The sequence below is a fragment of the Anastrepha obliqua genome, chromosome 5 (assembly GCF_027943255.1).
Source record: "Anastrepha obliqua isolate idAnaObli1 chromosome 5, idAnaObli1_1.0, whole genome shotgun sequence".
NCBI lineage: Eukaryota > Metazoa > Arthropoda > Insecta > Diptera > Tephritidae > Anastrepha > Anastrepha obliqua.
This window is the reverse complement of record NC_072896.1, coordinates 100,097,453-100,385,810: the sequence shown is the minus strand read 5'-3', so window position 1 is coordinate 100,385,810 and position 288,358 is coordinate 100,097,453. Positions and strand designations below refer to the sequence as shown.

At 36.3% G+C, this 288,358-nt stretch overlaps 1 protein-coding gene across 1 annotated transcript; it reads right to left on the bottom strand.

Moving 5' to 3' along the window:
- Window positions 1–145,253: 145,253 nt before the first annotated feature.
- Window positions 145,254–269,525, bottom strand: LOC129249023 (putative neural-cadherin 2). Its single transcript, XM_054888634.1, has 13 exons — window positions 269,465–269,525; window positions 242,951–243,094; window positions 228,358–228,473; window positions 211,306–211,470; window positions 204,160–204,297; window positions 184,950–185,370; window positions 183,906–184,808; window positions 180,440–182,756; window positions 178,140–178,310; window positions 175,192–175,433; window positions 147,113–147,334; window positions 146,671–146,841; window positions 145,254–146,521 (listed from the first exon to the last, which is right to left on the bottom strand). Exons 1-13 carry the CDS (start codon window positions 269,514–269,516, stop codon window positions 146,196–146,198), a joined length of 5,388 nt encoding a protein of 1,795 aa, XP_054744609.1. The 5' UTR covers window positions 269,517–269,525; the 3' UTR covers window positions 145,254–146,195.
- Between the last annotated feature and the right edge of the window lie 18,833 nt (window positions 269,526–288,358).

Sequence of the window (288,358 nt, the reverse complement as noted above, 5' to 3'; positions counted from 1 at the left end):
CAAAGACAGAGACAGAGACATAGACAGAGACATAGACAGAGACAGAGACAGAGACAGAGACAGAGACAGAGACAGAGACAGAGACAGAGACAGAGACAGAGACAGAGACAGAGACAGAGACAGAGACAGAGACAGAGACAGAGACAGAGACAGAGACAGAGACAGAGACAGAGACAGAGACAGAGACAGAGACAGAGACAGAGACAGAGACAGAGACAGAGACAGAGACAGAGACAGAGACAGAGACAGAGACAGAGACAGAGACAGAGACAGAGACAGAGACAGAGACAGAGACAGAGACAGAGACAGAGACAGAGACAGAGACAGAGACAGAGACAGAGACAGAGACAGAGACAGAGACAGAGACAGAGACAGAGACAGAGACAGAGACAGAGACAGAGACAGAGACAGAGACAGAGACAGAGACAGAGACAGAGACAGAGACAGAGACAGAGACAGAGACAGAGACAGATACAGGGACAGATACAGGGACAGATACAGAGACAGAGGTAGATAGTAATGTGGGAATTTTCCAGATTCTTTGGTAAATTTGTAAATATCCTCCAGTTTTAGAGAAAGAATATCACTCATTCTCACAACATCAGAACCCAAAACTCGTAATCTTGCTCTAGCAAAGGCAGAACATTCACAGAGAAAGTGCTCAGTGCTATCCGTCCCCTCCAAGCAAGACAGGCACATTGTGGTGGTCATATGCTGACCCCATGGGTTGTGTCCTGTAATAATACCGATCATACATCGAACGTATTTCCTTCCAAGTTTTAGTAGAAAGTTTAACAGTTTTCTGCTCGGACTTGTCACAAAACACTTTGCAGTTCTGTAGTGTTCTAGACCATCGCTCTTTATGTAAATTGCATACATAATCGCTGATCCAATCTGGTCCTGGTGGAGGAACCGCTAATCCACGGTTGGCCAATTCATCGGCAATCTCGTTTCCTTGAACACCGGAGTGTCCTGGAACCCATATAAGTACAAGCTTGTTTTGTCTTGCGACAGAATTGAGCTTCTTCTTACATTCTTGAACAATCTTTGAGGTTTGCTTCGCATTCTTCAGGGCCTTGCAGCCTGTGCAGCTTGACTGTCACTAAAAACTCCCGCTCCATCTGCTCTCGATTATTCCTTCGGCTACTTTCAGGATTGCAAAAATTTCGGCTTGGAAAACAGTTGCCATTTCCCCATAGCATAATTCGGAAAACATAATCATAAAACGACTTATGTTTTTTGATTACAAAAACTCATTTTTTATTTATGCAATAATGATTAGTTTGTCAGTTGTGTTTTTTTTTTAGCAGAAATAATCAATATTTTAAGAGTTATGACTTTTTGATCATAAATAAGTAATAATTTTTTTTGATATTTGATCTCCCAGAAATAAAAACAAAGCTTTTAGTTTAATAATTTTGGACCATCGAAAAACTCAAAATGCCACACCTCACCTAAACTCACTTCAATTCCACCTGAAGTCACCCGAACTTATCGCAACTAACCTCAACTGACCTCACTTGAAATTCAACTTTCTTGTTTTTTTGTTCTGTTCTTTTTTTTTTTGTATAAACAATTTTAAAACTATGATTAGCTCCCGTGGTAAAAGGATTTGATAATTCAAATTAGTGCTGAGATTTGAGATTTCAAAATTTTACTTATCCACCGAAAAGAAACTTTTTTCTCGAGCCGAATTCTACTTTACGTATCACATTATTTTCGCTCCCAACTATGAAACTCTCTTTATTATGAGTTTTGATAAGTGAGTAAATGGTTATTGAGCTATGTACTTTGCTGATGCTACAAACGAATTGGTGATTATATTCTTTAGCTACTTAGATTGAAGAGAAAATAGAAAAACTTCAATGGCTTATGATCTCTAAGATTTTGTTTTTAAATAATATCAAATAAGCTGAAGCGAGTAAACGAAGAAGTCTTAGTCGTCTGTAATTCTTCTTTTTTCTATCAGTTTCCAGCTCTTCACAAAGTATTTTGAATTTCCTTCTCTATCAGCTAGAGGGCTCCAATCAAAGGTCAAACAACTGCCGCCTCTTTTTAACCTAAACCGTACCTCATAACTCCCCAATTCAGTCTCAAAGTACTATTTTTCAATTTATTCATGCTGACCATAACAAGTAAACAAGTTTTTTTTTTGTTGAACTGTACATTTAATTCATTGCCTCTTACTGACACTTCCTCTTCGTCTCTCTATCTAGACATCTTTCATTTCGCAATGCTTCTTGCGAAGGTATCAGCATTGAAGTTGTGCAAAAACTTCTTGACTTGTTGTGTTGTCAACCATGTGAAATTGCGACCATGAAAAACTGAGTTTTCACCCAACAGCAGAAAATAAGTATCGTGAAACACACACACACTACGGAAATATGCACGAAAGGATACAAACAATATGGCGCTCCGGCACAGTTGACTGTAACCAACCGCAAAGGCATAGCTTTCGAGCACCAAAAGCAGAACGCGTATCGCGCAATTCACAGTGATGTAGGAAGGGTTAAATGTGTCAAAAAATGAATATAGATCTACTATACATAGAATATATTGCACATTTTGTATATTTAAAAAAATATATACTTAGAGTGCATCAGTCATTGAAGAGATGAACTAGCCAATATCTCAGCCGTTACATTCAATGAAATAAAATGAAAATAAAATTTATACTAAAGAAGACAGTGATAAGATGGGAAATTTGATCAGTAACTTGGGCGAAAATGTCAATAAGCATAGAAGCTCACAAGTTCATGATCTACGTAAGATTCAATTCAGAAGTTAATGTTTCCTTAATGCATCAACCGTTCACGAACTTATCTCTGACCTGCCAAAATTCTGCCTTGCATGAAAATATTTTGTGATCTCTTTACTTCGTAGGCATCTCTCACTCAGCTCATGAAAAGTTTGGCAAAAATAATGCTGAATATACTCACTTAAAAAGCCTTTCGACCTGATGAAGGAACCTTCTCATTTTGTGATTCAATAGCCTCTAATTGTCGTTGCATTTTTTCGAAAGCAGCTTTCGTATATTTTTGGACCTCTGAAATTTCCACATTCCGACATTATTTTTATAGATTTTGATTTTGATCTTGTGGAAGCTAGGGCTTTAATGGGAGGATGGTAATCAGTAGCCACGTCACGTCAGCTATACTACGATGAACGACCTTCAACTTTTGGTTGATAGCAGTAAATCTTGAAAGGAGCTAATGTAAAAGTATTGGTATTAAATTTTCTCAAATTCTAAATTCTGACGCTTATAAACATGTGTTGCCCTCAGCACCCCAAATGTAAAAGACTGCGCTGCGCCTAATTGTAATCTAAAAAAATCTGACGGCGGCGGCCGTAGCCGAGTGAGTTGCTGCATGGCCGCCATTCGGTAGTGCGTAGGTTCAAATTTCCGCGCATGAAACGCCCAATTGATCAATAGGCAATATTTTCGAGAGGCAATGACAAACCTCCGTGCGAATTTTGAGCATGAGAAAGATCCTCATAAAAATCATTTGCCGATCGGAGTCGGAGACGGAGCTTGGCCTAACTCCAAAAAAAGGTGTAAGCGCCAATTATTTATTTTTTAAAATATCTGAGGGATTTCCGCTAGATGTATTTTGTGAGTCGGAAATAACGATGTATACGCCTTTTCTTTCTTTTCTCTTTCTTTTTCTCTTGAGCCTTGGCTTTATGCCACGAGAAAACATTCCTGGAGAGATTTATATTACGAAGAGTGAGTTCTCTGTTGTAGACTTTTAAAATATAGGTAACCAAAGAAAAAATTCGATACAGTCCTTAGAACCACTACGAGAAAAATGGTGTTGGTGCCACCTTTCCAAAAAATTTCAGTATTTATAGAATTAATATATACATATATAACCCTTACTGGGTTTTTGGTCGAGCTCCTCCTCCTATTTGAGGCATGCGTCTTGATGTTGTTCCACAAATGGAGGGTCCTACAGTTTCAAGCCGACTCCGAACGGCAGATATTTTTATGAGGAGCTTTTTCGTGGCAGAAATACACTCGGAGGTTTGCCATTGCCTACCGAGGGGCGACGGATAGCGGTGGTTGAAGAGATTCTTTTCTGTAATATCTTTCTGTTTTTCGCTTTCTCCGCTTATACGATTTTGGCTGAGTTTAACAAAGCGCATCAGTCGTTTCTTTCTCATGCTAACCGGCGCCAGTTGGACAAACCAAGTGAAGCCAAGCCCTTTTTCACTATTATTAAGGTCGATGATATCGATATCAGTTCTGCAGTTCGTACGATCCGTTTCGGCCTCAGGCTAAAGAAGTCACACAATAGCGAGTCACTCTGTCTTAAATCTTGTTTGGTATCCAACGGCTATGAGAGGTCCTACCCTTCTTGCGGCGCTGCAAGTGTTGACCCACGTCATTTTGCATCGCCGTATTAGTTTTGCGGGGACATTGCGTCATATAGGCAACTTCTTTTCGTGCTGTCGAATGCACCTCTGAAATTCTGTAACATAGGCATCAAAAATTGGGCACGCTTTGATAGGACAGTCGTCGAGCCATGCGAGCATTTATTCCATTGCTTAGAAACAGAAGATTAGCAGAAAAGCAGATCTAAGCCGTATAATGCTAACTATTCTACTGCGGTCTGGTAAAATAGAACGCGAGTTTCCAGTGACTCAAAAATAGCGTAGATATTTTACAATTTTTTTTCTCACTGACGGTGCTCCATTCGTTATATGGAGGTACAAAAAAAGCAACAAGCAACTTCTAGCTGGCATTACGAAAATTCAGTGTGTCATAAAACTGCATACTAGAAATTTTTCTAGAAACTTCGAACAAAAAAAAAAACAAAAATTATAATTTGTTGAATTTTTTTCCAATTTAACCAATGTTTACAACTTTTATTGGTATCGTTTTTATAGGAAAATGAACTAAATTTTCATAAAACAGCTATTAAAATTAAATAAGAGATAAATCTTTGACATTTCATTCAGATAAATCAGCGATAAGTCCAATGTCAAAAGTCCTTGTGCCGTAGTTGGTTAAATGCAGTTAGGCGCACATTGAAAAATTCGTAGAAAAATGTTTAATTCACCCAAAGTACGCACAGCACCCCTCTTCTGTCGCAAAACAAATGCCCTCATTCTGATCACTTTTGGACAACATCAATCTGTCGCACAATATTTTAGACTCACATATCTACTGCATAATATTTATATGTGAATGTAGAGAAATTAACCGGCATTCAGTGCTCTGGTGTTTTATTTCACTGACCGCCGCACTGTATGCTGTTTTATGCGGCCACTGCAGTGCATTGCTTGGTCACAGCTAATAAACGGGTTGATGAATGGACCTGCTAACGAACTGAAAACACAGTCTCGCACAAAACAAAATTCACGAAAGAATACTTCTACTATGTATATTACGAATACTTGTTTATAATGTTTTTGTTGCGGGTATTGTATCGTACCAAATGCTATGCACATACACAGATACATACAGGTACATACGAAAAAGTCTATTTTTAGTTCTTTGGAGTTGCGGTCATTTTTGTATAGCTTTGGGATGCCAGCAGATGTATATTGTCATACAACCGAAGATATATGTACACACACATATAAATTTATGTAGTTAAGAATACCCACACAAGCATCTAGGATTCCCTGATATGCTGGTGCTGGTTCATGTGCAGATGGGCGCGCATTCATTTTCATTAAACTCCATTACGAAAAAGTAGTGTATTTTCCAAAGACAGATTAATTAAGACTGCAGAGGTTTGAAATTGATAAAGGGTTAACAGCGTTCTGGGATTTTTAGAGATTTGTGTTTTTTTTTTCTAATTAGTATAGAGTTTAAAAAACTTTTGCTTTAAAGGCTTCAGTTCCCGATTTGCCGCGGCGCAACGCAGCTACTCATAAAGTAGCTTTGAAATATTTCAATCCGTTTTTTTTCGAAACCACATTTCCCAAAGCCAGCAGATAGAGTACTTGAACACTGTTGCACTATTTGACTCGAAACTATGGCAAGTTCGAGCCTTCGCAGTAAAAATTGTAATACGTCTGCACCACATCGATTGAGAGCGCAAGGCACGGCAGTAATCAATAGTAGCAGCACCTGGCGTAGCATCACCATTAGCAGCACTGCAGTGGAGGCTGACCGAAATTGACGTACCGGGGAACCCCACAGACACTTGAGCCTTTGGCTCGCAATGACATACATGACGTAGAGACACAGGAAGACGAACCTATGGCTATAAATATGGTGGACCCATACGTGGTGAACAGAATTGGTCCTTTTTATGGATGCCGTTCTGGGCCTTGCCGAAGTAATGCTGAAGATAGTCCCGGGAAGGCAGTCTCCCCAAGAAAACTATGTCTCGTAGCTTCACACTTAAATTTTATTTGCAAGTATTTTCGTAGTTCACTTGAGTGTCAGCTGGAGTAGAGTTTAACTTAATCTCTGTAATTCGTCGCTCCATTGCAACTAAACTAAATGGTGTCCGCCTATGTTAAGTCGAACGAATACCTTTAAGCTCTCGCTCGTTATTTTGGACAAAATCTTAATTAAACTTAAAAATAATTTGTTCTATGCACCTCTAAAAATAATAATAAACCCAGCTCTGGCTCCCGTCGCACCCAACCGACATAAGAAACAAAAAGTGATCTGCAAGAGCTGGAATCTGATCACCACTTTCTGCTGCTCGATCTGACAAGTTCGTTAGACATATGCTATTATATGGACGGTTCGCATGGTGACCCGCCTTAAATAGAGGGTTTTAACTCAAACTTCTTTTGAAGGTTTAAAGATACCACATGATCCATGCCGAGAGAAGCTATTTATGCGATTTAAAATCCCCTGCCACTAAACCGGGCAAGATCTCATAAGACAGCTTTCGTTGCCCTACGCTTGAGAAAAACATTCCAGTAGTTTCTTAAAACCTTGGGTTACTCGCGCATACTAAACATGTTTGGCTTTCTGTTGAGCATCACAAATTGGTAGCTGCGGTTCTTGGGAACAATCTCGACAAAAAATGTGAAGCTGGAAAGAGTGGAGCGGCAATTACTGCACTCTACGTGATAAAGTAGCCAGCTGCTTGGATGGCTTTAAACTTGATGGTAGTGCATGGGGTGGTGACTTCTCGTGAAGTCCACGCCAAAGTCTTTCTCTTCGATTACTTGAGCGTCTCAGCATTTTACAAGCTGAAAGATGAGCCATTTTGTACGTTGTGATACAAATTGGAACTAAAACTATAAGAAGAGATGTTCTCACATTTAGTAGTCTCTTGCTTATTTCTACTGAAGACGTCCAAGCGAAACAGATTCCACCTCGCTTAGGTTCCAGGTCATAGGCACATAGTCGCATGGTAAGGCATCACCAAGCAGTTTCTTTCTTGTAAGCCTCTGTATACATAGGTAACTTTCTGGTAGGCCAGCTGGTGAACGATGCGAATAAAACGCAGCCTACCGATATGGCGATATCTGGAGTGGAAACGACCACGAGGTGTGTACTCTCTGAGAAGTTAGAAGGTATTCTTTGTTATGCTTTCTGGCCACTGATTAATAAGCAAGGTTGTTGGGTTTGCTTTTCTGAATGTGCTGAAATTATCTTTCTTCTCTGTTTAATCTTTAACTTCTCCGTGCTGTATGGAAACGAGCTTCGTTATAACGTGAATCCGTCTTCGCTGTGCTAAAAAAGCCGGCGAGTATTAGAAAAAATGGACCGAAAAGATGATACTTTAGATGTTATTTTACTAGAAATCCGTCCGCTCGTGAAATAATTATAAATAAGTCCGATTTCGAAGTTGGTGTTTCTTCATATCGCTGTTTCGGAGATTCGAACCTACGTATTCCGAATGGTAGTCACGCACCAAACCATTCGGCCACCAGTTACTCCTTAAGTATGTAAAACTAATGATCGGCTGGGTTGGGCTGAGCGATATGCCTTTCTTATGGCTGCATTTGGCGAAATGTCTCAACTTTCTCCGCGCTGGAGCACCACATTCAAGGAGCAGGTATCTTTGAGCCTCCGGTAATTGGTCGCAGAAACGACACGAGTCAGTGGACCATATCCAAATTCTGAAATTCTGTGCAGACGACTGCGTTACCTGCAATGGACTTTGAGAATACAAGTGAGCATTCCCGGTTTATCCTAAGGGAAGATTCTGAGTTCCCTGAACTTTTTTTCATTGTACCCCCAATAAGGACTTCGCCTGGTGTAGTTCCATAATTTGGTGTCAGCTAACCTCCCTTAGGTTTAGCTTTTTACACCTCAGCTTCTCTTGATGGTGTGTTAGCGAGGAAGGGCTCGCGTTCTTTTGGTAACGAGGCTGCTGCCTCTCTAGCCAATGCGTCCGCTACTGCATTCCCATAAGTAGTTCTTAAGTTTAATAAGAAAGCTGGGTAAGGATAAGATACTGTGATGAATAGAGGACACAAAATACCATTAGGTCTAAATGCAAATCTCAAATTTATCTATCTATCTAAGATTGTAAAGTTTTTTTTTTGAACTTGCAAAAGCACACACATTTATTTATTAGTATTTTTCGTTAGCCCTTTTACAGTGTATTTGCTTAAAAAATAAATTGTTTCGCCTTACAACTTCAAAGCTGGCGACTTCAACGAAAATTTTGTTTGGTCATTTGCAAGAAAACAAAAAAAATTGTCTTCACAAATTTACCCTCTTCAATTAGCATTCCCAAAACTACATATACTCATCTCGATTGCGAGCCCTCTTAGCATTCCCCCTCTCAATTACTTACGGTCTCACACAGCAAGTTAATTTTCTCCTCGTCCACTCATTTAGTATTTTGCTTTGTTTTTCTCGCGTGAAGCGCGTACCCGAAACAAAAGTTAAGAATCCCTTTATTGCCGCCGCTTCGAAATAAATTATGAGTATTGAATAAGTGAGAAAGTGAAGTATGTTTGTTTTGTATGCTCGTATGTTTGTGTAATATGCCTGACAGAAGAACACCACTCGACCAGCCGAAGCGAAAGAACAAAAAAAAAAAAAAAAAAATGCCGAAAAAATTAGTAAATATTCACAAAGTGTACGCCGCACATCAACAGCATCATTATCATTATTTTTTATTACATTAGCATAACAACAGCAACAATAATATCTCGTAACAGTTATAGCAATAAGAAAAACTTCAACAAGGCTTAGTAAATAGTAGCATAAGAATTTCCTCCTCGCTCTTTGCACTGGCACTGCCTACCGAAATGTGTTGACGCTGGGCTTAGTGTGTATTTGGCGAGAGGTAGGTAAAGAGAAGCAGGCCATGCGTGCTCAAAAAGTTCTGCAATCAAAACAACAACTATGGTATAACAGTTATATAAAAGAAGGCCTAGGTAAAATGGACTGGTGAAGTTGCGGGTGGAACGAAGTGTTGCATGAAATGAGCGTATCTGGGCGAAATGACTTGCGAATAAAATCAAAGTGTGCAAATGAGACTGAAACCAGACGCAGGCAAACAGTGAGGAGTTCATGTGGATATATTTACATGTATGTATGTATGTATGTATGTTAATCATTTATATTCGCATTACTTGCACCTTATTTTCATTCACTGCTTCTTAAGCGTCTCTTTTGACCTTTCAAATTGCAACCATCCCTTGGCTATATCGATGGAAAAAGTTAGCATTCAGCTGCTTAAGCCAGCGCATGAAAGAGAATTTTTGATTTTCCAACTACTGGGAGGGAGCTGAGACGGAGTCTGGAGTTTCTTGAAATAATTGTATGGTGAAATTCTCGCTCGAACTCTGGTTGAAAGATTTTACAAATATTATTTATGCCCGAATCGGCGAACATAGTAGGTGATGTCATGCAAATATTCCAGTAACGATTCAGGCTCGATGTTGAAGGTTTTTCAGCATTACTTTGCGCTACTGCAGCAATATTTTGAACAGAACGTCCAGTTTTTGGTCTGTCAGTCCTTTTTTTATCCTCGACGAAACTAGTTTTTTTAAATTTTTTCTGCATCCTTTGAAATGTTGAATCATTCGGACGATTGTTCTTAAAGATCGAGCCAATTGACAAATGTCAAAGGTGATATAAAAAGGTACCGTCTAGGAATTACTCCTCACTGACATATAGAGTTCAAACGCTCACACTCTGGCAGACAAGATGGAACTCTGAACGGTATGGTAGATGGACAGCGAGACTAATACCCGATTTAAAAAAGTGGGTAGAAAGAAAGCACTGTGAGGTAACTATTACCTCACACAGTTTTTGTGCGGACAGGGGTCCTTTCGCAAGTATTTGTGGCGAATGGGAAAAGTGAGCCAACCAAACTGCATATATGGAGATACTGAGTATGTAGAGAGAACAGGTCTGCAACGATCTACTGGTGTATTTACACCTTTAGAAATTATCGAAAAAATTATGATGGATGAAGAAAAATGGAATGCCGTTGCAAATTTTTTGGAGGGTATTATCCGAAAAAAGAAGCGCGAAATGGAAAGCTATGCCGAAGAGCATTGAACATAGGTTTCTCAAAACAGGCCACTCTGGACGCAGGGTGAGTAAGTAAGTGTCCTTCTTAGGACGCCGTGTTGGCCCTCAGCCTCGAAGCAATGCGGAAGCAGTCCCGGGGTGGAGGGAAAAATCCAAGAGAAGAGGAGGAATATTTTCGTGGAATCACCACACACGTAGTAGCGACGGTAACTATATGGTGCGAAGGCATTTTTAACCCGACCGCACCGCCGAAAAAAAAACAAAAAAAAAAAAAATTACATATATTAGTTACTTTTGAATGATCCTTTGGGTAAGAAAACATATTGAGTTTTGCTCATTTTCGATATACATATCGCACTCGGTATGGCTATAAAACTTAAGTAATCAAACACGGATTACGGTCACGGTAAAATCTTGGCTGGCACTTTGGAGCTTATCGGACCGGTAGACTATGCACTCACGCCTAGACTTGCTATTACAACGTTCACGACCCCCTTACCGTCAAGGCAAGAGGGGTAATGGGACGATGTGAGACAGGGCGAATCCATCCATGTATACACAGATGGCTCAAAGCTCGAGGACAGGGTGGGCAGAGGTGTATACTACGAATATCAGGGGATCTCTTTCAGTTTTCGGTTCCCGACTACTGTAGCGGCTTTCAGGCTGAACTGATGGTAATAATGAAAGCCACGGCACTGATACAGTGGGGTGCGATATCCGGAAATGATATCTAATTTTTCACTAATAGCAAAGGCGCAAAACAGTCGACAACCTCCTACGAGATGGCTGAGTCATTTCACCTAAAGGTAACATGGATTCCTGGCCATCGCGACTTTGCAGATAACAGCAGATCCGATGAACTAGCGAGAGATAACTGCAGAGCCGATGAACTATGCCACTGTCTAAGTACCGATGCACCGACGAATACATTAGCAATGGCAGAGACATACCCTTACAAACATGTAAGCTACTTATCCTTGAAGAAATCGTAAGAACCGCGAATGAAAGATGGCGTAATGAAACCACCTGCAAAACCGCCCGACAATTGTGACCGACTCTCAATACTAAATGCACAGAATCTCTGCTAATCCAAAATAAGCACAGTCTTGGCACACTGATTTCAGTCGTAACGGGGCACTGCTAAAAGGCAGATACGTCCAAAAGGTGGGTAATTTCTGTAGAAGTTGTCTAGATAAGGAGGAAGAAGAGGCAATCTCGCAACTTCTGTGCCATCCAGACGTAAGTTTACTATTCTAGGTTGAACATTCTTTAAAGAACTGGAAGATCTCCGTTCTGCAGAAGCCAGGGATATTCTTAAACTTTTGAAAAGCACACACTGGTTTTAGCAGAAATAGGGGCAAACTCCCCTTGCGGCATCACAACGAACTATGAGCCTGAGTGTGTCCCACAGGTCACCCGTTTCAACCTGACCTAGCCTTTGCTCATTTTATGTGCTTGCTAGAAAGATACTTTTATTTAAACGACACTGTTTTACTACTTCCCTATTTACGTTTTCTTTACTCAAAAAATCCAATCTCGAAACTACCTCTGCCATAAAAACCTATAAAGCAGTATTAAAGAAAATATCAAAGACGACGACACTTTTGCAATTATCTGCAAAATTTAAGCGAAAATAAACTTCGAGGATTTTTCTTCGTTCAAGCCTCATCTGAAATTATGAAACTAATTGTATTGCGGGGCTGATTTGTTTTTAACCAGAAACTATAATAATAACATTTTTTATTATTTCTTTTATTTCCTTGCACTCGTTCAGTTGTTACCTTTGTTAATTCCACTTGAAACAATTCGTTATTGCGATATTTTTATGACTGATGGCAAACAAATGAGAAATAAAAATATCAGCAAGTTGCGTCTTAGAGCAAAATGAAGATTGCTGAAATCCGCTTATAGCATTATTAAGCAAATAACAACACCATTATTACAAGAGTTCAAGGAAACGGAAATATTAAATGATATATGAGTGAAAATATCGCCCACATTATAATGAAAGGAAGTGAGATTATTGTATAATATTTTTGATATTTCTATATCACCGAGCTACATGCTTTGTTGTTTTCGAGAAGGACATTATTCCTATATTGGTTGATTGATTGGTTGAAGTGGCGATTCAGCAAGAATCTAATTATTGCTTTAGCACCATTTTTTGCCACATTATCCCTTTGTTAGTGGCTTTGGGGAATTCCTCAAAGTACATATATAATAAAAATCTCCTTAATTTTTTACAATTTTTTTACTGGAAGGTGTTGTACATTTCCTCTGCATAAAAGAAGGAAATGTTGAGCATTCGTTGTATGGAGAAAATGGACAAGACCATCAGCTTAGCAAATTATAAAAAAAAAACGAGATTTCTAAGCAACTTCAAGCTTGCATACTATTACACAAAAATTAAAAAAAGTATTAAGCTGCATAAGAAAATTGTTGTATGGTTCCTATAGTTAAAATAGAGCGCTCAATGTCAAGTACCTTCGTTCAGGTTAGTGGACTATTGAGGCCATTTACTGAGATATTTTTTTTCTTCGTTTTCTTCAAAAACCAAAATAATATTTAAACAAAAAATGCATAACTAAGATTTCGAAAAATTATTTATCACATCATTTTATTTTCCTGCCCAGATTTCAATGAATGGAAAAGATTTAATTGTTACCTAAATTGAAATTAACCCTAGAAAGGTCTCAGATTTGGGTACCTAAAAATAAACGAAAAAAAGGGGTGAGAGGAAATAAGTGTGAGAAAAATGCGGGTTAAATCCACCCAAAATGCCATGATAGAAATAATATTGCGCTCATCAGAGATTTCGTGACGTCACATTAGCTGTTTTGTGCAGTGTTGCCAACCATTTGCTATTCCCAATAAATGTAGTCCTTTTTTATACCAAAAATGCGAACATTTAAGTTTCGTGTTTGTTTCTTTTTTTTTTAAATTAAAGCTACCGAAACTTTAGGTTAAAAAACAAACTATATTATTAAACAAAAAAAGGTTAAAAAAGGTCACTCTGAGAAGATTTTAGTGCTCATGAAAATTTGTTGATTCTTATGAAATTTGATATTTTGAAAGTGCAAATTTATTTTTTTGCTCCTTTTAAGGTTATATAAGAATATTAAATCTTCTTCTTTCAACTCTTCTTATCATTGAACATCTTTTTACGCATTTTAAAAAGCGTTGTAATTTACTGAATGCGAATTAAAACCTGTTGAAAATGCAACTCTATTCACATATTCATGCAACTCTGCGTTTGATTTTTGTTGAAACAACACTAATTTTCTATTACTGTACTTCACTTGTATTTTGACTTTCATTGAATAAACACCATATATATATTATATTCAAAAGTAACGATCAAGAAGAATAAGTTTACTTCCAACAGGTTATGGGACCAGGTGCGAATTCCTGGCAACCAAATCAAAGTAATTGTGTATTACGAATTGCAAAGTAATTGTGTATTACGAAGTGCGAAGTAATTGTGCCACCATGAGTTCGTTGTTCAACATTGAAAAATTAGACGAATCTAATTATGAATCATGGAGCCTGCAAATACAAAGTGTGCTAGTGCATCAGGATTTATGGTCTGTTACGTTCGGAGAGACTCCAGGTCCAGATGAAGGTGCCAAAGAAAGTGATGTGCTCTTGTGGAAAGCAAAAAATGACAAGGCAAAAGCAACTATAATTTTAAGTATTACGCCCATGCAAATTGGCTATGTAAAAAATAGCAAAACAGCGAGTGAAGCATGGAAAAGTCTAGAAGAAGTGCATAGACCGAAAGGGCCGGTGCGAAAAGTCACTTTGTTCAAGCAATTACTTTCAATGCGAATGGCAGACGGTGAGTGTGTCCAGCAATACATTTGCAAGTTTATCTCAATTGCGGAAAAGTTAGCAGGGATTGGCGTAGGCTTCCAAGACGATTTGTTCGTTATAATGCTACTTGCAAGTCTCCCAAAATCCTACGAAAGTTTAGTGGTAGCTTTAGAATCTCGTGATGAGCTTCCTAAACTCAATGCAGTAAAAATAAAATTAATTGAAGAGGGCGAACGGCGTAAAGCATACAATTCAGAATACGTTGAAGGTAACGCGCAAGCATTCGTAGCGCAAGAAATGGCAAAGTCACAAAAAAAGTTGTCTACAAATACAAAAACATACGAAAGAACAAGTGCAGTAGTCAAAAGCAATGACAAAAACAAACGGTCGAATTTCAAATGCTACAGCTGCGGCAAAAAAGGTCACTTTGCTGCTCAGTGCAAAGAAAAAGAACGCGAAAATTCATCACAACAAAACGCAAAGAAAAACGGTTTATTTGCGGCAGCTACAGACAGAATTTTGCATACAGATGCTTGGTGTATCGACAGCGGCGCTTCATCTCATTTGTGTTGTCAACGCAACATGTTCGATAAGTTCGAAGTTTGCAACGAAACGATTATGTTAGCTGGTCAAAATAAAATGACAGCAACAGGCAGAGGAGTTGTACGAATACAAACAAAAGAGTCTGATGTCACACTTGTCGACGTTTTATATGTAGCAGATTTACAATGCAACTTTGTGTCCGTGTCAAAGGCAGTTAAGGGTGGTTACATAGTACAATTCAAGGAAAACAATGCAACAATCATGGATGAGCACGGGGCAAAAATCTTAAGTGCTAAACAGGTCAGTGATCTTTATTTATTTGAAACAAATAAAAATCAATTATATTTTGCGAGGAAATCATCTGATGACGCAATAAAATGGCATGAGCGCTTCGGGCACTTGAACTTCACAAGTTTGAGAGAGCTAAGCAGTAAACAAATGGTGCGTGGACTCAATGTAAACATACCAGCAGATGTCAAATGTGCTTTGTGCATGTCTAGCAAATGCAGTCAGCGTCCGTATAGCAGTTCAGAAAATACAGCAGCAGATGTGCTAGGAGTCGTCCATACCGATGTATGTGGCCCTATAAGTGTAGCATCAATTGGAGGTGCAAAATACTTTTTAACATTTACTGATGATAAAACTCGATACGTCGTAGTATATTTTATTAAACATAAAGGTGAGGCCTTTGACAAGTTCAAAGAATATAAGGCGATGGTAGAATGCCAGACAGGTAAAAAATTGAAAGTCCTAAGAAGCGATAACGGGACTGAATTTATAAACAAACGTTTTGATGAGTTTTTAAAAGCGAATGGTATATTGCGGCAATTGACAGTACCATATACGCCACAACAAAACGGCGTAGCAGAGAGATTAAACCGAACGCTTATCGAGATGGCGAGATGCATGTTGCTTAGTGCAAATGTTGGGGAGTCACTATGGGCAGAGGCAGTGGCGACGGCAGCTTATTTGAGAAATCGTGCACCAACAAAATCATTGGGAACTGTGACACCATACGAAGCATGGTTTGGTAGAAAGCCAACAGTAGTACACTTACGCGCATTTGGATCATATGCAGTTGCACTCGATAAATGTCAACGTGGTAAGTTCAAACCAAGAGGTAAGGAGTATACCATGGTAGGTTACTCAGATACGGCAAAAGCCTACAGATTGTATGATCGCAAATCGAATCGCTTAATTGTAAGCAGAGATGTGTATTTTATAGAGAAACAAAATGCATATAAGCAAAACTATGAGATAGCACATACAAATGAAAATAGTACGGCGAGCGTAGATGATAATGTTAATGAAGTTAATATTGAAATTTCAAATAATGCGCAACCAGATGTCAATGTACATAATAATATCGAACAAGAGAATGTTATTGAAATCGCTCCTGTTGTTACATATTCAGACAGAAGCGATGATGATTTTGAATCGGCAGAAGAAGATGCAGTAGAGCCTAGACGTTGCGCAGGTAGACCTAGAATGATACGTACAGGTAGTGTTGGTAGGCCAAGAAAGGCATATAATTATTTGAGTCTTATGCAAAAGGAAGATGTCAAAATACCTGATACTGTAAACGAAGCAATGGCAAGTGAATTGTCAGAATATTGGTATGATGCTATGCAAAACGAATATGAGTCACTAATGAAAAACAAAACATGGGAACTTGTAGAGCTTCCCGCCGGACAAAAATTAGTGCGTAATAAATGGGTATTTTCTATAAAGCGAAATAAAGAAGGTGACATAGAGCGTTTTAAAGCTAGATTGGTAGCGAAGGGTTGTTCGCAAGTTTATGGCGTGAACTACACTGAAACGTTTTCTCCTGTGGTTCGCTATAGTACAATCAGAATGATATTTGCTATTGCGGCAGAATATAGGCTACATCTACACCAAATGGACGTATCGACCGCATATTTAAATAGCGAGTTAGACGAAGATATTTTTATGTCACAACCAGAGATGTTTATGAATAAGCGATACCCAAATCATTGTTTGAAATTAAAGAAAGCCTTGTATGGGCTTAAACAGTCGGGACGAAATTGGAACATAAAACTAGATTCAGTTTTAAAGCAAATCGGTTTTAAACAATGTGAGAGCGAACCGTGTGTATATGTTAATAATCATAATGGGCAAATTAACATAATTGCAGTGTATGTGGATGATTTGCTGATCGCATGCTCTGACTTAAATCGTATGCAACGAGTGAAGAGTATGATAGCAAAACGATTTGAGGTGGTGGATAAGGGTCAAGTCCAACACTTCTTGAGCATGGAGGTTGAAAGAGAAGGCACAACTGGAGCTATATTTGTAACTCAAAAGGGGCATATAAGAAAATTACTACGTGAACATGATATGCAGGATTGTCGACCAATTTCTGTACCTTTGGATCCTGGACATAGAGTTGATTGCAATAACGAAAAATGCAAGAAGGTTGATCAGATAAAATACCAATCACTCATTGGATCGCTAATGTATATAGCAGTGTGCACGCGACCAGATATTTTACACTCGGTGTGTAAGCTTGCTCAAAGAAATACCAACCCACATGCAGAACATTTAGCGGCAGCGAAACGTATACTGAGGTACTTAAACACGACGCAAGATAAACGACTGAAATATTACCAAACGGGAAAACCAATTGAATGCTTTGTGGATGCAGATTGGGGCGGCGATGTAAGTGATCGTAAGTCGTATACAGGGTACGCTATAATTTTGGCTGGAGCAGTTTTCTCTTACGAATCGAAGAAACAGTCGACGGTAGCACTTAGCAGTACTGAAGCCGAATATATGGCTTTAACATGTGTCGTTAAAGAAGCCATTTATTTAAAACAATTGCTGAATGAAATGGAGCTTAATTGTCCTAAAGTTATGACCGTGCATGGAGATAACTTGAGTGCGATGAATTTGGTGAAGAACCCAGTATATCATTCCAGAACAAAACATATCGATATCAGATATCACTTTATAAGAAACGTATATGAAGCTGGTGAAATTGAATTAACTTATTGTAACACCAGCAGTATGATTGCAGACGTTCTTACTAAGAATTTAGCTAAACCTACTCATGAAAAGTTTGTAAAAATGTTAGGTTTAAATTGAAATGAAATATTTTATTGCTTGAATATGTTCATTGAGGAGGAGTGTTGAAAATGCAACTCTATTCACATATTCATGCAACTCTGCGTTTGATTTTTGTTGAAACAACACTAATTTTCTATTACTGTACTTCACTTGTATTTTGACTTTCATTGAATAAACACCATATATATATTATATTCAAAAGTAACGATCAAGAAGAATAAGTTTACTTCCAACAAAACCATAGAGGTGTGATCGTTTCTACCGATATCCAATCCTTAGTGGGACATAGGGCGTCAAGAGGTGTATTCATAGTGAGCAACAAAATACCAGAAAATACTGAAGAAATCATAACGACATTTTTACAAAAAGTGCACCTTATGTATCTTGTTACATAACCTGAAATATAGCAAAAACTTGTTCCCTTAACAAAAGAATTTCTCTTAACAAAAACTCATAAATTAAATTGTTCATAACCATAACACATTTATTTAAAAAAACTCACATTTTAAAGACAATTTGTCATGCATACAAAGTTCTTCAAGTAATTCAATTAAAATTTGGTATTTTATTTTCTTTAAGTGGGCATTTTAGTGCGTTTTTATATCCAAAGCTAGGCAACACTGCAATAGCGAGAGAGCGATTTGACTGCTGGAAGGAAAAGAACACCAACAATAACCGCAATCACGGGCAATGTGACCAGATGTTGAGAAAAAGTAAAGCTAAATAAAACTGAGTGTATTATTGAACTAATTTAAAAACAAATGTATATTTTACAAAATTATAAACATTACATTTTAATTAGAACAGGCTAGAAAATATCATGAGGAAAAAACTAAAATTACGTGAATAAATAACAAAAAAATGCGAGATCAAGTTACGAAAATAGTTTTCTTGCCTTACTGGTGCTAAAACCACGTCACTCATTGTCAAATTCGCTGAGAACAAAGTAAGGGTATCAGGATAGGCGTCATCTCATTATTCTTTCCATCATGGTTTTCTATAAGAAGCGAGTGAAAAACAGTTAAGAGGAAATGAGTGTGAGAAAAATGTGTTGGGCTTAAACCTAAACCACTCACTTCTATAAAAAAGGACTCAAACCAAAATAATAGGGTGGGTAGTGCAGTCTACTCAGGTTGAACTGATAGCTACACATTCTGCAAGCAGAGCTTCACACTTAGCCACAATGAAGCACTGGTACAACTAGTTTCAACTAGACTGTCGATCCTTGCAGAATGAATTTCAGGCACGCCGTCCGAAAATGGTTGTTGTGTCAGAAGCAATCAATGCTGTGCGTGAATTGAAGACATATCGCGAGAGAGAGCCTTCCTTGAGCATTAGTGAGACTGGCATACATTCAATATTGCATGAACATTGGCCGTCAGGAAGACGGCTGTTCTCGTTCTTCTTCTTTCATAGCTCTACAATGCGGGATGCGTCAAAGCTTCCTTCAAAATGAGGTCTATCTTGAGCTGTTGCTTCGTAGTTACGTATTTCCAACTTCTCAAGATCGTGTTCCACTGCGTCTATCCAACGGTTCCTTGGTCTACCTTTGGTCTTCACGCCCATTAGCTTTCCCGTCAAGGCTTTCTTCCTGGTACAGTCAGCAGGCATACGAATCACATGACCTAGCCATCTTATGCACTGCGCTTTAACAAAACATACAACTGTCTCGTTGTGAGTTGGATCGTTCAGTTCAAAGTTCAGTCGAATTCTGCAGGTACCATGATCCATTCTTATTGGGCCAAAGATCTTTCTTAAAATTTTTCTTTCCATGCTAGCAATCTGCGTGCAAGGATGATGCTTAAGAGTCCATACCTCACAACCATACGTTAGGATTGGTCGAATAAGGGTATTCTACATAGTTAACTTTGCAGTTTTAGACAAATGTTGGGACTTGAACATGCGAAGCGTAATACGCTTTGTTGGTGGCGTTGATGCGATCTCTGACTGCGGAGGCTGAATCATCGCTACATGCGAACATTTGTTCTCGTTGGATACCAAATAATTTGATAATTGCCCAAAGAGGACTCGAACCGTTTGGTATAAATAAATTCAGATGACTCAAAACACGCGTATGACTTTGTAATCTTGGATCTATGCAAGTGAGTCGTGCTTAATCCAACAAAAGTTGTTCGCGGAAGAAGCACCTCAAAGCAATGGTCGCCGCTTTTTTCTAGAAAATCTAGTCATGCCTCAATTGTACCAATTTTTTACTTTTTTTGTTTTTTCCTACCAATAGAAACATTTAAAACAGTCAATACTGAGTGGTGCACTGCCATGTGTTTGCCAGAAGTTTTCGGAGAATTAAAGAAAACCAACCGCTGAACACAAATCATTCATCCCCAAGACAATGCATGCTCTCACGTATCGGCTAACAAAAGAGAGTTTTTGAGCACGTAAAAGGTCGTATTAGTAGTTTTTTTGGCCTGAAAGCCCTGAGCTGACTCCTAGTGATTTTTTTTTGGCTTCCCGAACATCATCCCCGGGCATCATCAGTAAATGCGAAGCCAATGCCTGAAAAAGCTGCTGAAGCCTTTAAGCAGCTCGTGTTGAAGGCATCCACTTCTGAGTGGCAAAAGTTCCTTGAAAATTGATTCAAGCGAATGCAGAAATATATTGACTTCAAAGGAGAATATTTTGAGAAACAATAAAGACATTTGTATTATTATTTTACTGCGCTTTCATTATTGGGCACAAAATGCAAAAGGCCACCCTCGGTGTTGTGTTTTTTTTTTTTGTTTTGTAAAAATTGTTGAACTACAAAACAAAAGGTGTAAGTTCAAAACTATAACATTTGCCTTATTTTAATTTTTTGTTGATGCTTCTGTTGTTATTATTAGATTGACTTCAAACCAATTCGAGAAAGCGGAGAGAGATGTACCCTCAATATTACACAACAAAACTATGTAATTGATTACAACTTGGACAAGCTAAGGGTAGCTGAAATGAAAAGTGTTAACCAATATTGCAATATGACAAGTCAGTGTGTGGAGTGCAGCAAAATCCATTAATCATGCAACAGATTTTTAATTTAAGCTTTACATACCTACTCTTACAAACTTATTTTTCATCACTTTTACAAAAAGAAAAATAAACAAAAAAAAACCAAAGAAGTTCCCAGAACCATAACGCATTTTGGAATCCACCGCTCCATGGCTGTTCAAAGTAATTAAACATATATATATTACTCTTAAGACAACACAAACAACGAAATGCATTCAAGTTGACCGCAAGACAAATATTTAAGCGCCAAGTCAGCCGTTCGGCCAACCATTTCCGTTGTTGCAGCCGTTGGCTTTGCTGTTGACTGGTGTCGCAGCAGGTGCGAAATTAAAATGTCAATTAACTAAGATACTTAAAATTTTGATTTACGTTGCCGCGTATGAAAATGAGATTACTTTAGTAGGTAGGGTCAGTATGGAGGTGTAAATACTGAATTCATGCATACTTGCATACTTCATACATACGAGTACAGCCCGCGACAAAGCGATGGCACATGAAGAATTTGAGTAGTTTTTACTTGATTTAATTTTCTTTTTCAATGTACATCATTTTTTTTTTTTTTTTTGAAAGCGTTGCTCATTGTCTAACAAGAGGCTAGTAAAATAAAATTTCAAACTTAATCAAAAAATTTTTGAAATTACACAAACATTTTATCACAGTTCCCAGTTATAATTGGAATTTCTAGAAAGATTTTGGGTAAACAGTTTTATAGTTTATTAATTTTTAGTCTAACAAAGTGCAAGTTTAAAGTTCCCAAAAAATTCTGTTGATTTTTTTTATTTTTTTTTTTTCATTGACGGTTTTGCGCCATTTTTTCTCTTCCTTTCTTAAATAAATCGTTTAACTTTTATTAAGGATTTTGGTGAAGGGGAGCACTCTAATGAGTATTAAATGAACTTTTGAAGAGTTTGTGATTTTTTGGTTGCGAGCCGAAAAATATTTTCTTTGTTTTTATTAACATTTCTTAAATGTTAAAAAAAATGAAATTATTTAACATAAAAAAAAGAAACTCAAATTTTTTAAGTTAAATTTTTTTAGATAAATTTTTTTTAACTAAATTAAAATTGAGCTCAATAAATTACAAGTTTCCAGTAGCTAAAAATTCCGTTGAATTTTATAATTTTTTTCTCTGACGGCGTTGCTCCTTTTCTTCTCTGCTGTTGTAGAACAAATCGTTTGCCTTCTACTAAAGATTTCCGTGGGCTTGAGACTTTTTGGTTGCGAACCAGTACATTTTTTTTTTAATTAAAATTTGTTATTGATTTTTTTTTGTAAACAAAATTTCATTAAATTTATGTTTTTTTTATTCATTTTGTTTTTTTAACTAAACATTTTTTAGATACATTTTTGTGAATTAAGTTTTTTTTAATTTAATTAAAATTAAGTTCAATAAAGTGCAAGTTTCAAGTACCTTAAATATTCCGTTGATTTTTTATAATTTTTTACTCTGACGGTGTTGGATCTTTTCTTCTCTGCTGTTGTAGAACAAATCGCTTTCCTTTTACTAAAGATTTCCGTGGAGAAAAGCACTTTTATGAGTAAAAAATGAATGTTCGAAAGGATTGCGACTTCTTGGTTGCGCACTCAAAACTTTTTTTTTATTAAAATTTTTTTTACATTTTTTTTAGTGTGAAAAAAAACATTTTATTTGCGTTAAGACAATTTTTTTAAGTAACACTTTTTAAATTAAATTTTTTATATCAAAATAGTTTTTTAAATAAAATTTTTGTGTCAAAATAATTCTTTAAATTATTTTTTTTTTTAATAAAATTAAAATTAAAAACAAAAAAAATTTTAATGGAAAAAAAAAGAAAAAAATTATGCATCATACAATATGCTCGAAATTTTTTTATTTGAAAAAAAGCCTAGCACAGTCAACCAATAATATGACAGAACTAAATGGAATTTCTTAGTAACTTCAGACCTGCACTTTATGAACTCTAATAAACTATAAAATTGAATACCAAAATCTATTGTAATTAAAAACTGTGTGATAAGCATACAAAATTTGTCGAATTTTTCTAACTCTCGGATAAAATTTGAAAATTGGACTTACATATGTGGTTTTTGTTACACGATAAGCTATAGATGCGATTAGATTAGATTTGTGGGGGTTGGACAAGTCCAAGCGCTCAGTCAGTAGATCATTTTACCACACCCTGATATATATCAGTAGAAAGAATAGAGATAGGAAAGATAAAAGGTTGATGGTAAAAACGAATAAATTAGTTAGAGGTCACTCTTCCCCAAATCTCTTGGAGTCATTGATGAATTTTAAGAGATCCGGAAGAGGAAGAGTATGAACTTTGTCCACCCACAGTATATCGCAACCCATTATCCTAAGTCTGATTCTGGCAAATGCAGGACAGCTACAGAGAAAATGCTCTGCAGCGTCGTCATTCTCATGGCAGTACAGGCATATCGGGCTGTCTACGACCCCCATGGTAGCCATATGTTGACCACAGACGTTGTGCCCTGTGATTACACCCACCAGTACTTTCAGGTCCTACCTGCTGCGTTTTAGGAGAATGGTCGCTGTTTTCCTGTTTGGTTCTTTCACAAAGCACTTGGCTACTCTGCACGAGTTCAACTCAGACCAACGACCTCTGTGGGTAGACCTCATGAAGTTGTCAATTCATAGTTGAATTGATGCGGAATTGACACCTAGAAAGGGTTCAGGGCCTAGTGGCATACTTGCAGAGCCTTCATTTGCCAATTTATCAGCTAACGCGTTCCCTGCAATACCACAATGTCCAGGTACCCAAATAAGACTAACTTTGTTGTGTTTTGCAACACTGTTCAGTTTTGTTTTACAATCACCGACCAAGTTCGAAGAGCAGCGTGGGTTAGCAAGGGCTTTCAGTGCAGCTTGACTGTCACTACAAATTCCAATACTGTTGCCCCGTCGGTACGCCACATTCAAGATGGCATAGACTTCCGAAAGGAATACCGTGGCCATCTGTCCTGTGGCATAGGAGTACTTAGTGTCTTTAGATCCGTCGGTGTAGAAAGTGTGCTGATATCTCGTTAATAGGTTCTCTGGACTTAACCATTGATCTCTATCTGGGATCAGAACGTCATATTTCCTAGCGAAGCTAACGTAAGGCACTCGATTGTCCGCTGGCATCAAGAATAGTGTGAACCGCTCCGACAATTGCTGGTATATCTGACAGTGGTCACTGCTTTCTTCATTTCCCCAAACTCCGTATAAATTGAGCCTGTACACCGCCTTCATTGCTGCTTTTCGAAGTTGAATATCTAGAGGTTGCAAGTTCAGAATGGCATTAAGGGCATCACCAGATGTCATGGCACCTATGATACCCAAGCACACACTTCTCTGTAGCCTGGTTAGGGGTTTTGCTGGATAAGCTATACTTTTATAACAAAAAAATGAATATTAAAAAAAAAAATTTTTTAATATTCAAAACTGTTCAAAATGTTGACGCACTACCGTTTTGTAGCGGCGTGTAGATACATACATACACACACACACTTATATATTTAAAGTTAAGACCCGCAGTAAGTGTTTCGCATTTTTTCAGTTTGAGTGGGTAGAAAATGCGAAAAGTAAATTATCATTTAAATAAGATTCAACGCTGCTTCGCCTCTTTATCCCAGTTAGTCGCTCCCACTTCGTTTACTCGCCAGTTGGTCATTACTTGCGAGCCCTAAGCGAAATATCATACATACAAATATGCGTACATCCAAACATGTACATACACAAAAACGTATAAATGCATACCAGCAAGCGGACATACATGCATCCATACATACACACATACATATACACGTACACACATTAATTGCTTTTGATGGCTGCCGGCGGCTATAGCGACGCTCACCATTCACTGCATTGTACGTCAGGTCGCAAATCTTTTAATTAATTTGCCGTCAAGAAAAAACAAACGGATACACACATATAAATGCATGCACGGATATACACGTAGAAATTCGTAAATAAGCATAGTTAATACCTCACAGGTCTTGGATTATTTATAAACGTATTTAGCATAACAAAATCAATATTGATTTATTGACAAACTTAAAGCTGTCGACTGCCGCCGCCAATGTGGTATTTCAGGTGTGCTTGTTACTTACTACTTATGCCTATATACATACATACACATACCTCTATGCTCTTCCCTTTCTTATTAGTTTGCATTATACTGTAAATTAACAGTATAAATCACTGGAATGCTTTTATTACCAAATGAAGTGGATGGAGGGAGTGAGCGGCGCAACAAGAATGTAATTGTTAAATAAAATAAAAGACGTCTGAAATGGTCATAAGGAAAAGGGTGTACGCTACGTTTTCTTCACTTTTCTTCTGAAGAAAAAAAAAAAACAACAAAAAACACTACAAAGAACTTCAATGCTCGTTATGGCTCCACCTTTATTATGGCATGTAACGGAAGTTATGGGTTTGGTTTGACTGCCTGGATTTCGATTACCCTAATGGAGTTTTGTACAAAGTATTGAATATTAAGTAATGCCTTACTTGGTGCGCAAAATCTAAATCCAAATGGATGAAATTCCGCTTAATTCAGCCAGCCAACCAGCCAACCAATCAAGGAGGTATTATTGATACGCGTATTACCGTCATTAGCATAGTTGGGTGGACGTTTGGTAAAAGCTTAGTCTAAGCGTCTGAAAAGTTGTCAAATGACTTAGGAAAACACGCAAGCCCATAGATTGCGAAGGTTGGGGAATTAGTGATTGCGTTAAGGTTGAGAGATGGGTATGGACTGAAATGGATTAGTGGTATATTGAATGATTCACGATTAAGGTTTAAAAAAGTTTGGGGCGAAAAGTAGTTAGCATTGCCCTACCCAGTCTAGTGAATGTTTAATTACACTGTACAACGAAAAATTGTTTTTTTAAGCCAGATGCCCCCAGCGGAATATGATGAAGAGTGTCAAAGTATAATAACTTTTACTACACGTTCACATACGGGGTTATGAGATAGCGCTTGAGCTAGCATGAAAATATTCGACACTAGACATAGCAGAGGCGGTGGCTGTCGCCACTCCACTCAACACAATAAAAACATACATTGCTTCACACTATCGTGCTTTATTTGATAGAAGGTAGAATCAATTCTTCTTCTTCTTAATTGGCGCGATAACCGCTTACGCGATTTTGGCCGAGTTTAACAAAGCGCGCCGTTTCTTTCTCGTGCTAACCAGCGCCAATTGGACACACCAATTGAAGCCAAGTCCTTCTCCACCTGATCTTTCAAAGCCGGAGCGTTTTTATCCATTCGGACGACATGACCCAGCCAACGTAGCTGCTGGATCTTTATTCGCTGCGCTATTTCTATGTCGTCGTAAAGCTCATACAGCTCAATCAATTAACTACATGTATTACAACAAAAAACACATGACCGTCGTACAAAATCCAAAGGGCCAATTGGTCCTGTTGGGATGCTCTCGACCAAACATTTCACGCATCACTGCAACCCTTACAGCTCAATTGAAAGTAGGGGATCATGCAGCCAGACTCAACCTCCCCTTTAATCCCATCTGCAGAAGCTGTCAAGCGCGGCTAGCTAAGGCACGACGTCACTCTTTCGGAGATCTCAGACATCGAGATAAAGAATTTGCAGCTATACTAGGATCTCACAAAATGAATCTGACTTAGAAACAAAAACAAAAAAAACAACACATCATCACACGAGAACAGTGGTAGTAAAACGGTGCTGGTCGCTAATTAGGATTATTTATTATTTCAGTAGAAATACTCAACCACTTCAACAACAACAACACATTCTAATTCATTCTACATATAGCTGTGTGGAGATCTATATACCTAGAGATATAAAATAAATAAATAATTGGCGCGAACACTTCTGTTAGGTGTTTGGCCGAGCTCCTCCTCCTATTTGTGGTGTGCGTCTTGATGTTGATCCACAAATAGAGGGACCTACAGTTTCAAGCCGACTCCGAATGGCAGATATTTTTATGAGGAGCTTTTTCATGGCAGAAATACACTCGGAGGTTTGCCATTGCCTGCCGAGGGGCGACCGCTATTAGAAAAATGTTTTTATTAATTTTGCTTTCACCGAGACTCGAACCAACCACCTCTCTGTGAATTCCGAATGGTAATCAAGCACCAACCCATTCGGCTACGGCGGCCTAGAGATATGTATGCAATGATATTTTCTGACAAAAATTTATCTACTATATCTTAGGCCATCTTCCACCGATTTTACATTTTTTTTATTTTCTTGGAAAGGCACAAAAAAAATCCGAGAGCCATAATCGTTTGGTAGCTCTCGGGTTCAAAACACCAAATGATAGATATGAAAAAAATGGCTTTGCTAGTAAGTATAACCCTCGCTGAGACCTATTCCAAAGTGCTTACACAAGGAGAGGTGTCTCATTTATTCAAAGTTGAATCAGAAGTAAAGCCAGGAGATGCGCTGCCTACACTTGCGTTCAATCTGATCCTAGACTAGAGAATACTAGCCCCAGTATGAGAGGAATTCTTGCAAGGAGAAAACATTGTGCGAGTTGTCAAATCGCTGTGCAGCCGATGGTGTCCTTTGTAAAAAGCTAGATGAAAGAATACCTCGCAGAGTTCTAGATGTGTGCATGCTTGATGAAAAGCGAAGAGGATGGCAGCAGAAATGATGGTTAGACGACATTGAGGGCCATTTATGAAGCATAAGAGTGATGAACTAGCGGAATATGGCTATGGAGAATTATGGAGGAAGCTAAGGCTGACAACGAGCTGTAGTGCTATGCAAGAATGCTGATGATAGACATGATTTTTTCTAACATCTGTCGCCCTTTGACAAGGAATGACAAGCCTTCGAGTGCCTTTCTGCCACGAAAAAGTACTCTTAAAAAACCATTTGTCGCGCAGAGATAGCATAAAACTGAAGATTCCTCCATTTGTGGAGCATCATCAAGATGTACATGAAGCATTGGAGGAAAGCTCGGTCAAACATTTAACAAAGTTTTCAAATAATGATAATAATACTAATAATAATAATAATATGGAAGAAGTTAAAGGGTTAACATATTCCCCTTTTCGAATTGGCATGATAACCACTTAAGCGATTTTGGCCGAATTTAATAAAGCGTGGCAGTGGTTTTTCCCTCGTGCTAACCGGGGCCAGTTGGATACATCAAGCGGAGCTAAATTCTTTTCTTCCTGATTTTTTTAACGCTAACGAGGGTTGATATACTCCAAAAAGTTATTATCGCAATATTCATTGAAGTTTTAGTATCATTGAGCATGTTTTCCATCTATCATATCTACGTATCATTTTCCATTTTTTAACCACATTTAAAAATTGAAGTACCATTTTCCATTCACCGAAAAAGGTACCAGAGGGTAATGATTTATTGAGCAAGAGAAGAACATTATTTGGGAAGAGCCACTGAAAGAACATCAGCATCCGTTTTTGTGGACAGTTTTAGATCTAACATACCCTTCTCAACATCTTCCCATGACAGCCACCCACAACACTCAAAGTTAAGAGGCGAGGTAGTATCTAAAGGACAAACCCAGTTTGAACCAATTCCATTACTAAGAAAGTTTGCTTTAAGTAGATCAGCAAACAGGTTTATCACTTCAGCAGGGGTGGTAGCTAATTTGTCATGCAGAAAAACCGCAGATGTGATACCAGAGCTGGACTTTGTAGATTTGATGTATTGCCAAAAAAATGTAAGACAAGATTAAATATTGTTATCGAATATTAGAAATTTATTTAAGCAAATACATTTTTTAAGTATTGTTGATGCATTGGGAAAACTTCCGCTTTATTGTTTATTTCAAAATTATTAAAGGATATGTAACCTTATTTTTTATTAGTCTTCTAAGCTCGCCTGTGAACCAAGGAAACTTGCACTGCCTTTTTGAATTAAACGACAGATCTCGACCACTTTGGACTTAAAAATAGAAAAATATTGGGCAATGCTAGAATCTGCGAACAATGTTTTCCAACTATAATAACATCAAGTATCGGTTTATCAACGCGTGGAAACTGACAATTATTGTATTTAGAGGCTAATTTGGAATACTAGTAGCAAATTTATAACCATTTATTTTAAGTATCTAAGAAATATAATGCTTATCTGTAGGTGAAAATGGACTGGGATACTGTGAAACATTAAAGATGATATTATCACTGAGAAAAATGAGATCTAGAATTCTATTGAGTTCGTTTTGGAAAAAATTAATTTGCACTAAATTAAAGCAAAAAGGAAGAGCTGTATAGTATTGGATTGCCTTATGTTTCGTTTCTAAAAAACTACATTTTTTTACGTGTATTAATGTTTTCCTAGTTTGAGCTTAAGTTGATCCAATTTAAGAAAAAATAGGCATACAACAACATCTAGTGTGAATATTTATTTTTAAGGCACTGTACTGCCAAAGCGAGCACAATAGCAACTAATAATAATAATAATTATTGCCTTTCAAAATATGCAACAAAATTTAATGGCACATATTTTTGTGGAACATTTTAGCTAAGAATGATGCTATAAACCGAAAAAAATATTGACCTTTATGAGTTGAAACCATTGATATATAAATGTGCAAGGCAGTTGTCATCATTCTGCAAAGAAATTTCTTACCTCACACACCTGTCGCACAGTATAATTAATTCATATTCAAAAAATGTGTTTGATATTGAATTTAAAAAAGAAACTCAAACTTCAGATACCCTGTTTTAGTTTCCTGCATATACATTTTTCATTTATCTCAGCTACATCCAATTAATGGTCGTCCATGTTCTCAAACCAGTACTGCCAGAGGCCTCCTCCTTCCTCTGACACCATCAGCAGCTACCGGATTGAAATTTTTTTAGGCTGGCGCGCTTGCATCCATTCGCTTGTTATGACATGGCTCACGGAGCTGTTGGCTCTTCATTCTGTTACAGCTATGCATTAATTTGATATGTATGATTTGTATGCCTCTAACCTCCCTACAAAAAAAAAAAAATTAAAAACCCTCAAGTCAAGTAGCAGCCCTCCTTGGACGTACGGTTGAAATGTCACAAGCCAAGGTTCAACCATCAAATATTCTCCTACAAAATAAATGCTCAAACGCTTCATATATTACATGACTGGGTGCTTGCTTTGTGTGGCATAATTAATTATTAATTAATTACGCAAAGCGCCATTTAATTGCGGCTTTTATGAATGTGAATTTTATCTACACAAAAGTACATATACTTAAATATGTATGTATGTACATATGTGGGATTGCCTATACTCGCTGCAGCCCGACATACTAGTTCCGAACTAACCGCCTTTCTACCAGCCATCAGCATTAAATCTGTTAATGAGCTAGGCAGTCAATAAGTCAGTTTTATATCATTCAGTGAATTAGTTCGTAATGGGCGAAAAGCTGTAAATGATTGCTCCAGCGACATGTATTTGTATTCGTTTAAACTTTTGCTCGGTCTAACTCATCGCGAATTAATGGCAACTAAAGTTCCATTTCGTTAGATTTTACAATTACTAAAAATTAATTTTTTGCTCTGTTCAATGCATCATTTAATTCACTGATATAATTATTATTCTTTTGATCAAGTTCTAATTTAGTTTTAGCTCGTTTTTATTTGTTATTTTATTAATAAATGGTTTCTATTAGCACTAAGTCAATAGTCAGTAAAAGATTTTATGTTTTTTGACTCAAATGAAATAAAAAATTATTTAAATTAAATTAAAATAAATAAACTTCATTTCGTTTAGACTAATGGAAAAATATTTGTTATACATACATCTCTAACTGGTAATTTTGTAATTGGTACAATTCTACCCACTCGGGAATTAGTGTGAACTAACCATGATTATGGACCATATAGTCACTTTCGTTATATATAATAATAATATTATAATAAAAAATTATAATAAATAAAAAGCAGAGCTCTTCGCGATCCTGCAGGCATGGAAAATACTTCAAGATCGCTGTTGGGAGGGAGACATTAATATTTTTTCCGATAGCCAAGCTGCGATCAAGGCCCTGTCGTCGCCGTATTGCAGCTCTCTTCAGGTGAACTCCTGTAAGGAGGAACTCACACATCTCGATCGAGCAGGAAACATCTCCCTTATCTGGGTTCCTGGGCACAGGAATATAGAGGGAAATGAAATTGCGACGAGTTTGCCAGGAAGGAGTCGACAGAACCGGTTTCAGCTGTCCCCCTCGCAGACATCGGTGCTCCTTTGTCCGTTGTTAAAGAGAAATTACAGATGGAGGTCTGTCTCATCGTGATCTATTTCGAAAACACTATGGCCCCAATACGATATAAATAGAACGCTTAAGGTGATGAGAATCCCCCGCCATTAAATTTCCAAACTCATTGCGGTGTTCACTGATCACTGGGTGATCGGTACTCATGCGGAGAAGCTTGGAGTTCCGTACAACCCCTATTGCAGAAGCTGTGGGGATCCTATAGAGAAAGAGACTGTTGAACATTTTCTCTGCAAATGTCCGGCTCTGGCGGCTAGGCGCTTGAGATTCCTTAGCATGCCCTTTGGGGATGACTTCAAGAAATTCTCCAGCCTAGATCCCTTTTCTCTCCTCCACTACATCAACAGCACTGGATGGCTTTAGAAGGCTTTCTCTTCCCATAACTTTTCTTTGCGCAGGTAATGGTCCACATTATGGTATCAATGGTGCCTTTGGCACTCTTGCCATTTTAGCTACCTACCAACCATAATAAAAAATTATTTGTTCTGCATACATCTCTTAGTGCACATAACGGAACTAGTACAATTCTAGCCACGCTGGCACTAGTACGTCCTACTTATGATTAGTGCATAAGAATTATACCAGTTAAAAGACTAAAGAGCTCCTGCATCAGTGTTATACCATTCATGAATTAGTTCATAATCGCCAAAAAAAAATATGACGAACTCTATTAAGATTTACTTTTTTCCTCCAAACCCTAATTAGTGCATCCTTAGCAGGTAGTTATTATTTAGAGTAATAGAAAAAATATTTGTTCTACATACACCTCTAATTACTCATCATACAACTGGTACAATTCTAGCCACTTTAGGACTAGTACGAACTAACCATAATTATTGATCATATAGCCACTCTCGAATTCGAATTACTAAGAATTCTTCTAACAAATACCTGCTCATAAACTAGAATGTTTGACGAATAATTTTGGCTTTTCACTGCAGGCCTCCTACTCAAAGCGCCTCCTACTCAAAGTATTGGATTTTCATGTTCAAGTGTATGTGTAGTCATTTTCCCTTCATTACTGCATTAAGTGCAGATAGGCCATTTGTCAGTCAAGCATGCAGACAACAACAATCTTTTAGGTCAGTATTATTGGAGTGGGCATCGGTTTTCCTACTTATGTTGGTATCTGTATATGTAATGAAATTATATCGAGTGCTGTTATATTATTAACAGAGCGTAGAGATAAGATGACTTTGCGGTTGTGCAGCAGCACAAATTAACCTACGGCTAAATAAGCATGGGAGTGTTTATATGTATGCATGAATCCACACATACCTACATACTCGTATGTGCAAGAATTTTAGTGACAACTACGTCCCTTAGCCATAGCTTTCTACACATAGGAGTCCGGTTACCGTGTCGTGAAAATAAGAAATTGATTAATGATATGCGATAGCAAAGTGTTACCAGGTCAGCTATGAGAAGCATTGTGCCACAAATCAAAAATTTACTGAGAATGTGAGCGAAGAGCGGTAAGTATATACATATATACACATGGAACTTGTAGGCATATGCGCCAATGTGTTGTGTGCTAGTTGGGTGCTGTTGCGCTTGGCTTAGATGGTCAGTGAGTTTTTCTGTGACGAAAAGGAAAACTTAATGTTGATTTGTTCTGTTCATCTATTGGAGTTAATATTGCTTGGCTTTATAAAGGGTGGTTAAATTTCAAGGACCCATGTTGAATGTGAACCACACCTAAACGTCAAGTTTTTCTCTGCATTTGATATTTTTCAATTTCAGACTAACTCAATTTGAACCATGAAAAGATGCACAATCGAGCAACGCGTTAAAGTTAGGTAGGTAGGGTGGTTGTCGTAAGATACACTTAAACCTTCGGCAGGTCCATTGTGATACCACTGGAGCTTATCCTTACTCTACGTGTTGCTTTTCAAACCATCCGGTTGCTTTAATAAACGAGCAGAGCTTCGTTAGTTTTAGATGGCCTATATCCGCTACATCGGTTAGAAATGCTGTATCGAGAGTGCGCAACCTTCTCATAGCTAGGCTTTCACACTCACATAAAAGGTGTCTGACTGTTTCCTCTTCTTCTGTATTTAGACAGCTTCTACAGAAATCAAAGTAAGGGAGTCCTAACCTTCTAGCGTGGCTGCCTATTAAACAATGACCAGTTAAAACACCTATCATTTTTCTTGTAGATTCTCTGTTGAATCTTAGCAAGATCTTCGATCACCGCTGTTCAAGTTCGGCCATATCTGTCTGCTTAGTTCGCATTGAAATCAAAACGTGCGTTCGTACAAAATCATTCTCAGTGATGAGGCACATTTTCACCTCAGTGGTTTCGTCAATAAGCAGAATTGCCGCATTTGAGCGAATGATAATCCAAGAGTGATTGCCGGAAAACCAATGCACCCACAAAGAGTGACTGTTTGGTGCGGTTTATGGGCCGGTGGCATCATTGGGCCGTATTTTTTCCAAAATGAGGACGGTCAGGCAGTTACTGTGAATAGTGTTCGCTATCGAGAGATGATAACGAACTTTTTATGGCCCGAATTGGAAGATATGGATGTGAACGATATGTGGTTTCAACAGGACGGCGCCACTTTTCACACAGCTAACGAAACAATGGATCATTTGCGCGAATGTCAATTGCCCGCCAAGATCATGTGATTTGACACCGTTGGACTTCTTTCTTTGAGGTTATTGGAAAGAAAAGATGTACGTCGATAAGCCAGCAACAGTGCCAGAGCTAAAGGATGAGATAATTCGGCACATTAACGGCATAGAACCTCAATTATGCCTTAGCGTCATCGAAAATTTGGACCATTGGATGGAGATGTACCGCCGAGGCTGTGGCTGTGATTTGGCCGTTATTTGGTTCCATACGTAATTGAACCATACCAATATTATCATAATAAAGAGAAATTACAATATCCAACAATTTCCTAAAAATAATTGTATTTTATTCAAAATCAACACCGGCCCTTGAAACTTAACCACCCTTTATATAAAGGCGTTTCTTGATAATCTATCAAACGCCGCTTTAAATTCGACAAAAAACGCGTAAGCTTCCTTCTTTTCTTCAAATTTTAAATGGACAATAGCAGCTAAATTGAATATTATTGAATATTATCGACTGTGGAGTAATTCTTTCTGAAGTCGGTGTGATACTCGTTTAAAATACTATTCCTTTCAGTCCAAGAGGTTATTCTTTCGTTAATTATGCCCATCATAACTTTATCAATAGTATTATTTGAGTAAAGAAGCTTTCTTTACATGCTGAATAAGAAAATACCATTTGATTGTTTTTTAGAAAAAAATACAAGTTGTTCTTGCAAAAGTCATAACAATCTTCCATGTCTAACCAATTTTGCGACTTTTTTTGCTCCTCTTTTATGTCTCGCTTCCGTAACACCTCGCTTCTCCGTGCTTCCCTTACACGGTGCACCTCGCTTCGGCCTCTCTTCAAGCAACCCGATAATAATTCGCCAAAATTGAATTTGGCTGTTTCTCCATCGTTCCACTGTTTCTTAAATCTTTCCTCTATGCATGCAATATCTTGGTAGCCGCACTCTCCATGTTAGTCGCTAAAATCTCCACAGTTTTATTGAAATAAGTCGCAGTGGAAATGTAAAAAGTAAATTTTGATATGATAATAAAATATTTTACATAACTTCTGTGTGCTGTCACATCTCTTATTTATATTGAAAGGTAAAAATCGATTCTAGTGTCACTTTCTTTACATTCTACCAAAAACATCTTTCGGGTTTCGCGTTGCATTTGGTGGAAGGTCGTGTCTCTATTTATTTTTATCTTTTGAGGGTACAATGAGCAGTAAAATATGTACATACAAAGGGTGATCAGATTGGCAGTGCTTTTCCAATAGGGGTTTTTCAGATGACCTGAAGCTGACCTGAACTAAACACATAATTTTTTTCAGTATTCATTGACATTTCATCATGGAAAGACTTACGCCTTAACAACGTTTACAAATCATACGAAATTTCACGCTCTCTGAAAATTTGCCAACTTATGGTGCTTAGCGATGAGGCCCATTTTGGCTTAACGGCTACGTGAATAAGAAAAATTTCCGTATTTGGGCTGAAGAGCAACCCGAACCTATTCAAGAACAGTCATTACATCCATTGAAAACAAGCGTTTGGAGCAGCCTGTGGGCTGGAGGAATCATCGGTCCATATTTCTTGAAAGACGAAGCTGACGCCAGTGTAACGGTGAATGACGCACGCTATCGCGCCATGATAAATGACTTTTTGATGCCGGAAATTGATGACTGTGACCTTCACAACAATTGTTCTCAACAAGATGGTGCTACTTCCCATACAGCCGGTGAAACAATAGATTTATCGGACAACAATTTATCTCCCGTCTCAGACCAGTGAATTGGCCGCCACCTTTGGACTTTTATTTGTGGGAATATGTAAAATCTAAATGTTTTGTGGATAAATCAGCTCCGATTGAGGCATTGAAAGCCAACATTACTAAAGTAATTCACGAGATACCGACCGAAGTCCTCCAGCGAGTCATTCAAAAATGGTGTTCACGGATGACCGAATTACGGCGCAGTTGCGCCCAACATTTGAGAGAGACTAAGGACTAAGGAAATAAATATCATGAATGGTTGTACACAAAAATAATAAGTATTGCCCGATCAATTTCAATTTTAATTTTTTAAATTTTTTTGACACCAAGAAATACGAGTATAGAGAAGATTGACTTGTACCCTCCATAACTTCGGAGTATTCGAGCACATGCACTTCCTTCGCAAGCGAACTGTCAGTTTTCGCTCAATTTTAAATGATAGCTGCATTTTAAATTGGTGTAAAACATGTTGATGGCATCATGTTGCGCGGTGTTTTCGTGCCTTGAACTGGGTACTACCTTGTCTTGAGATACATAAGAAATTTCACGCCTACATATTTCACGGCAAAGCAAAATATAAAAAGAAAATATAAAAAGAAAAGAATGAAATAATGCAAATATAAAAAGATGGAAATCAAGAAAACTCATTGACCCATTAATACATAATTTTGCTTATTTAATTAAATTTGTTTTCGTAAAACACCGTGGGACATTATGGATATAAAGGGTTGTCCAATAGCAGGTGTTATTTTGAATAGCCCTCTTTTCAGTAGATGTCACTTTTGAAGCTGCCAATTTTTGATATTTGAGAAGTAGAAACTACGCCATTAATAAAAATTGACGGTACACGCTTAAACAACGCGCTTAAATTATTAAAATTCACTATAAAAATGGTGAAAATTTCCAGAGACGGTTCGTAAAACTCGAACATTTTTGGACCGCAATACAGAAATCGGTGAAAAAATTCGACTGTTGGGAGAAGTTAGTGATGTGAAGAATAAAACCCGCGCACGTCGCTCAAGAACAGCCGGTAATATTGATGTTGCAGCCGAAAGCGTTGAAGGAAACTCAGGTTTGTTCATTTCTCGTCGTTCTTTGGAATTCGGCAATCCACAAACGTCATTACACAGTATTTCGCATAAAGATATGGATCTTAAGGCTTATAAAGTCCAGTTAACATAAGAACTCAAGCCGGCCGATCATCAACAACGTCGTGTCTTTACTGATTGGGTCGTTGAAATGCATGAAAACTATCCGGAATTCCATCGAAAAATCATCTTGAGTGATGAGGCCCATTTCCACCTCGATGGCTTCGTCAACAAGCAAAATTGTCGAATCTGGGGCTCAGAAAATCCAAGAGTTATTGCTGAAAAGCCTCTCTATTCTCAACGTGTGACTGTTTGGTGCGGTTTATGGTCCGGCGGAGTCATTGGAGCTTACTTCTTCGAAAAGGAAGCCGCAGAAACAGTTACCGAGAATGGATTGCGCTATTGAGAGATGATTAACGATTTTTGATGGCCGGAATTGGATGGTATTGATCTGGGCACCGTTTATTTTGGAAAACCCTTTATTAAGCCCTAAATTCTCTAAAAAATACCTGAAATAATTGCTTGCCGTGTATTAATTGACCCTTTGAATGGGTTGATGCCTGTGACGGCATTTAAAATTTTGTTTACGTGCAACACATAGAAAAATTTAAGCCCTCAAATTGGCAGTAAAATATTCCAAAGGTCAATGGAAGCGCATTAAATAAACGCTGTCATCAAAACCAATGTGAAAACAGTTTAAACCGCCGACATAAACAAAATCAAAAAAACCGCTATGAAATCAAAGCTTCAAAGGTGAAGAACAAGCATAGCATCAACATTGATCAAAAACAACAAGCAAACAAACAGAATATTGCTTTTGCGTGGCTCGTTTACTTTGATGCCACAAGCATTAAGCGGTGGCAGCAACATCATTATCCACAACGGGTGCCACGGTAGCACGATGTGTCGTGCAACAAACGACATTCAATTGCATTCACACTATCGCATATACATGCGGCATGTGCGTATGTGCATACGAATATTTTTGGTGGATGCCACAACGAAACTCGTATGTGCACACACCCACCTTTATCATAAGCCATACGCCGTTAACACACCTCTATCGGCCTGGCCGCATCGGTTTCGATACATGCAACCCTAAGCAGCATATCGAACATATCGCTTGCATGCCTCTGGGGCAAGTTGTTGTAATTGTTAGTGCGCTAAATAGCATTGAGCCAGCCAACCAGTCAGTCAGTCAGACAGCCCAAGCCGCAGCTGAGGAGCACGCGTGCGTGTGTGAGTGTTTGGCGTGCCCTATTGGCGTGTTATTATTGAAATTAAATTAGCCTAAATTGAATTGAAATGGTCAATAAAATCGCATGCTTACATGTCTTTACTCTTTGTTGGCTGTGGCAGCCGACTGTTGGCATTGTTCCCATTACCGTTGTTGTTGTTGTTGTTGTGCGTGTGTGTGTATGCCTTTTTTGTTTTGCTATGTGCAGCCGCTAATGTACGCATGGCATGGCAACGGGTAGCACCTGGTATCGCATTGCATTCGCTCATCAATTTGGAATTTCTATATTTATGCTTATATATGTACATACATGCATACATGCATATAGGTATACATAATTACACATCTCTGTTTTAGTTTTAGTTCGATTAAAAATTATTAGTTTTTTATTTGGTAAAATTTATTTGATATCAAAATGTGACAGTTTGTATGGCTGCGCTGATAAAAATTCAATTATGCGTTCACAGCTTTTCGACTATTTTAGATTTTTAATTTTCATGGAACAAGTTTGATTTAATTCCTTATCTCAATACCTAAGCACTGGTTTTTAATTAAACCACAAAAAACGAAAAAAAAAATTTGATTGTTTGGGGTCAACTGACTTGTGGTTGGCTTTGTTTCTATCTATGGAGTGTATGTGAAGTAGGCATGTGTGCGTGTATACCAATTTGAATGATAAGCTGATAAGAAAGAAAATTTACATATGAAAGAGCTCAATATGTGAATCGAACAGTTAAGCGCTGAAAAGCTACAAAAAGTTTAAAAACAGCTAACAAAAAAAATGTGTTTTGAGAATTAGGCAGTTAAAAAAAGTGAGCAACCAGAAAAAAATTCACATTCACATTTTTTTATTGAAACAGGAAAACATACATAAATATATATATATTCTTGATTATACGAATATTTCTGTCAACGAAGGCTAGTACTTTGTTCATACCCGTGAAATTTCGCTGGCCACATTATAGATATTATTTCATGGGAACATTTGACAGCAGCCATTGGTAAAAATAAACAAATTAATAAAGAGTGGTTAAATTTCAAGCGCCGATGTTGAATGTGAACCACACCTAAACGCCAACGACACCGTTGGACTTCTTTCTTTGCGGTTATTTGAAAGAAAAGGTGTACGTCGATAAGCCAGCAACAATTCAAGAGCTAAAGGATGAGATTATTCGGCACATTAACGGCATAGAACCTCAATTATGCCTCAGCGTCATCGAAAATGTGGAAGATCGGATGGAGGTGTGCCGCCGAGGCCGCGGCGGCCAATTGGCCAATATTTTGTTCCATACGTAATTGAACCATACCAATATTTTCATAATAAAGAGAAATGGCAATAAATTCTTTAAAAATTTTTATTTTATTCAAAATCAACACCGCCCCTTGAAACTTAACCACCCTTTAAAAAAAAGTTTGAAAACAGAAAAATTTGGAACACAAAAAAATGTCGTTATTAGCTGAATTTGTTTGCTTGAATTGCACAAATAATGGCCTTGTTGATTGAGGCGACGAAGGCAATGGAACGCCGCGAGAAAGTTCATCCATAACTCAGAGAATGGAAATTATGTGAAATACATCAGGCAGAAACTTTGTCGTTTGTGGCAGCTCCCCAATGCTTAAGAGCTCGAAAACTTAGGGAATTTTCAGGATATTTTTTTTACACTAAAAAAAAATCAAAAACGATATTTAAATTTTTTAGGCCTTTTATCTAACTTATTTCACATATAAAAATGAAAAACAAAAAAATTTTTTTAATTTTAATAATTTAAAAATGGCACTGAAGTTGACCCTCCCGAAAAATTGGGCCTGGACGGTGTTTCAATTTTGGCTCTTATATTTATCCCAAACACAAAAACCAAAAAAATGAATAATCAGTATGACTGTAGCTATGCCCCGTACTAGAATAAAAAAAATTTACAAAATGGCACGATTTTGAATTTGATACTTCTAAAATCGGGTTTTTTTCAGTTTTTTATTCAACAAACACGAAATATCTAATTGGAATAATAATATGATTCTAGTACGGGCGATAGCCATTGATGTTATGAACAACATATTCAAATTTCAGACGATTTGATTGAATAGTTTTTTTTTTCTTTTTTGAGAACACCAGGCCGAGGAAGTAGTTTTACGTTAGTTGAGGTTAAAGTTTTGAGAGTGGCCGCTTGACGAATCTGACTCTACCTGCTAAAACGGCTGTAGAATCGAAATCACTGGGAATATCCATTCAAAAATTTGACAGTGTATTCTTGCAAGCCTATACTTTCGAAATATCAAAAAAAAAATAGATTTTTTGAAAATTCTAGACCACCGGAACCCTTAATACGAACGGCGATGCGCCTCACAAGATCAGCCTTGGCCTTCGCTAACAGAGTAGATGTTCCCTCAAAGGATAAGAGTTGGGTAATTTTAAAGCCTGACGGGGTATATTATTTTTAACTAGATCGATATGAGATCCTATACTTCTTTGAAGTCATCAACGAATTCTCTCTGGGTAAATCGTCAAGAGCCATGTTTATGTTGTTTACCAAAAACTTAATTAAGTCTCCTTCAGCTTTTTCTAGGGGATATTCAAAAGAGTTTTACATTACTTAACCAGTGCCCATTGGATTGTGAAAACGGTTGTAGTCCTAATAACAGTCCAACGCGAGAAGGTGCATTGGAGTCTCCTGGGATGGGTCGCAGAAATGGCAAGAGTCCGTAGACCAAGTCCCGATCATGTGCAGATGGCTTCGCAGTCTGCAATGACCTAAGAGGATGCCCGTGAGCATTATCAGGATATCCTTGGAGAGGGTTGTTTAAACCTCTTTAGTTGCACTCTCCCAGTAGGATTTCACCTGGCGAAGTTGGTGCCAGCATACCTCCCTTAGCCCTAGCTCTTCACTCCTGAGCTTCTTCTTGATCGTGTGTTGTTCCAAGGCAAGCAAAGGCTCGGGTCTTATTAAAGGCGAGGCCGCAGCCTCTCTGGTCAATGCGTCTGCTACTTCGTTCCCAGTTATACCCGTGTGTCCTGGATCCAAATTAGCCGGATACAATTGTGCTGCCCTAGTAGATTAAGTTTCTCGATACATTGAAGTACCAGTGAGGATTTGATTTCACAGGACAGTAGGGCAATGTGTGCCGCCTGACTGTCATTCAGAATGGCAATTCGCCCATTTCGGACATTCCTATCTAAGTTTATCTCTGCACATAAACAGATGGCATACATTTCTGCTTGGAAAGCTACAGTGTCTATGCCTTCCGGGGTCTTTGAACGATCTGTGCACCAGTGCAGAGTACACTCCTGGAGTTTCTTTTCAAATACGGGTCTACTCCACTTCAACTTATTGTTCAGTTCAATTTTAAACTTTTTCGAATTTGGTAACTTTAGTGATATAATTTCAGATAGCTGGATAAGTGGAAGCTGCAGCTTTAGCACTTCCATGTTTCTAGATGACATCACTTTTCCTCTCCCGAAATCTTCCCTGTTAATATTCAGCAGGGTACGCTTGGCTGATTGCTGAATGACTATATGGATAGGCATCAGCTCGAGCATCAACTCCATAACAGCTGTAAGACAGGTCCGCATCGTTCTTGTGATGCACACGCTTGCTAAGCGCTGAAGCTTAGTTACCGCTGCCCGCACTGTCGAGAGAGTGACTCTCGATGCCAAAGCGTCCGCTCCATATGTCACCATTGGTCTTATTATCTTGATGTACATCCAACTCTGGATTCTTGGGTTACAGCTATAAGATTTTACTGCTAGACGTTTGCAGGCCATGAGAGCCTTTGTTGCCTCGGATAGGGTTGCGTCAGCATGCCTTTTCCAGTTAAGCTTGGCATCCAGGACAAGACCAAGATACCTAACTTCGCTGACCAAATCAATAGCAATCCCGTCTATGCTGATCTCTGGTAAGGCTTTTTTCTTGGTGAAGGCACAGTTCGCATTACGGACACTTCCCATAAGTGAAGATAAGACAAAGTGCACTCTAATATTTTGAAGACAAATTTTCACTTCTTAGAACACTGCATTACACAGTACATAAAGTTTTATCTTAAATTCGTACAATGTGTTCACGTCCTTCTTTCGCTCTCATCACCCTACGACAAGCGTCTTACTGCGAATTTCTCAAATCGGGAGGCTCAATATATTATGAGGCGCTGCTAGCCAAATTTCCATTTTTTGTAACGCAACATACGGTGAGAACGAGTTGGATTTAATTTTTTTTATTTTCTGTTAAGTAGCAAAAATTAATGACGGAATTGAAAATTGTCTGCTTGGTCATTCAATAGGTACCCAATTCCTCTACAGAGGTAAACTTAAAATTTGTACAAAGAAAAGTCACCAAAGACAGTAAAAAAGTAGACACAAAGCTAATTTCTATAGAAAAAAAACTAAGCTTATTATATTTAAACCTAAACATAAACATAAAAAAAGCAAACTCACAAAGGAATTTCGGTTAAAAAGTCAAATTGTTGAACATCGATCAAATTGTTTAGAAAAGCATTAGCCTTTCGAACGTCAATGTCCTCAACCCCAACAGTTCTTCAAGTCACTGACATGTGATGGTCTCAGATATGAATCATGCTTACATACACACATATAAGTACATAAATCGTACATACATACATATAAGTGGAATGGACGTGAAATGACAATCTTCGTTATGTCACTTAAGCTAATTAGCGCAACAAATCCGCTTTCAACGAAGTTAGCGCAGCATTGAAATATCAAATGCTGAAGTAATCGATTTCTTTATAATACATTTTCAGTTTGAAATAGAACAAATTTCTTGATGGTTAGCAAACAAACGCATGCATAGTTCAAACATATTGATCAATACATGAGTGCATACATACATACATACACTCATGGACAAAATAAAAAATAAAAAACATATATGTATATGGATATATATATATATATATATATATATATATTGTTTACTACTTTCCTAATTTTTTGAATTTTCAAAAAAGTTGAATAACAATTTAATGCATTCTAGAACAAATATCAAATTTGTACAATTTTGTACAAGATTAAAAATGTACAAATTTTAGTTTCAAACTTTTCAATAAGAACTCAAAAACACCATCTGGTTGCACAGTTTTACAGCTCATTCAATTCGAGTGGATATAATAAAATTCTCGTTAATTTTTAATGATTTTTTCTCTCAGCTGTGGTAAGATTTTTTCCTCCATATCAGAAATACCCTTACCATAAGTTCGATATAAGGAGCAAATGCGCAATACCGAAAACAAAAAAAAAACTGTCAAAAACCCGGTTTTTGAGCCACTTTGAATTTGAACTTTTTTTTAACCCGGAATGAGCTACAAAACTGCATACCCATTTTTTTTAATTTTTTTTAATTCGGATTAAAATGTATGACATTTTTAAGAAAGTTTGCCAAATTTTAATAAATCTAAGATAACATATAAGGTTTCGAATGGATTCTCAAATGGAAAAGAAATCTTGGCACAACAAAATCTAGGTCGAGTAATCTGTAGTTGCTATTTCACTCAATAACAGCCGACGTAACAGGTAAAAAGTTATACTAGTTTGATTTCACTATTGATAGTAAATTCGTAAAGTTTTGTTAGAAAGATTGAGGCAAATCTGTTCAAGAATCTCGGAACAATCAATAGAACCACAAATAATAGCAAAAGCAAACTACAAGAACTAAAGGGTACGGCTATTGGCAAGCGACTCCAGTTTTATTTGCTTTCACCGAGCACTGCAGGGTGCTAGTGGGCCAGAGAACTGAAGAGGTTGTAGAGCGAATCACCTAAAATTTTACTGTACCCTTTTAATTCTATTTGAATGAGAAGCATAAATTTGATATCTAACCAAAGACGCAAATTTGAGATTAGAGCGAAGAAGGAACCAATATATAAAAGGGATTAAATAGGGATTAAATATACCATTTGTCTAGTATGGGAGTCTGTAAAATCTCCCGCATAGCGCTTCAGATATGTTAAATTAGCATAAGCCTTCGGCATAATCATGATTGCCGAATTTATTATGAATGTGAAACCAGAGTCAAATGTCACGACTAGGTTAGGTAGTGCTGGCTGATCTGTAAAAAGATCTCACATACATCTCTAAGGTCCATTGTGTTACCAGTGCTATGTATTTGAGGTCGAAGATATTATTTTATGTAATTCTTAATGCACGTCTGCGCGAGCAATGGCAAGGTAGGTCTTCCAAAGCACCCCTAGCATTCGCTTAATTGCATGTATTCCACACATAGCTTCGGACTAATTCCATTTTGGCTACGTGATGTGGCGTGAGACAGTGTCCCGTCAGTACTCCAACCAATATTTTGCAGCCTTTTCTAGAGAGTGATCAAATAAAGATTTTGGTTTTCGTATTCGGCGGCCGTAGCCGAAGGGGTTGGTGCGTGATTACCATTCGGAATTCACAGATAGAACGTTGGTTCGAATCTCGGTGAAACCAAAATTAAGAAAAACATTTTTCTAATAGCGGTCGCCCCTCGGCAGACAATGGCAAACCTCCGAGTGTATTTCTGCCATGAAAAAGCTCCTCATAAAAATATCTGCCGTTCGGAGTAGGCTTGAAAATGTTGGTCCCTCCATTTTGTGGAACGACATCAAGACGCACACCACAAATAGGAGGAGGAGCTCGGCCAAACACCCAAAAAGGGTGTACGCGCCAATTATATATATATATATTGTATATATTCCTAGTTCTTGGCATAATTTTGGCAGTGTTATTCGAGATTTAGTGTTGAGTGTGAATGTCACGCCTAGATCAGAGACTTCTTTACCTTTCGAAAGATCAACATTTGATGAAGTATAAGAGGGAGGAATTACATTCAAGGTTTTTGAAAAGGTGACATGAAAATTTTTTTTTATATGAAGTGAATGCTTTTTTTGGACATTCTAAGAAGCAAGGGTGTTAAGTCTTGTTGTACCAAAGAAGCATCTGATTGGCAAGTCACTTAAGTAATGATACTTTTTTATATGACATTTCTTGTAATTTTTTTTATTCCAAATATATTGCAATGTGTTTTGTTTTCTTAACAGCAAGCCTATTTAAAAATATTTAAATCAAAACCACATGATTTATGGTGAGTGTTGAGCGTTTTTTGTTTTTTTTTATGTTTGTATTTTTATATTTTGCTTTTCTGGTGGCTTATAGTAGGTACTTGCTTTCCAATACTGATCTAGGTTCCATTATCTAGTATAGGGACGTGAGCTTTGAGCCAAGTTGTGTGCGTATAGTCATTATGTGTTTTTGCCGCGTGAGACGTTTGTTCAAATGTATGCCCAAGAAATTAACGGAATCAACTTGTGGAATTTCCTGGTTATATAAGTGCCTGCAGAATAAATTACCCGTTTTAGTGAAAACATGACTTGCGTAGAAATCTACGTAGGATTTATTTGAGTTCGCCATTCATTAAGCCACGTCTTTATATTACTAATATTGTTTTGTAAAAATTGTGTTGCTAGCTTGCCGCTATGGCTTGATGACATCAGGATAGTGTCTTCTGCATATGTAGCCGTATCAATCTTGCTTCAGAGTGGAAGATCAGCAGTAAGCCATGAGTATAAAACTGGGTTTGGTACGCATTCTTTCGGAACACCTTTCTAATCGGAGCCAGATTAGTAACTGCATCTCCCAACTTTATGCCGAAGTATCTACCCTTTAGATATGATTATATCACTGCAAAATAAGTATGTGGCAGCAAATATATTAATTTGTGAAGCAAACCTGGATGCTAGACTTCGTGAAACATCTAGGAATGCCGCTCTACAAAGTTCCTTTACTAGACAATTTCCTGAGGTTTACCTCTGGCATCAGCTGTCTGTTAGATGACTAAATGACAGTCCAAAGTATTGTTTACAAGCGCGTGGAAGTATTTTGCCGAGAGCAAAAAAAAAAAAAATCAGTAAGGGATTTCAAACGTAAAAGTCTGATTGCATTATATTTGGCTAGAAAATCACAACCAGCAGTTGTTCGTGAGCTCAAGCACCTTAAAATAAATAAAGTTCTTGTTTATCGCACCATTACTCGCATAGCGAAACGTCATGGAGGTGCCCGTCAAAAGGCTGCAACGTCACGTGAAATGGTTCAAAAAGTGAGGAAACAACTTATGCGAAATCCCCGAAGAAGTGTCAATCAAATGGCGAAAGAACTCAAAAAATAGCTGACCGTACCATCCGCCGCATACTGAAAAGCTCTAGTGAACCGTTCCGAACTACATAACGCAATGGCTCTCAAATTCAACAGGCACAAATCCGATGGATTATTCTCTTTGGGCCATTTTGGAGAGTAAGGTCCGAGCTAGTTTAAGGCGCTGAAAAAATACCCAAAATACCTGCAAGTCACATTCGAGCAGCTGGCGATTCGTTTCTGGATCGTCTGAAGGCCATAGTCAAGACAAAAGGTCGTCATATGGAGCAAAAGTAAATTGATTCTTAATTTTTTATTATTTTCACACATTTTTTTCTTTGAATTGAATAAAAGTAAGTGCCGGATTTTGTAAAGATTGCGTTAAATAGTTTCGAAAAATGCTTTAATTGTGTGTGTGGAAGTTCTTTTAACTGTTTTCCCGTAATGCGAATCATATCCTGGATTCTTGTTTGACTTGATGGATTTAAATATGTTTTTAATTTCGGCTGTTTTTGTAGGTGAAATCGGAGGAGCCATTTGATGCGCAGATTCGAAGAACAGGTACACCTCAGCTTCATCTGGTGATGACATGGACGGAAAAGGCGTAGATATCGCTTCCAGGTGTTTTGCGAAGGCATTGGCTTTGTCCTTACCAGTTTTTAACCAACTCGAAGTTGGGTCTTTTAATGGAGGAACTCTGTTCGTTGGCTTTTTCAAATTCTTGGTTGTCGTCCACAAGGAGTAGTCTGTGTTTTTGCTAGCTGACAATCTAGACAGGTACTTTTGAAATTCATCATGAGGCATATTTTTGAGAATTTGTGTTACGGTATTAAAATTTTGCTTGTTGTACAATGAACTATATTTTTTATAAAAAATTACTGAAAAAAATGAGAGCGGTCAAATATTATAAATGTACATATGTAGGTACCTATGCATATACTTATATATTATTTTAATCGTGAGTGTATCACAGAAATATATAGATATTTTTATTATAAGAATGCTTGATTGCGTTCGGCCGCTGATTCTGTAAGTCAAATACAAACATACAAACCTGATGGCACAAATCAAGAATAACAACAAAATCAAAGCGTTTTGTACAGAAGACAATCATTTAGGTATGTAATGACATTTCCCATTTGTTAAGGCCAAAACGATCACGGTAATGATAGCTAAGAGCAAAATAGAACAAAACACAAAAAAAAAAACAAGACAAGCCTCAACGATGACAATGGCTATGTGGAGATCACGATGAGGCAGGCGCAGAAGCGCTAAACAAGCAGCATGGCTTGTGATGATGAGAAGAACAATGTTTGTAATGTTTCAGTGGAGTAGTAAATTGTTGATGAGAAGTTCGTAAAGAGAAGAGGCTAATAGTGGCTGAAGGGGGAACACAAAGTTCTTGCAATCGAAGAAACATTAGTTCGGTATCATTATGAATGCCAAACAAAGTCAAAACATGTCGGCAGACACGAAAAAAAGAACACAAAAACATACTAGTAAATATGCAATAGCAATAAAAATAAGTTGTCGGTTGCGATCTGTGAGAATGGAACATGCAACGGGTCTCACAGAATACAAATAAGAACTATCGTGAAAGCGAATTTTAAATGATCGAAGAGTGATTGCACTCGACTACGCTCCCTCACGTCAACTGCTGGATGCACTCCCATACAAAGGCATACATACATACATGCACGTGAATATACGTCTGGCCAACTGCACAAGTCCTACGAACAGCTAAACGGTGATTCTGTAAAGTTTGACTGTCGCTTTGGTCGATCGTTTCGTGAATGTGCATGAAAAGAAGCGGCATTGGCAACGAGTTAGCTTCATCTACACACACACACACACACACGGAACGCTCACTTACAACTCGTTTGAAGCATCATTACATCACGTGTGCGCATATTTTACGTCAATACAAGGAATCGCAGCCTGAAGTCATCAAATGAAATGTGGATGAATGTGGCATAATATTGAAGACTGACCGGGTTAGGGGGAATATTGCGTGGATAAATCGATGTGTTCGTACACATAAATATATTTTGAAGTGCTTTCGATCAGCCCGATCTGTGTGATTGAGCAGCAAAGCTACAAAAGTTAAATCATGCCAAGATATTTAGTCAAAGTACGACAAGTCACTGTCAAGTCAAGCTGTACGTCGATCTGGAGAGTTACCAGATTGTGTTCTAGGAATATGATGAAAATGATTGGCTCGAACGGATTGCTGTAATAGTAAGATTAGTAAGACCTAACAGTAGTTAGGTTATATCACCATTAAAGGAAATAACGGGTGTTTTTTTAGCTGCGTGAGAAATATAAATATCGATAACTATGATTTGACGGCTGAGATGGCAAACTGTATCGACATTTCTATCCAGTAAGGCAGACGCCGTAGCCGAATGGGTTGGTGCGTGACTATCATTCGGAGTACGTAGGTTCGAATATCCGTGAAACACCAAAATGAAGAAAAAGTTTTTTCTAATAGCGGTCGCCCCACGGCAGTCAATGGCAAGCCTTCGAGTTTATTTCTGCCATGAAAAATCTTCTTGTAAAAAAAATATCTGCAGTTCGAAGTCGACTTAAAACTGTAGGTCCCTCCATTTGTGGAACAACAAGACGCACACCACAAATAGGAAGAGGACCTCGGCCAAACACCCGAAAAGGGTGGACGAACCAATTATATTTATATAAGGTGCCAGAACAACGCTTCCAAATTGTGGAAATTTACTTTGGAAAAAGTACATACATCTGTTCGCGAAATTGATAGAGCACTAGCGGCATCATCGGTCCTTATTTTTTTTGAAATGAGGAAGAAGAAACTGCCGCTATGATGAAAGACGAGCGCTATTGGCCCATGCTGACTGGATCTTTGTTTCCAAAAATTAATCATATCGACGATGTTTGGTTTTAAGAAGACGGCACAACTTGCAATACAGGGTCCTTAACAATCGATTTATTGCATAACCACCATCGACGTCATACGGCCAAATTTATTTGTAAAAGTATAATATAAAAAATGTGAACTGACCGAATGGACCATGTAACTCGTAGCCATGGTGGACTCATGCCGGATATCATAGGTAGTTGAAGGTAGGTGAAATGGTTGAAGTACTAGGCTGGCATTCCCCAAGTACCACTAAGGCTCCACTTTGGTATCATTATGAGACCCCCAACAAGCAGATATCTACAGTCAACCAGAGCTGTTGATGTAATTGAGAAAGTTGATGGAATTTAGGTAGACGCACTGCCCCAGGCTGTAGAAGAAAGGAGCATGCAGTAATCTGAATCGTCTAGCAACCAAACTCGGACATTTACAGAGAAAATTCTCTTCTCTGAAAGGTTCCCACAGCTTCTGCAAATGGGGGATAAGTGGTAAACCTATCTTTTCCGCGTGTGTGTCGATCGTTCAATGGCCTGTAAACAAAGCTACGAGATTGGGGATTGAATAGCGTGGAGTCCGTAAAACTTTCTGAGTTATCCGTCTACAGGGTTTGATTGAAAAGTAATGAGCCTTCCCGCGCAGAGCGTCTGCCAAGTGATCAACCGAATCGGCTGATGGGCGAAAATGATCGTTGGACCTTCTCCTTCCACTAGAAACCGGTCCCAGTTTGCTGGCAACAGCGGTGCAGTCAACATCGCTCCGCGTGTGAAAGCTGTTTTAAAAGTGTGTTAGGATTTTGCAGTGGCGGAAATGCAGCGATCGTTGGAGCAACGTTACTCGATCAAATTTTGCGTAGAGCTAAACAAAACGAGTACCGAACCCATTGGGCTACCAACCAGGAGGCTTACGGGACCAATCTCTGTCCAGTCCCCAGGTAAAATGGTGGCACAAGTCGTTCAAGGAAGGCCGAGAGGACGTCGAAGACGAACAGCGATCTCGATCACGACAATGCGCCCGCGCACACCGCCTTCCTCTGCACCTCTGCATTGTCCAAGACGGGGGTTCGGGTGCTTCCCCACCCTCCCGACAGTCCAGACTTGTCCCCTCCAGACTTCTTCTTGTTCCCGCGCTTGAAAAGAAAGCTGAAGCGATCCAAAAAGCTGTGACAGCCGAATTGAACGCGATTCCGGCGGATGAGTTTAAAAAAAGTTTCCTGCAGTGGAAGGACCGCTACCAGCGGTGTATTGACGCTCAAGGGTCCTATTTTGAAGAATATTAGTTGTATAAGCCAAAAGTTTTAATAAAACTGCTTAAAAAAAATAAGGCTCATTACTTTTCAATCAAACTCTGTAATGTACTGGGACCAAAAGGTTTTCGAAAAAATACATGAAGAAATGGAGCTCCATATTTTCTGCGCTTTCCTGAGAAATAAGCTGTGCAACTCCAATGCAATCGCCAATGTCCGGTCTCTGGAGGTCTCTAAGCTCAATTCAGTCCCCTTCCTGGCAAACTAATCATCAATTTCATTTCGCCCTATGCTTCTATGTCTTGGAACCTCAATTAGAGAAATGTTACTAGCACATCCAAGAGATTTGATCTCCGCCTTACAGGAATTAGTAGTAGTTTGGATCTGCACCATGGCGTCGTCTGAGCCTTGATCGCCGATTGACTATTGGAAAAAATATTAATATTTCCCTCGCTCCCACCGGATATCATATTCAAGAAATAAATGCCGTGAAATAATCTACCAGATTATAATAAAAAAAATTCATTCCAAAAATATTTCTGTTTTATTTTATCATTTTAAGTTCTCAAGCTCTTAAAAAACACCCGCTACATATAACTTTATCACGATTATAATTTTAAAAATTGGAGGAAAAAATAAAAATATGAGAAAGCTTCAAAAAAGGAAAGCGCGTCTTTGTCGAAGGATGACGGTCCAAGTAAAAGAAGGTAAGTCTAAAGAAAGTCTTCTTGAAAGCGCAACCGATGTTTTTTTTTCTTCTTTTTAAGCATTTGTCTAAAAGCCGCTTTTCACTAGCTGACTCAATATCTTAAAGGAAAAACATCATAAATCTCTCTGAGAAATTGCACCAGTCTGGCATCACTACATCCATAAAAAACTGCTTTTTTGCTCTCTATAAACGCGTCGCATGTTCATTTGTCCCGCTGCATCTTGGTCGCTCCATTCGATTTTCTGTCCATTTATTGTCGTTTGTTTACTAATTTTTCTTTCTCCGTATTTATTTATTTATTTTTGCTCATCTTCAAAGGATGAGAAGCAACGTTTTCGCACGTATTTGCTGCTACTAAATAGACCAAATAGAAGCAAACGAGCGGAACATATCAGTGGAGAAAAAACGATGAACTTAATAGGAAATCAGCAATAGCGGAGGAGTCAACCAGCGAGCGTCCAAGTTGGGAAAGTAGTTCGGAATGTTTTGCTTGTAAGGCAAAGATTTATGGGCACTCAATTGGCCAAACTAAGTAGAAGAAATCAGAAACTTCAAAAGCATTCATTGTCAAAGCAATGTTGCGTTTTTTTCCCATTCTATTTTTTCTCTTGTCTTTTGTTGCGCGTGAAATACTCAACATGACATCTCGCATAGCAAATCCTTCGATTGTGCTGCCCAAATAAGTGAGTACAAATGCTTATGTATGCATGTATTTGTGTATGTGTTGTACAGGTAGTTTGTTAGAAAGTATTGCAAAAGTAAATTCTCAAATCAAATCTCAAACAGAATTAAGATTAATGAGTATTAAGTTTATTTGGTTGTAAGGTGGCATGCAGCAGCAGCAGAAATTCCAACTTTCCCACCATGAATGGCAACCTGGAAACCTCCTTTTCTGAAGCGAGTGAAATGTCCTCAGCATCCCAAAGGTTCCTACATTATTTTATACACTTTTAGTGAAATTACACAATTGTAATTGTCAATATCGCATCTGCCAGTTAGCCAACCGGCGGCGGCGGTGGCAAGTGAAAAGAAGTATTACACGAACATGCAACTTGCAAAGTGCAATTGCCTTGAATGTCATGCGGTGGTGCATATACAGGTACATATGCATGTATTTGTGCTTTCAGGTCTGCTGCAGCAATCTAAACGTGCGCGTGCATACATACAGACATTCTTCGTGGAAAACGACACATTGTAATTGTCAGAAGATTTATTTGCACCACCTCCCGCGCGTTGGGTACACAGAAGGTCAAACGTCTTCAGTTGGTTACCCAGTGAGCAGAAGATGCTGTGATTGATTCGGGCTTCTTCTTTCAACCGTGGGAGTTGATCACTCATCTTCGGTGAGCACTAATGAAATTTGCTATTTGGAATTTTTAAGAAACATTTTAACCCTTTAGCTGCCTCTTTGATGAACTTTTATAAAATTTCTTTTAGGGAAGATTTAAAACGAGCCATTCAAGTAGACGCTAGGCATTTAAGACGCCCTTCAAAAATCAAACAAAACACCATCTAAATACCATATTGTTTAAGTTTTACTAAATTTCTTTTAAAAAAGGGTCGAAAAGAGCCACTCCTGTATATGCTAGGGTAACAAAATGTTCTACAAAATAAAGTGCGTGTAGCGTAGTACACATAACAGAAGTGAAACTTTCCAGACAGAAAAGAAAGAGAGAGACCCGAGAGATAATGAGAGGGAGAGAGAGAGAGAGAGAAAAAGAATATATATCTAAATAAATTCACAGCATTTGCAAAGAATACAAAGGGGTAGACCGGTGTAGGCCAACGCCAGACACAAACCGTGGCAACAACGCGCCGACAATAAGCGCCAAAAACTAGGCACGAAAAAAAACGCTAAAAAAATTGGGACCAAAAAACGCCCCAAACAGTAGGCATCAAGAAAATATAACGCCAAAAAGTAGGCACCAGAAATATATTTCCTACAAGTTTCCACCAATAAACAAGCGGCAAAAAGTAGGCAGTGTTATTTTTCACTAGAAATGAGCAACCACAAGGGAAAACTCAGGAAAAATAGCTTAAAGTGTTTCTAAAATATATATAAGATATAGATAGCTCTCTCTCTCCTTGTCCTCTATGTTATATCTTTTTTTCTCTCGCGGAACGAAAAAGCCCAAACGTTGCATGGCCTTGAAATTTTACTCTCCATTCTCGCTCGTCCATCGACGCCTTAGAAGTTTCACTTAAAAAGAAGTTTCACTTCAAAAAAAAATAATAATAATAAATTTGCTATTGGCCTCTGAGAGCAGCAGCCACCTTGAGCCTCTAATTGCCTTATTGCTGAAATTTAACTAAATTTCTTTTAAGGAAGAGTCAAAATCAGGCGTTCAAGTAGACGCCAAAAAGTTAAAATATTTTACAAAATATAGAAAATAATTTGATATAGGTCGCTGAAGGCGGCATCCGCTTTGACAGTCTAACTGCCTTACGGTTGAAGTCGTACTAAATTTCTTAAAAAAAGGTGAAAAACCGGCATTCAGTAAACGAAAGGTAGCTAAAATATTCTACGAAAAAAGAATGTGCTAAAGGTAGCAGCCACTTTAACCCTCTAACTACCTCATTGATGAAGTTTTACTAAATTTCTTTTAAAAAGGGTAAAAAACAGACATTAGAGCAGAGCCGCTGAAGCTGAAATGTTCTACGAAAAAAGAATTTTTTTAAAGGTTTCTAAAGGCAACAGGCACTTTAACGCTCTAACAGCCATTTTGTTAAAGTTTTATTAATAATCTTTTCAATAACAATTAAAAACAGGCGTACAAGGAGACGTCAATCAGTTACAACATTTTAGAAAAAAAAGAAAATAATTTGCTATAGGTCGGTGAAGGCGGTAGCCACTTTGACCCTTTAACTGATTTGTCGTTGAAGTTTTACTGAATTTCTTTAAAAAAAAGGATGAAAAAGCCACTCAAGTATGTGTTGTATATATAAGTATATAAAATTTTAAAAGAAAAAAGTAAAAGAAGTTGCTTTAGTTCACTGAGAGCAGCAGCTACTTTACCCCTCTAACTGCCTTATGGTTGAAGTTTTACTAAATTTCTTAAAAAAAAGTCCAAATTAAGCATTCAGCAGACGCGAGTGAGCTGAAATATTCTACAAGAAAAAATTGTACTATAGGTCTCTGAGTCAGCAGCCACCGTAACCCTCTAACTGCTTTATTGATGAACTTTAACTAAATTTCATCTTTAATAGGGTCAACAGACACTCAAATAAACGCGAGGGAGCTAAAATCTTCTAAAAAAAAAATAATTTGCTATAGGTATCTGAGGGCACCAGCAATTTTATAGAAATCAATTGTTTACAGAAATCAAGTAAATTAATTACGTTTTTTACCAACCCACTGTAAAAAAATTGGGTGAGGTAGAACTCACTAGAAATCACTTCGGCCTTTGGAATTAGTTTTGACAAGGACCTGAAATGCATGTACTGTCAATGCATACTTTGGAACAAAAGGGGAAAGTATTATATATGGAAAGAAATTCGATTTTATCCTGATATGCTTATTCAGTTGATCGAACAAATGCCGTGCATCTGCTTACGAATGTAAACTGCGATGCTTCGATATGTTTGTAAACGGACGTAATACTCGAGTCGCCAAAGAATTTTACGCTGAGTTTTCACTGGTTTGCTGTATGTATTTGAACATAACTCGAAAAGTGAAGGGAGTGGCACCATGAGACTTTTGGACTCAGCTATTAACGAAAAGAAATAAGAAAACAATCTGAGCGTTTTCCAAAACTGACATAAAATTTATGTTCCCAAAAATTTGTAAAAAAAAATTAATTTTTTTCTAAAAAAATTTTCTTAATTTATATTTTATGTTAAAAAATTGAAACAATTTAAAACAAAAATAAAAACAAAAATATTTTTTTGAAATCATATTTTATCCTAAAGTGGAAGAACTCGAAAATATTTAATTTTAATACAAAATGTTCAATTTTTAATTAAACAAGAACACTTTTTTGAAATCATATTTTATCCTAAAGTGGAAGAACTCGAAAATATTTAATTTTTTCAAATGTCTCCTTATTATACAGGGTGAACGATATGAAGTGTTACCTATTCAAAACACCATAACTTTTTTGTGTGAAATTAGGTTTTATTGATTTCAAAGACAAAATTGTTCAAAAATGATTAGATTTAATTTTAACATATATTCACTTTAGCTCGATATGACCACCTTTTGTAGCCTTCAAACTGTCAAAAAATGAGTTGCATGCTGCACAAATGTGATCTTGAGGTATTTTGGCCCATTCTCGTACGATCGCTTTTTTCAGCGCATCCATACTGGCATATTTTTTAGTCCACACCTTGCTCTACAAAATGGACCAGATGAAATAGTCCATCGGATTTTCGTCTGGCGAATTCGAAAGCCATTGTGTGGATGAAATGAAGTGTGGAACATGATTTTTTAACCATTCTTGGTTTACACGACCTTCATGAGACGGTGCCGAGTCCTGTTGACACGTCCATGGTCTACGATCGAAATGTTTGCATGTCCACGGCTCTAAAGCAGCTTCTAAAACAGTTTCCCGATAATAAGTCGCATTCACCTTGACACCAGGCTCGATAAAAACGATTGGAGAGCGTCCATCAGCGGTCACTGCGGCCCAAACCATTACCTGCGATGGGAAATTGCTTCGAGTGGCCATACGTAGGCTCAAATTCTCGTATAAGCGTTCGTTCAAGTAAACACGATCGTTTTGAGTGTTTATGAACTGCTCAATTGGGAAATTTTTTCATCATAAAACACAATGTTAGGAAATTCGCCACATTCGTGCAAGCTCAACAACTCCTTTGCTTTTTCGCACCGAACTTTTTTTTTGCTTAATGTCAAAACTACTTGGACCACGTCACATGGAGTCACTTATTTATTAAATTTTTAGAATTAGCTTACGGAATGATTCTTAAGGCCGCATACATTTTATTTCCCCTTCTTTCATTCACTTACTGGGTATCCATCTGGTAGTTCGCATTTGCAAATGCAGTTAGACTGCCAAAATCGCTTAAAATATTTTCTTCACTGCTTGTTTGTATGTGTGTATAGATGCACGTAATGTGCATATTGCGACGATTTCAAGAGAAGACGATCCTTTCTAACAGTTATAATAAAACTGCAACTATACAAATATCTGCTGCGACGCGAATAACCCCATTAGACTGCCCTCCTTCGCTCCGCACCCACCCAAACACACGCAAACAGATATGCACACAGCCCTGCAAACTCAATGATTCAACAATTCACAGCATAAACCACGACACATCATTCGTGTTATAGCCGCAGTGCAATACGTGTCGCTGACATTATCACCGCTGCTTCGTCTTCGGCACCTTCCTCCGCTTCTTCTTCTGGTTCGTCAGTTGGTGCTTGGTGCAGCTGCACTCTGAAATTGATGTGCGCGCGACCGCAGAACACGGCCACATCGTGATGGCACTTTTGTGGCATGAAATTTCTCACGAAATTTTTTATATTGCCTCGCGCAAACGCATAAGTATCTTTCAGCAGATAATTTGGCACATATACTCGCATACTACATATATATTTTTTTCTCTTTTGGCTTAAATGTGTTTCGAGGCGGTTTTAGGTTGGATAATTTTATTTAGATAATTGTTTTGGTAATTTGATGGTTTTTTGGGAATAAGCGAATGATTTAAATTTGTGTGAGAAGTTTATGTGTGGCAATGGATGGGTTTAATTTTTTTGGGAACGCTATTTGTGTTGATTGCCCTGTGCAGGAGTAAAACAAAGTGAAAAGGCAAGAATGCGATATGGTAATTATGAAAGAGGAAGAGCTGTTGAAGATTGACCCCCCTGCTGTTTTGTAATGAATTTAAACTTTTTTTGTACTGAACTAAAATTTTGTTTTTAATGCATAAAAATTTTCAAATTTGGTCTCAAGCTGGTCTAAATTATTTGCGGAAAACTCGCATAAAACTTCATTTGCCATCAATATTGTCTTTAAGGGCCTCTAATAGAATTTTATGCCGCATATTTTAGTAGAACATTTTAGCCACGTATTTCTTAGCCGCGTGGGTCATATTGGCCCTTACTTGTAAAAATATGAAAAATATTAAGTTTGTTAAGTCGATAGAGGAGGTAACACCTGTCGAACCTGTTAAACAGTGATAGCTGAGCATGTCACAGAGAATGTGAAGATCTCGATATCCCAATCATTGCTTTTCCGCTACCCGACCATGTCGAGGTGAGAATAGCGATAACGCGGCTAAAGAACAACAAAACCGCGGGCGCCGACGGACTACCAGCTAAGCTATTCAAACATGACGGTGAGGAGCTGGTAAGGTGCATGCATGCCTGCCGATTGGAATTTAAGTGTGCTCTGCCCAACCCATAAGAAGGGTGATCCTGCAGTCTGTGCCAATTATCGTGTTCGCTCCTCTCGGGAGCATAGGGCCTCGACAAGACTCTTCCATCGTACACGGTTCTGTGCTGTTGTTAATGCACCGTCCCATGAGATGTCGGCATCTGCTAGTTCGCGCAGCATCGACCTTTTCCAAATGGCTTTTGGTCGACCGCGACCTCTGCTCACTTGCGGGTTCCAGTCAAGTGCAATCCTAGTGATGCTATCTGGTGGTTTTCTCTGTGTGTGCCCTATCTATCACCACTTTCTGCGTCCACAGTGCGTCGTTACTGACGGTGTTTGGCCAGAATATTCTGAAGATGATGCGGAGCGCATAAGCCGAATATTCGTAGTTTAGTGTACCTGGAGATTTGCGAACTTCCTCAAACTGTATAAATTCGCCCAACTGTCGCCCATGCTTTGTTAAGCTTGCAGTTGATATCTTCACCTGCTCCACCATCTGTCGTGATGATTCAGCCGAGGTAGCAGAAGCTTTCGACGAATTCCACCGGGCATCCGTCAACCAATATCTGCCTCGCGTTATTGTGGTTAACTCTCATGGCCTTGGTCTTGGTGATGTTGACCTCCAGTCAGCGCGACTAGTTTGTCCACCTTCGCTTGCATGTCAGAGAGTTTGTGTGAGAGGAGTCAGATGACATCGGCGAAGTCCAGGTCGTCAAGATGACTGGTGAAACTCCATGCCATGCCTTTTTTGTGCAGAGAGAGTTGGTTCATGACGACATCAAGGACGATGGCGAAGAGAAGGGGCGACAAGGGACAACCTCGCCTTACGCCTGCTTTGGTAGTGAATGGATCATGGATATTTGACAAAAAATATATATTGTGTTGATTTCTTCATCAGTGAAAAATTAAAAAATGTTGGCGTAAGCGAAAACAAGGTGGCGCAAAATATATCACCTTATCAGATGATTTAAATTTTTGTAAATGGCGTCGATCATATTTGACGCTTGAAAAACAAAACAGCTGCGGCAGAGAAACAGACAAGCAAAGGATCGCGTAAAGGTCAAAATAAATATTTCGATTACGCAAAATAATTTTTTTATTTAGTAAAAAATTCTTAAAAAAAAAATTGTGTTTAATTTGTGCCATCTTTTAGTTGAATATCGCAAGAGTGGTACATCATCTCAATGACAGGACTCAAATGGTGGACTATCATCCCAGTCACACCATATAAGGTTATCACAAATTTTCATACTTTTTAAAGGTACCCAAAAAAAGTTTTATACTACAAACATATTTTTCTATCAGATGATTAAATTTTTTTCTTCAAAAGTAACGATGATTAAGAGTCAAGCTAAAAACTCGTAGCTCATGAAATTTCACTTGATTCTCCTATAGTAAATAACGTACGTCGCTTCTCATTTCTAAATTTTACAAAATAAAGTCCCTAAATACGTAAAATGACCAGATACTCTATAGGCCGCTCTATGAGGCAATAGTTGAATACGTTTTATACCTTAAATGCAAGAATCTTGCGAACTTCTATACCGTTTCATCATATAAAGCAGTAAACTTCCCTCCTACAAAAAAAAAACGCAGTATGCTAAATATTATTGCTTGGCGCCCAATTCCATAAGCCGTCGTCAGAAACGGATCTATTTCTTTGTTTTTTTTTGTGCTATAAACTTTTATAGTAGCGTCTTGAATAATTTCTTTACTCCCAATTCGTAGTAAGTAATTCATCTCATTTCTCCATTAATTAGTCTCAATCGCGTAAGCTTCAATCATCACCGCCTAATTACAACTCGCGGCTTTTTAATAGTTTCAACCCACTGCCAAAAATTTACTACCTCATTTAATGAAATTTCAGCTATAAAATCATACGCAAAATCCCACTCGCACACACGCAAGCTTATTTTGCAAGCTGCTTAAATACAAACCAGCTTTAGTACCCAGTTACTTTTTGAAGATCAGCCAACATAAACATATTTTTCCTACCCCATCTACTACAAAGCACAGAGCCAAGCGGTACTTCGCATGTCCCACATGTGGCATGTGCCGTTTGCCCAGTTGCAGACAAATCATATTTATGTTATTACACTCCCCTCTGCTATGCGTTACACCTTCTCACAAAAAAGGTATTTCCAAGACAATGATAATGAATGCAATTACCGTAGTTTATTTTTTCTATTACGACGTAAATATGCAAAAGAGGGACGAACTGAGCAATGACTTAGCCCGACAAAGCCGCCCAGCCACACAAGCGGCAAGTAAAAGTCAAGCACATAAAAATGCCAGCAAGCGAAAGAAAGAAGAAAAGGCAAGAGCCGAGTCAGAAACAGACAACAGCCCAACAGCCCAACAGCCCAACAATCGACCGCCCAAATGGAATGGTGGCCCAACCTCGGCTGCGACGGCCACACGCTTCTTGTTTCTTATGTTTACAAATCGCGATGCAATGGAACGCCAGCATGCTGGGTTGGTCATCCCATTTACTTGTATGTGCAAGCCGCTATTGAAATGCCAACTTGAAGAAGAAATTCGGGGAAAACTAACCATTTGTTTAGTGCGGCTTCTGAGAGTTTTGAGTTGTTTCACGAATTGTTGCTTGTTGGCGGTACTGAGCTGTTTGAGGCTGATGAGGTGTAGGAATTTGTGCGTTAAAGTGACAAACATTCTTCAAGGACAGTGATTAGGCGCTTGCAGCTACTGCGAACAAATTTACTAATAAGCTTTATCTTTTTTTTATTTATAATTGGCCCGTACACCCTTTTTGGGTGTTTGGCCGAGCTCCTCCTCCTATTTGCGGTGTGCGTCTTGATGTTGTTCCACAAAGGGAGGGACCTACAGTTTTAAGCCGAATCCCAACGGCTGCTATTTTTATGAGGAGCTTTTTCATGGCAGAAATACACTCGGAGGTTTGCCATTGCCTGCCGAGGGGCGACCGCTATTAGAAAAATGTGTTTCTTAATTTTTGGTGTTTCATCGATATTCGAAGCAACGTTCTCTCTGTGAATTCCGAATGGTAGTCACGCACCAACCCATTCGGCTACGGCGGCCGCTTTATCACTAAAGTTATAAAAAATCACTTCTAGGGTTGGATTTATATGATTGTACATCCAAGATCCCACTTGGACAAAAACACAAAATTTCGTCCCTTGTGATGTTATTGTGAGAATAAAAGAGCTGAACACAGGGAGAAAAAAATGAGGGAGATGAAGCTACATACGTTTGTAGAACGACGACTGCTTACGATTGTGTTAATCTCTTATGGGAAAGTGTAGCAAAATGTGGGAGCCCACATGTCTGAAACTAAGCGCAGCGAGTGCAGAGCAGCTGAGCAGAAGACGCTGCGGTCATTCCACCGCATCCTCCAAATAGTTGCTGTAAAAATAACTCGAAGTAATGCCAAATCTCATCGCGTGGATACCTAAAAGATAATGACCGGAAAGAACGTTATCAAAATTCTAAAGATGCGGCTTTTTTATCGTTAGAAGTTCGCCTCCAATCTTCGTGTGGGTAGAAAGATCTCGCGACTTTCCACGTCTGTGCACTCAGCGTTCGCTGGGTTGATGCACTGCACACTTTTTCAGAAGCGGAAAGTAGTTAGAAGAACCCAGTCCTTTCATTTTGTCCAGCTGCCTGTTCCAGTAACCTAAATGAAATTTTTGTGAAAGTATTCGAATGCGTTCGAAATAAATATAAGTCAGATATTCTTCAAAGGCTTAACCTAGAGCTCAAGGACTTAGTTCCTACTTGGTTACCGGAGCAAATGCTTCACTCTCTAACAGCTGTTACACAAGCAAGCAATTAATCAACTGATTCATTGGCTGCAGCTGCTTCCATCTGGAAAACACAGTAGGGGTCCGAGAGCCCAAATTTCAGCTTTATAGAGAGCTCCTCACAAAAAACTTTCCCACCACCCTCCACCCACTTATTCCAATGAGGGAAAACCTTTTGACTCTTGCCAGCTTCTTAACCCTTGACGTCGCCTTCAGAGAGTTCTAACAGACGAGGCTTCCATATAACAAAATTGGTTTTATAATTACATATCCACAAGCGAAGATATGAAACTTATCCAAAAGAGAACATGGGAACGTTTATACTTCAACCTTAATATCTTCAGGCAAAGTTGGCCAGAATAGAACCACTTAGTGACATGTTAGGAGTGCAGGAACCGCGATAGGGGTACTAACAGGGTATTGTCTAATTGGATAGCATGGCAATAGACTTTTGTGGAAGCTATCAAGATATTGAAGAAGAGAAAACCGAAGAACACCTGCTGTGTACATGCATTGCTCTATACAGTAAAAGGCTTTTCACGCTCGGATTTGCCTTCTTTGACAACTTTGAAAAGGTTTCGCAAATATGGTTGCCGAAGTTAACAAAATTCATTACATCCACAGGTTGCTTCAGAGAAGACTCAGGAGTATAAAGGATAAGCGCCAGTTGTATCACAATGGGTATATTCAGGCCCAACTGTCATCAGCCCAACCTAAGATCTCTTGTGCACAGAACGAAGATATAAATAGAAATAGGATTGTAAGTGATTGGCACTGAGCACAAAACTACAAAAGGAACCAAATCAAAGTCTTATTTATATTAAGGATTGACTTAAACTTAAACAGTGACTTCAACATCCGCGAATAATTTTTTTTACGAACAAAAAATATAACTTTACTTTTGCAATCTTAAAACACTGTACAGTTACCTGATCGCTACCTTGCCAACTTTATGACCCTTTTCTTGTCATTGACCAGCGTCTAGTGTGGTCACTTTGCGAGCCACAATAATTAACTAACGACTGTATTGAATATGAAATAATAATTCTGTTCATTCTTTAAAAACGGTGCGTGACATTGAATATAGTTTTGTTGTAACGCAACCAAATGTCGTAAGCAAAATTGCCAAGAGGAATGCGGCTGCTGCATGGCGAAGAAGGTCGTAAAGCGGGGCTGGGTTGTTAGTTTTATTTATTACCCAAAATTACGAGCTTTCGCGAAAATCTTTAGATTTTTTATGTCAAAAGTGATGCTGAGAAAAAAATGCACAAACACTTCTTATTTCTTTTCGAACTCTACGCGAATAAGTAGCAACTGAAAATGTTGCAAGCAACGAAATTTGTAGCGTATACCACAAAACTTTTATTCCCACACTGCTCGTCGTAAGCGCAAAAAAAGGCATTAGATGTATTTTTGTTGTCAGTTAAGCGAGTGAAGATTGCAAATAACCGAACGTCCAAACCAAAAAAAGCTGGGACAATTTGAGCGAAAAATCAACGAAATTGTGGGACAATTCCTCTTGGCTGCGGAACTCTGCAGCAGACGTTGGTGTAACCGCAACAGTTTAAAATAAATAATGTTGCGCTGTGCAGCGACAGTAAAAATAACAAAAACAAAATATTGGAAAGCTAAATTCGGTGCGGACCGGAGTTTGTATACCCGCGCACATTTTAGTAAAATTTAATTTTGGTTGGCTGTTAGGATTCTTGGATTCAAAGGAAGTCATAGGCAAAGAGAGTAAGAGGTTTGTAACTTTTGGGGGATGAAGCGAAATTTTAATAATTTTTTTTTTAATAAATAATAGAAGGGCTGGTTTTTATCCGATTTCAATCAAATGTAGGTAGCATGTAAATGAGGTAGAGAGGCCGTATGTGCATCAAGTTTGGGCCAGTTTTATTAAGTCATCATCGAGATACACACACTTGTCCAGAGGAGGGTGTGGCAGCACCCATTCTTTACTTGCGACGTATTTCTTTATTTGGGTCATTATTTGAGTAATTTTGCTTTAGAGACATTACGTTTTATTATATTATAAGAATTACCGTACATGCCACTTCGGCGCGGTTACTCACCGGTTTTGCCCATTTTCATTAACAAACTAGCTCAGAAAACTTTTGGTCATGAAAGTCTATTATAGCGACAAAATCAATTTACCTCTGAGAAGACTGATTACATCATTCCAACGGTGGCATTCAATTGCAATTTCGTCATTCTCTTCCCATCTCGAGAGGAATGGGGTAAGGCACTTTCATTAATCAACTTCGAGACTACAGTAATGAAAAATGGATTGTGACATTAGAGCTTGTATATATTTTCATAGACTAGAATTGAAAAGTCTGTACATCTTCCTAGTACTCTCAGTGTCTTCCAGGCGGAAGTACTGGCAATAGGGAAAGATTATAAAGCTTGTAGGCTCCTAATTGCAAGCTTCTCTTCTGAGTATAATGCAGTCATTCTTCCAGACAGCCAAGTTGCAATCCTCTAACTGGTGTAACAAAGAAGAAATAGTCTTACCACCTCGAGCGTTACCTTAACTTGGGTCCCGGGTAAGAATCTGCCAGAATTGATATTCACACCACTGGGTGCTATAAAGAATACAATTTCTTCAAAATATCTCCGAATCGCGGATTATAGACGGAGAGACCAGAGAACATGCAAAGTTAGCAGAACGTTATGGCCCACCTACAACCACAAATAAACACCAATACTGATAAATATAAAACAAAGGGATGCCTGCAGACTCACGGCCGTAATAACTGGCTTCTGGTCTATCGGGACAGTTGTAAGCAACCGGAGAAAAAGGAAACGATTTTCCATTTCCTTCGTGAATACCTTGCCTTATGAAAGGAGAGAATGCCAACTCTGGGCAAACCACTGTTCGAGAGTCTCGTGCAACTGTCTGGCTAAAATTTCAACAACCTAATAAGGTTCTTAGATCGCACAGATTGGACATAGTCATGCTGCAAATAACTATTAACGAAGTTGGTAACGAGGATGTTAGAACAAAATGCTGCGGAAGCGCTAGTTGGATTCTGGATGAATCACCTGAGAAAAAACGAAATATGCGTACTAAGTTTGCTCGAGCTATCGCCCGCTCGGGCAGACGGATGAATGGGCGGATACACCTGATCAAATCGACTTCTCTAATAATTTAGGGAATTTTTATGCATGTAAATAAATCTATATCTATCACGATTCCTTTATGTTGTTACACACAACCATCAGAATTATTATACCCTTGGGCACAAGTGCGTGGGTATAACAACAACTAGACAGACATATAAATAACAAAAACAGCAAAAGCGACGATATCAGCAAATACTGAGAAAACGACCGAAAACACTACGAAATTACACAACAACAGCAACAACTAGAGCAATAACAGCAACATGCTGAACGGCAGTAGCAAATGTTGCATGCCCCAGTGATAAGTACGACTACTTATGTGCGAATGAGTGTGTGGGCGCACGACAAACATACCTATGCACACATAAGTACTGTTATGAGTTTGTATGCCTGTAAGAGTGTACTTTTGTGTATGTACGAACCAGCCAAGTGGCTTCAGCGTGTGACCTTACAACTTACCGCATTTGGGGTACTGCAAGTATCTTTGCTCTCGTTGTTGGAGCAAGTTGCATGCTTCTGTGGTATAAATACATTCATATGTATGTATGTGCGTATTCATATACAAGTATACACATACAGTTGTGTTCACATTAAAAGCAGCGTTACTGTTGCAAAGTTTTGACTATTTATTTATTTTTTTTATTTTTTCTATAACAAAAATTAGTTAACTAAAATTTTCAAACTGTGCATGAAATTTAAAAAAATTCAACAAATTTTCATCAAAATTTTGAACTTTAGGAAAAAACCTTGTAGCCCATTGAATTTTTGCTAATAAAGAGGCTCCGAATTCTCGTTAATTTTTGATATTTTTTTCTTTTCTTTCACTATGCATTTTATTTCATATAAGAAATGCTCGAATTTTTTTATAAACGAACCAAATAGAACATAGGACTGGCAGCAAAAATAGAAATTAAAAAATTAGCGCCATTTTTGAGCAACTTTAGCTTTAAACTTTTTGAATTATTCCCGAAATTCTCAGTGAAAAATGTTTCAATTTTTATGGAAATTTTTTGATTTTTTTAAATTTTGTACAAAGTTTGATAATTTGAGCTTCATATATAGATTTTGGTGTAGTATGAGTTGTATTATATTAAAACCAGAGATCGCAAATAACTGTTAACCGTTTCTCGTTGTCTGCAAATAAGTGTCGTTTACTCAAACTTTAAGAAAAGACTTAGAGAGCAATCGATTGCAACGGATCTGTAACGAGCTCACTCGCACTCGGTGAGCAACCGTTTTGTTTTGTTTTGCTTTGTTCGGGCTGTTCCTCAACCGTTTGGTTGAGTGAAATGAAGAAAAAGGTCTTTGCGTATGCATTGGTATGTTTGCCAATACTGCTTTGGCAAACATATTATTTGCGTTCGTGAATTGAGTGTGTGCGGTTAAATATTATATTTGTGTAAAATGGGAAGAGATTTGAATAAAAAAAAAGAGGTTGTCTGTAAAATCGGTTTACTGACGATAGTTTAACGTGACAACGTCATAAGAAAATACTGATGTAAGGGTTGCAATTTTCAAAACAAAATTTTAATTTTATTTGTTTGATAAATATTTTGTATGGATATAGAGGAGGAGGTAAATGGAACTGCAATGGAATAGGTCAAGATACATTTACACAAACGTCAAAAATGACGTAACATTTATGAAATTCATGAAAGATATGTTCAATTTCGATTGTGCATCAGACGTTAATAAGTCAACAACACTAAGAGGCAACATCATCGATTTGCCTTTTTCAAGACACTTTACACTCGAAACACTCCCTTTCATTTCCTACTTTTTCTATCATCGTCCTATTCTCAACAGAGAAATGGTTCATTACCATGTACACAGGAAGAAAGCATATGCAAATACAAGTATGTGAATTTATATACAAATGCGCATATACATACATATACATACATATATATGCTCACTCAAGTAGGACAGAACCAGATGTCGAACGTTGCCGAACGTGGGGACCGATTGTGCTCTTTGTCGTTCGTTCCGCGCTTTCGCTTGCAGTTCATTCAAGGTAACGACAATGAGCAAGGTAACGACAAATGAGCAAGGTAACGACGAATGAGCAAGGTAACGACACATTTTTTCGTGCGTGCAGCCGGCTAAATCGAATTATAAGACGTTATCACGTCAAAAGTACATCAATTCTTTAAATTTAATCCGCTAGAAAATAAATCATTTTGTAATGTATGCGGTTTGAAATTGTCAGGCACTCATGCTACAAATTTAAAACGACATTTAAATACAAAACATGCGGAAATTTATAAAGAATGGGACAATAATGAGGACACCGAAGTGCAACAAAGTGAGAAAAGAAAAGTGATGCATCACCTGAGTAAAAATTCAATTGTTTCTTCAATATTAAAAATCGGCACCACCGATGGAAAGCCATTTCTATTCCTGGACAGTGAAGGGTTTAGAGAAATAATGGATCCAATTTATGAATCACTTGGCATGAACCCAATAATGCTTAACGCATTAATAAGTAATAAATGTATATATACAAGGCCCGCCATCTATCGTTACGGATTTCGACTAGGTATTATTTGAAGAATGGTAGCACTTAGCTGTCATCTTATTTGACAGTGACAAATTAGTTTCATTCTTCCGCTGAATGAAAATGGTTGTGTATACGCTCAAAGAACGCTGGGAAATATTGCGACATTACTTTGAAAATCATAGTAATGTTGCAGAATGTGTACGAAAATTACGTACGACAATGGGAAGAAGAAAAGCACCGAATGAAGCGTATGTGCGTTACTTTGCGAAAAAAGTAAGAGAAACTGGGTTGCTTATTGACAAACCAACGCGTGACCGACCAAAAACCGTGCGTACACCCGAAAATATTGCTGCTGTGGCGGAGAGTGTTCATGAATCATCAGGAACATCAGTTCACCGTCGTTCTCAACAATTGGACATTTCGGAGACATCATTGAGACGAATTTTGCGTAAAGACCTTGGTATGACGCCGTACAAAGTCCAATGAATGAAGTTGTGTTCCATCATTAACCGGAAGGATTGTACTTCAAAATAAAAAAAAAGTTTGGAAAAATATTGAGTAGTTTCTTTTTTATAGCATTTTTAATTCCATAAAGTTATATGGCGGACCCTTTATATAATGATACATAAAAAACAGCAAAATAATTCGTAATAAATTTAAATTCTCCTTAAAAAAAAAATCATTTCTTTTTATATACAAGGCAAATTAATGTGAAGACCGTTTGTACTGACTTTTACTGAGTCTCATTTTGTGAACGATAATCGTATCTCTCCTTACACGATGTTCTTAAAAAAGCGTCACACGAATGGCAATGCGCTCAAGAGAAAACCAAAACAAAAAGAAACGAAGTCTCTTGCTCAGAGCGAGCGCGAGTGTGTATGCTTTTTTTCGGTTGTGTTCGCGAACAGAGCGTAAAGAATAAATCGGTCAACAGTTATTTGCATGCTATGATTAAAACAAAAAGTTATATAGAAAATAAAACATATTCAGAACCCTCCAATATATCCCATTGCTTTTGTTGTGCACACTAGTGTCCATATACCAACTCCCCCAAGTGGTTGTCACTTATTTTATTTTGTTTACTGCTCCACTTGCTGCACTTGTTGTTGCTCATGTTGTTTGGGTTGTCGAATACTATGGAGAGTACTTGAACTACTCGTACCTCTGCATTGGGCCCTTTGCTACCCAAACAGTATGCAATGCAATTTGTACGAAAGAGCTCGCTTAGCAGAGGCAACAACTGGCAATCAAAAAATAAAATAAAATAACCACAATAAAAAGTTTTCCATTTTTCTTATTTTTGTTTGGCCTTTTTTCTCTTTTTTGTTTTTGTTTGTGTCTCTTTCTTTTGCACATCAAACAAATGATGCAAACTGAAGGAAGTGCCCCAGTCAAGTGACAAGTGCATGTCACAGTTCCAGAGCTTTAGTGATGGTGGTGGGTGGCATCTGAGCGAAAAGAGCGAGTGCAGAGTGGACTCAGTCGAAAGAAGCAACTATCAAAGAAATCACAATAAATTATTGTCGCCAGAGTAATTGGCTTTTTGTTTTTTTTTTCTATTAATATTTTCTACTTACTTTAAATTTTTGTGGTTTTAAAATAAAATGTAAGGTTCCGGGGTACAGCGAGTGGAAACTACGCCAAGAAATCTTTCTGCCTTGCAAAATATGGTTTGTTACTCTTCTTGAAAATAAGATACATATAAATAGCTGCTGATGAGCACTATTGGAATGGACTATTTATGCATTTATGAGATGTACGCTAATATTAATGAGTTTAATGTATATAGCAGAAGGCCGGTTCGCTGTTCGTTCATATGTGAAAAGTTAGGAGAATACCACTATGACGCTTTTAGAGATTACTGAGCACATTCTCAGCTATTAATCAATAGATAAGCAAAAACCTCTGAGGGGACAGTTTATCAAAAATGGCAAACAAAACCAAAAAATTTTCAATAAAATAAAAGGTTTTTTTTTCAAAAATAATTTTTTTACCTTTTTTGTTTTTAATTTTTATTTTTAACTTTTTCCCTAAATTTTTCCCAAATTTTTTTTTATGCTTCCCAAATAATGTTATTAAAATAAATTTTATAAATAGTTGTTTAAAAACCATTTTTTAAAGTAAATTTTATCCTCGAAGTGACAAAATTTTTTCCAAAAAATGTGATATTTAATTTTTTCCCAACAATTTTGGGCAAAATAAGTTTTATAAATAATTTTTCAAAAATCGTTTCTTTAAAAGTAAATTTTTTCCTCAAAGAGCCAAAAAATGTTTTTTTATTTTTTCCCAAAAATTTTTTACCAAATAAATTTTATAAATAATTTTTCACGAAATATATTTTTAACAGTAAATATTATCCTAAAGGTTTAAATAAAATTTTTTAAATGTCAAAAATAACCAAAAAAATTTCACTTCGATAAACTCTATTGCTAAATATTCAACGTTGAATAAATCACAAAATAATATTTTTTTTTAAGTTTTCAGTTGCCTTCTTAAAATACACCAGCATACAAATAAATCCGAAAATACCTGAATGACTTGACATGAAGCGTGGAGACTAAAATTTATTCAGCTACAAAAAAAATTCTTCAGCTGAAAAAAAATATTCATAGGGGATAGTTCGTGTTTTAAGGTGAAAAGCATGAGCGCTATATTTTTTTATCAAAAATGCTGGAATGGGTTAAGAACCGGTCAGACCATATAAATGTAAACAATGAGCTGACAAGTGAGAACCAGGCACTATTATAACCACACTGAAGCAGTTACACTAAGCTGTCTTAGTATAAATTAGAAGCGAACTGCCCTTACAACTCACATAAACCACTGAAACTGATGATGATGAATACAGATATAATAAGATAAGCAACTGAAAACTGGTGAAGCAAATTTGAACCAACAATGGCAAGTCAAATAACAGAATACCTTTTTAGAAAGTCAATAAGGTGTACTTTCAAATTAACCGCCACTAGAAAAGCTATTGGTGGACTTACAGTTAAAATGGGCCTCCTGTGTGCTGGGGCCAACTGACAAAATGCATTCGTGGACTTGCCAATGTCTTTGAAAGGTTAAACGCAATTCGACACATTTTTTTTCAAATCCACAGTGGACATCCAATTGGGGCCAAGTGAATGGTGGAGAGTGCGAGGTAATACAGAAAAATCATGTTGGAGTTGCATGGCAAATATAATGAGTTATTTAATAATAAGGTCACTATATTCCCATGAGTTTTGACAATCTACCACTGTGGGCAAAAAGTAAGGTGAATTTGGTTGTAAAATGAAAAATCTTTATTTATTCTTGTAAATCAATTTCATTCCCTTAAAAATTTCATTTCGCAAACAAAATTTGATGGCACTTCTCTGCTCAATTCTTTGATAAGTTAACAAATGTTGGCCATTAACGCACCAATTATCAGAAACTAGGTCTTATCCCACATGCCAAGCTTAAACGGTGGAAATTTGTCGACGTTATCATATCCAAAGCGACCAACAGGAATTCAAATTGGAGCACTTTTGCCCTTGAGAGGACTGAGATACAAACAGATCAAAGATAATGAATGCCAGATGTGTCAAAATCTTTGCTTCTGAAATAAAACTATAGTTATGAAGGCAAACTCTCAAAGCACAATTCCAGCAGATACTGAGCAGATTAATAAATACCTTTAAACTCTCTGTAGAGGTAAAGTTGCTGTAATGAAAACATCCCCAATTTAAGCCATGAACGCCCATTGCAACTTAAGTTGCCAGTCGTGGCGTCAAGGTGTCGCTTGTATTTTTAATTTGAGATTGAGATCGGCGAAAAATATGAAAAAAGGATACGATAACTGAGAAAAAATATGTTTTCTTTTGTTTGTGCTCATTGCATATTTGTTTTTAATAAAATGAATGTAGTACACATTTTTTGGAAAAAAATGGTCTGGAAATTATTGATTTAAGTTACAGTCAAATTGCGCTCAAGGCATCAGCAGAAATTCAGGTGATATCCTAACTAGTCTTCGAACGCTTGGATGGGCTAAACATTCAACAGTATTTATCTCCTTTGAGTTTATACTTACCGCCAGTGAAACGCAAATGCTCAGAGCAGTTTGTAGGCGCCCAAGACTTGATCATAGCGAAGAAATCCAGTGATTATGTGATATTCAAAACATTGGAAATGGGACCGAAGCCGACGGAAAGAGTCGCTAAAGCAAATTGAGAGAATGAGTGCTAAACGTAAAACAAGAATTGCAGTGGATAGTAAGCCAGTCGCCAATAGACCTCCTGGAAGACCACCAGAACGATGGCATCAGTGTTCAATGTCTGATCCGCAAAATGACTAAATTGTATAAGAATCGAAATGTTTGTGTTCGCACCATCTTGGTGTCCATTACACGGAGGTATCGTGTGCTCTCAGGTATAAGTATGCCCTCAAATTTTTCATAAAAAGCTTTTATCATTTGCACTTGCACTTGGATAACAAATAAAAGATATGATAGTGCATGGCCCACCGATGCAAACAAATGATAATCGGAAAGCGCCAAGTCTGGTGAGTAAGCCGCATGCACCAGCGGTTCCCAATCGTACGTCTCCACCAATTCCCGGGTCGCTCTTGCTCGATGTCGCGGTGCATGTGGCGGTGCATTGTCATCAAGAAAAATTACTTTGTGACGCCGATCGGCATATTCTGGGCGTTTTCGGTGTATAGCGCTGTTCAAATCGTCCAATTGTCGTTGGTAGCATGCACCGTCAACTGTTTAACCTGGTTTAAATAGCTCGTACCAAATCATACCACGCTGATCCCAGAAAACACACAGCATTGCCTTGCGGCCGAAGCGATTTGGTTTGGCCGTTGTTTTCGGCTTGTGGTCGGGCGGACCATACGATCGTTTACGCTTGCGATTGGGGAAATACACCCATTTTTCATCTCCCGTAACGATTCGATGCAAAAAAGGCTTCCCTTTGAACCGCAGCATTTCACAAGTGGTTTTTCGATGTCCGCGAATCGTAGTTTGAAGGCACGAAATTCGACATTTTTAAGAATGACCAAAATGCATTGTTGTATGACACGTAACAAACAATGAACTGAATATTGTTGACAGATGACAGACGAAAAAAACAAGACATTTGGGAGGTTTAAAAATACTCCTAGCGACATCTATGGACTAATAGCTGAAAGTCTCATTTCATAGGTATCTAAATTTTTATAAAATAATTTTTTTTTAATTTTTTTTTTTTAATTTTGTGTTTAATTGTTTTTTGAATGTTGTAATAAATTGCATGTTTTTAAAAAATTATCTTTTTTATTTTTAGTCTTAAACAACTCATAAAGCTTACGAAGAGCAAAGTTAGTAAGCATCAAGACTACCCTGCAATCTACGAGGTTAACTGCGCAAGCTGGGTATATGGTGGAATTCCTCAAGACGGTTTTCCAACTCGTTCTCAGAGAACCTCGGCTCAGTATGGACAAACGAAAATCACTACTCAATGCCGTTCTAGATTTCCCAAGCGAATAGGGTATGGATAAAGTATTGTGAAGTGTAGACGGAGTAATAGATCTTCTGCTCAAAGGGCGTAAATCTATTTTCATAATGAACTGTCTACTCATCTCACTGAAACTTAAAATTTTTACTTTTCAATCAATATCAAGCATATATTTGCATTCAATTTTTTACAGACTTCTTGTTTTGTAATAAATTTCTCAGCAGCCTTGTGTCTGTTATTATTTCATTTAGAACTAAACTGATTTGCATGATTTTTTTTCTTTGGTATCGTTCGGATAAATCAACCGACCACCACCCATGAAAATAGCCCACAGGCAAAGTCTATGACGCTGTACTCAACGTATACACTTCACATACATCAGCTATCAGCAGTTGCTAAATAATTTGCACCCACCGGAGTTGAGTGATTTACCAGCGAAATTGTGCATATGTATGTAGGTATGTGAGGCTGTAAGTATACCAATTGACTGTAGCAAAACAGCAGCCACACAAAACAAACGGCTACCCCGGAATTAGTTAAAGGCGTTTTGTGCTTCCACATACATACAAACACACAAGTGCATATGTAAATGTGCATATGTAAATATATAAGTGCATAGGCATATAAATATGTATAATTGTACTTACTTGTATGTTTGCAGGTTTGCTTGGACAAAAGTGCACACGCGTAGATCGCGCAGATAATCCGTGAAATTATGGTAAATTACGGGCAATTCACTGATAAGAAACCGCATAAATTATGAAGTGGCAACGATTATGAACATAATTTGCGCGACACAAATACATAGATATAATCGAAAAGATTAAGGAGACTATTGTATGGCTTATGGATAATGTGCTTGTATGTGAGTACAGTGAGTCTGAATCATGTCGCTCATTTGCTGCAAGAGCGTGTCATAACGCAAAAAACCGAGATTTCGAGCAAAACTTATGCAAAGTTTTCAATTTACTATATGTATCTTCGTAGGGTTATGATTTTTTTACGCACAAAAAAAAATATCAGCTTGTGAGCAGTTATGCAGACTAATCTAAGAAACTTATTTTTGTTTTTAAGTTTGACTTCATCACAACAAATGGGCAATGTATTTGTGTACATCAATATTTTTTTCATATTGAACAAAGAAAAAAAATAGTTAAAATGAATTTTGTTTGTTTTTTTATTGGTTTTTATTAAATTAATTTATTTTTCATTTATTTTACAACCATGTAAAATAAACAGAACCTAAGTTAATTTAGTTTAATTTACAAAAATGTCAAAACATCGTTTATGCATATAAAAAAGGCTCCCAGTGCCAAGCGATCAATTTTCTAAAAAATTTTAAGCCTGAGCCATTGTTGACATCGAAGCTACTTCCCCCGTTTGTGCAGTTCTTGTAGGTGTGTGGTTTGGAGAAAATTATTTTTTAAAAAATAAATAATTATGGAGGTAAGGTAAGTAAGTAAGTTTTAGTTTCTATTCACAACTCCGCAAAAAGCTCTCGAGATTTTGGTGAAATTTGGTACAGAAATCATGCTGCTACTTAGTGTGCCCTAATATTACACAAACTTGACAATAGAGAACAAAACAGAAAGAAAAATTATTAGCAAAAGGATTTGCAATAACGCTGCTGACCGCTGGATTCTCCGAAGTTCTCCCAAAACTAAGGTCTAACTCGAAACTAAACGCTCCAAAATTGGTTTTAGAAGCTGAATTAAATTGAAGCCCTTCGGAAAAGTGGTCGTAAGGCCTTGAAAGTAATTCCCATTAATAAAAAAAAAAAAACACATCTTAAGCCAGCACAATTAAGCCAGCAATATTTTGGCCAGTTATAGGCTATTTTTCTGTCTATCAATTATCTCTGAATATTTGTTTTATAAAATTCCAGCAAAGAAAAAAAAAATGTTGTCTAATAGAGTCAAATTCTAAGCAACAAATTGCCATCATAAATGTAATAAATGTCTAACCATAAACAAAATTTCTTATGTTTGTATCAGACGGACTATTTTAGCTGTCAAAGTAAAAAAAAATCTATACGTCAATCGCTAGGTGATCGCAATGTTTATTGCAATATAAAATTGAAAAGTTCAAATTTCTAATGCTGCGTACATCACCCTGTACTAACGGGACAAACTTTTATAAAGGGTATGAATCTAAAGATCTTTTTGCTTCTTATGGGCGAGGATACATTTAACATTATAATGTTAATAATAATAATTATTAGATCATATGAACGAGGGACGACTTATATTTGTATTGGGACAATGATTCCAACATTCTGCCCATGTTATACGGGAGTGACTATTTTAGGAGTTTAAGTGGCCTCAATACCATAGCTAATTTGCAATATTTGCAATATTGATAATAAAGTTTTAGAAATTAAGTATATCGCTACTAACAAATAATCCTTATAAAAATTTAGACAAGAATGGTCTAAAAATAGTTATTTTTGTTTCTTTTTGATTTTTCATTTAAAGCTATCGAAACTGTATTATTAAACAAAAGAAGGTTAAAAAAGGTCACTCTGAGAAGATTTAAGTGCTAATGCAAATTTGTCGACTCCTATAAAATTTTGTATTTTGAAAGTGTAAGAATAACTAATCTTCTTCTCTCAACTCTTCTTATCATTGAAAATCGTTTTACACATTTTAAAAAGCGTTTGAATTTACTGAATGCGAATTAAAACTATAGAGGTGTAATCGTTTCTACCGATCCTCAATCCTTAGTGGGACATAGGGCGTCAAGAGGTGTATTCATTGTAGAAGTAAGCAAAAAAACATTTTTACAAAAAGAGTACCTTATTTTGTTACATAACCTCAAATATAGCAAAAAAGTCTTTCCCTTAACAAAAGAGAAGAAAAAAACTCAAAAATTAAATTGTACATATACATAACACATTCATTATAAAAAAACGCACATTTTAAAGACAATTTGTCACTCATACAAAGTTCCTTAAGTAATTGAATTAAAATTTGGTATTTTATTTTCTTTAAATGGGCATTTTAGTGCGTTTTTATATCCAATGCTAGGCAACACTGCAGTATCAAGAGAGAGATTTGACTGCTGAAAGCAGAATAACACCAACAACAACTGCAATCTCTAAATACAACTGAGTGAATTATTGAATTAATTTTTAAAGTATGTATATTTTACAAAATTATAAACATACTTTTAATTAGAACAGGCTAGCAAAATGTCATGAAGAAAGAACTAAAGCTCTGAGACTAAATACAAAAATGCTAAATTAAGTTACGAAAATGGTAATCTGGCCGTACTGGTACTAAAACCACGTAACTCATTGTCTAATTCGCTGAGAGCAAAGTAACGGGCCCACGATAGGCGCCATCTCATTATTCTTTCCATCATGCTTATATATCTTAGATACACTGTAGGCTATTCACGTCTCCTTTTTGTGCGGTCCTTCGTCTTTTCTCCCACTCCTACGCTAAGGCTCTAGTCTAAGTCGTACGACGTTACTCGTATTGTAGGAGCAAGAGAGTACCACGTTTACTTTATATACAAGGCGTTAGAATATAACAGAGAGAGAAAGAGAGTGACGCGTAAAGGTACAGCACTAACGCCATATTACTATAGTAGTGCGAAAGAGAGCAACATATTGTTAGAAAAGGACAGATAATATTGCGCATGCGCGTACCTTTTTTTGTAAATTTTGTGTATTTGGATTCTCTGCAAATTTGTGAATTTTCTTAGATGCATATTCTTTCTCTCTCTATCTCTCTCTCTCTCTCATTCTCTCTCGGTCTCTCCCTCTTTCTTTGTCTGCCTCGAAAGTTTCACTTTTGTTATGTGTACTACGCTACACGAACTTTTTTTAATTTATTTACAAAACTAGTTTTTATTAATTTTTTCAGTAAAATAATTTATTTTTTAATTTGTTATTTAAAAGAGCTACAATTGTATGTAATCATTCCACTTTCGAAGCAAAAAAATTATTTAGTTTGAAGTTTTTTGATGTTCAATTAGAATGAAAAACAGTTTTTTTTAATATTTTTATTTTAAATTTATGTTTTTTTTTATTTAAAAAAAAATATTTATTTATTTGTTCAAACTTTTTCAATGAAATTTTTTTCTTAATTTTTCATTATATATAAAAATATTTTTTTGTTTGAAAGTTATTTATTTATTTTTTTTAATTTTTTTGTTATTTTAAAAACATTTTTTTTTGTGCATTTAAAAAAATTGTTTTGAACTTTTAATTTAAAAGAGCTATAATTGTAAAAAATCGTTCCCCTTTCGAAGCAAAAACCAAATTTAGTTTGAACTATGTTGTTTAATTTGTTCAATATGATAAAAATACTAAGGTAGATGATTTTTATTGTGACTCACTGTATGCATGTATTTCCTTACATAAATATTTAATACTTTCGCGCAATGGATTCAAGTCACAGTTTTCGCACACTTAAAAATTTGTAGCTAAAAGCGTTGACGCTGGGCAATTCAGTCTCACAAAGATTTTATAGGTATGAAAATAAAATTGCACTCTACCGTAAAATTAGCTTTTTTCCACCTTTTTGGCTTATTTTCATATATATTTAAGTAAGAATTGTTAAACATGCGATTGAATTTACCCCGATTTCACTCTCACTTTCTTTCGAAATTTCTTGGTTAAATCATCATTTCGCATATTTCACAAATATCTATAGATAGACACAGTTACTGCAACAACACAAGCTTGCACTGCGCGAATGTGCATATATTAGGGTGGGACAGTTTGTATGGAATACATTTTTTCGACATTGTTTCCAGCAGATTCGGATTCTACATCACACTCTAAGAAAAAAGTTGACTAGAGTATAGCTCTAAAGTCAATTTCGAGTCTCCCAACACTCACTTCTCTAATCAAAGTATTACATATTATACATATATTTCTAAATACTGCTCAATAAGTTTTGTGGTTTGATAAGAGACGGCATTGCTGTTAGCCAAAATTTTTTTGTTATGTTGGTGTGTCTCATTTTAATCTGTCAATTCATTCTTTATTTATCAGTCACTTCATTCTTTATTTAGAAGCTATTTAGTATCAAATTAGCAAAGTATTTTCTACAATCGAAAAATCCAGTTTCGCGCAGTGATTGAAATTTTAGTTTTGGAAGGTTTAAAAGGAAAGAAAATTTATGAACGAATGTTGAAAGTGTACAAGGACGTTTTGCTTTTCGTCATCAATTAGTACAATAGAAAAATGGATTGCTGAATTTGAACGAGGTCGTACAAGCCCTGAAGATCATCCATATCACGGACGCCCAAAAACAGGAGCAACACCAGAAATGGTAGAGAAAATATTATACATCGTATTAGAAAATCGTCGAGCAATATTTTGGCTGAAGTATTGAGTTGCAGAAGGCTGTGTGCACAACCGGTGCCGCAATCGCTAACAAAGGAACAAAAACACATTCGAAACCGACTTTCTCAGCAACATTTAGATCTCTTACGAAAAGATTAAGTAGATTTTGTGCGTCGATTCATCGCTATGTCTCATCCATACCCATATCTCATCGAGTCTATCACCATGATTCTAAACCAAAACAACAGGCTAAAGAGTGGTGTGAACCTGATTCTTTGAGAGAAAGATTCTGCGTAAGATACCAGCTGGTGGTAGCAGAGGAAGAGGAAGGCCTCCTCTGCGTTGGAAAGATCAGGTGGAGAAGAACTTGGCTTCACTTGGTGGCGGTTAGCACGAGAAAGAAACGACTGGCGCGCTTTGTTAAACTTGGGAAAAATAAGAAGAAGAGAAGAACCTGATTCTTTGGCTCCGAAATGAATTCGTATACAGAAATCGGCCAAGCAGGTGTTAGCATCAGTGTTTTGAAATGCGAAAGGAATTTTGTTTGTGCTTGTACACTTCAAGCCAAAACATGTGCACCAAATGTTCCACGCATCCGGCGTCAAAAATCCGAAAGAAAAAAACAAATAAAGTAACTCACACACACAAACATACACATAACGAAGAATCTCAATCGATAGCGCAAAGAATACAATTCCTTTTCACCTAGGCAATGCACCGTGTCACAAGAGCATTTTGACAATGGCTAAACTCCATGAATTAAAGTTCGAATTGTTGGAGCATCCACCGTATTCACCAGATTTGGTCCCTAGCGGCTTCCATCTGTTAGTAGACCTAAAAAAATGCATGCGTGGAAGGCCTTTTTCATGAAATGATGAAAGCTTCGGAAGCGTATTTTGCTGTCGTTCCAGATTCTCGCTCCGAAGAGCAGATGGTTTTTATTTTTGTAATGCAATCCTTTCGCAATATTAAAAAAATTACATATTTAATATATATAATTTGCTTTGTAGTGGCATCATTGCGTTCTTTAAATAAAAATTAAATATCAGAAATAAATTTTTCGTGCCTAAAAATCTTCAAGTAAAAGTTTGTATTAAGAAAAATCATTTATAGTACTTATACTTTGGTTAATATTAATCTTCACAAAAGCTTCGAATTACTTCAATAAAGCTTCTTTTAAAATTCTGATGGCCTTTATATAGACTTTGCTGCTATGCCCCAGCGGATTTTTTTCCTTAGAATTTTATGCATAATCCGAGTCTGTTAGGAACGATGTCGAAAAAAATGTACATGCCTTAAACCACATAAATGTACATCCATGTAAATGCATATTTACATCACTATGTATGTATGTTTGTTTATAGATATATAGGCGAATAGTCCAACGCCAGCATCAACCGTTTAGCAACCCAGTGTTGGCCTTCAGCAGGGCTGAGGTTGTTATTTGTGGGCGCATGAATGCATTTTAAAACTTCAACAGAAAAACTTTAAGTTGTTGCCGTCGATTTATATTTGCAACACCCAGCGCGCATCCATTTCAGTAGAAGAAAATCTGAAATACACCGGATGTACAAAGAAAAAAAAAATACACAAACACACACAAACATTTGGCACGAACTCAAACACATTCTGACGTGCAAAGCAAGATGGAAAGCAGTCACCCCACCGACGCGTCAGAGAAAAATGCTTATAAACACAAAAACAAAAAAAAATATTAAAACGAAATTTGCGCGCAATTGGTTGTCGGCTGCACTCAAGCCCTGCATACGTACTTGCCAACAAGTCACACACACGCTCACATCTCTATGCAAGTATGTGTGCAAGTAGAAGCTTAAGCGAAATGCGTTCAGTTGCAATTGTCGATTTTGTGCCGCGCCGCGACGAAAATAGCCAAATCGTGTGCGAACATAACGTACTTGTACACTTCAAGCCAAAACATGTGCACCAAATGTTCCACGCATCCGGCGTCAAAAATCCGAAAGAAAAAAACAAATAAAGTAACTCACACACACAAACATACACATAACGAAGAATCTCAATCGATAGCGCCAAAAAAATATGAAAAATAGAAACAAAAAAAGTTAGTGCAAATCACTCTCGTTTCGTATAAACAAACATTCACTTTCACACAATTCTGTGCGGGCTCACGCCAAACAAGACAACGGAGCTCGTTAAACGTACGAGTTTCTTAGCAATCGTGTTGGAAAGATGCGCTCTACCGTAGATCAGCAACACAACCGCGCGCCACGTTTGTTTACACCGAACTGAAGCCGGCTGATTGCAGATTGTCGCTAGCGATCGTAGCGCTGCTGCCTTCTCTAGTTGGCGCATTTATTATTGTTGTTGGCTGTTGCTTGTGCTGCTTATGCTGGTTTTTCTGTGTGGCTGCCTTGCCTCCCCATTTCTGTTGGACCCTGTGTGGCACACAACTGGTTCCGTTGCACGTGCTGATCGTGGGAGAGAGACTTCTAGTGGCAAATGAATGCGAGAGGCAAAAGTAAAATGAATGCGCTTAGCCGGTTTGAGGGTTCGTTTGCCGGTAAAATGAACGCGTTTGTTTACATTCCGCTAAAAAGAATTTGACTCAAGCAAAAAAAAAATTATTTTTCTCGTCTACGAAAAAAAAAAAATTAAAAATAAAAATTATGTGATTATACAAATTTTATGTTTTTCATTGAGTCCGAGAATAGAATGAAGAGCTAATTTGCTGCAAGGGTGTCATAATTGAAAGAGCACATTTTTTCACAAGTATGTAGAAATTACCACCAGCTCCTGCTATTAGTGTTGTTGTTGTAGCAGCATAAACATTCCTCATACATGTGTGGAAAATTCTGCTGCAATGACAGTCCTTGGGCGGATATAAATCCGCGTCGTTCCGGTAACTTAGAACCAACTGCCGTGGCACCACCAGCTCCTGCTCCTTGTGTATGTATGTAATTGGCGCTTTCAGCCTTTTCTGGGCTTTTGGTCGAAATACTCATTCTATTTAAAACAATTTAAACTTATTTGGCAGTGCTAGACCTTCTTTTGAGTCACTACATAGGCGTGGTGTGCTTCGACTCAAGTTCGCGATAAATCTACCTTTTGCACCCAGTAACAATTAGGCACAAAAATTTAACTCTGCTCACATGCACAGCATTCTCGGCACCTATTTTGTGCTGACCTAGGAAATACCAATATTATCTTTCAGAGATTTTTGCCATCTATTTTTTCGTAATTTTTTTAAGCACTCATCTTTCAGCTGAAGTTTCTCAACTTTTTTCACAATGCCTGTCAATGTCTCATCAGTCAGTTGGTCTGAAAACTGATCGTTTTCTCTTACTTTTGAAGCTTGCTTGAAGAGAATTTTTTTCTGAGTCCCTGTAAATAGATGCCCTCTCTTCAGTAATAATTTGCGATATTTATTTTTGCTTAGTGGAAAACTTAGCCATGGAACGAAACGCAATTTTCTCCAAAGTTGATATTTTCTGACTGATTGACCTTTTTTGATATATCAAAGGTTAACTGACCGGTTTGATTGAAATTTAGTGTTGGAGATTCTATGAAGTCGCCAAATAGAGATAAGTTAAAGCGTTGTTTCCTTCATTCCGGAATTTTTTATTCTCCGCTCGCATATGAATGGATGTATGTATGTGTGTGTATGTATTGTTTTCTCGAAAATTGTTCCAACGATTAGGCTGGAATCTTCTATTTAAGTAAACTTCTATTATTTACTATTATTTTAATACTCAAAAATGTATGAATAGAGTTGCCATATAGTTTACAATATACAATATTTATTATTTACATATTTAAAACGTTGAAATAATAAATACAATATTATTTTTTAAATACTAAAAAATGTGTGAATAGAGTTGCCATCTAGCTTACAATACACAATTTTTATTATTGAAATATTTAAAAATTTGAAATAATTGTTACTATTATTATTTGAATACTGAAAAATGTTTCAATAGAGTTGCCATCCAGTTTAAAATATAAATTTTTTATTAGTTAAACATCTAAAAATTTAAATAATTGTTACTATTATTATTTGAATACTGAAAAATGTTTCAATAGAGTTGCCGTCCAGTTTAAAATACAAATTTTTTATTAGTTAAACATCTAAAAATTGAAATAATTGTTAATATTATTATTTGAATACTGAAAAATGTTAAAATAGAGTTGCCATCTACTTTCCAATATAAACTTTTTATTGCTGCTATTATTATTTTTTTAATACTGAAATATGTTTGAATAGAGTTGCCATTTGCTTTATAATATAAAATTTTTATTAGTTAAACATACAAAAATTAGAATTATTTGCAAGCCTACACATTCCTACTAATCGAAATGCGTTAAAAAAAATTAAATCCGGATATTTGTTATCTCTGAGAATATTCGTATATTGTTACCACATATTTTCAATTAATTACATATATTTAGAAAATAAGAAAAATCCCAGGTTGAATTTTTAAAGTCATATTTTAGAAATATTTCAGCACAGGGTTACCGCCGAGGTTTTTTTTTTAATATAAAGTTTTTAATATTAACTCTTTAATTAATTATTTAATTACTTTCAATAAAATGCTGCCGTGTATGGGCAGGTAACCAGCGAACGTTGCTAAAAACGTATTAGTATTGGACCAAACCAAATTTTTTAAAAGATTGGGTAATAAGTAAAAAATTTATTTGTCCGATTTTCTAAGTTAGCCTTCGAAATCGAGATGTGGGCTTCGAAGTTCGAAAAAGGTGCTTTAGTAAAAAATTATTTCAAATTAATGTGTTAACTAAAAGAGTGAAAATATGGTTGTGATCCGCTTATTCCACCTATTTAAATAACATATCACTTTTCGAAGTGAAACTTCTTAGGCGTGGATGGACAAGTGAGAATGGAGAGTAAAATTTTAAGGGCATGCAACGTTTTGGGCATTTTCGTTCCGCGAGAGAGAAAAAAGATATAATGTAGCGGAAAAGGAGAGAGAGAGTTATACCTTATATATATCTTAGATACACTTTACGCTGTTTTTCCTGAGTTTTTCCTTGTGGTTGCTAATTTCTAGTGAGAAATAACACTGCCTATTTTTTGGTGCAAACTTGTAGGAAATATGTTTTGGTGCCTACTTTTTGCCGTTATATTTCCTTGGTGCCTACTGTTTGGGGCCTTTTTTTGGCGTTTTTTTTTGTGCCTTCTTTTTGGTGCTTATTTCCGTTTCCTGGCTAGTGCTTGTGCGTGCTATAAAGTGCTATCCATTCCGGCGTCGGATTTAGTATTGGTATTGCCTTGCGGTAATTTGTGCCGTTGCTGCGGTGCTGGAATCGCTGTGCTTGTGCGGGTAATAAACGCTCGGAGTAGTGCGCGTTGTTGCCACGGTTTGTGTTCGGCGTTTACCTACACCGGTCGACCTTTCTCCGGTTTTTGTAAATTTTGTCTATTTGTATTCTCTGCAAGTGTTGTGAAGTTATTAAGATATATATTCTTTCTCTCTCTCTCATTTCCTCTACGGTCTCTCCCTCTTTCTTTGTGTGCCTTGAAAGTTCACTTCTGTTATGGGTACTATATTATGCTACACGAACTTTTTTGATGAAAATTACATTACATTCAGACCTTCGAAAAACTAAAAATCTAATATTAAAAAAATAACTTGTACTTACTATTCAATCTCTTAAAAAAATTGGTTTAGTCCAATACCCAGCCGAGTGCGAACAGTATTATTAATTAAATTATTTGTGATCTATACACCTTAATATCGAAATAATTTTTATTAGGATTGCCAAATAACTTTTATATAACTGTTTATTTGATTAATTATAAAAATTTAAATTAAAGTTAAAACAAATATGCGTTGGTAAAAAAAGAAAAATTATAAAAAGGAATTTATCTGTATAGAAAAATTACTATCGTTCAAGAGTACCACTTATTTCAAATTCCTTAAAATTTAAGTAATAATTACAATGCGAGTACCAAATTAATTATTTGGAGTTATGCGTCTTTTAGTACAAATAGTTTTGAAATAGGGCTGCCAATCAACTTGTTATATTAAAATACAGACAAATTTTCACGTACAATTTTTTTTAATATTCCTGCACTGTTTCTGGTTTAAATGCATTCCCTTATATGAGTTTTTTTTTAATCACGCTTTTCTTATGGAACCATCATACAATTGTTTACATAGTATGCATTAAAGTCATTTAAACTGGCATTTTTTTACGAATAATTGCAATCAAGTTTATCGGTTAAGCTCTTTTGCGAATATTTCTATCTGTCACTCCCTTTTGCTTTGCTCCCATTGTACTCCACGATTCCCATGAAAGAAAAAAAATCAAACAAAAAACAACAAAACGTGACAAACATGTTTCGCTCATAAACACACCCTTTTCGCATTTGGCCTACGTTTTTTGTTCATATACTTTTTATTGTTCTATTTTTGGATGCATCACCTGGGTGCTTCTTCAATGGCTGTGCATTAAATTAAATGACCCAAAAAGAGACACTTTTCGGCTAAAACAAAACGAAGATAACAATGTGAAACGTAGAGTACAGCAACCCGCCAACGGTTTGTGAAATGAAGCGTGAAATGTTGCATGGCAATCACTTCAAAAAGTACGGTAGTGGAAAATGTGGAGTGTCGCATTTGCCACAACTTTAATAGATAATGCAACCATACAGTAAGTCAGATTGGCACCTGACTGACTAGCGCAGTATCAACTTAAGATAATTAGATGCTCTACACAGATTTATTAATATTTTCGTTAAAGACTTCACTAACACATAATAGTTTGCTTTTAAAATATGGTTTAAGCCAATTTTCCAATACGGACATTTTTTTTGTTGGACTAAAGCTAATCCACCTGTAGCTAGTTATTAATTCTGAGCGGATAATAGGAAGTATCAATTGAAAGCAAGTGCCCAACAAATATTCATCCGACGGGACTTGGATAAATGCCTGCATATTTGCGACTAACTTTTGCTAACTCTTCGAAAAGGCCTTTGACACCTGGCATCGGTTTGCTTGGCACTCCCGCAAAACTTATATCTTTATTTTCTCTCCGATGTTATTAACCTTTTTTTCAGAAATGCCGTAATTATTTCATGCAAAAAAAAAAAAAAAAGAGAAGTTATGAGAATTTATACGCTCTATTTGGAAAAGCATTCGAACTTTTGATAGAAGTGTAAAATTTCCTAAATATGTATTTTATAACTCAATTTATTCATTCTTTGCTTAGAAACAAAATTTTGCGCGCTTTGCCAATTTATCAGAGGAGCTAATAATTTAATTTAATTTAGTTTAATTTAATTCTTACTTTAGTTCACTTAATTTTATAATTTTGTTTTACTTAATTTAATTTTATATTATTTTCTTTTATTTTAATTTAGTTCCACTTTATTTGTAAATAGTTTTTTATTTAATTTAGCCGTATTTATTTTAGTTTATTTTAATTTAGTTTAATTTATTTTATTTTATTTAACTTTATTTTATATTATTTTAGTATATTTTATTTTCTGTAAGCTTACTTTACTTTATTTCACTTCAATTTATGTTAATTTATTACTCTTTTTTATTTTATTTGATTTCATTGTATTTTCACTTATTTTATTTTATTTTATGTAGTTCATTTATTTTATTTTATTAAAAAATGTCTTGCATTATAAATTATTGTGTTCTATTTAATTTAATTTAATTTTAATTTTAATTTATTTTATTTAATTTTGTTTTATTTTATTTTATTTTATTTTATTTTATTTTATTTAATTTAATTTTATTTTATTTTATTTTATTTTATTTTATTTTATTTTATTTTATTTTATTTTATTTTATTTTATTTTATTTTATTTTATTTTATTTTATTTTATTTTATTTTATTTTATTTTATTTTAATATATTTCATTTTTCTTTATTTTATTTTACTTCACTTCGCTTTATTTTAGTTATTTTACTTTCATTCACTTTAATTTTATTTCATATTATTATTTTTTAATTTGTTCTCTCATTCTTTGGCATAAGCTGCTCTCATTCCTATTGTAATCTTCCATACTCTTCTTCGTCATAAAAAAAAAAGCCTCTGAAAACAATGGCTTTGGGACAAAATCTGTTATCAGTAACACCTAGCAGCATCTCCTAACCGATTAAAATAAGAGCGAAGCCAATGAATGCCAACAAAATTAAACCCCCTACCAAACAAAAACAAAAAGAACTGCATACACACAAATGTATTTAACTTTTGTGGTGGCAGTGGGGAACTTTTGGTTCTTCCATGTAAAAGCAACGGGCGGAAGTTGGTGAGATTCGGTTAACGAGCTCTTCAACTTCCTATTTGCTTTGATTGCATATTTGTGCGATAGTATGCTGATAGTGAAAGGTACAACAGCAAACGAAAACAACAAAAACCACTTGCTTTCCTACAATAGGAGCATATAAAAGCAGCCGGAAACTGGTGTTCTCGCCGCATCCCTCATGCCCTTTGTGTTAATCATAATAAGCGCTTAATTGCAGGCAAATCGAGACCTAATTGAAAGAGGGGAAACACATACAGCCGCATTTGGCGGTTATTTAGTGAAGCACGTGTTTAGAACAGATATGCATGCATACCGACTTATGTACATATGTATGTTGGCTGCATCTAACACTCTACTTGTAGGTACATGACATGTTTTAGATGCATGAGCAGTAGTGTTCATGGAATTTTTCCATTTGCCGAAGGATCCGAAAAAGCAAGTGCTTATTGCCACTGGAGAGCAGCCTCAGTCGAATACGCTGGGTAAGTGGAGTGTAAACTAATTTGACTAGGCTGTATCCAATATCACCAATGCATATTAGCTTGCATTTCGATGCTTATGTACAAGAAGTCATCAATGAATTTGTATCGCGGTGAAGTGATTTAGCCCTACGCAGTTAACGAAAAACACTTACCTGGCTTCAGTAGGTTTTGCCTTGAGATCTTAAATCATAACTGAGTACAGAGGAGTTTAGTATTATTGTAAAGAATTTATAAAAACTTAATCGCAAAAAATGTTATAAGCAAAATCTCTGAATGATTTGAAAGTGTATTAAAAGTCAGTAATTCGAGAAGATCAGGAGGAGTGATGAGATGAAATTTTACGTAGCCGATTGGTTCAAAGGTTTTTCAAGTTTGTAAAATATATTATTTATTAAATTATTTCTCAATAAACAGTTTTGATCGGTGATGAGGCGGCCGCCGTAGCAGAATGGGTTAATGTGTGACTATCATTCCGAGCGCGTAGGCTCGAATACACTAGTTTACAATTTTTCACTTTCAAAAATTGTCTCGACTAAAAAGCGTTTTTTAAACTAATTTGAGGTCGCTGAAACCAAACTTGAATTTTATTTTTTTTTTCAAAGAACGGTTTCCGAGATATTCCCAAAAAAACTGTTTTTTTGGGCAATAGTGAAGTTATTACCTGCAATCTCGAAAACAGTGCGCGAGATTTCTTTGAAGTGCATAAATTTCGAAAGGCACACATATAACCTACATGGAAATATACAATTCGTGTCAATGGAAGTCGTAGTTTTCGCAAAACAGCTGTTGAAAGTAAAAAAAAGGCATTTTTGAGGTTTCTTACTAAATTATCAAAGTTTATTGACTTTTTTCTGGAACAAAAATTTTTTTATATCGACATAGGATAGGTTTTCTGAGAGACAATTTTCTCACCTACATTTTAAGCCTAAGTTTGTCTGAATCGACGAAAAATTGTAGAAGTTATAACATATTATGTGAATGAAGACAATTTCATCGTCTGTCGTATATCCTTTTGATGTATACAATACTGTTTCGAACAAAAGTAAATCATGCCAGTCTGCGTATTGAGTCACGCAAAATAACTGTTCTTAGGCTCACTATAATTAAAAACGATATTTATTTCATACAAATTGATATATATATTTATATATATATATATATTATATATATATATATGTCGCAGAATAGGCTTATTTGCCCATTGTACCAATTCCAGCTAAATAAGAGGTATGACCTTGTAGGTATGACCATTGTACGTCTGTATACAATTTTCGGTGGCGCCATATTTCTGCAAGTATAAATTTGTGACAGAGGAAAAGAGAGGGACTTTGTTGTTGAGTAAGGTCTGGTCGTAAGACGCGGAATACATAAGTGAAAGAAAGAGAGCAATAAAATAATGAGATGATGAAATTATACAGGCTCCCTTTCGTAAGTCTGTCAGGCGGTCGGGCAGTTGAGATTGCGCCTTGCACTAGAGCAGAACTTACTTTGTTTTTCTTTGTTTATATCTGTATTATAAGAAAATACACTGAACTCTGCAAGCACGTACCAGATAAATTCTGTTTTATTTGTGGTTTATATATCTTCAAAGAAAGTGCTCGAAAAAAGCTGACCACGCATATACCTATTAGGAGCTTACGAGCAATATTTTGGTTTACGAGCAAAAAATATGGAGAAAACGTGGACTCCAAACTCTGTCTGCGCTATATGTTCTGCAGGTTTGAACGAATTTACCAAAGGCTCACGGTCATACTTATCTTTTGGTTAGCCATTTGAGTGGAGGAATCCTATTGATCATGTGAGTGATTGCTATTTTTGCCTGACTAAACTTCGAGGAGGAAAATATAGCAAAGCTGCGTATCCCGAGGTATCATCAGTGACAAAAACCGCACCACATTCTACCCAATATCCAAAACGTGAACCACCAACACCAAAAGCAGAGTCCCTCAGTTCTCAAGGAATAAGAGCTTCGATTTCGAATGTCAGCAGTTCCCCAAGCACATCGAGTCAGAAGGCAGAACCAATTTATCAGAGACCATTAAACGATGTATATCGTGATCTCAACTTATCGAAAGAAAAATCAGAACTCCTAGCTTCACGTCTGCAGGAACGCGGTTATTTGGAATCAGGTACTAACGTAACGTATTACCGAAACCGCAATAAAAATTTCGAACAGTATTTCTCAAAAACAGAAAATGTTTGCTACTGCGGCACTTGGAGAAAGTCATGATCCAAACGAGTGGCGTCTATTCATTGATGGTAGCAAGTATAGTGTTAAGGCTGTCTTACTGCACGAAGGCAACAAGAAACCATCGATCCCCGTTGCTCATTCTACGAATGTCAAAGAAACTTATGAGACAATGAAAGAGCTACTTCAATTAATTGACTACAGTTCGTATAACTGGAAAATATGCTGTGACTTGAAAGTTGTCGCTCTACTGACTGGTCTGCAGGGTGGCTATACCAAATACAGTTGTTTTTTGTGTCTTTGGGATAGCAGAGTGGATGACAAACATTTCACTCAACAACTTCGTGGGAAAAAACAACGTTACCAAAAAAGCACTTGTTGAAAAAAAAAAGTCATTTTTCCCCCTTTGCATATAAAACTTGGGCTAATGAAGAATTTTGTGAAAGCGTTGACAAAAAACCCGGAAAACACAGCCCTTAAATACTTGAAAATCATGTTCCCAAGATTGTCAACAGAGAAAATCAAAGCGGGTATATTCGTCGGTCCACAGATAAAGAAATTGTTTACGGACACAGAATTTCAACAATGCCTTGACAGTTCCGAAGCTAAAGCTTGGAAAGCTTTCCAAAAAATTGTTCATGGATTCTTGGGAAACAACAGGAGCAACAACGACCGTCAATTGATTCATACAATGATGAAATACTTTAAAACTATTGGTTAGTATTGTAAAACGTACATACTCCAAAATATATTTATCATATATGTAAACTGATTGGAAAATTTACAATTAACTTTGTTTTTATTAACAGGTGCTCGCATGTCGTTAAAAATGCACCTACTTAACAGTCGTTTGGATTTTTTTCCTTCGAATTTGGGGGCTCAAAGTGATGAACAAGGCGAGCGATTTCATCAAGATATTGCTACGATTAAAAGGCGTTATGAGGGCTTTTGGGATCAAGGAATGATGAGCGACTACTGCTGGATGCCACTTTGTGAAGATTTCGTGCAACATAAAAGAAGAAGTTCGAGATTAAAAGCATATTTTCGACCTCAAACATAGCCAAGTCAAAAGCTGCAAAATCACACGTGTTGATTTTAAGGGTCATAACTTCTACAATTTTTCGTCGATTCAGACAAACTTAGGCTTAAAATGTAGGTGAGAAAATTGTATTTCAGAAAACGTATCGTATGTCGATATAAAAAAAGTTTTTATTCCAGAAAAAAGTTAAAAACTTTGATAATTTAGTAAGAAACCTCAAAAATGCCTTTTTTTTAACTTTCAACAGCTGTTTTGCGAAACTGCGACTTCCATTGACACGAATTATATATTGCCACGTAGGTTATATATGTGCCTTTCCAAATTTATGCACTTCAAAGAAATGTCGCGCACTGTTTTCGAGATTGCAGGTAATAACTTCACTATTACCCAAAAAAACAGGTGTTTTGGGAATATCTCGGAAACCGTTCTTTGAAAAAAAAAAAAAATAAAATTCATTTTTGGTTTCACCGACCTCAAATTAGTTTAAAAAACGCCTTTTGGTCGAGGACCATTTTTGGTGTAAACTAGTGATATCTGTGCATGGAACACCAAATTTTTGGTCGATGCTTTACGAGTTACCGATCTTTACAGCCCTCTACCGAGAAATGTATTTATTAAAAAAAAAACTAATATTATATTTAGTTACATACATATGAATTTACATAAAAGAAATTATTTCTTTCTAAATAAAATTCAAAATCGAACATTGATACCAGCTATTTAGAGACTACAGCTTTCTTGGTAGATAAAAAAGTCAGTAAATGTCCGGAACAGATTTTTTAAATCAACTTCAAAATATACTTCAAGATAACATAATAATACTTTATTATGTTTTCAAAAAAGTTGTAGGCAAAAATAAAAAAAACGAAACAAATGTTTTTGGTTCTGAATTATTTACTATATTTTTTTACTTTTGCTAGGTTTTCATTTTAAATTATATTATTATTTTTAAATAAAGTGTAAGTTATCATTTCATGTATATTTGTGAAAAGAAATTAAAAGAGGAGATTAAATACTATCGATTTGTTACTATTTTATACCAAATTTACGCAAAAGTGCATTCTCACATGGGAGTTCAATGATAATTTTCGAAGCGTTAGTTGCACAAGTAAATATTAAATAAAAAATTTATGGAATATATTTATTATAAAAAAATAAAATGTACTTATTTCTCCGACTATATGCAAATATACTTGTATAAAACGCTGTAGGTATCGACCGATCCGATTAGAAAGCAGCGATGTTTCATGCATCGATAATCATCGAACATATGCATCTCTCTCTTCCCATAAGAGCTAAACTACTCTCTTGAAGCCGTAAGGTTCCACTGGTTCAAATAAATTATAGGTAACCACACCATATTGGTGTGCGCTAACAAGCCAGCCGAGCTATCAGGCTCAAATAAACAACCCACGAATAAAAGGTTGTAACTCACACACCCCTTCCTCTTCCTGTATTACCTCTATATTGGCCACCACTTTCCCTCCGCTAATCAGTTCCTAAGTATAGAAATACTCTATGCGATGACCTCACCGCTTTTGAACTTTTAAGGTTTTTTTTTCTTCTTTTATTTTTGCGTCTTCTTAGCATTACCAAACGCTTGTGGCATGAGAATCATTGAAATTCAATTTCGGGTTCTGTTAAGTCGATGAAAAATCTCCTTCTCGATTCGCGCCGGTGCTTATTTATGCTAATCTCAATTCGACATCAAGATGCATTTATTCAACTAAGCTTAGCCGATCAGCCGCTGTGTCGCTCCATTCATCCAATCGCCGAATAATCCGATTGTTTAGCTCTTTTTTTTTGGTGGTTTTATGTAGCTTTGCAGCATTCAAGGTGGTTTTCCGTTTTAAGATTTAAGATTGAATAAATTTGAAAGTGCTTTCAGTTAAAGAAAATATTTGTATTTAAAGCGTCGTAAAGAGAATTTCTTTCTTCGTATTTACGATTTGGAAAAAGCGTTCACACTTCGATAACACATAACGGTACTATACACAATAAGGCGTGTTTCGACATCATCAGTTCGTTAATTAATGAAAATATTTTTATGAAATAAATAGCTCTGAAATTGTGAATATTTCATGCTGTGGCGACTCTGTGTTTGGAAAAAGTTGTTTATGTCACTGATTAAATCGGGGGAATATGGTGATTAAAAATCAGTTCGCAACGGGTTTTATATAAGTTATCATGAAAAATATGCTTTTAAGGGGTGATGGAAAGTATTTTTTTGTTTGGTACTTGAAATGCTATTGTTGAGTTCTAAATATTTTATTCTCCCCTTTTTCCTGCTGATATGCCAAGCCTGGGCTTGCTTGACCTTACAGATGTAATCGAAATCCTTAATCGCAAAATATTATTCGGTGATAGTTCTGAACATCTCAAGAAACTATACATGGGGCAACGGACATAACAAAATAACTGTTGTCGGTACCTCGTCGTCAGTTTTGTTCCCAAAAGCGGCCCACTACTTCCATCTCATGTTATAGTTACTTTAAATCGATGAATTCATGGCGCTCTGCGAATTCATAAATAGGCCTCTTTTTTCACCATGACTTAACAAGTGGCTAATAGATGAAGCAAATGCACATACATAACTTCTGCTCAAATATGAACGAGACGTTATCAATAAAACTGTCCGCAGATGACATATGGCAAAAATAAATTTTTTGTTTTTTGGTAGGACTGTTATAAGCTTACATGGCAAATTTCAGCGTGATATGTCACATAGTTTGTTTTCTGTGCTACTGTAAACAAGTCAAGCTCGAGTGTGTTCTTCGAATTCTCTTTTATGACTTCAATTGTCTCAAAATGTTTTCCACGGAGCGGCAATTTGAGCTTGGGAAACAGGAAAAAATCACATGGAGCCATATCAGGCGAATACGGTGCTTGCGAAACGATATTAACATTATTTTTGTTCAAATAATCGCGAACATGACGTGATGTGTGAGCTGGTGCATTATCGTGATGCAAGAACCATGACTTGTTGTCCCACAATTCCAATCTAGCTTCTACCTGGTAATGCTGCTCTTCACAGCATGTGGTTTATCCACCACTACTTTCTTCTACTGACTTAAATAAATTTGGTGGGTGTTAATAAAATTTTCCACCCGTACCTCTAACATTTCCAAAATTCAATAATTTAAATTTTTGCATTCTTCATGTTTAAAGTTTCTCCTGCTAATATTTGTAAAAAAATAGAATGAAATGTGCGCATAAATTTGCGACCAGCGCATAAATACTTAACATTTTTATTTAGTGTGCGAATTTTTATTGATTAATCAACAGTTGGTGAGATTACCAGTGGCATATTTGTTTTTCTAATAGCGTGCGTACGAATACTAAATTTTCAATTTCAAATTGCGGTTTTTTCATGTTTTTCATGTGATTCTAATGCTTCAAGCATTTGGCGTCGTCTGAATAAATTATGTAAGTTTATAATTAAATTGGTAAAACAAAATAAAAATAAATTTAAAAAAGGCACGTACGAGGGTGGACTTAAAAGTCATAGGTCTAGTTCGGAAATAATTGTTTTGAGTAAAATTTATTTCATGTTTGGAAAATTCTCATTTAAACTAGTACCAATTAAAGGCAAAATCTTATTTTTATGAAAACCTGTGTAGTTAATTTTCTTCATTTCTAATTTTCTTAATTTTTAATTTTATTTTTTATTTTAATTTTAATTTTAACTTAATTGGAATGAAAGTGTTACGAGATGGCGCCTTGTGAAGTTCCAGTAATTAATTCAAGTTGTTCCGATGTCTACCATCTTATCAACTTTTCTAAATTTGCTATTTTCAATGTCAGTTTTTCTACTCATTCTAATATTTCTAATGAATCAAGCATTCCAAGCCATTTCCTGTGCGAATCTAAATAAAAAATAAATAAATTCGTTTAACAAAACACAAAAAGTACCAGGGTAGACGTAACAGTAATAGGTCTAGTGGTAGACAATTTTTTTGAGTTCATTTTATTTTATTTTTGAAAAAATTTCATTCAGAGACTGAAATGTATGAAAATCAATTTTTTTCATATATTTTTTTTTTATTTTTTGTTTTTAAATAACATATTCTGAATATACTCCAAAAATGAATACATATAAACGTTTGAGAAATAGCGCTCTTAAAAGTTCCATTAATGCCTGATGCGTGTCATTTTATCGCATTTTTCACAGAACTCTATTTGGCAGTCTGTTCGCACAATTTCTCAACAAAATTAAAGCCTAAGCCAAAAATTTAAATTTGCATTTTTTTCCCCTAAAAGCAAATGTTTAATATGGCTCAGATAAACAAGTCTTAACTGAACTCAACTTAGCCAAACTTAACTTAATTTGGCTTAAGAAATTGGCTAAGATTGCTCAATACGTCAATGTCTGGTTTTTATTAAATACCAATAATAACAGTTATTTGATTTTTTAGATTGAAAACTTTAACTACAAATCATTAATTTTTCGGTTTTAAATTACAGTTATTTTCAAGAAAATTTTCTTATAAATTTTATTTTTTGGTCTAGCCGAATAAAAGTTATTTAAAAAAAATGTTTTTCCTTACCTAACCTGCATTTTATATTATAAGCCATTCATACATTGAACGATGGTCGTTTGAAAAGTCCGTGCTATAGTAAAAACTACTTAGCTATTTGGGGTAATTTTTTTTTTCGACCTAGTTTTCTTTTAGTCTTATACACTTCGCCCAACGCTGTTTTCGTTTGTTGACCACTCCGAATAATAGGATTTGTCCAGGTCTGAAAAATAGCCATTCGTTTCTGCAATCACCTCCTCGTTTGAATAAAAGCTTTTTCCCGCCAGCGATTTCTTCAAATCGAGAAATAATTTGTAGTCCGAGGGATCCAAGGAAGTCAAGTGTGGAGAATATGGGATGTGAAATGGATTGGAACCCTATTTTCATTAATTTTGCGATCACAACTGCTGAGGCGTGAGTTGCGTAGTTTACGCTTAAATTTGCTGAAACATTTTTAAGATCGTGTAAACGTAAATGCAAAATTCGAATATAATAGTTGGTAGTAGTTATAAAGCGGCCGCCGTGGCCGAATGGGTTGGTGCGTGACCACCATTCGGAATTCAGAGAAGGAACGTTGGTTCGAATCTCGGTGAAAGATCAAAAAAATAAGAAAAAGTTTTTTCTAATAGCGGTCGCCCCTCGGCAGGCAATGGCAAAACCTTCAAGTGTATTTCTGCCATGAAAAAGCTCCTCATAAAAAATATCTGCCGTTCGGAGTCGGCTAGAAACTGTAGGTCCCTCCATTTGTGGAACAACATCAAGACGCACACCACAAATAGGAGGAGGAGCTCGGTCAAAGACCCCTCTTTTGGGTACGCGCCAATTATATATATATATATATAGTAGTTATAAAGTCCAGTTGACACAAGAACTCAAGCAGGCTGATCATCAACAACGTCGTGTCTTTGCTGATTAGGTCGTTGAAATGCATGAAAATAATCCGGAATTCCATTGAAAAATCATCTTGAGTGATGAGGCCCATTTCCACCTCGGTGGCTTCGGCGGATCTGGGGCTCAGAAAGTATAAGAGTTATTGTTGAAAAGCCACTCTATCCTCAACGTGTGACTGTTTGGTGCGGTTTATGTTCCGGCGGAGTCATTGGAGCTTACTTCTTCGAAAATGAAGCTGGAGCATCAGTTACGGCGTATGATATGATTGCGTTATCGAGAGATTATTAATGATTTTTTATGGCCGGAATTGGATGGTATTTATCTGGACCGTTGTCCGTTTATTTTCAACAATACGGCGCTAAGTACCCCACAGCAACGAAACCATTGATCTTTTACGGGTATAACACCTTTTATTGGAAAACAATTTATTTTTAATAAATCTCAGATCACACCAAATTTACCCAAAATCTATAGTTCCTTAAGTTAAGGTTAATTTTTATATAATCGCTAACACAGCTTTTCGTATAACAGGTTGGCCAAAATATTACGTTGAGTTACGTTAATTCAGTCTAAATTAACTGAGCTCTTAGCGCCCTCAGATTATTATTTATTACCAAAACGAGAAAGTGGCTTTGAGAAAAAAATTCATTGACGGTGTTGAAGTTATTTCGGCAAATCATATAGTAAGTAAACTAATTCTTTAAATAAAAATACCACTATGATCTGAAAGCATCGTGAATGTTTAAATAAAACGAAGCAGAGTTAAAGTTCAGGTAAATTTATTTTATCTCCTTCAAAATAAGACCCGACTGAAGCAACACACATGTGTGACCGTTTAACCCAGTCCTCCATGCACACCTTGTAGGCCGACGGATGGTCTTCAGCTCTTTCGTCGCATTATCTTTTATCTCCTCTATCGACTGAAATCTTCTTTCACGAAGTAGTAACTTCAACTTATCATCATGCAAAATCCAAGAATTTTTCGACCACATTTCCGGCCGTTTGCGACGTACAGCATCTCTCAAACGCTTCAAAACGGATATATAATACTTTTTATTGCCTGTCTGGCCGGGTGGAAGGTACTTCAGGTGCACTACGCCTTGGCAATCGAAGAAAACAGTCAGCATCACCTTCCCGGTACTTTCTGATCATAGTGTGTATATAATTCGTCAAAGCCTGCAACAGCTTCTGATGCCGTTTTAACATATTTTTCAAACAATCCTTAATGCTTATTCCTCAATTTCTCAATCCCAAAGGAACTACGTGTTGACTTTATAGAGTAGTCAGTAAAAAAAAAAATTGTTGCTCATTCGATCGAGGAGTTCAATTAAGCCAGGCTTCATTCAAATCAAATTATACTCTATATGGAAAATGAAAAACAATTGTATATAATTTCATCCATTTTTATTTCCATCTTGTTAGCTTTTTTTTTTATAAATAGGTACTATGTATTTGAATTAGTCTGAGTAATAGAGCGTCGCAGTTACTTGAGCACTTTACAGTCATCAGCTGATCGATATTATTTTCAAAAATACTGATTTGATATGAAGTGACGAGCTCTCATGCCAAGGCCGGTTAATTTACATAGCACACACTCGAATTTATGTGTTCACACCCCCTACACACACTCCGTACATATACATTTTTTTAAGTCAATTCCCATTTTTTTTACTTGATTCCCTTTTTTCACCTTTTTCCCATTACTACAATTTTTATAAATTTCACCCATTTACAACCATTTATTGATGTCGCTGTTGAAGCCGCTTCTAATTAACAAACAATTTGTAAGCTTAATAGCCAAAATAGCCTAGTTTTTATGCATCCGCCAAAGCAGCAGCTGCGGAAATCTGGTTTCAAATCGATAACGAAGAGCGATCGAGAGTGTTAATACCGTTTTTTGTTTGTGCTCTTGTCCATCACTGCATCTGTTACTGCTTTTTTGTCACTTTGTTAATCATACCTGCTGTTTTTTTGTCTATTGCATGCTAACGAGATTGTGACGTTGATAGTGTCAAGTGGCGCATTTGTTCTAGTTGTTAAAAAACGAAAATCATGATGTGCATAAAAAATACAAAAATACATAAAAAAATACATAGAAAATAGATACCATAAACAGAATGCGTTTCATAACTAAAGCACAATGACTGCTTGATCACAGCTTTAGAAAAAATTCGATTATTTAGTTTTATAGCCCATTGAATTTCCATATAATTAACGAGTGCTCGAGATTCTTTCATATGGAAGAAAACACTTAAACGAGTCACACAAAAAAATTAAATTGTCAAAATTTAACGCCTTTTTCCAGCCACTTTAAACTTGCACTTTATTATACTAAAATTCTATGGTCTCTAAAATTACTTCAAAATCAATGCGCTCAAAATTGGTCAAAATTTTACGAAAATTTTCAATTAAAGTCTGTAATTTTAATAGATTTTTTTGGATTTTTCTCAACCCCTTTAAATTTGGAAAGACTCTGACTTGCTTTATAACACTCCTTCGTCACAGTATTTTCTTCCAAAGAGGAATGGGATAATGGGATTATTGTTAAGGAAAATGACATAAACATCTATACAGATGGCTCAAAACTAGACAACAGATTAGGTGGAGGGGCTCACTCCGATAAACTTGGAGTTACCCAATCTTTTTGCCTACCTGATCATTGCAGTGTATTTCAGGCGGATATCACTGCCATAAAAGAGGGACTTACGGTAATAAAAACGAGAGTATTATCCACATATGAAGTCTTCATATACTCGGACAGTCAAGCAGCAATAAAAGTGCTAGAATCTAAAACACAATCGTCAAAAATCGTCGTAGAATGCTTTAAACTTCTAAATGACGTACCAAAATACTACAAAGTACACCTTATTTGGGCGCTAGGCCACAGGAATATAGCAGGGAACTGCAAGGCGGATGAACTTGCTCGAATCGGTACAACGCTCTATACCCATGCCTATAGCCACTTGTAAAGTACTTATAGATAGGGAAACCATCAAAAAGGAAAATACGAGTTGGCAAAACCTCTCAACATGCGAACTAACCAGACAGTCATGGCCGAAATGGAACAGCGGTCGATCTAAAAGCTTGGTAAGATTTAACAAAAAAAACCGTAAGAAAAATGATAGGGGTATTAACTGGTCATTGACTAATAGACAGCCACGCTAGAAGGTTAGAAGAGGAGGAAACAGTCAGACATATTTTACGAGTATGTGAGTGCGAGAGGCTCCGCACTCTTGACATGGCATTTTTAATTGATATATCGGACCTAGTGCATCGAAAAGTAACGAAGCTTTGCTCGTTTATTAAAGCTTCCGGATGGTTTGAAAAGGAACCCATAGGGTAAGCATAAGTTCCAGTGGTATGGACCTACCTACTCTACTGAGTAGAGTAACGAGATATAGTCTATCTGGACCAAAAATTTATTTTTTTTTCTGAGACATAAATCTTTTTTGAATAGCAAAATTAATCTTCCAATATTTTTGTTTTTAGTAACTATTTTACTGAATAAAAAAATGATTTGAGTGGTGGAAATTTGTATTTTTAACTTTACGTGCCGGTCTATCCGTTTGTATTCTGCTGCTGTCTAGTTCACAAATGTCTAATATGATTTCCGAACTACGCCATTTGCAAAATTCATAAATTTTCCGATAAGATGAACAATTTTGCGCCACCTTGTACATGTTTTTTGGAATAAAATTGTTGGTTGAAACATTTTTAGTGTCAATTTCAGACAAGTCGTTATTGGAGTATGGCTATATATCTAAAAGCCGTTGCTCAATTTTGTCAGATATTAGCAAAAATATCCACGCCCTAACCAAAAGCTTCGCTGATATTGAAATTGCTGCTAGTAAAATTGGTCTCAAAATCAACGAATATAAGACGAAATATATGATGATGTCCAGACAAAATAAACCAACATCAGGCAAACTGAAAATTGGCGACTTTTCTTTTGAAATCGTTGAATCCTCTACCTATTTAGGCTTCAAACTGAGTAGAGACAATTCAATGAGCCTCACCATCGATGAGAGAAGTCTAGCAGCGAACAGATCATATGCGTCGTTAACGAAACTCTTCAAATCAAAACTACTAAACAGACAATGCAAATTGACTCTGCATAAAACCATTAGACCAGTATTATGCTAAGCAGCTGAATCGTGGACGCTAATTGAAGCAGATAAAACAAAACTGCAAACCTTCGAACGAAGTACTCAGAAGAATTTTCGGAGCAATCAATGATCACGGCGAGTGGTGGATAAAATGGAACGACGAACTAGATCAACTGACAAAGGGCGAAAATGTTATGCGTTTCATCAAAGCGCAGCGGTTAAGATGGCTGGGTCACATTACAAGAATGGACGGTACGAGGGCGCAGAAGAAAATCGTAGCAGCCAGAGCGTTCAACACTAGAGTAAGAGGAAGGCCGAGAACAAGATGGACCGACGAACTAGAGGACGACATCAAGAAACTTAGGATAACGAACTGGAAAAAAGTCGCAAGCGTTCGAGACGTATGGAGGTCCCACGCGCAGCAGGCCAAAGCTCACAAAGAGCTATAGAGCCAAAAGATGATGATGATTTTTCCCTTTTGGGTTAGGGGCAGTCAGAGGCCCGAAAAAATTATGATTTTCAATAATTTTTTTTTGCTAGTCAATTGCTTTATTTTTCAAACATAACAACATAGCATTAATACACCATGTTTCGACTTGACTTAAGCAAAATTTCAAAAAAAAAATTAATAATTGTAAAAGTTATCGTTGTTCGTGTGGAGCCCGTTTCTCCAGAAGTCCTTGCGGAGATTCATCTGAAATCAGTCGGACAGGAGAAATTAGTTTTTTTAATAGATAATCTTGTTCCTGATCGAAGATTTTTTTTCCAAAATTAACAATATGGAGGCCTCAACAAATATTTTTCAGATTTCCGAGAAAAAAACCGACAATTAATTGTCTAAAAAAATCGAAATTTTTGAAACAAAAAATTCTTCGATCAGGCACAATTTTTATGTTTTTCAAAAGAAGTATGCATTTTATTGAAATCTACTAAGCGGTTTTTAAGTTACGGTGATCACTAGTACAAAAAACATAGGTTTGAAAAAAATGCATCTAAAGTTTTGCTATAGATTTATGTAGAGTTATATGAATTATTGAATTACTCGCACTGTTTCATCTATTCGTGGACTATATAATAGTTCTTCAGCCATCATAGCAGCTTCCAAGATATCGATTTACTGTTTCCTACGTGTGTTATCGTAAGCGCGCTCATTTGCCACTTTCATACGTGCAGCATCCAACTAATTGTTCTTGAACTCTCCAGAGCGCCCGAGCACCGTTTGTTAATTGTTGAATAACTCGAAATGCACTTGTTGGATTCACTTCAAATCACACAATATTTTTAAGATATTATACTTTAATATAATGCAAAAAACTAAAATTGAAGAAATTGAGAATTGATTACCCCTAACCCCTTTTACATCCCTTTTTTTCAAATGCCGCATAATGTATAATAATTTCATACTTTGTTTTTGTAATAACACCTTTACTAATAGCGAATTTATATCACATTCATGTAGCATTTAGATAAATAGATCATTAACTACTTGGGCATTACTAAGTTTGTTGTCTGTAAATGAGTTGCCAGTGGGGCTCCCTAATAATGCGTTGGTATGTTCGTAAGTATACTAACATCATTATGCATTTTTCTTTAAATAGCATTTGCTGTGTTTTCTACACCCGGCGTGTTGTTGCCTCCAGTATTTCTTGGCACTTATTGAAATTATGTGCTTTGCATATTTTCTGAGCCACTTGTTACTTTAAACTATTGTGGCTGCATACGCGAATGTGTTTGTAAATATCCGCTTTTCATCAGTTGTGTTTTAAGCTACTTTAATTTGTTTTGACTGCGAGTCTCATGAAAGCCGGCATTACATTTGTTTTTCTGGCACTTTTGTATTGTAAGTACAACATCTTCCATCAATCATAAAAGTTCAGGGTATTATTATATAATCTATTATTACACTGTTTTAAACACCATAAACTAAAATTCCATTAACGGCAGATGCTGTTGAAATGCTGTTTACTAAATATTTATTACACTTGAAGTGAACATTTGATATTTTAATATTACTATTTGAGCTTAATTGAGTAGCCAAATTTGTATACAAATAATTATTCCTGCTTACAAAAATTTTTTTCAAAATTATTTAAATAAATATTAATTGAAAGTATTGCGCGATAGAGAAAACTTGAAACTTGCAACTGAATGGCCACTTGGCAGCACGTAAATCCAACTAAGCCTAACAAGGGAAAAAATTGCAGGGAACGCAAAATACATGAAACCCAGGAGGAAACCTTGGAGTCACAGAACTCAGCGGGCTGAGACTCAAGATACCCGATGAAGCAAAGCTAACAATTTTGAAGGCGGTCATAGGCAAAGGGCCGAAAAAGCTCTTCAGTACGCCAAAGTCACAGCACTGTACCTCGACATTGCTTGAGATTAAGGATATTAAGGATTAACGGCCGTGAATGACTCTGATAGCAATCTGGAAATCAACCAGCCATTGAGGAAAACATCTTTTGTTTTAGTTTTAAGGGGGGAACCTGCTTTATATATATAATTGGCGCGTACACCCTTTTTTTTGGGTGTTTGGCCGAGCTCCTTCTCCTATTTGTGGTGTGCGTCTTGATGTTGTTCCACAAATGGAGGGACCTACAGTTTCTAGCCCACTCCGAACGGCAGATATTTTTATGAGGAGCTTTTTCATGGCAGAAATACACTCGGAGGTTTGCCATTGCCTGCCGAGAGGCGACCGCTATTATAAAAATGTTTTTCTTAATTTTGGTGTTTCACCAAGATTCGAACCGACGTTCGCTCTGTGGTTTCCGAATGGTAGTCACGCACCAACCCATTCGGCTACGGCGGCCACCTGCTTTAGAGGCTCAAAAAAATCGATTTTTTCGTGGGTTTTTTTGTAAAGGAAAGAACTATTCGATTGAAACGAAACTTTCAGGTGTTATTGCTATATATCTCAGCAGTCTTCTTAAATTTTTTCATTAAAATATATGTCATATTATGCCTGGTACAAGCATTTTGCCGAGGCGCCTCGAGTGTGCATGTCTCGTGCAGGTCGCAATTTTCCTCTCAAACCAAAAACCCAAAAATTTTTTTTATTTTAGTATAGTATAGCTTCTAGTTAAACCAAGGAAATTAAAACAAAAGTGAGAAATTCAACAATTTTTCGCTAACTAGAACAAAATTCATTTTTTTGGAAAAAAAAATTCACTTTAGATTGTTTAAAAAGGTTTTTTAGGTTCAACTAGAAGAGAATTTAATTCCGAATACAATCAACGTTATCCCGTTTCGGTAGGACGCTAAACTTTTTTCCTATCTTTTCCGGCAATTAGGAAAAATCGTAAAAACAAAAAACCGAGAAATCGCGCGTCAAAGTTTTTGTAAATATATAAAAAATCCGCTCCTGTACCTGCTCGACGCTTGCTCACAATTTCTTCTGTAACTGCGAAAATATCTTGAATTTGCTTCTGAAATTTTGAGGATACATTCTTGGATAGTTTGGTCGCATGACGTCTCCATGGTATCATAGACAACCTAAATTTGTACATGAACTTTCAGTTACTCTTTCCATCGAAGGAAGAACATAATCGCAAAAGCGATTTATTTATATAAAGGCTGGTCCAATATGAACTGCGGTGTTTATGCTGAAAAATTGTTGGTGTCGCTCAATCGCTACGTCTGCTAAACCATGAGGTTAACTTCCAAGCCTACAATGAAATCAACAAAAAATTAAGAATTAAGACTGCAAAGGCAGATAAACCAGAATAAATAATTTTGACAGCCAGATGGCTCAATTTTCAATGTCATCTTCTGTAACCAAATACGAGTTAGCATAAATTAGCTATGCGAAGTGAAATTCAGCTCAGTGACTCAGTCCATAACCAGCTGGCTTCCCATCAACGGTATAAAGATGACAATAAGAGGGCAGGTGATTCAACTCTAGAGGAAATCATATCCAAAGAGCATTTCAATTTTATTAATTTTATCTTTTTATTTCATTTGACCGGCGAGGGGGAAGTTTGATATTTAATAATGTTAAAAACAAGGCAGCTTTAACTTAATTACTGTCTATTGAAAGCCAGGAATCTGCTAAGGAGGCCAAAGACAGAATATTTAGAATTACATCAGCTGTACTTTAAGTTAATGGCTGCTAGGATAGCACACTTCAGGAGTTCTCCCCAGGGCGACAGCGCGTCTATGACGATTTGGGACTTCGTGTAGCGCATCTCAAGCATTTTCGATCAGAGAAGAGTAACAGATGGACTTACCAACAAGAAAAGTTGGTATTACCATGCAAGTATACTGACGGTCCGAAAGTAGAGGAGCGATGAGGAGCCGGTGCTTTATTTGGAGAACATGCAGATCTGATCATCATATCGTCTGCCAGAAATCAGCAGCATACTGCACATATAGAGAAAGCAGCTCAATAATACAATATATAATTTTTGTGCTAAAAGCATCACAATTTTTGTTACCAACCAGACCGTACTTATAGAAATAGGATACAAGTCAGTGAAAACAAAATTTTTTTTAATAACTTTTGTTAGTAAAATTTCGGATTAATTAACTCAGTTCTGGAGCACATTTTAATTTGTCCACTAAAAACTTACCGCTGGGTTGGTGCGTGACTACCATTCGGAATTCCCAGAGAGAATGTTGGTTCGAATCTCAGTGAAATACCAAAATTAAGAAAAACATTTTTATAACAGCGGTCGCCTCTCGGCAGGCAATGGCAAACCTCCGAGTGTATTTCTGCCATGAAAAAGCTCCTCATAAAAATATCTGCCGTTCGGAGTCGGCTAGAAACTGTAGGTCCCTCCATTTGTGGAACAACATCAAGACGCACACCACAAATAGGAGGTCGGCCAAACACCCAAAAAGGGTGTATAGGTATATATAAACTGGGTGATGATTCTTCTCCAGAAATAAATTTATGTTATTCTTGAAAGTTAAGATATGCAACGCCTCTTAAAAATATTTAAAAAAATTTTTTTACCCTTTTTTGATTAAAATTGGTTTTTCTTGTTCACCAGCGCCATTCCATGTTATGTCGGCATCTGCTAGCGCGTACAAACATCGTATTATTAGCCGACTGCGACCACTGGTTCCTTGCGGGTTCCAGTCCAGTGATGCTATCTGGTGGTTTTCTAAGCGCGTCATTACTGATGTTGTTCGGACGCGGGTATTTTACAGATGACATCTTCATCTACTCCGCCCTCGGCCATGATAGTGCAGCCGAAGTAGCAGAAGCTTGCAACAGATTCAACCCGGCACTCCTCTGCCATTATTTGTGCTGCTGTATTGTGGCTGACTCTCATAGCCTTCGTCTTGACGATGTTGACCTCCAATCAGTGCGTGCCAGCGTGGCTCGTCTGTCCGCGTTCGCTTGCATGTCAGTGAGTACATGAGAGAGGAGACAGATGTCATCTGCGAAGTCCAGATCCTCAAGAAGTCTGGTGAAACTTTATACGACGACTCTTTTGTGCAGGGTCAATTGGCTCATTACGTCATTTAGGACGATGACAAAGAGAAGGGGCGACATTTCCTTACATCTGCGTTGTTGATGAATGGGTCACTGATATTGTCATTGTGAAACACTGTCAGTTGAGAACTCTCGTACAGAGCACTGATGAGATGGATTATCTCGTTTGATTGTGTCGAATGCGTTCTTAGAGTCAACGAACAGCTTGTAAAGCGGGGAGCGCCACTCAACTTGATTACATAATCTGCTCAAATATATTTTTTTGTTAAAGGCTTGTCAAACACCTTTAGATTTATATTCACATTTCGCTATTTAATTTTTTTTTTTGTGATCAATAGTTATTTAAAGATTTGGTGGCAACGCCTCTGAAGAAAAAACTGTTGCTGCACTTTTTTAAACACCTCTCGTTGCATTTTTATAGTTCTGCTTTGTAATTAATTTCTATTTTATTTAAGGATTCAGTTGCAATGCCTCTTCAAATATATTTTTTTATTATGCTTTTTATTTTTAAATACTTTTTTATTGACTAAATTAATTTATTTCCTGATTTAGTTAGGAAACAAATTATATTTTTCAATTATGTGGCAACACCGCATAAAATCAGTTCTTGATTAAAGATTTTTAAAGGTGGTTTTAAAATTAATACAAAAGATGTTTAAAGTATTTATTAATCAATAATATATTTTCATTAATTATTAACAATATCTTCCCAACGTTTAGGCAAATTTTTAATTCCCTGCTCAAAAAATTGTTTGTCCTTGGAGCCAAAATACGCTTCGATATCCCTTTTTATAGCTTTATTTGAGGAGAATTTCTTGTTACTCATATGGGATTAAAGTCCACGGAAGAGGTGATAATCACAAGGTGTAATACCCGAAGCGTAAGGAGGATGCGGCATTAGCTCCCATCCGAGCTCGTTCAGCTTGCCCAATGTTTGCCTTGCGATATGAGGTCTTGCGTTGTCGTGGTGAAACAAAACTTTGCGTCTATTCACTGAAGACGGTCGATTTTTTTTAAGTGCCTCATTCAGGTTTGATGGGAATAATAATCACCAGTTATCGTCTGGTTTGGTTCTAGAAGCTCATAATAAACAATACCGGTCAAATCCCACCAAATAGACAAGAGAATCTTCTTGAGGTGAAGGCCATTTGTAGAGGTCGGTTCTGGTATTTCATCTTTATCTAATCATTGGCGTTTGCGAACAGGATTGTGGCAAAGGACCCATTTTTTATCACCAATAACGACCCGGTTCAAAAAAAATTCATTTTCAAGCGATGAATTTAACCTCTGAGCTATCATATCGACTGTCAAATTTGACTCAGCTTCCACGAGTTCGAGCAAGGCGTCGGAGTTAAAGACTTCAGGACGACCAGCGCGCGGGGCATCCTCCACGTCGCAATTACCACTTCGGAATTTTGAAAACCACTTTTGCGCAGTCCTTACACACTCTCCTTACACTCTCTCCTCTCCGTGAACAGTGTTTATTTTTGCTGCAGCAGTTGTTGCATTTTTACCACTTTTATAAAAAAATACGAAATATGCCTCTTATACACGTTCGAAGGTTCCATTTTATTTTTTAACAACACGTGCTTCTAACCGGGATTAAAATCACTTGTTGAATACACAATATATCAAAGAAAATATATATAATATATATAAACTATTCCGTCATATTCCGCGAATAAACTTTTGTATGCAAAAATTGTACAAAAGTGAAATTACGGGTAAAATACGCACGAACTTATGGACTTATTTGATACTATTCTATTCGGTGTACTGGTTAATTTCTATTTTCCCTTAATGCTTAGATGCCAATATCAGTCAAAAATATTTTGATATTAACGCTGTTTTTGAGCACATTTTGTTTAATTTGTCAGCCTTTCAGCTCGATTTTCTGGTTCATTTAAATTTTTGGAGCAAACATTTGGTGGCAACGACCGTCTTTTTACATTAAAAGCTTTTTAAACATCTTTCGAAGGAGACATATATTTTAATATTTAATTCAATTTTGCATTCATTTCTTATGCTTGCAGTAAAAATTACGTGGCAACACCATTCAAAAATATATTTTTATTGAAAGCGTTTAAAACGGCCTTCGCATGGTTAACATATTCCACTATTTAGTGAACTATTTTTGAAATCAGTGTATCACTTTTAATTTCACTGAAAAGGAGTTGGCAAAGCTATTGAAAATATTTTCTTTAGTAAAGACTTTTCAAATCACCGACTTTCCGACCGAGACCTATGATTATGGTATTCATTTAATTCAACTCTGCCAAAAGTTCATATATTTCTAATAAATATTAGGTAGTAACGCTATCAACAACTTTTGCCTTTAAACTCGAGCACCTCTTGTTTACCTGGTTCCAATACAATATTTCATTCAACCATGCAATTTTCACACACACATAGTTAACTCAAAAAAGTAAAAATATCTTGGTATCAATACCTATGTTTGTATGTATGAATAAACATCTGTATGTATTGATTTAAATTAATATTTTCGCCTTTATTGACACATTCATTACAGAAGGGATTTGATTCCAGTGTGTCTGAGGGCGTGTGTGCCAGCTTTTGGTACAGGCATTTCGCATCAATTCATTTAATCTCCACATTTTCACCTTTGGAGATCATAAAAGCAAAAAGTTAAAGACGCATGATTTGCGCATTTAGCAGGTTCCGCCCAATGTGCTGAGAGTTGAAAAATTTGCGGCACCGACAGTTTTCAACACCATGATTGCATCAAATGTGCGTCAGACAGATGCAAACAAATAATAAAAAATCTGACGCAGCTAGTCAACGGCAGCCAATGGCCCGCATGCCGCTGTGAGCGAACAAATCTACTGATGTAGGCAAACTTCAATTTCGTACGTATGTGCAATGTACAAGCAAGATACCCAGCAGTAAATCGGAAAGAATGCAAACTTACGCAAAAAAAATACGAATTGGAAATGTGATAGTCTCACCAATAGCGTACAACTCACTTTTATTTCAAAATAACTCAGTAAAAGTGTGTCATATTTCAAAAATTTCTGGAGCATTACTTCTGCCTGATAGTATTTAGAAGTTTAGCGTTTTTGAGGGTGTGATTTTTTATTTTTTCATGGGTATGAAAGTCACTGTTCCCGAAATAATTGGTTAATCATATTGTATATTATATGCTCTGGTGTTTTCCCAGCCAACCAACAAAATCTGCAATCTCCCACCAAATATCAAGCCTCTTATTGTACTGAGATGTTATACCATATTAACCCTCAGTATCCTAAAAATTAGACCATGAGATTAGTTAGATTCTGCGGACTATTGATAGTACCTCTTTGATTGCTAATTCGCACTTGACTTGCGCCAGCTGACGCAAACTACTTTTTCTTCATTCCCATTATGCGCCGGAAGCCTCTCAAAAGTAGTGGAACTTAACGGAGATCAATTTTTAAAATTCATTAAAGGTTTTTACTAAAGGGTTTTCCAATAACAGGTGTTATTTCGAATAGCCCGCTATTTCGGTAGATGTCACTTTTGAAGTTGCCATTTTTTGATATTTGACAAGTAGAAACTACGCCATTAATAAAAATTAAATGATACACGCTTAAACAACCCATTGAAATTATTAATATTTACTTTATAAAATGGAGAAAATTCGTAAATTCGGTTCGTAAAACTCGAACATTTTTGGGTCATCGTGAAGCCCCTTGTCGGACCACAATATAGAAATTGGTGAAAAAATTCCAACTGTTGGGACAAGTTAGTGATGTGAAGAATAAAACCCGTGCACCTCACTGAAGAACAGCCGAAAATATTGCTGTTGTAGCCGAAAATGTTGAAGAAAACCCAAGATTGTCCATTCCTCGTCGTTCTTTGAAATAAGGCATTCCACAAACGTCATTACACCGTATGTTGCATAAAAATTTGGGTCTTAAGGCTTATAAAGTCCAGTTAACACAAGAACTCAAGCCGGCCGATCATCAACAACGTCGTGTCTTTACTGATTGGGTTCTTGAAATGCATGAAAATGATCCGGAATTCCATCGAAAAATCATCTTGAGTGATAAGGCCCATTTCCACCTCGGTGACTTCGTCAAAAAGGTAAATTGTCGGATGTGGGGCTCAGAAAATCCAAGAGTTATTGTTGAAAAGCCTTTCTATCCTCAACGTGGTACTGTTTGGTACGGTTTATGGTCCGGCGGAGTCATTGGACGTTACTTTTTCGAAAATGAAGCTGGAGCAACAGTTACGGTGAATGGATTGCGCTATCGAGCGATGATTAACGATTTTTATGTCCGGAATTGGATGGTATTGATCTGCCCCACTAGAATTACAGTGAGGCATGCCGAAGAATCAGTTAGGCCCGAATTAGGCAGGCCTTACTGAGGCACGCCTCACTATTACCTTACCAGGCCCACGTTGGGCAAGGCAAAGATTGGCATGCCAGAACAGTACCAAATTTGGTTGTGGTCACGAAAATCTGTGGCCGTGCCTCACTTAAGCATAAATTGGAATCCCTAACTGATTTGTAGAAGGGCATCCGGAGTATTACCGAAGTTCGGTTTTGTGTGGCGATACCTTTCGGGACTTGGGCCTAGTTTGGCTGCCTTATGAGGCGCAAATTTTGAATGCGGTCTGCCTTATTTGCGCCTAATCACCGCCTTACCAGAATTTCTAGTCAGGTGGACAATGTTTATTTTCAACAAGACGGCCCTACGTGCCCCACAGGCAACGAAACCATTGATCTTTTACGGGAGGAACACCTATTATTGGAAAACCCTTTATCTAAAAGTGTATATCTCTCTATAAAAATTATTACATCTGTATAAATTTAAAGGTACCTTACGCCCGAATTTCATGTAAATATTTGCTGGTACACTTAAATTAAACTTTGATATTCGTTGGAAACCGCGTTCCAATTTTTTTGAAAATTATCGTATTATTTTAATACGAAAGTAATTATAAGTCTTCTATCCACTCTTTTTCTTCAAAAAACAAAAAGGTAGTTGTTAAAATTCAGGAAATTTTAATCTTCTACTGATACCTATGTTTACTTGAAGTTATTTTTCGTTTTTGACGTTCTACTAGAAAACCATTAATATCCGTTAACCTGCACATTGAAATGGCTTGGTTTTGTTCCTTAGAGTATGCACAATAAGGAATCTATGCCACTTTTTGTAACTTTTTAGATCCAAATCCAAATTTTCGTCTTTGACCTGTCTCTTTGTCTGTGCTAATTAGAAATTTGTTGTGAGTTTTACCAGACACCTGAAATCTATTTGAACTCTTTTTCTTGTTTCTTTCTTTTTATATTTTTAATTTTGTTTTTTAATTTTTTGTAAATCTTTCAACCTTATTTTTGAATTTTGACATTAAAAATTCTTAAAATTTTTTTTTTTAATTTTGTTCATTTTTTATTTAAATTATTTTAAAGTTTTTGATACTTTTGGTAAGCTGAAAATCATTTAATTAATTCTCTGATTGTTTGGCTATGCATTGGTTTTGGGGGAGAAAGAAGTGTATTTCTACCTTGAAAAAGTTCCTCATGAAAACCAGCTGCCGTTTGGAGTTGGCGTAAAACGGTAGGACCCTCCATGTGTGGAAAAATATCAAGACACACATTACAAATAGAAGGATGAGTTCGGCCAAACATAAAATAAAGGATGTAAGCGCTATATACAGTTAAAGACTTAAGTCTACATACAGAGGCATATTTTCTTATTCCCAGGAGGTATACAATCATGTAAAAACTGTTGATGTAGTTTTTTGTGGAATTCATAAATTAACAAAAATTAAATTATTTCACTTGCTTCATAACAAAAAAAATTAACAAACCAAGAAAAAAGTTGTATAACAAAAGTCTACATAAATCTCACTGCTTTGTCTCACTTAAGCAAAGCCAACATTGGAAAAGCCCTAGACAGGAGGTGGACTGCCTACGAACTGACGACAAATCACAGACGATCGAGTGCAGTGCTCACGACGGCATAAGACGGTATAATATTATCGCAACATATTCCGATGTTTCTGGTTTGCTGCAGATGCAAAAACAACTATTGATAGCGCGTAACCCCCATCCGCCCATGTGCGAGGAACCTGGGAGCATGCCCCAATTACCATTGGTATGACGGCACAGAGACATTAGAAGACGAGCCTTTTGCATGAAGCTGGCTACAATTATGATGGAATTAGACGTGGATAAATAGTATGGGTGTATTTAATGCACACCGTTCTGGACCTTGCCGAAGTAATGAAAGAAGTAATTCCGGGAAGGGAGTCTCTCAGAAGAGAAGGGGGATTGTTTTAGTGAAGGCATTTTGAACCCTCTCTCACCCACGAAAAAAAAACATTGAAAAGTAACATAAGAAAATATGCTGCTGTATGTAGACTTACGTCCTTCACTGTATGAGAAGTAAATATAATTAATTGTTTTTTTTCGCATGAAGCTTTTTCTTTAGTTTCATATAACTTTAGTTTCAACAAGCTGCTTTTAACTGCAAGTTTTGCTGCCACGAGTCGAACTAAGATAGACTAGCCATGGACGCTCGCTTCACATCTGAAGTTTAATTAAAATTAAACTTATAAAAATTATAAAATTTAAAGTGGTATGCATTTTGAAAAACTAATCAAATCTCAATTAGCGACCCCAAAAAACTCCGTATGCGAAGCTTCATTAAAATCTCGAATCAATGTCTCAAAATGTATTTCCGCCATTTGTAAGGGACTTCTGACCCACAGTGCATCTTCTTAATAGTTCCGCCGATGATATGATGTTTCGTTCTGAACCACACGAATGTGTTTGGGCTCCTCGCTTTGCAAGACGTTACGACCTTTCATTGTCGTTAAAGCATTCCAGCTAAGAAGCGCACCTCAATGTAGAGTTTTAAAATACGTCTTAGTCTTTAGTCATCCACAAGCTCCGATGTTATTCTAAGTGATTCTAAATGCTTTAAGTTTGCCTAACCATCCATCATCAAATGCACTTTGGACTCATTTGCCTTCTGCGTAGACATTTGGGTATAGTTATTTCAATTGGGAATACCTCTGACTGGAATATGATAGGATAGCTGCATGGGTACGGGTACACTTCTTTGGAAATTTGGTGGGAATATTCGTACTCAAATGGTCTCTCTTGAAAGCCTGAAGTCATAGTAAAGCAAAACTGGCTTTCTTTGCTGATGGACGGGATTGTCGCTCTACAATAAAATAAAAAGGGTGATGATTAAGAGCTATAGAAAAGTTTTTCAAAAAACACATGTAAAATTCAGAAAAATGCATGCAATTTTTATTTAAATCGATAGTACAGCCCATATAATTTAATGTTCGAAGATTATTTCATGCAAATTTTGACCGCGACTGCACTTCAAATGGCCCATCCGCTTAGTCCATTTTTGGCATACTCTTTCCAATCTTTCGGCCGGTACCTTACATATAAATTTTAATGTTGTCTTCCAATGCGTTAATTGAAGTAGGCTTGTCTGAATAGACATGAGCTTTAACATAGTCCCACAAGAAATAATCTAAAGGCGTTATATCGCACGATCTGGGTCGCCAATTGACAGGTCCCGAACGTGAAATAAAATGTTCACCGAACTCGCCTCTCAACAAGTCCATTGTTACGCGTGCTGTGTGGCATATGGCACCGTCTTGCCAGTCAAGCTCTTGCATTTCGGGAAAACAAAATTTGGATATCATTTCACGATAGTGCTCACCATTCACAGTTATGTTATGATTCGCAGCATCTTTGAAGAAGTACGGTCCAATGATACCTCCAGCCCATAAACCGCACCAAACTGTGACCTTTTCTGGATACATTGGTAGCTCTTGCAATTATTCTGGCTGATCTTCACTCCAAAAGCGACAATTCTGCTTATTTACGTACCCATTGATCCAAAATTGAGCTTCGTCGCTGAACACAATTTTTCGACTTTACACTTTCTTAACAGAACACGCATTTTTATAATAAAATTCAATAATTTGCAAGCTTTGATGGTTAAATTATAGACCAAACTGAAGATGTTTGACAGTGAAACAATAAAATGAAACGTGCGTCAGCTGTTTAAACCAACTGTTTAAAAAGATAATAGCTAAAAAATCACCCGTTAGTAAGGCGTGTATGTGGGTTCAGCTTGACGATCTTTCTGCCTGTAGATTCAGTCCATATATACAGCGATAACTTCACTCATATTTGGAAAAGCCCAAAGTCTATGTATTCGGCTTCGGAATAATTCTTACATCTTCCTTTTTATTTGCCAATTCAATTTCGAATATAGGCGATCATACAATTTTATATACATTACATACATTTCTACACAATCATCAAACATTTAGCAAATGTGCAACCAACTCACTTGACTAGCCGGCCCTTCTACTTGTCACATGATTAGCGAAGTGGTCTTCAATTGGAGAAATCGTACTAGTTCCGGACTAGAAATGGTGTGTCATTACTTCCGCTTTTCCCTATGGGAATATTTCATACTTGTCTACTGCTACAGACAACATTAAGGTGTGCGCCGCAGTGAGGGCGTGGCTGCTGAAACGTGCTGTAGTGCGCCCCAAAATTAACAGCGTACACGCAGCGATTACTCAACCACAACAACAAGAACAACAAACCTGTTTGAGTTATTTGCAGCATTTACACAAAAAACAGAAATTGAGGATCAAAGTTTAGTTTCCTCGCAAAATATCGCACCAACTTGGTTAGCTTTTTAAAAAATAAAACACTTTATACTAAAATTAAAAAAAATATAATTTTTTAATGAATATGTTCATGCTTAACCGCTCGATAGTTTTATTTATACAAAAAATGCTGAGCGCTGCATTTTATACATAGCGCCATTAACCTGTACTTAACCCATTGCTGCCACAAGCTTGTCGGAGGCGCTTTAAAAGTGCTAAGAGATACATGCACGCATACATATGCACATATGGGGACGAGTCTATTCATTGACCGCACCACAGTATTGGTCACAGCCACAAGCGCAACACGCCGCATTCGTGCGTGCAACAGCAGCATCAGCGGTTCGTTGTGGCAAATTAATGCACGAAACTTGCGGTTTCGCATGAGTTGGCCGAAAGTAGTGTTGACTACGCAGCTTGTGCCGCGTCATATACAACACTCACGCACACACACGCGCCGTCAGTTTGTGGCTGGTCAACTATTTAGCTGGACTGGTCGACTATGGGACTGCGTAAAATTTTACGCATAAATCGCTTTGAATCGATTTGTGATTGAAATTAATTGGCTGCTGATTGCTTTCGTTAATTTTTGCGCATAAAATGTTCGACTATTTTCCATTAGCTCTCAATATTTGTTTGCGTTTTCCGCCTACATTTTCGTTTTGTGCTGGCGTTTGTTTGTTTAATGAGTATTTCGGTAAAAAAAAACTAGCTGCTTTCGCTTTTGCCGCATAAGTTTTTATTGTTATTATTGCAACTGAGTGATTCGTAAAATTTTGCAGCAGAAGAAATATCATAGAAAAAAAATTATTTACTTTCTGTCGGCGAACGAAAATAACCCGGCCATTTATCCAAGAGCTACAAATTGCTATTAATTTTTTGATAAAAAAATAAAGTAAACTGTTATTAAAAGTTTTAAATGCAAGGGTTCGTGAGTAGGTATACGGAAGCTTTAGAAAATAATATTTTTATAAAATTAAAATTGCTAGGTAAATATGGTCAAGGCTAAATCTACGTCTATCCAAGAATATTATAAAATTGAGTAGACTTCAAATTAGTACCATAGTAGGGGCCCTCACAGGACATTGTCTCATAGGAAACCATGCAAGGATATTAGGCGTTTACATGCAAGATTTCTGTCATAGCTGTAGGAATGAGGAGGAGTTGGAAACAATTCAACACCTTTTTTGCTTATGCCCGGCACTAGCCAGAAGCAGGAACCGATATTTAAGATCCCATTTCTTAAAAAACATGGATAATCGATACACTTTAGGTATCAACAACCTTTAACGCCTTGTCAAAAGCTCAGCATGGTTCAATATGGAAAGGGAAATGTAGCCCACCCCTGGACTCATTTCGTCGTCTAAGTGGCATCGCTGTCTCTATGTGCGATGCGGCTGCCAAACCTGTAAAGAAAATATGGCGTTACCATCGAAGACAAAGACAAAATACTACAAATATGGAACAAACACTTCAACGAGCTACTAAGTAAGCATAGCGAAATTGAACCTGGCCTCTTAGTGTATTATGCCCCCGAGAACAACATTGAAGCGCCAACAATAAACGAGGTGCAAGAGCAAAGCGAAGCTAAAAGTAACAAAAGTAGTATGGCGATGACATCAGAACTGAACATCCATTTATTGCTTCTTTTAACCCTAGTAAGATAACGCACGTCGAAATAACGTACTCATTTTTCTCTTACGCTCTCAATCTCTTATTTGTTGTCGGAGAAACTTCACACGCTCAGTTGCTCAGTCAGTAGCTGCAGTTGTTTGGTGGTGGTTGTTTTTTCGAGGTGAGTTTGTTTTTTTCTGAGTTATGATCATAACATACGTCGAAAAGACGTACCATTATCTTTTGTGTTACTTTTTGGTTTTGGAATTGCATATTGTTTATATAATTTATTAGCACTTTTTGGGTTTCGTTTGACTATCTTAGCGTTCTATTTTTGTTTTTGTTTTGATTTGTTGAAAATATGTCATCTACATGTAGATTAGATGACTCACAAATAAGTAGTATATTAGAGCAGTTATGTGATGACTCTATTTCATCTAATAATGAGAAAGGTACTATTGATGATGCAACAGGAAAGCCGAACATAATAATTTATTATAACCAAAATAGAGGCGGGGTAGATACATTTGATCAAATGTGTTCCGTGATGTCGTGTTCGCGAAAAACTAATAGATGGCCGATGTCAGATTTTTGTTAAATGTAGCATTCATTAATTCGTGTATCATATATTGCCATAACATAATGAGTATCAATAAAAAGCCATTGAGCCGTAAAGATTATATGAAGGCACTTTCCTCATCGTTAACAACACCATGGATGAAAAAAAGACTTGAAATTCCTTCACTGTCAAAAACTTTGCGCAGCAGCATTCAAGTTGCCATACAAAACTCAACCGACAGCGCTGGAAGAAGCAGTGGGGTTCCAGACGTCTATTCAGATGATACCAACAGTGATCGAGAAGGCAGTGCAGATCAACAAGAACCAAAAAAAAAAGAAAATCCTGTGGTTTCTGTCCGTCAAAAATAAGACGCATGTCTAAGAAGGTATACGTCGTATGCAAAACACTTCTGTGTGGAGAGCACCAAAGTCAAGTTTGCAACACGTGCATATAAACTTGTTCGATTTTAGCTTATTTAATTTTGAATGATTATTCGATGCATTGTTGTGCAAATGTAGTTAACAAATTTCCATTCATTTAGATTTAAGAAATCAATTTGTGTTCTTATGTGAAGACTGCCTAATTTTTGTTACGTTTTGTAAGACAAAATGAACTTTATTATTTTTTTTTATGTTATGTATTATTTTATGTTTTTGTTTACTTTATTTGACTGAAAATAATTGAAGTAAATGATCTCAATTAAAAACTTAGTAATATTTATTTTTATTCAACCCTTAATTGACACAAAAAGATGCTACGTCATTTAGACGTATCCTTATCTTTTTAGGGCTAGACAATAGCGTTATCTTACTAGGGTTAAGAACAATATGCAGACGCGAATGCATACCAGATGAGTGGCTTTCGAGTATAATTATACCGGTACACAAAAAAGGGGACACAACTACCTGTGGCAACTACAGAGGAATATCACTTTTGAATATTGGTTACAAAGTATTTACAAACTTACTTTACCAATAAGTAAACAAGTTCGCGGACGAGATAATAGGCGGGTTCCGACGTAACAGATCCACCATCGATCAATGCTTCACTATTTGTCAGATTTTTCAAACAAATTGGGAATACAATAATAATTTATACTGCCTAACAGGCATTTGATAGACATTTGATAGCTTGAATCGAGCCAAAATTTAACCTACGCTTAGAAAGAAATGGCATCTCAGCCAAGTTAGCAAATTCGCTGAATATTACACTGCAAAACACAATTAGCAAAGTGCTCGTTCAAGACGACCCGTCAGACCCAGACGTGATCTCCGGAGTTAAGAAAGGAGATGCCCGGTCATCCTTGGTTTTCAACCTATTGCTAAATCAAGTAGTTCGTCATTTCGATTCACAAAAAGACGTCTTCAACAGCAGTTTGCAAATATGTGCATACGCAGAAAAAATATACATTATTACGAGAGACGTAGCAACACTAAACAAAGCATTCAGCGACCTAGAAAAGGAGGCCCTGCAAGTTGGACTACAATTTAACGACGAAAAAACCAAGTATGTATATGTTGCGAACCAAATTAAAAACAACCCAGCTGGTCTTGTTATTGGCAATACGCGTTTCGAAGCTGTAGAAGAATTTAAATATCTTGGAGTGGTGATTAGCGCCAATGATGGCACAGCGATTCCTATACAAGATAGCGTACAAGCAGAAAACAGGGCATACTTCGAACATATAAAGTTACTTAAGTCCAAACTCCTGTCGAGAGACCAAAAGTTATGTTGTACCATGTCCATGAACGATGTGAACCAAATCGTAACATTCGAAAGGTAAATTTTGAAAAAAATACATATACATATATGGCCCAATCAAGTTGGCAGATGGCATATATCGTATTTGATAAAATCTGAAACTTGAACATCTTATAAAGGGGCGAAACATTATAAAATACATAAAAGCCCAACGAATTCGTTGGCTTGGAACCATAAAAATAATGCCATAACAAAGAGCACGAAAACGACCCTTCAAGAAGCAACCGTATGGAAAGCGAACTAAGGGAGAAAAGATGGATAGATTCGGTTATCGATGACCTCAAAGAGATGAGCATACGAAACTGGTGGCGATTGACAGAGGATCGAGAAATCTGGAGAAAGATATTTAGTTGCGGAAACAGTAGTCTACCCAGTGCTGTCATGCTAAGAAATAATATTTTTATTTACTTGTTCCAATATCTTGAATGATGTTGAATATTTTCTTTTATTTTTCTTGATTGATTTTGGAAAAATTTAATTTTTGTTGCAGAGAAGTTTGTAGTAGATATTTTCTCAATGATTACCATATACAGACTTGGCCAAAAGTATTAAGCACCCCACTAAAACACAAGTAATTTCATAAGTGGCTACCAAAGTTTTATGCAAAAGGCATGCCATACTTGGTGCGTGAAGACTACAAAGTTGTATTTTTAAAGGTACACTTAAAATATTTTGGCATTTTAAATTTGGTGGTCATTGAGTGAATAATCTTTGGTGTAAACTTATCAAGCGATATCAAGGATATAAATATATTTTTTTTTATCAAAATGTCTTTTAAAGTGAACTTTGTTACGGCAAAGATCGAGCATCAAAGTTTTAAGTGAGGCGAGGAAGACTCAGGTTGAATTTGCCAATTTGGAGTGATGATTCGTGGTTGCGGAGAAAAAAACCCACTATAGTATATCTAAAAGTTGAAGAAAACACCTCACTAGTGCACGGGAAGATCGAAAACTTATACGCGTGTCTCTCAAGGAACGTAGCACATCCTCTTCTGGTCTTGCCGCTGCTCTGTCGGAAGAAATGGCAAAATTCATTAAAATCTCGAACAACTAGTAGAAGGCTTCTGGAAGCAGGCTTAAAAGGATACAAAGCCCGAAAGAAGCAGTGATTTTCAGAAAAAAATCGGAGAAAGCGTTTGGAATGGGCTCTCCGATATCCTCATTTTACGGACGAAGATTGGTCGAATATTCTGTGGTCATTCATCAGACCGAGGGAGACTTAGCTTACATCGTTTTAAAATATCAACAACCAATTTCGAGGAAATATCACAAATCTTATAAAAATATTTTTTCTCGTTCTTCCAGGTATTTCGAACAGCTGGTGTAGATAACGTTCGTGAGGCAACGGGTTGGCGAGGAATACCATCCAGATTGCGTGGTATTCACTGTTTCAGCATAAGGGAGGCAGCATTATGATCTGGGGCTGTATACCTGCTGGTGGTGGCGGCGAATTGCTAGTTTGCGAGGGTCACAAGGGCAATCAAAAGTACGTAAATGTATTAGAAACTGTACTTTTGCCTTTTTGCTTGGGCTATTTTAACGCATTGAGTGCCAAGGGGTTTTGACGAAAACCTTTCCCGGGTGCCAAGAACATTTTTTGCTATAAACTGGTGTAAAAGTAGAAAATATTCAGTTCTGCTCCAATCCCGGATGATTTTGTGGTTTATTTTGGATTTTATAGCGGTTTTTTTATGTCACAAGTTTCCGTACGACATGGCACTGCACGACGGAATTGTAATCGTAAAAACCACTGTCGTGCGAAAATGTGCGACGCGATTTTGCTTGCTATTTCTTTATTTTTTTACGCATTTTCATTTACATTTATTTAAATTTTTTATATTATTATATCTGTTTTTATTTCATTTTTTTGTTTTTTTTTTTTATTTTTATTTGTCTTTTTTTTGTTTTCTTTGTTTTTTTTTAGTTTTCTTTGTTTTTTTTATTTTTATTTTTATTTATTTTTTTATATTTTTTTTTTGTAGATTTGCGTTAGAAAAATGGCGAAGCGAAACCTTAGAGATCGTGAAATACTTGAAGCGTTGGAAGAAAGCGATGATGACTATGATTTTTCTTGCGATGATTTGATTGATGAGAACTGGCCACCAGATGATTCGGACACTGACTTTGATAATAACAATGATACTAATAACATTGATAACATTTATAACAGCGATACTGAATACGACTGGGACATGGATGAGGACGAACGAACAGCATTGTCAAACGTAGTCAATTCTTCCAAAACAAACATTTGGACTGAATTTAGTTCTCGTCAGAAAACTTTTACATTCTCTGGGCGATCAGGCTTGCAACGGCCTATTCCATCAGATATTTCCTGTATCGATGCATTTCTTCTATTTGTTTACAACGACGTTATTGAAGTAATTGTATCAGAAACAAATAAATATGCTGAGGAATATGTAAATAAAGGTGCTCTTACCAGATTTTTTCGAAAAAAAAAAATTGGATACCAACAACAGATTTTGAAATGAAGAAGTTCCTTGGCCTTCTTTGGTGGATGGGTTTGGTGAAGGTCGGGAGTTTAAAAGACTATTGGTCCAAAGATTCGCTCTACAACTTTCGCTTTCAACTATTGCTTAGTTTCCTGCACTTCACAGATAATAACTCAATTGTACCAGGTGATAGACTTGGTAAAATAAAACCACTATTGGACATGCTACAAATGAGATACCAAAGAATTTATGTACCAGGTGAAAACATAGTAATTGAGGCAGAATGCTATCTACGAAACATGCCCCGATAATGGTATCCACAACAGATGGAGCACGTAATCCTGAAGAGCCTTCAACTAGTCGAGGAACCAGACATAAAAGACGAGCAACAGAAAAGCCATTGGCTGTGGTAGAATATAATAAGAAGAAAGCAGGCATTGATTTTTCCGACCAAATGACTTCTTACTCAAATACCCTTCGCAAGGGGTTAAAATGGTATCGAAAGCTGGGAATTGAACTTTTACTCGGACTTTCTGTGGTTAATGCCTTTACTGTGTATTATTATTCTTATTAGAGATCGTGAAATACTTGAAGCGTTGGAAGAAAGCGATGATGACTATGATTTTTCTTGCGATGACTTGAGTGATGAGAACTGGCCACCAGATGATTCGGACAAAATTTAGGGCAAACATTAGGCTACTAGAAAAACAATAAAAACCCCGTAGAGTCAAACAGAAACTCACGCATATCTAAGGCCAGACAATGCCTGTCGCACGTTTTCGTACGACGTGGCAACCCAGGAAGTTTTTGGTGTCGCACGAAAACGTACAGCCATGGCACTCAATGTGTTAATACGTAAGATAAAGGAACACAGCATAACATCGCAAACAGCCTTTAGAAATGAGTTAATTCACGAGTGGAGTACCATATGTACTGCCAAATGCGCAAAGTTTGAGCGCATCATGCCCCAGAGGATTGATGCTTTTATCAAAGCAAAGAATGGACCTACTAAATATTAATGTTTTTAGTGTTCCTTTTATTTGTAGTGATTTATTAATAGAGGATCATTGCTTCACTAAAATGAAAAATCCTGGCCAAAGCTGTAATTGGATGTTGGGTTTTTGTAATATAAAATATAAAATCTGTAATTACAACAACAAATAAACTTTATTTGTGAAATTATTTATGTAGTTTATAGACTCACTAAGTCTTTCGATTACCATTACCATTAAGCGATTACCATGAACTTTCAACTTTCTCGATTACTAGGAATTGTCGTAAGTTGGTACCTCTGGGAAGATTTATGAGTCAGCTTGGGGCCGACTTGGTTCCTGCGCGAGATATATCTCAGCTATTTCAAAATCTAAGTTTTCTGAGAAACGAGAGACGCTAGGTGGCGCTGTGAGCGAAGTATTCTTAGATAATGTATTTTCGGCCCGATTTAGCTCTTAACCGGATTATATCGTTTCTACCCAAAAATAAATGTTTTAGAACAAATAGATCTGGAGTCACAAAAACGTAAGCCCGAAGCGCAAATTACCTTGCAAGAAATATACCCGGTTGGTGGCGTATTGAATTATTTTTGAAAAAGGTGCATTTATGGTCAGCTTACTTTCATACTTTCATTGAAAAAACTGCTCTTGGTAAGAAAAGATGTGATCGAAATATTCCGGGAAGTCCATTTTATAGATCGATTTTAGCCATCATTTTTAGAATTGAAGTACAGTAGGTTCTGTTTTTATGCGGTAGATACGTTCCGCAAGAAACAGCATAAAAAAACAGCATAAAAAAAGCTACTAGTTCTATAGTAAAACTATAGATACGTTTCAAAAGTGCTAAAACCGCATAAATCTAAAATAATGTAATAAAATCGCATAAAAAAGGGCACTAGTCCCATATTATAACTATAGATACGTTCCATAGACCGCGTGAATCTGAAATAATTAAATAAAATCGCATAAACAAAATATTGTATTTTTGAAAATTATATCTTTATTTAAGAAACGTCAGAATCGAAAAATAAATTTAAGTCAGAAATAGAATCAGACAATACCCAACTGTTGCGCGTTCGTTTAGGATTTGGCGTACAATCACTTTCGTCACTTTAAGAAATGTACACGTCTGATCTAGATAGTTATGCAGGCAGTTCCATTCTTGTAGGGTTAGCATTTCTGATGTAATCTGTGAAGAGTTTTTGCTTAGCTGGTTTAGAATCTTGTTTATATGTACAATTCCCGATAGGTCGACATGCATTTTGTAATTTAAAAAAAAACCGCACTATTTCAAAACCGCATAAAAAAAAGCCGCATAAAAACAGAACCTACTGTATATGAGGGTGCATTAGTGCACACCAAAAAAAAAAAAAATTAAATATACAAAATTTATTATATTACATTTTAAGATTTGAACTAAATTATTTCGGAAAAATATTAACATTTACGTGAAATGGTTCGACTTGAAAATAAGCAGCAGGAAAGCCCAAAAGCACATGCAGAGCAGAGACATCTCGTGAATTTCTGTGGTAATTAACCTTATCAATGAATCGTGAACTCAAACAATGTCCACTCGATGCTATTCTCAAAAATTCAGAATACCCAGTACATATGCGGACGAGTTTGAAGGAAGATCTAAGCCTACGAACATTCGCTTCTTCAAAATTGCACCTTTTGAAACATAACAACACCACATACAACAGAAAATACCATACTTCTCGCATGTGTAGAGCATATTGACATCACTGATCTCAACACCAGAGCCAGCATGGAGAAGGAAACGCAAGATGTTCGTTTAGTAGACAACCAAGTCAAACTAAAATGAACAACTCACAGCGTACACAAGCGGGTATACCATATGTATGTGTGTTTGAAGATGTGAAATATTGCTTAGGAGCAAACATAAGCGCCACGAAATGGCTTCACATTTGCGAACAGTAAATTCAAAATAAATGTTCTTATTGAGATACCAAAAATGATTGTTAGTTTCATGTTGCCGGCAGACCAGCAACATTAGCAGAAAAGTCACATTATAAGAAATATTAGCCCTCAGTGTACCACTAAACCTGAAATAGCAGAGACAGGAACCATATAGTTGGGCATTGTTGCAATATGCGGTAGGTCACAAAATCTTTGCCGGCCTCTAATGAGATTTTAAGAATGAATTGTGGAGCAACCAAATGTTTGGAAATGCATTCCATTTCACAATTACATAAATCCACAGGGTGTCTTCGCTAAGTGTGGAAGAAGAATGTTAAATCCGAGCGTTGGGTACAGAACGCTGTTGTTAACATTGAGTCGTATCAGAAACTGTTAAACAATGTTAATTAACATGCCCTGGTCACTGTTCTTCATAACAGAATTTGTTTACGTGTATTTTTTTTTCATTTACTTTACAGAAAACAAGTAAATAATAAGATTTCGCAAATACAGGGTGGCTGATGAATTTTGCTACATTAAGAAACTCAAATAACTTTTTTTTTAGTGTATGGAATTCATTTATTTTTTTTTTTTCAAGTTGAAGGTCATTAAATTTTATCAAATGTAGCTTAACTAGTTTTAAAAATAATTGAATTTAAATGCCCCCATGCTCGTTGACACAAGTGCGGCATCTTAGTAAAAAGTTGTTCATTGCTGCTTTGAGAGTTGCGACAGGAATAGCCTCAATTGTTGCCCGAATGGATTGGTTTAGTTCATCCAAATTTGTCGGCTTTGTTTTATAAACTTCTTGTTTACATAAACCCCACAAGAAAAAGTCAGGTGCAGTAAGGTCAGGCGACCTGGGGGGCCAACGAAATTCGGAGTTTCTTGAAATCAGTTTATTGGGAAATTTTCGTCGCAACTCTGTCATAACAGTCTGGGCTATGTGAGACGTTGCCCCATCTTGTTGAAACCGCACAGAGTTGAAAGGAATTCTCTTTCGGCGTAGTTCTGGATAGAAAAATTCTTTCAGCATTTTCAAATAACGGTCTCCAGTAACCGTAACGGTGTGACCATTTTCTTCAAAAAAAATAAGGCCCGACAATACAGCGTGAAGAAACCGCACACCACACTGTCACGCGAAGAGGATGCAATTCCGTCTCGTGGAGTATCTGTGGGTTAGAAGTACTCCATATTCGACAATTTTGTTTATTCACATTGCCGTTTAAATCGAAATGGGCCTCATCAGACATGAAAAGGCAGTTTAACATGTTTTGGTCTTCTTCCACCATTTGCAGGATCTTCTGGCAAAATTCCAAGCGAATCAGCAAGTCTGCTGCATTCAGTTTGTTAACCATTTGTATTTTGTAGGGAAATAAGTCTAAATCTTTGTGCATTGTTGTTTGCAAAGACTGTCGGCTGACACCAAGTTGAGCAGATAAGCTTCTTGTTGAAACCCTTGGATTGCTTTGTATAGCTGCAGCTACAGCAGCGATCGTTTCCTCCGTCCAAACTGGTGGGTTTCGATGATAAGGCCTTCTTGCGACTGTTCCTTGCTCAGCAAAATTATTCACCAGTCTCATTATGGTCCATCTGCTCGGGGGATCGCCGCCAAACATCCGCCTGTACTCTCTCTGTACCAAGACTACGGACTCCAGTGCGTGATAGCGGCGGACTATCCAAATTCTTGTTTGCGTGTCCCAGTTATCCATTTTAATAAATTTTAAAGATCAATCTGCAAATTAAAACAAAAATGGAACAGATAACTTAAAAAGAAAAAAAGTTATTCAATTTTTTTTTGGTAGCGGCTTTCATCAGCCACCCTGTAGTACTAATTATTTTCAATATTTTACAATCGAAAATTATAAATTTACTAAATATGGATAAATAAGACGTTTGGTGCTAAGCTGATGTATGATTGGTAATAATAACTAAAACAGCCTTACTGTAGAAAATTTTCAGAAAAATCTTTGGCGCAGTCAGAATTGCACAAGGCGAATGGCGCATACGACGGAATGATGAACTGGGCGAACTTATTAATGGCGAAAGTGTAGTGCGTTACATTAAAGCGCAACGAATGGACAGTTCAAGAGCCCAAAAGAAAATTCGGGAGGCGAGTGCATACACAAATAAAGCAAGAGGAAGACCAAGGTCTAGGATAGATAAAGTGAAATAAGATCTGGAATAGAATAATCTAAAGAAGGAAGTAGGAGGAACGCAGGCCAAAGCTCACAAGAAGCTGTAGCGCCAATGAAATGATGATGATAAAATAAAACGGCAGGAAGTTTTTTGTGCAAATCTTCATCTTTTTGACTATCTAGCCGAGTAGTCATTATAGAGAAAAATTAAAAAAAAGGTAAAATAAACAATTTATAGAATAAATAAAATAAGACCCTAGTTCTAGCACTTGATGAAAACTCTGACTTAGAAGCGTCTGAAACGCTGGAGTGGCACATCGAGTTTTTCAAATCAAATTTTCTTGTGATGGCTTCGCAACCATTAAAGTATATTTAGAGTGTGAAAGCTGTAATATAAAAAAAATTATAAAAAATTGAGCTGTATTGCATATAAATTAAAGTTTTTTAACGATTTCTTACTACTTGCGGAGAAATAAGAAAAAGATATTTTTCTAATTAGTTATCAATTGAAATCTACGGAAGTAAATTAAGTTTTATTTCTAATAAATCTTGTTATGGAAGAGAATTTCTAATCACTTGCATTGAGATGAATATTTTACATACATATGTATGTGTACTGATATACTGACGTGCAATAATATTAAATTTGGACTCCAGTATGTTAAAATTGTTAGTGCAATATTTTATATTTCTCTAATAAATAATAATAATAATAGTAAATTTGGACTGTCATACTGGTCGGAATTATTTTCCGTTTAAAGAGCAGTGAATAGCAATGAATGAAGGATAAATCAGATGTGGAATAAAATGAAGTGAAATCAGGTGGCAAAGCTATATCATTTTTGGAATAGATTTTATTTGTAATCTTTGCGTTGCGCCTTATGTATATTTTTCGTTAAATTACTTTTTTTTAACACTTTTCATTTGGCACCAATATTTGAAAATTTAACTGTTATGTGTGATAAATTGCAATAAAAATCAATTTTTTTTCGTCATAGATTTTTTTTTTAAATTGCCTTTTGATATGTTTTGATAAACTGGGAAACTTCTTAGGCGTCGATGAACGAGCGAGAAAGGAGAGTAAAATTTCAACGTCATGCAACGTTTTGGGTATTTTCGTTCCGCCGAGAGATAAAAACAAGATAAAACGTAGAGGAAAGGAGATAGAGAGCTATATCTTAGATACACTTTAGGCTATTTTTCCTGAGTTTTTCTTTGTGGTTGCTAATTTCTGGTGAGAAATAACACTGCCTACTTTTTGGCGCTAGTTTGTTGGTGCAGACTTGTGGGAAATATATTTTGGTGCCTACTTTTTGGCGTTATATTTCCTTGGTGCCTACTGTTTGGGGCGTTTTTGGTCCCAATTTTTTGGCGTTTTTTTTGGTACCTACTTTTTGGCGCTCATTTCGGTTTCCTAGCTAGTGCTTGTGCGTACTATAAAGTGCTATCCGTTCCGGCGTCGGATTTATTGGTATTGCCTTGCGGTAATTTGTGACGTTGCTGCAGTCCTGGAATCGCTGCGTTTGTGCGGGTGATAACCGCTCGGAGTAGTGTGCATTTTTGCCACGGTTTGTGTCCGGCATTCCTTCTCCGTTTTTTGTAAATTTCGTCTACTTGTATTCTCTGCAAATATTGTGAATTTATTTAGATATATATTCTTTCTCTCTTTCGCTCTCTCTCTCTCATTCACTCTCCGGTCTCTCCCTCTTTCTTTGGCTGCCTTGAAAGTTTCACATCTGTTATGTGTACTACGCTACACGCACTTTGTTTTTTAATATAAACATATGACAACACTCAGCTAAAACAATTTTTTATTGAAACTTTTGTAAACAACTTTTATTTCGCATCTGTATCTTAATATTGAACTGAAATAAATGTTAAATTGCAGTAAAGAGCAAATGTTAATGTTTTCGGAATAGATTTTTTTTTTTAAATATTTCCCCTATTAATCTAACTTTATATAGTTTTTGGTAATTTATTTTTTAATGTGGCAACACCGGCTACTCATATTTTTTATTGAAGCCAGTTTAAACACCTGGCACCACATTTGGCACCAATTTATATCTTAATATTCAACTAAACTGAAATAAGAATCAGGTGACAACGCTACAAAAAAATTGTGTCTTTTAATTTTTAAATATAAACATAGAAAAATGTATGTAATTTAAAAAAAATGTATTTTTATATTTTTAATAAATTCCTTTTTTTTTAAAACATGTGACAACAGTTTAAAATATTTTGAACATGGTTTAAACACCCTTTATTTGATACCTATATCTTAACCTATATATAACTGGAATGTGTGATTGATTGCAATTAAATTTGGGTGGCAATGCTACACAATTTTATTGGAAAAATTTTTCTATAATATCTGCCTTTTTAATCATACTTTATCGATATTTTTTAAAAATTAGTTTTTTCAATATAAACATATGGTAACACCAGCTAAAATATTTTTTATTGAAGCTTGTTTAAACACCTTTCATAAAAATTGTAATGAAAATCAGGTAATGCTATCAAAAAAATTGTTTTTTTATTGTATATATTTGGCAACACTCGTCTAAGGTAGGTGTAAAAAATGTTCAAATATGGACATTACTAGTTTTTTAGTGATTCTCTTTCAAAAAAATGTTGCCCACGTTTCTATATACATATGTATATCGAGTGATGTACTGATAAGGTCATTAACACATATTGATTTGTTTTTTAACTAATTTTAGTATTTTTTTTAATGTTTCATTCTATAACAAAAACCCAAGTTCCAAACTTCAAGCAAAATGTTTAAGTATTTAACCAATTCAATTGTATAAAAAATCCATACTTTTACATAAAATACATAGTAGAATCCTTGGAAAATTTTTGGGCATCTACATAATTCTAGCAAAATAAAGTGCATGTTTGGTGTATTGCTTAATAGAGTTTTAAAATTTCTCCCACTCTGTGAAATTAAACTAATAAGTAAGTCAACAAAATTTAGTGTATTTTAGTAATAGATAACGGCATCCTAAAAAGCTATAACTAAATATATCAAGAGTAATTAAAAGCATGGTAAAAAGCTGATTTTTTTTTGGTTTTAATAGTATTTTTGTTTTAATTATATATCAATATCATTAAATGAATTAGTTTTTCATATGGCTTCCTTGTAATTAAATTTTCTATATATTTTTTTTGCTTACTTCCGCGCAATGCACAACAAACTTTTTCACAACTTTCACAACTTTACAAATAATTCCGTATACCACTTGGCATACCGTCCACTCTTTCATTAATAATTCAAACAATTTAAGTCATTACATAGCGAAAATAACTAAATGCGATGGAGTGCTCTCCAAATTATTGGAAATAATTTGAACATTGAAGTATTGAATATTTAAACAAAAACACAAATTTACACGTTTCATTTTTTTTTGTATTAATTTCTTTACTTTTTTGCATTTTTACATTTGCTATTCCATATTTTTTATTTTTATACAGTTAGCATTTGTTCGGTAATGGCCGTTATTATTGCCTTATGAGTTATTATTGCTCTATGTTTTAATGCATTTTTTTGTTATTGTTTCGTTTCCACTTAACGAATTTTGTGTGGCCATTTGAAATTACCAGCTTCTCAAAATTCCTGGACTCTATTTTTAACATCAAGCCATTCTTTACTTTTTTTGTTTTCTTACTTGGGGAGTGTATGTGTGTGTGTGTCCGATGAGTGGCCCTCAAATTGGTCGCCACAACAACACTGTTAAATAAACAACTTTCTTTTAGTATATTTTCGAAGCTCAACTGCAATTCTACTCTGGAATTCTATGGTTTTATTGTTGCCGTCGGGTTTCTCTATATTTTATTTGTTTTTGTTTTTCTCTCGATGCACCAACATTGTTTTAATTATCATTGTAAACAAAGAAAAAAATGCAGAGCACTGTGGTTTGAGTACATACATTTATGTATATTTTTAAATAATAAAAAAAAAATTGAAAAGTGGTTTTATCGCTTCTCAGTTCGGACCGTACATTGAAAATATTGAATAGGGTTATCGGGGAAGTTTTTCTACGCATATGTAGATATTTAAGCACATTTTTATTTAAGTAATTTCTGATTACTTTGGTTATAGTTGGTTATTAAAAAAAAGAGGTTGTCTGTAAAGTCGGTTTACTGACGGTAGTTTAACGTGACAATGTCATAAGAAAATACTGATGGAATGGTTGCATTTTTCAAAACAAAATTTTAATTTTATTTGTTTGATAGATATTTTGTGTGCCGAACGCGGGGGCCGATTGTGCCTCTTTGTCGTTTGTTCCGCGCTCTCGCTTGCAGTTCAAGCAAGGTAACGCCGCATGAGTAAGATAACGCCGTATGAGTATTTTTTGGTGCGTGCAGCCGGCTACATCGAATTATAAGAGGTTATTTCGTCAAAAAAATATTTTTTTTGTAGTTGCACGCCCACTTTTTTAAATGTTAATTTAAGGGAACGATTTTTTTCTTTTATAATATAGTTAAAGGGTGTGTTAATTCAAAATATTACTAAAACTCCAATCAAGCACTGGCAGTTTAAAATTACCGCTTAATAAAGTTTTAAATTTACTATTTTTTACTGTTATTTTCTATTATCATAAAAAACGATTTTGTGGAAACTATTCTGAAAATTATTTTAAGAATTAATATATATCTTTTTCGCCAGTAAATCTCTATACTACGACCACTATTGAATGTTTTGTCTGCCTGTCATTTTTGGAATGTACTTATAAGGTGCGCAACTAAGTTCTCGCTGTTTGTTTGATGAAAATACAACTTTACTCTGAAAAAAATGTTTACAACTGAATCATTGAAAGTATTGCCCATTGCTGGCTATAACTTTTTCCCATCTTTCTGGTAGATCTGGTTTACCGTCGAGGTAAAACTGTTCATATTTTGAGGCTATCCACGAATCAAGCCATTTTTTGATGAATGAATGGTCATATGATTAAAACTGCTGGTCAGCTAGGCCATGTGCCATCGATCGGAAGAGGTGATAATCGAACGGTGTAATATCTGGACAATATGGTGGGTGGGGTAGGATTTTCCATTTCAGTGTTTCCAGGTAGTTTTCAACGGGTTTGGCAACGTGAGGCCGAGCGTTGTCATGCTGTAGAATCACTTTTTCATGCCTCTCCGCGTATTGCGGCCGCTTCTCGCGCAGTGCTCGGCTCAATTGTATCGAGTGAAGTTGATACCGATCCCTAGTGACGGTTTCGCTTGATTTTAACAGTTTATAATAAATAACACCAACTTGGTCCCACCAAATACATAGAATAACCTTCGCAGTGTGAATATTCGGCCGAGGCGACGACCTAGAAGCATGACCGGGCAGTCCCTATGACTTTCTTTTCATTGGATTGCTGTAAGAAATCCATTTTTCATCACCCGTCACGATGCGATGAAGAAAATCCTTCTTTTTTTGCCGCTGGAGCAGTTGTTCACAGGCGACACACTGAAACAACGACGTTCAACATCCCTTGGTTTTAACTCATAAGAAACAGAAGTCCCCTGTTTCTGAATCATTCCTAAAGCATGCAATCGCTTGGAAATGGATTGGCGGGTAACTTCTAATACTGAAGCATGCTCTTCTTGCATTTGACACGGATCCTCATTGAGCAATGCCTCCAATTCAGTGTCCTCGAAGGTTTGGGGCCTTCCTTCACGCGGACGGTCGTCAACTTTAAAATCACCGTCTTTGAAGCGACGAAACCAATCTCGGCACGTTGTTTCTCTTAAAGCAGCATCTCCGTTAACTTTTTGTAGCTCTCGATGCGCTTCAGCCGCCGTTTTTTTCGAATGAAAGAGGAAAATCCACACTTCCCGCAAATTACGATTATTCGGTGCAAAATCAGACATTTTCACAAAACCAAAAGTATATGATACCAAAACAAAATCACTAATGTGTCGAAACAGTTTGTTTACCTTATGTCGAAGCTTGGTTGATGACGTTTAGGTTATGTTATAATAGAATCGACTAGCATACACTGCTGGCGGCATCTATTGACAACAGCGGGAACTTAGTTGGGCACCTCACATGAGAACTAAAATTGAAGGGGCTTTCCCAGTTAAGTAAAATAGATCTCTAAACAAGTAAAAAATTGGCTCATCTTATTGAAGAGATTCTAGCATCAAAATTTCTGTGAATCTCGCAGATTATAAGTAATCCCAGGTTTTCCCAGAAAATGTTAGCCAAAATATTCTACACAAATTTTCCCACTTTGAATTTATTTCTCCTTCTTTTTTCACTCCGTCGACTTTTGCTTGGACTCCGGACTTCTTTTGCTTGCGAAGGATATGACGTGCTTGTCAAAATAACAAACGGCTTAGAATACCAGCCATTATAGGCATATATGCTTTTATTTGTATTAGTTACAAGTTCGCCAAAATTTTGAATACTAGAACCAGACGTCACTTTATTAATCTGCTGGCAAAATAGGTGAATAAGGTTGCAAAGGTGCACAGATGTCAAGGTGTCTGACATTGATAGAAAATGGGAATAATTTGAGAGAATTACAATTCATCCATATATGCAAATAGATTTAACTTAAACATAGCAAAATTGAATGAAGCAAAATGTCAAAACAATATGCTTTAATTTATGATGCGCTGTTAAATGCTGCAAGCGACAGAAAACCATCAAATATGAAGAAGGTTATCTATGTGCATATGTAGGTGCCCACGAGTGTAAATTCCATTAATTTTCATAATATGTGAAATATGAAGAGGGTATTATCTGACAGTGATTTTAATAGCTTGTCTACATTTATATCTTGGAAGTTTTACTAAAATATATGAAAATTTGATATTTCATATCACTAAATTTTTTATTGCCTTTAGTTTTTCCTTTTTTCTTTTCGTTTTTCTAATTATTTGTTTCTTTTTATTTTAATTTAATTTAATTTACTTTACTTTAATTTAATCCCTAAGTATTCGATAGAGAAGCCAGTATTAGCGGTAATTTTTGATCCCGAAATTTCGAGGTCCCAATACATAGCTTTCCGAGGTTTGTCCCGATACATAACTTTCCTTAATCCAGTAAATATTTAAACATTTATAGGATATACATTCTCCATAAATTCTGAAATGTACAGGTTTTTTTGAAAGTAATTTAAACAAATATCCCCTATCATTCCACGATTTTATCAACATTGAAAGGCATAGTAGGTGACGACTCGTTCAAGCACGAGTTTATGGTCTTAACTAAAGCACTTATTTTTGTTTTTTCATTTTTGGTGAGCCTGTCAGGAGTTATGCTGACAACGCGGACGCACCTTTTTTTCGAGGGGTCACCGGAAATGATGTCACAATGGAGGAGTTTTAATTTTTGTTTTTTTTTAATTTCAGAAACTATTCTTTAAATATGTATCTATAAGACAGAAAAAAGTTTGAATTAAATAAATAATTTTTTGCAAAGAAAAAAATATTGAAAATAGGCCTTTTTTACCCAACGAAACCCATGTAACCCCTTAACCCCAGTAACTGACTCATCAGAGTTTCAGGTTGTCATATACTAGTTTATACTGTACATTTGAGACACATTTCCTATTTATTTTTGTTACCAAGTCCCGTACTGAATATTTTTATTTAGCTAAGCCCCGGTGGAATCGATATTGGTACAAGTCATCCTTAGAATAACTCTTTTCGAAAGGACTCATTTCCGTTATAAAAATTTATGTGAGCCTTTGTTGCTTAGTCAGCACCTTGGTGGCTCTCTGCTGTGTGATTATATCCGCTCAGATGTCTACCCCATCATTTATTAAAAGTCGTACAATCGCCGTGAAGGCTCTTCTCACACTTTTTGGGGAGTAACTCAAATATTTCTCTGGATTTTGGATTATAACGTATAACCAGCGGGTTCTTTATTCATTACACTATACCAATGTCGCAAAAATTATACGGCTCAACGCTTCATCGTCTGCGATATTCGCAATCGCCAATCTTACTCTCGATCACTTCAAAAGATACATCATCAGATGTTGGTATCGTCCGAGCTTCTACACCATACAATAGGATGGGTATGAGGAGGGACTTAGGTATAAATTTGTTATTTTTGTTCGACGAGAGGGAGTTTTACTATAGTTTGCTACTCACAGTTGCGTACTTAGTCCAAAGTAGCACTTGTTGGCAAGAGAGATTCTCCGCGCAATTTCAAGGCTGACATTGTCGTGGGTGCTAAATCTAATTACTAAATAAACATCTTTTACCATTTCAAAATCATGGCTGCCAACAACGACCTGGGTGCCGATACGCGAGTCCGCCGACTGTTTGATGACAGGAGATACTTAGTTTTGTTCTCATTCTCCACCAGAACCATTTTATTAATTAGAAGAAAAACGCAAATACAATCCGTACTACGAAGAAACAAAGTTTGAAGTTTTGAAGAGTTTGAAAAATTTGGAAACTTTGAAAATTTTGGAGAGTGTCAAAATTTTAAATTTTTAAAAAGCTTTTAAAATTGTGCAAAATGTGGAAATTTTGAAAATTTTCAATACCAAACGTTCTATTTCAATCATTCTATTAGTAACAGCATAATACGAGGATTGTTTACTTCAACGAAGAGGGACAGTTACATATATATGTACATAGGTATATGCGGATATTTTTATTAAATACTGCCAATATTTGTGCAAACACCATAAATGGCGAAGATGACGAGTGGATCAGCTTTGCAAAAACTCTCTAAAACTTAGATAACATTTTACCCGGAGGTCTTAAGTGTAGAATAAAAACATTTGTTGGTTGAATAACTTTATAAAAAATCATATCTACATAAAAAAATTAAATACCTATTTAGTTTCAAAATTAATTAAAGTAATTAAATATCAAAAATACGAAGGTTCTATTTTTAGAAAAAAACTATTTTTTCTCCACAATAGCCTCAAATTTCTCCCACAGGCCTTACGGAGGTTAAAACCACTGTGCCGTTATGTGCCGACTCTTTGTATTGGCTGTGAATTTGTTTTGCCAATTTGCCACAAAATGAAAATGCCAGCGATTTACGTACAACTGAATTGGATAAAAGTATTTGCGAATTTTACTAATGTCTATTGGACAGGATGCTGTAAATGCGCCGCGTGCAACACAACACAGTAATAACAAAGCCAAAAGTCTAATAACAACAATGCCAACAACAGGGTGATACAAATAAAATTTTGTGCAGTGCATTTGCTTGGTCAGTCCAAATATGCATGTGATTTCGTGGGCAGGATGTGGCGGATGTGAACCACGGACGGATGCGGATGCCGTCGATTGTGTTGATAGTTTACGAGTATTGTATGTTTGCAGATCTACGTACGTTTAAGAGTATATGCACACTCATCCACACACACAAATGGACAAACATACATGCCCGCTCGCATATGCTTTTATACAATTCGATTTGTGTAGACTCAGCGAATGGCTGTATGCTGGGCTATTTGCGGCTGTTAGTTGCTGCCATGTTTGCATTTCGTTTGCAACATCATCAGCGGAGCCGCCAGTCGACGCGTGCAATACTGGCAAAAGTGTGGCTAATGCGCACAAAGGCACGTTACTACGTTTGTATGCATGTGTGGGTGTATGGGTGTGCGCTTGTGTGTCACATGTTTGCTTTGGTAGGATTATGCACTTGTGTGCGCGCAAACACTTTTACCAATTTCATGCAAAATTAATGTTGTCAGTGAACGAGTATTTGCGCTGTTGCTGCAACAGCTTAGCAAAATTGCCAATAAGGTTTCTACCGTTACATATGGCAAAAAATGCCACTAATTTATTAAATGAAATTTTAGATTTTTGAACCTGCTAAAAGTAGTACATAAATATCGAAAAGTGTTTTTTTTTATAGAATATTTAATAAAATTTCCATTATTTCGACAAATTTCAGTAAACTCGTCTGAAATCTGGCCACACTGACCTACTTGCGGAAAGTGAAAAGCCCAACTTAATAAAAACTCAAATCCGTGAAAACTCATTTGCCCACTTTTCAATTTATGAATTTTTTAAGCCAAAGTTTTTGCTGATTTTAAAATGCATACCAAGGAAAGCCAAGCCCATTATTTTATTGGCAATAAATAATTCACAAGATCATCAGAGTTAAAAAACTTGTAAAGAGGTACTTATAGTGGAATAAATAGTTGATGTCTGATTGATGGTAGGTATGCAAAGTTGTAAGTACTTGCTAAAACATATCGTTAAAAAAATTGTATATACGCGCAGGAAAATTATACCATTACATACGAATATATGAGTTCAATAGTCGAATGCACAATTTGTTAAGAGTTTACTTTCAAGGTGTTCGTCTGGATGTTGTCCTACAAATGAGGCACCATTTATATATATATATATATATATATATATGTAGTATATAGAATTGGCGCGCACACTCGTTTTGGGTGTTTGGCCGAGCTCCTCCTCCTATTTGTGGCGTATGTCTTAATGTTGTTCCACAAATGGAGGGACCTACGGTTAAGCCGACTCCGAATGGGAGATATTTTTATGAGGAGCTTTTTCTAGGCAGAAATACACTCGGAGGTTTGCCATTGCCTGCCGAGGGGCGACCGCTGTTAGAAAAATCTTTTTATTAATTTTGGTGTTTCACCGAGATTCGAACCAATGTTCTCTCTGTGAACTCCGAATGGTAATCACGCACCAACCCATTCGGCTACGGCGGCCGTCATGAGGCACCATACAGTTAGTTATTTGGCGATTTATACAAGTACAGACCTCCTAGTGATAAGCACAAATAACTTTTTTATTTTTGACATATGTATTTTTCTCTTTTTGTAGGTTATGATTTAATTGTTGAAAATTTATTACGGAACCCTACAGTACAACACAACACGTTAAAATTGTCGAGGTTTTCTATTTTTGTCAACGATCAATTGTGTTAAAGCAGTGTAAATATCGGCAACATTTTAATTCCAGATCAGCTCCCACTGCCTTCATGATTACGAGTTTGGTCGGTCGTTTTGAGTAACTGGGTTCAGTGGCTGACCGTCCTGGACGAGGTGCTTATCGAAATATTCGCACTGAAGACAACGTGGAAACTGTGCGGCAGAGTGTTGCAGACGATCTATCTGTCTCACCTCGCCGTCGTTCCAGCCGATTGGGCATTTCCAGAACGACATTGCGTAGAATTTTAAAATTGGATTTTAAGATGTACCCATACAAAATTCAAATTGTGCAAGCACTGCTACCGCAAGGTCACCAACAACGGATACAATACGCTATTCGTTTTACACAATTAGCCACACAAATTGATTTTTAAATAAATGATGACGGATGAAGCGCATTTCCTTTTAAATGGTTATGTCAACAAACAAAACTGTAGATTGTGGGGCTGCGAAAATCCAGGGGCAACACACCAACATCAGTTACACCCATATAAATGCACTGTTTGGTGCGGTGCTATGGCCATTAGAGTCATTGGTCCACATTTCTTCGAAATTGAGGATGAAACGCCGAAATCGATTTCAGGAGCTTCTTACAGAATATTGATTGAAAACTATTTGCTGCCAATGGCGGAGCAGCATCCTAATTTGTGGTTTCAACAAGATAAAGCCATTGCGCATACTGCTAGGTAAACTATAGACCTGCTGCGTGAAATTTTTGGCGAACGTCTGATTTCCAAAAATTCAGATTTCCCTTGGCCACCTCGTTCGCCATATTTGACTGCGCCCGACTTCTTTTTATGGGAATATTTAAAATACAAAGTGTATCTTAATAGACCAGAGACTATAAGACAGCTGAAGCAAAATATTTGAGACGAAATACTGAGCCTTCAACCAGAAACATTATATGGTGTAATGGAAAACGCGCTAAACATCCAATCTTTGAATCGAGAAAAATGGTGGACATTTGTCTGATGTAATATTTCATACAAAATTTCCATAAAATATATTCAATGTATAAAAACAATTAACCAAAATAAATGATTATTGCAAAAGTTATTTGTGTTTAATATTAGTAGGTCTTATTTGGCCCACCCTGTACTAATTGAGGATATCGAACTCGAGACCAACTGAATAGTAGTGGCGCACCAATCGCACGCTTAAGACGGCAATCAGGAAAGACATGAAAGCATAAATTGGTATTTTTTTAGATCACAGAAAATATTAGGAAGTATTAACTTGTTTGGAGATTTTAAAAATGTGGGGATTTTGATAATTTGAAAGATTCGATAGTTTAAAATTTTTTGGAAATTTTGAAATCTACAAAATTTTCGAATGTTTAGAAAATTTCACTAATTTTAAAAATATTTTATTAAAATAAATAATAATAAATATTATATATAAAATAAAAGTCTACTTTTGAAAACTTTGAACTTTTTGATAATTTGAAAATTTTAAAATTTTAACAATTGTACATAGGGCAGAAGATTTGGAAATTTAAAAAAATTTTATAATTCTTCAAAATTCAGACATTTTTTCAAATTTTGAAATTGTTGAAAGGTTTGATAAATCGATATTTTGAAAATTTGGACTTTCACAAATTTTTCGAAATTTTAAAAAATTTTGATAGTTCTTAAAATTACACAGATTTCAAAAACTTGCATTTTGTAAAAGTTTCTACTGTTTCAAAGAATTATTGAAGTTAAGAAAATTATAATATTTTTGCAAATATTTCAAAAAATTGAAATTAGGCTCAATTTGAAAATATTGACCTTTTCGAAAATTTGAAGATTTGGAAGAATTTCATAGTTTTCGAAGTTTTGAAATTTTTTATAAGTCGATATTTCCAAAATTTCAACATTTTAAAGTTTGTAAAGCTTAAAATTTGCGCCGATTTTTAAAAATATGGAGATTTTTCAGACGTATACAGTTACCACTGTTTTAAAAATTATTAAAATAGAGAAAGTTATTAAATTTTTCAAAGTTTTAAAAATTTGAAAACATTTTTCAAGTTAAAAAAATTTTGGCCGATTTTGAAAATTTTGACCTTTTTGATAATTAGAGAATTTCAACCATTTTAAATTTGTACATTTAGGAGAGTTTCGTAACTTCTCAGGGCTTAGAAATTTTTTCAAATTGTTGAATTTTCTATAAGCTGATATTTTTCAAACACCAACGTTTTAAAATTTTTTTAAAGTTTAAACATTTTTGGCGTTTTTTTTAATTATCCAAGTTTTCTACATGTATGTATACCTATACTTCGAAAGTTTCCACAGTTTCAAAAATTTGTTGAAGTTAAGAAAATTACGAAGGAAAATCGACGATTAGAAAGAAAAAAAAAACAAGTGTAAATTCAGGTATATAATATTTGAAAATTGTTGAGCAATAAATTAAAAGTTTTGAAATTCGTCATAGTTTTGATAAACCAATTTTTCAGAATTTTCTGCAACACTTTTTGCTCGGGTGTTCAAAAGAAACCAATTTATTGACAACAAAATAAGCTGGAAAATACTTTTCCTAGCAATTTAAGGTTATTAAACAAGAAATTGTTAACTAAGTTTTAAATATTCCCTAACACATTTCCGTGTAGTTCGAGGTTAGACCTGCTTTGCATGCCTCCCAGATGGCAAATACTTCCAAATGTTACTCGCTAAGTCTAGCAGTTGCATATACCCGCCCCATGCGAAGCTACGCCGAATAGATTCTACGCTATCCGCTTTACTACCACAGATGCTCCAAAATCATACGTACATAGTCTATACACAGCGGAAGTGCTTCTTCCACTCCTCTCTTCTACATTAGTAAATATATTAAATTCTTATTTGTTTTGCTACATTCGTGCATCAGGCGTTAAGTGGCCTATATAATTTATTTGCTCGTTTTTGCTTTTAAAGTTTGTTGCTTTAATTCACAACTGTAAACTATTTTGCGTAAATGCTAGAATACATTTTTCTATTTTTTTTTGTTTTAATATAAACCATAACTTGCCTGCACCGGATGTTTGCTTTGTGCAATGTTTATATGAAAAATATTGAAATTAACTTTAATACAAACACACAGGCAACATTTCGCGGTAATTTACTATGATTCTTTATTTTTTATTCAAAATGTTAAATCATTTCAGCATTTTTAATTTGGCTTCATTAATTTATTGTGCGTTTAAAAATGTTTCGACATAGCTTCTCATACAGTAATGAACATTAAAATAATGACACGCAAGCCAATGAAGAAATTTCTTAGGCAGTTGATACACAAGCAAGCTTTAGTCAAAAAGTGAGAACTAAAATCCCTAGATTTAAATCTCAGCATTGCGATGAGGTGACAGCATCTCATCATTCTCCTTACAGGGGAGCGATTCCATGTGATCCAAGCTTTTTGGCCATTGTCGTCAATCTAAAAATTGGTTTATTTGAATGCTTGAAACATGTTGAAAAAAAACAAAAAATAGGAAAAACTAAAAACTTAGCAAATTATCGTATGGAGTAAAATATCCTCGATTCTTGCAGTGATTTTTATATTGTAATTTTTTTTTTTTAATTTTGTAAGATAATGTATATTTTATAAAAAAAAATTTATTTGGGAAAATTATTGTACATTTTTGTTAAGAACTTTAAAAAATGTTTTTTAATGGTTTTTTAATTTTATTTTATTTTTTTTTCCAAAAAAGTTGAACGAACTATATTTTTTTTTTAATAAGTCAATTTTACCCAAAAATAGTAAATAAAGTTTTGTTATAAAAATGTCAAGAAATATCGAAGATATTTCAGTTCAATAAACTCCAAACCATGGTAATCGTTGTACGGGTTAGGCTAAAGCCTTTATGCACTGCGACCAGATTGATCTATTGTGCGCCCCTAATTACTTAATTAGAATTATTTAGTATACCAAGGAATCGAACCAGCTCCTTAGGAGGAGCAATTGTAGGGCTTCCTCCTCTAGTAGATACGAGCCCAGGATTCTGTGCCTTCTGCGGCCTAACTCCAAACCATAACTTTAATCATTGAAGAAATTTTAAAATTATAAAGTTTGTTTCCAAAAGTATTTCAGTTCACTTCTCTTTATGTCAAGCCTGCAAACAAACCATTTGTTTTTTAATTGCCGTCAAGATTCAAGATGAAAATGAAGATTCGACGGCATGCAAAATAGAGTTACAGATAATTCTGCTTCAAGTTTTAGTTACGAATCGTGCATTTCTATCAAAATTTATTTTATTAAAGAGTTTTACCATCAGGGGTACATGGACAGATAAAAAGTGTTTGAAGAGTAAAAGCGACACTGCCTTATTCCTGATGTCTCAAAGTTCACTGTGTTCGTTTTACTTTCATTACAAAAAAAGTTCTATGCTTATTTTCCATCGAGCTTAAGTAGAATTACATTAAAGAAATGAAAAATGAATTAAACAAAGATAAAGTATCTGCACGAAACCAGATGTAACATTGCCATCGGTCTGGAATAAATAAAAAACGATCGATGGGCGGCGCATCAAAGCTGGCAAGAGCGAATGTTGCGCGTGGAGCGTAGAAAATGTTGACAAGTATATTTATTGAGAATGTTAAAAAGTTGAGGCCACTGAGTTGCATTTATTTTCATCGCCCTGGTTTCGCTGAATTCCCTGATTTTCCACTACCCACAAGTTATGTAATTTCAAATCCCTTAATTTCGAATATTTAGGATTTAAAATTGTCGAATCTTTATTGACAGGTTCGGTACCCAATGTGGGCTATATCCTAGAATTTAATATTCTAAGTACATATCAAACACATAAAACATACAGTTTAGCTTATCGGAGGTGCTCGCAGAATAGTTTTAGTTGCTGTTGCTGATCATCTTTTCACCAGGTCGTCAGCGTTCCTATTGCTTTCGTGCTACAGCAGCCAGTATTACCGTGAAATTGGCTTCTTAGTGTTGCTGAAAGGTGTCGTAGAACCTCTTGCACATGTTTCGGAGTCTTTTATATGGAAGGAATTGTTCAACCTCGAATGCAAAAAAAAAAAAAATTTACAAATCAAGGCATTATTCAGCGAATTTAAATTTACACTTTGTTTTACCAAATTAGATGAGCTATAAAACTGTTAGAAGTTTTTAAGGATTCTGTTTAAAAAGCTGGAAATTTTGGGGACAATTTTTTGAAATTTTTTGAAATTGATTAAATTTTTTGAATTTTGCCCAAAGTTGGAGCAAAATTTATAAGTTTGATTTACTAGGTTTTTTACATAATAGAATATATTGTTACAAAAAATTAACGAAACAAATTTCACAAGAAAAATATCGCGAATATTGTAATTATGTGAGCACAAGTGTATTTGCCACAAGTGTATATCCAGTTCATTCGTGCAACTTTACATTGATTGTGCATCAAAGTATCATACATCAAAGCTTCTCATATTCCATAGAAAAAAAAAGAAAAACATTGAGCCCAAATACAAGGTTAGACGAGAGCTGGACCCTACTAAAAAAACCTGTGAAGCTGAAATTTTTCGTGTCAAAAATTTTTATTGGGAAATTAAAAAGCTGAGCATAGAACTAAAATGTAAATTTGACTGAATTGGAAAAGCATTTAAAAAATCTGTCAACGTATTGGAAATAACTAGTGAGTTTCTTAGGGACATTTTTAACACGTTCAGCCTCACATATAACCCTGGGTTGGCCTAAAATATTTATGTTGGAATTATAAAATGCTTTAAATTTGTAAATTTTATAATTCGTTTGGGAAAACCAGAATTTGTTGGTTGGTAAGGCATTTTAATATACCACCATATCTGAAATCGATTTTTGTTCAGTCTTCTTGGTGAGAAATTTTTACCCCCGTGATGTTGTTGTTGTTATTTTTGTAGCAGTTTACTAGTCCCTAGTCAATACGGTGCAGTCGCTGGTCATTCTCGTCTAACCCACCTAGCAGTGCGCCCATAAAACGTACTACTTCGACAGATTGGGCCCAGAGGGAGAAGGTGTTAGGGCAGTAGGTTTGATATGACGTACGAATAGCTGGTTAGTATCATGCGGTGTGTCTTCTCATGCTGCATATATAATATATTGGGTATGTCAGGGTCGATTCTGGATAAATATGAGTTTGACTTACTTCAACCTCTTGAACGCAATTGGGCTAAAGCTGTAGGAGTTTCACGGGCAATTGGAGATCTTCGCCTGCAATAGATGGTGGTTGGACTCCGATAACTGCATTCGGGGGTCGGGAGTTCAGAAAGGTTATAAGGGCCGCCCGATGAATTTCGTTTAATATTTGTCTGTATACTGTCTGGTTCAGTAGTTGTTGTTGTGATCTGTCCTGGATCTCAGAGATGCCTCCTAACATGGCTGGGAGGTGGCTCATGCTCTAGCAGATGTCTGGAGGGGTGATACTTTCGATAGCACCCTAGAAGAAATTGATTGCTGAGCATTTGCTTGTGCTCATTATCTGAGAGCATTGATCTCTCATTGTGGAGGTGTTGCTGGGTTGGACATTAGTAGGCATCCCGTAGCGACCAGACAGGTTTAGTATAATTCAGAAGCCAATTACTTTCAATGCCGCCAGTAACATTTCTTTGTATTCGCCCCAAGTACTGACGACCAACGATTTGAGGACCTTGTTGCGGTTCGAGCCTCTTAGTAGCAATTGCAGTTGTGTGCGCTTAAAATTATAGCAAACTGTCCAAGTTAAGCCCAAAATTCTGGGGTTGTTACTGTCGGTATTGGTATGTCACCGACTTTTATCTTTAGCTGCAGTTTGATAGTCCAGGTGGTTTAGAGAGTCGCCGTGGATTTAGTGGGGGAAAGTTGGACACTTCTCGCAGTGAAAAATGGAGAAAGGCTGCCGAGATAAACGTTCTCTTTAGAACACAAGTCATCGATGTCATTACCCGTCACCATTATCGAACAATCGTCAGCATAAGAGACCAGTGAAACTCCCTATGGTGTTTGGTGGAGCTTCGATATGTAAAAGTTGAAAAGCAAGCGTGAAAGGAGACTACCCTGCGGAAGACCCTGTTTTGAGTTTTGGTCTCAAAAAATTACTCACGAATGCCGACCACTCAAATATTTCGCGGACCACCTCTTCAGTTCCAGTGGGAGGGACGACTGTATAATAGCATCTAGCAGCGTAGAGTGCCTGACTACATCGAAAGCCTTTTTCAAGTCCAGCGCTACCAGGACATTCTGCTTGCAGGGGCGGTATTGGTTAAGCACGCGGTTTACCTAGATGTTTATGGCGGTGAGTGATGTGGTGCTGCTGTGCACTCGCAGAATCCATGCTGATGTATTTCGGAGCCCTCATCTTCTTTCTAGATACCAAAACTATTACTGTTTAGTTAAGAGAATAAGTTATCCATTCAAAATTTAAATTATCTCCAGTTAATATTCTTGGTTCTAATCTGGAAACACTCCGTTTTCGGTCCTTTCTTATTCTTATTTCGGTCTTATTCTTTCCAAGGCACAACTCATGTTGCGCCACTCTGTACAAAACTACTGAATGAAGCAGTGCAAATTAATATTTTTGCCATGTTTAAATATCACTTATTTGCTACAAATTTTGATACAAATATACCTAAACGGCAACACTGTTCGGTCATCTCATTACTTGTGCAATTAACTATTCTAGACAGCGCACTGATACACACACACACAGTGAAGAACTGAAAAAATGTTTATCTTCTACTTACGCTGCAGTTTCTTACCGTCGTCATTGCCACCACTGGCAGTTTCATGCTCTAGCAGTTACCGCCTTCACCAAGCCTACAGGTCCGTGCCACTTTCACATTTGAGTGACACTTTATGTGACGTTGGACTGGCAGCCGACTGGGCTATTGGCTGATTAGTTTAAGCTTTGTTGGGTTGCTCTTACAATATTCGCCACAAAGGATCATTAAGCACAGCAAAAGGCAATAAGTAGCGCAAAGCGAAAATGAACCACGCAATGTAGCACAAACAGAAGGCAACAGCCGGAACTAATTTCTGCAGGCGTGCAAGTTGCGATCTCAGTATCTTTTTGTTGTCTACTCACCGTCCAAATCCTCGCTGCTATGGCTCTTCGCTGAGAAAATAAAATGCAAGAGTTTTGTTGCTTTTTTGGTTTATAATTTTAAATTATTTTTTATTTTTATTATTAAAAAATCAATATCCTTATGGCTAACTAACAATTCATTAACTAAATTTATTTGTATTTTTTCTTTAATTTCTTTTGATTTCAATGTTACTTATTAGTTTTTAACTTATTACCTGTTTGATGTTGTTTAATTTGTTACACATTTTTTTTATTAATTTTATATTTATATTTTTTCTAATAAATGCAGGAATGACTCATTTTTTAATTGTTTCATTTAAACATAATCTACAACTATTGTATATCGCATATAGTAATAATTATTTTTGTTTTTTGTAGTATTTATTTTAAATATTTTTTTTTATTTAAACCGTATTTTTCTGTTAATTAATTTATTATAATTAGTTAATTTTTGGTTGTCATTAAATTTATTTTAAATTGTATTTAACTATACTAGTAGTTGCTCGCATAGTACTGCCACCCATACACGCTTATAACATATTTGTTAATATGTATTACTATATAGTATGATGATTTTTTTCTTTCAAATTTAAAATTACACTAATAATTATTTGTTTTCGGATTTATTATTTTGTGGCTTTTGCTAATTTTAAGTAAGTCGTTTGATTTTTCGTTTATGATATTTACAAGAAATTATATTACAATTGAGTTGTTGGTCCCATTTCTAGGTTTTCTCTTATGTATGTATACATATACTAGGGTGACCGCCATTTCCGAGGATTCGGAGATTGCAAATTGTACGCTCCAAATTCTGAAAGTTTGTGATATTATATGAAATTCGGGCAGTTCGGGTGTTTTCAAACAAGGTAATGGTGTTACGGGACACTAAATAATTTCAAAAATTAAAAATGTTCTTAATTTTTCCGCTCCTGTTTTTTGTAAATGTAAATGCGTTATGGGAGATTTTTGGAAAAATAATTTTAATTAAGCTTAGCTGAAGCCTTTGGGAAATGGATTAAATTTCAGTGATTTTGCAGTTCCTTTTTGATAGAACAAACACGCATATAGACCAACAGATTTATACTTTTATCCGGAATTGGCTTTTCTGCTGTAATAAAAAAATCTATAATTATATTGCATTTGTACAATTAAACTTGGTAAATGAGAGCATTTGTTTTTACACATATATGTATGTATTTTGTGTGCGAGTGCGAGACAAAAATTTTTGTAAGTTCCGCAAGCTGTTCCAAAAATTTCTCTGCGATAAGTCCTAAAAACTCCGAAACAACCGATTTGTGCATCAATTTTATGCCTACATTTGTTAAACTATGAACAATATTGTGAAAATTAGTCCGAAAACTATTATACTCCGAGATAAATCCTAAAAACTCCGAAATAACGATGCAGCTTGTATATACCTTTTGTACCCACATCTGTTAAACTTTGAACATTATTCCGAAAACTACTCCGAGATAACTCTTAAAAACACCGAAACAACAATGCGGCTTGTAGATCAATTTTGTGCCCACATTTGTTAAACTGTGAACACCATTCCGAAAATTAGTCCGAAAACTACTCCGAGACAACTCCTAAAAACTCCGAAGACGCAATGCGGTTTGGGAATCAATTTTTTCCACATTTTTTAAGCGAAGACATTTTTTCCAAAAACTACTCCGAAATTACTCCGAATTTGGTGTATTAACGCTCCACATATTCCAATCTAGGAAAAATATTTCAAAATTTCCTAGAATGGATCTCCGAAACATATATATGAATGCTACCTAGAATTGCCATAGTTTAAAGGTTCATTCCGAAACTTAATGCGAAATAACTCCAAAGCTTGCTGCCGAAAAGTTTTTGAAGCTCTGGAAATTTTTCGGAATATTATTTCAAAATATGGGATACCGAAACAAATGATTCCGAAATTTAGGAATGAGTGGTATGTGCAAATTTTTTTAACCGCGATGGTTACTCTGAAAGTTACTCCGAAAATTACTTCGAAAACTATTTCGAAAATTACTCCGAAAAGTTTTTATGAGGGATACGTTCCAATTTTGAAAACTACTATAAAAATGCATCGAATATTTATTGACAAAGAGTATAGTTAGTGAAAGGCTGAATTTTTTCATTGTTTAATTTTCATCATTATATCCGTATCCGTATACTTAAAAAATTTGTATTTAATGTGTGAAACTCAAAACTTCTGAAAGCAAAGGCAAAAATCGATCGGTTTGCATCCAGTTTGCCGTCGCTGTAAAATAGTTGCGCGCAACTGTGGTAAATAACTTTATTCAATATCTCTTAAGCTACCTTTCGAAGTGGTCGCGTGCCCTAAACTAACTGATTACACCCAAACTGCGTTAATTTTCTTATGACGCCACAAACCCTCAATCTATTTGATTCGGAATTGGCTGTCAGTCTAATAGTATATACACACATATGTATGTTTATATATCATATGTATTCTTAGCGCATTAGTTCCTTTTTTTTTGCTCTTTCTTTGATTTTCGAAAATACATTTAGGTGTATGTTTAAGTATGTGTACAGTTTGCGTAACTGCCTCTGTATGTCCAGAGTTATACACCTACACAAAATTAGGTTCATTTGGTTCTGCTCAGCCTTTCTCCAATGTTATTTTACATATCTGTAATGAAATTCACTTGCTCATGTAAAGCAAAATCAAATCAAATTTTAGTTGCCGAAAATCTAAAAAGTTCGTTTATGCGCATGCAACTTTTTCTGTAGCTTTTCTGACCCACTTTTATGCAACACTTCCACTACAACCGTTAACATCGCACGCCAGTTTCAAGTATCTCTCGGCTGGCTTCTTCATTTGTTTTTTTTTTTTTTTTCTTTCTTAGTCTTCATACTGGACTTACTGCGGTTAATGGGCGCCAGGCGATTCTCCACCAACATGTCAAGCCGTTCACTAAAGTAACATTTCTTTACTTTGACCTTAATTACCCCGCTCACTGCAAAGCCAATACACTTGCATGAGCATATCGCTGCTAAGCGAGCGCCTGCCAGCATTTATTTACACGCATTGCCATTGCAGCGGCCCTTTCCTGTCACGCCTAGCACTAACTTCGTGTGCGTCTGCCATTTGGCCTAATTTTATAATGCCACATTTCCCTCCTCCTCGTCCTCCTCTTCATCGTCTTCATCCTCTTCTTCAATTACCGCTGCCGTCGTTTTCGCCAGCATTCCTGGTCCAGTTCCTGTGCCTATTCCCATCGCCGTCGACACAGCCAATGTGGTTGTCGTCGCGCCGCCTTGCACAGCCGTCGCGGCTGCTGTTGCTGCTGCCATGACCGCCTCATTCGTTGCTACCACTCTCGTCAGCTTTGTCCGATCATGGTGTACATACATGGCGGCTAGCGCATTAAAGCGCGGTCCCCAGCTCGTCAAATAGTTGTAGTCTTGATTCTCATCGTCGGTGCCTGCAATGGTATAGAAATGAGTAAAGGAAACAGCGATAAATTAAGAGAATATGTTGTTTTATTGCTGGAATTGCAATAACAACATTAGCAAAAATTACAGTGCATGAAAGAAGTGGTGGCGATGGTGGTCGGAGTGTGCCGGTACGCACCTGAGGCCAAGGAGCTCAGCGACTCGGCTATGCTACCGCTGCCCTCGAAGGTGAAATTTCGTAGATCATCAAAAGGTGGCGCATTGGGATCCTTATCGAATCGGTTTTTGCGCTCCTCCATCAGAAAGCCGACGTTCACCTCTTGGCCTGGCAGCAATGTCATGACGGGATCTAGCAAGAGAGAGTGGAGAACAAGCGGTAAGGTATAAGGTTTAACTAATAAAAATAGCTGCATAAATAGTTGCTGCCTGCTTTTACTACATACATAAATATTAGTTTGCTTATTTCTTGTTTTTCTTTTTTATTTTTTTATTTACTAATCTTTTAATATTCTACGTGATATTATTTCAGTTGCATTCTCGGCATACTTTCTTGCATAAAAAATATTTTTATACCTTTTGCTATACTTTGCTCTGGTTTTTATACAACAGTTACTACTCACATATTATTGGCATTTTGCAAGTCGCAATATCAGGTGGCATATTACCACCGGCACCGATGGGTATCTGCAGTGGTGTTATATCGAATGCGGTCATATCATCTTCACCACCACCCTCGTCCTCGTAACTGATAACTGTCTCACGTACATCCTTCTCCGGGCCGGCACGTTTCTTTTTCGTTGTCTTGCGTTTGCGGTTATACAGCACGAAGATAAGTGAAAGTGCTGCAAGTACAGTAAGAAAAAGTAGAAAATATTTTACGTTGAGTGCATTTTATTAAATTCATATCAGTGTATGGGTGTGTGTGCGATAAGTACTTTAAGAGCTTTCAAAAGTATATTTTTATCTCTTTTATCAACTTATATTCTAAAATAATGTGGTATAGTTCAAGTCTCGTTTGCATGTATAAGACACAAGAAAAAAATAAAAATTTGGTATCATTTATACAAGTATCATCACTCAGCAAGGCAGGGATGCTGTGTTTAAAGATATCGGAAAATTTTTCTCTTTAATACTCCTACTAAAAAGGACGCTTTGTCATATTTTGTATTCTGTAAAATACTTCTTTTCATTATTTATTTATTTTATTTTATAATTAATTTTTGTTTAGTCTTTTACAAAATTCATTTCATAATAAAACAAAATCTATATTAACTAAAATTTTTATAATATAATTTGTGGAAATTTTAAAAAAATTAACAAACTTTCATAAGAAATGCAATCTCCTTAGTCAGAATCTCCAGCTAAATTCTGGGTGACTTTCAAACTCTTTAATGAGAATTTTTAGAAAAAATTCTTGTATATAGCCAATTAAATTGTAAAAAGATAAAGTGCAAGTTTGGAGTGCTTAATAAGTCTATGACTTTTGTAATTTTTTTCAATGACGATGCCATGCATTTTCTTCCATTAATGAATGCAAGAAATTCGTTTATATAGGGAAAATACACAGTCACCAATAAAAAAAAAAATTGGCAAAAATCAACACGATTTTTAGACACTCCAACTTGCACTTTATTCGATCACTATTCAATTGACTTTAACTCTGTGCACGGGAAATTTTTCTAATTAATAATTTTCAAACTTTGATGAAAATTGGTTGAATTTTTTTAATTCATGTAATTAGTTTGAAACGTGTCCCATCTGCTGGCGGATAACGAACCGAAATCGATTGCGGAAAATTAGTACCGCAGATTGCGTATTAGTACAGATTTGAAAACTTGGTAATTAAATAACAAAAACCAAGCTCATTATGCGGATATAAGAATACTTGTTAATGGGAAGCTGTGAACATTTTTGTTTGGTCACTACATGTCTTATACTCTAAGAGTTATTGCTTAATACCAAGTGTGGTTAAGTGTCAAGGGCCGTGTTGATGTTGAATTAAATACAATTTTTTTAAGAAATTATTGCAATTTCTCTTTATTATGATAATATTGGTATAGCTCAATTATGTATGAAATAAAATATTGGCCAAATGGCCGCCGCGGCCTCGGCGGCACACCTCCATCCGATGGTCCAAATTTTATATGACGCTGAGACATAATTGAGGTTCTATGCCGTTAATGTGCCGAATTATCTCATCCCTTATCTTTTGAATTGTTACTGGCTTATCGACGTACATCTTTTCTTTGAAATAACCCCAAAGAAAGAAGTCCAACGGTGTCGTTGACTTTTAGGTGTGGTTCACATTCAACATCAGCGCTTGAAATTTAACCACCCTAAACAGTTATATTTGAGTATACATTATAAGGTACAACGCATACAAATTCATTTCAAATTTTGTTTATTAAAAATACCACTTTTTTTAAACGATCTCGAAATCTCCATCACTTAGGTACCTTGAAGGAAGAGTAATTTCTAAATATTTAAATAATATTTATTAGTACACATATACTCAAATATACATACGTAGTATATATGCAGATATACCAAATACTCTTTAAAAAATCCGGCTTTTAGTTTTATAATACATGAACTACTTTTTCCATATTCATTATTTTAACTTTAAAACCTCTGTTCTTAAAATTTTGCACTACTTAAAATTTTTCAACCGTACAAAACTTTCAATTTATTCATTCAAAATATTTGGGAAACGAGAATGAGCGCATATCTAAACTTCCTCAATTTCCTTTGCCAATCCCCTTCGGTATACTTATAATTAAATTTCGCTGGTTTAGAAAACGGGGCCACATAAAACTGATTAAAACTTTCCGACTGCCACCATTGTTAAAAACAACGAAAGAATGGAGGTATAGAAATTAAATAAAATAAAAGTCAGAGAAATTTAAAACTTCGAATCGTTGCAGCGTTGAAGGCCACGAGAGAAAATATTGAAGTGGGCATCAATTGGAAAAGTGCAAAAGTTGGCAAGTGCATTTATCAATGAGTGTGAACGTTGAAGGCCAATGTTATTTTAATGCAAATGTGTGAGTACAGGTAGTAAAAAAATTTAAAATTGTTGAAAAGCTGATTGGTGTTGAAAATTGTGGTGCAAATGGGGAGAAGTTCAAGCATTTCTTCTCGGAAAAATGAATCCTTTTGAGTGGAGCGTTACGACGCTGAAAATAAGCACCAAATTGTCAGTGATTTCAGAGAGCAGAGAAATTACTCAACCCCACAAGTATGTCTTTTAACAGTTCCACATACCAGTATGGTGATGTGGTCAGCTCGATTCTTTTGCACGCCGCACTGGGGCTGATGCATTGAACATAAATAGTTATAAAAGAAAACGTTTAGTCGTCTATCGAAGACTATTAGACTATCTCCGGTTTCCGCACAGTTTTCGATGACGCTTCCTATGCCATTGCAAAACTAATTCCCATAGAAATTTTGGGCAAAAGAAATGAAGGGAGTATATATTAGTAGGGCTATACGAACACAACGTGGAGCAAAGCGTAAAGATGTTGCAGCAGAAGAAAGACGTCATTCGATCGCCCAGTGGCGAGACCGTTGGAACAGATCACCTAAGGTTGTAGACAGAATGCAGATGACGAAGACGAAGACGTTTCGCAAGTCGTCAGCTTGGAACTGGGCGGTACTGTTTTCATAGAAAAACCGTTTGCTATAGTGAATTAGTTACGTTTCATTTAATTGCTTGCAACTGTGAAATAAACGGGAGTTACTTTTGAAAAATGTATTAATGAAAATCTTATTAATTTAAATAAACTATTTTGGATGAACAAAAAATACTGCGAATGGGTTTCTGGTCAATTTCAAATGGGTCCTCATAGGTCGCATACAGGATGTATTACTTTTCTTAAAGTTTTTATTTTGGGGCCTATTATCAGTCGGCTTCATAAAATCGATTTTTTTACTGCAATCGATAGATATATAATATTTTAGGAGAATATGCCCTCAACATATTCAAGCGGAATTCAAAGTGATGTCGGAGTTACAAGCCTGTGTACCGTTCCTCGTGTGAGTATACTGTCTACCTTCTGAAAACTTTGAAACACGTTTTCTCAAAAAAATATTTCTGAAAATGGCGTGCAAGATTTAAAAAAAACGACGAAAGTTACCGTTTCAAACTGATAATTTATGTAAAGATAATTAAAATGCGCAACTAATAAACTAACAAAATACAAAAAAAAATTATTTTGTAATGTTATTTAACACATATTTTGAAAAAAAATAGCGAAAAAAGCACTTTTTCAATAATTTTGGTTTTTTATTTATGTTAAAAAAATTGTTTATTACTCTTCACTCATGCCTTCAAATAAATGCAAAAGATTATTCCTGTGTGTCGCTTTTTTCGCCTCGAAAAAAAAAAATTGAGAAAAAACACCTTTTTTTGAAGCCACTGATAAGAGGCCCCCTTAAGGTGTTACACTCTTACCATTCCGCCAACTACCCAAAAAGCAGTGTGTACCTAAATAATTAAACATTTCCAGTTTGGATATCTACCTTAAAGTAACAAACAACTTTTCAGCAGCCATGAGCGGAGTTTTTGTTGAAATTTGTTCAATTCTTTTTTTCAATAAATGTCTCAAATTTTTAGGCAAAACGTCAATTAAACGTTCTTGAATATTCGTAAAAAGTATATTCGTGTTGTCGTAACTCTTCGTACAATTTCTATCAGCGCACGGAATATTTTTAAAATAGATACTTCCAAACTGCTTAATCTGCACAGAGAGTGAGGAAGATGCTAATCACGTCTTGTTCCGATGCCCACGCTATACTCGCAGAACCTTCAAAATTTACATGAAGAAAATATTGTAGATTTTAAGCTGAAATCAGTTGATAACCGGGAGGTAGTCTACGCTTATGTAAAATATATTCTTAATCACATAAGGCGCGCGGAGCCCAGCAGACGTCAAAATAACTAGCAGCCTATGAGCTGACCAGCCCCGTGAGGTAATAGGTACCTTTTTGGCAGCTTCGCGGGGAGAGCGGTAGATAGTGGAGAGGTGTTTAGTGCGTAGGGATAGCTGTGAGGCTACAAGTCGTGCATTCTACTATGTCGCAGTACTCATGAGAGTTTCGGGTGTCATGCCAGAAAAAAATGTAAAAAAAATATTTTTAACCAATTTAAAAAAATCATCGAAAAATTATCAACAAAAATTGAAGAAGTAATAATGAAAAATAGAATTGTACAAAAAAATTTCGTTTTAACTTTACAAAAGTAAACCTTTGGAAGTTATGTCATAATTACTTGTTATTGTTAATAGTAATAATTAGGTAAATCAAAATTTTCTATAAATCACCATTAATTTATAGTAGAAATTCAGTTTTTAGTATCTTTCAAAAAACTCGACAGGTCTGGTGTGGAAGTCGTCGAGCCTTATAAGTTTCCACCTTAATCAAGGTAGTATTTAATTTTTCAAATTTATCTTATCAGCACCCGTTGCTGGGCGCTATCTTCAATCTAAAATGAATGTCGAACATTTGTTTTATGGACGAACTGCACAAAACTGCCAGGAAGAAAAAAATACCAGTCTAACGGTTAGACGCGATAGAAGTGAAACCTTCCGTAAAACAAACTGAGAGAGAATGAGACGAAAGCAGCATTAGGGGCGGGATAATTATATGTTCATTATAATATTGCTATAAAGTTCATATTTTATTTTCTTCATTTTATTATTATTCATCCTCAATGTTTTCAATTTCAACAAATGATACGAGTGGCTTATGATAGATAAAATATGATACAAATGCTTTGGTTTCGATGTTGTCAACATATCTTTGAAATACCGCGTCAATGGTTGTTTTTGATCGTGTTGTCGATTCAGTGCGATTGTTACACATTTTTAAATTGAATGTTGTATTGAGAAAGTCAATTGAAGGAACCGCTGTGTCCAATGCAAAATTTACGTTAAAATCACCACTTAAAATCATTGGAACTTTATCGTAATCTTTTCTAAGTATCCGCGATACTTCTGGTGTATACTTTATTAAATTTTCGTGAATGAATTCCGTGATGCTATTTATTGATTTTTTTTCTGTCGATATTCACGACACTTTTCTGCATTATTTTTCGGCATAATTGCGGTAAATATTTAAAAATGAAAATATTTACGAATATAAAAATACACACGCGGTTGCTATTATGAGCGTGACCGAAACTCTAACACAATTACATTTTTTTGAATGTTACAAACACATATGCACGCAGGTTTTGCTGGGGCATGACCGAAACTCTAACACAATTACACATACATATGCACTCGTATTTGTTTGAAAATCGACTTTTTTTTTTGGTTCTCCGTCACCTTTGGAAAATGTGTAAACAGTAAGCAAACTTTATTCATATATTTTTCTTCATTTTTGCATCAGTAAAATTAAACAAACGCCGTAGCCGAATGGGTTGGTGCGTGACTACTATTCTGAATTCACAGAGAGAACGTCAGTTCGAATCTTGGTGAAAACACCAAAATTAAGGAAAACTATTTTTCTAATAGCGCTCACCCCTCAGCAGGCAATGGCAAAACACCGAGTGTATTTCTGCCATGAAAAAAAGCTCCTCATAAACATATCATAAAATAAAATAAAATAACTGTATAAAAAAAATGTTTTTCTTGTGATTCGAACCAAGGATTTTGGATCGGAAGCTCACATTGCTAGTCGCTCGGCTACCGCCCCATGCTGTCGGCGCTGGCCTAAAAGTTATTTAGTTCATCGCTACGTTTATATCAACATATAATATAACGCTTCGTAGCCAAGAGTGTCGCTTTTTTCGTTTCACTTTTTCTCAAATCACTCCCAACGATTCTAAAGAAGTTTTCACTTCAAAAACAAAACTTGGTAAAATCAATGCAATTTTTAAGCCAATCGAAACATGCACCAAAATTCAATTATCAAATTGCATACTAGAAGTCTTACTTAAAATTTTAATAGAAAAGTTTGAAATATTTAAAAAAGATTGTTGAATTTTTTTTAATTTTCAAAGAGTTTGGGGCTCGGATCATTCTTCCATATAAGAACTATGTTTTCATTAAAAAAATTATTATTCTTACAATTAAATAAGAAATAACTAATTTGTCAAAAGTTGTCAATAAGTCCGCGTGTTATAGTTATTTAACGCAGTGTGTGTATGTAAGATGTGATTATTATAATTATGAGGAAATTTAGCATTTATCCTGAATCATCTATTGTGATCCCTTCCTGGATTCAGAGTATCTGTATGAGCTCCACCTCTTTAATATATTTTATTACAATGAAACCGATGTTGTCGTCGTCACCAAGTCGTTTCTGTGCCTCTTTCGCTCAGCCTGTTTCGCTAAGCGTTGAGTCAATGCTCATAGCTAAGAGACTGAGCTGTGGATTTTAGTCGGCTGTTATGACAGACACTCTAGCCTGCTGGGACAGTACTGCTACTTGCATAAGAATCGTTCAAATAAAATGTAATTTTCTATTTGCTTTGAAATATATTAATTTATAATTTATTTTTTTCACGTTAAAATAATTTCTCGCGTAACACAGCTGCGAGACCTCTGACTCCTTAGCTAAGCCACTCCCTTCTGCGGCCATCAAAGTCACGGTTAGCAAATGGGTAACTACAACCCATAAGCGAGCTTGGCAGGCTAAGAGAGGCTGCAGATGGACTAAACTGATGTTACCTGTCATGTCCGATCGACTGTCGCAAACCCTTCTGTCATTAAGCAGAGGGGAGTGCAGACGGCTGGTTGGACTGATGACGGGCCACTTTCTGTGGGCGAAGCACATGGAACGGTGGGGCATCTCAGACAGTGTACTCTACCCAGCTTGTGAAGAGGAGGATGAGACGGGGGACCACTTCCTGCCCCGCCTTCGCTCGAATCAGCTTTGAAGTCTTTGGCACTGAAGTGTTCAGAAGCGACCACGTTGGCTCCTTGGTACCACAAGATCTACTCAGATTTCTTCGGAGATCGGGTAGATTTAAAGAAAATGAAAGGGGAATCCAAGTGTAGTACAATGGACTTAATTAATGTCTGAGTGCTGTACTTGCTAGTTGTCCCGACAAAAAAAAAACACACCTGTCGCAACACTCTATCAAAGCCCCGAAGCAGATTTAAAAAGAGCTTTTTGGCATGAGTTGGTGATCTTTCGGCGATGAGTATTTGAACTTTCGTGGACAGCAAATAGTGCCACCTAAGCGCGGTGAATACGGTAGCCTAAGTATGATTACGATGTTCTGTTTGACCAAAAATAGTAAACAACCAACGAGTGCACTGAAATATGCATAATTTTTCTTTGTATTGGGGCAAAATGTCTGATACTGCCAAAATAAATTGGGGACATATGCACGCATGTAACAAAGAAAAAATCTGGAATCCAATTTGAAAAGTTTTTTTTTTGTAACAATTATTCGATCATTTTATTTCCCGCTGCCAACGAAAGGTGAATGCTATTGAACATTCAAACGTATTTGCATAGCTAAGACACTCTACTTACCACCACTGCGCACACATTCCGCGTAGACTCTATAGACTTCAGACGCAACACTTATTGGAGATATTTGAAGACTTTTGTTTGAACTAAGTTTCCTGCATGCAATATTTATGTTGCCAAAAGTTGCATCCGCCACCTAAGAATTTGGCATTTTTGTTGTATTTTTTGTTATTTTGGGAATTCACCACTTTGCCACACCTGCGTCGCAAAACTTTTCGCCCAATCTAATTAGTATGTAAGTGGTGTATTAATAAGCGGCAAGAGTTGTTAGTTTACCGACTGTAGCTGCACTTGTTCATAAGAAGCTTACAAAATAAGTCAGGTACAGCAAACATTGAGTAGGAAGCTAAAGAAATTGAGTGAGGAAATAGAAATTCTAGGAAGGCAGGATGCATGAAATAAAGTAGCTTCCTTTCATCTTTAAGCTGCTTTCCTTGCTGATTGTACTATTTTACAGCTCCATATGCTGAGGCAAAGTCAAAAACTTTGCCGTTTGTCATCTTCGGGAGATTTTCGTACGCAGAAGGGTGGCCCTCAAGCCGAACTGTTTTAGAGAAGAATTGGCCAAATGCTATTTTTTCTATTACTCGTTTTAATGCTTTCGAAGGAAGTTGACAACTTTAGAGATATTAAAGTGTAGCAAAGTTTTGTGAAGATGCTTCCACTTGTTAGTGGCATATAATTGTTAATATGCATGTGAGTAGAGGTGTGAAATGCAATGCAGTAACTGCTAGTGTGGAAATGTTGGGGTTGAATGGAAATTCCTTTAAGCGATGATTGCATTTGTTTCACAAATTAAGATATTTGTAAGGAATTCATTAGTGTGGCAAAAGTTTTACAATGAAATCTTAATTGTTAAATTAAGAGGAAGAGAAGAAAATAAATAAAAACATGGGGAAAAAACACTAGCCCAACTTTCAATTTCACACATTGACATGCGTCCGCAACTTCCATTAGTCTCACATGCTCTTATCTGCAGATTACAAAAACTTCCTGCAGATAAAAGCATGTGAGACACAAATGTTTTCTTATCACCAGCCAGCATGACTTTTTGCAAATACTTGTACTTACATACAATATATTGTTTTACGCGCATGTATGCGTATACACGCATGGGCAAAGTAATAGGTACACCATATTTGGAATAGCTTTGACTACTTTTCGCTTGTTTTTAATTTAAAAAAAATGTTTGTAAAAATATATCTCCCTCGGCAACAAATGCTCTATAAAATTGGTTTATGAGATTTACAAAAATTCGGCAAATTTCATTTATAACTTGAAACCTCAAAATTCTCGTTGATTTTTTATAATATTTTTCCTTGATGGTGTTGCGCATTTTCTACATACTACGTTGCCCATATTCGACGGACCCATGTGTTTTTTTAAATTATTATTATCGTCAATATCAATAAATTGTGTTTTTCTTTGATTTAAAAAAACACACATGGACCCGTCGAATATGGGCAACCCTGTATAAGGATTACACCGCCAGCGAAAAAATTTTGAAAAAATCCAACGCTTTTTCAGTCACATCGAGTTTGGACGTTAAAGAATTTGATGGGCTAACAACTGCGTACTCAAATACATTTTTTTTAATTCTTATTAAATAGTCTAAAATTTTAATGAGATTTTGTCGAATTTTTATAAGTTTTGTACAAAGTGCTAAACCTTGATTTATGTGGCATTTGCTGTTGAATGAACTATATTTTTATAAAAGATTAGTTAGAAAAAAAATGAAAAGTAGTCAAAATTGAGAAAAAATAAAAAAACTATGTATATAAAGGGTGATCAATTTAGACGTTTCGGATTTTAAATTGAGATAAAACAACGAAAATCCAAATTCATTGAGCAATCTTTTTAGTATATCTTGTGTAGAACCATTCATGACCTTTATTTTTTTAAGATAATTTCTTTAAAATATGGCCCGCGTTGCGGTCATCCGCAAACACTAATTTGAACAGCTCGCTGCTGGATTTTGGTCAGTATCTCGTGAATAACTTTAGTAATGCTGCCGAAAAAGCCCTATTGGAGAGAGTACCTCCAATGTAATCACCTTTATACAGGATGCGCCATCTTTCATTTCCGTATTAAAACATTGAATCACTTTGAAACAAAAAAAAACTGATTTGTATAAGTGAGGTATTTTTATTTGGTTTGGTTATTTACAATTTATTAAAACTATTTTTTGAATACAATATCAACAAGTGGCCACCTTTATTAGCAATCACAGACTGCGATCCTTTTCTGCGTTTGTCATCACCTTGTCAAGCATTTCGGGTTTTATAGCGTCGATTTCGGCACGAATGTTTGCCTTAAGCTGCTCAATAGTCCGCGGCTTATTGGCGTAAGCCTTACTTTTCAGATAACCCCACAAAAAGAAGTCCGGGTGGTTAAGGCAGGTGATCTGGGGGCCAGTTGATGTCGCCTCTTTTTGACACTAGACGTCCCGAAAATTTTCGTTGCAGAAATTCAATTGTTGCATTCGCAGTGTGGCATGGCGCACCGTCTTGTTGAAACCAGTAACCGTCTAAACCTTTCTCACGCATTTGAGGGCAGACATAATGAGCTAACATCCATCGATATCGGTTTCCATCGACCGTTTCATTTTCTCGGTAAAAATATGGCCCAATGATTGTTTTGCCGCAAATGCCGCGCCGAAACAGTTACTTTCCGGTTATGCAATGGCGTTTCATGGACCTCGTGTTGATTCTCAGTTCCCCAAATGCGGCAATTTTCTTTATTCACGCTGCCAATGAGGTTGAAATGTGCCTCGTCAATCACTAAAATTCGCTTCCGAGAATTGGGTTCAGTGTCAACCATTCGAGCGACTGTTTTGCCGCATTCCAAGCGACATGACTGGCCTGTCGGCAATATTCTTTGTGTCAATTGCACTTTATACGGAAACAATTTTAAATCATCCTTTAAAATTCGCCGCATTGTGGTTTCACTGATGCCAAAATGCTGAGCGACGAGCAACGACGATACGACACTGTTGGCTCCTGATCAACGCTCTCCCTCACTGCTTCAACAAGTTCATTGGAACGACTTGGTCGTTGATGAACGGCATGTTGACGATCTCCTACTATCCCGTGCTCAAAAAATTCGACACAAAGAGACGAATAGTATTGTCAGACGGTGTCTGTTTGCCGCGATACTTTTTTGCGATATGCGACCCAAATTGGGGGACATCAGAATTCGTTTTAGAGGTATGGTTCCTTCGGCAAAGTTTCTTATTTTGATCCCTAGAATACGATTTTCACAGAGCAATGAGCGATTTTTAAATCGACCCGCCCTACTGTATATGTATGTATATATGCTATACCTATTAATTGGACCATGAGTGTATGTAAACACTTCTATGTTTATGTTTTGTAATTTTCTCTCCCTTCATTAACTCTCCACTTTTTATTGTACATAATTCTCATCAAATGCTGATGGCCTCACATAATTTCTATTCTATTGCTTTCACCTACACTTCGTTATCACACCAAGTATAATAGCTGTGTGTATGTGCCGAATTCACCATTTATTCATTCATTCATTGCTCTTTTATTAACCTAATTGGCATTAGCTGCTGTACCTTCCAACTACACGTACCATAGCACTCAGCTTTTTGGCTTTTTTTTACTACCTGCTATTTATTTGCAAATTTTATTCTTTGCGCTGAAGCATAGCATTTATTTTCCTCTCAGCCCATTTGATTATATTCATTAAGCGCGCGAATGGTGTTTATTGCTGTTTGCAGGTCCTCCTATCTATACACAGATGTATGTATTTGGTATCTAGTTTATTTGTGCTATGAATTTTCGTCCTTTCGTAATACTGATTTGTTGTTTCCTCCTTTGCCCAAATAAGTCGTGGCTCTTTTTTTTCCTATTTTGCTATTTTCCTACTTATTTAACTGTGACAAGCATTAGCTGCCCTTTATTCTTGGCACAGTGGTGCTTTGTTGATCAAATAGTTTTCGTGTTCTTATAATACTTTCTGCCGCAGCGCAGCACTTTCGTAAATTGTATGTGAATTTTTAGTATAAAGCAGGTGGATTAGAGCTTTCTTTTGAATAAGTAAAATAAAAATGAAAAAAGGCAAATTTGTTTCTAATATCAATCGGCTCTCGGCAGACTTGTTGAAATCTAGTTCAGATTATGGTGGTAGTGAAGGTGCTGTAGGAGTGACACAACCCCCAGATCCAATTAGCACAAAAAAAGCCATTTTGAAATACCACTTATTGATCCACTGCTTTTTATTAGTCGAACCATCTTGATTTAACTATATTACTAATCTACCCACGATGTCTATTTTCTTTTCTGCAATTTTTTTCAAGTTAAGCAAAGACAATTTTCCCAGTATTTTATGCCGCAGAGCACCCAGACTTTCGCAGCCACACAAATAGTGAAGGACTGTTTCCTTTGATTCTTTTTGGTTGTAGCTTCTACATCTATCGTTTTACGGCCATTCCATCTTCTTGGCAGGGTCTCCCAAAGACCAATGGCCTGTTAATTCTTAATAAGTCTGCTCGTGGCTTTATTAACAACTCTTCAGTTCTGGATTTGTTGAAACTGGGCTACGCTTGTTTAGCTATTTTGCAGCTATCCATTTTAGTTCATCTGCCAACGGCCTGCTTCTAGAATAGCGAGAAGATATCCCTATTGCGCACGCCTTCGGACAGCCTATTTCTATGGCGTCGGATCCATTATAGGATGCCATTGTCTTGCAATTTCATCAGTTTTCTCATTTCCTGCTTTCTGCTGCCTATGGCCAGGTGCCCCGATGAGATTGATGTGATTGATGTCTGTCGTGCTAGTGGTACTGAGATTGGACAAGAATGTTCTTCTGCTTGTCAGTCCTTTTATTGCGCAGTTTTCTGCCAAATCGGTAAGGTCTTGCAAACCTACGTTGCATGTGAAAAATATCTGCATTATACGAGTATTGATCTCCTCGATGAGGTTTTGAATCAAGTCAAGTCATGTAGCAAAACCTACATTTTCGGGTACAATTATTTTTATAGCCTAAAACATTTTAAAATTGTGTACCTGAAGGCTTTTCGAAAAAATTGAAGAAATGCTGAAATTCATGTTTTAGTGAAATATGTAGTTTGAACACGTAAAGTAGAATTTAACAAGAAATACAGGGCCCGCCATCTATCGTTACGGATTTGAACTAGGTATTATTTGAAGAATGGTAACACTTAGCCGTCATCTGATTTGACAGAAAATTAGTTTTATTCTTCCGCTGAACGAAAATGGTTGTGTATACGCTCAAAGAATGCTGGGAAATATTGCGACATTACTTTGAAAATCATGGTAATGTTGCAGAATGTGTACGAAAATTACGGACGGCAAAGGGAAGAAGATCGCACTGTTTTCGAAAATCGCATTATCAGCCGAAATTCTGAAATCATTTGGCCGCCTCGGAGCTGCGATTTGACGCCGTTGGATTATTATTATTATCTTTGGGGTGCCGTTAAAGACCAGTGTTATGCCAACAAACCAGCAACAATTGATGCACTGAAGACCAACATACGCGTTGTCATAGCTGAAATACAGCCGCATACAATCGAAAATGTGTTGAAAAATTGGAGCGATCGTATGGGATGGTGCATGGCTAGCCGAGGCAGCCATATGAATGAAGTTGTGTTCCATCATTAACCGGAAGGATTGTACTTCAAAATAAAAAAAAACAGTTAGGAAAAATATTGAGTAGTTTCTTTTTTTGATAGGATTTTTAAATCCGTAAAGTTATATGGCGGACCCTTTATTTTTGTATGATATTTTAACCCATTAATTCCTTTTAAATAGTATCGTTTTGATCCTTTTTTGAAGTAAATTGAAAACCAATTCTGAAGGCTGGAGGGTTAAAATGTTTTACAAAATTATTCCTCGGAAAATTTCATTATGGAACTTCTCAGACAAAATCTGTATAAAAAGAAAGTAAAAGTCTGCAGAAATGAAAATAGCAAATAGTTGCCCAGATCCTTTTAAGGTATACAACTCTTTTTATTCTTTCTTTCATATGCATTTGCGAATGCACAAAGTTGCTACCTGTGTCGGTAGTTGTACTTTTTAGTGCCTTAGAACGGGGCTTGCTTGTTCTTAGTTACTTGATTTTGGAGCTTTTACAAGGGCACTCTACTTCACTTCAAAACGTGTCATCTATTTTTGAGCTATTCAAGAAATACGTGTAGAGAACTGTAAAGCTAAAGTAGAGACCCGGAAGAGAATATTCTTTATATCCCTGACTTGACAAGATTTATGTTGAGTAGCAAAAATTGGCATAGAATAGTCTGGATTAAACAAATTCGCGGGAAGTTCATTTAGAATTCCGGAGTGATCAAATTTTATTCAATTCCAATTACTAATGCATGAAATCTTATAAAGGTTATAAAGAAAGTTATTAAGTATGCTTTTTTCCCAATGACAGCTAAAACCAACTGGTTAGTATAAACGCTGACTTTAGTGCCTTGGTGACTTTTTTGCTAACGGTGGACTTGTGTGTGGACATTTATCAGATGCTGATTTTATAGAGCAAAAATGGATTATACTATCTCCAGCACCCGGTAAGCAATGTGAGGTTTCACCTTACTCGAATAAATATCTTAGGTTACAGGCTTCTCGAAGCGTTGGAATGTCACTCGGCTACAGTTGCGTGAGAGAAATGCTGCGTGAGAGAAATACCGCATATTGACAGGCCTAGCAGCAGTGATGTGTTTAATTTGTTTGATGACCCACTGATACTGGTAGTCAAATGGGTTGCCAAAATATATCTGATCAAATAATACATGGTCAGTTTACGAGATATTTAGCAAAATAAATTTAAAAAAATTGCGGAAGGTTTGGCGGACAGTTGTTTCAGTACCCAGCAATAAGCTTTAGAATTTAAAATTTTCCCATAATTATAATAAAAATAATAAATGTGTAAGTGAAGTTGATTCATCAAATGTTGAGTGAAATATTCATTTAAGAAAATATTGTCTCAAGCAAATTTTTTATCAACATAGCCTAAATTTGCTCACAAGTAACTCTCGATGGATGGGATTAATTGAATATGGCGGCGTCAAATTTTGTGTAGACGTTTCTAGCATAAATACAAGAAGCGATTTGTATGTCAAATTTCATCTTAATTTGTTCAGTCGTTTCTGTGTGAAGAAAGGTGTCACTTGGAGTCAGTTTTCAAGTTCATAAAATTTCAAGATACAGGGTGACTTCCGCTAAGAAAGTTCTTATTTCAGGAACGAAAACTTATGACCTTCAGTTCGAGTAATTCAATTTAATTCTTTAAACTATTTTTGTTTTTTAATAACTATCTAAATCATACATACCCACAAAAGAGGGAAGGCGTGAAAAGCCTTTAAAGCATTAACGACGGTACTCAGAAGCGCCAGGCAAGAATACAAACATATTTCAATCGGAAGTCTACGCAATAGAAAGGTGCGCTCACTTTGAACGCAGCTATAACAACTGTAATATAACTATTCCTACAGTTAGCCACGTAGCAATCAAGGCTCTCAACTATTTCCAGGTTATATCAAATCTGGAATGTCTTGATTAGTGGAATATCTTAGGCCACAAGAACCCGCTACGTATTCTAAGGATTCAAGAATACATATCAATTACTGATAAAGAAACAACAGATGAATTAGACATGAAAGGGATGACCTCCACATTTTTAGGCGCAGAGCCATTTTGCAGCCTAGGAAAGAGTAACTTTTACTCCTTTATTTAGGAAGTAGAAGAAAGACGAAGAACATCATATTGAGACACTCCACCAGGTTTATCGAAATCATAACTACTTATCATTAGTTTTAACCTAAATAAGTATAATTTTAGAATCATTAAAAGAGATCAGAATCATTACAGGGCATTTCAAACCGAATCATCATCATCTTACTAATCTGGGAATATACTCCATTGGAAGGTGCAGTTTCTGTAGACAGAAAGATGAAACCGCCAATCGTGCCTGATGCTGATGCTTAAGTGGGACAAAACCTTGGGAAAACATTTGTTACCAGAGAAGGAAATAAAACTCAATAGTATAAGAGGGGTCAGAGTGCTAAATCTGCTCGTAATATTAATAAAAGAAATACAAGAATAAACTCTTCGTTAGTACTCATATTGTTATCATAATGCAATAAACAATTTTTGGAAAATTTAGGCCTTTGAAATTCCTTGAAAGTCGTTCAAAATTTAATTCAAGAAGAAGTGGGAAACTAAGTACGCAGTATTACTAAATAAAATCTTTAGTTTTACCTGCATATGACAGTTTCTCTTAGTAACAAAAAAATTTTATTTAAAGCACGACAGTTGAGGTTCTCACCTTGAAAGTTTGTGCAAAAAAAGACGTGGTCGAAAAGGTTAGCAAAATTTATATTCGACGCTCAAAAAATTTGCTAGCCACTTTGTGGTTCTATTATTATCAAGTTAAATTATTAGGTCAGAAAGAACGCAGATAGCACAGATAAAACAAGGAAAACAACGAAATAAATGGCATAAAATTCCTGCAGCTGAAAGGCGCTTTTCTGAGTTATTTACCAAAATGTTCGCTTTGACTAAACTAACCCGCTGTTTGACCTTAGTAAAAATGAAATTATCATTTCAACTCATCATACGCTAAAGTAGCCACCACTTAAAGCTAATATTGTATTAACTAACCATGCACTGATAAAGCGGCACTCAATCTGTTCAAATGTAAGGTGGCTAGCATGGCAACTAATGACAAAAGAACAAAGAAACTCTTTTGCCTCATGACCCTAACATTATTCTATGCCGCAATTGCTTCATCAATGCCAAATTAATTTTATCATATCATCTATCATTTCATCCCATTGTTGCAAGCGCATCATTCTTGACCTGATGGCGACTTTGTTTCAGATTGCAGTGGCGTGGACGGAGTCATGTCACTTGATGGCATTTGTTGGCGCTGCCTTCATTGTTTGTCTCTCTATTGTGCGGGATTTTTTGTGTCACCACTTAAGATAAGTTTGGCAATTTTTTCTGGTTTCTTTCGCATTTCATTTTATCTCACGCTTTCGTTTGTCCTGCAGATTTTTCGTTGCAGACAGCAACGAACAAGGTAATAAACAGCAAACAGTTAGCTATTAAAAATTTATATTGACCAATTTTAAGTGAGTTTTTTTTCGTTTGCTTTTAATTTACGCATAAACTTACAAATATACAAACATTTTGACTCAAATTTGGCTGATTGTTTATTTTAGTTTAAGAGCAATTTTCACTTAATTCAACTTGACAAAGAATACAGCTTGCGCCATCTAATTTTTGCATGACTTCGTTAGTCAATGTTGGGCAAATAAATTTTATTTAACGCCCTTCTTGGTGGCTAATAAAGCCCATCTCGATGGAGTTGAGCGGTATGCGCCGTGGCGTTGTGGTGAAGCTGGGAATTTTGTGGTGAGGCAATTAAAAATACCACTGAGTGTAATTAGCTTAAAACTTTGTAGAATTATTACTACGGGCAGCGGCGCAAGCATGCGGTGGGCACAGGTTATGGAAAAGTTGATGGGCGCTGCGGGATGAGGAGAAGAGCAGTGGCCGATCAATCGCATTTATAAAGCCGCAAATTCAATTAACTGGTGAAATATTAAACAATTAATAAAAAATAATTTGCTGACTTTTACGAAAGCTAGATTGTTGAATATGAGAAATTCAAGAATATTCAGCTAATTAAAATATTTGTTTAGACAACTCCGATAAGGAACCTTATTATGCTTATATTGGCACAATATAAAATCTCATTTGCTTAGATGGTAATTGGCATCATTTTAGCAGGAAAAGTTAAAACACTTTTTTGGTTTTTTGATTACATAAAATAATTGCACACTGTTCATAGAAATTATTTTGAAAATAAGAAAGAAAAGTTATATTAAGCGAAATTAAGCGAAAGTTCTGAGCATTTTCTGGTAGATGTTTTTACTGAGCCACATATCGCGAAGTATTTTTCGCATCAGATCAGTTCACCTTTTTTATTTGGGTTTGGCCGAACTCCTCCTCCTATCTGTGATTTGTGTCTTGATGTTTTGCACAAATGGAGGCACCGCCTTCGAACGGCGGATGCTTTTGTCTTAGGCACTTTTTCATGACAGAAATGCATTTGGTGGTTTGCAATAGCCCTCTAAGGTGCGAATGCGTTTAGAGAAACATTTTTTTTATTATTTTCTCCGGATTCCAAACCCACGCTCTGACGAATGGTAGTTTCACAGCAGACAATTCAGCTAAAGCGGCCGCCTCTTACAGGTCATATTATATGGATTTTAAAAGTTTCTAATAGGTTTTCGTTTAGTAAAGTTAGTTGTGTGTTAGCTTCTTTCAAAGTGAAGTTAAAAATTTGCAATTTCGATACAAGTTTCCCAACCCTTATGGCCAAAGTGGAAAGTCGGGTATGCGCCCAGAAAAACTTTTGCTGTTCGTGGGTCGAAAAAACTGTTAGATCAAAGTTCAAATGAGGTAGTTCGAGGGATTCTATAGGTCAGTCTCCTAAAATTTTGATAAAACCAGTAAAATTTTCGAATTTTATTGCATTACCTCAAAAACTCTCACGAGTTTCATACGCGAAAAATTTCACGTGAAAAGGCATTGTGTGATTTCATTTACTTACTACTGTTGTACTTGGATCCCTTGGCGTCTACTCTTTGAAGAAAATCAATACTTCAGAGTAAAAATTCTGATGTGATTAAAATGGATATTGGAATATAATTTAAACATTTTCAGTGTCATGCGTCTAATTTCCTTTTCTAATTTTCAATTTCTGCAATGTGATACTACCAAATATCATACCTAGGCATTGATTTGAATAAACGGCTTATGTGGAAAATGCAAATATTTGCCAAAAGGAAAGTCCCAGTATTACTATTTTGAAGTATGTATTGTACTGTTATACTGTTAAATGGTAAAAACCCTTTTAATGGACAACAAACATATCCTTTAGCAATCTGTGCTCAAACCAGTCTGGGCTTATGGAATCCAACTGTGCCTCTGGGCACAACTGGAGAAGGAATCAAATTTAAATAAATTTAGAAATTCTGCAGCGTTTCCAGTCTAAGGGTGCGTAGAGTATCATGGTAAATGCTCTATGACGAATGGCCGCATTTAATAGGACTTAAAAATCATTTTCATAAAAGAGGAAATACAATATTCAATGAGCAAATACCGAATCCCCATCGCTTACACCCAATGATCTGGCCTCTACTCCCATGTCACCATTGCATGTCCTTTTAAGATTGCAAAGAAAAACACGGATCTAGCCCATCGAAGAGCTACCTGTAGAATGTCAAATTTGTTTACCACAAAGGATGGTTGGTTGGTTGGTTGATTAAAGTGGTGATTCTTCCAGAATCCAACTAGCGCTTCCGCACCATTTTGTTGCCACATCTTCGTTACCAACTTGTTTAACGGTTATTTACAGCAAGACTACATCCAGTCGGTGCGGTTTGAGAACCTTATTAGGTTGTTGACGTCTAAGTCAGACAGTTGTTCGAGATTCTCGAACAGTGGTCGGCCCAGGGTTTACATTCTGTCCTTCCATAGGGCATGGCATTCACAGAGGAAATGGAAGATTGTCTCCTCTTTCTCCCCGGTTGTTTGCAACTGGGACAATATGTGTTGAAAGGGTTGCCAATTTTGACTGATTGTTCCCCGACACAATAGAGGCCAGTTCTGCTAATTTTGCATTTCGTCTGGTCTCTCCAGTTCCCTCTTGCCAGTTCATCTGCTTTTTCGTTACCTTTAATATTCCGATGACCCGAGACCCAGATTAAGGTAACATTATGGTTTTCACTCAAGGTGGAAAGGCCATTCCTACTTTGTTCCACCCCCATAGAGTTTGTAGTAGCTGAATCCAGTGCCTAGATTGCAGCTATGCTGTCCGAAAGAAAGTGATATTGCCCTTAGTAGCCTACAAGCTTCTTCAATTGCCAGTACTTCCGCCTGGAAGACACTGCAGGCATTGGGGAGACGCACACATTTTTCACTTTAAGTCTGTGAGAATATATACCAGCTCCAACACCGCAGCCCATTTTACTGCCATTCGTATAGACTGTAGTGTCGAAATTGTTTAGAGAGAATCCCTTATTCCATTCTTCCTTATATGAAAAGAGAGCAAAATTTCTAGTGAATGTTATCATCGGGACGATGTAGTCAGTTCTCACCGAGATTAACTGAGTTTGTCGCAATAATAGACTAGCGTGACCATAAGTTTTTTCTCTCCAGCGACCCGCTTCATTTAACCTAAATACACTCATGGTTGCCGTCTTCTTAATATGTAGGTCAATTGAAATAACGTGTGTCAGTGCATTGAGAGCCTCCCTAGGACATCATCTGATTGCACCGACCGTTATTGCACAAGTTGATCTTTGTATTCTGCCGAGTAATATAGTATTGTACTCTCTCCCTAGAGCTTTCCACCAAACCACCGAACCATACGATAAAATTGGTCGTATAACCGTCTTATACAACCATAATGTATTCTTCTTTCAAGCATGCGTTTACAGGCATATAAAGCAATTTCTGCCTTCCTTACCCGTTCCTCAACATTTAATTTCCAGCTTAGTTTGGAGTCCAGAATTACCCCCAAGTACTTTGCGCTGGGTGATAGTGAGAGAGTTTGTCCGTTAATATTTGGTAGGGTAAAAGTTGGTACCTTATATCTGGTGGTGAAAAACATAAGTTCTGTGTTACGCATGTTTAAGCCTAGGCCACAGAGTGTGGCCCATGAGTTAAGCTCCCTAACGCCCTTTGGATGATCCCACTGATCGCATTAGGATACAGTCTTGACGCCATTAACAGCGCATCATCAGCGTACGCCACCGCTGAAAAATTTTTGTGCGCAAATTGTTGTTGATTCCAGTAATATGCATGTCGAAGTTGAGGCACGCTTTGGTAGCGTCGATAGACTCATAGAAACCGACGAATCTGAGCGTCATGCGGGCGCTTACTGTCCAGGAATTTATAAATTAATTACAAAACTGCTTGGAGCTAAGTTTCTAGATTTTTCAGTTTGAAGGAAAGAATTTTCTGTACTCCTAAACTCTATCTGTTAGTTTAGTTAGACATAAAGTTGTAATTTAATTCCACATAAATTCCCTATCCTATAGTTTTAATAGTCAGTGTGAAATCATGTTTTCCAAACTTCGTAAAATTAATAAATAAATAAACTATTTGCATAAAAATAATTACGCCTATTTAAATTGCATCGAAAATACTAGAACGTTGAAAATTGTTTACCTTACCTAATAATATAGGCAACTCTATAATCAATAGCGTCAATTTACCCGGAAGCAGCTGAAAATTTCTAAAAAAAAAACAAAAAAAAAATGGCTAACACCATAAAAAGTTTCATAAAAGCCGTTATCCTATTAACAAATGAAAGTGGCGGTAAGCAGCTTATTAGTAGCCACCACAGTCCATACAGTTATAATAAATAAAGACATGGCGGGACACCATGGCGTATGCGGTGGCCAAATGGTCATATAAGCGCTCCCCCTATTTGACCACTGGCTGCACGCATATACGCATATTTATATGCATTATATTTTAATTGGTTTCTTTTTAACTATTATATGAAAAATGCATGCGAACTAGTTTTATCGAAATAGTACATGATGCGCTAATTCAAATTTGCTAAGGGAGTCATTGAAGGACGTCAACAATGTGTAATATTCTTTGTTTTTTTTTTGTATTAAGTTTCAATATTTTTCTATTATCTTACTAAATGGTACTTTAGGTTAGAGTGAGCGAGGCTTAACAATAAGCTTCACATTTTTGGAGTTTCTTCTTTAGTAACAACCTGATTTATTTGGTAGTGCCAGGAAAAGGAAAAGAAGTAAGAGAATAGTACAAAAATGACAGATCGGATTTTTATGATAGAAAATATAAGACATGCCAAGTCTTCGGAAGGTGCTGTTGCCATCTGGTATTAGGTTTTTTTTACTTACTAAACCATCACAATATATGCAGAAAATTTTTTCAAAGGTTCAAGCTAATTATGAGAAAATTCCTTGTAGATAGGGCTTTGAAAAGTTCGCGTCAACCTATATATCCCATTTTTTCATATTTCGCCTGATTTTTCAGAAAACAAAATTTACAAGGTCATTAATTTTGCCCTACCTACTGTCAAACTTCCATAACTCGGACTTCTAAAACTAGAATTTTCTATAACTCAAACTAAATCGGTTGACAATAGGTTTTAGAAAGGAATATCGACTCAATTTTAGTCCCATAACTTAAACCTCTCTACCCCGAATTTTTCTATAACTTGAATTTTGGCACATGCTTCGTTAAGTCGATGTACTTAGGGGAAATCCCAAATTATGTGCTTCCTTAGTTTTTCAGTGTATTCGGAAAAGTACTTACGTATTTGAAAAGCGTGATGTTTCTTCTTCGTATAACGTTTGACCATCAGTTTTAATGGCAAGTTTTCCCCACTAACCACGGAATTATTAGGCACTATCGCAAAGGATTCGGATTTGAGCGGAATGGAAAGTGATAATGAAGGTAGAGTGGAGAGAATCATTTATATTTGCAAGGGAATGACACTACCATGGAGGATCCCTGTAAGGCTTTGAGCAAATTAGAGTCTCTTTCTAATAAAAACTTCGAAAGGGATTTGGATTTTTGTCAATAATTTCTTATTATTTTAATGCATTCTATGCTATTATGTTTGCTGTTAAAAAAAGAGGTTGTCTGTAAAGTCGGTTTACTGACGATAGTTTAACGTGACAACATCATGAGAAAATACTGATGTAAGGGTTGCAATTTTCCAAAAGAAAATTTTAACTTTATTTGTTTGATAGACATTTTGTATGGATATAGAGACGGAGGTAAATGGAATCGCAATGGAATCGATCAAGTTACATTTACACAAACGTGAAAAATGACGAAACATTTATCAAATTCATGAAAGATATCTTCAATTTCGATTGTGCATCAGACGTTAATAAGTCAAAAACACTAAGAGGCACCATCATCGATTTGCCTTTTTCAAGACACTTTACACTCGAAACACTCCCTTTCATTTCCTACTTTTTCTATCATCGTCCTATTCTCAACAGAGAAATGGTTCATTACCATGCACACAGGAAGAAGGCATATGCAAATACAAGTATGTGAATTTATATACCTACATATGCGCATATACATACATATATATGCTCACTCAAGTAGGAGAGAGCCAGATGTCGAACATTGCCGAACGCGGGGGCCGATTGTGCCTCTTTGTCGTTCGTTCCGCGCTCTCGCTTGTAGTTCAAGCAAGGTAACGACGCATGAGCAAGATAACGACCCACTTTTTGGTGCCTGCAGCCGGCTACATCGAATTATAAGACGCTATAATTATCGTTATCGTTATTATATATAAAAAAAATATATTATTCTACAGGGTGAACGATATGAAGTGTTACCTATTCAAAACACCATAACTTTTTTGTGTGAAATTAATTTTTATTGATTTCAAAGACAAAATTGTTCAAAAATGATTACAATTTTAACATACATACATTCACTTTAGCTCGATATGATCACCTTTTGCCTTGACTATAGCCTTCAAATGGTCCAAAAATGAGTTGCATGCTGCACGAACGTGATCTTGAGGTATTTTGACCCATTCTCGTATAATCGCTTTTTTCAGCGCATCCATACTGGCATATTTTTGGTCCTCACCTTACTCTCCAAAATGGACCAGATGGAATAGTCCATCGGATTTGCGTCTAGCGAATGCGAAAGCCATTGTGTGGATGGAACGAAGTGTGGAATATGATTTTTTAACCATTCTTAGTTCACACGAGCTTTATGAGACGGTGCGGAGTTCTGTTGGAACGTGCATGGTCTACGACCGAAATGTTTGCGTGTCCACGGCAAAGCAGCTTCTAAAATATTTTCCCGATAATAAGTCGCATTCACTTTGACACCAAGCTCGATAAAAACGATTGGAGAGCGTCCAACAGCGGTCACTGCGGCCCAAACCATTACTTGCGATGGGAAATTGCTTCGAGTGGCGTTCGGTCAAGTAAACACGATCATTTTGAGTGTTTCTGAACTGATCAATTGGGAATTTTTTTTCATCAAAAAACACAATGTTAGGAAATTCGCCACGTTCGTGCAAGCGCAACAACTCCTTTGCTCTTTCGCACCGAACTTTTTTTTGCTGGCGTGAAAGATCGTGTGCTTTTTGGAACTTGTAAGCCTTGACCTTGAGCTCATTTTTCAATATGCGTCGAATGCTGTCTTGCAATATTTTCAGTTCTTTGGCCATGTTTCTTCCACTTCGACGTGGATTTCGTTCAAGTCGAGCCTTCACTTTCCGAACCATTTCTGGCATTGTTGCGGTTTTTTGGTCCACTTCTATAGCCTTTTGCAATGCCACCAGTATCATTGTAACATTTTATAGTGCGATACACAAACATTTTATTCACTTTGAGGTGACTGAGCTCACCAGCAATTGGGTTGTGGTTTTCCAGGCAAATACAACGCAATCACACTATTACGTTTGAATTCCATCACAGGAAAAAAAAAATTCAACCAAACTGAGACGCGAATGCTTTTGATGGCTTATAAACAATATATTGAACTGTCATTAGAACAATTTTGACGTTGATGTCATGAGCTGTTTTACAGATACAAGCAGTGTGAAGTTGGTAACACTTCATATCGTTCACCCTGTATAGTTCGAAGTGTCTATAACTCAAATATTTTCACTGGATTATGGTGATTCGAGGTGAAGAAGCTTGACCGCATTTGTAATTTTTGCAAATGGCGTCGTACGTCAATCATATTTCACACTTGTTTGTGAAGTTTGTGACACTTAAGAAGCTGCAATATACAAACAGACATACAAGTAACGGTCAAAGTAAATAATTCCATCACTCAGAGTGAGAAGTTTGGATATTGCAGTTTCTTTTTTGGTATATAGTAAAAAAGTGATTCAAAAACCAAATTGGATTATTAATTTTGCGCTACTTTGTATATATATGAATAAATCCTGCTCAAATTTTGCAAACGTGAATGAAAGATTTTTATTTTACAAGGAATCTAAGAATGAGATACAGCCCGCGATAAACGTTAGTACATCAAATTTTTAACCACTTGTGATAATTTTTTTTTTTTAATATTCATTTAATTTTTTTTTTTTTTTTAATTTTAATCAGTTTTGACAAAGATGTTATTTCTTAAGTGAATGTTAAAGTTAATTTTTATTATTTTTATTTTATTTGTTTTAAGCTAATCCAGTTTTGATAAAATTATTATTTTTTTAAATGAATATTAATTTCAATTTAATTTTTTTAATTTTAATCAATTTTGATAAAATTGTTTTTTTTTTGAAGCGAAAACTTCTTTAGAATCGTTGGGAGTGATTTGAGACTCGATGAAACGAAAAAGCGACACCAAAAAGAAGAAGAAAAAAGATATACGTATATATATGTATGTATAGAAAATGCTTCATTACCAGGCACACAGAAGGATGGCATAAGCAAATTTAAATTTGTGAATTTATATATGTATGTATATATGCGGATATATGTATATATGTTGTGTGTATGTACATATGTGCCTCGCCACAGCAAAACATACGGTAAAATTTCTCAAGAAATCCAGCGCGCATTCATAGGCACAGCATTGCATGTACAGTAGGGCGGGTCGATTTAAAAATCGCTCATTGCTCTATGAAAATCGTGTTCTAGGGATCAAAATAAGAAACTTTGCCGAAGGAACCATACCTCTAAAACGAATTCTGATGTCCCCCAATATGGGTCGAACTTTTTAGTTTCTTTTCTATAACTCAAATTCATTCATTTACATATGTTCTTTGAAATACCGCGTCAATTGTTGTTTTTGATCTCATTCTCTCTCAGTTTGTTTTACGGAAGGTTTCACTTCTATCGCGTCTAACCGTTAGACTGGTATTTTGTTCTGATATTCACTTAATTTTTATTTGTGTTAATTTTAACCAGATGTGATGAAATTATTATATATATTTTTTTAGTGCTCACTTTTTTTTTGTGTCGGGACAGACTAGCAAGTACAGCACTGAGACAACATTAAGTCCGTTGTATTGCAGGCGGGTTCCCTTTTTAATTTTCTTTAAATCTACCTGACTTCCGAACAAATCTGAGTAGATCTTGTGGTGCCAAGGAGTCAAGGTGGTCGCTTCTTAACACATCAGTGCCAAAGACCTCAAGCCTGGTTCGAGCGAAGACCGGGAAGTTGCACAAAAAGTGGCCCGCCGTTTTGTACTCCTCTTCACAAGCTGGGCAGAGTGCACTGTCTGAGATGGCCACCGTTCCCATGTGCTTCACCCATAGAAAGTGACCCGTCATCAGTCTAACCAGCTGCCTACAGTCCCTTCTGCTTAAGGACACGAGGCCCTGCGACAGTCGGTCGCACAGGACAGGCAATATCAGTTTTGTCCATCTGCAGCCACTCTCAACCAGCAAGGCTCGCTTGTGTGTTAAAGTAATCTGTTTGCTAACTGTGGTTTTGATGGCTGCAGAAGGGAATGGCAGAAATATTCACTAAATTTTTATTTTTTATTTTATTTGTTTTAATTTTAACCAGTTTTGATGAAATTCCGCTTTTTTATTGTTTTTTATATTACTTAAAAAAAAAAGTAAAAAACTGTATAGTTTCGTTCTTCATCAGAATTTCGTTCGTTCTTTATTTCTATCCTTTGTTACCTTCCTACCTCAATTTTCTGTCTCATGGTTTCACAATGAACGGTTTTCTTGCTAATTGTTTAAATGTTACATAAGACCTATGTCGAACTTCAAACCATTTTCAATCATTCAACGGGTACATTGAACTACATGTTAACACAACCAATTGAATATTTTCGACGTAAAGCGACATTATTTCGTTGTACTTTTGTGGTGTACGGCAATACGAAATCGAAATTATGGTAGTCGAGTCACCAGTTGGAAAGGGCAATTAATGATGGCGCTTATTTAGCAATTGCTAAGGCTATTTAATAATTCTATTCATCAGATTGAAGTGGATCACCCGGTATTTGTCTATAAAAAGAAACCTCATACTTCATTTCAAATATAAATTAATATATATTGACAGCAGGCAATGTTTCGTCAAGCAAACCCGTCTCCAGGTTCTTCAAAAACCTGCCTTGCCTTGTTAATATCTGGTCTAGTAAATTCAGGTTAAAGATTCGAAAGTCTCTAAAGATTCATCTCTTAAAGTCATGTGTCAGTTGTACTCTTCACTCAGGTCAAGCAATAAAAAGCAGGTCCCATGACTGGCTGTGTGGTGAACCATGAAATTGATATAAGTTCTCAGTCATAGAATGCCCATAGAAAATTATGACACGTACGTTGTAATTGAGTTAATAGTAAAGTGTTTTCCAATAACAGGTGTTACAGGTGAATGGATTGCGTTATCTAGAGATGATTAGCGATTTTTTATGGCCGGAATTCGTTGGTATTGATCTGGACAACGTTTTTTTTCAACAAGACGGCGCTACGTACCACACAAGCAAAGAAACCATTGCTCTTTTACGGGACAAGTTGCAGGACCGTGTTATCTCTCGAAGAGGTGATCACAATTGCCACCGAGATCTTGAGATTTAACACCTTGTGACTTTTTTCTTTAGGGCTACGTGAAAGAGAAGGTCTCGACAACAGCCCAGGGCCGATTCAAGACCTCAAAGATGGAATTCGTGAAGCTATCGAAGACATAGGACAGCCACTTTGGAATTCGGTTATGAAATTTTTCATGAAACGGATATTGTCCTGTAAGCAGGATCGTGCTGGTCATTTGCCTGATGTTATTTTTCACTTTTCACTATTAATGGAATACCTTCCTCTTTATAATGAAATAAACATCCGATCATTTATATTAAAAATAGAACATTTTTTGAATATCAAAATAACACCTCTTATTGGAAACCCCTTTACTAAATAGGGCAAGAGACCAGGCTGCAAGCTCTGACTCACTCATTGCAAGCTCAAATAGACGTAGAAAGTGAAAACAGAAATAAAAATACACTAATTGACAAAAATATGTGCAGTCAGATGCACAGATGCAAACAACAGCAACTGTGGTTTAGCTAAATATTTCACCTATAATTTTACTATCTGAGCTTAAAATAAAACTTCTATTTTTATTTCAATTGTATTTCATGGATTTGTAGATTGCTAATAATGAATAGCTAAATATTAACCATCTTAAAGAATTGCTTACATGTGCATGCATACATTTCTACTCACCCAATATGATGATGAGGCACACAAAGATGGCACCCAGCGCACCCATACTCAGCTTAAGGCGTTGACTTTCTTGCACCAATTCACAGTTCTCGCCCCAATAGCCTTCTGGACATATACAGCGATAGCGAAGGCGTGGCTCGAGGTTAATGCAAGTCGCTCCATTGAGGCAGGGCAAATCGAGACATTCGTTGCGATCGACGCATCCTTTCGTATCGGCGGACATAATGCGACCCTCGCTGCAACTAAATGGGGATCAGAAAAGAAGTGATATGCAATTGTATATGAAAGTATTTCTTGATTTATTACATATCAGTTATGAAGGGAAATAAGATGTACAGCGTGTCCTGTGACAGAATTGGGAATTAAAAGCTAAATTAAAAAAAACTTATTATTAATGATAAAAGTTAATTTTAATAACTAAATGGTCTTGCAGCAGTGACGCCTAGATGTAACTAGTGAATAATTTCTAGAAGGTACATCTTTTATTTACATCATTTTTGATAACTGTGAAGTTGACAGATGTATAATTTAGTCGGATAAAACAACGGATTAAAATTATTGAAACTTATTATGAAAATAGTCATTATGTTGGTTGAGACAATCATTCAAATGAGTCGAAAATTTAAAGTTTGGTGACAAAATTTCAAAAAACTGCTTCTTTTGAGAATAGAAAATGGACTGGCAGCCCAAAAACTGGACATTCTATTGATAATATTGTTACTGCGCGCAAAGTATTGCTGAATGAGGCATTCATGAATCGACTATTTGGCGGATTTTACCTCTTGAAGTACTCATGGTGGGCAATTATTTGAAGTAATTTTTCACATATAATTGTTAAGAGTCGTATTTTGAACAAAAATAGTAAAACCAGAAAGAATCTAAATTTTTTCCTGTTTTATTTTAAAACAACATCTAGGCGCGTCTTTTGAAGATAAGTGAGGAGTTTATATTTTAAAAACTATTTTCTCTAAATGTTGATCGTTACGATACAATCTTGGAATTTGGTAAACGCTTCTTTGCCACTCGCTGGAGCAGCGATGTGGGTATGCCATTAACCTCACAAACCATATTTTTTATTAGTGCTGTAATGGTCGTTGTTCACTGGTTTGTTTCATAAGCTTTACTTTTGAGGTAACCTCACAGAAAAAAGATCAGAGGGGTAATATGAGGCGACCTAGGTGGCTAGAATATGTTACCGAAACGGCTTATCAGTTTGTTGGGGAACAAATCATGCAGTGTTGTCATGCTCTCCCTCGTCGTATGCATGGTGACGCCATCTTGCTGAAACCATGTGTATGTACTGAGGTAGGGATGTTCTCTCATTCTTGGTAGAAAATAATATCTAGTTCAGTATACGACGATAAGAGACACCGTCAGCAGAAATTGCTTGTTGATGAGCACAAATAGCCGTAATTTTGCTTATTTATACTTATCCATTTATATGAAAATGCGCTTCGTCACTCCATACGAAATTGCTCCAACATTGTCTTGTAATCGTTGGATTAAACGCTTGCACGATTTTAGTTTTGAAGGTGGGAAGTCTAAGGCAAGGAAGTCCTAGAATAGCTGCTCTCTGACTCCGTAAGGATTAACGAGGATTATCGTGTACATTTATAGCGACGAGTTCAATATTTTAATTTGCACTCGATGTTCGGCTAGACCCCGGTAGTGGGCTGTTTGCCATAGCACTTTTGCCCGAAATCTTCGCACCCATCAAGGAATCAAATCTTCACTTGGTGCATCACGTAAATGCCAAATATTGCAAAGGGAACGAAATCTACGATTAGCAGATGCGCACGAGTCATTGGCCTTGAAATACGTTTCGATTGCGAACGCACGTTGCTCACCCGTTCACTAGGACATCTGAACTAAATAACCCGCGAAGTTCATTCGGAGCCCTTCTTGCTCATACGCTTAGCGGTTAGAGAGGAGCTTTGTTTTTTGCTCATTTTATTATTAAACCTATCAAAATAAGAAAAAAATAAGATATAAGGAAAAAAATCTTCAAATACAAAAGTTATTCACATGATAATACAATAGAAATACTCCTTTTTGCATTCCCTTTACTTAAGTAAAGTTTAACAAGTGGCCAACACAGAGTTCGTATGATATATTGTAATTAGTTGCTTTTCCTGGTAACAAATTATTTAGGAAAATAAATTTTAATAAAAAAACTACATTTTAATAAAAAAATTTCAGGTGCAGTAGGGATAAAATAGTAGGTATCAAATTTGAAATATATATAAATTATATTTTTCAAAAGGTGTGGAAGTAAAATTGATGTCAGCAAATTATTATTGCTGATAATAAAAATTGATTGAATTGAACAGAAAAATTACAGCAGAGAGAAATAAAAATAAAATTTATCAGTACTCCTCTGTAGTAGCAGAAAGTACAAGAAGACAATAAAGAAGGATGAAATAATGAGTGCTAACAGCTTTCTCTCTCAATAGACTTTATTTTATGGCACAGAAAAACAAAAGTTGTACATTTGACCAATCGCAAAAAAAATCAACAGTAATCGAGTGTTGAATACAAGCGCATGAATTCTTCACTTTTTTACACAACACCTAGATTTGTATCGCTCGAAAACAGGCCCCTCAATTCAAGTATCATACTTTTAGAATTTTTGGAATTGTATATTCGTTTTCGCATTTTCTGCATCATTAGCGACTGATTTATGCAATTTGACGTGCAACGAACGTTTGCCTACCCTGGGAGTTGGCAACGTAAACTGAGCATCCGAAAATGTTTCGGTTGGCAAGTATTTGCAAAACCAATAAAGTGAAGTAAGTACCAGTACAACATTAACAACAAAAACAACTAAAGCACAAACATACATAAACATGGTATAAATGGTTCAATCTACCTGGTATACTCATATGTATGTCAGTAGGAATTTATGCTCATGAATAAATTTATATGCTAAGTAGCTTGTTAATACTTACGTGCATTCATACTCATTCCACAGGTCCACGCAATCAAATGGATCCGGACAGATTACATTCGAACATGGTCGATTTGATGGACAATTACGCTCCAGATTACGCGCCATTGTCGCCTGACCCCACTGTGTACCATTCATTGAAGGTGGCAGCGGCAAGTGTTTGCCATCCAGTCTACCAAAATCAGCAAGAAGAATAATAGCAAAGTGTAGTGGTAAGTAAAAGAGAATTTTAAATTCGTTTTCGAAATGCAGTGAGAGAGGAAAATTCATTTCGTGTATACACATGTATATTATATTAGGGCGCACCAAAAAAAACTATAAAATTTATTATATTTTAGGAGTTTCGCCAAACTATTTCGAAAAAATATTAAGTTTCAGTTGAGCTGCACCGATTTGAAAGTATTTCCAAAAATTGAGTGTCATATAAATTAGATTAGTTTCTAAACATATTTATTCCAAAAGTCACCTTAGCTGATAGAATAGTTTAAGCTTATGCAAGCCTCACAAAAATCTTGGAAATTACACCAACAGAATCAAAATTGTGATATTAGTGAACAAAATTGGAACGCGTGTAGATTAATTTTTCAAGAAATAAAAAGAATGCGAAAATAATTTTCCAATGAGATCTCTGAATGAATTTTCCAACGATATTTCCCACGTAAAGCACGGTCTTCGCACTTTTCCAAATTTACCTACTTTTGCTGTTTCTAAAAAAAAAAAATAAAAAAAAAATCTCATTCCTCAACCCCAAAAACGTATCTTTTCAGTTAGAGTTCAGTTCACAGTTACACATTGCATCAGTGGCGCCAGCAAGAGGTAGCTGGCAATCGCGGAAATACCGCAGACACACGAAATTTAGCGAAGTCCTCAACCATCTGTGCGATCCTTGTGGCAGAAAAATTTGAAATACAGCTGACACTCAAAGCTGTAAGAAGGAGTTAGTCCTAAGCAACGACAGGTGGGCATTCCCACTACTTAGGACTGATAGCGGTAGGCTGTCAGTAAACAAAATAGATTAACGAAACCAAAGCTAGACCGAGTCTTGTCGAGGCCCTGTACTCCCGAGAGGAGTGAACAAGGAAGTTTAAATCGGTCCGGATTTAACTAAGCCATTCAATTTTCTTTCCAAAATTCTCGGAACTCTTCCTTGAAAATAATTTTTCCTCACTAATCTCAAAGTTGGGCCACAGGGCGTCAAAAATATGAGTGGGATATTGTTAATGATTGTGACCCAGGTTCAATGGCTATCTTCACTAATGGCCCTACAATAAATAATAGGATTGCAAGTGGTTGCCACTCAGAAGTACTGCAGCTAAACCTAAAACTACGTCTATCTGATTATTAAATCTATTTCAGTGCCTTTCAAGCTGAGTTAGTCACTATAAAAGAGGCTGCGTTGTATGCCAGGGACCCGTTCGCCACAGCATAACCGATCAACCCATCTACATACTACAGTCGGTAAGTCTGCCATAAAATCTCTACAGTGCCAAAGCACTTCAACCAAAGTGACCACCAAATGTAGAACTATTCTAAATGAGCTGGGTAAGCGGTGCACCACGAACTTTGCCTGGGTTTCTGGACACAGAGATATTCATGGAAAATGCATAGCAGATGAGCCGGCTAGGCGGGGTATTGATTTTAAATTGGTAAATTCTGCTCAACATGCGGGCATCCATTTATCCTCAAGCGAGCTCTCGATCAGGTCGGTTTACATCACGCAATCCAACAGTGAATGGAGCACGAAGTTCATTTTTCAGGTAACTAGATAGGCCTAGCCCAGAAGGAATGAGCGTAGACATTGTTCTCTCATCTAACTAGACCGGCCTTCCATTAGTTTCATTAGTACAGTGGTTCACATCATCGGAAAGGTATGTGGCTCCCCCAAAATAAATTTTTATGCATATTTTTTTGTTTAAACTCTTCTATTATATATTCTGAGATTGGAGGCACTTTCAAATCTATCCAGTTCACTTTAAAAAAAATCTTTCCAGAATAGATATTTCCTGCAGAGGCTTTAAAATTTGCACTATAAGTTTTATAGTTCCGACTGCAACTCATTTTGAGGCACCCTAGTATATTTGCATGCCAGTAAGATTAATAGGAAAATAATCACTCTAAGTGTAAGTGCGAAATTTCCGTTAGTTCCGTAGGCTTTTACCCAACATTCCAATGTAGATGCACATTTCAACTGCATCACAATACAATTGTGCCGTTCACATGCAGGTAACACTCCTTTAGAATCTCTACCAACGCACTAATAATCTTCTTACGAAATTTAATTATCATCATAAACACACTCACCTGATATCATCCAGACAGCTCCTTTGAAAATCCGATTGCACTTCAAAGGTTTTTACGCCCGTATACTCCGCTTTGCCGCCCGCATATACGCCCTCTTGCTTATCGATAGAGAGCCACTGATGCCCGGCAAAATTATATGTTTCATTATAGCGCCGACCCTCGCCGCCATCCAACTCCAGCATAGCTGCTGAACCATAACGATTCACACGCACCACATGCCATTGACCATCATTGACTGCTATGTCATTCAGTTGCAGTCGCTTTTCTTCGGTGCGCAGCGAATTTAAATTAAACCGCAACTGTAAGTGGCCACGGCTGAGTTCAAGTATCGCGTATTCACGTTGATGTTGATCGCTAACACGAAACAGTTCCCCCTGTTGCTCGCGTGTACGAAACCTTAACTGTAGTTGCGTGCTAAAGCGATCCGGCTCAAAGCTGAGTGCGAACTTAACATAACTTTGCGGCTTAAATGTGGTAGGTATGGTGGGTAGATTGCAGGTGGGTCCCGTCCAGCCGGGTCGGCAAAAGCATTTGGCCTGTACTAGGCTCGCAACGCAATTACCTTGCTCCCAGCAACGTGCTGTGTGCTCGGTTTTTAGGCAGACTTCGTCTGTTTGTGGACAGGAGGGATAGCTATTGCGCGCCAATGCTGGAAATGCTAGATCGTAGTGTTCCGAGTTGTGTATGAGATTGCGTATGCAGCCATCGAAGCCCTTTGACGTGAAGGCGTACTGCCAGTGATAGAGCGTTTGATCGAAGTGTTGCCGGTACAGACCGCCTAACTGTAGTGGTACATTCAAATTCAGCGTTTCACTAAAGGGTGGTATTAGACCACGCGCTTGGCAGGAGTTGTCATCGAATTCGGGTGCCGAGCCATCCTCCAGCTCAAACACTTCTGCGCTGCGACAAAAATCAATCACCATGCGCACATTCTCGCTATCCCAGAACACATCCAGCCGATGCCAAATGCCATCGTCAAGCGTTTTTTTCGTTTTCACACGCAACTCCAAAGAGCCAGAGCCAAAGTCGATGAGCAGACGTGGATAACCTTGCTCCAGCTCGATTGCAATGAAATCGCGCAGCAGCTGCTCGTCCGGTTTGGGTGGAACTATAGGTCCGTTGTAGAGAATAAGTCCATCCGCTTCGCTGGTAATAAATTCAAGACTAAGGTGCGATTGCTCGCACATTTGCAGCGCAGGATACCACGCCCAACCGTTGCCGCGAAAACTGCGTGTTGTCTGCTGACAGCGTGGTCCATTGTAACCCACAGGGCACGCGACACACTTTGGCCCACTGCGCGTATCCACACAACGCCCGCCATTGTAGCAGTGATGCGTGCGACATGTCTCCTCTCGGTTGAAGGTGCGCGCTTTGCAAACACACTCGGCGCTTGTGTTAAGTCGTACGCCCACCACCGCCGTTTTATTCACACTCACCGTATATGGCGTGCGATTGTGTATCTCAACATGATTGGTGCACGAGCCCTCGCAGTGCTTACGCTCTTGCAAGCATTCATCAATACCCACCATAGTAATGTTAATACCCACTTCTTTTTCGATCTCGTCGCGATGCATCAGCACCACACCATTTAAACGCACTGCCTTAAAGTAGGGCTGCTGTGTGGGAGAGCGCGCAGAAAAGTGTACGTCCGTCAACAAGGGCTGCTCCGATTTTAATTGCACGCTAAATACATCAACGTAATCACGATCCGTGTACAGTAGCTCCGCCAATTTTTCGCGAAACCTTTCAAGCTTGGAGCGTTGCAGTTTGTGCTGTGTGTAGTCCCATACGCGCACAAAGTCCTCATCACTGATGCCCGCCAGTCGCATTGAGCCCGCCTGCTGCACCGCTTCGTGAGTGATGTCGCGCACCACGACAGTCATGTTCGCCGGCACATCCACCTGACCCTGCTCCCGATCGTAGACCTTGAAGCGCAATTGATAGCGACCACGACGCGTGCCCGCACGCATCATAACGATGCCCGTGTCTGTATCCAATTTGAAACGCTGATGCTCTTGCGCCTCCCAATAGTATTTCTTGTCCGGCACATCCCAATCGTCCAAGTCGTGCACGTACACTCGCCCTATTTGCGTGTCATGCGATTGTCCTTGGTAATTGTAGACAACAACATCCTTGCTGCCCGGCAGCATTTTATTATCATTCACGTCGCCTATAATGACTGTCAGAGTGCTGGTGCCTGTCATGGGCGGTGTGCCGTTGTCCTTAATTTCGATTGGTATGAGGTAGGACTTTTGTTGTTCCCGGTCGAAGGGACGCAGCGAAGAGACAATGGCTAAGCCATTACCATTGTCACCGCCTGCGGATGGAATGTGTGTATACGAAATTGTTTTGTTTACACGATGACAGAAGAGCAAAGGGTCGAAGAGTTTGGTGGGTAGTATGGCGCGTGTTGGCATTTTGGTAGGTTATAAGAAGACCGTCCATGGTTAATTTGGTTGATTGTAAAGCACATTTAAGTGGATTTCCGTTGAGTTTCGCATTTGTTTTGTTTTTAATGGATGGTTTGTTAATATGACGCGTAAGCCGTTGTTAACGATGTTTTTGTTTTTGTTGGGTTGGGTTGCGTAGCAAGAAAAGTTAATGGAAGAAAAATATAAAAAATACGTTTCTGTCGAATAAGCAAAGTTAAGTGAATGCCTAAAGTTGAAAATGTTTTCCCTTCCTGACGCGCTTGCAGAATAGTTGCTCTAATTACTTGCATTAATGTGTGCATATGGAAGCCATACCGTGGAAAGACCCGCAGTCAAACAAAGGTGGAGGTTCTACTCGCAAGGTATTCGGCAAGCCGCAGAACATTAAAGTTTCAGAACTTTCAATTTGGGACACACTTGTAAAGGTCGATGCTGTAATTTTTGTTCGCTTTCCTTTTTTCAATATTTTTCCATTCTATAACTTGTGTGGGTTAAGCAATTATAATGCTCTTGTATGGCATACAATTAATTCAAAGTATGATGCATTCTAAATGAAAATTCGATAGGTTTGCTAAAGTCAGACCTTTTTGGGGGGAGTTCAGAAAAAAATAAGGTTAATCTGAGCAAACTCCCCTTGGGAGGGAACGAAATTGATTTCCCACATGGCGGTAAATTATTTTGGAGTAACTCTGACTAAGATACACTATTACACTCTAAATATAGAAACATCTTCCGTTTTTAGAAACATCTACCCCATCCTGCCAGAACGCGGGCCAAAAAAATGAATAGCCAAAATTTCTGAAATCAGAATAAAGGGGATGTTTCTTGCATATTGCCTAGAATCCAATAACATTTTTCACAAAAAAAGGACTAAACAACATTCTAAAATCAGTGACCCTGGTATGTGACAAAATGTCATTTAAAAGTATAAATGAAAGAAGAATAATTGGAATATCAATGAAAAGGAGTAAAACTCTATTAAAGTACAAACTGCTTTAAGTCATTTAAAAACTCAAATATCTCTCAATACTCACGTCTGTCTTGGTCCACCTTAAAACTGGCACGTATCACATCACTGGCCAAAGGATCGAGCCGAAAAGTAAATGGCCCACCATTGCCACGCGCTCGATCGTCAGCATCTGTCGCCGCTATTTCGATAATTTTGCGTGGCGATACATTCTCCGGCAACACCGGCCGATAGTCTTTCGCGAATACCGGCGCATTGTCATTTACATCTTTCACTATCACCGTCAATGTGGCAGTCGCTGTACGCGGCGTACTGCCATCATCCACAGCAAATATTTGCACAAAATGTCGGTCGGTTTCTTCACGATCCAACGGCCGCTGCACACTAACCGCACCTTTTGGACTAATGGCAAATTGACGTTTCTTATTTGTGGCGCGTACTATGCGATACGTAACTCTACTATGACCCCCCTGATCGGCGTCCGTTGCACGTAATTGTTCTAGTATTGTACCCACTTTGGTGTCTTCGTAGATGGCCATTTCGATGTGGTCGCGCTCGAAGTGCGGCTCGTTGTCGTTAATGTCGCGCAATTTCACCACCACCCATGAATAGGCTACGTGATATTTATCGCTGTCATTGTCATCGCCCATATCGTTGACTTGTATGCGAAAACGAAAGCCACTGCTCTGCATTGGATCTTCGTAGTCGAGCGGTTGTGTGATTTTCAAGGAACCCGTACCGTCAGTATTGCGCACCATGGCGAACTTCTCCGCGCCAAAACCGCTGTTCGGCACCACTTTGTACTGAAATGAATTAGTTTCGTCCTCATCTTGCACGGTCACCGTGAGTATCGGCGTTTCAGGTATGGCTGTGCCATTCGTTTCGTCCACCTCGGTAAACCATTCATCTTTTGTGAATTGCGGTGGCATATCGTTCAGATCTTTGACCCTTATCGATGCAGTGCCAGTTCCTGAGAGCAGAAAAAGAAATTTATTTAAATAGAAATAAAGACATATTATACTTATACATATATTCAGTATTTATACAACAACACTTTAAATTTGCGTTTTTGTCCTTTTTTGTGTGTGCGTGTACATGCGTATACTCTTACCTTTCAGTCCACCACCGTCCATCGCTACCACTTGTATGGAGTAGTCGGGTGTGCGTTCGCGGTCCAAACAACACACAGCAGTCTTTATCACGCCCGTTTCCGGCTCGATTTCGAATATCGCCGCACCTGTCTCCTCTTCGATCACATTCTTTTCTATGGAGTAAATAAGTTTGGCATTCGTGCCCTCGTTGGGATCATCGTAATCGACGGCTGACATTGTCATCACCGACAAGCCGGCCGTGCCATTCTCTGTTATATTGCCAAAGTAAATGCCTTGCGGGAATTGTGGTGCATTGTCATTGATATCCTTTAGATTCACTTGGATGTCAGCATAGCCAACCAAACCCTCGCCTCCCTCATCCTGTGCAAAGACGGTAAATCGCCATTGTGGCCTACCATGTGGTTGATCACGGTCAAGTGGCTATTGTGGTAGATTGAAATGGCAACGATAGCGGAGGCATTAAGAAAAGGGCAAAAGAAAGAAAGAAAAAGAGAATTAGAATTAGAATGTAGTTAGGAAAAGTACATTGATGAGCGAGCAAATCTTGGGTGAGTGATGAGGTTGTGTGCTGATTGCCTGCGGATGTTTACATTTGAACAAGAGAAACAGCCTCCTAAGTATGTTTTTAAAAATATCATTGATGATATTTTAGGAAAATGATATCAGCAAAATAAAGTTAAAAGCGAATGTAAGAGTGAAATTTATCGAATTTCGTTTGATGTGGATATCATTGGGTCATTTTGATGGCATTTAGCCCTAAGTGTTTACATTTCAGCCAAAAAGTTACAACAATGTCAGCTAAATTGGCGCGTGTTGTTAATGCGAAGACCAGCTCGAACAGTCACAGTTACAGATATTTATATGCTCGTACATGATATTCACTATCATGCGGGAGCGGGTCCAGAGTAAATTTTTTTCTGTGGGAAATTATTTCAATAATGTAGTTCATTCGAAAACAATGCATTTAATAATAACGGCAACGATCCCGCTCAAAATATACATAGAAACGTACAGAGCTGGGTCAAGAAAGGCAAGAGTTTGTTAAGCGGTGAAATCTGAAACCGTGTTTGATAGTGGACAAAGGACAGTTGTTGGAAAAAATCCAGTTGAGTACTGAACATGTATGTATTTATTAACTTCATTTCGTAAACAAAATTCAATCATTACTTATGGAGCAAACAATAAAACCATAAGTGTCATTTTAAAAGAGAAATTTAAAGCCTTAATGTATTTTTGTAGAAATTTCTTCAAGTAAGAACTACTTTTTTCGTTTTAAAATATTTTTTTTGTTTAAGAAGTATTTGTTATAATTTTTTTAGGAACCTTTTTAAGTAAGCACAATTTTTTTTTTTATTTTTTGTTTTAGTTAATTAAAATTGTTTAATTCCAAGCCTTGATTTGAATATAATTCGAAAAGATGAAAAATACCAAAATTAGAAAAAGTTAGATACGTTTTTTTGAAAAAAAAAATGTGGCAAAAAGTAAGGTGAATTTGGTTGCAAAATGAAAAATCTTTATTTATTCTTGTAAATCAATTTCATCCCCTTCAAAATAATCGCCTCTCGATGAAATACACTTATGCCAAAGATTTTTCCAATCCCCGAAACATGCCAAATAGTCCATTTCCGGTATAACCATCAGCACCTTCTTCGATTCAGCTTTTATCTCCTCAATCGACTCGAAACGCGTTCCCCGGAGTGGCCTCTTGAGTTTTGGGAATAGCCAGAACTCACACGGAGCCAAATCAGGCGAATATGGTGGTTGCGGAAAGATATGCCTGGAATTTTTGGCGAAATGGTCACGGAGAACGAGTGCAGTGTGAGACGGTTGTTGGCCCATAATTCTGGTCTTTTTAGATGAATTGCTTCACGTAAACGACGCTCAACGCTCAAATAATATTCCTTATTAACAGTTTGGCCAGGTGGAAGGAATTAATAGTGCACCACACTACGAAAATCGAAAAAAACTGTCATCATGACCTTTATTTTTGAACGACTTTGACGTGCTCTTTTCGGTCTGGCCTCTCCTTTAGCACAATATTCGCTTGATTGGTCGGTTGTTTCAGGGTCGTAAGCATAAACCCAAGTCTCATCTCCCGTAATGATGCATTTGAGCTTTTCCTTATAGTCTGAAAGCATTGTTTCACACACATCAACGCGACGACTTGTTTCCAAGAAATTGAGAGTTTTCGGTACCAAACGAGATTTGACTTTTCGTAGGCCCAAATGGTCTTTCAAAATGGTTTTCACAGATCCTTCTGATATTCCGATCATATCAGTCAGGTCTTTAACAGTCAACCGACGATTTTTGAGCACTAACTCCTTCACTTTATTGACGTGTTGGTCATCTGTTGACGTCGATGGTCGTCCGGAGCGCTCCAAGTCATCAACACGTTCTCGACCCTCTTTGAAGTCCTTGTACCACTTATAAACATTTTACTGCGACATGGTTGAAACACCAAATGCCTTCTGCCACATGCTAAACGTTTCCGCAGCCGAAATTTCATTCCGCAAACAAAATTTGGCGGCCGCCGTAGCCGAATGGGTTGGTGCGTGATTACCATTCGGAATTCACAGAGAGGTCGTTAGCTCGAATCTCGGTGAAAGCAAAAATTAATAAAAAATTTTTCTAATAGTAGTCGCCACTCGGCAGGCAATGGCGAACCTCCGAGTGTATTTCTGCCATGAAAAAGCTCCTCATAAAAATATCTGCCGTTCGGAGTCGGCTTGAAACTGTAGGTCCCTCCATTTGTGGAACAACATCAAGACGCACACCACAAATAGGAGGAGGAGCTCGGCCAAACATCTAACAGAAGTGTACGTGACAATTATTTATTTTTTTTTTAAACAAAATTTGATGGCACTTCTATGCTCAATCAAATCGGACATTGTAAAAATCGAAAAATGCACTCTTGGTCGTTTGGTAAACACAATCGTAAATATATTACTGATAATGACATTCACATGAAAGTTGGCCCAGATGTTATTAATAGTACTGCCAACTCATGAAAAAAATAACTAGAGGGAAATTTTAATCCCGCGAAGTTTGACAAATAAATTCACCACCTTTTTTGCCCACAGTATAATTTTTAATTTTTTTGAAGCTTTTTTCGGTAAACATATTTTTTTTACACAGTATTAATTTTTTCTAATATAAAAAGATTTAAATTTCGAACTTTGACTTGAACATACAATAATAAAAAAATCAATGATGCTGAAATTGTGAAACATCAGATACAATGATTTTTTCGAAGACGTTTCTTATTTTTTTATTTTTTAAGAGAGCAGTAATTTTTAAATTTTTTTTAGAAATTTTTTTGTTTTTAACAAATTTTTAATATATAAATATTTAATTCCGAGCCTTGATTTGTACACAATTAAAGAAAAATCAGAAATGTCGAAAATTGAAAAAAATCAGACATTTTTACGGAAGACATTTTTTTCGAAGATGTTTATTTTTTTTTAATCTTTTAACTATTTTTAAGTAAGCAGTCATTTTTGAATTTTTTTTAGAAATTTTTTAGTTTTTAAATAACTTTTAATTATTTTTTAATTTATAATTTTTAAATTCTAAGCCTTGATTTGAATGTAAATGGAAAATACTAATATTTTTAAAAATAAGACACATTTTTTTTGAAACTTTTTTTTTAATTGTTTTAGAAATTGTCTTTAAGTAATCAGTAATTTTTTTTTCAGACATGTTTGTTTGTTTTTAAACAATTAAATATTTTTTTGTTAACTTATAAATTTTTATATTCCTAGTCATTATTTGAATGTAAATAAAAAGAAATAAAAAATACCAACACCAAGAAAATCAATAGTGTTTTCTAGTATGACTATTTGGATTGTAATGGTTTTAGTGGAAAATAATGAATTTGTGACCAGTTGGCAACCCGAATTCCTACTTAGTTTCTTGACATGTTTCCGATCTGACTGCACTACGACCGCTATTCGACCTTCACTGCCATTTTGATCTGTTTTGTGCTGTATTCGCTGCGCCCCTTCTTTCAGCAACTTTGCCTTTAACATTTCGATGGTAGGCAACGAATCGCGAAGCTCGACCACTATAACGAAATTCCCTAATGACTTGGGTATACTTGTAGGAAGAATTAGAACAAGCAAATCATCGTTTATTGTTACGCCAATTTCGGAGACTTTATCAACAATTTCACAAAATTTCCTTGTGTGGTGTACCACTGTGTCACTCTCAGGCATACTCAAGTTGGTTAGGGATTTATACATTATACAAAGTAACTCTTCTTGTCGGACCACGCGGCTGGTGTACACTTTTCAATTTATTCCATGTTCCTTTTGAAGTCTCTGCATGTTTAATATTATATCCCTGTGACGATTTAACAGTCAAGATTATAAGTATCAACGCTTTTCCCCCTTTTTTTAAGCAGTTTTATTAAACCTTTTGGCTTATACAACTAATATTCTTCAAAATAGGACCCTTGAGCGTCAATACACCGCTGATAGCGGTCCTCCCACTGCAGGAAAAAAATTTTATACTCATCCGCCGGAATCGCGTTCAATTCGGCTGTCACAGTTTTTTGGATCGCCTCGATGGAGTCGAAACGCATCCCCTTCAGCTTTGTTTTCAGGCGCGGGAACAAGAAGCTAAATTTAACTCTTCACTGATCTCACGTAGACTAGCACGACGGTCAATGTTCAAAAATTCACGAACCCGGTTCACATCTTCGTATGTTTGCGCCGTCGAAGGCCTTCCTTGAACGACTTGTGCCACCGTTTTACCTGGGCGCTGGACAGAGATTGATCCCCGTAAGCCTCCTTGAGTAGCCCAATGGTTTCGCTACTCGTTTTGTTTAGCTTTACGCAAAATTTGATCGAGTAACGTTGCTCCAACGATCGCTCCATTTTCGCCATTGCAAAATCCTAACTCACTTTTAAAACAGCTTTCACGCGTGGAGCGATGTTGACTGCACCGCTGTTGCCAGCGAACTCGGACCGGTTTCTAGTGGAAGGGGAAGGTCCAACGATCATTGGCAGACGCTCCGCGCGGGAAGGCTCATTACTTTTCAATCAAACCCTGTTTCTGGTTTTGGTATCACTGCACGTAAGTTGCGATTTCTTCTTGTGTGTAAAAAACCACTTGAGCCTCTCCGGGGCCCATAAACTTTGTAGGACAAAAAACCAGCGTCATCGTTTTATTACACACTAAACGTAAATCTATACAAGTAAAAGGCACTGAAGCAAAAAAGAAATTAAGTAGGAGTTCGGGTTGCCAACTAGTTACAATTTCATTATTTTCCAATAGGTTTCCTTTTAATGAAACTTATTTTTGTGAGTACGAAGTATATATTTTAAAGTTTAAAAGTGTCATTCTTCATCATTTCTTTTTCAAAAACTGCGGACATAGGTGTTAGCAGGGATATAGGTCTGTAATGATTTGTGTCCTTCTTGTTTCATGTTTTAATAAATATAATAACTACTACATATTTTAAGTCAGCCGGGAAAACCCCAAATGATTAATTTGATTCTTAATTTGTTTTTTTTTTGACTGCTACAAATTTGCAGACTTAATGATAACAGAAAAGTTGCTCACTTTTGCCTTAACTTCCTATCTGAAGCTGCTCAAGTGAATATTTTGACCTCAATTTACAGCTTGCGCAATATTAGTTACAGAAGCGTGGCATCGTAATAAATACTGGACCAACTTTTGTTACAAAACGACTTTTTCATTTGTTTTTACCCAAATGTCACTTCAAATATTAGTTAAAATTATACATTTTAAAACAAATACCACTCTTTTTGCTTATTGCATTCTTTTTTCCATTTAAATCCGACAATTCTGACATAAAAGATTTCCCAGCGAGTATATCTCACGACAGCCGAATAGCAAAAAAGCAATAAAGTATTACTTCGCGCCCACTTTTCAATTATGCTGACGTACACTGACCCAGTTATTGGTTTGTAAAATGCAGCCAGGCTGGCGAGACAATGATATTTACAGTTAACAATGAGAATCGCAGACGAAACTAAAAATAAATTTGATGGAAGAAATCAAGAGTTGAATAGTGTACGTTTTCGTGCAACTACATCCAACTAAAACGTTTGTGACCCAAATTAAAAAGAAAATTTTATGAAAAAAAATTTTAATATTAGTGACTGCGATGGTATTAGTAGCAATGCAGACAATTGCAATAAAAATAATTGCAAATGGTTTAAAATTTCAATTTTAATTTTACTTTTGTCTATTTCGTATTTTATTAGCGTTTTGAGGGGAATTGTTTTATGGCACAACAATCAAATAAATGTCACAGTAGATACCAGAAATATTAAACACATTGATTTACATATTTATTCTATTGCACCAAACCAATTGATTTTAAGAGACTGGGTCACAGTAAAAAAGTATTTTTCTCAATTTTCGAAGTTACCCTCCGACGTCAAGATATGGGATTTCGAAGTTGGGGCTTTAGTAAAAAATTTTAGAATTAATGCGTGTGAATAACTAAAAAAGTAAAAACATGGCCATTATCCACGTGCTCCACCTGTTTCAATAGCATATCACATTTGTTTTGCTAAAAATGATGTGCTATTAGTGGTCAAAATCAGATCTTCGAAAAACTAAAATCCCTTTATTTTTTTAGTAGACGACAAAAGTATTAAATATTTTAGTTTAATGATTTAATATGCTAATTTAAGGAGATGATCTCTGTAGAAATTTCACAAAAAAAAAAAAACAAAAAGTCACTAAAATCTTAAAATTGCCATTGCCTAAGAGAAATTGCCAAGAACGAGAAAAATATGTGAATTGGAAATTTCGGTTCGGCCCTCTCAGTCCAATTCGTATTATGTAGACGAACTTATGTAAGGGAGAGAAGCTGAGCCATTCCCCCAAAAAATTGCTGTAAACGCCAATATGTGCATATTTTATTTGAGTCTCTTTCTAAAACACATTTTTTAAGTCGGTCGACTTATAATGTGAAAAGGCCTTTATGTATATTTGGAATAGCATTTTTCATGGAAAGAAATTCCCTGTAAACAGCCTGTGATAAAATACTCGTATAATATAAAATTAGCGCATCAACATTTTAACAATTTTTGAATTTGAGATTTTGGAATATTCATTATTTATATCTAAAATTATAGCTCGTTGTCTGAGGTTAGGTTAGGTTAGGTTGAAGCGGTTGTCCTGTGGGACACACTCTGGCACATAGCCTATTGTGATGCCGCGTGGGGAGCTTTCCCTAGTTCTCCTAAAACCAGTGTGTGCTTTTCAAAAATTTTAGAATATCTCCTATTTCTGCGGAACTGAGATCTTCCAATTCGTTAAAAAATTGGCTGCTTAGAATACCACATCTCCGTCTGGATAGAGCAGGACAATGGCACAGAAGGTGTAAGATTGTCTCTTCCTCTTCCTCATCAAGACAACCTCTACAGAAGTCATGTGCTTGCACGCCCATCCTTTGGACCTGCCTACCTATTAGACAATGTCCCGTTGTGACTGAAATCAGTATGCCAAGACTGTGTGTTTTGTACTGACTGTTTATTTTTGTTTAGCAAAGATTCTGTGCATTTAGCACTAAGAGTCGGCCACAGTTGATGGGCGATTTCGCAGGTGGCTTCATTACGCCATCTTTCGTTTGCTTTCCTTACAATTCCTTGAAGGATAGGTAGGTTACATCTTTGTAAGGGTATGCCTATGTCATTGTCTATGTACTTATCGGTCAACTTGGTGCCGAGTCTCGCTAGTTCATCGGCTCTACGGTTACCCTTAATGTCGCGATGGCCAGGAACAGATATTATCCTTAGGCGAAACGACTCAGCCATCTCGTTAAGAGATGTATGGCATTTACCTTGGAGGTTGTCGACTGTTTTGTGAGGGATTTTATCGCCGCCTGGCTGTCAGTGAAAATGTAGATGTCATTTCCGGATATCGCATCACATTGTACCAGTGTCGCGGCTTTCGTTATTGCCATCAGTTCGGCCTGAAAGACTCTATAGTAGTCGGGGAGCCGAAAACTGAAGGAGATCCCCAGATGCTCCGAATATACACCTCCGCCCACCCTGCCCTCGAGCTTTGAGCCATCTGTGTATACATGGATAGACTCGCGCTGTCTTACATCGTCCCGTTCCCACTCTTCCCTTGAGGGTAGGAGGGTCGTGAGCGATGTAATGGCAAGTGTGGGCGGGAGTGCATAGTCCACCAATCCGGGAATCTCCGAAGTGCCAGCCAGGATTTTGCCGTGACCGTACCTCTTATTTGACCTCTTACTTAGAGTGTTCAGTCTTATTGCCATGCTGCGCGCGATATATTTTGCCTGCAGATCTACCGGCAGGAAGTTTAATGTCGAATATAATGCTTTCGATGGTGGCTTGACTTGGGTTGACATCGCGCCAGTTATGAGAATAGATGCTAGTCTCTGAACCTTGTCAAGTTTTTTGATGTTCACCCCCTCCTCAAGGGCATTCCACCATATTACAATACCATAGTAGAGAATAGGCCTAACTACTGCTGTGTACAGCCAGTGTATCATTCTGGGTTCCAATCCCCATCTCTTTCCAATTAGCCTTCCGCAGGAGTACAACGCCATCATAGATTTGCGTACTCTATCTGCGACTGTGAGCACCAATTTAGCTTCCTTTCCAGTACAAGTCCTAGATATTTCGCCTTTTCTGTTACTCTAAGTGGTTTCCCTCGTTGTCTAAGGAATGCCATATAAATTCAATTTAAAAATTTCATACAAAAATTAGAAAAATTCCATCAACTTTCCCCCCAACTCCACGGTTTTTATTCAGAATTTCTAGAAAGATATTTCGTATGCAGTTTTACAGCTTATTAAATTTTAGTGCAACTTTGAGTTCGTTGTTTTTTTTTTAATTTTTTTCAAATAAGGAATAAAAAAAGAAAATTTTTCTGACGCGTGCAGCCCAAAGTTGAGGCTTTAAGACATTTTAAGGACATTTAAAAACAAAAAACATAAATTAATACACTTCATGACATGTACAACAAAGTACTTATTTCGAAACTTTTCCACTGCAGAAGACTACAAGAAATTATTACTTTTTTCGCCATTACAAACGCTAAATGGTTAGAGTTATATAGAGAGTTATATAAAGAGTTATATATTCAGAAATGCGCGGAAAAAATATAAGAAAATATATTGCCACCCTTTCATTTTAATTAGTTAGAAAAATAATCAATAAAAGCTTTCTGCAGCTGTTTTCACGCAATGATTTCCTCAAAGTCACTGGAAGGGAGTTCCAACAGCGTTAACTGAAAAACGGCTTAGAAGTGCATAAGTAAATGATTTTTGAAAGAAATCTATTTATGGAACGAAACATTTTTGAGAGCAAACGTTTTTTATACAGATTTTTATTAATATTCAGATTTGTCCTATAATAAAACTGTGCAGCATCCAAAAAAGTTCTGGGCTGTAGCAATAACACAAGAGAAGAACCTGCTAAATATTTGACCACCAAATATGAGCATTTTTTCAAGGTGTGTTGAAGTATTTCTGGTTTGGTCTCAAGTTGATCTAAGTTTTTTTAAAAACCTCTTACGAAACAATTTAACTAACATTGCCTCTAAGAGCGTGCAATTAATTTATATGGCGCATAGTTTTGTGATACACTTAGCTTATTTCTTACCAGTGCGGATGACTTTAACACTTATTTTTAAAAAATCTGAAAAATAAGAAATTTTTGGGGTCGTCAAAGTGTTAAAATGTTCCAAAAATATCATTTCGTTGAAAATTTCAGTAGGGGTCTTCTCAGAAAAAAACTGTGCGCACTAACCGATAATCGTGTGAACGGTCTCTTCGAACCCCTTTACTACCTGTGCTCAATTCAGCGAGTGCTGGGGGAAAAACTCTTACTCGTGAAGTCTTCAGGTATTTTTGCATACTAGAATTACATATGATTTCTAAGCAAAGATGGATCACACTGAGTTGTTTATGAACCAATCGAAAATCTATCGTAAGTTGTCGTTGGTTAACTGGCATCGTGAATCTTCATAACCCATAGTGGCCCCACGCTTCAACTTGGAGCTCTAAGAATTGAGGATTGGCGAGGTACAGGATAGAAATCGGCATAATAACTACGTTTGTGTACAGAATGGAAATTTGCTACAGCACTTTAGTACAATAATTTTTTTTATGAAAACATAGTTCATTCTCCTAAAAAACCATAAGGAATTTTACGAAACTTGAACTCTAGGAAATCTAAAAATTAATGTAGCCGAGTTTCATCAAAACTTCAAATATTTTCATATGAATTTTTTAAATTGTAAAAAAGAAAATCCAATTCTCAGTATACAGTTTTCTAGCCCATTAAATTTTGATATAAGAAAGTGCAAGCTTTAAGTAGCTTACAAATCGTGTTGATTGTTGACAATTTATTTGTAGACGGTGTTGGATTTTTTTCTTCCACATAAAAAATATCGAGCACTCGGTGTGTGGGGAATATTTACAAGATTTTCAACGAAAAAAAATTGTCAAAAATCAACGCAATTTTTCAGCAAATTGAAACTTCCACTTCTTCACTCAAATTCAATGAACTATTAGGTGCCCAACTAAGTTCTCGCTCTTTTTTTTGATGCAAATACAACTTTATTCTGAAAAAATGGTTACAAGTGAATCGTTGAAAGTATTGCCCATTGCTGGCTACTACTTTTCCCATCTTTCTGGTAGATCTCGAGCCCAGTGATGGTTCCGCTTGGTTTTAATAATTCATAATAAATAACACCAACTTGGTCCCACCAAATACATAGCATAACCTTCGCAGCGTGAATATTCGGCCGAGGCGACGACCTAGAAGCATGACCGAGCAGTCCCTATGACTTTCTTTTCATTGGATTGCTGTAATGAATCCATTTTATATCAACCGTCACGATGCGATGAAGAAAACCCTTCCTTTTTTTACCGTTGGAACAGTTGTTCACAGGCGAAAAAACGACATTCAACATCCCTTGGTTATAACTCATAAGGAACCCAAGTCCCATGTTTCTGAATCATTCCCAAAGCATGCAATCGCTTGGAAATGGATTGGTGGGTAACTTTTAATACTGAAGCATGCTCTTCTTGCGTTTGACATGGATCCTCATTGAACAATTCCTCCAATTCAGCGTCTTCGAAGGTTTTTGGCCTTCATTCACGCGGACGGTCGTCAACATTAAAATCACAGTCGTTGAAGCGACGAAGTCAATCTCTTCACGATGTTTCACTTAAAGCAGCATCTTCATAAATTTTTTGTAGCTCTCGATGCGCTACAGCTGCCATTTTTTCGAATGAAAGAGGAAAATCAACACTTCCCGCAAATGACGATTATTCGGCACAAAATCCGACATTTTCACAAAACCAAAATAAAATCACTAATGTGTCGAAGCAGTTTGTTTACCATATGACGAAGCTTGGTTTATAACGATTAAGTTATGTTAGAATCGACTAGCACACACTGCTGGTGGCATCTATTGACAAACAGCGGAAACTTAGTGGCGCACCTATATAAAATTGCATCCAGACGTTTTTCAGAAAATTCAGATTAAGTGGAAATTGTGTTGGAAATTCGTTGTACGATATGATTTTAAGGCCATCGCAGGCATAGCTTAGGTATTTGTTGCAACTAGGTTTTAACTAGAAGTACAACTTTGTCAATGATAACACAAAATATAATAATTTTAAATTTTACTTTAAATTAAATGTATTTTTAAATTTTGAAAGTTGGACTTGTATGGGCTTTCAGAAGAATAAATTATATTTTCATAAACAAAGTATCAAAATTAAATAAGGAACAAATAAATTGCCTATATTTATTAATAAGTCCTACTGTTATAGTTATTTAAGGCAGATATGAGGTTTGCTATCTCTGCGCACAATAAGTTGTTGTTGCTCAATGAAAGCTTTAAAAAAGACCAGAAGACAAGGAAGTGTTACGTGATCCGATCAAATGGGCGATGGTTGATGAATGTCGTTCAACACTTTTGTAACTGCACCAATACGAGTCATAGGAGTGGATTTCACAGTTTATTTACCTCGATTAATTCAGTTGTCCGTTGCGCCACACACATTTCAAATATCTTAGAAGAATCTTATCCATACCATTACGATTATAAAGTTAAACTCAGAAAGTGCCGAGGCAACAGTTAATTTTTTGGCGATGGGCATGAAAATTTACAACTTTTCACGCGGTAGGAAAAAAAATAAAATTTTCATTATCTGAGTAAGACGGCTTAGAAAGCTTGGTCAGACGAATTTAGTAAATTTAATAAGCCACTGGAAGCCCCTATGTTTAGTACTTTATTTTATATGGAAGATGCACTTTGCTACCGCATCCTCCTGATTTAAATTAAACTGAAACTCTTTGGAAGCCTGTTACCTAAATACAAACATAATGTGTGTGTCTTCTTCATTATGAGCGTCCAATACCAATATCGAGCGCTCGATTTCGCGCACGGCGCACGAGACTCTGGACGGGGAATCCCCGTGTTGTTTAGTTTATTTATTTTTTTTTTTGCGTCGAACTGCAACTAACTGAACTGAGCAAAAGGAATATATCAATAATTAATTATCAAAATAATCGGTATAGAGGAAGCAAAAATACACAAAGCAGAAGCTTAAGCCCCGACTTTGTAAATTTGAGCGCAGCAGTTTTGAAGGCAATAAAGTATTCAAGTAAGAGCAGAAATATTTATTTTCAGCGAATTTAGGATATACAAAGTTTTATTCAAGTACATGATGAACTCAAGTGTGCATGTGTCTGTGAGTAGCTGAATTCATATTTATAAATACTACTCATACGCCCCCATGTATGTTATGTAATTAAACGCCAATAAATTTAAATTTGTATGTACGGGTGATCGAAAATAGCATGGCACTTGACGAGTTTCTGGTTCATTCTAAACTGATTGCCTGTACTGCAGTTGTGTTGGCAACTAAATGGTAAAAAACTTTGGAATTTTCTAATAATAAAATACCGCTTGTCACCATCATGTTTCGCGGAAGTCACCATCAACAACCATGCGTTATTTTCAACTGCATGTGCGAGCTGTGACTGCAATGCGTACCCGAAAAAAAAACATATGAACAATTGGATGCAAACATATGTATATGCACAAGTATATGTGTTACCAAATTTCATTGTTGGCATTTGTCAACACGCCCACAAACAAGCAAACGCAGACACAGGCGGTTGCATACATAAGAATACACAGGATCGAGTACTTCGCTTGTAATACGATATGTTCTGCCAGCATGACAAACTTTTAATTTACCAATATGTGAATGTGTATGTGTGCGTGCTACTTTTCATTTATTCACATGTATGCCTTCTATTGTACGTTTTTTGGCTTGCTTTGTACATTAGGGTGGTCGGATTTTTCGGGTGTCTCTCAAAGTGGTATATGACAAATATAATTTTTATTGCAAATAAGTTGGATAAGTTCGTGCGGTTTTACAACAGATGGCGTAACTTGATTATTATTCCATCGATCCACATTTCCAAACATTCATTGGAGAGCTACTGTCGTAAGGCACAAACGTCAGTATAAGTTTTTTATTTGAAGCGTAAACAACAATATTTTTACCACACTTGAAAATGTCGAATTTCGTGCCAAATAATGTGTTTTTGCGGGGAATTCTTCTTCATTATTTTAATATGAAGAAAAAAGCAGCCGAAAGTCATCGTATCTTGGTGGAAGTTTATGGTGAGCATGCTCTAGCTGAGCGAACGTGCCAGAAGTGGTTTGCACGCTTTAAAAGTGGTAATTTTGGCCGCGCCGCCAAAGTTCATGGATACCGAATTGGAGGAATTGCTCGATCAAGATCCGGCTCAAACGCAAGAAGAGGTTGCAAAAACTTTGGGAGTTGATCAATCAACCATTTCCAAACGTTTAAAAGCCATGGGAATGATCCGAAATTCAAATTTCGAAAAAAAACCGCACGAACTTATTCATAGACCTATTATTTATTATTATTGTCTATGCTATTAATTAAAAATCAAAAAAGTCTACTTAGTCATGCCATAAATTCTGCCATAAATTCTGCGACAAATTTTAGCCGTGGGCAAAAGTGCAAGTGAGATTTACGAATTGCTGAAAAAACTTAATAATGCAAGAATTTTTGTTTACCGCACGAACAATCGTTTTTTCCAAACGTCTGAAGTGACAGAGAAAAAGAGAAGTGGTCGACCTCGCGTTGTCCGAACTAGTGGACTACAGCTTGTGATCAGAATAGGAGAACATGGCCTGGCGAAGACCTCACACAAATTTGGAGAGCCTCAAACAATCTTTGGTTCGAGCAGCGACGTCAATACCCATGGAAACCGTACGGTTCTGCAAAAGCTGAAAAGCCTAATCGTTTGAAGGGATGTATAAAAGCAAATGGTGATTTTTTTTAATATTTCCGTGATTAAATAAAACTAAATTCATTACAATTTCATACGCCGACTTTACTTGTAACAGCCCATGAGACAATAGTTTTACAATCGGAGCAGCGGATTGCCCACCAAGATCACCTTTTGACTTTTATTTGTGGGAGTATGTATGTAAAGTCTAAATGCTTTGTGGATAAAGCAGCCTCGATTGAGGTATTGGAAGTCAACATTACTAAAGTTATCCGACTAAGGGACCGGCCGAAATCTTCCAGGGAGTCACTCGAAATTGGTGTTTACGTATGGCCGAATTACGGCGCAGTTATGGCCAAAATTTGAAATTGAATATTTTTGAAAAATAAATGTCATACTCGTAAATGATTCTACGCAGAAGTAATAAATATTGCTCAATCAATTTGAATTTTCGTTGTTTTATTTCAATTTAAAATCCGAAACCTCCTAAATTGATCAGCCTTTGTATGGTAAGTAGGTATATCAATCTTTTGAAAATTTTGTCTTTTGAAACTTTAAATGCAAGCAACATTACTCCTTAAAACCTATAGTTTGCTGTGCATATGCAATTTTTCCTGGACAACAAAGAATTAAATTTTTGTCGTACGGTGTTATATGTAAAGAAGACAAAAATACTCGTATCAGGTCAGTCCATAAGTTCATGCGTTTTTTAAAGGTGGTTTTAAAATTAATAAAAAAGTTGTTTAAAGTATTTATTAATCAATAATATATTTTCCTTCCCTATTAACAATGTCTTCCCAACGTTTAGGCAAATTTTTAATTCCCTGCTGAAAAAATTGTTTGCCCTTGGAGCCAAAATACGCGTCGATATCCCTTTTTATTGCTTCTTTTGAGGAGTAGTTCTTGTTACTCATATGAGATTGAAGTCCACGAAAAAGATGATAATCACAAGGTGCAATATCCGGAGAGTATGGTGGATGCGGCATTGGCTCCCATCCGAGCTCGTTCAGCTTGCCTAATGTTTGCCTTGCGGTATGAAGTCTTGCGTTGTCGTGGTGAAACAAAACTTTACGTCTATTCACTAAAGACGGTCGATTTTTGTTGAGCTGTGATACTTGTTCTGCTGGCTCAAGATAAGTGGTTTAAATGAATAAATAAATATCGCCGTAGCCGAATGGTTGGTACGTGAGTTCGTGTGCCTGGGTTCGAAACTTCGTGCATAAAACACCAAATGATGGGAAAAGCTTTTTCTAATAGCTGTTGGCCCTCGGCAGGAAATTACAAACGTCCGAGTGTGTTTTTGCTTTGAAAAAGCTTGTCACAGAAAATACCATCTGATGCTTGAAGGCGGCATAAAATGCAGACAGAAGACACACACCACAAATGGGAAGAGAAGCTCGGCCAAAAATGCAATAAAGGGTGTTAGTGTCAATATTCATGTTGACATTTTCGGTATCGTGTTCTTCGATTTAAGCCATACCAACAATTATTCTGGCTAGAAAATATTCACAATCATAAATTCGCAGGACTGGTTACTAAGAATCTAAGTGGATCTGAGAGAAAAAAATTTACTTTATAATAAATTAAAAATACCTTCTCTTTTTAATAATACTTTAATTTTTCTTGCACCTCATATTTCATATCCACTACATTGAACATTCTGGCTGAATGTTATTTAACCACAAACTTTCTCGTTTACGTTTGCCGTTTTGCAATATTTCATGGAAAAATCGAGACATTCAGGTATTTATTTTCACAATATTAAAAACAAACACCTCTAATGTACATATATTTATATTTATTTAGTTATTTTTTGTTAGTGTTTGTTCAAATGTAATTTGTGTCGCTAACAGTTGCAAAACTTTTGTGATTTCACTTTCAAGTTTGTCAATCGAGTTGAAAATTTTTCTTTTGGAAAATTGCTGACGAAAATCATTGCAAATTTGACACACAGAAGCGAAGTCATAGAAAAAGCGTTTAATTAGTAATTTTATTCAACACTTGGCGCTATATTTGCCCACCGGTATTAGTTTTGGGGTTTTCTCTACAAGACGTGAGCCCACCGCTGAGTATTTTCCAATTAATTATGGGACACCGTGCGGCTATTCAAGGCCACGTGTAAAATAGTTGGTTATGCGTATGCAGGTTGATGGTGTTGTGCCATGGCATACCAGAAAGTATGTGAATCGGACCGACGCGAAACCAAAGGTGTTTGTGTAAATGACTTCACACCAAAACTTCGCCAAATTCTATCGATCTCGGTGCTCCCATTGTGTTGCATTAATGCGATAGAGTTTCTGAAAGCGTAAAAAATGAGGCGTTTCTTAAACCCAGTACATATATATTTTACGAGATACCCGGATATTTTATATTTTCACGCACCTAAGACGAAAAAATTTTTAACAAAAGAGGGTGCAACTACTAAGCTCGAAATTATATTATATCTATAATAAAATCAGCGGAGGATCTAAGCGAAATTTGTTTAAAACATCATTGATGTAGCAGTATTAGCTTCAAATATAATTTATCTGACACATAATTCCGAACATACATACTGAACATGGCAGAATGTTTATAAAAAATTTAGGTTTTGAGTTATGTATGGAACTATTATGTAATCTATGATAATTGCAACGCCTTTCTTGCGATCAGCTTCACGAGGGATGATTTTGTGTTAAATGCAGCCAGCGAAAACTCCATGCCCACAAAATAGGGACTAAACTAGTAAAGCAGTACTGGCAAGTTGGCTTTTGAAACAGCGAAATAATATTCACTTTAGCAGTCTCACAAGCTTCCGGTTCTCCAAGGTGAATGGCAAATCTCCGAGTCCATTTCTAATATATAAAATCTACTCCCAAAAATCATCTGTCATTTAGTGGTGTATAAAATTGTAGACCTCTCTGCTTGGTGGATAATATAAAGACGCATGCCATGAATTAACCAAGCCTAGGTTATCAGGAAGGTCACACAGAAAAGCGGTATATTGGTAAAATAGTACCATCGCAAGAACAAGAGGAAACTGCAATTGGGTGCGCAGGGAGCTAAAGCGAGCACGGGATATGCCAGTCGTCGACGCATTATTAGCGCAACAAAAAACCCGTAAAGTTGCGGTTTAAAAAGCTGTACAAGTCAGCAAAATCCGCTGTTTTAATGAGCTTTGTGACGGTGTGAATGTTGACTCCTAAGGAATGGGATATAAGGTTGTTATGAGAACCCTTAAAAATCCAAGAGGACCGCAACCAACGTGCCCAGCTTTATTACGAGAAGTGGTTTCCACATTATTCCCATATCAGGTGGAGTGAAACCCCCGACAGACATAACGGGTGATGGTGGCTGATATCCCAGGAGTCACTTCTTGTGTGCTTTCCATAGTAAAACGCATTACTGATAACAAAGCTCCGGGCTTAGATAGCTTCCCAAACATAGCTGTGAAAGCAGCAATTAAATCATCACCAGAGGTTTTTGCTAAATGGTACAACACATGTCTCAACGAAGGCGGATTTCCAAAAGTCTGGAAGAAACAGAGGTTGATACTGCTACTCTAATCGGGAAAGCCACCGGACCATCCATCATCATATCGTCCACTGTGTATGCTATATACACTCGGCAAAGCATCATACTAGAGCGCATCATACGTAACAGATGGCAAGAGTTTCTGGAGAAACCAACAGGGCGTTACCCAAATTAATATGGCTTTAGAAAAGGCCGTTCAACCGTGGACGTAATACTCGTACAAACTGTAATAGTATTTCTCGTCAAGCCACTAGCGGCAGAAAATAGAAAGGTGGCACGCAGAAATACTGCACTGTTGTTACCTCAGACATAAAAAATGTGTTTAACACCGCAAGCTGGCCACAGATTATGAGTGCACTGAGAGGTATCGCGGTGCCGACATATGTATCTACAAAAAATTATATCAATCTACTTTGAAAACAGGCTATACGATAAGGCAAAGATAAAGAAGAAACTGGTTGAATTTCAACCATTGAGTGAGTACTAGTAATAGAAATTCTGTTAAGAAAAAACTAGATAGCATTAGGTATTAAAATGATAAGCAATATTGTACAGGGCCCGCCATATAACTTTACGGAATTAAAAATTCTATAAAAAAGGAACTACTCAATATTTTTCCAAACTGTTTTTTTTTTTATTTTGAAGTACAATCCTTCCGGTTAATGATGGAATACAACTTCATTCATATGGCTGCCTCGGCTAGCCATGCACCATCCCATACGGTCGGTCAAATTTTTCAACACATTTTCGATTGTATGCGGCTGTATTTCAGCTATGACATCGCGTATGTTGGTCTTCAGTGCATCAATTGTTGCAGGTTTGTTGACATAACACTGGTCTTTGACGGCACCGTAAAGATAATAATCCAACGGCGTCAAATCGCAGCTCCGAGGCGGCCAAACGATATCAGAATTTCGGCTGATAGTGCGATCTTCGAAGACAGTGCGCAAAAGATTGATCGTAGCATTCGCTGTGTGGCAAGTAGCGCCATCTTTGAGCGTATACACAACCATTTTGGTTTAGCGGAAGAATAAAACTAATTTTCTACCAAATCAGATGACAGCTAAGTGTTACCATTCTTCAAATAATACCTAGTTGAAATCCGTAACGATAGATGGCGGGCCCTGTATTTGTACGGCCCACTTCAAGAATTTTCACCCAAGAGATATCCCCAATTTCTTATGAAGAATAATTTTCTTCTATTATTTACTATTTATTTACGTGAAATGAAAGGGAAACTCCAACAAATGAGACTTTCATTTTTAAATTTTGTGCTCATTGCACGCTTGCATTGCATATGCACTGGTATGCATGAGATTTTAGTAGCATATAAATATATTTACTTATATATTATGGATGTATTTTTGAAAACTTAATCGCATCCACTTACCTTTAGTACAAAAATATCGCCAGTTGTGCGATTAATATCGAATTTGCTATTTGCTGTGTTATCCGGATCGATGCCCTGACCGGTTAGAAAATATACAATACTCATCGGTCTATCTACGTCGCCGTCCGTAGCGGTAACCTGTGTGTAGGAGAGATGAAAGAAAAAAACAAAACAAACAAACATAATCGAAAGGTTAACAAACATAAATTACCTGTGCAAGCTCAGATGGGTTTTGTTTGGAAATGATGGCTAAAGTTCGCTGAGATTTTTATTAAATACCAGCGAGATTTATTGCAGCGATGCGTGCGTGAAGGCGCATGTAGTACACACACACACACGTTTATGTAAATATTTCATATATATTCAATAATTGCATTTTTTAAGCACATACAGATGTGTATGCGTACCCCCGCCGCATTGAAAAAATATTTAAAATTTCAATTTAATTGAAAAAATAAATAAAATTGTGCAGGGCAAAGGGTAGAAGGTGCACCCGAAATGTTGAGTTACTATGTAGGTAGAGGTACACAACTGTTTCCGCTTAAAAAACATTAAAGTTTTTACAGCGCCCATTTTCGTGCGCAGCAACAAAAATTTCGACAATTTTTCTTTATTATTCTTCATTAAAAGCGGGTATGTATTTGTTACTTGCTGATTTTTTTAAATTTTTTTCTCAACTTATTCGCACGAAAAAGCTGCGTTACGTGCAACATGCAACACACAACAATAATTTATTGTTAACTCCATTTCATTGCATATGCTGGGCAATTTATGGCGCCAACTGGTTCAGGCATGTGTGTGTGTGCCGTATGGTACATACAGTGGCTCAATAAAGAACTCGGACCCCCAAATGATATGGTTTTAAAACTAAAAAATATTGGTTTGGCAACTAAGTAATTGCGGATTATTTTCGGAAATTCAAAGACAATTTTTTCTTGGAACTAAATAACTATATTCTGTAATGTATTGCCCATTTTGATCAATGCCCTTTTGCCATCTTTCAAGCAACATCATAATCCCATGTTCATAAAACTTCTGGTTTTTATTAGCAAAAAACTGAATCAGGTACGATTTGACATCATCATCATTTTTGAAATTTTTACCATTCAAGGAGTTTTGTAAAGATCGAAACAAAAAGTAACCATATGGTGCAAGTTCAGGACCATATAGTGAATGTGGCAAAACATCCCAACCAAGCTCCAATAATTTTTGCCGAGTGTCCAAAGATGCGTGTGGCCTTCTATTGTCATGATGGAATACAATACCTTTTCGATTTGTTAATTCCGGCCGCTTTTCTTCAACTGCATTGTTTAATTTCATTAGTTTTTCACCATAGACATCAGAATTGATCGTTCGGTTGGGTGATAAGAGTTCAAAGTAGACAATTCCTTTGGAATCCCACCAAACTGATAACAAATCATTCTTTTGATGAATATCAGCTTTTGATGTTGTTTGAGCTGGTTCACCTTGCCTGCTCCATGATCTTTCCCACTTGATATTATTGTAAACAACCCATTTTTCATCGCCAGTTATCAGTCGTTTAAAAAATGGATCATTTTCATTATGTTTCTTTAGCAAATCGTAGCTGTTAATGCGTTGCGTTAAAAGCGTTTCTTTCAGTTCGTGAGCAACCCATGTATCGAGTTTTTGAACATAGCCAAGATCTTTTAAGTGATTTTCAATGCATGTATGTGATACATGAAGCTTCTCTGCAATCTCACGTGTTGTACTCGGACGTTCCGAATCGATTATTGCTTTGGGCTTTAGGGCGTCATCAACTTCAGCTGGACGACCAGAGCGTTTTTCATCCTTGAGTGAAAAATCACCAGAACGAAATTTGGCAAACCAATTTTGGCACTGTCGTTCTTTTAAGACTTCGTCACCATAAACAGCACATCACTTTTTATGAGCTTGCGATGCGGTTTTCCCTTTGCGGAAATAAAAGTTCAACTGAAAAGTAATGAGCCTTCTTTTTTTAAGCAGTTTTATTATACCTTTTGGCTTATACAACTAATATTCTTCAAAATAGGACCCTTGAGCGTCAATATACCGCTGGTAGCGGTCCTTCCACTGCAGGAAACATTTTTTAAACTCATCCGCCGGAATCGCGTTCAATTCGGCTATCACAGTTTTTTGGATCGCCCCGATGGAGTCGAAACGCCTCCCCTTCAGCTTTCTTTTCAGGCGCGGGAACAAGAAGGAGTCCGGAGGAGACAGGTCTGGGCTGTAGGGAGGGTGGGGAAGCACCGGCATCCCCATCTTGGCCAATGCAGAGGTGCAGAGGAAGGCGGTGTGCGCCGGCGGATTGTCGTGATGAAGGGTCCAATTGTTAACGAGGTCGGGCCGAACCCGGGCGACGTGGTTTTTCAGCCGAAGGAGCACTTCTTTATAAAATGCCGCGTTTACAGTGCTTTCTGGAGGTACAAACTGTTTAGCTTTACGCAAAATTTGATCGAGTAACGTTGCTCCAACGATAGCTGCATTTTCGCCACTGCAAAATCCTAACACACTTTTAAAACAGCTTTCACGCGCGGAGCGATGTTGACTGCACCGCTGTTGCCAGCGAACTGGGACCGGTTTCTAGTAGAAGGAGAAGGTCCAACGATCATTTTCCCTCACCAGCCGATTCGGTTGGTCCGCGCGGGAAGGCCCATTACTTTGCAATCAAACGCTGTATAATAAAATGCAAATCTAATGTGTTTATGTGTCACATTTATTTTCGTTTTTCAAGCATACTTTTCAAAACTACAAAAAACGTAAACAAAATTCAACTCATTCAAACATAAAAACTTAGCAAAATATATGACAAAAAGGAACTCGTCCATTTGTATAATATAAAGTAGAGTTAGGCAAATAATATTTAAGAAAAAACAATATAATTAATATTTAGTCGGCATGCCTTTATTTTATTCTCACAGCATTCAGCCTTCTTGGAATGAATTCTACCAGCTTCTTGCACGTTAAAGTATCTATTCCCCCCCCCCCCCCACTCTTCTTTAATAGCATTTTCTAGGACTTTTTTGTTTCTAATACTATGCTTCTTCAGTTGGTTTTCCACATTGAGCCCACAGATGTTCAATTACATTGATAACTGGAGATTGTAGAGGTGTTTCAAGTGCTTTAGGGCAGTTGTACTTAAGCCATAGATGGGCAACAAATGCCTCATGCTTGGGATCGTTGTCTTGATAGTACTGGAAATTGTACTTAATTCCCAACTTTTCAGCACTTTGGACCAAATTTTCTTTCATAATTGTAAGGAGTTGTTTGTGGTCAAAATTGCCTTTAATGAAGCACAATTTTCCATACACCCCTATACCATTACGGACCCACCCCCATGTTTAACTGTCGGACGTAAATTTTTTTGCAGCAACTCTTCATTAGGTCTTCTCCACACATATGATTGTCCATCTCACCTAACTATGCTAAACTTGCTTTCATCTGCAAATAAAACGTGATTCCAGCATTCGAAATCCTCATCCCCATGACGCTTTGTAAATTTTATTCTCCTGCGCCGATTAATCTCGTTGTTGAATAGTTTTTTTCGTGCAACTTTTCCATTATAATTATTATTTCGCAACACTTCACATATACCTTCGGGGTTGCAGTTAATATTAAGGTGTTGGGCGAGTTCTGTTGCGAGCTTACGAGCGCTCAAAATGGAATTTTTCTTAATTCGTTGTACAATCCAGCGTTCATCTGCATACGACAACGTTTTTGGGTGCCCCGATTTCTTTTTATTTTCCACGGATTTTGTCTCTTTGAAACGTTTTATCACGTCGTATACAGTCGAACAGGGTCTATTCACTATTTGTGCTATTTTCCGAACTATTTTACCCTTTTCATGATGACTAATAATTAAATTGCTGACTTGAATTGAGCTTTGTCCACGTTGTATACCCATGTTTATAATTTGGACTTTTATTCAACAAAGCACGACTGAAGTTTTACTTTAATTTATTACGTTTGGTTCTTTCTTTGCACTGGTTGGTTGGTTTAAGTGGTGATTCTTCCAGAATACAATTAACACTTCCGCACCATTTTATTGCCACATCCTCGTTACCAACTTGTTTAACGGTTATTTACAGCATAACTATATCCAGTCCTTGCCGGTCAGGAACCTTATCAGGTTGTTAACATCTAAACTAGACAGTTGTTCGAGAGTCTCGAACAGCGGTTTGCCCAGGGCTAACATTTTGTTTTTCCATAGAGCAGGGCATTCGGAGAGGAAACCGGTGATTGTTTCCTTTTTCTCCCGTTGTTTGCAACTGCGATAGTATGTGTTGTGAGGGATGCCCATTTTGGTATCCCCTTCTTGCCAGTTCATCTGCTTTTTCATTACCCTCAATGCTTCGATGTCTCCTGATTAGAATAACTTTATGGTTTTCGCTCAGTTTACAGATTTTTGTCACTGAATCAAGTGCCTGGATTGTAGCTTGGCTATCCAAAAGAATAGCGGTATTGCCCTTAAAAGAGCGATCTGCGATTAGTAACCTATAAGCATCCCCAATTGCCAGTACTTTCGCCCGAAAGACACTGCATACATTAGGGAGAGGCACGGATTTTTCAATTTCAAGTCTAGGAGAATATATACCAGCTCCAACACCACAATTTATTTTACTGCCATCTGTATAGACAGCAGTGCCGAAGTTGTTTAGTGAGAATCCCTTTCCTAGATGGAAAGAGAGTGGCACAATTTCTATTGAATGTTACCGTCGGAACAATGTAGTCAGTTCTCTTCGAGGCACTGTTCTACCGAGAGGAAAGTAAATCTGGGGTTCCTCGTTTTAAAGTGCCAACTAATCACAATAATGCCAGATGTCCGACTTCTTTTTTGACACCAATTTTGCGAATGCTTCATGATAATTTTTTTAAATCAAGAATGTAATGGATTTGTAAATTATTATTACTATTTTTAAAATCCAATTTGATTACCCAATGGAAAAATATAAAAATAAAAATATTTAACTTGCATTTCTTACAAAAATTTTGATATTGAAGCTGCATGCTATGCATGTCCGAGTTCTTTATTGAGCCACTGTACATACGTACAAATGCATGAATGTACATATTACGTTTGCCAAAGTGACTGCATTTATTTTGGTGTAGATAGAAAGGCACTTTCAAAGTTTTTTGTTTGTATTTAATTTTTTCGCGGCTTAAAAAAACAGCGGAATTCAAATCGTTTTTAATGCTACTTTCACACTTTTCACAATCGTGCGTCAATCGAATGTTTATATTTAAATTTTCTTTTTTAACCAAACTGTTATTTCTACTTTTTCAATCGCATGTTTATTTTCCTTTTCAACGTTGCGGATTTGCAATTGATTTTCAACACTTTTCGGCGCTTAAAATGGGCACATTTTTATAAAATCGCTACTGCTGCTGAAAAATCAAACGAAAATCGTTGCAGATGCTTTTGCATACACAAAAATACGTGGGTACTTAGGATTTAATGGCATATATGCGCACTTAAATGCTTTTCGCTATACTTATGCAGCTTAGCAGCTTTGTTGCTAAATGCCTATATGGCTGAACATTCAGTCACATACGAAACCAGGTGAGGTAAAAAGTGTTCAATGGTTTTTCGCTTTAGTTCGACGATGAAGTGACAGTTTCTCGTATGAAATTTTTTCCGTAGTTTTCCGTTTTTTTCCAAAGATGAAATCAATAAAGTTATAGTTTTTCTTACGAAAATTATCCCAATTGTCAGTTTCTGAATATAGAAATAATTGCTCACATCTCGATCCGGCTCGTTGATTTTCATGATTTTATCTACATTTTACAGATTTATTCGACCAGAGCAGAATCATCAGAATCATCGCTTTGCTATTGCCTTTCGTACTGCATTTGTTCACCCTGTTTTATATTGAACTATTGCATTCAATTTTTTCATTCTTACCTCTGTTTTGGCTTCATTTGGCTACACCAAATACTAAAACCCTTAAGCTTTTCTCGAAACCTCTAAACTCCATTGAAAAATGTTTTTTCTAATAGCGATCGCTCCTTGGCAGGCAATGCTAATCCTCCGAGTGTATTTCTGCCACAAAAAAGTTCCTTAGAAAAAACAATTGCCATTCGGCATCAAGACGCACACCACAAATAAGATGAGGAGCTCGACCAAACACCTAACAGAAGTGAATGCGCCCATTATTTATTTTATTATTTTTTAAATAAACAGAACACCTTTTGAGAAAATACTAATATTTTTAAGATTTAGTCAGAGTTGACGAACCTCAGAAACAGTTTTCTTGAAAAGCAAGCAGAAAATCAAAAATTCAATAAACAATTAAAATGTGACACAAAAGTTAACAACTTTGACTGAAATAAACAATGAAGAAATGAGCTGCAGTTGTGTTACTGCATTCACAGTTACCCAAGATTTTTATGTATAATAATATTTTTCGACTAGCTTTTACCACTACATCTATCTGCCCATCTTAGCAAGCAGAAGTTAGGTTGCACTTTTTATAAAATCATTTATGAAGGTACGTACAAGTATAGGGTTTTTCAGTAAGAGCGCTTCAACTTTTGAACTTTTTTGAATAAAACATAAACGGTTTGACTTTTTAACTAATTTTTTTTTTTATTATCGAGTTTGAACATATACTTATAAGTATGAAATTTGATTTCTTTTGCATGACCACCGCGTGCACGTTTTACGAAGTCCAGTCGTTGAACCCAATTTTTGACCACTCTTTTGCATAAATCGGCCGAAATTCCAGCAATTTCGCGTTCAATATTGGCTCTGAGCTAACAAATCGTCGAAGGCTTGTTACTGTAGACCAATGACTTCACATAACCCCAAAACGGGACGGCTTGTTAAATGGACCGTAAAATGGCCGTAATGCTCTTAAAGTAGCAGCAAAAGAACGATTATTTTCATAAAAAATTTGCACGATTTGCAATCGTTGCTCAAGTGAGTAGCGTTTCATGATGAAATGTATACTAATGAAGTTTACAAATGACAAGCTAAAACTAAAAAATATTGCGTCGTGCGCCCTCCCTATCGGAAAAAAGTTGAAGCGCACCTATTGAATAACCCCATATGTATATGTGGACCTCACGCACCATCATTTCCAAACCTTTTGTTCACTCTTTTCGATTTCTTTTCTGCATATGAAAGAAATATTTTGAATTTCGACAAACCTGCAGTATGCGCTTGGGAAGATTACGATCGTCCTCTTCGGTGATTTGTGTGCGATATGTTTGACGATCGAATGACGGTGGATTATCGTTAACATCACGTACGTTGATGACGACGGTGGTGTAGTTGGTTTTGCGATTGCGCGATGCTTCCAAACGTAACTCGTACTGAAAAAGAAAAAATTCAAGTTAATTTGAGTATAGTAAGAAAAGGAGGTTAAAAGAGTTAGATAAATTTCTCAATATCTTATAAAATAAAGCTACAAATTGCCTATACCACAGGGACTTATTAACAGTGCTGAGCTGATTTAATACTAATTTTATGGAAATCCAGGATCAATACTTAGTGTAAATTAAAAATTAAAATTCAAAAAAATTTTCATCAAAATTTCAAACTTTTTAACAGAATACGTAGAAAATTTTCAAGTACACATTTGTAAAGCCCATTTAATTTTGATGTAATAAAGTGCAAGTTCCATCTGGCTAAAAACTCGCATTTACTGTTAACAATTATTGTTTTTTTTTTATGCTTGCTTATATGGAAGCAAACACCCAGTGCTGCCAAAACAGAAAAAAAAAACAAAAAACCAATTTCAAAAATCAATGCGACGTTTTCTTATTCTTCCGCGGAAAATCCAAATAAAACAGGACGGATCACGATTGGCCCACCGTCTTGTCATTGGCGGTAAGTGTGTACATGTTTTTTTAATCAAATTTGAGGGCAATTGGGTTGATTTTCGAAAGAAATGAACTAATTCAAATAATTTTTAATATTAAGAAATTCTTGTGGCACACGCTTCATCATTTGTTCCAAAATACAATATTTTATTCGCGTGACTGTCAGAATTTAGACCTAAGCATACATAGTTGCTCTACGGCTTGATTGAAAATACTTAATGCCATACGGATAGACACAACCCTTCTTTGACTTTTTAATTTTTGAAGATTGTTTTTTCTAAGCAGAAATATTTCCTTGGATTCACTGATAGTTCTGTTAAGCTATAAGTTAACTTATGGCAAGAACTGAACAGGTAATTTTCAAAGCTACCTGACACAAATCTGGGCTCAAATCGTCACTGAAAAACTCATATTTCGGAATACGTTACGTGAACGTACGACATTTAGCAAGTTTCGGGTTTATGACATCCGTGATCGCATCATTGATGCTTTTACAAACTCTATGCTTTTTACAAACTGTCATTCGCTCATAAAACTGAATTTGTGTGCGTGCAAAAGTTGTGAAATTTTAAAGTTTGATGTTAATAAAAATTAAATTTATACACAGAAAAAATTTGAATCATTGTAAAATGAAATTATTCCAACTAAATACAGTGTTAGGCTGACTCCGAACGGTAAATGGGTTTTTACAAGTAGCTTTTTCATGGTAGAAATACAGTCGGAGGTTTGCCATTGCCCGCCGAGCGACGACCGCTATTAGAAAGAACTGTTTTTACCGTTTAGTATTTAATAAACAGGGATTCGAACTTGCACACTTCCGAACGGTAGTCACGCACCAACCCATTCGGCTGCGGTGGCTCTAAAGAAAACAGCCGTTTATGAGTGGCATGAACGCTTCAGAAGAGATCGTAAGTCCATCACGTCAATTACACAGGCCGACAAAATTTAACCAACATTCAGACCCAGAAACCAGACTATATATTTCCAAAGGTTTATGATGCGCTGAATCCAAATCTGGCCTCAGAATTGCTCTATCAGCTCTGGTTTTTGAGATATCCTAACCTAAAAGTGCAAAAAACACCGTTTTCTTTGTTGTTTCATGAAACATGAAAATTTCAAAATGCGATATCTCTGCGGAAAAAAATGATATTTGAGAAAGCAAAACGCCATTTGAAAGAAGAAGACTTGTATTTAAAGATGCCATCCTTTAATTCTACATAACCTCAAATATGGACAAAAACGCTGTTTTTGCACTTTTAGGTTAGGATATCTATCTATATTTGAATTCAGCGCATCATAATCCTTCGGGAATATATAGTCCGGTTTCTGGGTCTGAGATGCTGTCGGCCTGTGTTATCTATCAGAGAGCTGGCAGAGGACTGGAACAGTGCTTATGGACGCATTCAGGATATTGTAGTTAATGATTTGGGTTTATGCCGTGTTGTTGCAAAGTCGGGCCCAAAGATATCGAATATCCCCAAAGGCATCGTTTCCAAGGTTAAATCCGGCCCAATATTCATCAAACGCATCATTACTGGGGGCGAGACGTAATATTATGAGTACGATACGCAATCCAGACATCATCGATCGGCTGATCGGAGAGCTCCGAATAAACCAAAAAACGAAGTCATTTTCAGTCAGAAAAGAAAGCGATGCTACCGCTTTTTATGAATTACAATGGTACCTATTGAATACCACGAATTTTTGTACAACACCAGAATGTCAGACGGTTAGTATGGACTATTATTTCGGCGTTATGATATGAACACATGTAATAAAGTTGTGAGTAAAGTGCAATCTGTTTTACGCATAATGAGAATGCCAGCGTCGTTTACGCTTTTGGAGACAAGGAGAGAGCTACAGGTCAACTGCTTGTATCTCACATAATGTACTCTAAACTCGTGTAAAGCAGAATTCCGTATCACAAAATTAATGATGCGTTCAATACGGCGGCATTTTTTTAATTGTTAAAATTAAAAAAAAAATGGTTATTTCATTTTTGCATGTAAAAGAAGTTAAACAAAAAGCCTAAAAAATTTAAATATCGTTTTTCGTTTTTTTTTTTTATTGTAAAAAAAAATCCTGAAAATACCCTAAGTTTTCGAGCTCTAAACCACCCGGACCCCTTAAGGCATGATGACCTGCTGATCAGCGACTATAAACTCGAGAGTATACAAGAATTAACATATCTGGGTATCAAAATATCAGCCAATAGGATACAAAATAAATAACAAAGCTTTAGCAGCAGAAAGTTTTATTTTTTCTAATTTGAAGCTGCTTAAGTCTAAATTATTATCTCGCAACTTAAAGTTAAGGATATACAAAACTTTTTATCCGTCCCGTGCTTACTTATGGTGGCGAACTATGAGCGCTAAAAACTATTCACATTAATCAGCAAATGGTATTTGAAAGAAAATTATTGCGAAAGATATATGGACCTGTGAGACTGCAAGGCGGTACCTATCGAATTAAATATAATCCTAAGCTGGAACTATTTATTAGAAAAAAACGAAAATTTGTTAAGATTAATAAAATATCAGCGGAAAAGACACGAGAGACTCGGACACGTGCTTAGAATTCCCAAGGAGAGATCAACTCGAAAGGCTGTTGAATTATGCCCTATCGTAGGCCGAAGAAGAGGCCGCTCCACCAAGAGATGGCTCGACGACGGGTAAGTTGATCTTGAAAAGCTAAATGTGTGGCGGTGGAAGGAAGTACCCTTTGATAGAGACTGATGGCGCAAGGTTGTGAATGAAGCAATGGTTCACCAAGGAGTGTGATGCTAAGAAGAAGAAGAATAAGAAGAAGAAGAAAATAAAGAAGAGATAATCGTGCTTCCAAATACCGTACTATCCGAGAAAATTGGTTAATTTTAAAGGGTTAGGGGTAGTCAGAGGTCCGAAAAAATGACAATTTTCATAACCTTTTTTTTGCCAGTCAATTGCTTTATTTTATATAAATAAAAACATAACATTAATACATCATGAATTGACTTTAGCAAAATTTCAAAAAAAAAAAAATTAATAATTGTAAAAGTTATCGCTCTTTGTGTGGAGCCCTTTTCTCCAGAAGTCCCTTCCGATGATTATCACAAGTTCTTGGAAATTCATCTAAAATCCATCGGGCAAGAGAAATTAGTTTTATTAATAGATGACCTCATGCCCGATTGAAACTTTTATTTTCAAAATTAACAATATGGCGGCCTTAGGAAATATTTTTTAGATTTTCGAGAAAAAAACGACAAACAATTGTTCAAAAAAATTGAAATTAAAAAAAAAAAACAAAATCCTTCGATAAGGCACAAGTTATTCATGTTTTTCAAAAGCAGTATAAATTTTATTGAAATCTACCATCGGTTTTTAAGTTACAGTGATCAGTAAGTAGTTCAAGAAACATAGTTTTGCGAAAAACGCATTTAAAGTTTTCCTATCGATTCCGGAGCGCCCGAGCGCACTTTGTTAATTATTGAATAACTCGAAAAGTATTTGTCGGATTTCTTTCAAATTTTCACCCAGTATTTTTATGATACTATGCTTTAAGAAAATGCAAAAAAAAAGCATATATATGTATGTGCACTAGTATTTTATATCTGCATGATTATTGAGGTTGCAATTTAACTGTCCTCTTTTAAATTTTTCTGCTTTTGTTTCTGTTTCTTTCTATTGTTTGTTTTTGCATTGGCTGTACTACTAATTAATTTCGTATTTTTTGTTAAAAAACCATTTATTTAAATATAAAAGTGAAAAAATATTTTATTCAAAATATTGTCCATTGGAAGCGGCAACGTTTTCGCCATCTTTCAGGCAATTTATGGATTCCATCCCAATAAAACTTCTCCTCTTTTGCGCCGAGAAAGTGATCAAGCCATTTTTTAATACCTTCAACATTCGTGAAGAGTATTCCACTCTAACCTCTGGAGCATATTCAGGTTAAGTTTCTGAGAGTAAACGATGTGCTTCGGTTCCACTTTTCTTCAAATTGAAGAACAAAAGCAAAACTCCCCGCAAATGCTGTTTTTTTTAGAACGTAATTTGGCATTTTGACTGTAATAAAAAAAAATTGTGGGTATACTAATATTTACTGTGACATATCAAATTTACTTGATTTGTTGGCGTGCTTTAACGTAGAATAAGGGGTTGCCTTGTATCTTTTGACAGAGACGTCAGATCGCTTAATGACATACCGCGTTAGAAGCATCAGTCCAAGCAGATTTTTACCATGGAACAGTACGTGCCACGTGAGCGCTCCCAAATTGTTGAAATTTGCATTCAACAAAAGAAGTCAATTGCGAAAACTCAATGTGTGTATAAAAAATTAAATAATGTGAAAAATGCGCCTTCTAAGAACACCATTAAACGTTTGAACGAAAGGTTTTCGACTGGTGATGCTCTTTCTAATCCAAAGAGGCCAAATCAAAACCGACCAAGGCGATCGGATGAGAATATTGCTCTTGTACGGGCCAGTGTTAAGACGTTGCCAAGGACATCCCAAAATCTTCGAAAATGAAGATGGTCAAGCTGTTACCGTCAATCAGGAGCGTTATCGCGATATGATAACCACTTTTGTGATGCCAATCGTTCGTCGAAAGCGTATGAGGCAGTTCTGGTTTCAATAAGACGGCGCTCCACCACACACAGCTCGCACAATAATCGATTTTTTGAAGAAATTGTTTCCTCGTCGTTTGATGTCAAAAAATGGCGATTTTGACTGGCCACCGCGTTCGCCCGATTTAACGCCACCTGACTTCTTCTTGTGGGGATATTTAAAATCAAAGGTTTATATTAATAAGCCAAAGACCATAGAAGAGCTCAAGAACAACATCCGTGAGGAAATAGCCGCTATTCGAGCCGAAATGTTCGCTAAAACTATGGAAAATGCTGCAAAACGGGCAGAATACGCCGTACAAGCTCAAGGCGGCCATTCGAGGGATATCATGTTCAAAAAGTGATGTCAATAAATCTACTTGAACCAAATAAAATGATTACTATCGTCAACATCAAAAAAATTGTGTTTTTCTTTGATTAAAAAAAAAAACACATGGGTCCGTCGAATATGGGCAACCCAATAGCTACCACTGTTAAAATATTGACTACATAAAAAGCTATGAGGTTACTAACAAATACGATATTAATTAGTTGTACATCCGATATTAAGCAAATGTAATAATTATAAAGATCCAGTGTTTATTTTCATGTCTTAATTTAATCTTAAATTTGATTTGAATTCTCGCAATTGTTTATTTAACATTAGATTTAAGAATTTGATTTTTAGTTGCGTAGATAAATAAATAAAATAAATAAATTAAATTAAATAATTAAATTAAAAAATTTAAATTAAAGCATTTACTCAATAGGTTAGGTTAGGTTAGCCTGGTTGACAATAAGCCACGCATAGACCTTTTGGTTCCTAGCGATACCAGCATCAGACCGACCTCTATGAATACTCAATTACGTATAAAAAGATTTGCCAACTGGTCTTGGCGATGGCTTTCGTGCATCTTTGCATTTTACTTATAAATTGCGATTTCAGCGTCTTTTGCATGCCACAGTAGTGACGACATTTTGAATATTAAATTCTGTTAATTGAAAGGGTATAGGTTTGCGAGTATTTTGACGTACAGAATGCGTTCATTTTTATTGCGAGGAATTTTGGGCAGAGTTATGAACTGGTTGATGTGAAGAATTCCATAAAGATGCATGTGTACATGTGTATATAGACATACCTACATATGTAAATATCACTACATCATGTAACATATCCATGCGTGCATACACATTTGCTTATATAAAAATTTTTTGGCGTGCTGGGAATGCTGCATGCCGCCGTGGGTTGGCACTTTGTCGAAAAATTTCGAATATTTTGGCAGCTGAGTTGTGAATTGAATTTTAGCGCGCTCCATAAGGCAGCATCGATTTACGCGTAGTAGGTATGTATGTGTATATGTATATGCTATTTCCGCTACACTTGTGTCGAGCTCGCCACAGGATGTTGCATGTTTCTTTGCGTGCACAAGTTTTTTGTACGCAAAATGTATCAAAACAGTGGCTTAAAACGCTAAAATATGGTAACTTTTACACGCAAAAAGTTAGTGAAAACCTTAACGTATTATACAAGGTGGCCCAAAAGTAACCTTGCGATGTTTTTTGGCTGTAATTAAAAAAAAAATCAAAAACTTTGATTCTTCTTGTGGATTATTTTTATTTGGTCTTTTAATTTTTTTACATCAAGTCGAGAATATGATGTCATGTAAATGGCCGCCGCCTCAGTTGATTGCCATTTGAGCCCTTTTTATGGCATTTTCCATCACTTTGGCCAAAACTTCGGCGATAGGTCCTCACATTGTTGACGGATATTGTCTTTAAGAGCTGCAGGAGTCTGAGGCTTGTTGACATAAACCCGCGACTTCAAAAAGCCCCACAAAAAGAAGTCTGGAGGGGTCAAATCAGGCGAACTTGCTGGCCAGTGCAAATCGCCAAAACGGGAGATTAGGCGCCCGGGAAATGCATCCTTCAGCATATCGATTGTGGCACGTGCAGTGTGTGCCGTTGCACCGTCCTGTTTGAACCACATGTTTTCTAATCCCAATTCATCAAGTTGCGGCAAAAAGAACTCGTTGATCATTGCTCTGTAGCGCTCACCATTCACATTAACCGTTTGGCCCGCGACGTCTTCGAAGAAAAAAGGTCCGATGACTCCTCCAGCGAAAACAGCACACCATACAGTGACTTTGAGCAGGTGTAATGGCACTTCGTGGGTTACACGCGGATTTTCAGTGCCCCAGAAGCGTAAATTTTGCTTATTTATGAACCCGCTAAGATGGAAATGGGTCTCATCACTCATGATTATTTTTGATGAAAAATCATCTTCCTCTTGGTGGTGATTAAGGATGGCTTGAGCATATGTTAGACGCGATTGGCGGTCAGCAGTTAACAGCTGATGCACCGTCTGGACTTTGTACGGAAACATCTTCAAATCTTGTACCAAAATTCGCTGTAAAGACCGTCGACTGATACCCATTTGCGTGGCACGTCGTCCGGTCGATGTCGACGGCGCTTCCATGACATCCTCGGCTACAGCAGCAATATTCTCTGCAGAACGCCTACTCCGGGGTCTGCCATGCCTGGAAGCATCTCGTGTTGTGCCAGTCTCTTCGGGGCGAGCGGCTAAATGTCGCAGTGTTTCACCAGTAGGCGTTGGACGACGAGGAAATCTGCGACGAAATTCACGTTGTGCCAAAGTCACCGAGCGATTATTGGTCAAATAAATAGTCAGCAATATTCCGCGTTCTGGAGCAGTGTAGCGTAACATTGTTTATTAACGTGTATTTCACATGTGTTTACTACACAAATGTCAAAACAGAACTGACATTAGGGGCCAATCGCAAAATTTATAGCATTTTCTGATAGGAGGATTACTTTAGCGCCACCTGTTATATGAGTAATTTCATGGCAAAGAGGATGCACCCGTGTGTATAAGCCCATATAAGTGGGGAAATACCCTGATCGCCATTCACTGGCGAATGGCCAGAACGATTCTTCTGCATAAGATTCAAGCAGCTGAAAACTTCTGAGTTTCAACCAAATATCTTCAGGGTAGCTTCTGAACACCCATTTGGGAGCAAGATGGCGATATAGCATAGGATATCTGCTTGCGCGCTGGGTTTGTAACGCGCCAAGTGACAAAGAAACTCGCAATGAAAATAAAAACAACGACTCGGATGCGAACTACCTACTCTAATGACAACCACGGCAAATGAACTAAGGATTATGATTTGAGAGCATACTCCAGGAATCTCTGATCCCTTCATGGGGAAGGTGCTGTCTTCGTAAGAGCAAAAGAGATGAGAACCGCCTTTCAAAAGATGCGGTGGACAGGGTAAGGCAAGAATACCGTTGAACCTCGCGAAGTCTACTACAGCTGGGATGAACGGAGCACAAATTCGGTGCGAAATCTTTATCGGGAAAGAGACTTCAGCATCAAGCAATTTTGTTGCCTCCTGTGTCTCGCATTAATCCGCATCAAAGTGAGATTCCTCAAGATCTCGGTCATTTGCGCCCACGATCTAATAGAGGAGAAGGACAATGCAATCAAAGACTGCTTCTATGAGCGAGTGGAACCTTCCTGTGAGCGCTGCCCCCGCCATCATCGTGCTTGGTGACTTTAATGCCAGGCAGAACAATGAAAGAAGTTTTGTGCCCATAACCAGAAAATTCAGCCTACTCGAGCAATCATCCGCTAACTGACTGAGGCTAATCGACTTCGCCGGAGTTCGAAAAAATGGTTGCTTGTAGCACCAAATTTCGGTACAAAGAAATTCATTAAGCTACCTGGCTGTTTCATGGCCGAAAATGCGAAACCGGAACGATCATATCGAATGAATACGATCCAAAGACTCAACATCGGCTTGGCTAATTATCTTCTTGCAGCCAAAATTCGCATACGCCTCGGTGCAGCAACAAATGTGCATCTAACTGCGAAGAGAATGTTCGAAATCAAAAAGCTGAAATCGCAGCAGATAGCCACTCCTGCAGATATCACTGGACCATTAATAATGGAATAAGGAACAGTTATGAGGTGTAATGTTTTTCAAAAATGGCAAAAAATACAAACCTTTTCACAAACTGTTCAACAAAAATATACAAGAAGAATAAAATTGAAGAAAAATTGTTTTAATTTTATATTTTATCTTAAAAACACTTAGCATAAAAAAAATTAATTTTATTTATTAATTTAATTTTATATTTTATTCCAAAAACTTACATTTTTTCCAGAACTTTTTTTTTTTTAATTATATTTTATCCTAAAAAAAATTTTGTAAAAATAACAAAAAAACAAAAAATATTAAAATTTTTTCCAGAAAATTTTTTTTAATAAGTATCTTTAAAAAATGTTGTAAAAATATAAAAAACTCAATTGTTTCTGCAGAAAAATTGTTTTAAATAATGTATTTCATAATTAAAAAAAATGTTTGCAAAATATATAGAATTTTTTTCCAGAAAAATTGTTTTAAAAAATATATTTTATCCTAAACCAAATTTGTGAAACTAAAATAAAGCAAATTTTTTTTACAGAAAAATTGTTTTAAATAACATATTTTACACTTAAAAAAATAAATAAACACAGTTTCTAAAACAATATGCAATTTTTTGCAGAAACTATATTATATTTTATACTAAAAAACAAACAAAAAAATTTCTAAAACAAAATACATTTTTTTTGTAGAAAAATTGTTTTAAAAAATATGTTTTATGCTTAAAAATTTTTTTCCAAAAAAATTGATTAAAAAAATATATTTTACTATTAAAAAAAACTTGTGAACCTAAAAAAAAGCAAATTTTTTCCACAAAAATTGTTTTAAATAATATATTTGATACTTAAAAAAAAAAAATAAAATAATAAAAAATAAATGAAAAAACTTTCTAAAACACAATACAATTTTTTGCAGAAATTTTATTAAAATTTTTTTTTCCAGAAAACTTGTTTTAAAAATTATATTTTATACTTAAAAAAAAATTGTGAAACTAAAGAAAGCAAATTTTTTTCCAGGAATATTGTTTTAATAACATATTTTATAAGGCGTTTTTCAATAGATGCGCTTCAACTTTTTTCCGATAGGGAGGGCGAACGACGCAATATTTTTTATTTTTCGCTTGTCATTTGTAAACTTCATTAGCATACATTTCATCATGGAACCCTACACACGTGAGCAACGATTGCAAATCGTGCAAATTTTTTATGAAAATAATCGTTCTGTTCTTGCTACTTTAAGAGCATTACGGCATCTTCAGTGATGAAGCTCACTCTTGGCTCAATGGCTTTGTCAACAAGCTAAATATGTGTTACTGGGCAGAAAGCAATCCACACCTGATTCATGAGGCACCGTTGCATCCCGAAAAAATCACTGTTTGGTGCGGTTTACATGCCGGCGGCGTAATTGGCCCATATTTTTTCGTTGACGAGAACGATCGCCACGTTACTGTGAATGGAAATCGATACCGCGACATGATAAACGATTATTTTTGGCCGCAATTGAATGGTATGGACTTAGACGACATGTGGTTTCAACAGGACGGGGCCACAAGCCACACAGCACACGCTACAATTGATTTGTTGAAGAGTTAGTTCGATGAGCGCATTATGTCCAGAAATGGACCGGTCGAATGGCCGCCGCGCTCGTGTGATTTGACGCCTCTAGACTATTTTCTTTGGGGTTATGTGAAGTCATTGGTCTACAGTAACAAGACGGCGACGATTTGCGAGCTCAGAGCCAATATTGAACGCGAAATTGCTGGAATTTCGGCCGATTTATGCAAAAGAGTGGTCGAAAATTGGGTTCAACGATTGGACTTCGTAAAACGTGCACGCGGTGGTCATGCAAAAGAAATCGAATTTCATACTTAAATGTATATGTTCAAGCTCGAAAATAAAGAAAAAATTAGTTAAAAAAGTGAAACCGTTTGTGTTTTATTCAAAAAAAAAGTTGAAGCGCTTTTACTGAAAAACGCTTTACTTAAAAAAAAAACATAAATAAAAAAATTTTCTGAGAAACATGCAATTTTTTGCAGAAAATATATTTTATACTTAAAATTTTTTTTGCAGAAAAATTGTTTTAAAAATTATTTTTGGTCCAAATAAATTAAAAGAAATATGTAATATAATTTTGTAAAAATGTTAAAAGGAACCGAAGACATTTCACTTTAAAGCCCTGTACTAAAATTTTCAGCATTGAGCAAATCTCTAAATTATAAAATTTTTTCAATTTGCCTCTTATTATCTTCAGGCTTACAAATAACTCAATCTCCAGAAGAATTGACTACATTGTTCAAAATACTTGATCATTTAGCATGGATTCGCTCTTAAGTTCTTTATAATATTTCAATTATATTCAAACTGGGCATAAGTTGGTCATAAATGGTCGAATAGATTTTATAAAAGCCCACTTCAGCAGATCAGAACGCGAAGTCTTAAACTAGTTCATTATTAGACGTTTACTAATATATATAGCTGTTAAATAAAGATGTGAACTTTTAGTCTCCCAAATCCCATCCTTTTGCATTTTTTATTCCTGCTTTATCGCTGAAAAGGACTCTTTTGTATAGTTTTAGCTTTACTATATATTTTATGCACTTTCCAGTCACCTTTATGTATTTGCATGCATTTTAGGACCGCGAAACTATCCTTTAATAAATTTCAATATAATTTTTTTCTGAAAATAAGTGCCTACTTTACTGTACTCAACTTAGAATACTGACATCCCACTGTACTTGTATAGGTATACCTACTCATACCTATATACATACTTGATTGTGGATGTAAATACATATGTACGTGCATGTGGCTAGATTGTGCAGCCAGTTGCGAATATATGGTAATTAGAGTGAGGGACAGAGTGAAAGTTGAATTTTTGTTTTCTGGGCATGGGTTTACGTGGCGACAGCACCATAAGTTCGTTGGCTTTTTAGTAAACATGATTTCTCAATGGGTTGTTGGCCTGATTCGCCAAGGCTATGGCTCTGATGGCATCATTATCGTCGTCCCTCACGCGTGCCGGTGCACTCAAGTGTAGTGTGCGGAAATCACGCTAGAGTATATGAGCTAATTTTGAGTTTTAAAAGAAGTAACAACAAAAAAAAATGCATTTATTTTTTATTATAAATTTCTTTTCACGCTTAAGACTTCATGCGTGCAGCGAAGTAGCTGACCAAGGAACATCAGATGCAGTTAAGTGGGTGGCAACAAAAGGATGGAATAAAGAAAAAGATTTGCTAATAGCCAAAGGCTTACTCAAATTCAAGAGTTTGCTAATAAAATTATCGAAGCCAATTACTGTTTTGTATGGTTAAGAAAATAAAGAAATCCTCTTTAAATAAACCCTTTTAAGTTGATTTTCTATCGCGCTTTTAATATAATTTTTACTTTGTCTGGCAGACAGTGGCCTAATTAAATTTTTCGCAGTAAATGGGAATATAAAAAATATACAAAATAATAATCAATTACGTGTAAATTTAAGCGCGTAAAGTCGCAAATAATCCATGCAGGGGGGCATGCGAGACAAATTGTTGGTACATAACTGATACGATTTTATCGATAGGAAAGCATTTCACAGCTGTCAGCAGATTAGTTAGTGCCAAAGTCTAAAAGCAAATGCAAGAAATAGCGCTGGCGCACAGGCTCATCCAGAGAAAATTTCGGTCCATGTGTATACACATAATAAAGGGTTTTCCAATAAGAGGTGTTATTTTCATAAAATATCAATGACTTCGTTGCTTGTGCGGCAGGTAGCGCCCGCCGTCTTGTTGAAAATGAGCGTTGTCCAGATCAATACCACCCAATTCTGGCCATAAAAAATCGTTAATTATCTCTCGATAGCGCAATCCATTCACCGTAACTGTAAGGTCCAATGGCACTGCCGGACCATAAACCGCACTAAACAGTCACACGTTGAAGATAGAGAGGCTTTTCAACAATAACTCTTGGATTTTCTGTGCCTCTGATCCGACAATTTTGCTTGTTGACGAAGCCCTGAGGTGGATATGGGCCTCATCACTCATGATGATTTTTCGATGGAATTCCGGATCATGCATTTCAGCGACCCAATCAGTAAAGACACGACGTTGTTGATGATCGGCCGGCTTGAGTTCTTGTGTTAACTGCACTTTATAAGCCTTAAGATCCAAACGGTGTAATGACGTTTGAGGAATGTCTAATTCTAAAGAACGACGAGGAATGGACAATGAGAATGGGTTTTCTTCAACACTTTTGGCTACAACAGCAATATTTTCGGCCGTTAATGTATAAGCATTAAATGGAAAAATTAATATTCACAAAGAAATAGGAAATCTCTTCATGTCAATCAACAACAGTAGGGCTAAACATTTGCTTTTTTAATTGATTTTCCAATTAGGGCGATCGAAATGGAATCAAAAAACCTATTAGTGAGTTTTTAAATTAAGTTGAAGCGGTTTTCCGCTGCGGGACACACTCTCGTTTATAGTCTATTGAGATGTCGCGTGGGGAATTTGCAATGCATTAAAGAATAAGGGCTCGTAATAAGGGCTCGACTTATCGATAAGTTTTGACAATTTTTTTTATCAAATTAATAAAAATAATTAATAATAACAAAATTACAAAAATATATTTTATTTTATAACGAAAATCAAATCCCTTCCATCAAAATTTCATACTTTTTATTTAGAATTTTTAGAAAAATTTTTTATATACAATATTTCCTTTTGGTTTTTAATACTAAAGTTGTACTCACTGTTAGAACTTAATTACAACAAATATTTAAGCTATAGCTGCTATGGTATTGAGCTAAATAGTGCTTATCCACAATAAGAAAGTAGAAAATTAAAATAGGTTCTAGTACCAGTGTCTGATTAGATTTTCCCGTATATATTACAAGATTTTAAGTAACTTAAACAAGTTTTAAGGTGTTCTATGGCTGGGTTTGTAAGGAGGTCAGATTACTTGTATTGGGTAGGAAGCTTTTATATTGGTTTTCCCAAAATGTTTCTATGTTGATTAGGTATCTATAGCATACATTGGTAGCGCTTCTAAAGGGTGATTTTTTAAGAGCTATAGAAAAGTTTTTCAAAAAACACACGTAAAGTTCAGAAAAATGCTTGAAATTTTTATTTAAATCGATAGTACAGCCCATATAATTTAATGTTTGAAGATTATTTCATGCAAATGTTGACCGCAACTGCGCTTCGAATGGTTCATCCGCTTAGTCCAATTTTGGCATACTCTTTCCAATGCTTCGGCCGCATCTCACATATAAATGCTTCCAATGCGTTAATTGAAGCAGGCTTGTCTGAATACACATGAGCTTTAACATAGCCTTACAAAAAATAGTCTAAAGGCGTTATATCGCACAATCTGGGTGGCCAATTGACAGGCCCCGAACGTGAAAGAAAATGTTCACCGAACTCGCCTCTCAACAAGTCCATTGTTACGTGTGCTGTGTGGCATGTGGCACCGTCTTGCTCAAACCGCATGTCATGCAAGTCGAGCTCTTTCATTTTGGGCAAAAAAAAGTTGGATATCATTTCAGGTAGCGCTCACCATTCACAGTTACGTTACGATTCCCAGCATCTTTGAAGAAGTACGGTCCAATGATACCTCCAGCTCATAAACCGCACCAAACTGTGACCTTTTCTGGATACATTGGTAGCTCTTGCAATTCTTCTGGCTGATCTTTACTTCAAAATCGACAATTCTGCTTATTTACGTACCCATTGATCCAAAAATGAGCTTCGTCGCTGAACACAATTTTTCGATAAAAAAGTGGATCTTCGGCCAACTTTCCAGGGGCCCATTCACCAAAAATTCTGCGTTGCGGTAGGTCTTTCGGCTTCAATTCTTGCACCAGCTGTATTTTGAAAGGTTTCACACATAAATCCTTTCGCAATATTTTCTTCAGTTCGCACTCTATGTAAGCGTGTTGGTGGTTCCATGGTTACATGTCCAATAATGTAAATTTGGTTCTAAATTTAGTCACAATAGCTCGAATAGCCGCTTCGGTGGGTCGATTAAACTGACAATAAAATGGAAGAAGCGCGCGATAAACTTTCTTAACAGAACACGCATTTTTATAATAAAATTCAATGATTTGCAAGCATTGTTCGTTTGTAAGACGATTCATGGTTAAATTATAGACCAAACTGAAGATGTTTGAAAGTGAAACAAAACACAAAACGTGCGTCAGCTGTTTAAACCTACTGTTTAAAATGATAATAGCTAAAAAATCACCAGTTATTTATTGAATGTTCGTTTGTCAAAGAGCTATGCTCTAATCTTAGTCTTGCAAGCTTGACCAGGTCCTTCCTTGTTAGCGCAGTGTTGTGGTCAATTTTGGAGATTTCGCTCAAAGTTAATTTTTGCGGGTTTATTTTTTTATACCAAGTGGTAGTTTTGTCGTATGTACTATTTTGCTTAAGAGTGAAATGTTTCTTTATGTAGTTTTGATATTAGTGGCCATAATATGGGGGCGTATCACGGTCACCTATGCAATTAGATCAGTTAGTCCGTTGCTTGAACGTGGGTCGGTAGCTAGACAAATTTTATTTTAATTTTATTTTTTATAAGTGAATTTCTTATGGTGTTTGCATTAATGCTATTTTGTTTTAGGTTTCTTTTTATGGTTTACAATACATGCCAGTATCAAACTGATAGAAAGAAGTGAAAGTTTAAAGCCTCCTGAACCTCGCGTTGATTTTTCACAATTTTTTTTACTGTGATGTTACTAATTTTATTGTTATATGCCAAAAATGTGCAACACCATTAGGAGAAAACATTTTCAAAAATCAATGAGAACTTTATATTAAACTAAAATTTAGTGGACTACAGAACTGCGTACCAAATTTTTATAAGTCCCGCACAAAATATTACTGTAAAATTTGGATATAAACTCAAGATGGCGCATAATTAGTCATCGAATTTTATATTTGAATAATTTTTTTACTAGTCATATATTATTTTGGGTGATAGAAATCTTATTTTGACCTCTTCGCGCTTCGTCCTTTTCTTGGTGTCAATCGAGATGGACATGCGATTGTAATTTACAAAAACTATAAGTATTCCGATAGGATGATTAGTTTTGCACCACCTTGTATGCCTTTGAACTATATTTCTTCTAAAAAATAATTGAAATTAAAAAAGAAATAAGTACTCAAAACTTGTAAATAGTCTTTGTTGCAGTGGGTGCCTCGATTTGCTTAACAGTTGGTAGTTTTCTAGATATTCATGATATTTTCGGACCCTATCTGGGGATTTAAATGCTAAGTTGGGGAGATCGATATTGAGATGGCCCTGATTTCAGTTACATACTTAGAAATTAGCTTTGTGTATGCGCGTTGTTTAGATGGATTATTTCTTCTTTCAGTGCCTGAGAAACGGCTGTTTATTTTTTTCGGCAAAGTTTACCACGACATTCTCTAAGCACAATCATCATGAATTGTAACCAAAAAGTAAATCAGTATTCCAATTTTGTAAGAAGCTAAGCAACAAAAAAAAAAATCCTACATTAAAATAAACTGTGAGTAATAATAAAGTTTATATTTTAAAATCCAACTTTTTCGACATTTATATTGGCTTTTCCTCCTTGCATGTTATGTTATATACCAAATAGCCCGAAAAGCTCTTTACTATTTTTAGTCACTGTGAAGTACACCCAAATTTAGATTTAAGCATTTACATACATATAATTCGTTTAAGAAAGTATTTCGTTTATTCATAATATTTTTAGTTTGGTAACAGAAAATTGCATCGCCGGTTAATGAAATTTGTAAGAAACCAATTTGGGACTATTGCATTTTCTTGTTGGGATAACACAACATTGCATTCGTATATTCATAAATAAATACTACTACTTACCCTTGGTCTGGTTTCATAGTCGAGTGGACTGGCAACATAAATCGCGCCAGTTGTATTTTGTACGCCGAAGGCATTGCCTATGTTACCGCCTGTGATCTGGTATCGAATATTCGAGGCTATAAGAAAGAGAGAAAATAAGAAAAATATGTTAAAAAAGTTGTTGAAATGTTTGCTTTATATACGAAAATTTTTATAATATTGTAAAGTTCAAATGCTGAGGTCTACCTATAGCTCATTGGATAATTTTAATCCACACATATGTACAGTCGCCGTTGCCGTATGGGTTGGTGCGTGATTACCATTCGGAATTCACAGAGAGATCGTTGGTTCGAATCTCGGTGAAAGCAAAATTAATAAAAACATTTTTCTAATATAATAGCGGTCGCCTCTCGGCAGGCAATGGCAAACCTCCGAGTGTATTTCTGCCATGAAAAACCTCCTCATAAAAATATCTGCCGTTCGGAGTCGGCTTGAAACTGTAGGTCCCTCCATTTGTGGAACAACATCAAGACGCACACCACAAATAGGAGGAGGAGCTCGGCCAAACACCTAACAGAAGTGTACGCGCCAATTATTTATTTTTTTGTTTTTATGTACAGTATATGTGACTATTTTTGCCCAGCCCAACCAAGGAGAGGCACTACAACATGTAATTTTTTTGCAATTTTATAAAACTTATTAAAATTAGTAATAAATATATTTATTAATTATTTATTTATTATTTTATAATTCACATATTTTTATAAAATTTTATTTAGTTTTACAAAATAATAAATGTGAAAAGTTCCTTCAGATTATTTGAAAGTTTGTATTACAAATCGTTTAGTCAGCTTCGACTTATGAATACCGGTCATTAGTGTAAAAGCTAATAATAGTTTCGCTACGAAATTGGTAAGTTTTACTTTATAAGTAAGATGAGAGAAGAGCCAAAATCTTAAATTATTTACTTGAAGAATACAAATTCCAAAAAATATTTTTCACACACCCCTCAATAAGGTCAACTATAAAGGAAACACATATCTTTTGTACTCTCCTTTCATTTGATAGTTGCTGTAACTAATTTTATAGATTAATAATTATTTCTCATATGCAGGATTCTAGTGAAGTTTTCAAAGTCTTTTGAAAATATTAAAACATGTTTGTGTGCTGCTGAAAGCCTAAAAACGCAAACTTTCTACAACTGAGTTGTAGTACTCCCACACATCGATTTTCTCTTGGCTAAGGCTTACTGCCGCACGTGTAATCTCCAAATTCTTTAGACAAGCCAACCATATAATGATTACTATTTCCTTAATGAAAATATTAAATGTCATCTTTGGATTAATTTGCACTTAAAATATTCACTGTAGGGCGCAATTTCCGAGAGATTAGCATATTTTCGGCACAGCTTACAGCGACACACTCGAAATATTTGCAAAATAATTGTGAGCAACGGTAAAGCAATGGCGTCTTATGTATTTTTTGTCTAAATGTCTATACTAAGGCTTAAGCATTACTGGTAGTGCTTAAGGTAAATTGGTACTCTCGCTCAAAACCAGATTACTGTGAAGAAATTCGCATTTTCTAAGAATTACCGTTCTTCATAAGTACTTCCAAGAAAAGGGAGCAAACGAAATTTTCTTAAAATAAAACTGAAAAAAGTAGATATGTATGTACACATGTATCGGTGCATATGTCTTTGATTTTAGTATATAACTTTTATGAGTTCATAGAGTTAAACAGGATGGCGCAAAATTAATTAAATTTTGTTTGTGTTTGAGTGATGGAAGTCATTATTTTGACTTTACGCTGTTGTGATTAATTTTGTACCACTTTGTATAATAAAATAAAATATTATATGTCTGTGATTGGCGGCCGCCGTGTCAACTGGTGTCATGCGTGATTATCACGCGAATAGTCTCACTGTGGATGTTAAACAACAGAATATTGAGAAAGCTTTACTATCATACTTGGGCACTACTAAAACAGTTCAAATCAAAACGCATTTTCTTATTTTTGTTTTATTAGCAGCCAATACTTGACAGATAGGGGCCGTCTACTAGTGAATTTTCTGCCATGAAAAAAACTCCTTATAAAAATCATTTGCCGAAGTTGAAATAAAACTATAGAGCCCTCCATTTGCCGGACAGCACTAAGGTGAACACGACAAATTGGAGACAAAGCTCAATGAAACGCAGGTGACGGGTAAAAGACTTAGTTATAGACTGGTTTTATTATGAAATTATTAACCGATAGGTGGCGTTGGAATGGAAATATTTCAAAAGTACTCTATTGATCGTAAAATAAATGCTTTAGTTAAAAACAAATAAAATGAAGCTGGCCAATTATAGACTTAGCCTGCCAATTATATCAAAAATGATAACTTAAAGAAACAAAATTCCTATAAAGTTTTCAACAAGAAGTTGGAATGGATCTCCGCGTTAGAGCTTCAGAGTTTACTTAGATTCACAAAATACGCTGACTTATTACAAGAAGTCTACTATAGAGAAACCTAAAGGTGTAGCTCCATCTGGTACCACTAACAGGTCTACGTGATGGCTTTCAGCCAGCCTGGTCAACCTAACCTAACTTTTTAACAATCGAGAGAGATAGAGCTATAAATAGTGAGAAGCAGTACTTGCTATAGTTGACTTGCTGATAAAGAGAGGTACCAGAGCCAGTATTTTCTATAAAGACCTGCTGATTAGACAGTCAACCCCCTCTTTCAGGAGGAGTTCTTTCACAACTCTAAGAATAAAGTAGTTGTTTTTCACAAGCCATCATTGAAAATAATATTGGCATTTAAGATATTGGAACTTGAGCCTGAGCTGCTAAATAAATAGAATGGAATGAAAAGGATGTTTGCATTTCGACCTGAAGGTCAAATCATCACACTGCCTTATCTAAACCCTGTTCCCTTCATAAACTGAGGACGAAGCAGGGCTGAGTTGGGCGTATGCGCCTTTCTTTTGTTCGTACCGAGTCTAAATGCCTACTTATTTTCTTTGCTATGGTATCGCGTTTGAGAAGCAAATGTAGAGGTTTCCTGGATTAGGTGACAAAAACGACGAAAGTTGCTGAACCTATGCAGATGGCTGCAAAATGATGAGTGGTCTGTGAGATTGCCAGCGAGCATTCTCAGTTTGTCGTCAGTGTGGTTTATGAGATGTCTAAAAATATATCTTCACAATAAGAACTTCGTCTGGTGTAGTCCAGCATTTTGGTTCCAGCTTACGCCTCGTAGCCTTAGCTCTTCGTTTGGCAAGGAAGAGCTTGAGTTCTGTTAATTTCGAGCTCTGAGAGTCAATAACCAAGACATCCGCTACTTTTTCCTAGTTATGCCTCTGCGCTGCGGTATTCATATGATGCGAATGCGATTGTGCGTTCCTAGTATATTTTTTCTCTCTATGTCAAGATAAACTCATGTCAAGCTTCATATCATGAGAAGATCTTGAGCGCAGCTTGGTTCTCGCTCAAGACGGCAATCCACTCATTCTAGAAGTTTTTTTCCTAAATATATTTCTATACTTAGATAGATACTAGAAAATCATCGACACAGGCAGCCATATACCCCAGCGTTCTTGCTTTCGGGTGAGATGTCAAGATCGTTCTGACGTAGGTTAGATAGGTATAATACAAACGCTCACTCAAGGCTGTATAAAACTTCTACTACTATTACAAATAACGTTACTTTGCACCTTAGTATTTTGAACTATTGTACGCCCATGATTGCTTTTCATATACGCCTCATTTGTAAAGTTATGAGCACGCCACTATTTTTTTTTTATAAATATGGTACATATTTCATCCTACAATAAAACGTTTTAAACATTAAGTTTTAAAAATTTTGACATAACTTTCCATTTTTCTAACTTAATTTTCGGAATTTTTCTGAGCATGCTGTTTTATAGCCCATTGAATTTTAGTGCAAAATGTCTAAGTCTCAATTGACAACAAAATACCGCAGATTTTTCATAATTTTTTTTCGCAAATGTGTTGCGTATTTTTACTCATAGAAAATAGATTCTCAAAGTTATTTGGGGTTAGTGCAAGTAGGAGCGGCCAAGTTGAAGAAGTGGCCAATAACCCTCTGTAGAAGTAGTCAAGCTGAAGAAGAGAAATACTAAATTCACCACTTTCAATGGCAGTGCCCAATGCTCCCGTTGAAGTGTCTCAAAAATTTGAAGTTCGCTTCTTTATAAGCCCAGTGGACGTGACGCAAGTAGAAATATCAGACTTACTCAATTTTGTGTTGAGTGGCAAGAAATTTAATATAAAAAATAAAGTAGGTTGAAAACAAAAACATCGTAAAAAGGATCCTGCCTTCTTCTTACTCCTTCGCATCAGCCAATTTTGTATATATCTGAGGGAAAGTAAAAGTTGCCTCATTTGCATTCCCAGCTTAGCTTCACTCACAAGGTTGCATAAATCAATGCATTTTTCCGAAGCACACAAGAGCTCACTAATTTAAGCATTAAGCGCTTGTTTGTACAAAAAGAAAAATAGCTTTCAAACGTACGTGTACGCATAAGCAAAAAAGTATGGCAAAGGTGAAAGCTTTACGGTATTATTGAAAGGTTTATTTCCGTAGAATTTCAAATACTTGCACTTTTCTGCTGCTTGGAAGTGCCGACATGTAAAGTTAAAGGCACGTAAGTATCATAGTTCGCTGCGCTAAATGCATTGCTGCAACTCCAATTTCCTTCTACTCATTTTGTCAACTTATTTTGCTCTTTACACTTATAATTTCTCCAGTTTGCTTGCCTTCTGCTGCGAGTCAAATGGCGCAACAACCAAGAATATGATGTTAATTGGCTTAATGTTGTATAGAGTACACAATTTGCGAGCTGCAGTCGTGTTCTCATGCTTTAGGTAGTCACTTCCTCTTTATAAATACATATATGGGTAATATTTCTAAAGCCACACTTATTCGTTAAAATTTTATAAAAATATAGTTCGTTCCAGTAAGTCAACGTACCAAAATTTGTACAAACTTCACAAAACTTTCAAAAATGTTCGTAAAAATGTTCAATTAGAATCTTTAGGCAACTTCAAGGTACGCAGTTTTATAGCTCATAAAATTTTGTTAAAGTAAATGTGAGTTTGAAGCCGCTGAAAAATCACTTTAATTTTTGAATTTTTTTTCCTACAGTGTTGACAATTTTCTTCCATATAAAGCGCATCCTCGAAAGTCTTTTATATAACAGAAAATGCCCAGAATTGCATATAAAAAACTTAAAAAATCAACGCGATTTTTATTTATTTAATTATTAAGCCAATGAATATAACTGATTCTTATAGGCTAAGTACACATATTTTAAGGTTAATCTTCTTCTTAATTGGCGCGAATTTGGCCGAGTTTAACAAAGCACGCCAGTCGTTTCTTTCTCGTGCTAACCAGCGCCAGTTGGACACACCAAGTGAAGCGAAGCCCTTCTCCACCTGATCTTTCCTACGCAAAAGAGGCGTTCCTCTACTACTTAATTCAAGTTATTATTAAACTCGATTAAGACTCTAACAATACGAACATTTCGAGCTTAAAGGTATTTTCAGATACCAACATAGAAAAACTCAGAACTACGAAGAGCTTTGACCGGAATTTTAAAGAAAAACCTCTCAGGAAGCACTGGACAGTCAACAGCATCACGGCTCAAATCGAGAATGAAAGACAAAAATAAGATTATTCTCTGTTCTGCAAAGATTTTAAGTTAATCAATAAGCATCGCGCTTCATATATAGGGATATGATCCGAAAGGCGTAAATTGATGCGATTTAAGAGTAACTGTAGGAGTACTTCCTAGGTTCGTTCAATTCCAGCAGCATGGCACGTATACGTATACAGAGACCAAATGAAGGATGCATACTCACGCTTGAAACGTATGTTTTTAGCGACTATATTACACTAAAATTGAAGGGACTATAAAATGGAGATTGTGGCCGCCGTAGCCGAATGGGTTGGTGCGTGACTACCACTCGCAATTCACAGAGAGAACGTCGGTTCGAATCTCGGCGAAACACCAAAATTAAGAAAAAGTTTTTCTATATTAATAACGGTCGCCCCTCGGCAGGCATTGGCAAACCTCCGAATGTATTTCTGCCATGAAAAAGCTCCTCATAAAAATATATGCCATTCGGAGTCAGCTTAAAATTGTAGGTCCCTCCATTTGTGGAACAGCATCAAGACGCACACCACAAATAGGAGGAAGAGCTCGGCCAAACACCCAAAAAAGGGGGTTTATAGAGATATAAAATTGCTTAATCAGGTTTTTTCTAAAAATTCTGATAAAAAAGGTTAAAAGTTTAATGATAATCTTAGTAAATTTGTTAAATTTTTCGGAATTGGGTATAAAGCATGGAACTTTAATTTATAAGGTTTTGTGTTACAATGAAATATGTTTTAATATAAAATTTACGAAGGAAAAAGGAAAGCAAAAAATGAGAAAAAATTATCTTAATTATGTGGTCACATCTGGTGCGTATGTAAACTTTTATAATAATTGTAATTATATTCTGAGACATGAAAGCTTTGGCTTAGTGCAGGAAAGCTCACCCTTTTTTGGCACCACCAAGTGACAGATAATACATAAATACATAGTAAGACTTTAGTGAAAAAAAAAAAATTAATAAAATCCAACAGAATTTGTTTGTTAGCACCCTGAATGGTGGTCATTATTTACCTTCACATATTTTACGACCCAAAGCTTAAAAACGAACCCACAAGTTTCGAATCTTTTACCACGAGCAATCCCACTCACTCAGCCACCATCAGCTACATAAAAAGCCAAAATATTTTGCCAAAACAGCACGAAAACATATCACGTAGCTCAATTATACGCATATACTTAAACAAGTGTCTACTTTGCGTATCTCTTCCTTGCCGTCACACTTAATGGCTGATAATGAGTATAGATTAAAACAACAAACACAGTGTCATCAAAAAGTTGTACAACAGCTCAGCATGAAATTACGTGTTTTTAGAAATTACTTCGCATACCGGCTCTCATGAGTTGACACGCTTACACTCACTTGCACACACTTAGTCACCCACCCACACATGCATACAAATAGACTATTGCTCATAATACTTTGCATCCTTCATCTCTCATTAAACTCCCTTAATAGTTGGCGCCCGCTACACGTGTCTTATCAATACCTTACGCATACCATCATAATGCTTGTCATATAGCTTCGTGTTGTTGCTTTTGTTATTTCTCATGACTGCTATTTTGCGTTGTACTCATACATGAGCATAGATTAATTTAGCTACAACAAATAGGATATACAACAATACTCGTGTAAATGTAAATTCAAGTATATTTGCACCTACACAGGGTCCGCGAGGTAAGTCCGGAGAAGAAACTTATGAAAGTATTAGTCTAATACTTTCTGTATTGTTTCGATAAGCCACAAGCATAAAAGTAGAGCCACATAATATGCGATCGCTTGACTTCGAAAAAGCCCATATCAGATATTTTAGTGGTTTGGCAACAAAAAATCCAAAAATTTACGACAGTTACAAGGCATATCGGGGCTTCCGGAAGAGAAATCATATTTTAGAACCACTGTGCACTTGCACACAAAGGAATCATCACCCAGGCTTGACCTCAAAAAGAAACATTCCCTGCCACTGGTCAAAAAATTTGGATTACTCGTTCTCTTGTACATATCTTACGTGTGGAATGTATTTGAAGTACAGATTAACGCTAAAACTCTATTACATGAAGAATGCTCTGAAAACTGGAAATTGGCGCACATTTATTCAATTTATTGCTTTCATCGTAAATGTTTTAGCGTCAATTATTTTTCGTTCAACTCTCGTCGGGTCCATTCTCGTGACATTAACTAGTCAACTGATTTAAATCAATAATTTTGATTCTGTATTGCGTAGAGTCGTTATAACAGGATCCTACACTCGAAGCGTAACCAACTTCAGACCGCTCGCGCTGTTAGTTAGCTAAATGGCAGTTCAGAGTATTGTTTACAGGCGTGCGAAAGACTTTTTGCTGAGAGTAAACGCAAAAAAAAGAATGAGCAATGGATTTCAAACGTACTAGTGGGTTGCATTATATTTGGCTGGAAAATCTCATCCAGCGATTGTTCGTGAGCTCGAATACCTTAAAGTAAATAAAGTTTTTGTTTATCGCACCATTACTCGTTACAATGACACTGGTAGCATCGCGAAACGTAATGGAGGTGGTCATCAACAGACTGCAACGTCACGTGAAATGGTTCAAAAAGTTAAGAAGCGACTTCACCGAAATCCCCGACGAATTGTCAATCAAATGGCAACTGAGAATATCTGAGGGTAGCATCTGCCGCATACTGCAAAATGATCTCAAAGTCAAAATTACAAGATCCAAAAGGCGCATGATCTCACACTAAAGCAGCGAAAAATCAGACTTGAGAAAGTGAAGGACTGAGAGAGCGAAGTTGCTTCGTTTAGCCGAAAGCGGTCCATTTCCGAACATTATGTTTTATGACGAGAAAATTTTTCAAAATGAGCAATTCGTAAACTCTCAAAACGATAGTGGTTATTTGTCGATTTTTCATTTGAGAAGTTTAGTCTTCGATTGGCCACCAGGAGGCAGCACCCGCCACAGGTAATGGTTTGGGCCATTGTAACCGCAGATGGGCGCTCTCCAATCGTTTTCATCGAGCCTAACGTCCAGATAAATGCGAAATATTACCGGGAAAGTAATCTGGAGGTTACTTTGAAGCCGTGAGCAGACAAGAATTTCAGCGGCAAACCATGGACATTTCAACAGGATTGGGCACCATCTCACAAAGCTTGAGTGAACCAAGAATGATTAAAAGACAACGTTCCGAATCTCATAATGTCCACACAATGGCTCTCAAATTCACCAGGCGCGAATCCGATGGATTACTCTCTTTGGACCATTTTGAAGTGCAACGTCTGAACTAAAAGATTCGCCAGTCTCGAGACGCTAAAAAAAGCCACTGTTCGCGAGTGGGCCAAAATACCTTGTCTCTCATGGTCATAGTAAAGGCAAAAGGTGGTCATATCGAGCAGAAGTAAATTGAATTATAATTTTGTATTATTTTCACACATTTTTTACTTTAAATTGAATAAAAGCAATTTTCCAAACTAAATTTATGGCCTGTTTAATTGGTTACACTTCGAGTGCCGGACCCTGTACTATGCGCGTTAAAATATAAGACGTAAAGTCGATGCTGTGTTTATAGCACATTTCCATTGACTTTTTCAGATAGAATATTTGGTTTGTCGTCGATTTTCCTAGTCTGAAAACACGCTGATATTCTGGGACTTTTTCGCGTCGTTAATAAATCTGACAACTTTTGCCATTAATTTGTAAGTTGTGTTGAGAAGTGAAATTCCGCGCTAGTTTTTACACTTTGTTTTGTTGCCCTTTTTATGAAATTGAAATTGGTAAACTTTAATAAAATGCAAAATTGTAGAAAAAAATAATAATTTATTCTGAATAATTAGAAAAAAGATAATTTGTTTCCTTATATTCCCAAAAAAGATTCTGAAATTTTGAATTGCTTTAGTGGTTTTTGCGGAAGAAGGAAAATGTGTCTCAAAAATTGTCAAAATCTTCAAATGAAATCTTTCCTTTGCTGAATATTTCCCTTTCTTCTTAATAGTTTATATTTAATTTTTGCTTTTATAGATAAGTCACTTTAGTTTTAAAAGTTTCCGCGACAATTCTTAAATTTTTAATCACTATACTATTTAGTATGTGCAGAAAATATTCAATTATTTTTTAAAAGTTATCCGACACTTAAATTGAAAAATCTTTTCTTAGCGGAATAACTTTCCTTCCTACTTAATTTTGTTTTCCTTGAGGCTGTTATCATATGCCATAAATAAATTTTCGCTCATAAATTCCAAACGTTTAACAATTTCAGCATAAACGTTATGAGCATAACACATTTATAAGTATGCAAGTGTGTGTGAAGCGTATATGTGTGTACTGAGGGCATCTGACATGAGTGTAAACATATGAGTGGAAATATGTACCATAGCTGCGCACACGCGTGCCTTTGAGCGCGTGTAGTGCACGCTACATGCCGGAAATGTTTTGAATTACAATCGAAAAATTTTGTGTACATACCAAGCATAGCTAATTTATATTGACTACACAAAAATATTAACGGCTTTTGAATTTATCTTCTGCTTCTTATCACCCTGATTCATTGCCCACAAAATTACTTTAGTATCTAATTTAAATCCCTTGCTGCATTCTATACCCAAAGGTTTAATGTAGGGTATAGCCATGCTCGTTCAACATTTTCAAAGTGTATCCTTTCATCCTTAATTCATTTGAAATTTGTCATTTTACTATTTTGTTTACAGCCTTTTCATGCGCATTCCTTTGGATACTTTTGCCGTAAATATCTTTCCATTTGGGTTAATGTGCTCACTACTCGTTACTTTTCGCTACCATCCCATGACCTTACGTTCACATTTTCTCATATTTTTACTTCTTCAACTAACAGCTTCCTTTTCTGCCTTCGCCATTTGTCTTGAAATATTTTCCTTTTATTATTTGCTGCTATTTAAGGCAGAGACTTGAAGGCGTCTGTCGACGTTGCGGGCTTTGTTGAGCGCGCTCGAGCGAATTTCCTTACAAGTATTTATATACAAAAGGGTAGTACAATCACTTCCTTCCATGCACATACATATACCTACACATACATATACGTATATGTATGTATGTTTTCTTTATCCGTGAAATGGATGTCAATTTTATTAAACACTAGCGTGCGATTGGCGCAATCGGAAGCAAGGGTATTATTCAAATCTCTATATTCGTAATTCTCGCGCCTCTTGCAATTGGTGTGAAAGCTTTGAGCAATGGAAAAATATTTGTGTTCGAAATAAATGCTTAACCAACGAAAGCATTTGCATATTTTCAGGCGTTTTACACAGCCGCTACGCAAATTGTGTTATGTCATTTACAGAAAGCGGATTTAATTTATGATTACAATTGTACAACTTTACATAAATTCATTTTCCATTTAAATTTTATGCCTGCTTTTCATACAAATGAAATTAAATGCTTTTGAATTTGAAGAGTTTGTAAGATGTTAAAAAAAATCGTCCACATTAAGGAAATCCAACAGGCTATTTACACCAAGAACTTTACCACTTCTAAGAGCACTGTTAAATTTCGTAAATATCGAGTATTTCCGTGACAATAAACTAACTAAAAGAGTCGATTTTTATTTACATTTGATTTTTTCTCATAACAGATCTGTCTGTATTTTTTATATTACGGCAGTAATCTGCAAATTTAATGCTACCTATTCGCTTGCTTTCTTAGCACTTTCCAAATAATGAGAATACCTACTTATTGCGTATATTTCAAAAAATATATATTTACGCTAAGTATAGAAGAAAATCGGCCACTGTAGTTGTTTTTGTTGTTGTAGCAGCATAAACATACACGGACGGAGAATGCTGCTGGAGTGACAGTACTTGGCCGGATATACACCCGGGATGGGTTGGTGCGTGAATACCATTCGGCAGTCGGAAGGTTCGAGTCTCCGCGCTTGAAACAGCAGTGAATTTCGGCCATGAAAAAGCTCCTCATAAAAAAATATCTGCCGTTCGGAGTTGGCTTAAAACTGGAGGTCCCTCGATTTTTGGGACAACATCAACCCGCACACTGCAAGTAGGAGAAGGAGCTCGGCCAAATAACCAAAAAGAGTGTAAGCGCCAATTATATATAAACGAGTATATTAGATGAAAAACCTTACTTTTTGTAAAAAATTTTCAACGCAGAAAGTTTAATTATGCATATAATTGTTTGTATAGCAACGACTCTGGCTGTGCCTGAAAGTGTTTATTAAAAAATATTTACCGGCTAGTGCTGTTAAAATAACATTTGCTGTAAGGTCAGCAAAGTTGTGTTAACTCAGTTCTGTAGGCAAATGTATAGCTTTGATTCAACACTTGTGTGGAAATTCGAGTGATTCGGTTGAAACCGGCTATAAATTCCAACTGGATGTAGCAGATTCTGTAATACGTAAGCACATTAGAGTTACATTTTTACCACCGGATAATAAAATTTATTTTATTCTAAGAGTAGCGCAAAAATATTCCAAAAAAATTTTAAGGTTTCCGTGAGCTGGGCAGATTACTAAATGTTTTCAGAAATCAATAAAAAAAATAGTTTTTAAAAATATTTTTTCAAAGAAACCACCTAAGGCATGGCGGTTGCGCCGTAACGACGAATTTAATGAATTATTTTTGTTCGCATTGGTGACCCCGAGATAATGGATGAGTTTAAGTTTAGAAGGTCTGCGTAAAAATTCTTTCGATGGAATTAAATTTGGTTTGTAGGACAGGTTCAAGAAAAAATTTGAATAACTCAGTCAAGTTTGATTGATTTCGACTTTCAAGGCCTAATTGTAAAGATATTTTCTAGCCCGTTTCATTCCTTGGACTTCCTTTTAATGTTTGAGTAATTTTCGCAAATTTCGCTATTTTGATTACATTGAAAAAATTGTTCAATATTTTCATGCAGGTGCTTTCTTCAACCATCTTAGATGATTTTTTTTTTTGGAAAAAATGTTTATAAAAACTAATTATATTTTTAAAAAGCACGATTTTTGGTCAGCGTAGCTCATCTAAGTAGAAATATTTTTTCAAAATATTTTGACGGAAACTTACTATAAAATATTTTATCGACTGATCGACTGTTTTTTATATGTATGGAGAGCTATGCTATGCAAACGAAGCCAGCTCACCTAAAAACAACTTGTACTTTCTTTTCCCGTCTTATAATTTCTAAATGAATTTTATATAAAAATAAAAAATAACTGTCTTATTTTTGTTGGCCATATAGCAAATTTTGACGATAACAATAAGGAACTTGCTTCTCTTGGGTCATCCTAATGGATTAAAATGATACAGCGGCAGTGTTGGCTAAGTCACGTCTCCCTCTAGCTCTATTCAGCCCTGCCCTAGCCTAGTTATTTGTGGCGGAACGCTTTATTGCCAGTTCATATGCTTTTTCGTTAACTTCAATGTTCCGATGTTCCGGCATCCAGATTAAGGTAGCATTAAGTACTATAGGGTAGAGAGGTTTTCGGATGAAATTTTTCGATTAAGGGCCAGCAAATTTGATCTTATTGTTCAAAAGTGGACCAAAAACATCAAAACGCATACCACAAAGAGGAGGAGGAGCTAGGTCAACTACCAATAAAGGATATACACGCCATTTGTATATACAAGTATATCGTAAGCTTTATAGTTTTTGCTAATGGCTTTATATTTTTTGACTCTTATGAAGTCGACAGTTCAGACAAATAGACAAGCAACGTAGCGCATAAAGGTAAAAATAAAAACCTCCCTTACTCAAAATAATTATTTCAAATCAGTATTAGCTGCTGCTGATATTATTCTGTATATAAGTTTATAAGTTATATAAGTACCTTTAATAAGCTATCCAATGATGTATTGGGAACATTTTTATCAGCCTATTAAAAATACATTAAAGGAGTTTTGACATATTTTTACAAAATTCTCCAGAATCCAACATTCGTAGTCACGAATTATATAGATGGAATTATGGAATATTCGACTCCTTTCTATTTACACTACTAATAGTTAGTTTTAGAGTTATAGAACCATAATTTATTGAGTTATTTCAAATTAGTATTTGAGTCTTTAAGTTAATTTAACTTGACTACTTTCCACTAGAGAGAATTATTATTTGAAGTATGTCTTAGAAACTGGCCGGTGAACCAAAAAAATCTACTTTTGTTAATGGGGTAGAATTACATTTATGCACATTTAAGTACAAAAAAATATTATTTTATAAGTTGATTTAAGTTATTCCGCTACTCAGACAACAGCTGCTAATCACTAGTCAGTCGTCACGAGTCACCAGTTATAAGGAAAACAGAAGTCATGAGTCCCCAGTCTCTAGTCACCACACCAGTCACCAGTCGCCAGTCACCAGACAATAGACACCAGTCACCAATCACCAGACACCAATCACCAGTCACCAGTCATAAGTCACAAGTCACCAATCTCCAGTCACTAGTCACCAGGTACCAGTCACAAGTCCACAATCTCCAGCCACTAGTCACCAATCACTAGCCATTAGCGAATAGTTACCACTCTCCTTAGAGAGTATTCGCACTACCGCAACTAGAACATCTCAATCATCGTCAATGCTAAGTAAAATCCATTTCACTATTTACTATAATTTTTCAAAAGTTTCATGTGTGTGGTTTTGTATCTCGTTCCAGTTGTTCCGCTTACTCGCATCTGGTCTGCTTGTAATAATAATTAAAATTTAAGTATGAATTCTTAAATCTTATCTGAATTAGAAATAAAATCTCAGCAGCAAGCCTGGTTGAAATAATAATTAATGCTGATGAAGCCATCAGATCTGATGAACATATTCTATTTATATATGCAGTTTAAAAATGTATAAATTTGTCAGAATTTAATTTAGTTGTTATTAATATTTACGTTTTAATATCTTGTTACGCATAGGCGGCCACTGTTACTTCAAACTATGTTTAAATTTTCCCAAATGGCATCATTGGACACTAGTGAGTTAATAGCCTATACTTCAATAATACTACTAATACTACAATGACGAATACTTACAATCATTGTGATTCTTGGCATTGACGGTGAGTACAGTTGTCTGTAGATCGGCATTCTCATCAATTTCTGTCTCGTAGAGAAATCTGTCGAAATACGGTGGAGAGTCGTTTTTATCGGCAATACCAATGCGTACAAATTTTGTAACTGCAAAGAGATAGAAAAGATAAAATATAAATATATATCTATAAGTATAAATATGTGCATATCTATTGATATTAAAAAGCTTTTATTTATTTGCCTAAGTTGCTGGAAAAAAGTATTTCAAACTAACTTTTGTGCTGTTATTTATTTTCTATTTTAAAATGCAAAATGTGCATTGCGAAGATTTGCTTATTCCTCTTGAAACAGATTTAAATGGAGATAAAAGTTCTGATATTCACAAGTTTACAATGCGAAATATGTGTGTATGTATGTTGATATATAACAATGTGTAAAAAAAGTTGTTCACTTCACTCCAAATAGTTGCAAATGTTTGCAATGCATTTCATTGATTTTCTATGGCACTCACTCGGAAACGCACTTCAATCGTTGCAAAAGAATTTGGTTGCCCATGCGATAGTTCAGAACAATTACTTGTGAATATTTGCATGTTTTGTTTTATTTAAATGAAATTTGCAACATTTTCGCAAGAGGGAGCGCTATTGAGTTCAAAATGTGTTAAGTCTACAGGAAACGAAGACGTGTGTTTACTTAGAATGAATGTAGTTATATATTTGGGGTATATATGTACATATGTACTCATACATACAGAACATTTAGTTGATAGTAAAACTTGAACTTTTGAACTAGTTTTTTTACAGCTTATGTCTTTCTGTATACATTAAACTCCTGAGTAGGCAAACAGATTTTGACCGCACTTTCACTGATGAGTAGAGAAATGTTCTGATCAGGGTATAGGCTGTGCGTTACTTTAAGGGGGGAAACCAGTTTAGACTTATCAAAAAATCGACTTCTTTTATTGCATAAATTGTTAGTATAACTACTGAAGAATATGTGGTAAAAATTTTAAAGCGAAATTCGCATTATTCTCGATTCTATGAGCACTTAAGTGACTGCCCGTCGGTTCCGCACCATACCGCGCATTAGTTAGAACGACGTTTTTCTCGAAACTACTTTTTTTCAATTGGTGGGCACTCTAGCTCAAAAAGTTATACACCAATCGTTATAAATTTTTTTCTGAGTATTCTCTATTCAATCCTAATCCATATGAACCTAATTTTGGGATTATATTATCATGAAAAATATTTTTTTAAATAGATGAAAAAATATGGTATGAAAAAATTACATTGTGTTCAAGCGCCCCAAAGATATGCAATTCTCAATATTATTTTATCACGATTAGGTTCATATTATTAGGAAACATGTTGTTAACGAAAAAAAAATTGTTGTTGATTACGGAGAAAAATTGCAACTTCAGAAATGCCCACCAGCAAGATACTCGGATGGCGATCCATGGAAAACACGCTCAAACGCCACTATTTCCGGCCGAAATGGCTTGAAAGAATTCGAAGAAATATGAGTAAAATACCCTCCATGTTTAACAACTTCTGATTATTCCTTCCTTGTTCAAAAAATTCTCGAAAAACACCAAAATTTCGGCCTCCTAAAACGGTTTCCCCCCTTAAGAGTATTACTCAACAGCTGGCGCTGACGTCGAAATGTTTATGAAAAGTTCATTAATATGGCGGCTCAGCCCAAATTTAAAAAAAAATTATTAGATAGGTAAAAATACATATTAAAAAAAAAACAAAAAACAAAAAGAATTCTTATTACTTAGATGCCGCTATGATCGAGATATTTAACAAAATCGTATTTTTATGCCGTTGAAGAGAAAATTCAAAAAGTGCCTATGTTACTCACATAGATAAACATATGTATTTCTACCGATAATTGCCGGTTAGAACATTTTCTGGTGAAGAAATTTTGAAAATATTTATTCATACTTCACTTTAGTTGAAATTCGGAACCTATATCTCTGAGCAACTCCAGGAGCATAACTGGGAACGACGTAACTCACGCATTGGCTAGAGATGCTGCTCCCTCTTTACCAATAAGACCGGAGTGCTTACTCGCTAAGGGATAACACACCATCAAGGAGAAGCTTAAGAGTGAAAAGCTAAAATCAAAAGATGTTAGCTGGTGTCGAATTATGAGGCTATGTCCGGCGATATGGGACATGGTTCGTTCCTGCGACTTATCCCCGGATGTTCCAATGAACCTTATTCTTAAATGTGGAATTATAACGCTAAAAAAGTGGAGACATCTCGGCCAATTGTAGCCTAAAGAAAGGCATATACACTCAGCCCAACTCACCTCAATCTTCAGTTTAATAAGTGTGATGAGTAAAGCATTGAAAAGGCCATTAGGTCGAAGTTAAACCGAAAATCTATTCTATTATGTTCTCTTCTATTCTACTGAGCAGCCCCAGTGCGTTAGATTTCCAGGAATAGCGATAAAACAAGAATACTTAGCCATTGCAGCTAGGAATATAAGATGTGTTCAAAATGGCTAATCAAAAAGCAATAGAGGCGGTTAGCAGAACCTTCGAAAATGTTCGAGAAACATTCGACATAATGATGAAACTAAGAGTGGTGTTATGCGATCTTTGAAAATTTAAGTTGATTTTATCAGTTGCATCAAGAGATATAAAGTGAATGTGAGCATATTTAAGTCTCACGCTATAAGTTTTCAAAGAAAGCGAAACATAATGAGGGAATACAATATAATCAAGCGAATTCCATCTTAAGCGAAAGTGTAGAAACCTAAGAATAAGTAAAATAGGCAGGCTATCAAGGGCTCACAAATCACGAAACTGCTTCAGTTTAAGCACAATGTTTAAAATTTTTAAAAGAAATTTTCATGGGAATTTTACAGGCTTGTGACAAAATATGTAAATGGTGACTTTTTAAGAGCTATAGTAAATTTTTCAAAAAAAAAAACACACGCAAAATTCAGAAAAATGCATGAAATTTTTATTTAAATCGATAGTACAGTCCATATAATTTAATGTTTTATTTTAAGATTATTTCATACAAATATTGACCGCGACTGCGCTTCAAATGGTCCATCCGCTTAGTCCAATTTTGGCATACTCTTTCCAATGTTTCGGCAGGTATCTCACATATTAAAGCATTTCTTATTATTTATTATGTTGTCTTCCAATGCGTTAATTGAAGGAGGCGGCTTGTCTGAATAGACATGAGCTTTAACATAGCCCCACAAAAAATAATCTAAAGGCGTTATATTGCACGATCTGGGTGGCCAATTGACAAGTCCGGAACGTGAAATAAAATGTTTACCGAACTCGCCTCTCAACAAGTCCATTGTTACGCGTGCTGTGTGGCATGTGGTACCGTCTTGCTGAAACCGCATGTCACGCATTTTTAAAATAAAATTCAATGATTTGCAAGCTTTCTCGTTTGTAAGACGATTCATGGTTAAATTATAGACCAAACTGAAGATGTTTGACAGTGAAAGAAAACACGAAACGTGCGTCAGCTGTTTAAACCAACTGTTTAAGAACATAATAGCTAAAAAATCACCCGTTAGTATATTCTTTAATTACTGAAAAACTATTCAATGAGGAAATAGTCAGTTTAATTTTTAATGTTACTCAGTCTATGGCCATGACTCATACACACCATACGATTGAAATATTCCAGGCATCTCACCTGTAGCAGTTTCTGACAATAGTAGCAGTTTTTTATAAAAACATAGTTAATACCACAATAAATACCATACAAATCAACGCTTCAAACTTCAAATAAAATTAAAAAGAAATCAGAAACCATTAAAATTTCAAACTTTTTAGTCAAAACTTTAAAATTGTCCGCTCTTAGTCAGAGCATAGGATGGATACTAGTCTCTTCCAACTTCTTTTGTCGTATCTATAACTCCTTATTGGACTCCAGGAACCAAAACTCTCGTTTTCAGTACACTCCATTCGCGCCCATTTCGTCTTTGGTCGACCACATGCTATTTTCCTTGTGAATTTCACTCGACCGCCATTTTCGCATTATCTGTGTTGTCTTTTCGAAGCGTATGACCAATCCAGTTCCATTTTCTCCTATTTATTTCTGAGTTTGTCAGCGCGTAGAGGACTCAATTTGAGATGAGGTTTGGCCAGAATACTCGAGAGATTATTTTAAAAATAAAAAAATAATTAATAATAAATAATGTTTGCATTAGGTTAGGTTAGGTTATGGTGGTAGTCGGTCTGCAAGACCAACTCACTTAGACCTTACAGGTCCGTTGTGATACCACTGTGCTACACGGGAACCTCATTTATCTTCTTTCGTGGAACCATTTTGTGGCTCTTATGAAACGTAGTATTGATGTCAACCCCATGCCAGACAGTTCTGTAAGAGAATTAAAAAAGTATTTACCTAGAAAAGCTGCTCTGATTTTAGCTAGGGCTGGACAATTGCAAAGGAAGTGCTCGACTGTTTCTTCCTCATTTCTGCAACTTCTGCCGTATTCATTGATTTGATGGCCGCCTGGCTATCCAAGAATATATTTATAGTCGTTTTTGTTACGGCGTGCGTATTTAGATATACAGCCACTTCTTTTATAGCTAATATAGTACCTCTGCCTGATAGACGCTGCAGTAGTGTGGTAGTCAAACAGATAGTTCCACTCCTAATTCCTTCGAGAAAACTCCGTAGCCAAATTTATCATCTAGCTTGGAACCATCTGTATAAAAGTTGAATTCCCCCCTTCTCCATGGCCTTGGTGTCTGCCACTTCCTTCTTGACGGTATACTCGTCTTGAAGAGCCTTTCAAAGGTGAGTCTAGGGATAGAGTAGTCTATTTTTTGGTTGTGACTATTCAGAGAGTGCAAAATAGAAGCGTGGCCAAACCACCGGTTTTTCCATAGCACCATACTTTTGAGTCTGAGCGCCGAGGCGGCGGCCACGTGTTTCCCTACCAGATTTAGGGCAGGTAAATTGATTAGCACTTCCTGCGCTTTGTTTCGGGTAGTTCTTAAAACGCCAGAGATGCATAAAAAAGCTGCTCTTTGGACCTTACTCATGATTTTAGCGTAAGTCGCCTTTTGAGCAGATGGCCACCATACAAGTATTCCATACATTAAAATTGGCCTAACTGCAGAAGTATAGAGCCAGTGCGTAATACGAGGTGTTAGTCCCCATTTGTTCATTAATCTTCTACTCTATCGGCCATTCTGACCTTCGGGCTAGCCAGAGCTGAGTTCCAGTTTTTTCCGCTTTTGGAATTTAAGGCGACAAACTGTCCAAAAAGTAACTAGTATGGAACATATTCAAAAGTTCTATAAATAGATAGCGGGAATTAATAGCTCACAGGGCATCAGCACGTAAAAGTAGGCAAATGAAAGCAGTACTTGGAGACCTAAGGACCTATGTACATAATTCCGTGCCAGCTCGAACATACGAGTATGTAGTTAAATTGACAGTGGTTTAGTGAACAGGTCGAACTACTGCCTTCGTATGAAGCGCATTAATTGAGAGAGAGGGGAGGGCATTTTCTTTGCAATTACACGTATTTGCTTACAAATTTCACACTCACTGCAGACAATTTAGACAATTTGAACCATTCGTTTTTGTCCTGTATTTTCAACTTCATAGCAATATGAGCTCGAATTTTTCATTCAAAGCTCGTGCTATGACGCTCTTTGCATTCTGATGTGAGATGTGAACGGGATTTGCAAAATATTTTATTTTTACAAGGCTAGAGATTTCACTATAGGCAAATAAAGAAATTTTGTATTTCCTTAGTTGCTGCAGGGGAATTCTTGTGTAACTAAATTCATTTGCATACATGCAGCAATTAAATAATATTTTACATAAAGGTAAACGTGTGTGAATTGCGTTTTTTTTTCTATGAAATATGTGTGTGTTGAAGGGTGTGCATGTGTATGTATGCATACGTATATATGACATTTTTCAGCAAGACTTCTTCTTTCTTTGTCAAACTGCCAATGCCAGTTTACTTTTTGCGATCCACAATCTCAACGTGGCAAGTTAAAAGAAGTTGGTAAGAAGCAACAAAGTTTACAAAAGTTTAAAAGTTAGCAAAATTCGGAAAACTTGGTAATTTAGGAACGTCAACTGCTATTTTTGGTCGCTGAATCGTTCAAATAGAAGCATGAAAAGTAATTTAAAAATGTAGCAAGTTAAAAAAAAATGGTATTGTATTTTTGAAGTTATGTCGAACAATAGAAAGCCTGTTTTCTTAGTGAATAGGCTAGACCTTTGCTTTACCTTTGTGACGCGTGCAAGCACATTTCTCATTTTTATAGCCGTTTGAAATGTAATCAGCCATATGAAAAGGTTTCTTTGTTGCAAAGGACTTTTCAATCGGTACACAAGAAACTTATATTTAGATTAAAACTAAAAAATTTATGTAAGTATGTAAGGCGCTTTAGCGCGCAGAAGACTGAGACATTTCTGCCAATTGCGGCCAGAAGAAAGGCATATGCACTCAGCCCAACTCATCTCAATCTCAAGTTTAATATATGAAGTGGGCTTTCAATCGGTACATAAAAAATTTGTATTTACTGGAATTTAAATTAGTTCCAATATAACCAGATTATAAAAAAAAGCAGGATGAATTTGTGATTATACACAAATTTTTAAAGGGCTCAATTTCAAAACAGAAATTGTATTTTAGCTAAGCTCCAATTAAAAAGTCGTTGTTTTAGGATCAATGTTTTTATTTTGTTTTCTATATAAAGTTTTTAATAAATTTAAAATTAAAAAGTTAAAAATATTAATAATTCATATTTCTAAACCCGTTGCCCAAAAAAATTTTTATTTTAATATATTTAAATTAATGTAATAAATAATTTTTTTTATATTTATAACCCAAATTTCGCTATGGACCGAAACGATCTACCTATGTGTGACTGAAGTCAGCCAGTTACACCTAACCTAACCTATTACCCAAATTATTTTTCTTTACGCTTTTTTCTAAAATATTGCTCCAAACAGACACTTTACCCAAACCATTTCCTCCCAAACTTTTATTCTTTATTTTTTTATAAAGCGTTTTTCAGTAAGAGCGAATACAACACAAACGGCTTGACTTATTTAACTAATTTTTTTTTTTTATTATCGAGTTTGAACATATACATTTAAGTATGAAATTCGATTTCTTTTGCATGACCACCGCGTGCACGTTTTACGAAGTCCAATCGTTGAACCCAATTTTCGACCACTCTTTTGCATAAATCGGCCGAAATTCCAGCAATTTCGCGTTCAATATTGGCTCTGAGCTCACAAGTCGTCGCCGGCTTGTTACTGTAGACCAATGACTTCACATAACCCCAAAGAAAATAGTCTAGAGGCGCCAAATCACACGAGCGCGGCGGCCATTCGACCGTTCCATTTCTGGAAATAATGCGCTCATCCAACTTACTCTTCAACAAATCAATTGTAGCGTGTGCTGTGTGGCTTGTGGCCCCGTCCTGTTGAAACCACATGTCGTCTAAGTCCATACCATTAAATTGCGGCCAAAAATAATCGTTTATCATGTCGCGGTATCGATTTCCATTCACAGTAAGGTGGCGATCGTTCTCGTCAACGAAAAAATATGGGCCAATTACGCCGCCGGCATGTAAACCGCACCAAACAGTGATTTTTTCTGCCCAGTAACGCATATTTTGCTTGTTGACAAATTCATTGAGCCAAAAGTGAGCTTCATCACTGAAGATGATTTTTTGGAAAAAATCTGGATCATTTTCGAGTTGATCTTCAGCCCAATTTACGAATCGACGTCGCTTCAAATGGTCAAACGGCTTCAGTTCTTGTGTCAGCTTGATCTTGTACGGATGTAGGCCAAGATCTTTTCGCAAAATTCGCCACAATGACGACACAGAAAGGCCCAATTGTTGAGAACGTCGTGTGAGCGACACATTTGCGTCTTCTTGAACTGAAGCCCTGGCGGCAGCAATATTTTCAACACTTCGTGCACTTCTTGCTCTCACTGGCACCGGAACATTATGAAGCGAAAACGTAGATACAAATTTTTTCACTAGACGGTCGATTGTTGAACGGGACGGCTTGTTAAATGGACCGTAAAATGGCCGTAATGTTCTTAAAGTAGCAGCAACAGAACGATTATTTTCATAAAAAATTTGCACGATTTGCAATCATTGCTCAAGTGTGTAGCGTTCCATGATGAAATGTATACTAATGAAGTTTACAAATGACAAGCGAAAAATAAAAAATATTGCGTCGTGCGCCCTCCCTATCGGAAAAAAGTTGAAGCGCACCTATTGAAAAACGCTTTACAAGCCTTTTTTAACCAAAAAATGCAGTAAAAAATGTCATTCCCCAAAGTTTCTAAGGAATATTAAGAATTTATTAAATGAATTGGGCTAATCCCAATTCCTAAATCATCATAATAAAATATTGTTTTAATTTTCTCCTCATGAACTTTTGCAATAATTTTTTTTTCTAAAAAATTGGGCTGGAAAAGAACTTATTATAAAATATTTTCCCAAATAGATTTTTAAATTTTTCCCCATTTAAGAATGCATGTTCTAAAACATTGTTCTAAAAATATTTTTTCTCAAAAACTTCGTTTAAAAAACAAAAAAAACTATTTGCTTTTAAAAAAATGCAATAAAGATATTGCATTTCTGAAAATCTCCAAGGAAATATTAAGAAGTCGTTTCCAAAAATATATTTCCCAGGCACTTTCATTCAATTTCGTATAAATTTGTTTTATAAAACCCTTTTTCTGATAAATTGTGCCGACCAAGTACTTTTCCAAAACCGTTTTCCAAAAGATATTTCTAAATTTTTTCGAAAAATATATATATTTTTTTTTTCATACAAGTTTTTACCTTAAAAATAATAAATAAAAATTATTTTTTTTCTTATAGAAACAGTAAAAAATTCCATTCCTCGAAAGTCTCTAATGAATATTAAAAATTTATTAAATAAATTGAGCTGATTTTAATTGCTAAATCGTCCTACAAAAAATATTTTCCAAGAAATGTTCTTTTAATTTTCTCGTGATACATTTTTGCGCTAAAAGTTTTTTTTCCAAAAAATTGCGCCCAAAATAAACTTGTTCAAAAATGTTTTCCAACAGAGGTTTTCAATTTTTTCCAATATAAGAAAACATGTTTTCGATATAATTTTTTCATTTCTAAAAAAATTTTCCAAAAATAAATTTTTTTAATTTTATTTATTTATATATGGGGCATTCTTTCTCAACGGGAGACCCCTATCCATCCAAAAATGTTTTTGACCTAGAGAGTTCTAATAGGGCTTAAAATTTAGCTCTTTTTATCTACTTTTCAATACAGAGTGGCCAAAAACGAAATTCAAGCCATATGGTAGCGATCAAAAAGTAAAACAAGGGATATGTCACGATACACGAAAAATGTTATGATTGGAACTGATTCCAAATCTATTAGGTATCAAGAAAACAAAATATATAAATAAATAAATAAATAAATAATATTTTTTTTAACAATTTTTTTTGTCCAAATTATCTTTGAATACAAGTTTTTTCTAGAAAAAAAAAATTGCTTTCTTAAAGAAATATAATAAAGATATTTCATTCCTCGAAAATTTCTAAAGGAGTATTAAATAAATTGAGTTAATCCCAATTCCTTATTCGATGTAAAAAAAATATTTTCCAAAACTGTTTTTTTAATTTCCTCCTAACATACTTTTGCAATAAAAATGTGTTTCTAAAAAATTGTGACAAAAAGGAACTTTTTCAAAAAGATTTTCTAAACGAGATTTTCAAATTTTTCAATATAAAAACTTAGTTTTTGCATACAATTTTCCTTTTTTATAAAATTTTTCCAAAAATATTTTTTTTTTGTTTTAATTTTTTTTATATATGTCCATATATTTTATTAAAACAAGTTTTTTTTAAAAAAAATGACTTTCTTAAAAAAGTTCTATAAAACTATTTCATTCCTCCAAAAGTCTGTAAGGGAATATTAAGAATTCGCTTTCAAAAATATATTTCCAGAAACTTTCTTTCAATTTCACATAAATTTCTTTAATAAAAGTAATTTTCCAAAACTTTTCTGCAAAATATATTTTTAAAATTTGTTCCAAAAATATTTTTTCCTCAAAAAAACCATATTTTATAATGAAAGCCTCCAATCAGGGAATCAAATTTTTTACTGCATCTTTTTAAGAGAAAAAGTATATGAAAAAAAATTTAAAAAATATGGTTTTTTGGAATATTAAGAAGCTTTTAAATAAATTAAGCTAAGAGATTTTTGAGAGAAATTTTTAAAATTTGTTTAATTTTTTTTCCTATATATGAAAGTAAGTTTCCGATGAAAGTTGCAAATGTTTTCTTAAAAGGAAATGAAGTATAAATATTTCCCTTCCCGAAAGCCTTCAAAGGAACATTAAGAAATTATTCGGTAAGTTGCGTCCATCCAATTCGTAACTCGTTTTCCAAAAAAGATTTTCCAAACATTTTTTATAATTTTTCTAATAGATATATCTTTTCGATACAATTTTTTCTAAATAATTGTACCAAATAGTGCAAATATCATATTTCATTCCCGAGGAATGTGGAGGAGAGAAAAGAGATCTCGGCTGAAGAGTTTCTTCAAGTCATCCCCAAAGGGCATGCTAAGGAATCTTAAGCGAATGGCAGGGGATTCCCATCACCTTAAGCGTTCTGTTTGTATCGTATTGGGGCCATAGTGTTTTCGAAATAGCACACGAAGAGACAGACCCGTACCTGTCTTGAGCTTTTTTTAGAAAGAAATTGTGTAGTTTCCCTTTAACAACGGACAAAGGGACACCGATGTCTCAGAGGGGGACAGCTGAAACCAGTTCTGATGACTGGCAATTTCATTTGCCTCCATATTCCTGAGCCCAGGAACCCAGATAAGGGAGATGTTTCCTGCTCAATCGAGATGTTTGAGTTCCCCCTTACAGGAGTTCACCTGAAGAGAGCTGCAATACGGCGATGACAGGGTATTGATCGCAGCTTGGCTATCGGAAAAAATATTAATTTCTCACTCCCAACAGCGATCCCGAAGCATTTTGCATGCCTGCAGGATCGCGAAGACCTCTGCTTGAAAAACGCTGTTCGTTTCCGGCAGTTTAAAGGAGACCGAAATGCTGGCTGATTTAGAGAAAACCCCCGCTCATACTCCATATACCATCTTGGATCCGTCAGTTAAAACAGAGGTACCTATATCCATGCCCACTTTTGCCTACTCGGAAAGATAGCCCTAGCACAACCCTCAAACCCCAGTTTGCGGATGGAGAGATCAGTGCGAAGAACAGAGAAGGAAGGGAAGATCTGCTTCAAGATGCCACTATGTCCTACTGGAAATTGTCTCCAGAGGCCTAGCTCCTTCAACCTAATAGCGCTCTGAGAAGCAATGGAATGACTTTGAGGGCAGCAGTGGGACATGTTCTACAAGCACCAGTGATGCCCACACATGCAGTTCTCTGCACTCTCTCCAGTTGAGTGATGTTGTAGCCCTTCTGAAGAGCTACCCACCAAACTAGGCAACCATATGTTAAAATTGGCAGAACCACTAAGTTGTACATCTCAAGTACGACACGTGGCTTGAGACCCCATTTTTTGGCGAACATAGATTTACAGGCTATACTGGCCTTGTTAACTCGATTTTCTATGTGCAGGCTCCGGTGGAGGTTGGGGTCAAGTATTACACCAAGATACCTGACTTCCGATGCGAGTGTAAGACACTGGATGTTTAGTCTTGGAAGCTTAAAAGGTGGAGGCTTGTATTTCCTGGTGAATAGCATCAACACCGTTTTGTCAGACTTGACTCTGAGACCGCAACTGGCAGCCCATCTACTGAGTGTAGCCAGTGCACCTTACAAAATTTCAGCCATTACTGATGGGAAGGGTCCTGAGACCATTAGGACCAATTCATTGGCATATGCTGCCACCTCTGTCCTCCCTGTTTAAGAGAGTTAATATTTAATCCATAGCTACTAGCCAAAGCAGAGACGAGAGGACACCGCCGTGTGGTTTACTTATATGAACGAACCTAGTGATTCTAGTCCCTCCTGCTACAGCATTTATTTCCCTACCGCCAAGCAGGGACGAGATCCAGAGGTAGATAGGTCTTTCTGCCCCCAGCCTATTTAGAGCGGTGTCAATTGACTCAGCCGTAATATTATTAAAGGCGCCTCCTATGTCTATAAAGGCCGCTAAAGTAAATTGTTTTCCCTCCAGAGATTTCTCTATTACTATTACATTTGCAGGCGTTAAAATGTTTAAGCAAAATCAAAAATAAAAAATGCTGTTTGGATATGCCAAACTTCACTAAATGAAAATAAGCGGACCAAAGACGAAAAGATGAAAAGAGGATTTCTATTTGTGCAGATTTGGAAGTATTGCTCATTACTCTTTCGTACATATAGCTATATGTAGTGTGCCCTAACGTCAGAACAGCGTTTTATATACGAGTATAAAGAGATAATAATAAAAAAATTGTTTTGTTAATAACTATTTTCTATTTTTCTTCAACGTGGCAGATCTTTCTCTAAGTGATTCTGGAGCTTCACTGGTCCTGGAGGTTTAAGGCAATTTAAAAATGATCAAACAACAAATTCAATGATTTTTCCTTTTAATTTGTCGAAGCTTAATTAAAATAATCTTCGGGAACTGTAGGTTGGGTTATCTATGGGAAATGGGTACCAAACAAAAGAGAAATATCTTGAAAAATGGAAAAATTCTCTTTTAAATTATTTTAGAACAGAAAGGAGAATGTAAGTGAAAAGTTATACTTAAGAATTAGTATTATTAATATTAGAAGAAATTTTTAATTTTTTTCCAAAAAAAAAAAATTTGTTATATATGATATTTTCACTTTCAATGACGGCAATGCCTATTTTCTGGATTTATTGGTTCTATTCAGGAAATTGTAATAAAAATACCTCTATTACGCAAACTGCATACCTATATTTTCATACTTGTTTTTTTTTCGTTCTACAACTCCAATTTAAACGTGCCGCGAGATACAACTCTTGTTTTGTTTTTACCTTTTCTGTCGATGGGTCTTTCAACGGGTCATGCCACTCTTTTGTTCCTCTCCACGCTAAGGTTGATAAATGTCAAAGGAAGTAAGAATTAAGCCAAAGCATCAGAAACGAGCATGAAATACAAAAACAAAAACACACAACAAGGATAACGAGTAGCTGAAAGGGAAACATGTTGCATGAACTAGCTGGAAAAACGATGGGTAGATCTAATCCGATTGACTCTGTGTGGCAGGAAGAAAAGGGAATTCACAATGAATTACTTGTTTATACACATACAGGGTTGGCCATATTAAACTGACCCATGTGATTATTAAAAAAATATGGAAAAAGAAATATTTTTTTGTGTTTCATTGTGAAAAACATTTAATTTAGTTCAAGGAGATTCGTTTACATCACTTTTTGAATATGATATCGCGCAAGTGGTCGCCCTTAGCACGTATTTGGATATGTACAGGGTTCGCCATCTTAAACTGACCCATGTGATTATAAAAAAAATATGGAAAAAGAAACATTTTTTTGTGTTTCATTGTGAAAAACATTTAATTTAGTTCAAGGAGATTCGTTTACATCACTTTTTGAATATGATATCGCGCAAGTGGTCGCCCTTAGCTCGTATAGCGTAATGTGCCCGTTTTTCGGCGTTTTCCATAGTTTTGGCCAGCGTCTCGGCCGATATGGCGGCTATTTCCCGTCGGATATTGGCTTTAAGTGCGACTAGTGTCTTTGGCTTGTTGACGTAAACCTTAGATTTCAAATTACAGTAAAAAGTTATAGGGTTACTCAATGGGTCAGTTTAATATGGCCAACCCTGTACATACAAAATGTATAACTACATAAATGGCTTACAGATAGTTGCACGCTGCCCTGGATGGAAAGTTTATGACATCAAAAATACAAACAAAAGCTTGGGCAAATTGCGATTTTGAGGCACTGTCTCTCACCCTCACTCTCAGCTTGGCGGTGTTGTTCACTACGAAAGTTTTTGGTAGGTAATATTGCTTTTACTTTTCGAACACTTGCATTTCGTAAGCTGCAATCTCTAATCTGCAGGCAGTTTTTGTTGCTTAATTTTTTTCTTTTGCTTTTGCCTTTACTTTTCTTTTGTTTCAGTTAGGATGCTTAGTGCGGGGTTCAGATAATTGTTGGCACAATTTTCTCTTTTGCATGCCATAAATTCCGCTTTCATCGTTATGTCAACGCTTTGTTTTTGCCAGTCAGGTTGTTGAAAGCAGTTACAGCTAAACTTTGACTGGACAGTGACATGGCAACCATAGAAGCAACAACGACATAAAGCGCAAATCTGTGCCGAAAGTGAATGTAAGAAGTAAATGGTGGCTTACAGGGCACAGTGGTACCGTAGTGCGATATTCAAGCAAAATTTTGATCCCTCATTAATTGGGAGTACCAAAAAAATGTAGCAAACATTATTATTTGTTGCGACTTTTTCGATAATGAGCAGAAAAACTGAAAGTACACGGCGTTAAATAGTTATAGCACTGGCACTGATTAAGAGTTTTTAACTCTTGTTTATATCTAATTTAATTTTAAACATTTTTTTATAAAACTATAGTTCATTCTTATATCAAAAATATATAAATAGAAGTTTTAAACTATGCACAAATTAAAATAAATTCCAGAAGAGTGGTAGGTGATGCCACTTCACTATGCAATGGCGTTCAGAGAACACTTTCTTATTTGAATTTAATAATTTTTTATTAAAAGCATAGTTCATTCGCCAACAAAAAGCACAAAAATTCAATTTTCCGACTGTGTGCAAATGAAAAAAAAAAAATCAAAAACTTTCATTAAAACTTGAAATTTTTTAATCGCGTTGATTTTTGAAATTTTTTTCTGCTGTATAGTATATCAAGCGCATTTTGTCTGTGTAATGAATGCTCGAAATTTGCTTCATGTATAGAAAATATACAACACCGCCAGCAAAAAATAATTATCAAAAATCAACTCGAATTTTGAGCTACTTAAAACTTACACTTTGTTATACCAAAACTCAACTGGCTATAAAATTGCATACCCTGATTTTTTCTCAAAATTTTGGTTAAAAAGTTTTAAGTCCTAGTGAACATTTTTAATTTTTTTTGTTCATTTAAAGTTTCAAACTTGAGTTTTTGTAGTCCTTTTTCCAAATCATCAAATTTTGTTTGTCAGGCTTGATGCTTTCCATAACTGTACTAAAAATTTAGAAATTTTCTGAATGTTTTTCGTGTATAATAATTAAAAAGTTAATGTAAAATAAAGTAACGAAGAAATTAAAAAAATTGGTTTTAGTCAGATATAAAAGTGAGAAGTCGTAAGATTTACTTATAACGTATTTACTAAGGGGTTCACCTTCTTAAGCTTATTGGCCCTATCGATATTTTTTAACTTATTTATAAGTGGAATTATAAGTTTTCGCTTGCTCGAATATTTATATTAAACAAAAGGCTTTCCCATAAAATAAAGCGCGAAAGATGAAGAAGAAAGTTTTTGCAGACCTGACACAAACAAACAAAACGAAGTTTACTGAAATATTGGATGCCGGCTAATATATCAAAATCCTGACTAACCGCCAAGTATTGCAAGTGGTTAAACCAGAGTGAAAACTCACTATTCCATCGCCCTTAAGACCTCTATAACCGCCTTTCTTCGAGGCAGGAACCACTGTGTTGTGGTCTTAAATGTATTCGTAAGAGGTGTCAGTTGAATCTTTTTTGGGGTATTTTAATCAGAGTATAGAGGACACAGTGAAAGAAACTGAGAGACGAAACGCAAAAAGCAAAATATCACCAAAGCATGTCTTACTGTATTTATATACTTATATATACAGGTAGTTGACGCGTATATCATTTTTTTGTGGCGTGCGTGTTGATGTTGTTCAACAAATGGAGGGACCTACAGTTTCAAGCTGACTGCGAACGGCAGATATTTTGTGAGGAGCTTTTTTAGGCAAAAATACACTCAGCGGTTTGCCACTGCCTGCCGAGGGGCGACTGCTATTAGAAAAATGTCTTGTTTTTCTTAATTTTGGTGTTTCACCAAGATTCGAACCTACATTCTCTCTGTGAATTCCGAATGGTAGTCACGCACCCACCCATTCGGCGTCCGCTGAATTTTTAATTGTATTTTATGCAAAATTTGGCTCGAAAACGAGCGCAAAGGCTCTTTGAGTCTTAACTGCAATTTTTATTTTATTTTTATTTTTCCTCTTTGTTCACTCCGCTCGAGAGCATAGGGTCTACACAAGACTCCTCCATCGTACTGAACACTGGACTGTTGTTTTTGAGTCGTTCGACGGATATTGGCATCCGCTAGCTCGCTCTACATCGACCTTTTCCAAGTATTCTTTGGCTGACCATATCCTCTAATCCCTTGAGGGTTCCAGACCAATGCCATTCTCATGATGCTATCTGGTGGTTCTTTAAGCATGTGACCTATACATTGCACTTTCTGCGATTGATTTGCCATAGGATGTGTTCCTCGTTCGTTGATCTCTACGGCGCGTCGTTGCTGATTGTGTTCGGAATATTCTGCAGATGATGCGGAGACATTTGTTGACGAAAGATTGCAGCTTCAGTGCAACCAGCTATATTTTACTTCCATACAATTATACTGATTTCGCAAATGAGCTGAATATTCGGAGTTTAGTGTGCCAGGAGATTTGCGAACTCCCCCATACTGTATGCATTCGTCGGAACGCCACCCTTGCTTGGTTTAGCCTGCAGTTGACATCTTCATCTGCTCCACCGTCTGAAGTGATAGTGTGACACTATCGCCTGAACTAAAGTTAAATGACGGATATAAATTCCCAAAGTTACATGCAATTATTGGTACATCAAAGAAGGTGAACCCTCATTTAGAACTCAACACACAAAACTTTGCAAGAATCGTCGCTGGCAAAAAAATCGGCATTTCTGCAAGCTACTCCAGAGACTCCTTCAGTAAAATGTGTTGCCTTAGAGAGGTAGAAGTGTTTGTCACTTGGTGCGAGATCACGCAGTGGATGCCAAGAAACCTCCTAATCCAACTCTCATAGCTTTCGGCGTATCACTGTTGATGTGAATGGTCTGACATTATGCGGCCGGAACACGATTCCTTTCCTCTTGGCCTAAGCTGGCCTCTCCTGGGCAATGTCTTCCTCCAATAAGCGAAATTATTCTTAGTATCGGTCTGTCATAATAGTTTGGCGATAGGGCATAGATGATTCCTTGTCAATCGTTTTGCTAAAACTTCGTATTTCTAACGTCTTCAGCTCAACCCCAATCACATTTTTGAACCGCGAGATGCAGATTCCTAAAACCAAGTATTGGTAATATTAATTTCTTTCTAGTGCAAGAAACCCTCATAATTTTTTTATGACTCGAACAGGCGAATTTGTTAGTATACCTGAAACCTTTAAATCTAATACAGCTTACTGACCTCATCATGGTTTCCCCTTCTTGTCTACTCTTTGGGAATCTGTGTCCTTACACGAAATTAGTTATTCATAAAATTTGCATACACTGTGTAACAAAATATTTCAGGAAGCATTGCGAAACAAGGCGATGGCCATTAAGTCAGTAGAGATCCAACTGTTGCCACTAAATGTGGCAGCTTTCGCTGAAATCTTAGCTTTTGTTTAACGAACGTGTGCGCGTGTGTGTGTGTGTGAGTGCATGAGGCACGTATGTTGCAATAATGTCATAACAGACATCACCAAAGGCATGTTGTGTAGTCGTTGCCTAGCCGATTTTTTTTCAGAGGCCTTTGTTTTAACTTATTTGGCGCTACTTTTATACGTACATATCTATGATACCTTCTTCGTTTGTAATCTGGGTTACATTGTTGACTGAATGTTGTTGTGTGCGGAGCTCTTTTGCACCGATTCCGGTTGCTGTCGTTGATGATATAGAGCTGCGGGGCGTTTTTTTAATGAATGCGCAGCTCAAATTTACTTGCATGAAGGTTTGTATATGTTTGCATGTGTGCTCACGTGCAGCATACATACACAAATACGTATAGGTGTGTGTGTGTGCGGATACTTGCATAATTCGCGTGCACTGCTGATAGGGAAAGAGTTGTTGGCAAGAATAAAAACAAATTAAGATTTAAAAAATACAGCAACATTTTTGTGATTTTCGCTTGTTTATTAGATCTATACTTTCTTTGTTTTCGCTTTGTGTTGTAAGATTATGCATACCCGTAGTGGCACAAAAGTAGACCAGACTCGAGTGATGTTGGAGGGATGCGAGTATGTGAAAAAATTTTTTTCAGTGTGTTTTGCGGGCGCTTATGTGGTTGAATCTTTTGTTACTGCAAAAATACGAAATTTGTTTCCCTCTAAATTTGCTGCCAATTTAAGTCTTCCGTTTCAAGTGTCATTCACAGCTTACTTATTTTTATTCAGTGATGTTAGACTAACTCAGACACTGACTTTATTTTTTTTATTCTCTTTTTTTTAATTGAAAATGATTCACTTATCTTAAGAGTCAATAAAAAAAGCGTTTTTCAAAATTATTTCAAATTGTAATTATATATTGGGGTGTTGGGTCGAGGTACCTACAGTTTCATGCCGCCTCCAAACTATAGACAGTTTTTAATGAGGAGCTTTTTCATGGCAGGTAAAAATGATGAATGCTTAAAAAATGAAAGTTTAAAAAAATAGTTTTTACGAGTCAGTAATATTTTTTTTTCAATAAAAATTAGCTTACAGTAAAACTATATTAAACAATTTTAGTTTGAATATTTCTTTAAACCTTTTCTTTAATTATTTTTTGCTATACAATTCACATAAACAAACAAACAATAAAAAAGTAAAATGTTTGCTCCTCGGTTTGATTTGAAAATTGGAGAGTTAATATAACCATCTTAAATAAAATAAATTCATTTCCACAATTTATTTTTATTTTGGCCATTTTAATGATATTTTTCAATTTATTCATTAAAACAATATACAAAATTTTTTTTTATCATTTAAAATGGCGGATGTACACTCAATTATTCCAGGAAGGTCGCAGCGGAGCTGCTCAATCGGCGGGCATTATAGCATCTGCGTCAGTGACCTGAATACAAAAAACCAAAAATGTTTTTGTTTACTAATGTCATAATTTCGATATGAATTAAAAACAAATGTAAAAAAAAACCGCGTAATAAAATGCCTAAGAAAGTGAATTTTGGGGCGAATTTTCCTACTATTTTTGCTTCGAATAAATTATTTTTTCCAAAAATTTTCGAAAACTTAAATTCACATAGAAAGTAATATCATAAGAAAGATGTGTGTAAAATTTCAGAGAGATCGGTCAATAAAACGTCTAAATACATGAAAATTCAACCTCTCCCAGCGCTCGAACGCAAAGAAGAGACTATCTATAATATAAGAAATACTCAAATTTACGTTCTAAAAATTTTTTGACATATTTTTAAAGAATTATATTAACATTTTATGAAAAACAAAAAAAAAAAATTTTTTCGAAATTTTACAGGTATCTGTCCCCTTAAGCCGAATTCGAACGATATTTTTTATGAAGAGCTTTTTCATGGCAGAAATACACTCGGAGGTTTGCCATTGCCTGCCCAGGGACAAGCGCTATTAAAAAAAAATAATTTTGATTTTTCTGTTTCATGCACGGAGGTTCGATCCTACGCACTCCCGAATGGCAGTCCCACATCAACCCATTAAGCTATGGCGGGTAAATTTTTCTATTACGATACCGAAACTTTCGGGATTTCGTTATGGCAATTTCGGGATCTCGAACAATATATCTGTTTTATCATTTTAAATTTCCAAGCTTTAAAAAACACCCGATATATCTCATCTACTCATGATAGCTGGGAGTTAAATTAAAATAAAAACAGATTTGGACCCCACATGACTGACACACAAATTTACTTACATTATTTCAGATTAGATTGCACTTTTTCATGGGCGCAATTTGGAAAAAATACGCATTCGATAGTTCCAGTTTTTTATAAAAAAGAGGTAATCAGTATTTTGGTTTTTTTTTTATTTTTAGCTTGGAGTTTAAATTTTTAGGACACACTATTCGCAATAAGTTTATCTAGGAACTTGGCGGAAAGTACATCCAAAAAACTAAAAACACAAATACGAAAGTAAAATTCAATATAAAACTAAAGGCCTTCAAATATGTTTTTTTTTTTCGTTTTTTTAAGATTTTTTTTACCCAAAATTTAAAAATTAAAGACCCTCAATTTCACATGTTTTATTTATTTGGCGAACGATATTTCGACTTCATTATTTTTTATTAATTTTGGCTTATTTTATATATATATGTATATATATATAATTGGCGCGTACACCCGTTTTGTGTGCTTGGCCGAAGCTCCTCCTCCTATTTGTGGTGTGCGTCTTGATGTTGTTCCACAAATGGAGGGACCTACAGTTTCAAGCCGACTCCGAACGAAGATATTTTTATGAGGAGCTTTTTCATGGCAGAAATTCCCCGGAGGTTTGCCATTGCCTGCCTAGGGGCAACCGCTATTAGAAAAATATTTTTCTTAATTTTGCTGTTTCACCGAGATTCAAACCAACGTTCTCTCTGTGAGTTCCGAATGCTAGTCACGCACCAACCCATTCGGCTACAGCGGCCGCCTATAGTCAAAGAAAAAATAAGTTTCCAGTTCTCATAAAAACAAAGTGTCGAATTTTTGAAACGGATTCTTTAAGCCAGGAATCACGAAAAAATCAAATTTTGTATATCTACATTTTCCGAAATACAAAAAATTCTTCAAAATCATATTTGAAAAAAAAAAAAAACTGAAATTAAGCCAATTCGAAGAATATCAACCTTCTCCATATTTTTGCCTTACTACGACAAACACTAAATAAACAAATTCATATTTACTCCATATATTTCTTTTTTATAACTGAATTATTCTGAATTTAGTGTCCCTAATATTTCATGAGTTTGTTTTCATTTAATTTATTTGCATTTTTTTATGTAGCTGCAGGTCATCTACCCTTATTCTATTACCCATTAGTGCGGTGCGTCACTCTGTAACTAATTAAATTCACTGACCCTTCTGCTATTGCCGCTGCCACCTGCCCATCTCCTGCTAACCATTGGCCTCTGGGTACAAGAAAAAGCCATCCTCATAAAATATTAATTACGCATAATCATGAATCTGCTCGCTGTGGCTGCGCGTAGCAGCAAAAACAAGAAAATGAAATTTGCTCATAATTAAAAATGCGCGCGAAAATTTGCAAATGAAAACTTCGAATGCAAATGACAATACCAAAGCATTGGAGTAAAATATGATTCTGGAGTTTTTCCGGCACTCTGTGCATATTTGTGTATAAAATAAGTTTGACTACTAACGAAATTCCGCTAACAGATGTTTTTGCAGCAATTCTGAGAGGAAACAAATGAATTTCAATGAGATGACCCAAAATATTTACATATATAAAGGATGGTTTTTCATTAAGGACTGAAAAACTTTGAATTAGTGGCCCTTTTTTTGTGTTTTGGTTTTGAGGTTAGCTTCCCTGGGGAATTTATGAAGCATTGACGAATGCGAGAGCAACTTTTATTAATTTAAATTAATTTTTAAAAATATTCTTGTTTTATTATCCCCACACACACCCATTAAAGGAGTATTACATACTAGCGTGCGCAATGTTTTCACTAAAAGCTTTTATTATTATTATTATTTCATTCTTTCTTTATAGTGTTTTCGGCATTCTTCACATATGCCTTATTACACATAATAATTAATTGTGTGAAAGAAAATTCCGAAAATAACAAACATACGCTGCATGAAAGATATCGCACAAAAGCGCAGCAAAAAGCGGGAAAGGAAAATTCATATATGTAATATACTACAGCTGAAAGGGGTAAAAAGTGATTATTAATGGACGGTAGATTGGTAGGTCAGTTAATGTGCGCTCATATCTCCATACATGATTTTCCATTTTTAGCATTTATGTGTACAACATTCGAAGTTGATCTCTCAAGCGCGGCTTAACCTTACTTATTCGCATACGTCTACATACCTGCGTTCATATTTTTATGGCTGTTCGCGAAAATGGAAAATCCTTGTTCATATGAATGCTTTTGGTATTTCAGCTTGTGAGAAGCGTAATATTCTGTTTCTAAAAAGTTAAAGTTCCCCAGTGGATCAAGGTTTCGTATAAAGAGTAAGTATTAAAAAGTACTTATGGAGTACATCGAAAGAAGTACTACATACATACATACTGCATTAGATACATATAGATATGTGTAATATGCAGCATATCTATGTAGAACAACGAAAAGACGTACATTCACCACAAATTTATGTGATTGATCGACTTGTTTTCCAACTTGTGACGCGCTTCTTATTGTCCTACATAAAAAGGAGCATTGCGAAGCTCGTGCCTATAGGGTTTTGCGATAAGTTTTTCTTTACGATAGAATCGTGCTCTGATATTTGTTTTTACCTGCCGAGCAGCAACCGCTGTACACACAATTTTAAACCATCATGTCAAAAAAATCAATATGTATCAGGGGAGAAAAATGTATGAGGTGAAGTGAAACTATTTTTGATTCAGGTGAGAAAATACTTCGAATTCCTCATTTGATGTAAACTTTTTCCGTGCTTAATGGCGTTACCCGTAAAACTTTATTTTTTTTCTTTGTGTTAAAACTCCATTCACATAACTGAATAAATTCTGTTAGCAGCTGCTAAAAAGCCTAAAGTCACCTACTTAAACGATATATATCCAAAAGCGGCATTCCATAGGGCACCAGGTTAGAAAATGACTTAACAAATTCTAATTGGAGGAAAATAGTTAAGAAAGTTTAATTGTAAAAGGATGGAGAACTTTTTGCACTAATGGAAACTTGAATTTTTCTTGTTCTTCAAAGTTGCAGGCGTCAATCAATTACACTGTGCAATATTCTCAGAATCATTGCCTGGTGGCGCGATGACAGAGGTTCAGGATTTTTTTTTATTCCTTGATAAATTATACAAGTAAATATAAAAAAAAAAAACAAAGTAAATAGAAGTAAGGAAATAAAAACCGATTTAAGGTACTGGAATACTGAAGAAAAACTCTTTGATTTAAAATTTAATTTAATTTAAAAATTTTAAATGTAATTTCAAAAAATGTTCAATAATACGCAGCACTAAATACTCAGCTTATTGAAAATTAAAATTTTGAAGAAAGAATTTGAAATTTTCAACTTATCGTCGTTTGTTGGATCAAATTATGACTTTTAAAACTTATTTTCCCGTTTTTAGAGGCACAGAAACAACCTAAATTTATTTAAATTTACAAAAATCCTCCTGCATGTACATTAATGTAACAATTAAGGCAATAAAGGAAATATAATGTGAACATAATAACATTTTACCAGACCGAGAACGAACCCAGATCCCTTAATAAGGGAACTAAATTCAATATAGGACTGTAGGTAAAGAAATACGCCAATAAAATGACTCGTGAAGAGCCAGTGAAAAAGTGTATCGAAAAATGGCTAAAGTCACTAAACTTTTCTTGGAGATAGAAAATGATAGTTTTCCTATTTAGCGCTATTTACTTTCTTAATCTTAAGTACTTTCTGACTAAGTAGGCAACTGAGTAGTAAAGTCCTCTCTCGACGAAGAAAACTAACACTCTACAAGACTCTCATCATGCCCGTCCTAACGTATGGCGCAGAAGCGTGGTCGATGTCAACATCCGATGGATTTGTGGACCTTTGCACATTGGTGACGGCGAGTATCGCAGGCGATGGAACAATAAGCTGTATGAGCTTTACGACGACATAGACATAGCGCAGCGAATAAACATCCAGCGGCTACGTTAGCTGGGTCATGTCGTCCGATTGGATACAAACGCTCCGGCTCTGAAAGTATTCGATGCGGTACCAGCTGGTGGTAGTGGAGGAAGAGGAAGACCTCCTCTGCGCTGGTGGAGAAGGACTTGGCTTCACTTGGTGTGTCCAATTGGCGCCGGTTAGCACGAGAAAGAAACGACTGGCGCGCTTTGTTAAACTCGGCAAAAATCGGGTAAGCGGTTATCGCGCCAATAAATAAGAAGACTTACTAAATCCAGTTATAAATATGTGTTTTTCGAGCAGAAGTCGTTGCGATCGCGCAAGCATGCACAATGCTGAGAGAACGTGGGAGCGAGGGAAATATTAAAATTTTCTCCGAGAGTCCAGTCAAGATCAGGGCTCTGGTGACGCTATGGTGCAGATCCAAACTAGTCAACTCCTGTAATCTTTCCAATCTCTTGGGTATGCAGGTAGCATTTTTCTGAACCCGCTTCCGGGATAGAGGAACAAAGAGGGATATGAAATCGCTGATTAGCTTGCCAGAAAGGGGAGGGAATTGGTCTCAGAAGACCTCCTACCTAGACATCGCCATCCCCTTGACACTTGTTAAAAGGGAATTGCACAACTTATTTCTCAGGAAAGCGCATGTGCTATTTCGAAAACCCTTTGACCCAATAAAATAGAAAGGCCTGAGGACTCTACGCCATTCAATTTCCAAGCTCGTAGCTGTTTATCTGTCATTGGACAATCAACGTACAAGTGGAGAAGCTAGGTTTACCATCTAACCTCCATTGCAGATCCCCATTTGGGACCTTTCAGAGAAGGAGACTGTTAAGCACCTTCTCTGTAAACCTCCGGGCTTGGCAGTTAGACGATTAAGAGCACTGGATGCTCCTTTCTTCGACAGCTTGGAGCAGTGCGCCAACCCAAATCCCATAAATATTCTCCTTTTCATCAACAACTCTGTTGGCTGTAGATATCTGCCTGTTGGAGGCCTCCTAATCGTATCAGAACGGTACTTGAGTGCTACTTGGGGAGGGCCAGATTGGCACTTCGACCATTTGCATTTAGTGATTAAGGAAAAATAGAAAGTCTGTTGAAGGTAATCAGAGCTCAGGCTCGGTAATTGAGCGATGTTCTCAGATGTTGTGGGGAAAATTTGAGGTTTATTTTGGAACTTACACATTTGAAACAAAAATACAAACACAATTCACAGAAATGGTTTAAATAAAGGGTTTTCCAATTACAGGTGTTACAGGTGAATGGATTGCGCTATCGAAAGATGATTAACGATTTTTTATGGCCGGAATTGGATGGCATTGATCTTGAAAACGTTTATTTTCAACAATACGGCGCTACGTGCCACACAACCAACGGAACCATTGATCTTTTAATCACAACTGACCACCCAGATCTTGTGATTTAACACCTTCTGACTTTTTTCTTTGTGGCCAAGTGAAAGGGAAGGTCTATGCCAATAGCCCAGGGTCGATTCAAGACCTCAAGGATGGAATTCGAAAGGCTATCGAGGGCATAGGGCAGCCGCTTTACAATTCGGTTATGGAAAATTTCATGAAAAGTATATTGGCCCGTAAGCGTGGTCGTGGTTGTCATTTGCCTGATTTTATTTTCCACTATTAACGGCATACCTTCCTCTTTATAATGAAATAAACATCCGATTATTTATATTAAAAAATAGCACTTTTCTTTGTATATCAAAATAACATCTCTTATTGGAAAACCTTTTATCATTTGGGACCATTTCTAATCTACCCAACTCGCATTAAATATAAGATCAAGCCGGAGGTATTCCTTTTTTAATTTTTCAGGAATTTTTATTAATTGCATGAAGTTATTGTGAGAGCAGACCCGGAGTGAGATTTCCCAAGAAATATATTTGCGAAAGATTTTAACCCTCTAACTTCATTTTAACAGCTATTGTCAGATACTTCTGAAATAAAGGTTGAAAAATACCCACTAAGAGATATAACAATGGGTTAAAATATCTTACGAAGCAATTGCTTCTTAAACTTTATTTCATGTGTCCGAAGATTATAATTAGCTCAGATTCATACTTTAAACGCCATTTGAAATTTTTCGAAGTAACCTTAGTCAGAAATAAAAAAATTTTTTTTGAGCACCAAAAGGATTTTTTATTTCTTATGTCAGTTATAAATAAAAGCCGATGTTAAATTATAACAATAAATTTTTTTTTTCCTTGTTCACTCCACTCCGTAGCATAGGGCCTCGACAAGGCTCAGTCTTGCGTTGGTTTCGTTAATCTATTTGCTGTCTGACAGGGTTGGTGATTAGCCTGCCGCAATAAATACCTAATAAATACTACTTACCTTTACGAAATGTACCATTAAGCAACAAGAGCTTATTGGCCAGTTTTGACAATTTATGTGTTTCCTTTATAATTTTAATAATTTATTGTGTTTATTAAAAACAAATCAAACAAATTTTCATCACAATTTCAAAGTTTTTTTAAGAATTTTTAGAAAAGTTAAAAATTTCTCATAAAATTTGGGTCTAATAAAGTGCAAGTTTTTAATACCTCAAAAATTTCTTTGTGTTTTGCTAATTTTTTTCGCTGACGGTGTTGGGTGAGTTCTTTCATATAAAACAACAAATTTCGAGTGTTCCTTCACATTGGCCGTGAATTGATTGTTTTAAACGGTGTTAAATCAATAAAAAAACAGTACTTTTGTAGTATTTTATTCATAACTGCTTCACTTTTAAGATAATTATTAAATATTTTTATTACTTACCCAGATAAGTGCTATTTGTGAGTACCCAAAAGATCTTTAACGGATCGACCATAACTACAAAGCGTGAGAAAATGTGCGGAACACAGCTTTGCTGGAACTCTTTTCTACTCCATGAAATAATAGATGATCGTAGCGCTGCTGCTTGCGGTAACAGTGTCAATACAGAAAGCAACAACACTAAATGCTGCCAGGTGAAGGCAGCAAGCAGAAGAAGCACGTCACTCGGATGTGCAGGGTGTTGGGTGACGGAGATAATTGTTGCTGTGTGGGCAATAATTATGATGAGATCTTAAAGGTAAAGGTGTTTTACTAGAAATTGAAGAGCTAGTGCGATTTAACGGTGCTGATATGAGGTGAAATAAAATTAACTTTTTTGCGCGCTGAAGAGGTTTGATTTTGTTTTTATTAATATAATTGTTTTGGATTTCCTCTTTGAATTTCGTTGACTTGTAGTTGCATTATTTTATTTTTTTAAATTTTTTTTCTTAAAATTTTTATTAAACTATTTTATTCTCTTCTGCCTCCTCTATTTGCAGAGTTTATTTTTTTCGGTGAAGTCATTTTTTTTTACATTTTGCACCTACACGTGCACACTTTTTTCGCTTTTTTTCTACGTAGTCTTTAGTTTAGTTTTTTGTGTAGTTTGAAAAATATTTCCCCTCCACTTGTACCATTTTTTTTTCTGTAAATTCACGATTCAGCGTTTGCTAGCTAAATATAATATTTATTCAAAATTAATTATTATGAAATTTTTGCATAATTAAAGTCAACACGTATGTGTACAAACCAACAGCACAACGCAAAAAATGTTCTGTTTAACCACAAGTGCCACAACCATCAATTAATTGCTTCTTCTATTAGTTTATGTACTATTTGGCAATTTCGATTTACCGTTTTCAATTTGATTTTCTCTATACGCTTTGTTGTTATTATATGCTTTCTTGTTGTTGCTATTGTTATTGGTGTTTTTCTCTGCCACTTTTTGCCTTTGCCGGCTCAATTCGGCTTAGCAAGGAGTTTTTTCCCCCATTGATTTCTTCACACACACACACACACACACACACACACAACCACAATTTGCACGAAAGTCGGTTTACATAGGCGTCGAAAGCTCAAATGTATTGTGGTTAGATTTGTTTGTTCGCAACATTGTTTACTCTGTTGTATTCATTTATTTTATTAGTTATTTGCTATCAGTAAATAATCCTAAGCCTACATAAAAACAAATAAACGGGTTTACTGAGCTATTTGTACATTCTTCTAAAAATTTGTATGTAATGGCGTTCAGAAGCTGTTAAGTTCAGGGTGAAGAAAGCGAAGCAGTGCAATCACAACAAATTGGAAAATACAAACATACATCCATATGTATACCTTTGAAGTTATTGGCGAAATGAATGACTGATATGGTGACGTCACTGAATTGGTTTTCATGAATGTCACAGATTATCAGTTGTGTTGCTTTGTTCAAGGAGCTTAAATGCGTTTTAATTTTGGGCAAGAAGAACATTTATACAAGGTGGCGCAAAAGTAACCTTGCGATGTTTTTTGGCTGTAATTTAAAAAAAATCAAAAACTCTGATTCTTCTTGTGGATTATTTTTATTTGGTCTTTTAATTTTTTTTACATCAAGTCGAGAATATGATGTCATGTAAATGGCCGCCGCCATAGTTGATTGCCATTTGAGCCCTTTTTATGACATTTTCCATCACTTTGGCCAAAACTTCGGGCGATAGGTCCTCACATTCTTGACGGATTTTGTCTTTAAGAGCTGCAAGAGTCTGAGGCTTGTTGACATAAACCCGCGACTTCAAAAAGCCCCACAAAAAGAAGTCTGGAGCGGTCAGTGTCTGTTGCTGGCCAGTGCAAATCGCTAAAACGGGATTAGGCGCCCGGGAAATGCATCCTTCAGCATATCGGTTGTGGCACGTGCAGTGTGTGCCGTTGCACCGTCCTGTTGGAACCACATGTTTTCCAATCCCAATTCATCAAGTTGCGGCAAAAAGAACTCGTTGATCATTGCTCTGTAGCGCTCACCATTCACAGTAACCGTTTGGCCCGCGACGACTTCGAAGAAAAAAGGTCTGATGACTCCTCCAGCGAAAACAGCACACTATTCAGTGACTTAGAGTGGGTGTAATGGCTCTGCGTGGGTTACACGCGGATTTTCAGTGCCCCAGAAGCGTAAATTTTGCTTGCTAAGATGGAAATGGACCTCATCACTCATGATTATTTTTGATGAAAAATCATCTTCCTCTTGGTGGTGATTAAGGATGGCTTGAGCGTATGTTAGACGCGATTGGCGGTCAGCCGCTAACAGCGGAAACATCTTCAAATCTTGTACCAAAGTTCGCTGTAAAGACCGTCGACTGATACCCATTTGCGTGGCACGTCGTCTGGTCGATGTCGACGGCGCTTCCATGACATCCTCGGCTACAGCAGCAATATTCTCTGCAGAACGGCTACTCCGGGGTCTGCCACGCCTGGCAGCATCTCGTGTTGTGCCAGTCTCTTCGAGGCGAGCGGCTAAACGTCGCAGTGATTCACCAGTAGGCGTTGGACGGCGAGGAAATCTGCGACGAAATTCACGTTGTGCCAAAGTCACCGAGCGATTATTGGTCAAATAAATAGTCAGCAATATTCCGCGTTCTGAAGCAGTGTAGCGTAACATTGTTTATTAACGTGTATTTCACATGTGTTTACTACACAAATGTCAAAACAGAACTGACATTAGGGGCCAATCGGAAAATTTATAGCATTTTCTGATAGGAGGATTACTTTAGCGCCACCTGTTATAAAATGACTTGAGAGCTTTCAATATTTATTTTCTCTGTAAAAACTTGAAAATGATTTCAATCCGAATGGATTTGATTATTTATTTCATGAGAATTTCCATGCGTAAATTTTCGTGATTTTTCAAAATATTCAGCGCTCGATTCTTTATGGTAGAAAATATTCGATAAAACGAGCTGGAAGTTGTACTGGAATTTATTAGAATTATTAATAAGTTATTTTCATACTACGTATTACTGTAGTCAAGTAAATATGTGAGTGACTACTAGTCGGTTGTCCGAGTACGATGCCTACTGAATACCCAATGAAATAAAACATCAACCATAAACATCAAATAAAATTTGTTCTATCCGCCGAGTGCATTTCTGCAATAAAAGTGATTTTTTTTTATAAAGAAACCTCTGACTTTTGCCACATTATAACGGCTCCTGGTGACCAATTTCGGACTTAGGCATCAAAACACTATATTACTACTTTACCAGCTCTGGCTCCGAATGTGACTTGTTGAGAATTGTTATTGTTGCAGAGCCAATTTCTGAGCGCAGTTCTGACATAGAAACTCTTCTTAAAAAACACATCTAAAACACGCTTGATGTACGAAACGCCTTTAACAGAGGCGAGAAAGGTTTCGAAGACCTGCAGACCTGTACTACACCCCAGATGATCAGGAAACAATAGCGGCGCACCCCAAGGATCTATTCTCGGCCCCGTTGTCGGGAATTGGAACTACGACAAGATCTTGAGCGTAGAAATGCCAGAAGATAAATATCTAGTGGGATACGCGGACAATATAGCGGTGGTCATACCAACTCGGCACACTGAGGACGCTAGGAGGAATCTGAACCGATGATAAGGACGCAAATATGGCTTGACGACCATGACCTGGAACTCATCTAACATACGGCTAGAGTCATCCTGATAACACGAGGTCACATGCCACTTGAGATCAGCATGCAAATAGGCGATACGTCCCTAGTGACCCAAAAAGTAGTGAAATACTTAGGTATTCAACTTGACTGCAGGCTAGCTTTCTGGGGCCAGATACGGCATGCGGCTACCAAAGTAGCAAAGGTCTCGGGAATGCTAAGTAGGTTAATAGTAAACATCGGTGAGCCAACATAGACCACAAGCAGGCTAATCATGGCGGCCACAAACTCAATGCTCTTGTACGGCAGCGAAGTATGGGAATATGCACTAAACTTCAAAGCCAAGCGGAAAGCACTGGAGGATGCGCAATGAACAGCGACACTTAGAGCCTAACGCAGTGTCTCAGGCGCTGCAGTCTTTGTGATTAGCGGAGAGATACCCGTCCACCTTATGCTCGAATGCAAGATAGACCTCGACACAATGCAATATAGCAAAGCCGCACAGAGCACGAGCCTATAGCATGAAAGTTGGTGAATCGAATTGGTCATTTATGGATGCCATTCTGGGCCCTCCCGAAATAATGCAAAAAGTAGTAAGTAGTATTATTGGCTGGACAACTCTGATCGGGTCTTCACCTGCTTCAACATATGCCTCCAATTATCTTGATTTCATGGCTGCGTCCTCCATGCCCGAAATCCCCAAAAAACCTGCATGCGGCGTACGGCCCCTTCTTCTATGTCCGTGGCACTTTCCGAAAAGTATTTGTTGGGGTAGATAATCACTATTAGCCCGTAATATGTGACGTACCCATCTCAGTATGCTGACCAATTCTTGGGATTATTACAGGCGGGTTCACATTCAGTTTTTCGAGTTCATGATTAATGCGCTTCCGCTTTTATCACATATCGCGCCAATGATTTTTCGCTGAACTCTCCTTTCAAAGAACAGCTTCTGTTATCATATCCCCATATCAGAGTGACCAAGTTTCATACGGTTGATATAATAATTGAGCCGTACAGTGAACCCTTTATTGTCCTGTCTAGAAGGCAACTCTTTAGATGATTGCACAAAGAGAATTAGCCGCGGTTCGCTAAAAGGATTCTGTAAGCAATTTCAGCAGAAAATTTGTTACTCCAAGGTGCTTCAGTACTTCGAACCCATAATACCGATTTTGAGTATTTGACCCACATTGTAGCTGCCATGATTCGAAGAAGTTGGCTTCAATTATTTCTAAGCCCATAGAATGCATACCACAACTTGTAGAGAAGCCTCGAAGAATGTATGCGCCAATACATACAGGAAATCAAAAAAGTTTACTTGGACGATCAAATCGTAATAAAATTCGGCTATGGAATAACTCCTTAAATTAATTTTCTAACGATTTTTTACTGTAAATGGTTAAGAAAATCTTAGTAGCTTCATATTTTGGCATAACATAAAAGTGCAAAACTTTTTCACCGCCTGCTCCGACATTTTTGCTTGGTCATAGAGGTACTGGAGAATGTACAAAATTTTCAAATTTATATCTTCACTTTAGGTGGCTGTAATGTACAACGGACCACCTTAAACACAAACTTGTCAAAGAACATATTTTCAAGTGTATTATTGTCTTGAAATTAACATGAAAAATTTAAAACTGGACCATATAAATTAGATTAGATTTGTGGGGGATTGCACAAATCCATGAACAAAATCAGGAAGACTACATTAGACAAAGTATGGATGTTAAGACGGAAAATTTAGTTTGCGATCACTCTTCCGCGAATCTTTTGGATTCACTGATGAATCCTAAAAGATCCGGAATCGCACTCCAAAAGCCTAATTTTGATTCTCGAAAACGTCGGACAGCTACAAAGAAAATGCTTTGCAGTGTCCTCATTCTCACGACGGGATAGGCATTTTGGGTCGCCAATGATTCTCATGGTAGCCATGTGTTTACTATAAGCGTTGTGCCCTGTGATTACAAACACCAGTACTCCCAGGACCTTCCTACTAAGTTTTAGGAGAAAGGTCGCTAATTTCTTGTTTAGACATTTCACAAAGCACTTGGCTATTCTGCAGGAGCCCAACTCATAAAAACATCGTCTATGGGTAAACCTCATGGAGTCGTCAATCCATAGTGAACCAATGAAGTATTGACACCTAGAAAGGGGTCAAGGCCTAGTAGTATGCTTGCAGAGTCTTCAGGGTGATGCATAAGCATTGTAACATTTCCGGACTTGTACTCAACGTCTTGTCAAAGGTTCTCTTACACTGTCAGAAGAATTTTAGTATTCGAGGGGTCTTCTGCTCAATGTGCGTCTTACAGGTCGTCTTACTATGTGGGCTTACCGCTAAGTATTTGCGATATAGTGAAAAGTACTAAGATACTTTTTATGGGATTCCCGGAAAGACCATGCAAATCGCACTATTGTTTAGAGCTACCTGCATTTTATTGGGTATAGCTTCTAGTGACCGTTTTGAGATGAGTATGCATAATCTTAGATCTATCCAGTTTCCGTGAACCACACAACTGGATGTATTAATTGTATAGGGGAATTTCATACGGTTTTCTATAATAAAGTTAGTTCCATTTAACAGCGTTCCAAAATGGAAGTAAAAAGGCGAAAATACGATACCAAGTTGAAAAATCGGCGCAGGAGACCAAAAAAATGTCTGCTTTTTATAGGCTTAACTCAGCATAGAATGCAATAGTAAATTCTAATCTATTCTAGTGGGTAAATCGTTGAAAATATTGATAAAAGCATAAAATCATGGAAATCAGCGAATTTCAAACCGAAAATGAGACGAAGCGAAAAAAAATTAAAAGCTTTTTATTTAAACCAATATTAATGGTTAAAAGTATAAATAAAAATAAAAAAAAAAATGTTTGCCAATTTACGTTAAAATTTATTGTTTACAAAAAAGAGCCCAACAAAGCAAAATAATTTAGTTCTAAATGTACAACTAAATAAAGTTCAATAATAAAGTTAACAGCTCCAAAAATATTTCAGAGAGATGTGTGCCTTAAATTTGTGCACATAAATATGTATGTGCGACTATTCAATTCAATTAAAACTGTGTGCATGCTTGACCAATTTCTAATTCATTTATATCAGGCAAGCCGAGCATTCTACAAAAGCCACAACAAAATGCTTTCCACAGTATAATTAAGAATATTCATTTGCAACACCAAAAGCAAGCAAGTAGAAGTGAATTTGTTCAGACGAAAAATAAAAAAATAAAAAATATTCTAATGTCAATTATAAAACAGCATTCATAAATATTTGGCAAAATGCATGCCATAGTAAATCGAAAAGCTCTGCTCATTCGTTTTCGCAATGTTATTCAGTAAACGAGTATTGGACTTCAAAGAGTTAAATAAGATTTTTTAATAAATAAAATAAACTGACTAATTCTTATCTGCTTTTGTCATTTGTACGTAAGAGGGTGCGTTTATATATATACGCTCATAGGTATGGTGTACATATACACAAATACACACATACTCCTACATACTCGTACTGACATACTGGCAAGATATGCACGATTGTGTGTAATCGTAGTGTTTCTTTGCAATCCGACTATAATCAAAATTTCAATTTCAGAAATTTTATCAACTTCATAATTGTAACATTTCTGTGGTTTCTATGCTGATATTAAACAATTTTAATTTTTAAGAAAAATAAATTTAATATTTTTTGTGAAATCTGGTTTAGAAATGCACACAACTTTTCGTGATTATTTGCATTCCTCAGTGACCGCTGAAAATCAAAGTGCACTTTTGAGATTTAATATGGTTAGAAAATAATGGAATATCCAGCGAAAATTCATAAATATATTAATTACAATTGAAGAATTATGCAGACTTCTTTACGAGGGTAGGCATTTATTTTTTTTCATTATCGCAACACTAGTGTTAATGTGTTAAATTTGACATTTTATTCGTACTCGAATGTAGATTCTTGTACGAGGGTTGCTCCTTCAGTTTTGGAATATGGTAGCAACAGTGGGAATAATTTAAATTTGAAATTGCCATTGCAAAGCTGGATATTCTTAAAGGAAATCCCGTATATATACTTGTAGATTCTTTAACTAGGGTAGCTACTTAATTTTTGAGATATGGCAGCACCAGCGTGTGCACGACAAATTCGGCGTTGTGAAATAAATTTGACCAATTTTAATGAATACTTGTAACTTTTTATACTAGGGTAGCTACTTAACTTTTGAGATATCGCAACACCAATAGGAGCACGACAAATCTGAAGTTTTTTTTAATAAATTTAAGCAATTTCAATGATTATCCGATGCACTTGCAGACTCTTTTACGAGGGTTGCTACTTAAGCTTTAAGATATGGCAGCAAAAGTGTGAAAACATCTAATCTGATATTTTCATTCCAAATTTTTTAATTTCAATGCTAATCGAGTATAGATAACTTTACGAGGGTTGCTACTTAAGTTTTGAGAAATGGCAAAACCAGTGTGAGTGCGTCTAATTCGACGTTGTTATAATAGATTTTAGCAATTTCAGTGTTACTTCTATATACTTTTTATTTTACGAGGGTTGCTATTTAAGTTTTAAGATATGGCAGCAAAAGTTTCAAAAATCCGATTTGATACTTTCATTCGAAAATTTTCAGTTTTAATGGTAATCGAGTATTGATAACTTTACGAGGGCCGCTACTTAAGATTTGAGAAATGGCAAAACCAGTGTGACTGCGACTAATTCGACGTTGTTATAATAAATTTTAGGGATCTCCGTGTTACTCTATTATACTATATACTTTTTATTTTACGAGGGTTGCTATTTAAGTTCTGAGATATGGTAGCAACAGTGTAAGTATGCTAAATCTGACATTGTCATCGCACTTTTTTAATGATAATCATATGTAGATTTTTTTACGACAGTAGTTACTTAAGTTTTAAGATATGATAACTGTAAAAACGTCTAATCCGATATCTTCTTCATATCGTGACATTTAGATCGACGAAACTCGGGCCCAAGTGTTACGCGTCAACGCGTTCTAAACAGATCAGACTGATGCGCGAGATGATGTAACAGCAATTATGAGACTCATGACTAACTCTGGTGGCGTACAGATAGAAACTAACATTCAATCACTACTCAGGCTCGTATTGTTTATGTTTGATCCGACTATCATCTGTACCTACACGACCTCGGCTCGTGATATTTACGTCTGGCCCGATGATGTACTCACGAGCCTGGCACGTCATATTCTTGTTTGGGCCAAAATTTTCATTACGAGTCAGACTTGTTAAAGCACGGCAAGGGGTTAATCGCATAAAGACTCCTTTGCTATGGTAGCTACTTGAATTTTGAGATATGGCAGCACTATATGTGAAATCCGATATTATTGGCGCAGAGATTAATCTTTTTAACGATAATTGACGAAGTTGACTTAGAATCTTTTATCGTACGAGCGAAATTAAGTTGCTAGAGATACGTGAAAGGTCCATCTTGGTAAAAAATGGGATTACATCGTAAATATTTTCATACTTTGAGTTTCTACGACCTGCAAAATGCACGAAACCAACAGCAGTCAACTTGTTTTGATTTTCGTGATAAAGTAACTGGCTTTGGGAATTCTACTTATTACTGCGGATGAAAAATCAAATATATTTAGATTGACATTTTTCGACATCTGATGAAACGGTGGATGCATTCACATCGCACAACTTGGAGTTATCTCAATAAGAATGCAAAAAGTGTTTCGAAGATTGGTTCACCAAGGCATGCAAAAGTGTATTGATCTTCATTCGAAACAATCTGAACAACAATAAAGCCATTTTTGATAATACAAATTTAATTCTACTTGTCTAATTATAAGTACTTTTTTTTTATATTATGCCGACCAGGCATTGCCTTAAGATCCTAAGGGCGAAACGGAAATTTCGATCGACCAAATAAATGAAATAATAAAAAAATTGCGTGGTTTATTTAAATTCCGGCCTTGAGTTCATTTTATTGAAAAGAATATTTCCATGTATATCTCAGAACATATCTCTACTTGGGTCTTAAAGAAATAGGAAATGTACAAAAAAAAAATGTTTCGCTATCAGGCTGCTGGAACCTGCATTTGCAGAAATTACTTTTCTTCTTCTTCTTTTATTTCATGTCTGCATGTTGGACTTCTAAAAAACTGCTTCAATTTATTTGTTCCTCTAGCACTTCGTTGGCGGATTCCTTGTTTTTTATTTAGTATTTCATAACAAAACGGGCTGAAAAATCAGCAGCTGTTGTATTCATAACTAATTAAAGAATGTTTCTCGAAATTTTATTTAATTTTGTTTTCTTTGCTTTCCCCATCAGCGCTACAGTTTGCTTAAGAAAATCTTTAAAAAATCACCACTAACCTAGATTGCATGACAAAATCAAACAAAAAGGAGAAAACAAAAAAATTGTGTGCGCAATCTTCACTTAATTTTTATTTCATTTTCTCAAGTTTTATTTCATTTTTTCAAATTTTATTTCAGTTCTCCTCTCCATTTTTGCCTAACATTCTTTGATTTTAATTTCATTTATGTTTACGTACATTTCTTTACTGTTTGCCATTACTCATAAAGCACGACGGTCGACAGTCTCAATGAATACATTATTTTCATTCAAATTTGCCATTTTCCCCTACAATGAACACTAAAGAAACAGAAAATTAGGTAAATTCACTTGCTAAAGTGTCCTCTAGAGTAAGCACTTAGCCCAGCTGAAGACTGACGAAGCTGCCTTCTCGTCACTATTACTACTCTCGCCTCTCGTCTACAAAAACACTACCTTCCACACTATTTAGCCTAACTGTTCTTCATGCTTTTACTTGAATTTTTTGGTTTTCTTCTATTGCACTCATGCTCACCCACTTATTTATTGTTGTATACATACTAGGATATATATATATATATATGTATATATGTAGATGGCACTCAGTTGTTTTAGTTTAGTGAAGAGAGTTTTAGCATTTCCTTCCACTTGGCCACAAGGAGTGAATGCGTACACAAGTGATACTCCAACGTCGTAGTACTCGAATAAAAATAATACGATTGTTGTATTCACAAGCATTAGTTGAGCTTTCTGTTTCTTTCTGTTTGGAAATCCGGTCAGCATTAAGCTACCAACTACATATAAAGCATTCATCAGTCTGCATCAGCAATAGCATCTGCATAGAATGACCGCATTGGTGGAAATAAGTCATGGAACAGCAAACACAGATGGAGTGCCATAATGCGACTTTCATTTAAATTTATGCTGCAAGTGTTGCATTGAAGTATTGCAATTGTTTGTATTATTTTATTTCTTCAATCTTAATCTTTTTTTATTTTTATTTATTTTATTTTATCATATTTCCTACTACAAAAGCACCAGAAATCAAGCGGCAAACATTCATACAATCCGAACTAAAGCACTAAATATACCAAAAATACAAAAAAATGGACGAAGTGGAAGCTGCTACTGCAGTAAAATAATTGATTCATTGCTCTATTTACATATTCTGTGCTTCAATATGCATAAACGGCTAGTGGAATATTTATTTTATTAACCTTGTGGATTTAATGCTTTTATACCCATAGAACTATGTACCATACTTAAATGTGCTTAGTATATATATGAAGAAGTAAGTACACACTAGTTAGAAAAGGTTAATAACTGAGCTAGTTGCAGCTTTTTACGGACTCTGCTAAAAATTTTAAGAAATTATTTATTTATTTATATATTTAAGCAGCGGCAGGTGGGCATTCCCACTATGACTAGTAGTGGCAGGCTAATCACCTACTCTATCAGAAAGCAAAATAGATTACCGAACCCAACGCTAGACTGAGCCTTGTCGAGGCCCTATGCTCCCGGGTGGAGTGAACAAGGAAAAAAAGTTAATATAGAAAGTTCCCACTCATATTTTCATATTTTTACCAACGAACTTTGATATATAACATCCAAATACGCTTTCATGAGAAAAATTATTGCATTACCATTTAAACTAACTATAATGAAGGTATTGAAAAAAATGTAGAAAAAACACGGAGAAAGGTTTTGGTTAAATTTGCTTTCAGTTCTTTGCTTCTCCTGCTAAGTAATAAAATTATGAGTTAAGGCCTTTATATCGTAAGAAAACAAAATGCTGTGTTACTCCACTCCACTCTCCATTCAAAAACAAACAAAAAATCGCAGTCACAGTTTTTCTTGAAAATTATAAAATTTACTTTATTTCAAGACTTCCACCAAAATATTTCGTTAAAATGTTAAGATTCACGTGACCCGGTAAATAAAAAGTAGTTGTATTATTTATTGTATTAAAAACAGAAAATCACTTTATTGATAAACAAGTTTAAGCCTGAAAAGTCTGCAAAAATTTTTAAAACTTTTGTAAATTCTAAAATTTTTATATATTATACAATATTTAAAAAAATTTAATATTATAAAAATTGTTTAAATTGTAAAAATTGTTTTGATTCTAAAACTGTTATAAATTTTTCAAAGTTTTAAACCCAGTATCATTAAAGTCGGTTCATTTTTGACTAAGTTATGAGCATTTAAAAAAAAAAATTCTTATATATATTAATTAAAAAACATCGAGTTTGAGCCGAAAAAAAAAGTGCCGATAAATCTTGAAAAACATTTTTTCGGGCGAACAAAAAAATACGTGTCTCATTATTTTGACCAGAGAGCAACATAGTATTTGAGTTACATTGAAATCGAAGAACATGTCCTGAATTCCCGGTTGAATTGAAATGGAAAGCATCAACTCTTAATTATTAGGGAAACATTTTTTATCGATATACTCAAATGTACATTTGTGCTCACATAATAAAATCTTTTTACAAAATTTACAATAGTTTTCGTTCTAATTTTTTTTTTAATACATTTTTATAATTCATTGCATAACAAAAATCATATAAACCAAGGTTCCAAACTTTGCTCAAAAATTTAAGAAATTTCAGAAAGTAGACACACAAATTATCAAAAAACTTCTGGATGGGTAGTTCTGCAGCCCATTTAATTTTAGTGAAATAAATTGAGAACTCGAACTGGCTCAAAAACCGCGTTGATTAACATTTTTTTTTTGCATACGGTGTTGAACATTTTCTTTCATATAAAAAGGGTTGTATGTCAATCACATTTGACACTTATGAACTAGACGACTTGAGTATACAAACAGACAAGCAGTGTAACGCGTCAAAAGGTCAAAATAAAGAGTTTGGTCACTCATTATAATTATTTAAATTTATTAAAAAATAAACTCGGAGACTAATTTTGCGCCACTTGTAAAAGATTTCCCATCATGTGCTGATTAAATAGTTGAGACTCTCAGAACAATTATTGTATATTTTTTTTTTAATTTTTGTGAATTTTGTACAATTAGCGATTATTCTGTGTTGGACCGTTTTGTGAAGCAATTTATGATGTTATGCCACAAGTGGAGTCCTTTACTGCTAGAAATAATTTTCATGCAATTTTTTTTCCATGACCTAAATGAACTCGTGGTGTTTACCATGGCCAGCCTATGCTGACGGCGATGTCTATTCGAAAATTTTCTACCTATGTTCGATGTTTTATATCCTCAATGGGCTTCGAATCGGGAGTTTCCAACTGGTAGTCACACACAAAACCAAACCGCTACGGCGGCCGACTTATGTTTTTTTTTTTTGGAATTTTTAAATTCAATTACCTAGACACAACATTCGATAAATCCCTTAAATGTGTTGTAAGGGAACACTCTGAGGAGTTCTAGAGGCAGCGCTTGATCTTTCGATAAGCCAGCCCCAGGTAATCACATCCAAGGTATGTGCTCACTTAAACTATGTTCAGACATGCACCCAAATTGCGCAATTAGGGCATTAGGTGAGCTCAATTTCCTATACTAAAATTGAAGTCCTTATGGCAACAAAAATGAGAAAACCAATGGATGGCAAAGTGGAAGCTAAATAAATAAAAAAATAGTAGGAAAATTTATTTTTAATTTTATTAAATTATTTTTGAATTGTATAAAAATAGCACTAAAACTAAAAAAAGGAGAAGCTTTGGGCGAAATGAGTGAAGTGTGGCGGTTTTCCTTGATTTGAGGCCACACGCGAGTGAAGTTTCGTAGCCAACGGATACATAGGCACTTCCACTCAGAGATGCTGATGACCTCTCTAAATTTTCCTTAAAAGCTAAGTTTCTCAAAAGTTTTCTATTTACATAAATATTTTCAGCTATCAAATGCAAATTTGCTGAATTTGATTGAGTTTGTGGGAACCGTAAAGTTTATAGCTCTATTAAAAACGTAATCGCATCAATTAAGGTGCATAACTGAACATAGTAAAATGCGTGAAAATTTATTAGCTCATTGTGATTTACCATTGCAAGTGAGAAAGAGTGGAAGAGTAAGCGTCAATTGCGTGTTGATGACAAAATTCCGCAAGCGGCTAATACCGAAGCTCGATAGCTGTATTGGTGTACTAAAATTGGTAAAGCGAATAAGTTTTAAGTTTAGGACTAAGCGCTGAAATGATTTCATTTCATTTAGTTTCACTGCTTGGATGCCTAGCTAACAACGTTCGATTGGGACATAAACCACAATAGAAGTCGTGATTTTGTTAGTTATTCAAGCTTACTCCAATATTTGCATGACCAGAAAGATCTCACAACTTACAAGTTAGTGTCCTTCTCATCGCTCACTGAGTTGACTGGTGGCCTACCGTTTTCAAAAGCATACCTCAAGTAGCCAGTCGCTTCACTGTCACTAATTTGTCTATTTCAATGGTTACTGCATTTCAGCCTTCCAGAACAGATCTCAAGTTGATATAATTTATACAGACTTCCCTAAAGCGTTTGACAAAGCATCGCACCGAACACTCTTCTCGAATCTTGCGTGGATCAAATCATATTTGTCCAACAGGCACTGCGTTGTAGCCGTTGATAATACGACATCCCGTGCATTTATTGCGTCCTCTGGTGTCCCACAGGGAAGTATTCTAGGATCCCTTCTCTTTATACTCTTTATTAACGATATTGGTTCTTGCTTTTCTTTTGCTAAACACTTGTTGTATGCTGATGATCTTAAAATATTTGCGGTGATTAACAGTGTTAGTGACTCTGAAAAGTTGCAAACCGACTTGCACAATGTCCGGAACTGGTGCTATTTAAACCGTTTGTCACTAAATGTAAGCTTTCACGTAAAATATGCTAAATCAAACAATACCTTGCATACTTCGTATAGTATTGCTGGCTTACCTTTTCAACCCGTTGAGGAAATTAAAGACTTATGCGTTATTTTCGACTCTAAGCTGAATTTCACTAGCCATGTTAACCACGTCATAAGACGATCATATGCGATTCTAGCATTCGTACGCCGAAATTGTTCTGCATTTACCAACCCACATACTCTCAAAACATTGTATTGTGCTTTTGTTAAGTCAAGATTAGAGTATGCCTCTGTTATTTGGAGACCGTACCAAATAGGTCTGTCTAATCGGATTGAGAGAGTTCAGAAAGTCTTTCTTCGTTTTGCGCTCCGATCTTTAAACTTTTCTGAACCTGTACCAACGTACCGCTCTCGATGTTTAACCACTTGATAGCAGACGATCTATTCTATCGTGCTCATTTATTATTTCTGGATCTATTGATTGTCCTTCCCTTTTAAGTAAAATTCAATTTAATACACCCAATATGAGGCTCCGACAGTATGAAACCTTTAAAATTGGCTTCTCGAGAACCAACTATGGGGTGAATGCTCCGATTCCTAGGGCATGTGCAGATTTAAACATGTTTTTCAATTCTTCCGGTGCTGATTTTACATGACCGTATGGCATCTTAGTCAATCATCTTAAATCGTTCTTTTCTTAGTAAATACTAAACTATTGTACATTAGCTTAATATAGTCTGTAAGAATGTATCCATTCAAAGGCAATAAATAAATAAATAAAAATAAATAAATAAATTCTTTCTTTGCAGAACGAAACTACATCGCCTTTTCCTGCTCCTGGTGTCCTGCTACTAAGCTGGATGTCGAGGCATTCAGATGCGACCGAAAGGTAAATCCGGCATTCACTGACAAATTTCAGCAAGGTTTTTGGCTCTCAGATGTTTATATTCTCAAATATTGTTACGCTAGTGAGTAGTCTATAGATTAATAGCAGCTATTATATTTTGCGCGTATACCTCCTAATGGTGGTGCGCATCTGTATATTTTATATTATGGCCGTTGGTTTTTTATGAAGAGTTTCTACATGACAGAAATGCAGTCGAAAGTTTGCCATATCCTGCCGAGGTCTGGCCGCTATTAGAAAAAAAACTTTTTCTATCATTTGGTGTTTCTTGTCCAGGACTTCGAACCTTTGGACAAAAATTATAGTCACGCAGCAACCCATTTTGGTATGGCCGCCGCTGATAGCAGCTATAACTGCAGAAAATATGATACAGATATCCCGGAGCTTAAATTTAGGGTAGTAGTCTGGTAACTTATTTTGAAAATTTCGAATTTCGGTTCTTTACATATTTTGAAAGTGCGATATATTGGTAATACATTGTACAAATTTTAGACCGAAATTCGAAATATTGACGAAATTATAGCACATACATGAGAGCGGCTCGTACTTGCGCGCGCTATAAATAATCTATTGCTAAAATTTTAAACGCGTTTTTCTCAAAACAACGTCTTTCCGGATGGCCGTCGTGAAAACAAATTTTCTATCTAACGGATTGAGCTGGAATTTAGATATGTTTTTCTACACATCAATAGTTCTGGCGGGTAGTAGATTTAATTTATTTCGTCCCTAACTTTCTATTTTTTAGTCCGATTTCCACTTTAAAAAAAAGGCAATTTTCTTACGAAGTCCGCCATTTTGTTATTTTTTGTCAAAATCATTTGATCTTACTACCCGCCAGAACGACAAGCACACTGATTAATAAGCAATTTGTTTTTTCTGTTTCAGATGACCACAAGTGACGAAATCACGCCGGCCAGCCACTGTACCTCTTTTTTTGCCGCTTGCTGCAGTGTACAAAAATAGTATCAAAACATTAAAAAAAAAAAAATTGTGTTTGTACACCTTCTGATACCTTTAATAACATATCAGAAAATCAAACCGATTGAATTTTATTTTCCCTTCCAAAAAATATCCTAAACATGGCCTCAAAAAACGTGTAAGTTACCAGAGCTTACCTTAAGCTTAATATGCAAGTACTTGCACAAAATCCCTCCCCCAATCTTTCTGTCCAACTTCGAGATATCCGTGCATAGTTTCACTATTCTCTATTTCCAGATGCTGCTTCCAATCCGTTTCGTATTTTTGGGGATGTAAATGGTGGGCGCTGTTCTGTTGTCATAGAACTGAACTCGAAGTTTCTGAGAAACTTGTAGCCTTCGTGCGATAGTTAAGGTTATCCGGGAATATATTCGTACTAAATTTTTCATTTTCACATTAATCTAGTTTTTCAAGGGCTTTAAAGTTTTAAAAGATGGTATCAAATACTTGCACTCACTCTATGGACGAAAGAAGATTTATCCAGCAGAAAGTTTGGAACTTCCATTTTTATGGTTTTTGTACCATAAACTACTAAAATTAAATAAGAAACAAACAAAAAAACAAAAACTATTAAAATTAAATAAGAAACAAATAAAATGTAAAAACCTGTCAATGAGTCCCAGTGCTGTAGTTACTGATCCCAGCAGAGAAGTAAAAATTTACAAATTTTATATTTGCTTAGCAAAGGACTACAGTTTAACACTTAACATTTTTTTACTTGTGTAGATACATACATACATATTTGTGAAGTTCTACTTCAAATTTTCATAGTCGCACACATACATATCCATCCTAAATGTACGTGCATGAATGGCAAAATATCCAATCCATCATTTAGTTAAATTGTAGTCGATTATTTATGGTAAATATGCACTTGATGGTAATCGAATATGGCTAGTCTGTCTATGTATTTACCCACGGGCATGGATAGTACGAGTATTTTACGAAATTTCCATTGTGATCGATGCCAACATAGTTTGCCTAAACTAAAATACCATAAAGCTATCCGGTTCGTGTGTGTGCGTGCGCTTCGACCTTTGCTGGCTTCGCATTTCATTTGCATACACATTAATATTAAGTAGTTACATAATATAAATAACGGTATTGCAGATAAAAATTGTTCAGTGTTGTTGATAGTCGTAACATAAACATGTGTTGGCTTTCAACAATTTTGGGAAAACATACATTTGTAGGTATGTAAACAAAATAGAAATTTAGCATTGTAACAGACGAGTCAACCGAAATGCAGTTCAATATTTTCGGAAGCATATTTATGGTATTTGCGCAAATGCATTGTTATTGTTATTGTGTATGCATAAAATTTGTTTAGCAATGACCGTAGCGTTGGTTTAAGCACAGGGTGATGCGTTTAGATAATTTTTGGGGTTATTTTACGTACAGAAATGTGTTTATAGGAATATTTTAAGTACAATTTTTAGTAAAATTAGTTTTGGATATACAAATTTTTTTTTTTCATTTTTAAGATGATTTCAATATCAACAAGTTTTCTCAGTACAGTAAGCGCCCATTATAACGAATTTTATGTTGTGCGCTTAATTCGTAAAATCGAAAAAAATCGTAAATTTGGTATTTTTTTAACCAAAATACCAACGAAAGGTAGACACAGTAGATCTCAAAATCAAGAAGATGGCTACCATGAGTGCATTTTTTGTTAAATGAAGCGGGGCGCTGGAGGGAAAAAACGTATGATCTTGCCAATCTATTATTGCGACAAACTCGGTGAGAACTGCCTACATCATCCGGACGGTGACATTTAACAGGAAATTGTCACCCACTTTACAGTCTACCCAGACGATTCAAATATGGAATGTGGTGTTGGAGCTGGTGTGCGAGTAGTAGTAGTAGTAATTCTTTATTTTTTTATAAATATTTCATCATACAATAAAAATGGTGTCTTTCACAACTCAAAAATTAATCAAAAATTAAACTCTGCAATAAGAAAATTTCTATAGCATAAGCCTGAAAAACATTTTTCTAATAGCGGTCGCCCCTCGGCAGACAATGGCAAACCTCCGAGTATATTTCTGCCATGAAAAAGCTCCTCATAAAAATATCTGCCGTTCGGAGTCGGCTTGAAATTGTAGGTCCCTCCATTTGTAGAACAACATCAAAACGCACACCACAAATAGGAGGAAGAGCTTGGTCAAACACCCAAAAAGGGTGTACGCGCCAATTATATATATATATATATATATAAGGCTGAGTATATAAAGCAAGTTAGT

Bases quoted from the DNA above. Each gene is read 5' to 3' on its own strand.
- LOC129249023 (XM_054888634.1), bottom strand. From the start codon at position 269,516: ATGGTCGATCCGTTAAAGATCTTTTGGGTACTCACAAATAGCACTTAT. The intron at 211,471-228,357 runs GTAAGTAGTAGT...TTTCTTTTTCAG, and splicing joins ACTATGAAACCAGACCAAGG to TACGAGTTACGTTTGGAAGC. The intron at 175,434-178,139 runs GTAAGTATTAAC...ATCCCCATTTAG, and splicing joins TGGAATGAGTATGAATGCAC to TTGCAGCGAGGGTCGCATTA.